We start from the raw sequence: 288,358 nt of genomic DNA on the forward strand, positions 1-288,358 counted from the left end.
CTACCACTCATAACTATAAATATAGAAGTGTTGTTGGTTGGTATTTATGTCAACCTACTTATGGTGGCTCTCATGATGAAGTTTTTGTTATCGTCTAGGCCCTTATGTTCCTTGCATAAGTTTGGCCATCTAGGCCACTTACTCATAACTATTTTAGAGATATTAGTATCTTATGTTGGTTATTTCTAGGTGATTGGATCAGTGTTTCAATGTTTTCATGATGTTCACTACCCATATCTAAAGTTGAGCTACAAATGGTGTTGCGGAACAAGGTGTTGGCCCTAATGTTATGAAGTTCTATAGATGACTACTTGAGGATGTATTTTTGAGATGAGAAAAGGCTAAAATGTTCATGATACTTGTCATGGCTTAGAGAAGTCCTACAGATGCTCGGGAAGGTAAGAAAGAACTAGGAGGCAGTTTTGTGTCAGTGTTTTTGTGTTTTCCTGGATACCTTGCCATAGTTGCATGGAGATAGGCTTATGCATGTGATTGAAGAGCTCCAGTCAGAGGGAGGTGATGTTATCCATGTGATTGCAGTCAAGAATCAACAATTTCATGCTAGCAACTGGGTCTGTAAGTAAAAATTCTCCAGATTCCTCGCACACCTCGGGTTATTTAAATGTTTTTATGACATTTCTTATTCAGGAATTTTGATAATATTTTCTATCTGACTAAATCTACATTATAGCATGAAGTTTAATGTGTGGATATCTTGATGGCATGGGTAGTGGAGATAATGTATTGGTATGGTTAAATAGAGGAGAAATAAACCATTTTTGTGTTATATGGTGCACCCAGTGAAATGTAGAAGTAATAAAGAAGCTACAATTCAAGCTCATAGAGGATGATAAGTTGGAGAAGTATATGGGAGAGATCATGGAAAGAGGTGACCCATTGTGAGGGAAACTATTGTTTTGGTGAGGTAAAAAATGTTTTTATGATTGTGATGGAGTTTATAGAATAATGCAATACAAAATATTCAGAGGGAAATTCTTAATTTGATTGTGTTGGTACAACAAACTTATCAGTATAATGATAGATGTGATGGCCTCTTCTATGTAGTAGCTAACATGTTTATGATTGCAAGGAAATTCTATTGGACGATTGTTTCACATCTTTAAATATTATATATTGTTGTTGATTAGTGTTTGTAACTTGCAGAAAGACCTTTTCTTCATATGGATGATTCCATGAGAGAGTCTTATCTCATGAATGTTTCTAGTAGAATTGTTGAGAGTTCATATGCTACTTGTAGCTAAGTTGTTGAGAGTATATTTGTTGTTTATGTATTGGGGTTTTGATTTTGAATTAATGTTGATGTATTGATATTTTTTATTATGTGCAATGAAGATATTATTTTTGTGATGTTCATGTTGGGCAATGTAAGGGTTCCATTTTGAAAATGCATGAAATATGAACCACATAGAGAAGTGAAGTGGAGTGGAAAGGGTTCTTGATGTGAATATTTCACTCTCAATTGAATATGATATGCATAATAAATGTAATGAGGAAGCGAAGAATATCAGTTTAAAGGGATTAACAGATAAAAGTGTAGCTAAAGTAAGAAATTGCATGATTGTAAAACAAATCATCGACAAGCTACATAGTTTGTATGGAAAAGAAATGTTTCAAGATTCAAAAATTGTTGAAAAACCCCATTGCATTCTTGAAGAGAAGGAGAATGATGTGGCAGACTCCACATTTATTGAAGTAGTAGATCCAATTTTCTCTCAACGAGATAATGAGTGTATTCATGAGAATAATGTCATGAAAATCATTGAACTAAAGATTCAACATGAATAAGTCATTAAGGAAGATGCGACATTGTCAAATGAGTTAAAATATCGAGAAGCCTATTTTGCAAGATTATAAGTGGAGCTATCCTCTTTGATATGTGATATTAAAAAGGGAAATATTTAGTTATCCCAATATTATAAGTTGCAGAAAAGCACCAAAATTTTGGATGAAATATTTTTCAGTCAAAGATATCCACCTATCAAAACTAGATTGCATTTTGAAGAAGAATCATACTTTGTAAAGGAAACGGAGAAAGTGAAGGATGACCATGTAGTAGAAAATCGCAAGTCCACCACCACAGAAATTAATCAAGCCACTAGGAATCAACATCATCAAAGGAAGCTAAAGAAGAAAATAGATTATCAACAAAAGAAAATAAAATCATATCAAAACCACAACATGCAACAATTCAAAAGTAAGGAAGCAACCAAGTATTCATGGTCCAGCAAATCAAAACATAATGTATCCAAATTTACTTTATGGGTAATTTTTTTCTTACAATAATTATGGTCACCATCCTAGAGAATGTAAATATTTTGCAAGCACTAAATTAAAAAAGGACATTGGTGAGGGGCAAAAAATGTCACTGTAAACTCATTGGTTACAGTCAAAATAGCATTCATCACCAAAAACTGAATGTCACCAAAGGTGGCGTCGCCAAAAGTATAGGTGTTGTGGTGACATTCAAAGTCTGTCACCAATAATGATTTATAATGATAGATAGTGACCATCAACATTTCACATGAGCAACGATTATGGACCACATCCTCAATCACCAAAAACTGAATGTCACCAAAGGTGGAGTCACCAAAAGTACAGGTGTTATGGTGACATTCAAGATCCATCACAAATATTGATTATAATTAAGGATAGTGACCACCACCATTTCATATGAACAACAATGATTTATTATGATGGATATTTCATGGCCATCATTATTGGTGCATATATATGGCGACGTTCATTGATCGTCAACAAAATCCACATTGCCAAAAGTATAGGTGTTGTGGTGACTTTCATGGTTCGTCACGAATAATGAATATAATGACGGACAATGACTATCACCATTTCATATCAGCAACAACGATTTATGGTTATAGACCTTTCACGATCATGACTATTGATGCGTATATATGGTGTCATTCTTTGACCGTAACCATTTCATATTTTGGTGAGGGTCGAAAAATATCACCATAAGCTAATTGGTGATGGTCAGAAGAGCCTCCATCACCAAAAACTAATCGTCTTCATTCCATATGGATATTAGGGCACGATGGAATCAAACCACCAACCTCCTGCTTGTAAAGCAGGTGCTCTTTCATTGAGCTAGCACCCTTTAAAGAATTATACTTTTAAAAATTAGGCCTTGAAACATCATAAATTGTAAATTCTAAAACTTTCAATAAATTAAAGTTTTAGAAATCTTTTACCAAACAAGAAAATCTGCATCAACGTTGTAGGTCCCTACCTAATAGTTATGGAAGCTATGAATATTAGGTGGAGGGAAAAATATATAGGCTTCCAATGAGGACGACATGCCCTAATGAGGTCAACTTCTTAGCTGCGAGACCAACTTGGTCTTGGAGGGATATTTTGACACTTTATACACAAAATAATTATTTTATCGTGTTACAAGATGTCTAATGGGCTCTTCTTCATATGATAATGACTCTATTGACTTCTTGACTTCATGAAAAACCCTAGAAGAACTCAATGTGTTCTTGAACTATAAATAAATTGAAATTGAGCATGAAACTTATGCTACAATAATAATAATAATTTTCTTTTCTTTTTACAACATAAAAGAGTCAAGAGTACATTTCATATTTATGAAGGCCAAACCTAGTTACATATTTCAACATATCCCCCCTCTTCCTTTATAGAATAGATCTAGGGGGATAACAAAAAGATCCATAGAAAATAAGATTGGGGTGGGAAAAATAAATATGATAAGCAAAAAGGCAAAAAGCCATGGCATCTACTAATATGAACATGTGTCCACATGTACTCAATGATTAGAGGAAACAAAATAACCCAACATTAGTGATTATGCACTTGATAAAATGACATTTACTTCTTTAGTAAAAAGGAAGGTAATCCTAGGCTCTTTTTTCTATTGTCCTCTTGAATAAATAATCTATGTATGACATTGGGGTTTTGTGCTACACTCTATGTTTACAATCCAACATTAAAGAAAGAGTTCCCAAATTTGTTTCTAAATTTATGATTTGTTTGAGTTTGGGCCAAACTTAGTCAAATCTTGTCAAGTTCGGCCAAGATGTAATGAGCTTAATTATGTTTGTTTGAGCTAGTCAACAAGCTTGACCTTGGATTTTGAAAAACAAGTATGATAGAGATGAATTCTCTTAACATATTTTGACAAATTTTCCCCTATTTTATGTCTCTAAGAGAGAATATGATCTAGCCTCCTCTTACCACAATGTGGCTACATAAGAAAGACAAATCAGAACCAATACTATCCACTAAGAGATTGTGCGTGAGGGACATTTATTCTGCCAAAAGATGCTCAAAACTTGCATCTAACTACAACCAATTTTTTTTTGCTACATCCATAAGAAAAAACGCAATTTTTTCATCAAAGAGGCTTGAACACTGATATGGGAAATTTCAGCGCCTCACTTTTACCAACTGGGCAAAACAATATTTCAGAATTTATTTTAATTATGAAATTTTATGCCAATTTTCTATTGGGGAATCCAAATCAAACTTCTTTTTTAGATTTGGCCGAATGTTTCTTGGGTCGATGTCTTATGACTGTTCTCTCCACTGGGATACAAGATATTGAAAACTCATCTCTTTAAATCAAAATTTCGAGCATAATATAAATAGACAACTCTTGTCTTACAATTTATGGGTTACCCTAATTGAATATCTCTCTCCATATTTTTTCTCAGATATGAAGTTAAACATGTTAACTAGGATTGGTCTTAGAATTTACAACAGTTGAGAAAACTTTTAAAGGGTGGTCCCAATTTGAATTCATATTCATAGCTGTAGGCTTTCTAGTTATAGGGTGGTTTCTCATCATTTATGATATGCAATTTGAGTTCAAATGAAATATGTTAGATCACAAAAATAAAATTTATGGGGAAAATTTTGTACTTTAATGCGAGGAATTTACTTATTTGAAAGAATTTACTATATAATTGGATTAATAGTACAAACAAAACATAAGAATAAACTCATCACTGTGATAGCTTTTCAATCCAAAGTAACTAAAATATTATTTCTTCTTGTCCAATATTATTTCTCATTTTTGGAATCATATTGGCATCATTTGCCACAGATAATTGTCTGAAAATTTTTAGAATTCTAAATCACACACACGATTTCAATCAGAAACATATGGTGTGAATGATCTAGAAGATCTGTAAAATTGTATACTAGATACCTTATGTTCGACACTAGTAAGATGTGATGTCAATGATATCTGGAAGTGTGTATGAATCTTTTTCCAAGGGATCCTCACACACAACTTTGCACAATGTATCTGACATATAATGATAGAATTGATGTTTACAAATGGATTCATTATTTTCTTTGATGTCACATTACCTACAAGTTTCTAATCCACTTTAGCATGAGTTATCCATGGAAATAGAGTTGTTAATCATGTAATGGAATTATTAATCATAGAGACTTCATGCATATTCTTATACATAAACATAAATTCCAACTACATAGCACACAAGTGCATCCAACAGATGTGAAATCCAATAGCTAAATAACAAAATGTTGTCCAATACATCCTATGGTAGAATGGTCTATAAACAGAATCCAAAATTTTCAAAGAGATTAAAAGTTCACCAGTCTAAAGTATGACTAAAATTTCATACTAACCATCTACTTTGCCTAAAATAATATATAAACTATTCCCCCTCACTAAATTAAAAGCCTTCCTATAATTAATTCAATCAAACTACATTCAGTCACCATACTCATGGTTGCGATAAATAGTTGCAACTTAAGTATACATAATCACTATGGCCTTGCAACTGATGTTCATATTAAACATGGCTATAGTAGACCGCATAGGTCAATTTTTCACTGAGTTTTTGGAAACTATGGGACAGAAGGGCATGGGAAATATTTTTAGGAAAAGCTAGAGAGACCTCCCAAACTTCAGTGAATGCCACCCCAAAGTTTATTTTAGAAATAAGTAAATAAATAGAAATTAAAAATATAAAAAAAAAGTATAATATATTCCAGCTATATATTAATATTTCACAGTATTCTAATTGCAATTCTATATGTTGGTTTCCAAATTGAATGTTACACCGGGATCAGGGAACAAGCATGTAACTGAATCATGATATGAGGAAGTTGTAATATATTTAATGATGGGTGTCCATTGGGTAGTGGCCTCATGAAAACTTGGAGCGGTCATCACCACAATGACCTGATGGGCATTTTCGTATCCTGTGTGTGTGTATTTCCATTGTGGCTTATGTTGGCCATATACCTTCTTAGACCTTGTGCCAATTGTAACTAGTGCTGGCACTGTACAAGCACCCTCATTCTCACCTAAATGCTAGACAATGAGATCAATTTACTTTCAAATTTTCATTCTAATAGTATGTTTCACACACACACACACATATATATATATATATATATATATATATATATATATAAAGGGAATTCCAATTGTCCCCAATTCCATCAATGGGCGTCCTAGTGTTGAGAAATCAATGGCAGCTAGACTAGGATAATTTTCCTTTACTTTGATAACTTCTTGTGAGGTTCTTTTCCTTAACCTTAATGTATTTATAGTTATATTCTACTTTACTTGATTATTATAGTGTTATTATCATCAAGCAGCTACTAAGCTGTGAATATCAATGAGACAAGAGGACACAAAATGTAGGTTGCTAGCCATGGCCAAAACCTCTCCTCTTGAGAGAAAAACCAACAAAAATTGTTCTCTTCTTATAGAATATTCAAATGAAGAATTCCAAGACCTAAGACCCAAGAAAAAGCCCCCCAAGATCAAGTCAATATCTCCTTTAAAGAACCTTCTCTTCCTCAAAGTTAACCCAAGTCAAATTGCATGTAAACTTCATATTTCATCCTCTACTTCAGATTCTTGGCAAGTGCTACAAGTCTGTAATTTTCTGTCACTACTACAGAAACCCTAGCTTTCAAGTGCAAGAAAATTATGGTGAAATTTACCTTCTCTATCCTTCGCTTTGATTGATTATTTCTTCTTGGCAATTTGACTTGCAAACTTAATACTTACGACACCCAAATTTAGCTAATTTGGAGGTCTGAAATTGTTGTTTTACTACAATAGAATGATGCCCTAACTCTTCGCACGTGTCAGAGGATTTAACCCAAAACAGTCAAGAATTTTGACTTCTCTTCTTTTACCTTTTCTAGCTCTTTAGACCTCTTTCCTTCTAAGATTGAACTTTTTCTCTCGCATAATTGAATGTTTTGGATGTGTCTTCAAATGAGGTCAAATACTTCTTATATAGAGACTTCCCCTAGAGTTCGAACTATCATAATGAGGTTGAATTGTCCTTTCTTGTTGGCTAACTTTTTGATGGCTAGGCCAACTTGATCTTGGAGGGTTTTTATGACACAAATTGACTTACATAAATTCCTTTGACTTGATACATGATGCCCAATAGAGTTTTTTTAATATTATAATGACTCTTTGACTTATTGGACTCAATGAAAAAGCCCCATAAACAAACAACATGTGCTTAGCCTAAGACAAATTAACCTAGAGCATGAAACCCATGCTATAAAAATAAAAATAATATATTCTATTTTCTCTTTACATTAAATAAATAAAATCAAAAGTACATAAGACATTATGAAGACCGAACCTAGTTACATTTTTCAACACCTAGCATTCCCACAGAACCAGGAAAGGGGACATCCATGCATTTTGGGGGTGGCAGGAACACATTCCCCCGTCCCTGTGATGCAGGAAATACAAAGGATGCATCCCCAACACACAGTCCCATGAAAATCACCAACACCTTAGCTTTCACAAATATTGACAAGAATATATAATGACTTTTAAATGCTAATTTGAGTGATTCAACTGTTTCCTATAACAATACTCTCAAGTTACTTGCAATGATTATGAGAAATATTTGAGGCACATCTAGCTTATTCTTGTAGAAAGACTTTGGAGCATATATATTTTTCCCTTTGGGATTACAAATGCATAAGATATAAATGCCAATATCAAGATGTTGATTAAAAAAAAGGAAGAACCTAAATAGAATAGTTGAAGAGAGCATTTGTGAAAAATCCAGATAATAACATTGAAGAAATTAATGGTAAAACCATAAATATGACAATCTCAGATCAACAAAGCCCCACCCTATCAACATCTAAGCTAGAAAACATTTACTATTATTTTTTTTGTAAATTACCTACTACTTCAAGTACATGTTGGAGACCACCACTTCCAAAGGAGTGTCCACATGTTAATATTGTTGCATCATCCATAAGTGCACCTCTGGTACATAGAATTATAGCATAGGAAACAATTAGCATAAAAACATGAAATAAGCCCTACAAAACAATATCAAATTGAATTGTGAACTAGCCATCAGCACTCTGAACACTAGATATTTCATAGTTGAGTAGAACAAACTCCAAATACAACTTTCACTAAATATGCAATGTAGATCCATGTACAATTATTCGTAGAAAAACTTTCAAAAATTATGATGCTCCTAAAGAATAGTATGAAATGTATTTCAAACAAAATTCTAGTAAACAAAAATGCAAAGCATAGTTCAAAATTTGTATTGAAAAGGCTAAAAACCCTAAAAATGAACCAGGAATACTGCGAACAATTATGACTCTACCAATGTATGCCAAATTTCATACCTCTTATGATACATGTATAATATTGAAGAAACACCTAAGATTAGCATTGTATTATATATGTGGAAATCAATTGAACCAAAAATAACACTTAATGTACTTTTAAATTCTAAGAAACAGGCACTGAACAAGCTCCCACAAATTATGAATGAATTTTTCATATGCTAAATATTACTACAACATTCTACAAACAATCAAACTTCATACAATGTATTTTAACTGAATATCAATTCACTGACTGTAGCACCTCCAAACAGAACTAACAAACTTAAAACTCAGAAAATTGTTGAAAAACCTTAAAACATGATATAAAATGAGAATAATCTTAGTTGAACAAATTCAAAAATTAATAAGAGACTCATGCCAGTTCATGGAGTTTCACATCAACTATTAGGCATATTAACAGTGTTCCATGCAGATGTACTCCTCTCATTTCCCACACTCTAGGGGCAGGGAGGACCTAGAGAAATGTTTCTCCATGCCACACCTTTGGGGGAAACTCAAGAAAATGAATGAGGAAACATTTCCCTAGTGTGTTAGACATGTTTCCCCAAAAAGTGGGCATATAGGTGTTCCCCCCACTAGCAGGGGATTGCGTGGTTTCCCCCAGGCTTGACCTTTTCGTCCAATAACCCTTTAAGATAGAATAAAGATAGGGGATAGAGATTTGAGGAGTTTGTGAATTTGGAAATTAATGATAACCTTGGTAATTAATGGTAACAGTAAAAGTGATAACAGTCAAAATGATACTAGAGATTCTATCAATAGGTGGTGCCCTATAACCTTGTCGAGTGTCACCTATAAAATTACCGCTTAGGTTATGGCATTGCACATTAGAGATGATGCTAAGAAGATTGTGTGTAAGGAGAATATTAGCTTTGTATAAGGGTGCTTTACTCTATATATTGTGATCTTGGCTCGAGAGGCTATGCATTAGACCAAGGAGATTAGCTAGCAAACTCTCTTTTTAAATATTGACCTCGACAAAACCTATGATCGAATTTACAAAACATTCATTACTGGCATGTTCATCTGCCTGGGCTTTGCTTCACAATGTGTAGATATGGTTAGTACCCTATTTTTTGTGCCTCTACATTTGTTTTAAAGAATAAGGCATTGTCTCCCTGTATTCATCTCTTTGAATATAGCAGGAAAGAATGCTCCTTGGTACCCAATCTTTTATGTGTTCACAACAAAATCCCTTGGTTGTTTGTTGGAATCGACCTATTTACAAAGATGATTATGGGGAGTATCTCTCTAGGTAATCCTGAGATGGTGAACAATCATTCTATAGATGATTCGATCCCGTTTGAAAATGGTTATCTCCGACCATTAAAAATTACATACCTACACATGCTTCTGCAGCTCTGATTGAAAATTAAAACAACAAGACAAAAGAAAAACTATAGCTTCAGGACTTTGTACTGCACTCAAAGGTCTAACTTAGCTTAAGAGTGAGGAGATATGTACCATGGAAAATTTGGTGGCTGCTTCACAAATTCAAATGGGCTTTTTTTTCTATATTCAAGGTGGTTTTGTAGCCACGGAAGACTAGAGAGTGTTATTTGGTCCTGTAGCACATTTTGGGAGGCACTAGAATTTTCTTTGTTAGGATTCTTTACTATTTAATTCAAGACTATGACATGACAAGGCTCATCTTAGAGGGCGATGAATTCCATGGATGTTATAGCGATTTGACTAGAGGCTGGGAAGGTCTGGGAGACCATGGAAGTGAAAATATACTTTTTATTGATACCTCAAATGTGACCAAGCTTAAAAATAAAGATGGTTCTGGTGCAAAAGGAAAAAAAAATAGCAACAACAAAAATTTGAGACCTCATGCACCTCTAGAAAGTAGTTATATGCTGCCTCACATCTATTGTAGCTATTGAAAAACTCTCATATATGCTTGAACATGAGAGGAACATGATCATAACATTATTTTATTTATTCTCTTCCTCTATGAATTTCATGGAAAGTAAAGTCATCAATTTTTTCTATTATTTTACCATTATATGAAAGGCAAACAATTGTTCAACAAACCCTGATTAATGAATTGTATTGGATCTTATTACAACTAATACTTGAATATATCATTCCATAAATTCTCCTCCTTCGAGATTGTAAATTGATCATATATTTTCCTAGGACAAGAACTGGTGCGTGATTCCGTAAGAAAGGTATATGAGATGCTATTTGGAGTGTCTAGAAGGTTTCAAGTATTGGAAGGGTGCTTCCACAATTGAAACAAGGTGGATAGGGATGCTTCATCTATTGGAAGACTACATGAACTTCTTAGAATTTACATATTTTCGAATGGATGGGAGCAATTCAACATTAGAAAATTGGCATTGGATAAAGAACTTCAATAGCCTAGATAACAAAATTTTTATTTTTCTTATTTCAACTCAGGCAGGTAGGGTTGGAACCAATTTTACAAGTGCAGATACAATTTTTATATATGATCTATATTTCAGTCCTCTTTTTTATTTATGAGTTGAATCATGATCTCACAAGATAGGCCAAGAAAAACCAATGATTGTATATTAGTTAATAATAAAGTGTTCTATTGAGGAGAGAATATTGCAGTGGTAAGGAAAAAAGTTGGATTTGGAGAATCTAGTGATAAATCTTTGTAAAAATGAAATTTTAAAGAATTATCTAAATCACAAAAAACCTTTGTGTTTGTAGAGACTGCCACAATACCACCAATTGCATCTCCAGAATTGTCAAGTGAAAATTTATTGTGAGGTATTATTTCCTTGTGCAATTACTAATAATGGTAGACCATGTAGAAATGTTTATGTTGTGAGTAGAGTTCATTATACAAAGATCAATGGTTCAATATTTTTGGTAATACAAAACCACAAACAAGTTCATTGGTTTACTCTATTAACCAAACTAGGTTTCATTAGTCTATGAAGTACATAGAACATTCTAATAGCTTGTTGCAGGTGTTTGTACTACCTATTTCTTCTACTAAAGGAAAAAGGTCTACTATCTAATAATCGAATCAAAGGGAAACTAGGGAAAGTAGAAATTGCATGGTTAGGCCCATATGTGATCGAAGACATATTTCCTTGGGGAGAAATCTCGATGAGGACAATCAAAAGGGAAATGTTTTGTTTCTGTCATCTATGTAGCCCAACTTAAAAGAAATAATCCATCACATTTGGTAGGTTTACTAGTAAAACACCCTTTAGGCACTAGTAACCATGGGATAATATGAAACCCACTTCGTTGTGGTCTAATTCCTCAACTCTTGTATATTAGTTTCATTTTATTTTTAAGAAAAAAATTCAAGTCATAGAATCGACAATAAATAGGTTTGTTGCAAAATATGGTAAAGTAACTAATTTCCCTAGCAATAAGTACCATCATTCAACATTCGACAATAGAAACAAAGTATGGAAAAATAGTAAAAATTTATATAGATCCATGGATCAAAAGATTCAAAGAATTCTAATTTTTATTAAATTTCTTAATCTCCTCTTCTTCGAAACAAAGAAGGAAGGGTAGGGGAGATGTTGGAGGGGCTAGTATTCCTAGTCAACTAGACCTGACAAGTCAAGATAATCAACTAGAATTCATAGTTGAAGTCAAGATGTAAGTCATGCTGACTTCCTTGTTGGGTCAATTGACTAAGATATTTTAGATAGTTAATCCTTTGTGTAGAAATTCCCACTGTAGATCAACATATTATCCAATAGACTAAAGAAAAATACAAGATCTACTTCTACAATAAACTTTGCGGAAGCTTAATCAATTTGAGGACGATAAATGAGAACACATATGACTGAGAATGAGAAATCAATAACACATAACACAGAAGAAATAACCTAGGGAAAGCCTCAACCTAAAATCCCAATCTCTATATTATCATACAAGTGGAAATCTTGTTCAAGTTACAAAAAGAATCAGCTCTCAAGCTATCCTGCTCTCTCCGCAATCAAACAATACTACTCACAAAAATAATATACATTGTACATGTCCTCCTCAAGCCCTCCAAGCCTCCTATTTCCTTGCATAGTTTTCCTTGGGGTCCAATGCTGCCACCTATATGAATTGGCCTCTTCACACACTCACTAATCTCTGATCTAACTGCGCAATCCTGAAGGAGATGAATCCTTTTGCATGGATGAGTTTCCTTTATAGGAAAAATTCATCCAATTGACAATACACTATCCCTCCTCTGATCTTAATTGGGTATCTGACAGAACTGACATGCATGAGTTATTTATGAGAGAATATTAAGTTATCTGAAGTGTAGCAGTTACATGCATGCAAGCATTAACTAATTGAACTCACAATTAATTCAACAAACTATTTGAATTAATCTAACTGGACTTAACTCAATTAACTCAGTTAACTGAACTAACTAATTACAACTCACTCTTATCTCGTTAACTAATGGATAAATTCCTCAATCAATGGGATAACTATTGCATGTCCTCACATAGACTTCATGTTTATTTTCTACAACTAATTAACTCATGGTGAATTAATTAATTATTTTACAAACAACTGCTAAGATCAAATTCAAATTTTTACTTCTCTATTTTAGTTCAGGGACTAACTAAAATAGGAATCCATCCCGAAATACTATTTATAGCAATGCTATTTTTAGCGGTTCCATTTTTCATTCCTTATTGTTATGTCCAACACTGGTACCTGAATTGTTATTTATAGCAATGCTATTTTTAGCATTTCTTATTGCCATTTTCAAAACTACCTCTCAACAAGAAAGGAATTCAACTTGAACATGATCCTGAACCTTTGGAATGTTCTGCATGCAACACTTCTCCCAAGTGTTGTTACTCCAACAACTCTAGAAACAAGAAAAAACTCCCAACTGACCTCATTGTTGGGCTAGAAACATCCTCTGATGTTGAAGCTCCATCTGCTGCTGACAAGTGCTCCCCCTCTGACCTCTGAGTTGCTGCAACACTCCATGCATCTCGCACCATTACACACCTCTAGCTCTGCAGTGTCTTAGGATTCCTGCACTGTAGCTCTCTCTGCCGCTCCATCCACATCTGCCTCTACCCACTCAGCCAGTCCTACTACTCCTCATCGGGGCTCCCGTAGAAAGGTCTAATCAAAGAGGTTGGGTACCTCAATGATCCTGCCCCTATTCTAGCCTTCTTGGGACTGTCACTCCACATCGCCCCACCTTCTACCTGGAGGTATTGATGCATGTGATCCCTCTACCCACTTGGCTCAAAATTTCCCCCTACTAGAGGTCTCTGCATGAGTAGATGTATCTACTCGATCTCCTCTCAGCTTCTCTAGTTGTGGCTGCTCCACTACCTCCTGAAGCTACTTCACCAATTATGGCTCCTCCACAATTGTCTGAGATTTCTTCTGGCGCTGCATGTTGAGAGGTAATGTACTCTCCCTCTCAACCATGATGTCTCCATCATTTGCCTTGTTCCTCAAGGCTTTGCATGCATCTTGAACCTCAAGAGCATATAGGTTCTTGACTCGTGAACCAATCTGCTTCACCTGTCTTGTGGTGATGTGTCTAAGGAAAACCTTTCCCTTACTAAAGACTACATCATAGCCTTTTTCTTCCAGCATTGTGATAGACACAAGATGCTTCTTCAGACCTGGTAAATACTTTACATCAATCAGGGTGAGGGGAGCTCCATGCTCCCTCTGAAACACAACCATACCTTCACCTGAAACACAACACTTTCCATCATCGCCCACCTCGATCCACATCTGGAGATCCTTCTACTCCAAAGTACGGAAAATATTCTTATCACCTGGCATGTGGAATGAAGCTCCACTGTCCAACTACCACAAACATCCCACCATGGATGAAACCATGCATGTGATAAGTGAGAAATCCAACTCAAACTATGAGGCCAGTGCCTCACCATCAGATCCCTTTGAGGAACCCTTCTTGGATTTCTTCTGTGGACAATTCGTAGCATAATGGCCCACTTCATGACAATGAAAGCATCACACTTTCGATTTGTCAATCTTCTTCCCACCATGGGAAGAACTAGATTTGAGATGGGACACCTTCCCTTTCTCTTTCCTCGCTTTACTCACTAAGGCTAGATTTTCCTCATCATCTTGCTTCGATGAGGATCCATCTCTGGTGCTTCTTTGTATCTCCTCCTCCATCAGATCCGACCAAAGTCGTTCCCAATCTGGCAGTTTTTCTCTTCCATTAACCGAGTCTTGGTAGCTATGCCAGCTCTTAGGAACACTGAGGAGTGCAAGACTCACCATTTCATCATCATCGGTCATGATCCCTACACTTCCAAGTTCATCCCTCCAGGTGGTGAGCTTGTTCAGATATGTAGAGATCGCGTTGCCCTTTTCACACTTAATCTTTTGAAGCTTGTCTTTCAGCGCCAACTTCCTCTTATCATTGTTGTTCTGATATAGATCTTTCAATGTTTTCAACATCGAAAATGGTGTCTCCTTCCCATGAAGGCTCGAGACGATGTGGTCTCGAACTCCCTCCAGGAGGATTCTCCTTGCTCTAGCCACACATTTCTTCCATTCCGCCAATTGAGTAGCATCAGTCGGCTTGGGTACTTCTTGATCAATGAAGTCCTTTAGACCATTATCCTCTAATACTACTTCCATGCAATCCTTCCACACTATATAATTCAAGTTTCCATCAAGGGCATACTCGAGTCTTAAAACAATGAACGCCATTGGTGAATTTGAGAGGTGATAAGAACTTGATATCTGTATTCAAGAACTTCAACCTTCGAACTTCTCCTCATTATGTATTGTTTTTCACCTTGATCACCTTTGCTCCGATACCATGTAGAAATTCCCATTGTAGATCAACAAATTATGCAATAGACTAAAGCAAAATACAAGATCTACTTCTATAATAAACTTTGCGGAAGCTTAATCAATTTGAACACAATCAATGAGAACACATGTAACTGAGAATGAGAAATCAATCACACATAACACAGAAGAAATAACCCAGGGAAAGCCTCAGCCTAAAACCCCAATCTTTGTATTATCATACAAGTGGAAATCTTGTTCAAGTTATAAAAAGAATCAACTCTCAAGCTATCTTGCTCTCTCTGTAATCAAACAATGCTGCTCACAGACTGAATAGACATTGTATATGTCCTCCTCAAGCCCTCCAAGCCTCCAATTTCCTTGCGTAGTTTTCCTTTGGGTCCAGTGCTACCACTTGTATGAATTGGCCTCTTCACACATTCACTAACCTCTGATCTAATTGCGAAATCCTAAAGGAAATGAACCATTCTACATGGATGAGTTTCCTTTATAGGAAAAATTCATCCAACTGATAGTACACTATCCCTCCTCTGATCTCAACTGGGCATGAGTTATTTATGAGAGAATATTCAGTTATCTGAAGTGCAGCAGTTACATGCATGCAAGCATTAACTAACTGAACTCACAATTAATTCAACAAACTATTTTAATTAATCTAACTAGACTTAACTCAATTAGCTCAATTAACTGAGCTAACAAATTACAACTCATAATTACAACTCATTCTTATCCCTTTAACTAATAGATAAATTCCTCAATCAATGGGATAATTGTTGCATGTCCTCACAGAGACTTAATGTTTATTTTCTACAACTAATTAACTCATGGTGAATTAATTAATTATTTTACAAACAGCTGCTAAGATCAAATTTGAATTTTTACTTCTCTATTTTAGTTCAAGGACTAACTAAAATAGGAATCCATCTCAAAATACTATTTATAGCGATGCTATTTTTAGCACTTCCATTTTTCACTCATTTCTATGTCCAACACTGGTACTGAACTGCTATTTATAGCAATGTTATTTTTAGCATTTCTTGTTGCCATTTTCAACACTTCTTAACTATCAGCATCTATTATAGATATGTATGTATCCATATTATAAAGAGTGTAACGATTGTTGTGGACTAATATACAGGTACTTTCATCAAGCTACCACTACTACCTTTTCTCCTCTATTCTATCTTCTATGTCTGTTGTGTATATCCCTTTATACAAAATTTTCTTGGTGTATGGATATGTTGGTAAAACATTTATATACTTCCCTATATTACTATAGGGATACTTGCATCATTTTCTATCCATTCTCCCTAATCTCGAAACAATAAATGTCAATGTCCAATACCTAGTTTTTGCTACTATGGTGGATTTTTCACAATTTCTTAACTCAATACATAATGTATATTTTGAATGGGATTTGGATGTGGATTGTGAGCACTGAGTGCAGGATGTCTAATTAAATAGGCAGCAGAAGGAAGGATGTATTTCTTTTTTATTCCAAGTTAAGAATCCTTGTTACAGGGTGGAGGAGCATTCTTTAAGACTGAGACTTCTATCAGTCTTACCTCAGATCTGGTATGGATCAGAAATCGAGGCCTAGTCTCATCAAGGATTGATTTTCTTAAGACTCCTTCACTTGGAATATACACGACCTGGAAAATAGTAAGGATCATGAAAGAATTACTGGTCAAATTGAATTAGCTATCATTGAGGATTTGAACATGTGAGAGAACTGAAAAGAAGAATTCAATATTCTCTCATTCGTTGTGATAATTTTCCTTTTCACTATCACATATTATTTTCTTACATTTTATTGTAGCCATTGGCAGAAATCATTTTAGTCTGGAACTAGTATTTGCTAAAGCATACACCTCAAACTATTAGATTTTAGGGTCCTAGCCTTCCGAAAATTGTTATGAATTTCGAGTTCCCCCAAGAGGAATTCATCCTCGTTGGGATAGATTTCTGTATATTCCTGAGCAAGAAATATTTTGAGATTGGCTGTTTAAAGGTTCAAAGATTCCTGTGGAATCTTTTTAGCCTGAGAATAGAGTAAGCAAAGGTTAAGTTTCAGATGATGTCCATTCAAAGACTGAAGTCATCAATAAACATCAAAAGTTGCAGACCCAGGTTAATTAAGCAAGGAGGTGTCCAATACTCCATTATGAAAGTCATTTCTAGCAACAAAAGAAATACCATCAGATCCGCACTCTTCTCTGATTTTTTTTATCTCTAACACGTACATTATTAATCAGTAAATATATATAAAGTCTTATGGAGGGACTGCTTTAATGATGCAAGGAATTCAAGGCCTTTCTATTGGACCACCATGGAAGGAAAACCTTCTGTTATGGCCCAAATCCTATGTTACTATTTTATTTGACAACTCATAAAAGTCCGACCTCAAAGAAGCTAATCTTGTTTAAATATTAAGTCAAATGTTGACTTTGTAGAGAAGATAATTCAAGCATGAACCTGTATATTGCTAAGAACGAGGTAAGAACTACTCAGAAAAGAAGCAGCCTAACTCTACAGTTCAGAGTTCGTTTCATCTCATAAGATCTCAATTGAAGCATCTCTCAAAAGAAAAGGACTCAAGATACCTCTTGTTGTGAATACACATGGATGGATGAAAGGTATTGATGCTTTGATGAACATGTTGCGCTTCGTGGTGTTCACACATATTGTTCAGATACATTTGTCTGCAGTCAACAAAAAATGGAAAATTCTGGATTATGGACAATTATTGTCAAAGTTCCACCTGACTTGTAGGCACTGTTCATATGGAAGAAATGTGATTCAAGCTTACTGTAATTCTGATATACAGTCAAGAAGTTTCTTCTGTTAATTTGAAGTGACTGTCTAAAGTTCCAGTTACGACTATAGTCATCCACTGTGACAAATTTCAGTCACCATCCATATGTTATTCAACTGAATAAATGTTTCCAAACATGTCAGACCTCTTGCTTTGATATACTACAGTTGTTAGATATTGTCATTGCAGCAAATCAAGACCTTTTGTGGATCTACAATGATGGTAGTAATATTTTGGTTGAGCTCCTATAAATGACTTGTCCAAGACTTCAGTAGGACCGTGGGCTGATGATGACGGGACATAGGGGGCTGTCTAATCCCAGGATCTGGTATATTCCACAACCATCACAAGGTATCATCTATGGTCTACAATTTTGGTGCACTGATCAAATTTTGACCGTCATGATGCATAAGTCTAAGATTTTGGTATTTAGATTTTACTACATCATTCATATTAAAGGCCTCCCATATGAGTCCTTGATCTTGCTCTCCCTATTATAACAATTTCTTGTTATGAATCTTTGAAGTCTATGACTCCACATGACAACAATTTTATACGGTATAATGTCTACAGTAATGTATGTCATCACCTAATGATGAGCCAATATGGAAATCTTTATAATGATTGACAGACAGTGATTTAGAAGATGGGCATAATACATCTGAAGGATATAACATAGCTTTCGTATGTTTATATTCTTATATCTTCTATGATAATGATGTTTCATGTCTAACATGATCTCCAAATCTCCTTGACATCAACTGTTATTATTTTACCCTACTCAGGGCATGGACCTGCTAAAGAGACCTTGACGTTGTTTTGAGCATGGGAGGGGAAGTCAAGGGTACATAACTCAACTAATAATGGTTATTCTACTCGCTAATGATGAACTGATTCAATGGAATGAATATTAGTGATTTCCACGGTGTTATTATTATCAGCATTAGCATCGATCTTCTTTGTTATTACTTACATGAAAATGTAATTTGATACGTTCAAACCTAGGAAAATGCTTCAACTTATTGTAATGGTCTGAACTCACCGAGAATTCTGCAGTTACTTCGAATTTAAATGCCATTCATAGAAAACCCATAAATCGGGAATAAAATCATAGCAGCATTCCTTCAAACGTAGTAGATATTGCTACATCTCGTCATCGAGATCTGACAAGTACAAGTAATACGGAGATTCAAGGCCAGAGGTCTTCCTGTGTGGTTCACGAGAATGTTTTCTTGTGCATTAAGATGATTTTGAAATATGTCAACATTAGGAGATTAGGAGATGCAGGCGACGTGTTTGATAAACTGTCAATGCATGATGTAGTTTCACCATCATTACAGAGTATGTGAAAAATGGTAGATTAAATGATGCACAATATCTGTTCGAGAAAATTGTGGAACGAAATAGGATCTTCCTGGCTACAGTGATAATGAGATCCATAGGATTTTTGTTAGGATGATGCCTTGGAAAAGTAGAATTACTTCTACTTGTTGGATGATCATGTTTAATGTTACCCACCTATATCCATACTTATGCTCAATAGATCACCTTTTTATATGCTTGCTTCCTCATATAATTCATTATCACCTTGATATAATTGTTTCTCTATGGGATACCTCCAACACTTTTGGACATTGAATAGTTAGCAGTAATGTTGTTGCATGACGAAAATGGTATTTGTCCTATTAATATGAAGGATTAATGGTTGCATACTAAGTATATTGTTCCTAAATAAAAAATTATGTGGACCAGTGGCAACATAAGAAGGACAACATGCAGATTTCTAAACTGCAATCATTCAAGCTTTGATCATAAAGAATAAGCTAGCATAGAGAACATATTACGTGCAACTACAAGTACTCCATCATTGTTGTCCTTTCCATTCAGATGAATTTCTCTTTATATTTGTATGTGAATGCCTAGAGAATTAAAGAGATTAATTTAAAGAGGTATGGTGATGGGATTGATGGTTCGAGGTGCAGGAAGTGGAGATGTGCATGAAAGATTTGGCCTATAGTCCCATCTTCACAATTTTGAATTTTTATTGTAAATTGTAACAAGGGGAGAGTTATGTATTATTTGTATACAAAAGTCATTGAAAAGAGCATGGAATGCACGAAGAAAATGTTACAATATAGAAGGCCACTAGTTATTTATGAAAATATGTTCATTATGAGTTTCAAAGAGAGTAAGATATCACCCAATGATTTCAATTTTACAAGTGGAAAACTGATATGTGCAAGAGGTTTTAAGACGTTTTCCATGAATTTTGGAAAAATAACAATGATTAACCTACAGTAGGTTCCCAAGCATGATGCTAGTAGAAAATATTAGTATTGGTTGGTAGGTCAAGAAGAGCAGCATATATTTATCACCAGGCTTTAATGGTGATGCTGATGCAAGGGCATTCACCCAAGAGAAAAACCATTGTAATTAAGTAGACATAGGGGGTCATGTAGCTTTAGAGAAGTAGTTTCTTAAATCTCAAGCTAATGCAATATTTAGGCCTTTAAGTGTGATTTAATTAGATAATGAAGGAAGTTGTAAAAGCTCTCAAATAAATGAGAATTGAGTGATGAATAAATGACAAGAATCAGAAGTCAAATAGGACTCTTAAATAGTTGCATGATTTGAGGAACTAAGTAGAGCCTTAGAAATTAATTGAACCTAGAAGTGGACATAGAGGACCGAGAGGGTTTAGGAGTTGGTTCAATAGATAGAGGAGTCGAACCAGGATAGTTCAACAGAACTCCTCGCATATATGTAGCCTACTGGCAGAGTCAGAAATAAGAGGCCACTGACATTGGAAAATAGGCCTGTGTGAGACTGAGAAGTCTCGAATGTAATCGTTGTTTTTACATTAATATATGCAGAGTTTGTTCCTAACTGTGTCAGTGCATTGGGGACTATTTCATGAATGATTTACTGTGAATTAGTAGGCTCTACAACAAGTTGTAGGTAGAATTCTGATGGACGCAGAGGAACGGAGTGATTCAGAGGAATCACAATTGATTTTGAATCGAAGTGAAGAAACAGAATAAGCTCTCGAGAGAAGTTTTGAAGCGAGAATTCACAGAGGAGTTCAGCCTAGAGGAAGTTGAACAGTGGAAGGTGGAGTTCTGAAGAACTACGCAAGAGAGGAACGATTCAGAGAAATCATAATGGAACATTGAGTCCATCTAAAGGATCTAAGAGGACATTGATCAAAGAGCATGCGGAGTTAAGCTCAGATCAGAGTGGCACAGCAGAAATAGTGAAGGATGAAGAACCCTTGAAGAAACTAGAAACTATCACAATCACTAAAAATGGCGTAAAAATTAAGTTAAACAGAAGAACGGATAAGTGAAGTACCAGTGCACAGCAGCCATTAGATCTCATAAGATCAATGGTCCAGATCGTATCGCATCAGCAAAACCCTTTTTAAGCATCGGAATGGGTCATTGATTTATAGCGATAGTGACCAGCAATTAACTGTGGACCATCGGATCAAGATTCAGATCGACGGTCCAGATCTGATCGCTTATCGCATATCGAAGAAGCCAAAGGTCTAAGCAATAGTGGAATAGTTAAGGGCCAATACGCCGATAGCGATTAAGAGCTAATCGGTGATCGGAGATATCGGGTGATCGAAGGTCAGTCTTAATATAGTGCAGCGCTGTGGAGCGATTGAAGGTGTGGACTCGATAACATTTATAAGTGCCGGTGGATAAGTTTTGAAGTCCGCCTTATATGGTTTGGGTGGAAAGTTAGTGTAATTCCTTTGTATTGTGTTAAAGAGTTGCGTCGGGTGGTTTAAGGCTTAAGCAATGTTTTAACGATTTCGATAGTCATATATCGAAGTCAGAGGGGTGATGCAACCATATATGTGGTGTGCCCACGATAGGAGTGAATGACGATTGTGATGAGGTTTAACCTCGGGGACTATGCGGAATCCATATAAAAAAGGAGAAAGGTATGTTTGTGTGATATTTCCTTTGTAAAAGATTTCTAAAGGGAAAATAGTGCTGGTAAGGATTTTGTGTATTAATATATATGTAACCAAGGCTATGAGAGGGTGGTTATATATATCTGTGTGTGTGTGTGTGTGTGTGTGTGGATAAGAAGGACTAATGAAATAATTTAATCCAAGTCTTATAAAAAGTATTGAGGGTGGATTTAATCTCGATGGGAGATTCAGAGGGGTGATTGAAATCCGATAACAGAACTGTTATAGAGGGCCTTAACCATTCATGGTTTGAAGTTTTGACTCCGTTGAAAATTCAAACACCTGGGACAGATGAATTTATGCCCATTTAAGCATACTGTGGGTATGTGCGGGTCTTACCCTACACCATTACTAGTATCAGAGCAAAAGTTTGTAATCAAAACAGATCTGTATCAAAGAAGAATTGAAATCAAAGCGAGGAAAGATTTTTGTGAAAGGGAGTTTGCACACAGAAGAAGGTCATGTGCAAAAGTTAATAGATGAATGATCGAGAATACAGCAGAAGACTATAAGGGGAACTTTTGACATTCTTGGGAGACTGTAACAAGTTCCAGCAAAGGCTTGGAGTAGACAGGAACAGAGGATTCCTTGAAGGAAAGAGAAAGCAAGATTTCTTAATGCAAGTTCTAAAGGAAAGAGGACTTAGAGACAAAATAGAGAACAATCCATGGTGGAATGATGAAGCAAGATCATACTTAGATCTTGAAGGCAAGGTAATGTGTTCTATTTTAAATTAAGAGTGTGTGTTTTATACTAATGCACAAGTGACAGCAAGAGAAGCTGTGAAAGGAGAACCAGATATGTTCTTGAAGGCGGAGTAATGAGAATACTTTGATAGAGAAGTGGTAGTGAACCTAAAGAATCCAACAAGAGATTGGACAGAGAGGACAACTAAAGTGTTCTCAAGAGAGAGTGAGAAATTGCAGAAGCCTAGAAGGAGCAAAGGTGTTGCTCAAGAGAAGGTTCTAGACAGAGGACCTGTGCTTACCAAAAGATTGAGTGAGGAGAGCTTACTGAGGTAAGATTACAACCAAGAGGACTAGCTGTAGCAGAGGCTTGTTGTAGATGAATGAGAAGCTCGTGAAGAAAGAAGAGAAGAATATGACTATTGATAATCATAGCAGAGGTTCAAAGAGAAGCCACAGTAGAAGAAAGATGAAGAAAGAGGATGCCAAGGAAAATGACAAGAGGATGAATCAAGAGGAAAGTGACAAAAAAATTTCAGAGTTGAAAGAACAACTCAATGCTTTAAGAATAATGCTTGAGGGAATCCAGAGACTAGGTTGGGTCTTGAGGAAGAAGCCAGTGAAGTGGAATGAGATACAGTGAAGGCTATAGCAGAGGCAAGTAAGGTGGCTGAAGGGAAAACTCAAGGAAGTTGAGTTAGAAATGGAAAAGTACATTTGCAAACCAGAACAAGGAGAAATTCTGGGAGAAAGTGAAGATGAAGACTTGAAGACTGAAACTTCAAGTGAGGCCAAAGGATCACATGATTTTAAAACTGACAATTTATGTGTGTTTGCGGGTGAAACATGTAAAGAAGGATAATTTGTTGATATTGTCATAAAAGAGGAAGAAGACCAGCAGAATCTAAATTATGTTTTGGAAGAAGATGAGATAGATAGATCTCATATACAGCTAGAGAAAGATATCAAGCAACCAAGTGAAGGGCTTGAAGAGATTGAAGAAGAGACCATCGAAGAATTTTTGAATCATATGAAGGATTTAGAACAACAAGGAGATATGATGGTTGAACCATCAAGTGGGACCATAGGGTCTTATATTTTTAAAACTGATAGTTTATGTATGATGGAAGATATTGCAGGAGAAAAGCAACAATTTGAAGATATCTTCAGAGGAGATGAAGATCTAGAAGCAAAAGGTGACAAAGAAAACTTCTTAGAGGAAGAAGAATTTGACTGCATACAAAAGAAAAGGTCTATGGAGGAGTCTAAAGAAGCTTTCATAGAAATGACGAATCCGGATGGTATTCTGAGGAAGAATGAAGAAATATTGTCTCAGAAAGGCAACCAAATGAGTTTGATTAATGTTATTGATAAAAAAAAAATACAGGAGAATGATACTGCGGATGGTGGAACAAGGATAACTCTGGGGAAAGAGTTATAGAGGGACAGCAAGATAAAATGTACTAAATAAGAAAAGACTATGTTAGCTGAAAACATAGTAAAAGATCCTCAATTCATCACGATGATAGGCAAGGTGGAAATAGCCATGGAAGCTGTTGAGATAGTTACTGAAGAAGAAGGACATCTACTGAAATATGTTAGGCAAGAAGAAGTCTATGGAAAAGACTTAGGAAAGGGAGAAAGGACATCTGATGATCTATCGATAATAAAGGAAGGTATGGAGAACTGTGTGAAATTTCAAAAATCTACTCCAATTAAAATTGTTGAGTTATATGGAAAATTAGACTTTCAAAGAAGGAAGTTAAAAAGATAGAGGATAGATGTTCAAGAGAGATTGCTAAAGAAGGAAGACAAAAGAATTTTCATGAACGGAAGTCACAAGAGAAAGGAGGTGATAATGAGAGTTCAATAGATTGACACTGCAAAATAAGGAGTTCACTACAGTGGACAAAAGCAGAGAGATATCATTGAAGAAGATGGTATGAAAGAGAGACTAATGGAAAGTCTCATGAATTCTTTTGAGAGTTCAAATCAGCATACTGATGTGATGACAGAGGAGGAAGAAACAGTGCATCAAACTAAATTGTTGCCAAAGGAAAACAAGGCACAACAACCTTGTGTTTTTAATTTTAACAAGTGTTTTGTGAGTACACGTTTTATTGCAAATGTTGGAGGAGACTTGGCACAGCTAAGCCACTTAAAGATGAAAGAAGGAGATTCTATGGAAGAATTTAATACATGGAGCAGGGATGTTAAATTGCTGGAGAGAGTGTTGAACAGTCATGATTCAGTGCAAGAGGATAAGGATGATAGGGAGGCAGCAAGCAAACCAAAAGTTGAAGCAAACAAAGCAAAAGACAATATAAGAGACAGCATAAAAGCAAGCAAAGTAGAAGTCAACAAAGAAACCAAGGCAAAATATGAAGTAAGTAAAGAAAACCAGCAACAAATTGAAGAACTAGTGGATAGCAACAACTTGAAATAAAAAGAAGGAGGCAAAAATATAACGCAGAATATGGACCAGTCCAAAGATGTACTAGAGAGAGAGATTGAAGAAATGTTGGAGTAGATGATGAAGCAGTCCAAATGGAGGAAAATGGTAGCAGCAGCAAGCAATATCAATCAGAACTTGAACCTGATTGACAAGAAGAAGAAAATGGAGCAAAAGATAGCAAAAATGTGGCAGCAACAAGGGAACAAAGCATGTGGATAGTTACAGAACAAAGTGTGGGATCTAGAAAGACAAAGATCAGAAGACACATGATCAGGGGATCAAGAATATTTTCTACTTTGGGAGTCTGATGCAGGAGCATTCACCCAAGAGAAAAACCATTGTAATTAAGTAGACATAGGGGGTCATGTAGCTTTAGAGAAGTAGTTTCCTAAGTCTCAAGCTAATGCAATATTTAGGCCTTTAAGTGTGATTTAATTAGATAATGGAGGAAGTTGTAAAAGCTCTCAAATAAATGAGAACTGAGTGATGAATAAATGACAAGAGTCAGAAGTCAAATAGGACTCTTAAATAGTTGCATGATTCGAGGAACTAAGGAGAGCCTTTAGGAATTAATTGAACCTAGAAGTGGACATAGAGGACCGAGAGGATTTAGGAGTTAATTTAGTAGATAGAGGAGTCGAACTAGGATAGTTCAACATAAATCCTAGCATATATGTAAGCCTACGGGTAGAGTCAAAAGAAGAGGCCACTGACATTGGAAAATAGGCCTGTGTGAGACCGAGAAGTCTCGAATGTAATCCTTGTTTTTACATTAATATATGAAGAGTTTGTTCCTGACTGTGTCAGTGCATTGGGGAGTATTTCATGAATGATTTACTATGAATTTGTAGGCTCTGCAACAGGTTGCAGGCATAAATCTAAAGGATGCAAAGGAACGGAGTGATTCAAAGGTATCACAATCGATTTTGAATCCAAGTGAAGAAACATAATAAGCTCTGGAGAGAAGTTGCGAAGTGAGAATTCGCAGAGGAGTTTAGTCTAGATGCAGTTGAACAGTGGAAGGCGGAGTTTTGAAGAACTACGCAAGAGAAGAATGATTCAAAGAAATCGTAATGAAACATTGAGTCCATCTAAAGGATCTAAGAGGACATTGATCAAAGAGCATGTGGAGTTAAGCTCAAATTGGAGTGGCACATCAAAAACAGTGAAGGATGAAGAACCCTTGAAGAAACTGGAAACTATCGCAATCAATGAAAATGGAATAAAAATTAAGTTATGGATAAGTGAAGTACCAGCGCATAGTGTCTGTTAGATCTCATAAGATCAATGGTCTAGATTGTATCGCATCGGTGAAACCCTTTTTAAACATTGAAACGGGTCATTGATTTATAGCGATAGTGTCCAGTGATTAACCATGGACCATCGGATCAAGATTCATATCAATGGTCCAAATCTGATGGCTTACCGCATATCAGAGAAGCCAAAGGTCTAAGTGACAGTGGAATAGTTAAGGGCCGATACGCCGATAGTGATTAAGTGCTAATCGGCGATAGGAGATATCGCATGATCGGAGGTCGGTCTTAATTTAGTGCAGCACTGTGGAGCGATTGAAAGTGTGGACACAATGAAATTTATACGTGTCAGTGGATAATTTTTTAATTCCACCTTATATGGTTCAAGCAAAAGGTTAGTGTAATTCCTTTGTATCATGTTAAAGAGTTGCGCCGGGTGGTTTAAGGCTTAAGCAGTGTTTTAACGATTCCGATAGTCATATATCGGAGTCGGAGGGGTGATGCAACCATATATGTGGTGTGCCCGCGATAGGAGCGAATGCCGATTGCGATGAGGTTTAACCTCAGGGACTGTGCAGAGTCCATATAAAAGTGGAGAAAGGTATGTTTGCGCGATATTTCCTTTGTAAAAGATTTCTAAAGGGAAAATAGTGCTAGTAAGGATTTTGTGTATTAATATATATGTAACCAAGTCTATGAGAGGGTTGTTATATATATATATATATATATATATATATATATATATATATATATATATATATATATATCTATGTATGTATGTATGTATGTATGTATGTATATATATATATACATATATATATATATATACATATATATATATACATACATATATATATATATATATATATATATATATATATCTATATCTACATATATATATATATATATCTATATCTACATATATATATATATATATACATACATATATATATATATATATATATATATATATATATCTGTGTGTGTGGATAAGAATGACTAATGAAAGACTTTAATCCAAGTCTTATACAAAGTATTGAGGGTGGATTTAATCCCGATAGGAGATTCGGATGGGTGGTTGAATTCTGATAAAGGAACTATTATAGAGGGCCTTAACCATTCATGGTTTGAATTTTTGACTCCATTGCAAAGTTAAACACCTTCGACAGATGCATCCCATTTATGTAGAAATTTTGAATAATAAACACATATTCAATAGAGATTATCCCGATTATACACTATTGCGGAATACATGCATAATACATAACCTTCTCTACGTTGATCATCAATTTAGCAGCATCAAAAACAATGAAACATCAATAGCATGCACACATTAACACAGTATGTAACCCGGGGAAAGCTTACAGCTGAAAACCCCACACTATCTGTATATTAATGATTGAGAACATGTAACATAACATAGTACAATACTCCTCTCAAGTACTCAGTACTATCTCCACCTGTCACACACAAACCAGGTCAGACTTGAACAAGTCACAGGTTCAAATCTTCTCCACTGCTTTGCCTACCTCTATTGCAAAATACCTGCTGAGAATCGCTCACACTGGAAATCACATGAGCACAGGCTATTCTACTGGGCATATTCTGGGAAATACTCATTGGCATACTCAATACATTGCTTGTACAAAGTCTCATGCACAACTATAGTCACAACTGGTAGCAATCTCAACCTCTAACACCTGTCTCCACTAAACTATACATGCACTGAGTTAACTGATGTATTCTTCAGTTGCATTATGAGTTAATAATTAGTGAATTAATTTAATCAATTAATTCACATCACTCATCACTAGTCTATTTGCAGTTAGACTAATTACAACTAGTTTAACCAAGTCAAACTGAACACAACTCCATCAACTCCACATCCAACTCTACCAAACTCAAACACATGAGTTCTAATTGATGTCCTACATGCAATAGTTGAACTGACTCATAAGAAAAGCGTATTTCCTTCTGACAGCTGCATGTGCCACATCTGTAGCTCAAACTGAAGTGCTCCAAGAGGATAAGATAAAGTTTATAGTCTAAATATTATTATCAGACAATAATATTTGACTTTTCTATTTTTAACCTGGCAGTCTAAAAATAGACTTTGATCACTCCTGTTGTGAACCAAAAAATAGAAGTCCATCTATTTTTCCCAACATGACCAATCATCCATAAACAACATTTTGCAGCTCATATACCATGATCCATATGTCTAAAAATAGACTTTACGCCATAATTTGCCTATGGGCCCACTTAGTGAAGGCGACTCCTTTCCACTAAGCTCCATCATCTTGTTGCATTCTCAACACTCCCTCTCAACAAGATATGGATTATCAGTAACCCCTATCCTGCCTCGGTGGTATTCGAATTTGCTCCTGGTGAGCGCCTTCGTCAAGATATCAGCATCCTGATCCTCCATTGGAATGTATGAAAGTAACATGATTCTCCACTGCACACAATCTCTGATATGATGGTACCTGATGTCAATATGCTTAGATCTATCATGAAATATAGGATTAGCCGAGAGTTTCATGCAACTCTGGTTATCACAGTAAATCACAGTAGGATCCAAGTGAGAACCGAACAAAATGACCAGGACCTTCCTCATCCATATAGCTTCGCATGCAACCAAACTTGTTGCCATATACTCGGCCTCTGCTGAACTGAGTGCCACGGATCTCTGCTTCCTGTTGTACCAAGAAACTGTTGTCGACCCGATACTGAAGACCCCTCCTGATGTGCTCTTTCTGTCCATTGGGCTCCCTGCCCAATCTGCATCCGTGAAGCCACATAGCTTCACCTCATCCTCCTGTCTGTACCACAAACCATATCTCGATGTGCCTCTCAAATAATGCAATACATGCTTGCCTGCCTTCCAGAAGATCTTGGTAGGCTTAACTATAGCTTGTGAAAGCTGGTTAACAGCATAGCATATATCTGGTCGTGTATTGACCAGATACATAAGCGACCCCACCAACTGTCGATAGACAGTGGCATCCACTTCTTCTGCCGAAGTGGCATCCTCCTTCCTCCAACCTCCAGGAAGAGGATTATCAACAGGCTTGCAGCCATGCATGTTGAACTTCTCCAATATCTCCCAAGCATACTTACCCTGAGAAACAAATAGTCCACCACTGCGCTGCCAAATTTCCAATCCCAGGAAATAATGAAGGAGGCCCAATTCCTTCATTTCAAACTCCTTAGCAAGAGCATCCTTGCATGAAAGTATCAACAGCTCATCACCTGTTAGAATCAAATCATCTACATAAAGTACAATGATAAGCAACTTACCGTCCACCACAATTTGGTATAGGTTAAGATCCGCCTCACTCTTGGAGAATCCAAGTCTAGTGAAATAACTGTCTATCCGTGTGTACCAAGCATGTGGTGCTTGTTTCAACCCATACAGAGCTCTCTTGAGCCTACACACATGTGAATCACTGCTGAAGATCTCAAAACCTTTGGGTTGCTCAATGTACACATCCTCCTCAATGACTCCGTTGAGGAACGCAGTCTTCACATCCATCTGAGAATGTGCCATCCCATCTGCGCCAGAGAGCAAGAATCGTCCGTATGGAAGAATACCTTGCGACAGGTGCAAAGGTCTCCTCATAGTCGATCCCCTCTATCTGTTAAAAGCCTCGGGCAACAAATCTTGCCTTGTACTTCTCCACACTCCCGTCAGCTGCCTGCTTAACTTTGTAGATCCATCTCGAACCCACCACTGATTTCCCTTCTGGTCTAGGAACAATCTCCCATGCACTGTTTCTGACAATTGAATCATAATCTTCCACCATGGCGTCTACCTATGTGGGATCCTCCACAACTTCCTCAAAAGAGGATGGCTGAGTCACAACACATTTGCTCATAAGAGCCATGTATCCAGTGTACCGATCAGGTGACTGTCTCTACCTACGTTGGGTTGTAGGTGGTCCTACAACTTTCTCTACATCTTGAGCCAGTTGCTCAGCTTCTGTCAAGCACTTTTTCCCTCTGATGGTTGGCGCTACATGAGTGGTCTCTTCCACTCCATGAACCTCATCCTGTGGCTGATCCACATCCTGAAGCTCATCCTTAGGAACTAATAGCTCCTCATCTGCATGCAAGTGTAGCTCCCTCTCAAGCGAACACTACGTGGCTTTCTCCTCCTGAAATTTTATATCCCGTTGCATAACAGTCTTACCACTGTCTGGAAAATACACACGATAGTTGTGGGGCATATTAGTGTACCCCACAAATATCCCAACCTCTGCGGTCGGCTCCAACTTCTTCCTGGCATCCTTCTTCACATGCATGTAAACGTTAGCACCAAAAATCCTCAAATGAGAAAGATCAGGCTTCTTACCAGAATAAGCCTCCTCGGGTGTAATCATGCCAAGTATCCTGTGAGGACAACGGTTCTGCACATAAACTGCTGTATTGCATGCTTCCACCCACAAGTGAAGGGGTAGGCCTTGATCATGTAACATCACCCATGCAGCACCCATGATCATTCTGTTCTTCCGCTTAGCAACCCCGTTCTACTGTGGGTTACGGGGAGCTATGAGCTCTCTTCGAATCCCTTCTGCCTTGCAGAAATCCTTGAACTCATCAGAGATGTATTCACCACCATTATCTCTCCTAAGAGCCTTCACCTTCTTCCTTGACTCCTTCTCAACTAGTGCTTTGAACTCATAGAACTTTGAGTATGTCTCGCTCTTCTTCTGCATGAAGAAGATCCAGCACTTACGAGAGAAATCATCAACAAAAATCACATAATACCTGTGTTTTGCTGTCGAAGCTACTAAGAAAGGTCCACACACGTCTGTGTGAATTCTCTCAAGGATCGCCGTGGCACAACTATCCTTCTCGTGAAAGGTGGCTTTCACAAACTTTCCCAAAGTACACCCCTTGCACTAATCTGACTGCGCAAGAGTGCCTTTAGGAAGCCCTGTAGTGATTTGCTGCAGTATCTTCAAGGCTCCATGGTGAAGGTGACCCAATCTCCTGTGCCACAGCTCGCCATCATCCCGGCTCGCCAATCCTTCTGCCTTGCATGCCATTGCTGCGCATCCATCTACATGCAATTGATAAAGGTTCCTCACTCGAACCCCTATCTTCCGGGTTTCTCCAGTTGTCTTGCTGCGCAAGAAAACCTTTCCCTCGCTGCAAACAACATCATATCCCTTGTCTTCTAACATAACCACAAAGATAAGATTCTTCTTCAATCTTGGAACATGCATCACTTCCTTCAATACGAAGGGTTTACCAGACTCCCTCTCAAAGGAAATGGTACCGATACTGGTCGCACAATATCTACCATCATCACCCATCTCGATGTGCACTCCAATATCTTTGTCCTCTAGATCAGAAAATAAATCTTGATCTCCTGTCATGTGAAAAGACGCACCATTTTCCAACAACCACACTGATCCCATCACACTTGAAACCAAGCATGTGATCAATGAAAAATCAAGCTCAAACTATGAGGCTAGAGCCTCTCCTGCTGCAGATCCAGCAGCTTGCTTGTTCTTCTTCTTCTGCGGAAAATTAGTGGCATAGTGTCCGTGCTGGTGACAGTGAAAGCACTTCACCTTGGACATGTCCTACTTCTTACCTTTTGCACCAGACTGAGAAGCCTTCTTGTTCTTCCCCTTCTTTTCTTTGGCAGCCAAAGCGCAATTTTCTTCTTGATGAAGATCCATCCCTGGTATTCCGCCTGATCTCCACCTGCACAAGATCTGACCAAAGTCTCTCCCATCCTGGCAATTTCTCCCGACCATTGACAGAGTCCTGATAGGAATGCCAACTCTTCAAAATACCAAGGAGAGCCAAGCTCATCAAGTCCTCATCATCAACAGTAACCGCCACACTTCCCAGCTCATCTCGACACTGAGTGAACTTCATGAGATACTTGGGCATATTGTCTCCCTTCTCACATTTGATGTTTCTGAGTTTGTCCTTGAGCGCCAGCTTCCTCTGATCGCTCTTGCTTTGGAATAGATCTGTTAACGCTTTCCACATCAAGTATGGAGAAGCCTTTCCATGCAGCTTGGACACAATGTGATCCTTCACGCCCTCCAACAGAATCCTTCGACACTTTGTTGTCTTCTTTTGCTAAGCCTCAGCTGCGGTAGCATCAGTAGGCTTTGGGACCTTAACCTCTATGAACTCCTTTAGCCCATTATCATCTAACACTGCCTCCATCCTGTCCTTCCATGCAATATAGTTCGAGCTGCCCTCAAGAGAATACTCCAATCGCAATCTGGTGAAAGACATTGCAACGTTGACACCAAGAAAACACTGTTGCAAATTCAAATTCCACTAGCTCCAAACTCAACCACCTCCGATCTAAGATTTGTGAGAACAAAGTATTTCTTGTACAGAGATTGACTGTATGGGATTTTACCGGATATCTCACCTTCCAAGGGAAGGATGAATCCAGAGGCTACCTGGCCTGATTATAGACTCTGCCTGAAGAAATAAGATGTAAATAGTTCCTGAATAGTAGATCTGATGATCAACAGCTCTAATACCATGTAGAAATTTGAATAATAAACACATATTAAACAAAGATTATCCCGATTATACACTATTGCAGAATACATGCATAATACATAACCTCCTCTATGTTGATCATCAATTTAGCAGCATCAAAAACAATGAAACATCAATAGCATGCACATTAACACAGTATGTAACCCGGGGAAAGATTACAGCTAAAAACCCCACACTATCTGTATATTAATGATTGATAACATGTAACATAACAAAGTACAATACTCCTCTCAAGTACTCAGTACTATCTCCACCTATCACACACAAACCAGCTCAGACCTGAACAGGTCACAGGTTCAAATCTTCTCCACTGCTTTGCCTGCCTCTATTGCACAATACCTGCTAAGAATCACTCACACTGAAAATCATGTGAGCATAGGCTATTCTACTGGGCATGTTCTGGGCAATACTCATTGGCATACTCAATACATTGCTTGTGCAAAGTCTCATGCACAACTATAGTCACAACTGATAGCAATCTCAACCTCTAACACCTGTCTCCATTGAACTGTACATGCACTGAGTTAACTGATGTATTCTTCAGTTGCATTATGAGTTAATAATTAGTGAATTAATTTAATCAATTAATTCACATCACTCATCACTAGTCTATTTGCAGTTAGACTAATTACAACTAGTTTAACCAAGTCAAACTGAACACAACTCCATCAACTCCACATCCAACTCTACCAAACTCAACCACATGAGTTCTAACTGATGTCCTGCATGCAATAGCTCAGATGACTCATAAGAAAAGCGTATTTCCTTCTGACAGCTGCATGTGCCACATCTGTAGCTCAAATTAAAGTGCTCCAAGAGGATAAGATAAAGTTTATAGTCTAAATATTATTATGAGACAATAATATTTGACTTTTCTATTTTTAACCTAGTAGTCTAAAAATAGACTTTGATCACTCCTACTGTGAACTAGAAAATAAAAGTCCATCTATTTTTCCCAACATGACCAATCATCCATAAAAAACATTTTGCAGCTCATAGACCATGATCCATATGTCTAAAAATAGACATAGTCTAAAAATAGACTTTGCGCCATAATTTGCCTGCGGGCCCACTTAGTGAAGGTGACTCCTTTCCACTAAGCTCCATCATCTTGTTTCATTCTCAAAAATTTAAGCATACTGTGGGTATGTGTGGGTCCTACCCTGCACTAGATGCTTGTGAAGTGGTCCTTCTAGTTGCAGATTCTACTAGGCCTCTACGCACATAGTTGTAGAGCCTCTTCCTATTCCTAGAACTCAAGACTCAGACTCAGACTTACAGACCCCAAGTGAATACCGTACTCAAAGACCCATACAATCCATATGCATTCCAAACTGAACTGCCTTCTACCCTTAGAGCCTTGCTCTATTTATACATTCCCATGGTCCATAGACCATGGGTAAGCCGACACAATCTATTTTAAATTACAATATTTTTGGGCAGACTACCCTTTGACTTGACTCCTTATAATTCACGCTCCGTGCACTTCACAGAGATTTTACAACACTATTACCCAAAATTGTGGGCTTTAAGCCCCAAAACCATTACTCGGGGGATCCATTGCCCAACAGGCCCCCAACATAATCATCGTGACTCGTCCCGAGTCACTCTGTTTGTGCGATGATCTTCACTCTGAGTTCATCCAGCAACTTTTACGCTTTGCGGACATTTGCCACACATTCCTGTGCTGTCCGTTGTATCAATTGTGTGCGACTCTCTAGGGCATCGTTGTCATAAGCACCCCTTTGCCTTTGCGCATAGGTATCCTGCATCTGGGCCAGCATCCCCTCGATCGTGGTGGTAACCATGAATGCCTCCTCAAGCTAAGGCTGGATACATTCTTTAAGCATTACCTCTTTCTAATGCACAGCATCCACTTCTGCCTTGAGACCCTGGGCCTCCCTCATTTTGACCAATCGCTGAGTAAGGGCGACCACTGTTGCGGTTCCCCAGACATTGTCATAGGCTTACTGTAACTCCCAGGCTTCTCTCTCTAACTGTTGTAGCGTTGGGTCCTCCTAAAGTGAAGTGAGCATGAAGAGGGACTGATCCAACAATCTCGTACAATCCTGGATAGCGTGCTCTATCTCTTGCAACCCTGATTGAATGGTGCAGTGGTGTTTCTCTATGACTTCCGAGGGTGTAGAGGTCCATGCCTGCAATTGTAGCTCTGCAATCTACAAATCCAACTCCAACTGGACCTTCGTGACCTCCTCTTGAGTCCTACAGACTCCAACTTCCAGTTGGTTAATTTTTTCCTTGGTGGGGAGTTCCACTAGCATGGCCAACTCCGGAATGCTGCTACAGGCCTCATGCATTGCCTGTTCCAATCCCTATTTTTGGCCGACTAGGTGGTCACACTGCAGGCTAAGCTGATCCAAACTTACCTTCTGCTCACTAAAAACTTGGAAAGCATGGCCCTCCCTAGCGTGTAGCTTAGCAGTTACCCCATCCTACAGCTGGTATAACGTTTCTCTGGGAAGGGCGGCCAAATTCAACTCCCAGCCCCTTATGTCACCCTCAGCTTCTACTAAGACGATGCCTTCTAGTAACACTAGAGTGTGCATTGTGCAAGCACACACCATCTAGTCAACTTCGACTGCACCTTCCATGAGGTGTGGTGTCATCGCTCCTAGGGGCCGCACCTGTAGTGCCTGCAACTGCGCTCTGAGTGCCCCCAACATAGTGGTTTTCTCCATCATCAACTCTTCCAAAGAATCCCTAGTGACATCGCGCACTTGTTCACCGCTGTCAAGACTGGCTCCCTCAGAGGTCTTCGTTGTCTTTGTCTTCTTTCAGGCGATTGACTTATCCTAACCTCACGACCTCTTAAGTTGGGTGACTATTGTGGTATGTTCCTCTACCTCATCCTCCCCCTATATGTCCTGCTCTGTGGACATACCCTGACCCCCCACATTCTCTGTGGTAGGTGCGATTGTGGGTTCTACCATCTATATTGTCGCTACTGCCTTATCCGCCTTCCACTGTGCAGCCGCTTCCTATTCCTGGCGCTACCTCTCTGCCAACTTCGTGAGGTGCATCTTAGTCTCCCTCTTCCACTGCTATTCTGCGAGCTTTTCCAATTCCTTCAAGTCCGACATGCACCACTCTGGAGACCATGCTGCCATTACTTCGAAAGTTGCATCATCCATTGCAATAAATGGAAGCTTTACCCACATTCGGGCTGGATACTTTCACGCCTGGATATGCAACCTATGCATATCCGCCTTGAATTCTACCATGCTTTGCAAACTATTTTATACTGTCAGAGACAACTGCAGCCTATGATTTATCCAAGTCTGGATTCTTGCCTCCATGAATGTCCAAAATACCTTAATCCTTCTTACCCTTGTCGCATCTTTCGTTGCCCAGAGCGAGGTGTACCTCCTTGCTTTGGGTAGGTCCTTCTCAATAGTGGGGAATTGACTATCCTTCAGTAGCTTCCCTACAATCAACAAGATGGATAAGAGCACCCATGCATAATGGAAGGTCTTACCATGCTCCTGGGCCTCCTGACAATTGATAAAAAATTCATCGCAAAGAAACTATGCCCAGTTGAATTGGACTCCCTCCGCACACTGTTTGGCCAATGTAATCACAAACATTGGCACCTCATCTGCATGGAATTTCCTCATGAGCTTTCCAGCTAGCACCTGGGTGGAGACATGCACCCCTTTGTCCTTGATGCTCGCTATCACATACCCTCGTTTCCTCTTTTCAAGCTTATATTTGGCCTTCATTGCTTCCGCTAGGCCCAAGTCTCTACTCTTTCCAGCTATGGCAGCGGGATTATTCCCTTTGGTAAGTAGCCGAGAGATTCGGTGAATTAAGTCAGCGGTGATGGGAATCGACTCCTCTAGCCAGAGATATCCATCATGTACTAGACATAGTAGCTATCGAATGACAAAGATCGTGATAGACGTGCAGTGATAATGAGGTATCCACCACAGATGTAGTAACCCGACTTTCTCTACACCGCGTAACCATTTCTGCTATCCTAATTGCTCCGTGGCTAGCTGTGGGAACTTCTCACTATCCGCGAGGTCCCAGTCTTCAAACTTTATACTAGGTATCCATCCTAGCAGCGAACCTTCAAACCTTATTTCATCTCAAAGAAGCTGGGTCTGGAGCGCACTCTTCGTGGTCTCCAAGTCCTTTGATATCTTGGCTATCCCATGCCATGGGGGATGTAGGGGGGTAATGTTATTGCTGAAGGTACCTGGGAAACATTCTCCACCTCGGTGTCCTCTGCTTCAATTTGGGCAATCAGGGCTTGCAATTCTTCCTCCTCCTTGTCTTTTTCAATGGTGATAGCTTTGCCCTTCTCTATCATTGATAGTTTACCAAAACGTGGGTTATGTGGTGATACCTAGACTAGCCCCATTGGTTGCTTGTTTTCCTGTAGTCGTGGCATGCGTGGGGACTTTGGAACCTTTGGTGCATCTGTTGTTTCTCCAAGCTCCTCCTGGGCCACCCAGGGTTCTGGGTTAACTTCGACAAATCGCACTTTGGTTCTTGCAGCCATCATCATGTCTATATTGGATTATGCATTCACAGATGGTAGGGTAGCTTGGTGCTCAATGCTCTATACCATCTTAGATTTCAACCAACCAAGTGTTTCTTCAAGGCTACCCCAAAGAATTTTATAGTACCTGTTGAATTTGAATTCGACCCTTCCCTCCATTTCTGAGTTATTAATATCATTTTGGCGGTAGATCACCCTGAACCTAGATCTTAATTCCTATCTTGATGGCCCATCGCCCACTCCTTTCTGCCTTAAATTGGACCTCTTGTCATTAATAGTGACATCAACGGTCACCTCCCAGCCTACCAGCGTAGTCCTCGATGCACGACCGCGATCCCTGTGACCTACTGTCCTTCTGCGGAACCTCCTTTCCATGAAACTCTCCTGCAGACTCGCTTATAGTCCTGCGCCTCCTTTCAACTACTTGGAGTGCTGAGACTATGCTTCCTACAGCTAGTCAGGTGTTCACACCCTCAGTACGAAGCTTCAATTTCCCTGCTAGCCTAGGCCGCGGGCACCCTTCAGCTACACTTGCATCCATTAGTGAGTCGCGTTCATCTTTGTATGGTACGTTCCCTTGTTTAGTAAGGTGCGGTCACGACCAATTTAGCAGAGTTGTAACTCCTTTTAATGTAGTAGAAGGGTTGGCTAGACTGGGCCCCATCATGCTTAGTTTCTCATGGCCCGCTTTCCCTTCTTCGATGTCTATCTTGTATATTTCTTCGTCCAATGTCATGCTTTTCTTCCTTAGCCATGCCCAATCTTCATCAAGTTTGCGAAGCTTCAATCTCCCTTGCCAAATGGCTTCCTGTAAGGCTTAATTTCTTTACCCCAGTCTTCGCATCCTGCCCTAACTACGGAAGCTGTGACTCGGGGATTCTGTGTGGCTGTTATGATTTCCTCTCTTCTTGCCAATGTTAGGCTTGTTTTTGCACACCAGGTGTTGGTTCGTCTCACCTGATGTACCCTATTCATGACTTCGCATAACTTTATGGTGGTTCTAACATGGAATGTTGGTCTCTCTTCCTACTGCAGCATCAGGTTTTGATGTTCTATCCTTAGTCTAGGACGTACTTGCACAATACCCAACTGCACCCATCGCCTCAGGTGGGCACGTCGACTGCTTCGTTCTGACTACTCGGCTCTTGTGTGATACTGAGGACGTCAAAATTATAGGCGCATCTGTTTTCTACATCCGCGCCAGTTCACTGTGGTCCTCTGGTGTGTAGTCCACCATTGTGCAGGTGTCGTACACAATGCCCATTTCATTGCATCATAACGCTGTTGTTCCGATATTGCCCTTTCAAATTTATCTAAGAATTCCTCCACTCCTATTGCCCCCTCATATGGTGGAATTTCCCTTGCTTCAAACGTCATGCACCGCAATGATTTAATCATCATGTTGCAACTCAACGTGGTTACTTTGTGCAACCGATTCTTCCAGTGTTCTATCTCCTTGTCTAAATCCAAAGTACAAGAATTGTCACGTTCCCATGAGATTCTACCATCTATTGTCAAGTTCACCTGATCTTGGTCCTGTGCCATTATCTGGTAAATACAATCCAGTTCATCATCACTATCGGCATTACGTACAGGTTCGGTGTAGTGTGCAACTTCGGCCCGATCTAGTAGAACTACTATGCGAATTGATTTCTTCTTGAATATCATCTTCTTCTTTTTCAGATTGATGACTCCATTCATATCCATCACCCATTCGATTCCTAATAATGTGGGATAAGGGTTGCTATCGTCAACAATTTCTATCACTTCAAAATCCGTCTGGGTGCTTGTGCCCTCAATATCCACTTTCACTCCTTGCAATCTTCCCATGGGCATGATCTTTTGTTGGTTCGCCATTCATAATTGAATAGGAAACTATTGAAATGTGGGCCTACCCATGTGTTCCCAAGTTTTCTTAGGTAATACATTTGCCTCTGATCCCAGGTCCAAGATCACCTGATCCATCTCGTATTCACCGATTTGCGCTGTTAATCTCATCTCTCTCCCCATGTGCATTGCATGTTTTCCCAATTTCCGGACTATGCGGGGTTCACCCAGTCCTACACATTGTGTTATCAACTCCTCTAACCATTTAACTGCCTTATTATTGCACAACAACTTCATGCAGGTCTCCAAAAGGTGGTAAGCATAGAAGGATCCATCCCCAACTCTGGTTGGTCCTTACCACTTGAGGTGGAGGCTTCTGTGAAGCTCTTTTTAGCTTCCATAATGTACCCCTTGCGTGTTGCAAGTCGAACTCAGGTTCCTTTGTAGAAGCCTTGCAAACCCATGTATTTTCTTCGTGTTTCTTCCCCTTGTCTTCCCCTATGGTCACGCCACTTCTGAGCATCATGTTCACATTGGGGTCTTCATTGCGAGGTTCCGATTTCATCATATGGATGTTCTGAGTCTGAGGAGGCTGGAGTACCCCTTTCTCATGCATTTGTATGATCAACATAGGAAAATCGATCGGTTCATGATCAAAATGCTGGCAATATGAGCAAGACATTCTTGTTGGGTTAGTACAATTGTGTGCGTAGTGACCTGCTCTGCCATAATTGTAGCAAATTAACTATCCTTGGCCCCTTCCTTGCCCCATTCCTCCTCATCCTCATCCACACCCTTGAAATCCACCTCTCACCATTCCTGAAGCTAGGTCGAGGCCTCGTGTCTCAGTTTTCATCCTGAATGTCAAAGTCCTATCCATCATTAGTTCATAGCTGCGACAAGTACACTCATCATGTCCTACTAAACTGCAGAACTTACAAAACAGTTTCTGAGGGCCTTGCATATACTTCTACAACAAATGACAATTGTTTGTTGTGTGCTTCCCCCCCCCACCTCACAAATCTCACACCAGAGCATGGGTGCCGCACTTGTCCCTACCTGTGCCTCTGGCCTCAATGGTGTCGGTCCCCCTTCTACCAAATAGTTCGTGAATACGGGAAAATGATCCTTGTCATGACCTGGACTTTTCCATTTTATACACCACACTTCTTCGCACGCCTTCAGTTGTGGTGCCCTATTTCTCTTCAGGCTCTACATCTCCAAGCATAGGTTCTATAGTTGCGCGTGGATTTGTTGAACTCCCAACCCAGGATCCTGTATTGGAGTTTTATGCAACCTCATCGCTATCTCTAATGCTTCAGCCTGGGTTGAGATTTTTTGTTGTGACAGCGCCATCCTTAGGTGCAGTGTCAGGGATGCCACAAACAAAGTGTGGTGTTGTGCATCTAAAAGTGTCATATTAGCCTCACAGATCATACTCTTTAGGTGCTAATCCAGATCCCAGGGGGTCTCACCTGGAAGCGTCACCATTTCCTTAAATCCAATGATTGACTGTTTTCTAATTTCAGTCGCTAAACTCTTTGTTCAATGCATCCTGGATCTCTGTTATTCTGGCATTTGGGTGATCACTAGAGTGCTTGATATACCACGTCAATGCATGATCCTACAGCATGCTCACCAATGTAGCCTTTTTAATGTTATCATCTGTAACTCCTTGGGCTTCCCATACTGCCTTTACCATGAACCAAAACTGATATGGTTCCTCATTTCCTACTCCTCTAAATACGAGCAACTTGATCGCACTCACCATACTAAACCTTGGGTGTGGTGGAGGTGGGGTGGGTGAAGATGGGGTTGATGTAGGTGAAGTGGGTGATGGTGTGGATGGGGGTCTGTTACACTACAATTTGTCACCATGACTATTTGCAGTTAGTATGGCTCCATCAACTATCATACTATCCTCCTTGGCAAGCCTCATACCTCTGCTCTCCATGTCAAACTCCAAGAAAGAGAGAAAGTCATTAAAAATCTATATATCTCTGGGTACACAGTTTCTCTTAGCCTTACCTGCGTGTACGCACCCCAAGTTCACAATACCTGCGTACTTGTATGCTCTGTCTGTAAAGCAATGGGTGCGTACTCCTGTAAAGGTCAAAAGGCGCAAGTTTCACTCCAAAAACGTTACTTGTAGTCATTTCTAGAGCATTCTAGAAGCTTGTTTGACGTGTATGGAGCGCCTCCAGATGGTTCATGTATCCCTATCAAAGAGGAACTTATCCCATCAAGAGGGGAGCTATCCCATCCAAAGAGGGGGTTATCCCATTGATGGTGGACCTGAATAACTTCCTCTAGAGCACTATAAATACAGGCATTGGACCAGAGGGAGGGGACGTTGAAAGCTGAACATTCCTAAGGGTAGATGCTACTGGAATTAGGACTCCCTTGTAAAGCTTGAGAGGAGAGATTCCCATCCTTTCCTAGCCTTATTTGAGAGTGGGTGAGCTGATCAAAGTAAAGGAAAACTCTTGCTAGACCCTAGGAGGGACCTGCACAACACCAAGGCTCAGGTTGTAATGGTTTCTTTTGTTTCCCCTTAATACAAATGAACTCATTTTTCTCAACAGATTGTTATTCATGATTTGTTTCATATACTCCTTGGTCTGTATGATGGATATGTATTGTTTTATGAGTTTATCAGGTGCTATTTAATCTTTTCGCTTGTTAGTGAATGCAGGTTTCGAAGAGAAGGAGGAGCTCATCCGGATCGGCGAGGCTGGACTACTACAAAGCGTTGGACTAAAGGTATGTTAAAATCCCCTGATTACTTGTAGTCTCGATGCATGTTTAGAGAAAGGTAGTGTTTATTTGTCTTGTTTGTCACTGGAAAACCTTTGCTTCTAGGGAGGTCGGTTGTGTCTGCACTATCGACTCTTTCCGCATGACAAAATGGCGACTCCACTGGGGACTTCATTGATGTGAATGTTTTTTCCTTTGTATGAAATTTTGATCTGAGAAAAGTCGTTTGTTTTCTGGTTTTTGGCTGTCTGACTGTGTTTTTGGGTGGGCTAGCTTAGGGTTAAATTAGATTTTAGCTTTTCTTAGTTTTGCTAGAAGTACGCAGCCTCTGAGTTGAGCACAGTGCGTACCTGTACGCACTGTAGCTTTGTGCACAGAGCGTACCCGCACCTGTGCAAACAGGTCGCCTGCGTACCCTGTCAAAATTAAGAAAATTTCAATTTTCTTCTTTTTGCCTTTTAGATTTTAGTTTTAATTTGTTTTTTCTGCCCAGATCCACTGGTTTTCTGCCATAAATCTTCACCTAAGCTTGTTTCGTCAGTGTCGAGAGTTTTAGTGAAATTCATAGAGGTTTTGCCTTAGGGTTTGATTTTTAACTGGTCCTGTAGTGACTTTGGCGTTAGAGGTTGTCAAACTTTGGATCTCCCTGGTTTTGTTCAATCCTCTTAGGAGTCGGGCCTGTCATAGAATTCACCCTTGTGAGAAACCTACCTTTGCGTCTTCTCTTTGCGAATCTCGAAAAGGTTTGTTGTTTGAACTTTGAATTTTATTCTTGAGAAAAAGAACAAAAGATTTTGATTTTTGTTTTTGAATGGTTTTTGGTTCTGTATTAACTAGTCCTTAGTTACATTTTGACTGAGTAAAACATCCAGGAATCATCTTTAGTAGGCTTTTGCCTCGTTAGATTTACTTTTAGGTGCTTTTCTCTTAGATTTGCTTTTGAGTGAAATTGAGTTGATTTGATTGCCATAGCTTTTTAACTTTGATTTTTGTTAAAGTAAGTTTTACATGCTTTATTAATTAGGAAAAAATATAAAAAATATCTTTTGAAGGAAAGTTTGCTTTGGTAGCATTTGAGTCTTTGAAAGAAAAAGGAATTTTCGTGAAGTGATTAGTGGTCATGTGTTGTGTGTTTTGAAAAGATAAAGAGTTTGTTTCTTTGATTTTCATTGCCAAGAAAGTTGTCTTTTTATCAATTTTGCATTCTACAACTCTCTTAGCTAGGGAATTCATTGAAAAAGGAAAAATTAGTTTAAATCATCCTAAGTTCATCTTTTTAGTGGATTTCGGTCGAGTCTACACACCATCAGTTTCATCTCCACTACCTTTTGTCTTAAAGAAAAGCCATAAAAATTAATGCTTAAAGTAAAATCAACTTAGTAACTTTTTATTTACTAGGGCTCTGAAACACCAATATAGATCAGGCTAGTGTCTTGGAGTAGGAGAGTAATTAACTCTCCAAGATAGTAAAACCAAACAAGTAGCTCATCTTGTGGTCGGATAAATCCGACTGTTTCATTTGTACTCTGGGAAAGCTCCTCTTCAAGGAGAAGCACAAGACCGTGTCCGAACCAGTGAGGGGATCAATCCTCCTTCATTGGGAAAGATGCCAGATATGCACGTACTACAAACGGTAAACCTCGGACTATTGTCGAGGAGCCTGGGGTCACTTGTCGGTAAACCTTGGATTATTGTTAAGGAGCCGACAAGGGGATTGTTCTTGTTACTCTGCCCTTGCGCGCTATCGGGTCGTAGACTGTTCCCCCAGGTGCCTTTGTTGCTGTTGGTAACCTTAGTGACCATTATCTTTAGGATTCTACCGAGGTGACAGTGGAGGGAAGATCCCACTGTACCTGGAGCAGACGTCGGCTAGACTCACTTGGATTTTCCGGGGGGTTCACTTCACTCGAGACGGTTAAAGTGGAGGAACTTGTGCCGGTCTATTCATTAAGCAGGTTGCCGGGGTAACTGTTCCGCCCACCACTTCTGTACTGAATTCGGCGATGTTGGGTTTCATCTCCAACTAGTGTTTTCGGTCCGGGAGGCTACTGTTTGTGTATGGTTTGACGCCCTAGATTCTTTAGGTGTGTGCTTCAAATTTGTTTGGTTCTTTAGAGACTTTAGGTGGTTTGCTTTGAGATTTTACTTTGTTTACGTGTGCAGTAGTTAAAAGTCTTTAACTGTGGTTGAATTACAGAGACAGTCCTGTAGACTTCGGGCCAAGTCTCCTGAGATTGTTACCATGGCCGATTTGTTGAGGAAGTCCCGTAGACTTCGGGGTGAACCTCCTGAAGAAGTTCCGGGTCATTACGAAGGTTTGAAAGTCCTTGTAACTCCTAGTGGCAGTAAAATAGGTTCACCTGAAGAAGGAGAATCGTCGTTGGTAGTCTATCCAGATTACCAAAGTCTAGAAACAGGTTATAATCCTGAAGCTGTTGCAGTTTCTGAGCTTGCTAGTAGTTTTTCATCTACTAGTGATATAGGCGAAGAACCTGAAATATCTGAACCTGTTACTCCAACTTCTAGTGCACCTGATTCACCTAGGGTAGAAAGAGTCATCACCGAAAATCTTCCTGCTGGTTTGATAGCTATTGAAGAACTTGCTCCAGAGGAAGAATTTGGCGTATCTATCCTTGAAGATCAACCTACTATTGATCTAAGGGAGCGTGAATCTATCTTTTACAGTCCTCCTAGAAGTACTACTTGGTACCTTTCGTTAACCAATTATTTAGACAACTCAAGGATAAGTTTTTCTCCACCTCGTACTCCTTTTCCACCTGGAGGTATTTATACTCCTGTAAATATGTCTGGTCAGTCGTCCGTATTCACTCAATCTCCTGAATCTTTCTTGTACGACGGTCCTTCTATTCCCTCCGGGTATCAGTCACTTTCTGGTACTTTTGCGGGAGCATCTCCTCAACCCATTGAACATGGGTTATTAGCTAGAAACAATGGTAATAAACTGTTGGGTGTAGGGGACATTTACATGATGTCAGGTTCAGTTCCCGGTTCTCAACCTCAAGGTGGCCAATTACCGCCTGGGGGGCAGCCTCAATTAACGCCTGGGGGGCAACCTCAAGGTACACAAGTTGCGTCTGGGGGGCAACCTCAAGGACAGTATGTACCCATAGTACAATACATTCCTAAAGGTCAACCCCAGCCTCAATATGTACCCCAGGGTCAACCTCAGTATCAGTATTTACCTCAAGGGTATCAACCTGAAGGTCAAGGTCAACCCCAGTATCAGTATTTACCTCAAGGTCAATACTCGAGTCAAGGTTATCAACCACCTCAAGGTCAATCATATGTTCAAGGTACGGGAACTATGCCTTTCAGTTATCAATCCTACCCCCAATCCGGTTATGGATCTCAATATCCTCAACCTGTAATGGGTTAATACCCCGGAATGAACATAGTGTGGGATCCATCGCAAGTTCAACAGGTATTGCAGCCAAGCGTACAGTTGTCATCTCAAGCTGGACAACCCTTAGTTGCTGGTCCATCCCAGCAACCAGTCCAGTCTAATGTTCAAACTTCTGTACCTTCGGTAGTTACTCAGTCGCCAATTGCACCTAGTACTCCATCTCAAACGACTGCTACAACTACCGCAACATTTGCTCCTTCCACCACACTTACTTCTGGAGTATCGACAGCTCCGGTTTCTACTGTCTCTGAAACTACTCCTTAGACATCTTTACCATTGTCTGGATCTACAATTCAAACTACGGTTCAAATGCCTGTAGGACAACCTGGTTTAAGTACGGTTGTCACTAGTCAACCACAATTCACTTATCAACCGTACCAGGGACAGTACCAATATGGGCCTGCTGTCCAATAGTCAGTTTACCAGTATTAACCGTATCCTGGGTACACTTATCAACAACCTCAGCAACCCCAGTACAGTCCGGTTAATCCTGGTTTTCCAGGAGGATACAATATCCCGAATGCGATACCTATTCCAAGTTATCCAGGATATCCTCCTCCTGGGACTGGTCTTGTGACCCAGAGTTTTAGGGATCCTAATCGGCAATTACCGTTTATCGCAACTTTGGATTTACCAGACTTGTCGCGCCTAACAAACGATCCAATAAATTATCTTCCGTTTTGGCCGCCAATGCCAAATAAGTTGCCCAGTGATATACCCAAGTTTGAAGGTAAGTCTGGAGAGGATCCGTCCAATCATGTGATGACTTACCACCTCCAGTGTGCTTCAAATTCCATCTCGGATGATTCGATCTGCTTACATCTTTTCCAGCGTACGTTCATTGGTCTCGCGGCCAAGTGGTACATTGAGTTACCACGGGCCTCTTTTTACAATTTTAGTCAGTTAGCTACCTCGTTCCTAACTCATTTTCAGTTGTCGATCAGATATGATAATGGCACGGAGCTACTAACTTCATTAAAACAGTCGACGTCCACTTATATTTCCGATCATATACATGAATGGAGACGTCGACGGCGATTAGTGAAAGTTTTTATCCCGGACCAAATCTTAGCTGAATGGTTTGTTAAATCATTATTACCGAAGATTACTGAAGACGTAGCTAAGGCCGGAGTAGTTACTGAGGAGCAAGTAATTGCTCAAGCATAGTACCTTGACTTAGTTTACACTCAGTCAGGTACGTTACATGAAAAGATCCCAGATCTTCCAAAGTCAAATCAAATCACTGTTGCTCCTTCGAGATCTCATGCTGCTGATGGCATGATTGGTACAGTAAATACTAAAAGCAAGAAGAAATATTCAAAGAATTCTTCGCCCATTATAACCTTACCAGATTCCCCGATAGGAGAATCTTCTCCTGAAATTTCCACTGATATTCACGCTGTAGAGTCATGTACGGCTAAATCAAAAAACGGTGGGAAGAAGAAGGGTAAGAAGAAGGGTAAAGCAGACAAGACTCCAAAGGAGAAAACAGAAAAGTCGGAAACCAATGACGAAAAGAGCAAACCTCGATATCCTTGTCTTATTTGCGAAGAAGATCATTTTACAAGAGATTGCCCCCATCGGGCTGAGGTTGTGAAAATCGTCAAAGGTTCCTCAACTCCTGCTGTTTTGAAAGATCCATTTCCAAAGCAGAAGAGTAAGATGATAGGTTCTTCCTCGGGTGCCACTGAAGAACCCATATTGATGATGTCTCATGTAAGGATTGCGACTCGATCACACGATTATGGTAGTAAAAGTCCTGTTGATGGATCGAAAGAAGTAGAATCTTCTCATTCAAGTCCATCAACCTCATCTCCCGGTTCCGATCCACTACAGATCAAGAAACCTAACCCTGACTTAGTAATCAAACCGCCCGCCAAGGGTGTACTTCGAAGGTCTGCTTTCAATCCACATGCGACAGCGGTCCAGAATTACAACATTGTTGAGGATTTAGCTGTTTCACCCTCAGCAATGTCGGCTTTAGAAGTGCTGCAATCATGCCCAGCACAGCAAAAATTACTTTTGTCGGCTATAGGAGCTATTGATGTTCAGGACCCGAACCTGATAATCTTTGATCTAGAAAATAGTACACCGCGTCTCCGTCATCAGATGGCTTTCCAGATTCCAGTGATAGTCAAAAACAGGCCTATTCATCGGACTGTAATTGATGAGGGAGCTTCCACGTGTATTATGTCGATTCAGTGTTGGAGATCGCTTGGTTCTCCTTCGCTGAACCAATCCCCGACAATTCTTAAGGCCTTTGATGGCCGTGGGTTCCATCCGTTTGGCATTTTACAGGATTTGCCTATAGGGGTTGAAGGAAAAACCGTTAGTCTGGATGTGGAGGTGGTTGATGCCCCTCTAGACTACAACCTTCTCTTGGGTCGAAGTTGGTCTTACACTATGACAGCGGTCGTCTCATCAGTCTTCAGAGTTATAAAGTTTCCACATAATGGCAAGATCGTGACAATAGACCAACTAGCTTTCTTTTCATCCGACCCAGCCTCTTCAAAGAGTATCCAGCATGTCAATAAAACGACTATCCCTTATAAGGATGTTGGCGTAGGATTAGTTAAAGATTCCGGTTTACTGGGAACTTTTCATTTTCCTCCAATCAACGCAGACCCTTCATTCGCATTCATTCATATGATTACGTCAGATACTATTATTTACGATGATCCTTGGATTGTCCCATCTGAATCTGAGATAGACTCATTCGGTGATGCTATGCCTTTGAGTCCATATGAAATTGCTTATGAAGCCGTGCAGTCTTTTACCGACCCGCGTTCAACCCAAATTGACCAAATGAATCTGGTCTGTGAAGAATCCCTTTTCGCATCAACCTCGGAGTTAATAACATTTCCCGAAGTTGTGTCATCTGACGAACAACTTTGTGAAGTCCTGTGTGTAAACGATTTACCATGGGAAGATCTCCATCATAGATCTTCGTTTTTACCTGAGGATGATCATTTTGAAAACGATTTCTCATCAATCTTTACAGCTGAATATGTCAAAGACGCTCAGAGTCCAATGAAACATCCTGATTCAGAGCTGAATTTGGGAAACATTTCTCGCACTATTCCCATTGACATTTCAGTGAAGCCCGGAATTGTTGAACACATTCATATAGGTGCCTCATGTTCAGATGACGAAATTCAAACATACAAGGCCCTATTTCAAGAATTTCGCGACGTGTTTGCTTGGTCCTATGAGGAAATGCTAGGAATTGATCCCTCCATTGTTGTTCATGAGATCAAGACTTACCCGGACGCTAAACCCGTTTGGAAACGTCTGCGACAGATACACCCTCGAAAAGCGGCTGCAATTAATGTAGAAGTTGAGAAGCTGTTGAAAGCAGGTTTCATTTATCCGATCCTGTTAACGGATTGGGTATCAAATATTGTTCCAGTTAACAAAAAACAGGGAACAATAAGAATATGTATCGACTATAGGGATATCAATCGTGCTTGTCCCAAGGACAACTATCCAACACCCTATATCGATCAAATAATTGATGATTGTGCCGGCAGTGAAATATTTTCCTTTATGGACGGTTTTTGCGGTTACAACAAAATCAATTTTCTACCTGCCGATCAACCAAAAATGGCTTTCATTTGTCCATGGGGGACATTTGCTTATTGCAAATTACCTTTTGGGCTTAAGAATGCCGGAGCCACTTTTCAAAGGGCGATGTCTTATGCATTTCATGACATCAAGCACATTATGCAACCATATCTCGTTGATTTTCCCGCTCACTCCTTACATCGAGCTGATCACCTTGTCCATTTACGAGCAATTTTTATGAGGTGTACGCATTATCATATACGGTTGAATCCACACAAATGTGTCTTCTACATAGAAGTGGGACGATTGTTGGGGTTTGTAGTTTCAAAAGCCGACATTCCCGTCGATCCCTCGAAGGTAGAGGCTATCATCAAATTGCCTCCTCCTTCGAGTCTGCGCCAACTCCAAAGTTTGCAGGCGAAAGCAAACTTTCTACGCCGATTCATTCCTAACTACGCCGAGGTTACAAAAGGTTTTACACGGTTGTTGAAACAGAACGCTCAATTCTCTTGGGATGAGATAGCTCAGCAATCTTTTGATGCACTTAAACACACATTGACCCATGCACCGTTGTTGCATCCTCCCAATTACAACCAAGACTACTTTTTGTACCTCGCTGCCTCTCATTCCACTATTGGAATGGTGTTAGTTCAGGAAGACGAATTCGCAACGGAACATGTGATATATTATCTTAGTAGGATGTTAAATCCCATTGAGCTAAAATATTCGCATGTGGAGAAATTGGCCCTGGCAGCCGTTCAGGCTGTCCAACGTTTTCGTCATTACATTCTTCTCTGTAAAACTACAGTCATTTCGGATTGCAACCCTATGATCTATATTTTGACTAAACAATTGCTAGGGGGCAAGTACTCTAAATGGATCGTTATCCTGCAGGAGTTCAACTTGGAATTTGAAAAATCTAAGTCTAAGAAATATTTAGTCTTTGCAGAGTTGATGTGTGACTTCCCGCGTGCTGACACGGAAACTGTGGCAGAGGAACCCATTGCGGACGAATCTTTGTTTCTCATCAGCACTTTAAATCCGTGGTATGGGGATATAATCGTCTATCTCCAAACCCAATCCTTTCGGCCCGAAGCTTCAAAGTCGGAACGTCGGAAAATTTGATTCTAATCCCAACAGTACAAAATTATTGGAGATACTCTTTATCGTCGTGGGGCGGACTTGGTTTTTCGTCGTTGCTTAACTCACGAAGAGGCAGAAAGGGTTATGAATGACTATCATTCTGGAGCGTGTGGCGATCATATGTCTGGGTATGCCACAGCCAAGAAGGTGTTGCGTGCTGGCTACTTCTGGCCGTCCATGTTTAAAGATTGTATCATTGCGGTCCGAAAATGCCACAACTGTCAAGTGTTTGATTGCAAGATGCGCGCACCACCTGCTCCTCTCCACCCTATAATTGCCGTTGGTCCTTTTGCTAAATGGGGAATCGATTTTATTACATGTAACCCTCACTCGGCCGGGGGGCATGCGTATATCATCCTTGCGGTTGATTATTTTACTAAGTGGGCCGAGGCGATGCCTACATTCGAGGCAGACGGCAAGACAGCTACGATTTTTGTATTCAATCATATTATTGCTAGGTTTGGTGTCCCACAAGTGATAATCACTGACCATGGGCGCCATTTTCGAAACATTATGATGACAGAACTTACAGGCCAGCTTGGTTTGCCTCACGATAGCTCAACTCCTTATTATCCACAAGCCAATGGCCTGGTTGAGTCTATCAACAAAGTTTTAGCTATCATGATCCGATGAATCATTGGTATTCATCGGTCGAATTGGCACAACATGTTATTTTCCGCGCTTTGGGCGTACCGAACCTGAGTGAAAACATCAACAGGGTTCACTCCTTTCCAACTAGTTTATGGTTTGGAAGCAATGCTGCCCATTGAATGCGAAATCCTGTCACTTCAAATGGCTGTCGAATTACTTCCAGCTACTTCCGAAGAGGAGAAACGTCTATTATACTTAGCTCAATTAGATGAGACTCGACGTGACGCTGCTTTGGCAATTGAGACCCACGCAAAACGGATGAAAGCTCAGTATGATCGTAACGTGACCCCTCGAAATTTTGCGGAAGGAGACCTAGTGCTATTATATGATCAAGCTAACGATAAATTAGGTGCTGGAAAATTCGTTCCTATGTGGCATGGGCCCTACATTGTCAAGCGAAAGCTAGCAAAAGGGGCCTATGAGCTGGTAGATTTTGATGGGGACTCTTTGGGTAAGCCCAGAAATGGACTTTACCTAAAGAGGTATTATGCTTAAATGATGGGTATGGAGATTTAGTTAGGTTAGTTTTTCTTTCTAGCTGGTGTGTTTGTTAGTATAGACAGTGTGCTTAGCTTAGAGAGTGTATTTTTCATCGTTATTCTGGCTTATCTTGGTTCTACTCTTGATATTGCAGATGTCAACGCCTCTCCAAACGTACATTGGATTCGCTGATGGTGCTTGTCGTAGTACACGGAATATTTCTTCCGCAGCTTGGGTTATCTATTCACCCTCTGACGAGTTAGTTTCTATGCATGGGGTGAGCCTCGGTCAAACAACAAACAACATTGCAGAATACAGTGCAGTGATTGAGTTATTATCTGAATCTATTTCGTTTGGGATTCGGAGTTTGATAGTGAGGTTAGATTCTGAACTCGTTGTACTACAGCTTAATATAGTATATGCCATTAGAAATCCAGTGTTATTAAGGTTATTTTTGAGAGTGCGCCTCTTGGAACGTGAATTTGATTACATTGAATATCAGCATATTCCAAGGTCGTTAAATACATTAGCAGATGCAATCGCTTCTCGAATGTTAGACAGACATTTGCGATAATCATACATGTAAATTTAAAAACATTTCATCGTACATGTTTAACAAGATAAGCCAGTAATAATGATATATATAGATAGGAGTGTGTCAAAATATACATCGTCTTCGATCATAGGTTGAAAAACACCTTATGATCGGCAAAAGTGATAAGTACAAAAAACCAAAATGTCACACGTGTCTACAAAAAGTGACTAGCCAATCACTGGTGGTGCTCTCTATACAACACCACTGCCCGCGCTACCCTACACAGGAACCTCCTGAAAGGTCCTGGGACTGTGACCACATAGCGCTGAAGTCGGATAGGAATATCATCTATAGTCGTCTCTGGTATGTCCGCCGTGAGACGCTCTAGGTCCTGTTCCAACTCAGCTAAGGTCTCTGCGGCCGCATCCTGTGGGGCCGGTGCTGGTGCAACTGGTACTCTTCTCTCGAATGGCCGGAGATTGGCCGGACGCTATGGACCTACATCTGCATTTTGAAAATTGTCACTGTCAGTTTTGAGACGATATAAAAAACAAAAAAAAAGTAAATAATTTAAAAACTTGTGAAAAATTAACTACCTCTGTCGTCCCATTGTTCTCCCTGTGGAAGAACCATGTCCGGATCACCGCGAAAATCCACTCCGGCATAAGGAAAATCTTGGATTGCAAAGACCTGGTCCTCCAACCAGTGAAAGTAACCCGCAGGAAATCGGACAACTCCCACTCCCTCATCAGGATGCCGGGCCATCACCGCAACCCATCGCATCAACTTTGGCTCCCGAGGAGGCCCAACTGCAACAATGAGATGCTGTGGGATCAGCATCAGAACCCTCTCTAGGGCAAAGCTCACAACTAGAGGCCCATACCCAAAGGGCTTTAATTGCCCGTTCTTTGCCCTAGTCAGTTGGCCCTTCATATTGGCCAACACAGCGTCACACCAGTTGAAAATGGTGCCTCAGAAGCAATCTATCGCCATCCGCATTTGGGACCCGGTGGCAATATGCAAAGCGGCTGCGCCACAGAGTTTGATAACTGTAAATGCAATTACCATAAGTTCAGGCAAGGATATGTATTTGATTTCTATCCCCTTCTCCTGGTGCTGATTATTGCACCACTCTAGCCGGAGACTAGCAAGGGATTGGCCACCCGGCCTAGTCCCGGACAGAGTCAGTTGCTCTCCCCTATTAGGCAAACCAGTGAGAAAATATATGTCTAAGGGCTCTATCTTGAGCTGGTGCCCTCCGCTGTAAAACCATTGATCCTGAACGTTCCACCTTTCAACCAGCCACTCTAGGAATCGCACCTGGGCCCTCATGCCAAGTATGGCCCAGTATTTGTAGAGACCGCATGCCTTCAAAGCATCAATGGAGGGTTGATGATCTATTGCGACCAAATCGACATCTTCGTGTTCTCTTTCGCGCCAATCAAGCATGGTGGGCAATCTACACACCAGAAAACATCCATTAGAATTCACTAAATCAAAAATTGATGGTTCAATTTTGAGATTTGGGGGTTTTGAAATTGCTTTGCGCGGAGTATGCACCTCGCCTTCAGAAACAGAGTGTGGGTACGCAACTGCTCTGAAGGTAGGCTGCGTACACCTGCCATTTTCCCAATGGAGAAAATGTCGGGGTACGCAGATCACTCATGGGGGACCTGCGTACCCCGAAAAGCGGATCTTAAAACCCTAAAGCCCCCAAAAAATCAAACTAAGGCCTAAAATGAAATTATAAACGGATAAAAACAAAGAGGAAGATGTTGTGAAATACCTGAAAGAGACGGCGCTCGATTCCGACGGTCGGATTCTCCGCAAAGTCCACGGGAAGTTTCTTGCCAAAAGCCTTTTTCTCTCCCTCAACAGTAAAATGGTAAAAATGACATGGTAAAAGGTCTTTTTATAGGTTTTTTGGATAAATGAATGCTAAGTTTGTTTATTTTTCACCATGAAAGGATATTTTTCAATGTATTCTTGCCTATCTTAAACAGGTATGAGTAATGTGTCGTTTTTGTGCAGGACAAAAGACTTTCAGGGAAAATTATCATTTTTCACGAACCAAAACATCAGAGTCATCTTTTAAGCCCTTTTCTAACTCCTAAAACATGAAAAGATTGCCGAGCATTTCTTTTACACTCGTTAAAACAGAATTAAAAGACGGTCCCCTTATAGCTCTTTTCTGACCGTAAAAATAGGAAAAGATTGCTGGGTTTTTGCCATTTCAAACTCGATATTGGAAATAAAACGACGTGTCCTTGATCGCTTTTTACTTTTCAGGTCAGAGGCACTAATCATGAAAGTACTCCTTGGTCGCAAGATCAAGCGGTTCTCTCAAGTATTATTTTATACTTTTTCGGGCTTGGGAGACACAAATTTACGAAAAAGTTCAACCTGGAGTCTTCTTAAGTTTTTTCAGACTCTCTAAAAATGAAAAACGTCGAGTTTCTCCTATACTGGACTCGTTAAAATTTCACAGTAAAGGACCTGTTCGATTACAAACAGGAACGGACCACTCCTTCTTAGGGTTCGAATCAAAACTAAGTTGGACTCATCCGAAGGATGAGCTTATAATCAAGCATATGTTATCCTCCTCAAGCTTGTTAAAAATAAAGAGGTACTTGCCAGAAATGGTGGGGGAAAAGAGAGAAAAATGAGCCTATTTGTTATCCTTTGTCTCAGAAGAAGCCTTATTACCACTCTTGAACACGACACTTTTCATTCACCTGGGTTGGGAAATCCTTTGCCTCACAGTTGATCAAACCACATTGAAAGTCTTCAACCGTTTCTGGATATTAACTTTGGGTCAATCGTCGCCAAACCATTCGTCGTGTCGTTATGTGTTCAAGAGGTCTCTGCAAATAAACCATTCATCTGCAAAATACCCGTCATCCATTTTGACCATCCCCGAGTCAGTCCTTATAGCTACATTTCTTCAACTTGATCTATGATTTCGTGTTGTGGGCTTGCCTGTAACGGGTCGCTTTCTATCGACATCAGCACATTATCTAGAAAGATGACCTAGGAATCGTCAGTACCTTGAAATCTGCATGCATCAATGGCAGGTTTCTCGCCTTTGACGATGGTTTACATCATTGACTTTCGATCGAAGGATTCCGTGAAATGTTCGACATCAACTCATTCATTCACATCTCATGGATTGTACTGGGTACTTTGAGAACCATTGACATCACCAGTGGTCTCTGTCACACTTGTTAACAGTTTACATCATTGACTGGTAATCAAATGGTTTCTACCATGTTTGACATCAACTCATTTATTCGCATGGATAGAATCGTACCTGTTCGGGAAGTAGAAATGAAGACCCTGGATCTAGTCTCCACCATCCAGGCTGCGAGGAGTTTTGTATTCATTATATAGTATATCAACTATAAACAGATGGCTGCATCCATGCTGTGTCTACAAAAAGTCTATGATTATGATGTACTGCAAAATCATTCCTGTATCAGAGCAGTAGATAGTCAATTAGTTAAAGTTTTCAATCTGAGTATGGGAATGCCTACCTCAGCGATGATATGATCTTATATATGTATTTTGTGTTGAATACTTGCAGGTTCCAACTGGGCTCTCCACAAGATAATCCTTGAAATGATAAAGTACTTCACCCTTCCTAGATTATATAAAACCCTAATCTACTACAGGCTTTGCACTTTAGGGGGCAATCTGTTACACTAAAATTTGTCACCATGACTATTTGTAGTTAGTATGGCTCCATCAACTGTCATACTATCCTCCTTGGCAAGCCTCATACCTCTGCTCTCCATGTCAAACTCCAAGAAAGAGAGAAAGTCATTAAAAATCTATATATATCTGGGTACGCAGTTTCTCTTAGCCTTACCTGCGTGTACGCACCCCAATTTCACAATACCTGCGTACTTGTACGCTCTGTCTGTAAAGCAATGGGTGTGTACTCCTGTAAAGGTCAAAAGGCGCAAGTTTCACTCCAAAAAAGTTACTTGTAGTCATTTCTAGAGCATTCTAGAAGCTTGTTTGACATGTATGGAGCGCCTCCAGATGGTTCATGTATCCCTATCAAAGAGGAACTTATCCCATCAAGAGGGGAGCTATCCCATCCAAAGAGGGGGTTATCCCATTGATGGTGGACCTGAATAACTTCCTCTAGAGCACTATAAATACAGGCATTGGGCCAGAGGGAGGGGAGGTTGAAAGCTGAACATTCCTAAGGGTAGATGATGCTAGAATTAGGACTCCCTTGTAAAGCTTGAGAGGAGAGATTCCCATCCTTTCCTAGCCTTATTTGAGAGTGGGTGAGCTGATCAAAGTAAAGGAAAACTCTTGCTAGACCCTAGGAGGGACCTGCACAACACCAAGGCTCAGGTTGTAATGGTTTCTTTTGTTTCCCCTTAATACAAATGAACTCATTTTTCTCAATAGATTGTTATTCATGATTTGTTTCATATACTCCTTGGTCTGTATGATGGATATGTATTGTTTTATGAGTTTATCAGGTGCTATTTAATCTTTTCACTTGTTAGTGAATGCAGGTTTCGAAGAGAAGGAGGAGCTCATCCGAATCGGCGAGGCTGGACTACTACAAAGCGTTGGACTAAAGGTATGTTAAAATCTCCTGATTACTTGTATTCTCGATGCATGTTTAGAGAAAGGTAGTGTTTATTTGTCTTGTTTGTCACTAGAAAGCCTTTGCTTCTAGGGAGGTCGGTTGTGTCCGCACTATCGACTCTTTCCGCATGACAGGGTGGTAATAGCAGAATCCACTGCTTTATCAACCAGACCACACTTCTCGGAGAGAACCCAGTGAGCTCCTCTTCGCTTTCTCGTGAAAGTGAAATCAGGGGACTGTTCTCTAATCCTTTGATCCCTTGGTATCTCTTTCCGCTCCGTGTTATCCCAGACATCAATGGATTCGCATAACCCTTTTTTCATGCAACAACATTTTAATCCAGGTATTTAAGGATTTGATGTACTTACCTTGCGTTCCTTTGAGAAAACGTCTTTCTACTTCACTGTAGCTTACAGTCATGTCTATCGCAAATTCAGTGATAAACCCTCTTATTATCCAGTCGAGCCAATGGTCTACGACCCATGCGATCTTATCTTCTGATTCCTCTAGCCTGCGCACTAACTCCAGAGTCCACACCTTCCTTGGCTGTCGGCTAGTCTTGTGATTCACACATATAGTTTAGACGAGAAGGTTGCAAAAAAGATCTCGTGGATTTCTATATATATGTAGCGATCCAGCCACCTCTTCTTAGATATCTACGGAGTTTTGTTTTCCTGTACCACAAATTCGTGAAGCTTTTGATCTAACCACTCTTAAGTCTCCTTCTTCGTGGGGTTCCAGTGTTCCGACATCAGACATCCCTTAGGTAGATCCGGTCCCGGCAACGGAACCATTTGTTGGCTTGATGGGAACTGACCCAGGTTCAAAAGTGTTTTAGCCAAATAAATCCTGACACTAGCGGCCCTTTCGGCAAAAATCCACGGAGCACGGACTGAGGTCTCACCCGAGGTAGTATGGGAGGGTGCTGGAACCATGTTTCCACACCCTAGGGATGTCTTGATGAAGTCTAGAGGGGTCACAAACCAGCCCTGTGCACTTATGTTGTTCCACACAGCAGTCTAACCCTCACGTAACCCAGTGCAGAGCATGACGATGCATGGTCTAAACCCGTTTGGATGTATTATAGATCTGACTTAGTTCAGTGTCTCTTATGTATTTATTTAGCCTCTTTAATTAGTGCGCGCAATCATAAATCATGCATAAACATATAACAGAAACATAAAACATCTAGATCTGCGAATAAATGCACAATATTTCAAGAACAACTTATCTTTTATTAACTCTTGTTCTAGTACATTCGAATTCCACCCTGCGCAATCAACTGCAAGGGTCCACGCACACAGCTGCGGATTCTACCAACCCTCTGCGCACATATTTGCAGAGCCTCTTCTTGCTCCTACAACTCAAGACTCAGACTCAGACTTACAGACCTCGAGCGAATACCATACTCAAAGACCCATACAATTCATATGCATTCCAAAATGAATTGCCTTCTACTCTTAGAGCCTTGCTCTATTTATACATTCCCATGGTCCTCAAACCATGGGTAAGCCGACACAATCTATTTTAATTTAAAGTATTTTTGGGTGGACTACCCTTTGACTTGACTCCTTATAATTCATGCTCTGCACACTTCGCAGAGCTTTTACAACACTATTACCCAAAATTGTGGGCTTTAAGCACCACAACCATTACTCGAGGGATCCATTTCCCAACAACCACACTCCGATTAATATTATTGTCATTAAGTAGTTGATGTGCCTGGTGCATGATAGGTGCTTGTGGCTGAATAAGACGATCCCCATTACTGACATGTTGATCGATCGGATCACATTACTGCCACATCCAGGACTGAATCCGGCCAAGGAGTTTGGTCGAAAGATGAGTGAGCATGACCTCACTTAGAAGATGAAGGACAACTTCAAACTTGTCAAAAAGCCACAAGGGTGCTCGATTACCAGCATTACTAACCATACGGTGAAGGTTGCCACGCAAATTTTGGCTGACAAAGTCATGAGGAAGTGCTGCATGGATGAGGTGTTGGCATCAGTGGTCTCGTTAGTAGCACAGTGCGTAGAGGGTGTACAATTCAACTGGGTGCACTACCTGTGTAGCGAGTTCCTCGCGAACTATAAGTAGGCATAGGAAAAGAGTAAGACCTTTCACTATTCATGGTTGTTTTGCTCGATTGTGCTAGTCCAGTGGGAGTTACCGGAAGACAGCCAGTTCCCTCCAATTAAGAGGGATTTACCAAAAGAAACAAAATTTGCATCTCTATGGGCCACAAAGGACGTTACGTGGGTCAGAGAAAGAAAAGTCTTTTGGGTACTGATGGAGGTGAGCATTCACACAACCATAAACAAAAAGTTGCAGTTGTCACCAACCATGTTTGAGCATCTATCGAAGTACATGTAGTTCAAAGCGGACTTCCATCACGTTTATATCCGAGCGCATAAGGATCTATATCAAAAGTGCTTCAACTTACCCTACTTAGCTACAGATGACACTATTGAAGAGGTCATCAAGCAGTGGCCCATAGAGTGGCACTCAATATCTGATTTGGCCACTGGGACTAGAAATTCCATGAAAAAGTAGAAAAAGGACGCGGTCAGACTGAAGGTTCAGTAGTTGGCTAAGAAGAGGAAGAAGGAGATCGAGGAGAAGGCTCGAGTAGAAGTGGAGTGCACTATGAAGGAATAGGTAGAGCAGGAAGAGTATCACTCCAACAGAAGTTAGAAATATTCTTCACCCCAAACAGGGGCAGAAGAGTGGTCAAAGCAAGGCAGCAGAGATCAGCAAGAGATCACAACCTTCCAAGTGAAGCAATATAGGGAATAGGAAAAGGAAGGATTGTGCAAGAAGACAAAAGTCTCTAAGTTATCGCTAGATCCAATTACCTCGATAGAGGGCGACTTGGATGATATTGGAAATAAGGTGCAGAATAGAAAAACATAACTACTGCAGCAGTTTGAGCGGTAGAAAATCAGGAACTCATCGCCATACAAAAGGATCTGCGTGAGTTGTATATACAAACAATGAGAATTCAGGTAGGCGCATGATAGAGAAGCGCTGCATCAACAATTTTTGCATCGGGGACCACTCAAGCAGCAAAGATGATTCGATCAATGGATCTCCAGGTAGTCGCACTGCCTGATGGAGCTTTGAGCATGGAGGCAGCCACTTACAAGGCTCTTGTCAACACATTGAAGAATATTGACCTTAACTTGGCTGTGCTCCCCAGTGAGTTTCTTCACACACTGTAAGAAGGTCTGATCACAAAGATTAAGGCTCGAGAGCAGCACGCACTGAGCATGATCAGCGAGTACAAAGTTAACAATGAACAGATGTTCGTGGAGAAAATAGCAGCGGTGGAAGCATGGAAGAAATTTCAGGTGCAAAATGAACAAAATATAGTCATGGTGGCCAAGGCATGCAAAAAAATCCCTGAACTACATATCCCAGAGGATGTGTCATTGGATGCGAAGATCAGGAAGTTGGCTGCAGATGTGTGCGACACCAAAATAGAAGTGGCCAGGGCTCAATTTGAATTGAACCTGAAGATAACAGAGCTAGAATTGAAGTCCCAAACTTCAACTTCATTAGAGTTCAGAGAATAGCGTGAAGCCGTTGTGAAGGATGGAGTCACAGCAGTGGATGTCACGGTGATGGATTGCATCGCATTCTTCGAGAAATCCATGGAGGTAGTGACAGTGCTACAAGGAAATCCTAACCTATAAAGGTTAAACATAGAAGCCCGTGAATTGCAACATACGTATGATGAAGTAAGAGTGACAACTTGCACTGTTTCTATAGCACAATGATTGGCCAAGTTTCATGAGGCAAAACAGTTGCTTGAACGGGTGGAGGCAACGCAGAGGAAAGAGGCAGTCCTCAAAGGCCAGATTGGGGCCTTGACTAGATAAGGCCTATGTTATCTTTGCCAACATTGAGGAGAAGTTGTAAAGCCTAGAGAGAATATAGAAGAAGATCAAGGTAGACAACGTAGGACCAACAACAGATAAGCTGGTGGAACAGACCAAATAGGCAGCTACGCAGAGCGTGATTGAGTTAGCAGTTGCAGAAGTAGAGTTGGGAGGTCTCTGTAGTAAGATCTCCACACCAGTAGGGTAACTAAAGGGCATGTCACAATATTTGTGTTGGGGGCATGTTGGGACAGTGTCCCCTAGGGTCAATTTTTGGGAAAAAGCCCAAGTTTTGGGGCAAAAATCCAAAGTTTTGTTGTAGAAAATGTAAAGTCTCTGAAAGTTGTGGTTGCAGAGCATGTAGATAGTAAAGTGTCATAAAGGGTTTTATCCTTCTTTTATGTAAGTTGTGTTTACTTTTATAGATCTACCCATTGTCTGTAGACCATGGGATTGTATAAAAAGGGGCGTCTTAGAGAGTCTAAGGCATAATAGATATCGATGAAGACGAATGTAATGGGTCAGTAGAAGAGAAAAATGAAGAGTCTTAGAGTAGAAGAGAGGCTCTATCGCTGTGTGCGCAAAGGCCTAGAGTAGAGTCTGCAGCTGAGTCCGTGGACCCTTGCAGCTGAGTGCGCAGGGAAGTCTTGAGTCTATAAGAAGAACTGAAGTATTAATAAAGAGATTATTCTAGAAATTCCTATGTTTTGTCTACTTATTTATGTTATGAATGAATGTGATTTTATGTTGTGATGAATGATGGGTTTATGAAATAATGTTATATTCATGTGCAGCTTTACATGGTTTACTTTACTGTATGAATGCAAATAATAATAATTGTTTATGCAAATAATATTTTGTTGCATGTTAAATTTATCGAACACTTTAGCCGATCTGGGTAAATACACAATTAGGATAATCACAGAGGCACGTAAGTGATAGGGTCTACAAAAGGAAGTCATAGACCTTCGTGAAGGTCTAGAGGTTGATAAAAGGATATTATATCGATAAGCCTTAAAGGATTATTGATCTATGTGAAGGCAGGTTTAGGGAATAAAATGACATTACACTAATCTCTGGGTGTGGAAACTTGGTTCCAACATCCCCACATACTTCTTCGAGTGAGACTTTAGTCTGCACTCTGCGGGTTGATGCCAAAAGGTCCAGTAGTCTAGGGATTTGTTTGGAAAACTTATTTTTGAACCTGGGTCAAGACCCACTAAGCCAACAATGGAATAGGTTGTGGGATGACTTCATCCAAGAGGAGTTGCGAGATGAGGATCTTCATCCAAGGAAGAGGGTTTCAGATGATAACATGGAACTTGTAGCACGAATGAAGGGTAAGCAGAAGAAGGACTTGAGTAAAGTCAATGTTTCAAATGTGGCGAGATGGGTCATTTTTCATTGAGATGCCCAATGAAGCAGAAGGGAGATGACGAGAAGAAGAAAGGGAAGCAGATCGCTAGTGTCAACACTTCTATTGAGATAGATGCTCTCACCAAGATATTGGAGGAGGAGGACTTTACTATGATCTCTCATTTGTCACAGGGTAATATCGATGAGGATGAATAGTACATGGAAAATGGTGCAATGAAACATATGACAGGGTCATAGGAGGTTTTGGACACTCTAACTGAATGGGACTCGAAGTTGCACATGGTGTTATGGGACAAGAGTCAGAAGGAGATCCGACAATCAAGATTTGTGCCATTCAGGATGGAGACAATATGGGTGATGCAAGACTGGGATGTACAGTTTGTACCAAGACTTAAATATAGAGTGATATTTGTCTCGATGATTGAGAACAAGGGGTTTGAGGTCCTATTCTAGAATTGGAAGGTAAGACTCAGGCCCAGAGGCTCTAGCTCCACAAGTATTGTGCTTGGACTCAGAGATCATGGTCTATATAGGTTGATGGGAAAAGCCTATAGATCATGGGAAGAAGAAGCAGGTGAACCAAGTGTAGCTTCCAGAGAAGTAGTTGCAAGTGTAGGCTTCAGAGGTACATGTACAGGTTCCAGAATAGAAGGTCCAGGTTCCAAAGGCTCAGGGAGAGTCGAGTTCTAGAGGGAGTTTGTAGCATCAAAGGGATACTTGTAGCCCAAGAAGAGTGCATGGTTAGTGGGAGAAAGGGTGTTTCTATGGCTACCACTAAGGAATCATGGAGAGAGTGGAAGACATTCCTTGAGAGAGGCATAGTTCATACTATAGGGATTGTTGTAGTGCTGAGCGCCAAGTGTTGGGCAAGTGTTGTGGGCAGTGATGTTAAAAATGAGTTACTTCGTAGTCTTGGAAGTACCTCCCTCGCTAAGAGGGAGTGTTTATTTTTTAGTATCTTGGGAGGTAATCCAAGCCCTAGGGTTTAGGGTTTGGAGGGTGGTGCACCACACGAGTAAATTGTGGGCTTGGAACCCAAGGTTGCAGTTTTTCACCCATCATGATTTGGGCCAAAACCATGGAGTATTTTAGACATGTGATGGGATGAGAAGATAGAGGGTGGAAAGAAGAATCCAACGCTTTGAGAATCATTGAATTTTGAGACGTCCTTGATGAGATATGAATTTTTTAAGTATATGTGTGGTTTTGCATGAGAAGAATTCAAATCGACCTACTGTTAAGAAGCTTGATGGCAAGTTGGCAAGCCCTCTTTGTGCAATTCGTTGGAGCCCTCAGATTGGATATAAATATGAGGTGATTAAACATCATTTTAGCTAATCCATCCATGCAACACAAGGAAGAAAAGGGGCATAAGAAACTCGGCTAAGGGAGAATTTATACCTTTGTTTGGGTCGTAGAAAAGAGGACACTTCAATGAAGGAGGGAGGTTGTTTTGGAGGTTTATCATAACTGTTTGGAGGGTTGTTTACACCTGCAAGAAGGTTGAGCTAGGAGAGGTAAGACTCAGGTTTGTTGGGGCATGTTTTATGGACAAATATCCATTTTTAAGCAGAATGTGAGTTCAGGGAGGACGGGTCCAGAGTCTTCAGGCCTTAAAGCCTCAGAAAAGGAATGCATGAGGTTGTTTGAGTGTTAATAAGTGCCTAGAACTTTAGCTCAGAGGCAGAGCATACATGTGGAGGAAAGTTTCATTTGTTGAAGGGACTATGTGGGTATGTTTTAGGGCTCACATGGGTCACTGTGATTGTGATTCACTATGATGCCCTAACCAAGACACAATTGTAACAATATTTGTACATCAAACTTAGAGCTACATTTGTCTTATGTTGGGAAAGAGTTGACCAGTTTTGGATCACTTTCGGTTGCAGCCTCTGGGAGTCATCTGTTGAGGTTGACATGGGTAGTTGGCGGCCTCAAAGAGGAGCATATTTTGCAATGAATTATTGGGTTCCATTGGACTAGTGGAGGGAAACATGCTGGCTACCCAAAGTAGCCCTTGACAAGCCATCATAAAGTGACATTGACGGCTGAAGGTTGGGTGAATATTTGAGCCTAATTTGTAGTTCTTTGATAGATGAAAGAGTCTACTAGATTGGCCAATTAGAGCTCAGATGTTGGCCAGCCTAGATAGCAGATTCGATTAGCTTGTGTTCATTGAGACAAAAGCGACTTGTAGTAGTGATAGGAGATAGCCATTTTAGAGACTCTATGTGTTGTCTTTTGATGGACTAAGGGATAGGACAAGATACGACATAGAGACTACAATGAGATTTTCATTGTATCTTGTATTCCATAGACTGTTGTATTATTCAGATTGGTTTTATACAATGAAGATTGGGCTGTACATATTTGTACCATATTTTGTAAAAAAGTTGTCTATACTTGTGCATGTGTGATTTACTACTATTTTATATTCCGTTGTGAAAAGTAGATTTTGTTGAGATTCTTGGTTTGGTAGTGTCAATGATACTAAGATTCTATCCTAGACCCAAGATCACGGAAGTTCAACATTGAGGGGATAACATATGACCATAAAACAAGAAGAGAGAGGCCACTAAGGTGACAGTGGTGGTTAATCTCTTTGTTTCCATAACATCTAGGTTTCCAAGTGAGGCTTTGCACTAGGCTTGCTAGGTTTTGCAATAACAAGCCTTATTTTCCAAGGATGCCAATTGGATGCATAATATAGTACAGATAGCAGAATAAAGTGTCATTCAAGAAAATATTTTATCTTTGAAATTTCTAAAATATTTATTTATATATTAATCAATCATTTAATTATATATTTCATATGGAAATAAATGAATGATAGTACCACACTCGGATTCTCATTCAACCCATCAAAAGTCTTGAGATATTCCCAAAACATGGATCAATGCATTTTTTTCCCTTTTCCTTGCATAATCAACATGAGGATTTAGTACACACTGATAGTATACCATTCCTTCACAAGCAATAGAGATAGCACAAGAGGTATTTTCAATATTTACAGTTCAAAGATATCAAGTGATGGCTACCTTGTAGCCCTAACAACATATTCAAGACACTCAGGAATGCAGCTTATAGAGAAAACTTGTGAATGAAATTACATTTAACATAATAAGAGACTTAAAAAGGTTAGGCTGGTGATCTAAAGCAACTATCGACTCTCGTCATCAAAAGTGTATGCGTGATAACTCGTGCGACTAGATCAACTCTTAGCTCCTCACTTGTTGGAATTGCAATTTTTGAGGAATCCATTCCCTCAATCTCTGAAGTAACCTGTTTCTTTCGACTCTCTGGAACAAATCAAAATGTCTCTAATCCAAGGGTTAGTGTATTGGTCCCTCCATCAATAGACATACCATTTGTATCCCAAGAAGTAAAGGTGGTTTTTGAACAAGAAGTAGGCGCATGTTATACGATTTTTCCCTTCGATATTCATAATAACAAATTGTTACTCTAGTGAAGCTCCCCAAATGTAGGATGAGAATCAGGATCTTTTGGGAAAATCTAAGTTCAATATAATTGGTATCTGAAGACCATGACTGAAACATGGGAGGATTCTTAGTACTCCTTGTAACTTCATCATTTTCAAGGACAAAACAAATCATCAAGAACTTAACAAAATATTTTGACCAGACACATCCCTCCCCTGTGTGGGGTTTTCCAGACATGACTATCCCTTATATTGAATATGTTATGAAACCAGCTCAAGAAAAGATAGATCAACACCTTAGAATTTAGCCTCTTCGAGGGGGCAACCTCCTTTACATTATATGAATGAACAATTCTTGGATGATTCAAATGACAAAACCTCCTTTCTATATATAGGAGTCTAAGGAGTCACAATATAACCTAGCCGACCTAACAATAATAATATAAAGCCACAAAAATAACAATAGAGGGATTCTATGGGGCATAGTGATAACAATATGGGGATAATAGGGGCACAACAATATTAATAAGGGATGCAACTACAATAGTAATGGGGTAATTACTAGTATTATAGGGACCCAACATGCCCCTCTCCTTCAAAAAAAGTGTTGTCCTCAACACTTGAGTAGTTCTAGATGCTTCTGTATAAAATTCTCATCCTCCCATGTGGAATCTTCAGCGGATAAGTTCTTCCACTTGATAAGATACTATGAAATTGATCGATTTCATAGCTGTCAAGTTCTTGTTTCTATGACTGCTTCTGGTTCCAATATAATTTTTCCTTCCTCGTCAAGTTCTGGCAATATTGTTTGAACTAGGAGCTTGTCGCCTATAACCTTCTTTAAACATGAAACATGGAAAACTGGGTGCAATCGAGAAGCTGCAGGAAGCTCCAATTTGTATGCCATAGTACCAATCTTTTGCAACACCTTGTACAGACCATAATACTTTTGTGATAATTTATTATCCTTCTTAGCTTGCTTGAGGGACATTTGCTTATATGGTTGTAGCCATAGGAATACCCAATCACCTACATCAAAACTTCTTTCGCTGCGATGTTGATCTGCCTGTTGTTTCGTTCTATTCTGTGCCAACACGAGGTTATCCTTTAAGAGTTGGAGGACTTGTTGTTGATGTTCGATGTGATGTTCCACTACTTGAACCTTAGAATTTTCTCTTAAATATGATGTGATGGATGGTGGCTAATATCCATAAAGTGCCATAAATGGGGTCATTTTTGTTGCTGTATGGAAGGAAGTGTTATACCACCATTCAACTAGAGGCAACCATTTGACCCATTATGTTTGTTTATCAGATACAAAGCAACGAACATATCCTTCCAAACATTTGTTTACTATCTCAGTTTGCCCATTAGATTGAGGATGATAAGATGAGCTATGAGCTAACTGAGTACCAAGACAAGAAAATAATTTTGTCCAAAAATTTCCAGTGAAAATGGGATCTTTGTCACTTACAATAATCTTTGGGTTTCCATGTAGCTTTTGAATTGTTTCCATAAATGCAGTAGAAACCGTACTAGCTTTAAATGGATGTGATAATGCACAAAAGTGTGCATACTTGGTAAGTCTGTCAACTACCACCATGATGACACTCTTTCCCTCAGACCTGGGTAAACCTGTGATAAAATCCATTGAAACCTCCTCCCAATGTTGGCTTGGGATGGATAAAGGTTGTAATAGACCCGGTGTCTTAATTGCTTCAACTTTATTTTGTTGGCAAACCAAACATTCCGCCACAAATTTTTGAATATCCGATTTAAGGCGATCCCAAAAAAAATACCGTCTTAACCCTATGGTAACTTTTTAAAAATCCTGAGTGCCCTCCTAAGGGGAAGTGTGCAATTCCATAAGAATCTTTTGTTTTAGTTGGGAATTCTTACAGAGGTATAAGCGGTCTTTGTACCATAAAGAATCATTTTGCCAGCTAAATGTATCAGACGTACTGGAATCTTCTTGTAACTTTCGAATAAGTGCCCATACTTCTTCGTCATTCTTCCATTCCTGCCTTGCTTCGTTTATCCAATCTGGTTGGATAATAGAAATGGCACACAACAATGCTTCCACATCGTCATCCTTTCTTGAGAGTGCATCTGCCACCACATTTTGCTTCCCTTTTTTGTAGATGATTTCAAAGTCATAACCCAACATCTTTGTGACCCACTTTTGTTGCTCTTCAGAGGATAATCTTTGTTCTAAAAAGTATTTAACGCTATCATGATCATTTTTTACCTTGAAGTGTCTTCCCATTAGGTAGGGTCGCCATTTCTTAAGTGCATGGAGTATTGCCAACATTTCCTTCTCATAAATAGCTTTGTGTAAAAACTTTCCCTTGATTGGACGACTTTCAAAAGAAATGGGTCTTTCATTTTGCATTATAATAGCACCAATTCCATTTCCTGAAGCATCGCATTCCACAATAAAGGTTTTTGTGAAGTTTGGTGCAGCTAAGACCGGTGCTTGGCACATTTCCTCTTTAAGATGTTTGAAGACCTTTGTTTCTTCTGGAGTACATGAAAATGCATCTTTATTCAATAATGTTGTTAGAGGTGCTGCTATTCTCCCATAATTCTTAACAAACTTGTGATAATACCCTGTCAACCCGAGAAATCCTCACAGATGCTTTATGGATGTGGGGATTTTCCATTCCTTAATGGCTTTAATTTTGCTAGGGTCTACCTTAACTCCTTCATGAGATACAATATGACCCAGATATTCCACCTCTTGTACTCCAAAGAAACATTTGGATATTTTTGCATATAATTGTTTCTCCTCCAATAGTTGTAGCACCCTGTCAACATGTTCAACATGATCCTTCCAACACTTGCTGTAGATTAGTATATCATCAAAAAGTACTAACACAAATTTTCTAAGGAATGGTTTGAAAATGGAATTCATCAAACCTTGAAAAGTTGAAGGTGCATTGGTAAGGCCAAAAGGCATGACCAAAAATTCATAATGACCCTCATGAGTTCTAAATGTTGTTTTCAGAATGTCTTCAATCTTCATTCTGATTTGATGACATCCTGAACGAAGATCCAACTTGGTGAAGTAAATTGATCCATGCAATTCATCCAGTAATTCATCAATGATGGGAATGGGAAACTTATCTTTAATAGTGAGCTTGTTGAGCTCCCTATAATCTAGACACATGTGCCATGATCCATCCTTCTTTTGCACTAATACTACTGGAGCAGAGAAAGAACTTTGACTTGGTTTAATTATGCCAGCCTCTATCATTTATGCAACCATATGTTCAATTTCACTCTTTTGGGCATAGGGATATCTGTACGGCCTGATTTTTGGAGGAACACTTCCTGGAATCAAATGAATAGCATGATCATGATCACGAATAGGCAGGAGACATTTGGGAGTCTCAAATACCTTGGAATGATTGTCCAAGACTTTTTGGAGATCTGGAGAAATAGATGATTGTAATGTGGAAACATCTAGCGAACATAATTGTGCAATTACACCCCTTCGTTCCTTTTTTAGAAGCTTTGTCATACCATTAGAGCTAATTATCTTTCTTGGTTTCCCTGCAATACCCCTTAATTCAAATTCCTTTCCTTCCACGGAAAATTTCATGAAATGTTCTTGAAAATTGAAAGCTATTGTACCCAAGGATTGTAGCCATTGTACTCCTAGTACAACATCAGCACCTCCCATTGGAATGGAAAGCATTGGGCTAGTCAATACATATTCTCCCATTGATAGCTTGATATTATGGCACTTTCCAGAGTAATTTATTGTTCCTCCATTTGAAACCATCACTTGACACTCTGGTGCTAGGTATAAAAAGCAATTCAATTCTTTTTCTACCTTACAATGAATAAAATTGTGGGTACTTCCTGAATCAATCAACACTAGTACCTTTTTCTTCTTGATATGTCCTTCTATATTGATGGTTTGAGGAGTGGTAATTCCCACCAATGCATTACAAGATATGGTCGGATTCATTTCTTCTTTATCCAGGCTTTGTTCCTGGAGTATATCCTCTTCTTTTGACCTTTCTTGCTCCTTTTCTTCTTCCTCTTCACAATCTATGTAGAATAATTTCTTCTCAGCACACTTATGACCTTTAGTGTATTTTCTATCACAACTGTAACAAATCCCTTTTGCTATTTTTTCTTCCAATTGTTGTGGTGTCAACCTTATAGGTTGTGGAAGACTAGGAGCAACCACAATTCCATCTTTATAGTTGTGAGTGGTATGCTTCCTGGTTGCCATAATTTTACTTTCCATTTTTCTTGCTAACCTGAATGCCTTCTCTAATGAATTAGGTTCCCAAAGGCGAACATCATGTTGGATATTATCCTTTAATGTCCCTCTGAACACATCAATCCTATGCTCCTTTGGAATACCTTTTACCCTTATGTTGAATTTTTGTAACTCCTCAATGTGCTCCATTATTGAACCCTTTTGTTTGAGACTTATCAATTGGCTAAAAAAAGTGTTGCTTTTTGTATCCTCATAATGTGCTATCACTTCTTCCGTAAAAGTTGCCCAAGTGATAATTGGTTTACGAGAGTAAAGCCATTGATACCATACAAACTGATTTGGTTCCAAATATAAATTTGCAATACGTACCTTTTGTGTGTTTTGCACATTATTGAGATCGAAAAATTGCTCCATTTGTAATATCCATGTTGCGGGATCCTTGCCATCAAACTTCCTCATATCGATTTTTGGAATATGGTGGGTTTTCGATCCCACATTAGAGTCTAAGAAATCATGATTAACATTTCTTTTGTTCGCATCATGAGTTTCCTTTACTACCTTTTCACCATTGGTAAGTATTTCTTGTAGAAAATTTGTCAAATCTGTCTTCAAATCTGCCATGCCTGTCTTCAAACTCGTGTTCAAATCTATATTCAAGTTGTCCATCTTAGCTTCCATGCCATTCATCTTAGCTTCCACGCCATTTATCTTAGCTTCTGTTAGCTTTTGTGACAGTGACATTTGTTGCACTTGTTCTTGTAATTTTGATATATCATGTAGCATTTCTTCCTCTTCTTCATGAGTCATGCTAGAGCTTTCAGGTTCCTTATTAGGTGTTTGCATTTTCTTTCCTCGGGGCATCAGTTACTGATAATAATGCTCTAATAGGCCCTTTGAATTCCTTCAAAATAAATTTTCAAACCAAGCTTAAGCAAAAATTTAAGAAAATCTACACACCTTTTTTCACTTTGTAGGAGCTCGATATTGTCTCTGATGTATCTCTGTACTTTCCAATCATCTAGTTCTAAATTTTTGACCTATAGTAGCTCTCTGTGTCCTCTTTCCAATGCCACAAGTCTGACCCGAATTGGATTCTCCAAGGAAGAGATATGCGAAATCTCCCACAGTGACTTGATTATAGACTAGTTCAGTAGAGTGAACTTGTACGACGTGCCATGAGTCACTGTTTCAACCTTTGGATCTAAAAAATGCATACAAGAAACTACAGTCCATCCTCTTTCTGTACCTTCTCACGAATTTCAATCCGATCCCCAGAGAGAAAGTTATGACGATTTTCCCCAGGTCACCTGTTTGGAATGTAATTCAGGAGTCTGCAAAAAGACCAACTTCCTCAGATCATATCTCCGCAAATATAGCGCGAAAAGCTCTGAAATTTGGACCCGAGGTTCAACGCGATTTCTTCTCAAATGGGTTTGTTTTGGAGCTTCTAAAATGTCTCAGAAAAAAGTTATAGAGAAAATGCCACGATGACCTGTTTGGAGCAGCAAAACCCTAGAATCCAAAGCTCTGATACCAAATGTTATGAAACCAGCTCAAGAAAAGATAGAAAAGATAGATCAACGCCTTAGAATTTAGACTCTTCGAGGGGGAAACCTCCTTTACATTATATAAATGAACAATTCTTGGATGATTCAAATGACAAAACCTTCTTTCTATATATATGAGTCTAAGGAGTCACAATATAACCCAGCCGACCTAACAATAATAATATAAAGCCACAAAAATAACAATAGAGGGATTCTATGGGGCACAGTAATAACAATATGGGGATAATAGGGGCACAAAAATATTAATAAGGGATGCAACTACAATAGTAATGGGGTAATTACTAGTATTATAGGGATCCAACAGAATATTGGTGACGTAGCGTTCAAGAAACAATATTCTGACTAGACATGTCCCCTCCCCTATGTGAGATTTCCCAGATGTGTCTATTGATTATATTGAATATTTTTTTATTTAGTCTTTAGACAAATTATAATATGGTGTTGCCAGGATACTAACAAAACCCATTCTTCACTTGGTGTGTGAGGATGGGTAGAGCTTAGTTTTGGGTTTACTTTCTATAAAAACATAGGTTACCCTTAAAAAAAAAGCTATAATTAGATATGTCTAATAGTATAGCTACTGTTGACAATCATACAATAGCTTTTATATGTTCAACCTAGTTCATTGAGATGTTAATTTTTAACCACAACTTAGTCACATATACGAAGGAAACTCATATATGAAATCCAGATCTTCTTGGTTGCTGTTGCTTATTGGTGAATATCAAACCTCAACTTCTCTCACACAATTATGTTGTTTCTGATGTTTCCATTATGGAGAGTTGCGCATTTGAGACCCAATTTCCATTAAATCAAAATTGTTCTTGAAAATAAAATCCCAAACTCAAACATCATGTCAATGTCATCAGGTTTTTAAGGATGTGAATAAAGAAATAGGTGGTCTCACCTTTGCAATTCCTTTGTACCTCAGCGCATTTCAATAGCTCAAGAAATGGAGAAGGATAACCGAGGAAATTTACAAAAAAATATGTGGTGTCTGGTATCACCCTCGACATGCTTTCATCCTCAATTACTTTCATCTCTACACCATTCAAAATACGTTGTGATGCTTAGAACCCCACATAAACCCTTTTCAAGAATCGTTGGGCTTGGACTTTGCCTGCAGTCCGCTCTTTTTCATATTCCTTTTACTTCCATTGGCTTTTAAGAATTCCCGCGTTCTTCATATGACCATTAAAATCCACAAAAGAGTGCTTAGCATCGTATATCTACATTTAATTTTAAATAAAATTTCTCAGAAAATTTCCATTTGAAAAGGTGGGTGGAATATGGGTGGTTGATTTCGGGGGAAATTTACTATATGACTTAGTTGATGTTATGGTTTTTTCTTCAACTTTTCTTTTCATGGTGAATTAATATATGACTTAGTTGATGTTAGGGTGTTTTTTTCAACATTTTTTTTATCATGGTGAATTAGTGACTCGTTGCAGTAATCTAGCCCACGATCAAACTTTTTGGCTGCCACTATAACACCAAGAGTATATCCAACTACTTACAAGTTGAATATATTAGGAATATATGACTGAGTCAGAACTGAGATGTCATGTATTGACCATGAACAGAGTAAACCCTTTGGGGCCATCTATGCCTCTAACCTCATCACAAGAGACTTAACTTGCCATTACAGGGAATTGATCACAGGTGGCAAGGGAATTAATAGCCCATCTTAACCACCTAGTCTACCCTTACTTGACGTTGATGTTATGGTGCTTTCACATGAATGTTAGATTGTTTTTCCAAATGCACTCACATTATCGTTAATGGGCTCTTCCTTTGTTCAGAATTTTTGTATGCTTTTGTAATTAATTTTGTTATAACGTAAGGGATAACCCTTCTAGTTTCATTTGCATTGTCTTTTGAAAGTTTCTTCATCAATGAACCCTTTATTAGTTTAAGCTAAGTGTGACATCAATTATTTCTAATAAATAGTTTTATTTTTTATCATCAACATCCATAAGTTTTACACTACTCAAAGCCTAGATAAATGAGATTCGGCCTTGTTAAAATCTTTTGGAAATAAAGTATGTAGATGTTTACCCTAGTCAACATTTCAGGTGAACACTCCACCCATTATTGGGGACTAGAAAGTAAACATATGATACACTATCTTGTCCATACTTTATTGATTTTCATTTGTGACATGCTAACTTTTTGTAGGTCCATTTGAGGAATAAATTATTGAATAAAAATTTCTTGGTAAAGATTTACATTCACATATTTAATATGTACAAATCATATTAATGGCTAGAAAAAATTAACATTTTCAAGGGAATTAATGATCAATTCTCAATGGTTCTCCAATCACTTGAGTTCTCTCTCTCATCACCCCTATCTTTTTAAGAATAATGAGTCAGTCGAGTGGCAGCCTAATATTCATAGAAGAAACAACTATCAATGACTCATTGATACTTTAAATCATGCCCATGAGATTCAACATATAATAGAGTTCTTTCTTAGTTTTTAAAACCCATATTTTCTTTAAGTATTTAATTTATATTTCTTGTTTTCTTTAAGGTAGGGGGATTTATTTTGGGATGGTTCTATTTCACATATGTTCATGAGGTGAGTCAATCGATGGAAAATGCCTCTCCAAAGGCATTTTAAGCACATTAGCTTCTAAATAAGTCTCATCTCATGTGCCCTCAAAAAATATGTGAGAGGCTTTTCCCTATCTCTTTCTTTCCACTTCAAAGTGAATAAGTGCATTGAATCTCTTTAGTTTTCACTCATTATAGCATAACATAAAAAGTCAAATGAGTCAATTGGGTTTATCTTAGGTGGTTGGGAATAATGGTTGTTATCTCCCACACCCAGGTTCAATTCCTTGCAAGTGACATGATGATGAGAAATATTGTTGTAATGGCTAGGTGCCTATGAATATTGTTGTATTGACCCTCACACTCACCCTCAGGCTAAGAAAGAGGATAATTTCCCTTGAAAAATAAATAATTCAAATGAAAGGAAGGAACCATGGAAACTTGAGTTGATGGGTAGGAATGAATGAAGTTTTGTTTATTGTGAGAGAGAAATTTGGTGGACCAAAGAGAGAAGACACACTTATATTCTCTTGACTAACCATGTCAAGAGAGGGAGGAACCATGTAGGATCTGTCATTTTGACTTCTTGAATTGGCATGCACTTTTCTTTCTTTCTGGATGATGGCCATTATCTAGTAATTATGTGCATTGGGATAATTAGAGTATCATAAATCATAAATAAAAGAGATAAATCATTCAATTTATGCTTTCCTTTTGTCATTAACACTTGACTTATTCATTAGCACACTAACACAATAATGAAAAATAGAAAAGAAGAAAATTACCAAAAGAGTGAAAAGTATATTTTTTGCGAAGGTGAATAAAAACCAAGCACAAAAGGCATGCAATACAGTAGGCCCCTAATCCGATTATCACAACTACAAATAGGCTCATGAATACCATCAATATCTACTAGAGGTGTTGCAATGAAAGCAATAATGAATACAAAAGTTGTGGTAAATAGGATAGGGATCATCAAGATGTTAAACCATCCAATGTAAAGATGGATTTCAATGCTAGTGATCTAGTCACATAAAAGATCCCATAATTTTGTGTTTTTTGACACCCCTAGAATTCAATAATTAATCCAAAGTGAGGATTCGTTATTGAGGTCACAATGGAAGCAACCTTGAGTTGATGCAAAGTGACACTTTGTGAGCCTTGCACAACTAGGGTGTCAGTTTCATCATCAACAAGAGGCACAATTAACAAGTGGAAACATCTCAATTATGGCACATGGTCACAAATATTTATGCATGTTTTTCCACGAGGGTACCTTTCAAGTTTCCCAAAGCACAAATTACATATTTGGATGAATTTTGGATAACTTGTCACATTCCACTAGCTTCATGCATGAAGAGGAGCTCCCATCCTTTAAGAAGGTTTTGGTGGATTTCATGCCATAGTAAAGGGTCACATATATAAAAGAAGAACACCATAGCCAAGAATAATAAAATTGACATTTGTATCACATGGTGTAAAGGAGAAGGACATAGGTGAAGAGTAATCCATTTAGAAACATAAAAAATCTTGTTTATTCCCTCTCTCCAAAGAAGAGGAGATATCTTGTGACAAAATGTCCAAATTGCCAACAAAGGAAGAGTCGGGTAAGCATTTACTTCTTTCACATGTTGAGAGATATTCATGTATTTTAAGGTGTGTTTTATTCTTGATTTCACATATTTAGAAGCACAATTGCACAAGTGGAAACATATCACATCTGGGGAACTTGGCTACAAATTTGTATGCATTTTTCTATTGAGGGTATATTTCCCATTCCCCAAGGCACAGATCAAATATTCATAGGTATGTTGGATGACTTGTCACATTCCACTAGCTTCATGCATAAAGAAGAATTATCATCATTTAAAAATGTTTTGGAGGGTTTTCATGGTATAGTCAAGGGTCACATTTACAAAAAAGGAACGTTTAAGTCAAGAAAATGACAATTGACATTCACATCACATGTGCCACAAAGGAGAGGAACATAGGTGAAGAGGGCTCCATTTTGAAATATCTAGAACAACTTGTTTATGTCCCATTTCCAAAGAAGATAAGATATCTTAAGACAAAGGGCCCAAATTTTTGACAAAAGAGGACCATGTATTGGAAAATACATGCTAACACATGCCAGATAGTGTCAATGCATGATGAGGAGTGTTAAGGAGTGCTAAAACATCACAAGGGAGAACTATGTAAAAATACATGGAAATGAGTGAATAAGAGTGTGTGCTAAGGAGTGTAAATGAATTCTAGGTGTCTCAAAGATAATGTGTGTTAGGATAAGGTCAGAATAGGACTTGTAGGAGGAAAGCCTATAGTTACAATAAGGGGATAGACAAAGTAATTTCAAATAAAGGGAGACATTGGGTTGGGCACAACATTGTTTTTTGAATGACTTGGTTGGGTTCCTAAGTCGTAAAAAATAAGGCTATCTATGAGGGAATGATAGCTAGAGAGTTCCTAGGTGTTCCATGGAATGCTACAAAGTACTAACACGTGCTAGATAGTTCCAAGGCATGATAAGCGTGCCAAGACAAGCCAAGTGCTAAGGCATTCCAAGATGTTCCAGGTGCCATGGTGTGGCACAAACACATGTTAGGGAGTGTGAGGGCCAACTACCAAGGAAACACAATGGACCACTAGTTTCAAATGCATGGAAGTGAAGTGTTAGCAAGTTCCAGGCGAGCTAAGGAGGGAATGACAAGGTATGATAGGTAGTACCAAGGCATGCCAGAGTTTCTACGGAAGCATACCAACATGTGTCAAGTGTCAAGGTGTGTCAATGCATCTTAAGGAGTGTTAGGGAGTGCCAAAGAGACATAAGGGAGCACTAGGTGAAAATGCATGGAAATGAATGAATAAGAGTGTGTAACAAGGAGTGTCAGAAAGTTCCAAGTGTGGTAAGGAGAGAGTGACATGGTATGCTAGGGAGTGATAATTCTAAAAAAATGTGAGAGAAGTTGTTAGGGCATGATAGATAAGGAGTGCCAGGGCGTGCGAAGGAATGAAAAGGTGTTCTAACACATGAAATACAATGTCAATGCATGTTGAGACATGTTATGGAGTGCCAAAACATCACAAGGGAGAACTACGTCAAAATGCATGGAAATGAACGAATACGAGTGTGTGTCAAAGAGTGTGAACGAATTCCAGGTGTTTGAAGGATAAAGTGTGTTAGGAGAAGGTTAGAATAAGACTTGTAGGAGGAAATACAATGGTTACGGTTGTACCTTAAGAAACCAATTTCCTGGATGTAGAGAAATTGTGCTTAAGACATTAATAAATATTATTGACTGTCACTTGTTTGTCACTTAGATATATGTTGTGTTCTCCAATGAAGGACCTGGAGACTCGGTTTTTTTACTCTTAAAATATGTATGACTAGAACATCTCAGAATGCCATTTTTTGCTAGATACAAAATATGAATAAAGAATTCTTGAAGGGGAAGTTAAAGATAATATGCTAATCTTTCACAAAAGCTACTATCTAAAACTTAGAAGAATTATGAAAATGAGAATTAAATCATAGACAGTATGCTGCTCAACACAGAAACTACTATCTGTGACTCTTGGAGAAGTTAAAGATAATATGTTGATCTTTCACAGAAACTATTATCTATAACTTAGAAAGGAAGGTGGAAAATTCAAGTATAGGAGCGCTCTTTTAAGGAATTTTAACTTTATCTACATAAGCAAAAAAAGACCTGCAACTTCATTATGATACTTGAAAGAAGAAAACATAAGATAACACATAACAGAGAGGGTTACAAAATTATACCCATCAATTCATCAAAACTTCTGATTCTTTCATTAATCAGTAATTATATCAGGAATACAACGGCCTAGTCTCTGGGTTATCCAAAGTTTGAACCCTTTCTTAGTAAATTTTCCTCCTTTTATACATTGTGGAACAGTTATTAATCTCTAAAAATGCCAAATTATTTAACTGCTTCTCTAACTATATGAAGTAAAAAATATTATAGGATTTTACAGAGGGTAAAAGACACCTCAAAGAACATGAAATAACAGGAACATAACTGAATTTAGAAGGAGACGATAACTATTGGCTTGCTCTGTCAATCTACGTCTGTAAATGCCCTAATGATGCTTAATTCGTTTAGCTGTAATGAAATGTGTTTAGCTTATGTAATACTAAGATTACATTGGCATTTTAATTGGCCAAAACACAAAGAAAACATACCCAACTATCTTCCCCTTCAGTTTCAACTCTAACCCTGATTTTCCACTTTACACAGTGAAATTAACACGAACTTTTGATTATTATGGGAATTAAAAGAGTTAATATTTCTTTATAAACCTATCAAATCCATCCACTTAGTGCTTCGTTGACTTCCATCGCAAACTTAACTTTACACACCATTAAGCCGCATAACTATGGTAGTGTTGGACTTACGCATAAATCCCTCATATTTGTGCTTTTCCATTATATACCTTTTATAATGAAAATATGCCATAAAACATACTTTTTCTGCTTTTAATACGGGCTTTGCACAACTATCAAGGAATACCTTTTCCACTGATATATACCCACTGTAGATCTACGCTTTTCGGATCAGACGGTCTATAAAGATTTTGGGTGGGACATAATCTTGGAGAATACCTGCCCAAAATGGGTGGTTTTCTCTCTCCACCCCGCTGCTACATGTCGAATGATAAGTGGGATCAAGTGAGCTATATTAAAAACCATTTACCATTTTTTCTCCACCCGAAAACCTGCTTGTAGCTTGAAATCTGCCTTTTTGTATGCCTCGCGGACCCACCAGGGCTTATAAATCATAATATATATACACTTCAGGTCCGACCTTTCTATTATAATCCTTTATAATAGAAATACATATAAAACTATGTAAAAAATATATATATGAAGGGCTTTTGATATAGCGGACCCACCAGGACTTTACAGTAAAACATATATATTTCGGGTTTGCCATCGCAAGTCACAATCGACAGAACCCAACGTACATAGCTCAGCAGTGTGGTGAACTGACAAGACTTAAAACCATGATGTATATACCTTTCGGGTCTGGCTACCGTGAATCGTAATCGACAATCGGTGAATGAACCAACATATGTATTCAGCGCTTTACAGACCCGACGGACTTTTAAATATAATATATATGTTTCGGGTCCAGCCCGCGATCGCAAATCGCAAACAATGCTATCACTAGAACCAATCATACATATCATTACTGACCTGCCAAACTTTATAAAATGTAACTTATAGTATTTCAGGTCTAGCTTTAACCCTTTAATACTTATTTCTTTTGTGAATCTGATATATCACTTTGTTTCTTTTGTGTTTTGATTCCGATATACAATTTATTACATCTTCCTCTTTCTTTATTTTTGCAAAATATTTTCCAAGTGATTTCTTGAATGAAACAAAAAGATACATGTTAGAATAGTTACAATAAGGGGTTGGACAAAGCCGTTTCAGGCAAAGGAAGAATTTGGGTTGGGCACAACATTGTATCTCGAATTACGTGGTTGGTTTCCAAGTCACAAAAAAAGTAAGGCTATCTATGAGAGCATGACAGGTAGGGAGTACCAAGGTGTGCCACGGAATGCCAGGAAGTACTAACAAATTCTATATAGTTCCAAGGCATGATAGGCATGCTAGGATGTGTCAGATACCAAGGTGTTGCGTGAATGCATGCTAGGGAGTGTGAGGGGCAAGTGACATGGAAACACAAGGGAGAATTCATTTTAAATGCATGGAAATGAAGTGTCTACAATTTCCAAGTGTGATAAGGAGGGAGTGAGAAGTTATGCTAGCCAGTGCCAAGGCATCACAATGGAGAACTAGGTAAAAATTCTTGGAAATGAATGAATAAGAGTATGTGCCAAGGAGTGTCAGTGAATTCCAGGTTTCGTAAGGAAAAAGTGTGTTAGGAGAAGTTCAAAATAGGACTTGCAGGAGGTAAGTCTATGGTTTTGATAAGGCATGTACAAAGTAGTTTTAGACAAATGGATAATTTGAGTTGGGCACAACATTTTTTTGTCAATGACTTGGTTGGGTTCCCAATTTGCAAAAAAGGTAATGTTATCTATGAGGGCATGACAACTAGGGAGTGCCAAGATGTTCCTACGAATGCTAGGAAGTACTAACACATGCTAGACAATTCCAAGGAATTTTAGGCATGGAAAGACATGCCAAGTGCTAAGGCATGCCAAGAAGTTCCAGCCACCAAGGTGTGGCACCAACACATTCTAGGGAGTGTTAGGGCCAAGTTCTAGGGAAACACAAGGGAGAATTAGTTTCAAATGCATGGAAATGAATGAATAAGAGTGTTACAAAGAGTGTTAGTGAGTAAGAGGTGTGCTAAGTGTCAGAGAGTGCTAGGATGTGCTAAGGAGTGTGAAATCATGCCAAGAAATGCATGAGATGCTAACACGTTCTACATAGTGCCAAGGGATTCTTAGGTGTGCCAAGTGTTATGGCATGTCAAGATGTAAACTTTGTTGCTTAGTTGTTTTCTGACCACGATTAGATGTGAGCCTTGTCTTCATAACTTGTTAAGTTGTATGAGTTTGTATTCAACACGAGTAGCCTAAGATGAGTTATAGGAAGTTCTTAGGTGAACAAGACATAGTATAGTTGTAGAAATAGTAACTTGGTCAAGATGTTGTTATAGTCAAGTTTTTGTTATATTTGAGGCAGGATCTGGTTGGGTTTCCATGTTGCAAAAAAAGCAAGGGTATTTGTGACGTCATGATAGCTAAGGAGTGCCAGGACGTGCTAAGGAACGAAAAGGCATGATAACACATGCCAAACCGTGTGAATGCATGACAAGGAGTGTTGGGGAGTGTCAAGACTAGGCACAACATTATTTTTTCATTGACCTGGTTTGTTTCCCAAGTCACAAAAATGGTAAGGCTATCTATAAGGGCATGAGAACTAGGGAGTGCCAACATGTTCCAGGAAATGCCAAGAAGTGCTTACACATGCTAGATAGCTCCAATACATGTTAGTCTTACCAAGTGCTAAGGCATATGAATATGTGCCAAGTGTTAGGGTGTGGTGCCAACACATGCTAGGGAGTGTTAGGGAGTGAGAGGAAACACAGTGAAGGACTAGTTTCAATTGCATGGAAATGAATGAATAAGAGTGTGTGATAGGGAGTGTTAGTGAGTTCTAAGTGTTATAAGCAGGGAGTGATAAGGTATGATAGGTAGTACCAAGGCATGCTATAGTGCTAAGGAAGCATACCAAGACGTACCAAGTTCCATGGTGTGTGAATTCATGTTGAGTGTTAGTGAGTTCTAGGGAAACACAAGGGAGAACTAGGTCAAAATGCATGGAAATGAATGAATAAGAATGTGTCATAGGGAGTGCAGTGAGTTCCATGTCTATTAAGGAGGGAGTGACATGGTATTCTAGGCAATGCGAAGGCATGCTACAGTGCGAGGGAAACATATGACGAAGATGTGCTAGGTGCCAAGGTGTGCCAACATGTGCTAGGAAGTGTTACAGAGTGCCATGGAAACACAAGGGAGCACTAGGTAAAAATAATGCATGGGAATGAATGAATAGATTTTGTGACATGAAGTATCAGTGAGTTCCAGGTGTGCTGAGGGAGTGACAAGATACTCTTTGTGGTGCTAAGACATGCTAGGGGCGAGGGAAATGATATGCTAAGATACGCCAAGTGCTAGGGTGTGCCAATTCATGCCAGGGAGTGTTAGGGAGTTCCACACAAACACAAGGGAGCGTTAATTGCAAATGCATGGAAATTAATGAATATGAGTATGTAACATGGAGTTTCAATGATTTTTAGGTGTGTTAAGGAGTGAATGACAAGGTATCATAGGTAGTGCCAAGAAATGCTAGAGTGTCAAGGCAACATTCCACAATGTGCCAGGTATTAGGGAGTTTTAGGAAGTGCCAGAGAAACAAATGGGAGAACAAGCTCAAAATGCATGGAAATAAATGAATAAGAGTGTGTGATAGGGAGTGTCAGTGAGTTTCAAGTATGTTAAGGAGGGAGTGACAAGATTATATGCTAGGCAGTGCCAAGGCATACTATATTTCTAGGGAATGTTAAGTAGTGCTAGGGAGTGCCAAAGCATGCCAAGGAATGTATGGGGTGCTAACATGTGCCAAATAGTTCCAAGGGATTGTTAGATGTGTGAGGTGCTATGCCATGTGAAGATGTAAACTATGTTTCTCATTTTTTTATGGCCACGGTTGGACGTGAGCCTTGACATGGTAACTTGTAACTTGTTAAGTTGGATAAGTTGAAATTATACATGAGTAGCCTAAGATGAGTTATAGTCAGTTCTTAGGTGAACAAGGAATAGTCTAGTTGTAGTAATTGTAACTTGGTCAAGTTGTTGTAGTCGAGGCAAGACTTGGTTGGGTTCCCAATTACCAAAAAACGTAAGGGTAGTTTTAAGGGAATTATAGCCAAGAAGTGTCAAGATGTTCCAAGGAATAAAAAAGCATGCTAACACATGTGGGACATTGCCAATGCACATTGAGGAATGTTAGGCAGTGTTAGGGCACCACAAGGGAGAACCAGGTAAAAATTATATGGAAATGAACAAATAAGTGTGTGTGCCAAGGAGTGTTAATGAATTCTAGGTGTCTCTAGGACAAAGTGTGTTAGGAGAAGGCCAAAATGGGAATTCTAGGAGGCAAGCCTATGGTTACAATTATAAGGGGTTGAAAAAATAATAAAGCTATCTATGAGGTCATGACAATTAGGGAGTGCCAAGCTGTGTCAGGGAATGCCAGGAAGTACTAAAACATGCTAGACAATTCCAAGGCATACCAAGCATGCTAAGGCAATACAACTATTAAGGCATGCCAAGATTTGCTAGGTGCTAGGGTGTGGCATGAATGCATGCTAGGGAGTGTTAGGGCCAAGTGCCAAAGAAACAAAAAGGAACATTAGTTTCAAATGCATGGAAATTAAGTGTTGGAAATTTACATGTGTGCTAAGGAGGGAGTGACAAGATATGTTATGTGTCATCACCTGGATTGAACCTCAGGCTGAAGGAAGGAAATTCCAGGGTAACCACAAACCACGCTTACCCAAGTAGCTAGCCCTACTAGGCCAGGAGAGGGCTCTCTCCGTAAGGATCTTAGCCAAGATGAATGGATCAGGAAAATGATTTTAGGCTAGGTATAGTAGCACAAATTTTTGATTGCATTTTGAAGGGGTTTTGCTAGATCAGGAGGAGCTGGACAGTTTAGGGTTAGGGAATTAGGTCAAAATTGTAGGGTGTTCAATGGGGCTAGGTAGGCATAAGGTTTAGCACTCTAGGGCTTTTATGGGTGAGATGTTTAATACTGGTGAGAAGCTAGGAAGAGCATGTGATTGTCATGGATCCTTCCCAAACTGTAGAAAACATATAATGGTGAATATTTTCCCAAAGCAAAGTAGTGATGTAATGAATTATGCCTATCAACTTGAAAGCATTCACTTAGAATCATTGAAATGATTAATGAAATACAAAAAACATACTAACATATGATCACAAGAGAAGAAACTGTACTAAAACTACATACAACATGGATCCCATAAAAATAGTTGTAATTCTTATTAATCTCCTGCTAAACTGCCACAAAATGATGTACAATCAAGATCTGAGCATCCAGCTGAGTCCAACCCTTTACAATGAGAAAGAAGAAGAATATATAGGCTTTGTTTCAACATCCTCCCATACTCAGGGGTCGAATCCCTAAGATGAGGAGCTAATCTAACCAACACTGAACAAGAAATGGGAATATAGGCATCTTAACAACTTGCCTCTAAAAGTGAAAAACTAATTCATTTGAGCTCAAATTGACTTTTATTGCAATGAATCTACCCTCTACTACTAATTATCTATCATATTTACAAGCAAAGTCATCATTTATATCAGTAAAACATCCTCCATGGGAGAAAATCCATGAACACAGTCAAAAAAATGGAAAAATAGGCATCCTGTTCAAAATTTGTCCTACACGCAGCGCCACTAGCCCAATGTGCAACACCACTTTCAGGTCCCTTTTGGAGGCCTTCTCGGCATCGAAATTGAGCCCATCATAGCCCATTGGAACTTTAGTCAAGTCTACTTTCCAAAACACCTAGAATTTCTTCATTTTAGGCTCATTTGAGCCCTCAAAAATTGATTCTCCCAAGACTGCTTCTGTGTGTCCAAAAAGTGGCAGAAAAGTCATTTTTAGGGTTTTTTTTGACCTTTTGGCTGACCAATTCTACCCCAAAAACTTATCAAATCCATAGGGTTCATGTACTCATCACTCTAAATCCAAAAATACAAGCCATTTGTGCATTGGGTGCTCCTAGGAAAAGCGGAGCCTGATTTTCTTGTTTAAAATTTCAAAATTTGCAAAAGACAAAAACTCTTCCAAACTTGACTAAAATTGGTGAGAAGCACCATCATCAAGTATCCTAATGAGCCAAAGAAGCTTCACTAAGCAACATAAGCCTATCCTCCTCTTTTTTGCCTTCTAGAGCCTGCCTTAGCCTAGCTTTCATCTTTTTGACCCTCATGTTGCAAACTTTGCTTCGGGTCGTGTAATGGTAGGCCATGTGCCTGACAATTTGGTTGTCCTTATTGGCCTTCTACAATAGCTTCTATAGGTGCAAATTGACCCTCTCAAGCCAAGTCCCCCTATCATCCTCAATTTCCTTCTCAATAGGAGTCAAAGTGACCTGTGCCTCCTTGTCACTTTGTCGTTTTACCTTGAGAAGTTCTAGATACATAAGGACCTACTTGTCACTCAACTACTTGTTCTCTTGTTCCAAATATTTGATAACATACTTCACCCTCTCAAAATTATCCATCAAAGCTTGGACTTGAGCCTCCTTTTCTTGTATGATGATCCTTTATTGTTTCTTCATCCTGAGCCTCTAAGTCAATTATTTCCACGCCATGATGAGTATAATGCTGCACTGGCTCATCATGCTCTTTCAAATCAAAGTCTCTTTCTTTCTCCTCATCATCAAATTTTCCTCTGGCATCTTTTCCTTCCCTTTGTGCAATTGCTACACCTATACCTGTTATTTTGATGAAGAAGGCAAAGCCCCTTCCACATCTTGTGGAGAAAGCATTTGCCTATGGGTTGATGAAGAAAGCAAGGTCCCTTCCACATCTCGTGGAGAAAACACTTGCCTATTAGCAGCAAATAATCTCCTTGTTCCCCTCTAATATGTCATGTAAGTCCCGGGCACCTCAGTAGCTCTAGTCTCTTTGGCCTCCTCATCTGTTTTCACCTGAGCACTACTAGAAGGTCCCCCTACTTCTTGAGACACTGGTGGAGGAATTTGAGGACCCCTGAAGATGTCATGAGAAATAAATGTCTCCCAAGAGATGTTGAGGAGGCTAAGATGATGAAGCACAATCATCTTGATCAGGGAATAATGATAGAGACTACTCATCTGCTGAGGGTATGGCTTTTTCTACACAAAATGGGCCATCTTCTCAATATTCCTAAACAATAAATAAGGTAGGTTTAACATCCTCACCCTAATAAAATGCATGAGAATCTTGATATGATAGTTGTACAACCTCGAAAATCTGCCCTCACAACTGAAATATTTCATGATGGTTTTCATCATGGGGGCATACTTGTCCTCAAGGAATCTGAAAGGAAAAAGTTTTTTTGCCTCATTTCTGTACCTGGGTTTGATATAAGGCTCATAATAGTGTTCATCCAAGTCTTGTGCCTTGTACCACTTCTCCCCTACATTTGGAATCCTTGTGGCATCTGCAATAATGGAAGGTGAGACTATGAATGTCACCCCAGCAAGAGTCACCTTATTGTCCCGAAGATGAGCTACAAAAAGCCTAGTGAGCTCAGGGTGGTGTTGAACTCTCTCTACCTGCTCACAGAACTCATAGAACCCTAGATGTCTGAAACAAGTGACAACTAACTGAGAGGCCTACAACTCTCTGAGGTTTGATGGCTCTTCCCTAATAATTCTACCTCTCTTGTGTGGTTTTCTCTAATGCCTAGGTCTATCTGTTGAACTGTCACTGCTGGTGTTTTCCTCCTCCTCATAGTCTATGTCTTCTATGTCCATGTTTGCAATGTTTGAAGTTGTACACTCCAAGAAAAGGGATAAAGGGAATGAGCAAGAGTGATTTATGAGTGAGGGGATGGGAGATGACCTTATGGGATAGAAAATGGATGAGGGAGTAGGAATCATAAAAATGAGAGGGAGGGATTGGTTTGTTTGAGATATTGTTGTTGGGGAAAAGGGATAAAGGGATGTGGATGTTATGGAATGATATAGTGAAATACTTTAGAGTTTTGGTGATAGGTGATAGAAGGAAAAATTGGGGTTTAGGGTTTAGGCATAACCAAGGGAGAATTTAGGGTTTCACATTTTCCATGGGGAATTATGTTTAAAAGTTTGATTGCAAACCAACAATGTAGTATGGGAGGACAACTTACTTGTATGAAGGAAGAGAGGATGCCTTGGGAAGTTTTTATGAAGTTTGAGGTTTTTCTTGCCCTTCTACTCAATGCACAGTGCCAACCCAAAGACGCGCAGTGCCACCTCTCAACACGTAGCACAGTGTAAATTTACACTGTGGAAATCTCTAAACATGCAGTGCCAACCTCTCAATGCACCACACCAACTCTGCTACCAGAAATGCATAGTGCCAGACTGTAGAAGCACAACGCCACTCCACCACCGCTCCAAACGCGTAGCACCAACCTCTAGAAGCGCAGTGCCACTTCTCCTTTGCCAAAAACTCACTCAATCTTTCCTCTTTTCCTCACTTTTTGACTCCTTGCTTGCCAAATGAGAATGATGAACTTGAAAATGAAATGTGAGACCTTATATAGGAGTAAATTTTGATTTTTCACTTGAAAAACCCACTTTCTAATATTTCTTGTGTTGGAAATAATACTGAGAGGGGGGGTGAATCAGTATTATCAGAACTATAAAACTTTTTCAATGCTCAGAAACATATATGCTACTTTCGTTAAGTGAACCAGCGTGTACACGCAACTGTGTATAAAGAAAACAGCGTATAACCAGAAATCTTATATTTCAGTCAATTTATCTTCAGTTAAGTGCATAAGGACATTATTCACCATATTAAGAGTAAACAGATGCAGTAGAACAGATCACACAAAAACCACACACATGAACACCATGATATAAGGTGGAAACCCAATGTGGGTGAAAACCACCTGCTGCAAGTCGTCTCTATCTTTCTTTAATATGAAACTTTAGTTTACAATATTTTTGTACTGGTGCAGCCTTATGTTGGCATTATGAGATAAGTGTTGTCCTTGATGGCAAACCTCACTGATGACAAATCATAGTACAGAAGGTCAGCAGCAAGGAATTGATGATCAGACTATAAGAAGAAGAGAAAGTTCATACACGCAGGTTCGTTAAGCCCAAGTCGCGTGTACACGCTAGTTGGCTTCAGCAAAAGCGCGTGTATGTGGAAAAGTACCTTTGGTCCATGGCGGTTAGTCCTTGGAAGTTGTGCCTATGGTTTCGGACCATTGTGTCTCGACGGGCGTGTCGATCCCTAGTTTTAAAGTTGATGGTATTGGATTTCTATGGTTTTGGCTCTTGGTATTGAACAAGGCCTAAGGCTATATAAGGAGAAGGAAATCATTAGGCAAGTGCATCTGAAATGTCTTGAATATCTGAAGAAGTATGAGATCCAGTATGCAGGTTATGGGTTGATGATGCATTGCTTAATCTGAGCTAAGGAGAGATCTCATCGGTTGATGGAGAACTAGATCTAAGGAGAGATCGGGATCAAATGGTTTGAAATGAACTATCTTTATGATGCTTATTCTAGATCTACATACTGACGCATGTATTATTCTATAAGTGTTATGAGTATGACTGATGTCTGGTACAGCTGCAAGTTATGAGAAATTATTTTTAGATCTGTACGCGGGTTGTCTTTGATAAAAGCGCGTATACACGCGGGTTTGATTCATCGAAGTAGCGTATACCTTGTAAATCTTAATATTTGAAGTTGCAGATGGATCTGATGGTTATTACAGAGTTATGTGTCTGCTCTGTGTTCTGGTGACTGTTGTTAACAGGGTTTCAGTGATTCAGAGTTTGATGATTGTTTTGAGCTTCAATGATAGTTATGGGTCCAGTATGAAAATTGGATGAAAAGTGGCCTTACAGATTATGTGTTGTGCTTCAGTGTATCCAGTCTGAAAATTGATGAAACGTGGTACCTGGAGGTGAGAAGATTGTAGGCAAGCACCTACGTACTAGTATCTAAGCTAGTACAAAAGCTAAAGGAGATCTTTGGAGCATTGTAGCAGGTAGCAGCCTGCGTACTAGTAAATGGATCGGCTAGTACAAGAGCAAAGGGGGTTGTAGCTCCCGTACTGGTATAAGACTGCACCAGTACAAATATTGTAAAAGGATTTTCTTATTAAGAAGAAGATTGAGATGACTTGCAGCAGGTGGTTTTCACCCACATTGGGTTTCCACCTTATATCTTTGTGTTCATGTGTGTGGCTCTTGTGTGATGTTCTGTTCTGTTATTCTGCACCTGTTTACTGTTAATATGCTTAATAATGATCTGATGCATTTACTGAAGATTAAGCTAATTGAATTATAAGATCTCTGGATATACGCGAGTTTCATTAGATACAGTAGCGTGTACACGCGGGTTCACTTAATTGAAGTAGCGTATATGTTTCTGAGTATGAAATTGAAAAGTTTGATTGATCTGATAATACTGATTCACCCCCCCCTCTCAGTATTATTTCCAACAATTGGTATCGGAGCGGGTCCTTTGGTAGAAGCTTGATCGCTTGAAGGAGATCCGTGGAACAATGGGAAAGAAGCTTAAGAAGAAAGCTCATAAGAAGAAGAAGACATCTCAGAAGATCTATGACAGTGGGAGAGTCGATTGGGGATTAGGTATAAGAAGTTCTTCAGATTCAGAATCAGATTCAGAATTAGATTCAGAATCATTATCAGGTATGAATGTGTTATCCTCTGATGTTCCTGCTATATTTCCTTGTGAAAGTGATGGAAGTGATAGTGAAACTACTGAACATGCTTTTATGGGTGAGCAAGAAAAGTGTCAAATAGAGGCAATGTTTAGAAGGTTTGCAGACAAAGTTAAAGATCAACAAGATCTATTGAACAAAAGGGAATGTGCTTTCAAAGAAGAAGTTACCAAACTAAAGGCCCAACTAGAAGAAGGAAACAAGGTAAGAAAGCTTCTCAAGGACAAGGAAGACCAATGTCAAAAATTGCAGCATGAAGTGACATCATTAAGAAAAGAAGTCAACGAAAGAAGCACAACCATCAAGAAACTCAAAGATAGATCCAGCTACTATGAAAATCTTGAAGCTACAATCCTCTCACTAAAAGGAGATCTTGAAGAATCAAAGAAGCAGAATACAGATCTACACCAAGCAATTGAAAAACAAGACAACGAAGTCATCAGCTTAAAATCACAGTTGGAATGTGCCTTCAGAGTTCGTCAAATTCAGCAGGATCTGTATGAAAAGCAAGAAAAGGAGATACTCAATCTAAGGCAACAAATGGAAGAAGGAAGAAAAGATGGAGAAGACATGAAGAAGCAATGTCTAGAAAAGGAGAAACAACTTCAAGTTGAGGTAAATATCTTGAAAGGTAAATTAGAAGAAAAGGATAAACTTTTGAGATTTCAAGATAGTACTAAAGCCTTGGATGATATTCTTAGTAGTCAAAGGTCTCCTGCTATCAAGACTGGTCTTGGTTTTCATGAATCTGTTGAAGGTGAATCTAGCTCACAAGGTGAGGCAAGGAACTCTAAAGAGAAAACTAAAATGATCAACAAGGAGATGAAAGGTCAACCCCATCAACAATCAAAGAAAAAGGCTCCTCAAAGAAAATCTTTTACTCCTCCTATGAATAATATTGAATGTTATGTATGTCATAATCTTGGACATGTTGCAGCTAGATGTAGAAGAAGAAGAGTTCAAGACTATTATGCGGACAGGTCATCTCAATCAAGGTACTTTAATGGATATTGCTTTGCTTGCAATATGTATGGTCACAAAGCTGCTGATTGCTACAGGAGAAATATGAAACATGTAAGATGTTATGCATGTAACAAGCTTGGACATATAGCAAAGGAATGCAGGAACAAAGGATGGACACCACACCAAAAGGAGAAAACCTCATCACACTTGAAGATATGGAGGAAGAAGGAAGTACAGTCAGCACAATGTACTGAGACACAGCACAGCACAGACATATCAGACTCAGGGGGAGCTGAAAGTGTAAAACTTCAGTGTTCTGAATCTCATACGCAAGTTCCTTAAAGGGAAGTCGCGTATATACGCGAGTTAGACACTGCAAAGTCGCGTATATGTCAGTCTGAGGAAAAGCAGTGGGAACAGGATCAGAAAAAGGATATGATATGATTCAGTCTATTATTTGCTCTATTGGTTAATAGCTACAGTCTGCTGAGGATGTGTGGAAATGTTTTGTTATGATATCTAGAAGTGTTTTGATCCTAACTTGAGGATGATGATGTTTTGATGCTTACTGCTGATATATGCATGATCAGATCTAACAGATGGCACTGGTTGAGGGGGAGCATATGCCTTTAGTAATTCATTGTTGGCATTATGGTCCTTGGTGATGATTCTTATATGACTAAATGATATATCTTGCTATGATAAACTCTCATATGATTCTTGAAGTTACATAGAAGATGTTCAGATCAGATTTATGGTTGATTCTTTGATGATGCATATATGGTGTTTACATGGTGATCTTCATAAGGACAAGGAGAAGTACAAAGCTTGAATACACATCTTCCTCACTTGATGATGAGTCACTTATATACTGCTGTTGTCATATGCATAAATATCATACAGTTATGATGCAGGCACTCATGCGGATAAGGATTGTTGCTGATGATGATATCAAGAATCTTTGTCAAAAGAACTTGAGCTCAAGATACATAGTGCTGATACATGGATGACTACTCAAAGTTGCTTTATTGAAGACATGGTGATGAGTTCTTATCTATACAATGATAGGTTGATCCTTACTTATGTTAATTGATGCAGATATTCCCAAGTAATGATACTTGGATCATGTAGAGCTTGATGAAATGGCTATGGTGGTTTCACACATGATACAATGTGAATGACTCTGAATTCTGTTCAAAGGGATGAAATGATGCAGACATACCTTGTTATAGGTTGATGACATATTCTCTACAGGACATTTACAGGTTGCTGATATGGAAATTTGTGTACGCGTGTTGTTTAAAGGATATCCGCGTGCATACGCCGTTTTACAAGGGGATAGTCGCGTATATGGTGTACGTGAGTTTCGTGAGGGATATCTGCGTATATACGCTTGTTTATGTGTATACAGACGCGTATATGGAGATTTGAAGGAAATCAGCAGGGACAGATGTTGGTTGCAGAAAGTCTGATATAGGTCTGACAGAGATCATCTGGCACAGGTTCAGGGGGAGCAGATAATCTTCCAATGATGCATTGTTGGCATTATCTTAGAAGCCTTTGGTTCTAGTTCACAAGTTGTTGTTGATTTCAGGTGAATCAAAGTCAGAGGAAGAACAAAAGGATCTCTTGGTTGCTGATCTGAATGCTGATTGACAAGATGCTGGCGATATCAGTTATTTGTGACTTTCATAAGTCTTGGTCTAGATCTATTGTCGCTATGTCATGTATCTCATTTGTGATATCTCTTTTATGGTGTCAAGGTCAAGGTCATTTTGGTTTCCCCACTATGCCTGGGATGATTGATGCAATATGATTGGTTGTCATATGTAAACTTTTGATGTATCCCCACTTGGTTGGGTGGATGAGTCAATTTTTGTATATCCTCACTTAGTTGAGAGATGGATGTATGTATGAGTCTTTAGTGATAGAAAGGTCTTTTATGATGTATAGAGTCATGTTCTTCTTGAAGAACATCTTTTGCAGATCTTGCCTACAGTCAGGAAGAGCATGTACAACACACTTCAGTGGTATAGAGATTCAGCATGTACTCAGGGGGAGCATGGACAGATTGGTACACCTTGGCATATACAAAGGGGGAGACTATTCAGAGATTTCAGTAGGTACTCAGGGGGAGTATGGACAGTGGAATGATTCAGCAAAGGAAGAGAATATCTTGGTCCACCCTTTGCCCTTGATGTCAAAGGGGGAGAGTGATTTGGTGTTGTTGCCATCAAGTCCAAAGGGGGAGATTGTTGGCATTATGAGATAAGTGTTGTCCTTGATGGCAAGCAACCCTCTCATAGAAGAATATCTCACTTACATATAACTGGGTGAATCTTCAGAAGAGATATCAGATGTGACTGATGGAGGACAACTCAAAGGAATCAGATGATGAATCTTCAGAAGAGATATCAGATGTGACTGATGGAGGACAACTCAAAGGAATCAGATGATAGTTCTAAGTGTGACAAGTTAGCTTTGCCATCAAGTCCAAAGGGGGAGATTGTTGGCATTATGAGATAAGTGTTGTCCTTGATGGCAAACCTCACTGATGACAAATCATAGTACAGAAGGTCAGCAGCAAGGAATTGATGATCAGACTATAAGAAGAAGAGAAAGTTCATACACGCAGGTTCGTTAAGCCCAAGTCGCGTGTACACGCTAGTTGGCTTCAGCAAAAGCGCGTGTATGTGGAAAAGTACCTTTGGTCCATGGCAGTTAGTCCTTGGAAGTTGTGCCTATGGTTTCGGACCATTGTGTCTCGACGGGCGTGTCGATCCCTAGTTTTAAAGTTGATGGTATTGGATTTCTATGGTTTTGGCTCTTGGTATTGAACAAGGCCTAAGGCTATATAAGGAGAAGGAAATCATTAGGCAAGTGCATCTGAAATGTCTTGAATATCTGAAGAAGTATGAGATCCAGTATGCAGGTTATGGGTTGATGATGCATTGCTTAATCTGAGCTAAGGAGAGATCTCATCGGTTGATGGAGAACTAGATCTAAGGAGAGATCGGGATCAAATGGTTTGAAATGAACTATCTTTATGATGCTTATTCTAGATCTACATACTGACGCATGTATTATTCTATAAGTGTTATGAGTATGACTGATGTCTGGTACAGCTGCAAGTTATGAGAAATTATTTTTAGATCTGTACGCGGGTTGTCTTTGATAAAAGCGCGTATACACGCGGGTTTGATTCATCGAAGTAGCGTATACCTTGTAAATCTTAATATTTGAAGTTGCAGATGGATCTGATGGTTATTACAGAGTTATGTGTCTGCTCTGTGTTCTGGTGACTGTTGTTAACAGGGTTTCAGTGATTCAGAGTTTGATGATTGTTTTGAGCTTCAATGATAGTTATGGGTCCAGTATGAAAATTGGATGAAAAGTGGCCTTACAGATTATGTGTTGTGCTTCAGTGTATCCAGTCTGAAAATTGATGAAACGTGGTACCTGGAGGTGAGAAGATTGTAGGCAAGCACCTACGTACTAGTATCTAAGCTAGTACAAAAGCTAAAGGAGATCTTTGGAGCATTGTAGCAGGTAGCAGCCTGCGTACTAGTAAATGGATCGGCTAGTACAAGAGCAAAGGGGGTTGTAGCTCCCGTACTGGTATAAGACTGCACCAGTACAAATATTGTAAAAGGATTTTCTTATTAAGAAGAAGATTGAGATGACTTGCAGCAGGTGGTTTTCACCCACATTGGGTTTCCACCTTATATCTTTGTGTTCATGTGTGTGGCTCTTGTGTGATGTTCTGTTCTGTTATTCTACACCTGTTTACTGTTAATATGCTTAATAATGATCTGATGCATTTACTGAAGATTAAGCTAATTGAATTATAAGATCTCTGGATATACGCGAGTTTCATTAGATACAGTAGCGTGTACACGCGGGTTCACTTAATTGAAGTAGCGTATATGTTTCTGAGTATGAAATTGAAAAGTTTGATTGATCTGATAATACTGATTCACCCCCCCCCTCTCAGTATTATTTCCAACACCTTATACCAGTACGCAGGCTACAACCTGCAGAAGGCTACAACCTTCTCTCGTTCTCCAAACTTCCTTGGAAGGGAGCTCCAACCCCCTTTGCTCTTGTACTAGCCATGATACTAGTACGTAGGTGCTGGCCTACAATCTTCTTTCTTTCAGGTATCACCTTTCATACATTTTCAGACTGGATATTCCTGAAGCACAACATTACAATCTGAAGACCACAATTCATTCAACTTTCACAACAGATCATTGAAGCACAAAGCATCCAATACTAGCATCATCAATCACTGAACCACTGAAACCCTGTCAAACACCAGTTACCAGAACACAGAGCAGACTACAGGACTCTGCAATAACAGTCAAATCCAACTGTAAACCCAAAAATCAATCTCCAAAAGATATACGCTACTTCAATGAGAGAAACCCGTGTATACACGCCCTTTTACCGAAGCAAACCCGCGTACAGATCTAAAAAATAAATTCTCTCAACTTGCAGCTGTACCAGACATCAGTTAGACCCAGAACATAACATTGCGTCAGTATGCAGATCTAGAAATATGCATAATCAACCATATCATAATAGTGCATTTCAAATCATTAGATCCCGATCTATCCTTAGATCTAGTCTTCCATCAACCGAAGTGATCTCTCCTTAGCTTAGATCAAGCAACCCAGAACCTGCATACCAGATCTCTTTCTTTTTCAGATATTCAAGCCCTTTCAAAAGATGATTTTGCCTAATGATCTTCTTCTCCTTATATAGCCTTAGGCCTTGCTCAATACCAAGGGCCAAACCATAGGAATCCAATACCATCAACTTAGAAACTAGGGATCAACACGTCTGTCGAGATACTTCGGTCCAAATACATAGGCTCAAGTACCGAGGACTAACTACCACGGACCAAAGGGAAGCTTCCCGACATATACGCCCTTTTCTGTTCATGTATATGCGTGTATACGCTCCTTAGTATGTAGCTCTCCTGCGTATACGCGACTTTGTATGCAGATCACTTGCGTGTATACGCAACTTCGACTTAATTAACCTGCATATATGAGATTCTGTAATCTGAACGGAGATCTGTCATCAAAGAGAGTTGCTATCAAGGACAACACCTGTACAACACCTGTATCATAGCGCCACACCTGTGCCAAAATGCCAACAATCTCCCCCTTTGGACTTGATGGCAACCTCAAGATCCTTAGAATCATTCTCCCCCTTTGTCATCAAGGGCAAAGGGCTGTGCTTCCCCTGAGTACATGCTAATACCTCTGCTTGGCTGTGCTGAATCATGCTCCCCCTGACTGTAGGCCAGATCTGCAAAAGATGTTCTTCAACAAGAACCAAGACTTATACACCATAAGGGACCTTCCTATCACCAAAAGACTCAATACATACATCCATACTCCCTACCAAGAGGGGACACATCAGAACCAACCAATTATATTACATCATTCATCCCAGGCATAGTGGGGAAACCAACATAGGCCGTTACATGACCTTGACACCATAAAAGAGATATCATAAAAGAGATACGTGACATAGAGACAACAGATCTAGACCAAGACTTATGAAAGTCACCAGCAGCATCTGATAAACATCTTTTAGATCAGCAACCAGGATTTCTTTCTGAGCTCCTTCTCCTGAAACAAACAACCAAAACATCTAAATGCCAACAATGCTTTATGAGACTTTTAAGCTGCTCCCCCTGAACCTGTGCCTGCTGCACCTCCTGAAACTGTGTCTGAAGAATTCTGACATACCCATCTCAGACCTTTTCAAACCAGAGATTGCCCTTGCTGTTCAGAACTCCATATACGTGATTTATCCTACATAAACAAGCGTATGTACGCGGATATACTTTCTGAAACAAGCGTACAACATACACGCAACTTACCCTACATAGATCAGCGTATATACGCGGATATCCCTTCCGTAACTTGCGTATACCAACTTTTCTGTAGAACAGACAAGTTTTAACAGCAGGATGAAGCATCAACTACTCCCAGCTTTTGTCTGAGATATTCAAAAGTTTCCCTGGGCAATGGTTTTGTGAGAATATCAGCAACTTGTTCCTTAGAAGGAACATACTCCAACTTGACCTTCTACTCAAGCACTTGTTCCCGAAGAAAATGGTACTTGATTGGTATGTGCTTGGTCTTTGAGTGCATGACTGGATTCTTTGAAATGCTGATTGCACTTGTATTATCACATAAGATAGAGACTGGTGGAGTGCAAGTGATTTGAAAGTCCTGCAAGGTCTGCATCATCCAAAGAAGTTGTGTGCAACAAGATGCCGCAGCCACATATTCTGCTTCAGCTGTAGATAAGGCAATTGAACTCTGTTTCTTGCTGAACCAAGATACTAATCTGGAACCCATGAAGAAAGCACCACCACTTGTGCTTTTCCTATCATCCACACTTCCAGCCCAATCTGCATCTGTGTAAGCATGAAGAGTGAGATCTGTATTTCTAGGATACCATAAGCCATAGTTTTGGGTCCCTTGAAGATACTTGAAGATTCTTTTGACTGCCTGAAGATGAGTTTCCTTTGGGTTGGCTTGAAATCTTCCAACCATTCCTACCGCATGTGTAATATCTGGTCGGGTACCTGTCAAATAAAGCAAACTCCCAATCATGGATCTATAAGTGGGTTGGTGAACTGCTGCTGATTCATCATTTGCACTGAGGCTGCATCCTGTAACCATGGGTGTACATACTGGCTTTGACTCTTCCATTCCATACTTCTTCAAGATCTGCTTGAGGTATTTGGTTTGAGACAAGAAGATACCTCCTTCATTTTGTTGGATTTGCAATCCAAGAAAATATGTCAATTCTCCAAGTAGTGACATTTCAAATTCTTTCTGCATAACCGAGGCAAAGTTTTGACTCATAGTCTCTTCATTGCTCCCAAAGATAATATCATCTACATAAACAACAAGAATTAGCAATTTGTTATTTTCAACTTTTATATAGAGATTGCTATCTGCTGATCCTTTTGAAAAGCCTTGTTGGTGAAGATATTTGTCCAACCGATAGTACCAAGCCCTTGGAGCTTGTTTGAGTCCATAGAGAGCCTTTTTCAATCTGCATACAAGGTTTGGATCATTCCCAAGAATGAAACCATCTGGCTGCTCAATATATACCTCTTCTTCTAAGTCTCCATTCAGAAAGTCTGATTTCACGTCCATTTGAAATACTTTGAAGTTTTGAAAGCTTGAGAGAGCAAGGAACATTCAGATAGCCTCAAGTCTTGCCACAGGAGCAAAGGTCTCTTCAAAATCTATTCCTTCTTGCTGTGCATACCCTTTACAAACAAGTCTGGCCTTGTTCCTAATTACTTCTCCATTTTCATTCAATTTATTCTTGAAGACCCATTTTGTTCCTATTACATTCTTATCTTTTGGTCTAGGAACTAATTCCCAAGTGTTGTTCTTTTCGATCTACTCAAGTTCTTCATCCATTGCTTTGACCCAACATTCATCTTTGCATGCCTCTTTCACATTTTGTGGTTCAGTGGAGGAGAGTAATGCCAAATAGCTTGAAGCTTCTGCAAGTGTCCTTCTTGTTTGTACTCCTGCTTCTTTCTGCCCCACAATCTGAGATTCCGGATGATTCTTTTGAACATATCTGGATGGAGTCTTCTCTTCTATTCTTGTCTGCTCCTCTGGTTCTTCTTGAGGTTCTTCTTCTTCTTGAGGTTCTTCTTCTTCATCATTCCGTCTTTGAGGGTAGCCTTCATCTTCTTCAATGTCTTCATGATGAACTTGCCTAGGAATATATCCCTTCTCATCAACCACTACATCAATGCTGTCAACAATTTTGCCAAGTCTTTTATTGTAGCACTTGTATGCTTTGCTATGTGGAGAATATCCAAGAAGAATGCCCTCATCTGCTCTTGGTTCAAGTTTGCCAAGTTGCTCATCAGTATTCTTAATATAACATTTGCTCCCAAAGATTTTGAAGTGCTTCACCGAAGGAGTCTTACCACTCCAGAGCTCATGAGGAGTTTGAGTGCTGTTTACTCGGACATTTGTTTTGTTAAGAATAATAACCGCAGCATGTGCAGCTTCACCCCAGAAGGTTGCGGGAGTACCTGATTCATCAAGCATAGCATGAGCCATTTGTTGGATTGTTCTGTTCATTCTTTCCACAACCCCATTTTGCTGAGGAGTTCTAGCTGTAGAGAATTCTCTTCTTATCCCATGTTCTTCACAGAAATCGAAAAATTCGTTTGAGGTAAACTCCCCACCTCTGTCAGATCTGAGGCACTTAATTTTGTGCCCTGATTCATTTTCAACCAAGGCTTTGAAGGATTTTAATTTTTCGAATGCTTCATCTTTGTGCTTCATGAGCCCTAACCAAACAAATCTGGAGAAATCATCAATGAATAATATCAGATATTCTTCTCCTCGAGGTGTCCTCTTCCTAAATGGACCACATACATCTGTATGGACTAGCTCGAGAGGCATGCTAGCTGATCCTTCCTTCTCTGGAAAGTTAGTTCTAGTTTGCTTTCCAAACTGACAAGATTTGCATATGGTATTGTCTGGAATTTTGATATCTGGAAGACCACGAACTGCCTGATATTTGCATGCTTTCCTTATTTGTGAAAAGCTTAGATGCCCCAACCTCCGATGCCATAACCAATGTTCATCATCCTTGCTTAAGTAGCATTGTTGTCTTTCCTCAAAGATATATAGATTATTTGGAGTCCTTCTTCCTTTGATCACTGTTTTACCTGTATCAAGATCGCGAACACAACATCCATTTGATCTAAATATTACCTCAGTTCCTTGATCGCACATCTGACTGACACTCAGAAGATTATGCTTCAATCCATCAACATATAAAACATTTCCTGCTTTGACCTCTTCTTTCAATGGAGCAACACCTTTTCCTTTTATGGCTGCAGAGATATCGTTCCCGAAAGAAACTTTCTTCCCCTTTTCTAATGCGGTGTATGACTCAAGATTTTCTTTGTCCCCTGTCATATGCTTTGAACATCCGCTGTCAATGTACCATAGACTTTCTTGACCTTCTGCATAAAAGGCTATCCCACATCTTTCTGGTTGTGATTCTTTTATTCTCCATGTTCTAACATTTGAGGTTTGTTCCTTCTGAGTTGTCTTCCGGAACCTGCTCCTGCATTCAGAGTCTTCATGACCAAAGTTATTACAAATAGAGCATTCAACTTCATTTTCAAGAACCGAAAAGTGGTTATAAGTCCTTTTCATGGTTCCAGTCATTCTCCCTTGTTTTTGAGCTTCTCTAGTCATGATCGTTTTGTAGGCAACACATTGAGCTGCTTTGTGACCAAAGTTATGGCAAGAAAAGCATTGGCCATTAAAGAAACTTCTGCGATAATCAGATCTATCATCCAATCGATTGTAGCTTCTATTCATTCTTGGAGCAAATTGGGAAGATTTTACCTGTGGCTGATTGTAGCTTCTGTTTAAGGCAGTTTGTCCCCGAATTTCTTGATGGTCTTTATTTGTTCTTGAGGTAAATTGTCCCTGATTCACCTGATGACTTTTATTTGGCCTTTGCTCGCTTCTCCTTGCTGCATCAAGATAACTTTTAGAGGTAGAGGCTTGAGATGTTTCTCCATTATATCCAAGACCTGTCTTGATCAGAGGAGATCGCTGCACATTGATAATCTCATCCAAGGTTTCAGATCCTTTAACAAACTTAAGATTAATTGCTTTGGTTTTCTCAATCTCCTTTCTAAGACAAACAATCTCACATTCCAATTTTTCAAGATGTTTTTCCTTTTCAGCTAGTTGACATTGTAGAGAATCAATAATAGCACTCTTCTCTTCTAAACAAACTTTGAGATCTTTCATTTCTTCATAAAAGCCTTCTACATCTAGAGCATCCATGTAGTCATCATCTTCAAAAGCCATTAAAAGTTTATATCTATTACCTTGTTCATCTTCATCACTATTTGAAAGTCCATCACTATCTTCATGAGTGTAGTAGCTTTTCTTCTTTTCATATTGTTTCTTGTTCCATTTAACAGGTTCCTTTCCCTTGTCATTCTTATCTTTGTGAGGACATTTGGCAGCATAATGACCTACTCTTCCACAAGCAAAGCATTTAAAAGGTAACTTACCTCTGAACCTTCCAGAACCCCTTTGAAGATTTCTGACAAAATTTGATTCCTCTTCTTCATCTTCTGGCAGGTGACTTGCTTCATAATAATCTTCTTTGGCTGAAGCCTTGAAGGCAGCTTCTCTTCTGTCTGATGGACCTCCCTTTCTCATTTCATAAGCGGTTAGAATTCCGTGAAGCTGAGACATAGTAAGAATTTGCAAATTTTCCTTTTCTTCTATGGCAGACACTTTAGATTCAAACTTGGGGGACAAAGATCTTAGAACCTTTTCAACTACAATAGCCTCTTTTATTTCTTCACCCAAGTTTTGCATGCAATTGACAATCTCATCTACCCTAAGGAAGTAGTTAGCCACACTTTCATCATTATACATTCTGAGAGTCTCATACTTAATCCTGAGAGTTTGAAGTTTAGCACGCTTTACCTGATCGTCTCCTTCATAGCTCGTGACCATTTTGTCCCATATTTCTTTTGCAGATTTATAGTGCATTACCTTCATGAATTCTGATTGAGAGATGCATCCCAATAGAGTATTGAATGCTTTCGCATTTGTTTCATATTTCTTTTTCTCGGCTGGATCTGTAGGAGTAGTTGAAGGAAAAGTGTAGCCTGTCTCTACGATGTTCCAAACTTCTGTACCAAGAGATTGAAGATATGCAGTAACTCTTACCTTCCAATAATTGAAGTTTGTCCCATCAAAAACCGGTGGTCTGATTGATGCTTCTTTCTCGTAGTTGCTCATGATGAACGATCTACCTTCAAGCGGTCAAGCTTCTCTGAAGGACCTGGCTCTGATACCAATTGTTGGAAATAATACTGAGAGGGGGGGTGAATCAGTATTATCAGAACTATAAAACTTTTTCAATGCTCAGAAACATATACGCTACTTTCGTTAAGTGAACCAGCATGTACACACAACTGTGTATAAAGAAAACAACGTATAACCAGAAATCTTATATTTCAGTCAGTTTATCTTCAGTTAAGTGCATAAGGACATTATTCACCATATTAAGAGTAAACAGATGCAGTAGAACAGATCACACAAAAACCACACACATGAACACCATGATATAAGGTGGAAACCCAATGTGGGTGAAAACCACCTGCTGCAAGTCGTCTCTATCTTTCTTTAATATGAAACTTCAGTTTACAATATTTTTGTACTAGTGTAGCCTTATACCAGTACGCAGGCTACAACCTGCAGAAGGCTACAACCTTCTCTCGTTCTCCAAACTTCCTTGGAAGGGAGCTCCAACCCCCTTTTCTCTTGTACTAGCCAAGATACTAGTACGTAGGTGCTGGCCTACAATCTTCTTTCTTTCAGGTATCACCTTTCATACATTTTCAGACTGGATATTCCTGAAGCACAACATTACAATCTAAAGACCACAATTCATTCAACTTTCACAACAGATCATTGAAGCACAAAGCATCCAATACTAGCATCATCAATCACTGAACCACTGAAACCCTGTCAAACACCAGTTACCAGAACACAGAGCAGACTACAGGACTCTGCAATAACAGTCAGATCCAACTGTAAACCCAAAAATCAATCTCCAAAAGATATACGCTACTTCAATGAGAGAAACCCGCGTATACACGCCCTTTTACCGAAGCAAACCTGCGTACAGATCTAAAAAATAAATTCTCTCAACTTGCAGTTGTACCAGACATCAGTTAGACCCAGAACATAACATTGCGTCAGTATGCAGATCTAGAAATATGCATAATCAACCATATCATAATAGCGCATTTCAAATCATTAGATCCCGATCTATCCTTAGATCTAGTCTTCCATCAACTGAAGTGATCTCTCCTTAGCTTAGATCAAGCAACCCAGAACCTGCATACCAGATCTCTTTCTTTTTCAGATATTCAAGCCCTTTCAAAAGATGATTTTGCCTAATGATCTTCTTCTCCTTATATAGCCTTAGGCCTTGCTCAATACCAAGGGCCAAACCATAGGAATCCAATACCATCAACTTAGAAACTAGGGATCAACATGTCTGTCAAGATACTTTGGTCCAAATACATAGGCTCAAGTACCGAGGACTAACTACCACGGACCAAAGGGAAGCTTCCCGACATATACGCCCTTTTCTGTTCATGTATATGCGTGTATACGCGCCTTAGTATGTAGCTCTCCTGCGTATACGCGACTTTGTATGCAGATCACTTGCGTGTATACGCAACTTCGACTTAATTAACCTGCGTATATGAGATTTTGTAATTTGAACAGAGATCTGTCATCAAAGAGAGTTGCTATCAAGGACAACACCTGTACAACACCTGTATCATAGCGCCACACCTGTGCCAAAATGCCAACATCTTGACCTTTCTCAAAACTTTGTTTTTAATACATTTCCTTCTTTGTTTCTTTTCAGGTGGATAGTGCTCAACTTGAACTAATTTTTGCAGTGTTTCTTTGTCTTGCAGCAAGGAGAGATGCTTTGGTGCAACCGGGATCATTTATTACATCAAGTGACTTAAAATTACATAAGAAATACAAATTAACTCAACAGATATTTATATAGTGACTATGACCTACAAGCCATCATGCTTGACTTATTTATCATCCTCATACCCTTGCTGCCCTTTATTTACACTTTTAAATCATGCTCTTGACCTTGCAAATGAAACCTTAAAACCTAATGAAAACATGCCCTATGACCTAACGAAAGCATGATTGCAAATTGACCATGAAACCATAACTAAAGACAACCTGAAGAAGGGTCAGCAAGTATACTCTATGAGCGAGAAATTAGATTTTCTAAAGAGAAGACAACCATCAGTTGATCAGTTTGGCATGACCTAATGAAATGATGTAATAATTTTCAGTGTGAGACCCCAAAAATGACAATGCAAAGAGCAAATTTGATCCCTAATGGAAGTATGCAGATACTTACACTAACATTGGCCTCATTAGGGATGACAACTCCTTGGAGGTATCAAGAACACCATAGACTAAGTGCCTCATCCATTAGTCAATACAGTCAAACAAATAGAAGACAAAAACAAGGGAAACCCCCTTTTTTTACATTTTTTTAAAAGAAAAATGACTCAATACAAACTGAAAACTGACTCACAACCAACTCTAAACTTGACTATAAACGAAATCAACCAAACTTGACACAAATCATTCAAAATTTATAGCCTTCAATTCGGGCCCCAAGCTCAGATGACATTGTACTTTAAACCTTACAAGGAAAAGAAAACTGGTATATACAATGAAGGTGAAGTAACATCAGCGAACAACCTCAAAAGTAGTAGTGTTTCAGCAGCCTACCATTCACTGGCCCTCCTGAACATTCCTGACCATCCATTTCCTTTAACAAAAATGCATTCTTTCCTCAATAAGCTAAGATTTTATACGGTCATTTCCATAAATTGTCAAACTTACCATGCTTTCCCTTTTCATCATTCCGTGCATCCCACCGCAGCACTACATCTTCCAACTGAAACTTTTCTACATTGACTTTGCGGTCATAAATTTTATTTATCTTCTCTTGCAACCAGAAAGTGTTTTGGGAAACCTCTTCCCTTGTTTGTTGAAGGTGAATCATTTGATTAATTAAGTGCTGAATATTATCCTCTTTGTTGCTGACTTCCCGTAATAATCTCATGACCGGAACTACAAGTGATGTAGGAAATACTGTATCAGTGCCATAAAACAACTCAAAAGGTGACATACCTATTGATTTATTGCTGCTCACTCTATCAGCCCACAACGCATTAACAAGCTTTCGATGTCAATTCTTCTTGTTTGCCTCCAACATTTTCTTGATAATGTTCACCAAGGATTTATTTGATGACTCAACCAATCCATTGCCCTACGGGTAATATGTCGTGAAATGACCCAACGTAATATTGTACTTGTTGCAAAACTCAACCATATTCTTGGACCTAAATGTTGCTGCATTATCTATTATAATCTTGTGAGGGCAACCAAAATGAGACAAGATATTAGATTCTAAAAATTGGATAATTACTGTGTCTATGGCTTGCCTTGTCGGAATGGCCTCAATCCACTTGGTGAAGTAATCGATAGCTGTAAAAATCCATGTGTTGTGTTGATAATGTGGGATAGATTTCTCCTATGAAATCAAGTCCCCATTGTTGGAAGGGTGCATTTATTTTAACTGGCTTCGAAGGAAGAGGAAGAAACTTCCTTTTTCCTTGAAAAATTTGTCATTCATGGCAACCCATAACTGTCGTATATAAATCTGAAAACAAAGTTGGCCAATAATATCCTACTCCCAACACCTTGTTAGCTGTTTTTTTTCCAAAACAAATGAATGCCACAATCAACTCTATGAAAATCATTCATTACTTGTTGAGCTTCATCTTCAACCAAACAATTAACAATAATTCCTCCTAGATCTTTCCAATAGAGAGCACTATTTAAAATGCAGAATTTTGCAGAATTTAGTTTTAGTGATCTACCTTTACTTATTGACATTCCAGGAGGTGGGGAGAGTTACTAAAGAACATAAACTATAACAGAATACCAAGGTGATTTGAGAAACATTTTCGATACTTGAATGAGTGAGCCACCATCTTCATCATCTGACATTGCTGCAATGAGATTTATGTCTAGAGCATGCCAATTTGATTCAGCCATCAGTTTTTCCAATCCTTGTCCTTTGATCAGTTTGGTAGGCTTAATCTCAAGATCATACTACAACATTGCTACTATCCACTTACCTCTTCTCCCTTCGGACCAGTTTGCATGAGAACATCCTTGACGACTGCATTAGGAACATATGTTATAGTATGTGAAAGCAGAATGTATACTCTGAAATCCTTCAATTATTTTATAAGAGCTAGAACTTTTTTTTCAATGATATTGTAATGCAAGGGAGCATCTCAAATAGTCCTACTGAAAAAATCAATGGGTTGCTCCACCTGATCCCTCTTTTGCATCAACATCGCAGCCATGGTGTGCTCGGATGCAAATGAAAATATAATAAAATCATGAGTATAATCAGGACTGATCAAGACTGGGGCTATGGTCAAAGAAAAATTTACCAAGTTGAATGATTTCATGGCATCCTCGGTCCATTTCACAGTGCTATCCTTTTTCAACATATTAGTTATTTCATGTAAATGCTCAGCCAAATTTGGTATAAATCTGCATAAGAAATTCATCTTACCATTGAAAGCCTAAATATAATTTTTTTGTGCTTAAATTCTATATGTTGGATTGCCTCCACCATTGAAGGATCAATGTGAATGACATCTTTAGAAATTATATGACCAAGGAGTTTATCGTCGTCCGTGGAAAAAAGGCTCTTTTTTGAGTTTACAGAAATCCCAAACTTCCTACATTTCTGAAAGACAATCCTTAAGTGGTGCAAATGCTCATCATCAAAACCAGAAAATATCGTCAGATAATCTAAATAAACTACCAACAAAACATCCTTCTCATTAGAAAAAGCTATGTCCATCGCCCGCTGAAATGTCGCTCCGACATTCTTCAACCTGAATGGAATTTTGGCATACTGGAAAGTTCCCCATGGTGTTGTGAAGGCAATTTTATCTTGGTATCTTTCATGCACCAAGATCTGATTATAGCCTAAGTAGCCATCTAGTAGTGACATCCATGATGCTCCAACTACTCTTTGCATAATATGGCCCATCTTAGGAAGAGGGAAATTATCCTTTAAGGCCACTTTGTTGAGGTTCCAAAAATCTATGCACAACCTTATTTCTCTGATATTCTTTCATACCAGGACCAAATTTGAAATCCAATTAGAAAATCTAATTGGAACAATAATGCCAGCTTTAAACAATCTATTTACCTCTTTCTCAATGGATGGCAGCAGCTTTGGATTGATTCTTCTCAACTTTTGTCTAAAAGGTTTTTGATCTGGCTTGATAGGAATAGTATGATGAATGATATCATTGGCATACACTTTCAAATATGAATAATCCCATGCAAAAACATTAGAAAATTGAGAAAGTAATCTAACATACTTAGCCTTTACTTCGGGAGACAATGATTTTGATAACTTTACAAGCTTGGGCCAGTCAGCTGTTACAATATTTGCATCTTCAACTCCTTTGTCTGTGGGAACCAAGGTCAGTTTTCTTTCCACATCATCCTGATCAATAAGCTCCTCTAAAGGTATGAGGCCTTTAGGAATAATATTATTGTTCAGTTGTAAAACCTCCATTTGATTTACCTCGATATCTTGTTCATCGGAATCACAAACATCATCAATGAAAGCATCCTTAAACTTTCCTTCATTCTGCAAAAAGGCATTAATTTCATTTTCATCCCAAAAACTTGCCAATACCTCATATTATCAGGAACAACAGGCCTATGTTTGACATGAATTTCAAATTTGTTGCTAGAATTCATTGGAATCTTCAAATTGCTAGCCGCAGTGGCAAGTGAATCTGCAATGATGTTTTGAGTCTGGGGTACTACTGTCAAGGTATATTATGGAAACATCCTCAAAATATCCAGACCAGCATTTTTGTAAGCTCTCATCCATAGATGTTTTGCTTGATATTCTCCTTTTACTTGTTTAATCACTAGCTCTGAATCACCATAAACAAAAATCCTTTCGCATCCAGTTTATTCAAAATTTTAAGACCTGTAATTAGAGCCTCATACTCCACTTCATTATTAGAGAAATCAAATGCTAACTTGTATGAACATACTCTAACATTACTTGGGAGTTTGGCAGGTTGGAAAGCAGGGCTTCGAATCCAAATTCCAATACCAACACCGTCCTTGCCCACAGCACCATTGAAGTCCATGCTCCAAAGGCTGGCTTCACCTTCTAGATGTTGGAATTATGTTTCTTTCTCAACCTTACCTTCGCTGATTACTTCGTTTTTCTAATCTTCACTAACCTTTTGCTACTATGTAGGCTGCTCAGAAGAAATTGCTATTTTTTCTTTTTCTTGATGAAGATATGCTCTAAAATTCTTGGAAATTTCTGGTACATCATCTACTTCTACAAGCTGAATATCTACATCATTCAATCCACTATTAGAGTACAAAACAAAGGACTCTAAATCAATATGTACAACATTTATCGGATGATTCACATGCTCCTCTTTACTAGTGATTATATACTTCATTTTCTTTTCCCATTACAACTTCCTCAATTGACCGAAAACAGGGATGGTAGCATAAAAGAAGTCAAGTTGTAAAGTGCCTTTGAGTTTAGCACCCCGCGATCTAGATAAGAGCATACCAAATCAAGGCATTATATCAGCAACTACCACATCCATCAAGACATTTTTCGCTGGGATTTGATCTAAAGAAACCACCAAATATTTTATGAGACTAATGCAACAAACTCTACCAGAGTCTAAGGAGTACAAATCATGATATTTCTAGGTGATATCCAGGCCCAATTTTTCCATAAAGGCTTTGGGCATCAAAATGTGGGAAGCTCTGGAATCTAACATAGCATTATGGAGAATATATTCATGCAGTCTACGACTCAGTTAAAAGGGAGGGACTTTGCTATCTTCAGGCTGAACTTCTATGGTTGGACCAAAAATGAGTTCAAGATGATCATCCTCGACATTCACCATGTCTGACAAATGATCTATTTTCAATATTCTAGATACATGGTGTTTATAATTTCTATTCTTAACAAGCTTAGTCAAAGGAATGGACACTTTTAATTTAGCAATTTCACTTTCTTAATTAAAGGATGAAACTTTTCTACCTCTTTGACAGCAATTTCCTTCTTATTTGCTTGTTGTTTCCTTGCACTATCTTTTTGCCAATTGTTCTTCTTGTTTGCAGTGATACTTGTTGATGGCACCTTGTTGGGATTCGGATTAGCAAGCTCTTTCCCTTTCTTCTGAGTGTTTGAGGAATCATTCTTGGATTGCACATCCTTTCTTTTCTGAATGGGATTGATCGGTACATCTCTGCTCCTTAAAGAGTATTGTCAGTGCTGTGTAGTCAAAGCATTCATATAACCATGCTAATAATCATCAGATTCAACCTCCAAGACCACATAATTTACTAAGATGTAATCCTCATCCCTTTGAATGTTTGGAACTTCTGCATATTCTTCATCTTCGATCAGAAATATAGGCATACCATCAGCATTGAAAAAACGATTTGTTTCAATTACCAAATCTTCCTTATCCTCTTCTTCCATTCCTTGAACATAATTCTGTTGTAAGGGAGTTCCAATCCACTGTTGTTGTGTTGGTTGCTCTGGTGCCTTATGTTCACTCTGCTTGATTCAGAATTGAGGCTGCTATTGTCCTCTAAAATTTGGATTCCATATTGGCGGTTCAGGTCTATCTGTGAATGATATCCGGTCAACCATCCTCTCCACGGTTTGAATCAATGTATCCATCTTTACATCTGAAGTAGATTCTTCTTCTTTCATGGTCACTCTTTTCTCAGATCTCATTCTTGCTCTTTTGGCCAACAAGTTTTCTTCTACACTCACAACATTCTTTTGCATGTCTTCTAGTGTGGTAGGATCACATTCCCATAACTGATATGCCATATCAGCATTGAAGCCATCTGGAAACTTGAGCAAAGCCAATCCCTCTGGTGGTTTAATGTTGGCAGGAATAGCGTTATATACTGCATTAAACCTCACACAATAGTCTTGCACACTCTCACCGACATTTCTTTTGATGTTCTCATACTCGGACAAAATTTGAAGTGGATTCTTCTTCACCTCCCATCAATCCAGGAATTGCCTATGGAGGATTGGTAAAGTGGTGATAGAAGCTGTGGGTAAAGCTCTGAACCATTTTCGAACTTCACCTCCAAAGCTTTGTATAAACAATGTCATCGTCACATTTTCAATCTCTACTTCATGGAGGTCAAAGAAATCATTCATTTTATCTACATGTTGCTGAGCTATAATGGTTTTAGTGGCATCAAAGAAAGGTATTTTGGTTTCATAATCAGCGAGCATGGCACCAAGATTCTGAGGTGAAACAAGGGGTGCACACTGGGCAGCCATAACTTGAGGCGAGGGAGGTGGATTTAAAGCAAAGTTTGGGGTACTGTGAGATGATGCAATAGTTGATGGAGAACTGGGAGTAATAGGTGATTGATGGGGAATAGTAGGTTGATAGGGAAGTGAAGGTATAAATGGAGATCGGGAATGAACTTTAGAGATTGAAGGGAATAATGGTGAACTAAGGGTAGTGGACACTAGTTCAGAAAGCTCAGGGATCTTAATAGTAGTAAGGGATGATTGAGGGGAATTTAGAATATATTCATCATTCGACTAGTTTTCCTTTTGGACTTTGAGATCTGCAATAAACTTTGGATCTAGAACTATGTCGTCACGTCCACTTTTAGACCTGGTTCTAAATAGGGAAAGGTCAAATGACAGATCAAAGGGAAGGTCTTCTAAAAATAACCACTCATCAAGGCAAGAATCTGCATTTATTGAAGGTGATGGACTGTCTGAACTTTCTTTTCTTTTGAGTCTTCTTGAAATCAGGTTGGTATTATCCACTACTGGGACAGGGTTTGGATCAAGATTGGCTCTAGTGTATTTTATCGAAGCTAGTGTGCTAAAATTTTGAAGTTTTATATATTGCTTTACAACTTTCCAATTCAGCCTAATAAATTCTAAAACCCATCATCCATAAGCTTAAGAATTCAAATGAAGGATACTATCGGGGTGATTAGTCTTTCATTTCCCTAGTATGGTCACCACTATGTTATCACCTGGATTGAACCTTAGGTTGAAGGAAGACAATGCCAAGGTAACCACAAACCATGCTTATCCAAGTAGCTAGCCCTACTAGGCCGGGAGAGGGCTCTCTCCATAAGGATCTCAGCTAAGATGGCTGAATTAGGAAAAGGATTTTAGGCTAGGTATAGTAGCACAAAGTGTTGATTGCATTTTGAAGGGGTTTTGCTAGATCAAGTGGAGCTGAATAGTTTAGGGTTAGGGAATTAGGTCAAAATTGCAGGGTGTTCAATGGGGAAAGGTAGGCATAAGGTTTAGCACTCTAGGGATTTGATGGGTGAGATGTTTAAGATTGGTGAGAGGCTAGGAAGAGCATGTGATTGTCATGGATCCTTCCCAAACTGTAGAAAACATATAATGGTGAATAACTTCCCAAAGCAGAGTAGTGATGTAATGAATTCTGCCTATCAACTTGAAAGCACTCACTTAGAAGCAATGAAATGATTAAATAAATACACAAAACATACTAAAATATGATCACAAGAGAAGAAACTATACTAAAACTCCATACCACATGGATCCCATAAAAATAGCTATAATTCTTATTAATCTCCTATTAAACTACCACAAAATGATGTACAATCAAGATCTGAGCGTCCAACTAAGTCCAACCCTTTATAATGAGAAAGAAGACGAAGATATAGGCTTTGTTTCAACCTCCTCCCATCCTCAGGGGTCGAATCCCTAAGATGAAGAGCTAAATAACCAACACTGAACAAGAAACAGGAATATAGGCATCTTAACAACTTGCCTCTAAAAGTGAAAAACTAATTCATTTGAGCTCAAATTGACTTTTAATGCAATGAATCTACCCTCTACTACTAATTATCTATCACATTTACAAGAAAATTCATAATTTACGTCAGTAAAAAATCCACCATGGGAGAAAATCCATGAACACATTCAAAAAAATGGAAAAATAGGCATCCTATGCAAAATGTGCCCTACGCGTAGTGCCACTTGCCCAACGAGAAGCGCCACTTTTAGGTCCCTTTTGGAAGCCTTCCCGGCATCCAAATTGAGCTCATGATAGCTCATTGGAAAGTTCCTCAAGTGTACTTTCTGAAAAACTTATAATTTCTTCATTTGAAGCTCATTTGAACCCTCAATACTTGATTCTCCTAAGATTGCTTCTGTGTGTCCAAAAAGTGGCAGAAAGGTCATTTTTAGGGTGTTTTTTGACCTTTTGGTGGACCAGTTCTACCCCAAAAACTTAGAAAATCCATAGGGTGCATGTACTCATTGTTCTAAATCCAAAAATTCAATCCATTTTTGCATTGGGTGCCCCTACTAGCACTGCGCGTTGAGCCCGATTTTCTGTGTTTAAAATTTCAAAATTTGCAAATAAGAAAACTCTTCCAAACTTGACCAAAATTGGTGAGAACCACCATCATCAAGTATCTTGATGAGCCAAGGAAGCTTCAATAAGAAACCTAAACCTATCCTCCTCCTTTTTTCCTTTTAGAGCCCACCTTAGCCTAGCTTTCATCTTTTTCACCCTCCTGTTGCAAACTTCGTTTTGGGTCCTGTAATGGTAGGCCATGTGCCTGATCATCTGGTTGTCCCTATTGGCCTTCTGCAACAGCTTCTCTAGGTGAAAATTGACCCTCTCAAGCCAAGTATCCCTATCATCCTCAATTCCCTTCTCAATAGGAGTCAAAGTGACATGTGCCTCCTTGTCACTTTGTCGTTTTACCTTGACAAGTTCCATCTCCATGAAGACCTGCTTGTCACTCAATTGCTTGTTCGCTTGTTTCAAATATGTGATAACATACTTGGCCCTCTCAAAATTGTCCATAAAAGCTTGGACTTGAGCCTCCTTTTCCTGTATGATGATATCCTTTATTGTTTCTTCATCCTGAGCCTCTAAGTCAATTATTTCCACGCCATGATGATTATAACGCTGCTCTAGCTCATCATGCTCTGTCAAATCAAAGTCTCTTTCTTTCTCCTCATCATCAAAACTTTCCTCTGGCATATTTTCCTTCCCTTTGTGTAGTTTTTGCACTTGTACTTTTTGTGTTGATGAAGAAGGCAAAGCCCCTTCCACATCCTGTGGAGCAAGCATTTTCTTATGGGATGAAGAAGAAAGCAAGGTCCCTTCCACATCTCGTGGAGCAAACACTTGCCTATCAACTACAAATAATCTCCTTGTTTCCCTCTAATATGTCATGTAAGTCCCAAGAACCTCAGTAGCTCTAGTCCCTTTGGCCTCCTTGTCTGTGTTCACCTGAGCACTAATAGAAGGTCCCCCTACTTCTTGAGACACTAGTGGAGGAATTTGAGGACCCCTGAAGATTTCATGAGCAATAAATGTCTCCCAAGAGATGTTGAGGAGGCTAAGATGATGAAGCACAATCATCTTGACCAGGGAATAATGATAGAGACTGCTAATCTACCGAGGGTATGGATTTTTTTGCACAAAATGGGCCGTCTTCTCAATATTCTTGAACAAGAACTATGGGAGGTTTAACATCCTCACCTTGGTAAAATGCATGAGAAGCCTGATGTGATAGGTGTATAGCCTGGAAAGTCTGCCCTCACAAGTGAAATATTTCATGATGATTTTCATCATGGGGGCATACTTGTCCTTAAGGAATCTGAAAGGAAAAAGTCATTTTGCCTCATTTCTATACTTAGGTTTGATATAAGGCTCATAATAGTGTTCATCTAGGTCCTATGCCTTGTACCACTTCTCCCCCACATTCAAAATCCTAGTGGCATCTGCAATTATGGAAGGTGAGACTATGAATGTCACCCCAGCAAGAGTCACCTTGTTGTCTCGAAGATGAGCTACAAAAAGCCTAGTGAGCTCAGGGTGGTGTTGAACTCTCTCTACCTACTCACAAAACTCATAGCACCCTATATGTCTTAAGCAAGTGATAGCTAACTGAGATGCTTGCAACTCTCTAAGGTTTGATGGCTCTTCCCTGATAATTCTGCCTCCCTTGTGTGGTTTTCTCTGATGCCTAGCTCTATCTGTTGAAATGTCACTGCCAGTGTTTTCCTCCTCCTCATAGTATTTGTCTTCTCTATCCATGTTTGCAAGGTTTGAGGTTGTACACTTCAAGAAAAGGGATAAAGGGAATGAGCAAGAGTGATTTAGGAGAGAGGGGATGGGGGATGAGCTTACGAGCTAGAAAATGAATGAGGAAGTAGGAATAATAAAAAAGAGAGGGAGGGCTTGGTTTGTTTGAGATATTTTTGTTTGGGAAGAGGGATAAAGGGATGTGGATGTTATGGAATGATATAGGGAAAGAGTTTAGAGTTTTAGTGATAGGTGATAGAAGGAATAATTGGGGTTTAGGGTTTAGGCATAACCAAGGGAGAATTTAGGGTTTCACATTTGCCATGGGGAATTATGTTTAAAAGTTTGATTGCAAACCAACAATGTAGTATGGGAGGACAACTTACTTGTATGAAGGAAGAGAGGGTGCCTTGGGAAGTTTTTATGAAGTTTGAGGCCTTTCTGGCCCTTCTGCTCAACGCGCATCGCCAACCCACAAACGCGCAGTGCCACTTCTCAATGCCCAACGCAGTGTAAATTTACACTATGGAAATCTCTAGACAACAATGTCGGGCCTAGACGCGCAGCGCCAACCTCTCAACGCGCAGTGCCAACTCTCCTGCTTGAAACGCATAGCACCAGACTGTAGAAGCGCAATGCCACTTCACCACTGCTCCAAACGCGCAACGCCAACCTCCAGAAGCACAACACCACTTCTCCTTTGCCCAAAACTCACTCAATCTTTCCTCTTTTCCTCACTTTTTGACTCCTTTCTTGCCAAATGAGAATGATGAACTTGAAAATGAAATGTGAGACCTTATATAGGAGTAAATTTTGATTTTTCACTTGAAAAACCCACTTTCTAATGTTTCTTGACCTTTCTCAAAACTCTGTTTTTAATGCCTTTCCTTCTTTGTTTCTTTTCAAGTGGATAATGCTCAACTTGAACTGATTTTTGCAGTGTTTCTTTGTCTTGCAACAAGGAGAGATGCTTTGGTGTAGCTGGGATCATTTATTACATAAAGTGACTTAAAATTACATAAGAAATACAAATTAACTCAAAATACTTTGTTTTCACCTCAAAAACATGTTTTTGAGGTGAAAATTACATTAGTTTAAAAGATAATTATATAGTGACTATGACCTACAAGCCATCATGCTTGACTTATTTATCATCCTCATACCCTTTCTGCCCTTTATTTACACTTTTAAATCATTCTCTTGACCTTGGAAATGAAACCCTAAGACTTAGTAAAAACATGCCCTATGACCTAATGAAAGCATGATTGCAAATTGACCATGAAACCATAACTGAAGACAACCTAAAGAAGGGTCAGCAAGTATACTCTATGAGGGAGAAATTAGATTTTTTGAAGAGAAGACAACCATCAGTGGATTAATTTGGCTTGACCTAATGAAATGATGTAAGAATTTTCAGTATGAGACCCCTAAAATGAAAATGCAAAGAGAAAATTTGATCCCTGATGGAAGTATGCAAATACTTACACTAACATTATGTAGTGCCAAGGCATTCTAGAATTCTAGGGAATTAGACCAAGATGTGCCAAGTGCCAAGGTGTCTCAATGCGCGTTAAGGAGTGTTAGGGATTGTCAGGGAAACATAAGGGATCACTAGGTCAAAATTCATGGAAATGAATGAATAAGAGTGTGTGACAGGGAGTGTCAACAAGTTCCAAGTGTGCTAAGGAGAGAGTGACATGGTATGGTAGGCTATGCTAAGTCATGATATATTGCTAGGAAGACATGCAACAAAGATGTGCGAGGTGCCATGGTGTGTCAACATGTGATAGGAAGTGTTAGGGAGTGTCAGGAAAACAAAAGGGAGCACTAGGTCAAATTAATACATGCAAATGAGAAAATAAGATTTTGTGACAGGAAGTGTCAATGAGTTAAAAGTGTGCTAAGGGAGTAAAAAGGTATGGTATCTAGTGCTAGGGAATGCTAGATGCCAGAGAAACATGCCAAGATGTGCTATGTGCTAGGGTGTGCCAATGCATGCCAGGGAGTGTTATGGAGTGCCAAGGAAACAAAAGGGATCACTAGCTTCAAATACATGGAAATGAATGAATAAGAGTGTGTGATATGGAGTGTTAGTGAGTTCTAGGTGTGGTAAGGAGGGAGTGACAAGATATGTTATGTAGTGCCAAGGAATGCTAGAGTGCCAGGGAAACATGACAAGATGTGCTAAGTTCCAGGGTGTGCCAATGCGTACCAGGGAGTGCCACAGAAAAAAATGGAGAACTAGTTCAAAATGCATGGAAATGAATAGATAAGAGTGTGTGATAGCGAGTGCCAGCAAGTTCCAAGTGCTCTAAGGAGGGAGTGACAAGGTTATAAGCTAGGTATTTCCAAGGCATGCTATAGCGCCAAGGCATGTTAGGGAGTGTTAGGGTGTGGTAGGGAGTGTAAAGCATGCCTAGAAATAAAGGGTATTCTAACACGCACCACATAGTGTTAAGGGATTGTTAGACGTTCGAGGTGCTATGGCATGCAAGATGTAACCTATGTTTCTTAGTTGTTTTATGTCCATGTTTGGACGTGAGCCTTGACTTGGTAACTTGTTAAGTGGGATGAGTTGAGATTGGAAATGAGTAGCCTAAGATGTGTTATAGGAAGTTATTAGGTGAACAAGGCCTAGTATAGTTGTAGGAACTATAACTTGGTGAAGTTTACATAGTCAAGGTAGGACTTGGTTGGGTTCCCAAGTGTAAAAAAAAGTAAGGGTAGTTGAGAGGGCATGATAGCTAAGGAGTGTGAGGGCATGCTAACACATGGAATATAGTTTCAATGGATTTTGAGGAGTGTTAGGGAGTGTCAAGGGAACACAAGGGAGAACTAGGTCAAAATGCTTGCAAATGAATGAATAAGAGTGTGTGCCAAGGAGTGTCAGTGAATTCCAAGTGTCCCAAGGATGAAGTGTTTTAGGAGAAGTTCAAAATAGGACTTGCAAGAAGCAAACCTATGGTTGTGATAAGGCATGGACAAACAAATTTCAGAGAATGGGAGACTTTGGGTTGGGCGCAATATTGCTTTTCTAATGAATTAGTTAGGTTCCCAAGTCACAAAAAAAGTAAGGCTATCTATGAGGGCATGACAACTAGGGAGTGACAAGGTGCTCTAGGTAATGTAAGGTTCCCAAGTCGTGGAAAAATGTAATTATAGATATGAGGGCATGACTTCCAAGGTTTATTAGGGAATGTTAGGGCATGCTAACATGTGCTAGGTGGTGCAAATGCATGTCAATCAAGCTAATATGTGTCAAGTGCTAAGGCATGCCAAGATGTGCAAGGGTGTGAAAATGCATGCCAAGGACTTTAAAGGAAACAAAAGAGAGAAACAAGTTAAACTATAAGTATATGAACACATAATAGGGTTAATAAGTCATCAATTTACCTTTTCCACGAGGGGCATGCTAGGCACATCAACACTAGGTGCCAATAGGTGCCAAGTGCCAAGTGTCAGTGCATTCTAAGTGAAAAATATTCCTCCATTTCTTCTCATCTACTTTCCAATAAATTATGTCAAATAAATTTAATATTAAACCATTCCAAATCATACCAAGTCATCTCAATGCATTCCAAAAATGCTAAGACTTTCCAAGTGCTAACATGTGCCAAGTGGTAATGTGCGTCAGGGAGTGTGATGCATGCTATGAAGAGGAAGAGCATTTTAAAGAGCGATAAGGTGTATTAGAGAGTGTCGATGCACACTGAGGAGTGTTAGGGAGTACTAGGACAAATCAAGGGATCATTAGGTCAAATTGAATGGAAGTCAATGAATATGAGGGTGTGTCAAGGAGTGTCAATGAGTGCTAGATGTCATGCCAAGGAGGGACTGAAAAGGTATGCTAAGAAATTGTAAGGCATGCCAGGGAATATCAAGGCATGTCAAGAAGTTCTAGAGTGTTCTAGGTAGTTCCGAGGTATGATAAGATGTCCAAAATAGTTCCAAGTCATGCGAGGTGTTAAGACATGCTAGAATGTGTAGGGTGCATGAGTATGCCAATATGCATCAAGGAGTTTCAAGGCAACAAAAGGAATAACCAGCTAAAATACAAGGAAATGAACACATAATAGGGTTAATAAGTTGAGACTTTATCTTTTTCAAAAGGCACATGCTGGGAACACTAATAATAGGTTCCAATACATGCCAAGTGCCAATGTGTTCCAAGTGCTAATCTATGTCAATGCAATATTATGCAAAGGTGTTCCAGGGCATGATAGGGACTATGGGTCATGCCAACACATGTTAGGGGAGTGCTATGATATGCTAGGGCATGCCAATATGTCCATGGATGTCCTACTCATGGAAACATGTTCTAGGTACAAATATGTTCTAAGACATACGAGGTGCCAAGGAATATTAGTGTGTGCCAAAGCATGTTAAGGTGTGCCATGAGTGTTCATGAGTGCTAGGTATCTCTCATTTATAGAATTGACATAGCCTAATTATGTATTAAATAATATAGTTCATATACACACTAGTGGAACTTTATCTAAAGGGAATTTTCTAGATAATAAATCTAATAGAGATGAATCATGTGTTGACTAATAGGAAAAATATATTCTTATTACTTGAGGGAAATGACACACACTAATTACTTCTTAACAAATAAACTAACTCTAGCCACTATGGCCTTGGACGCATAGTAAAAAGGACTCCACAACAATGGTATTAAATCATTATCTTTTGACAAAAAATATAGTAACAGGTACATAACCTCATCAAATACTCATTGTAATGATCAATGATTTCGAACATATTTTGACCATCACCAAAAGTTACCAAAAAGAGAATTGGTGAGGGTCAATAAAATATCGTCACTAGAAGTGTCACCAAAGAGATAATTAGTGATGGGCCTTTAACGACCTTCACCAAAAGTGTCACCAAAGAGAGAATTGGTGATGGGCCTTTAACGACCCTCACCAAAAGTGTAATTCAAAATGGATTTAGTGACAAACGTTAAAGGACCATCACTATATAGACTTACAACAATGTTTTCTTCAAGGACCATCCCCATATGCGATATTGGTGGTAGACCTTAAAGGTCCATCATAGGCATGACCCTCACAAATGACATTTTTTCTTGTAGTGAAGAAAATAAATATTGTGGTATAACCATCATTTCAAGTGTCGAAAACATGGCCACAAAGCTCTAGCTTGAAGATATGATAGGACCGAGCCTACAAAAGAAGCAAATCTATTGTTGAAGACAAACAATATATGAAAGACAAAAAGATGAGTCGCAAAGAAGTAGCTCTTGAAAGGACTTCACAAAAGGATGTTTTGTCTTGTAAAAATATAATCTACTCAGGGGGGTGTAGATATTTATCTTTTGCCCAACATGAGATGACTTCAAGAGAAGCCAAAATTAATGGGTGATTGAAATTAAAAGGAGGAAATTTCAGCTTCATGCATCTATTCATTTTCGCTCACAAGAACAATATGAGGCATAGAAGGAGAGTGAATGAATCTAGGGGGAGTTCTAAAAGGTTTTATCTATCACATGTCAATTTTATATATTTGTCTCATGATTGTTGATGATTGTAGCCATGTTGTTAGGAGATTATTTTTCTATCTATGCACACTAATAGGGGTTTATTTGGAAAGCAACATTTGTTGATGGAGATATGTCATATGCTTAGCGGGAGTTTAATATGTCTTTATGTTTTTGCATGTATAAAACTTATGTCATGCAACATACTATGTCTTCCATTGGAATTCGGTGATGGTTTGAGACAATGATATTACTCTCATTGAAACCCTCACTCATTGTACTTCACTAGATAGTCATCTCTCACACGAGGAAGGGTAATTGGTGGATGCACGTGTTTTAGAGAGTTGTTGGTTGACTTTGTGAGTTGTTTCAAAAAATTCTATATCATTCAATACATTACTTTGTCCTTTTATTTTTTATTGTAGTATGGCGAAGAATCCATTACATGTGTATCTCACATTGTCTTATCATGAAGGAATGTATCCTATTTCTTTTTATTTGACTAAATATACATGCTAGAATGAATTTTAATGTGTCAATACCTTGATGGAGCAGTAGAGATAATGGATTGGCATCACTAAATAGAGGAGCAAGAAACCACTTTGGTGTTATATAGTGCACCTACTGAAATGACAAAGTAATAGAGAAGCTACAGTTCGAGCTCATAGAGGGTGAAAAGTTACAGAAGTATATGGGAGAGATCATGGAATGAGGTGACTCAATAAGAGGGTAGTGATTCTTTGGGTGAGGTAGAGAATGTTTTTCTGATTTTCATGGAGTTTATAAAAGCCTGCAACAGAAGATATTCAAATGGAAATTCTTCATTTGATTGTGTTGATGCAACAAACTTATTATCCTAAAGATATAAATGACGGCATCTTCTATGTAGTAGCTAACATGTATATGATTGCAAGGAAATTCTATAGGAGGATTGTTGCATATATTTAAAGATTATATATTATTGTTGAGCAGTGTTTGTAACTTGCAGAAACACCTTTTTTTATTCATATGGATGATTCCATGAGAAAGTCTTATGTGATGTATGTTGCTAGTAGAATTTTTTAGGGTTCACATGTTTCCTGTAGTTGAGTAATTGAGAGCAGATTTGTTTTTGATGTACTGATGTTTGATTTTTTAATTGATATTGATATATATAAAGATATTTCCCTTGTGATGTTCATGTTGAGTAGCTCAGGGGTTCCAGTTTGAAAATGCATGAAATGTGAACCAAATAGAGAATTGAAATGGGAGCTCTAGAAAAACAAGTATTGAGAACAAATTTCTTCATGAGTCCAATAGGAGTTGTGCAAGGGTTGTTGATCATGTAGGCTTCGAGTGGATGGTGGTCCATAGAGTTGTGAGATGGATATGAGAGTTTTGTTGAGATAATTTCCATTTGAATTATCTATGTAATGATTTGCTTGAACAATAATAAAATATATTGAGGAGCACAACAAAAGCAAGGGTGGTTTCTAACTCGTAGGGCATTTTCCACCACATACCTAGTGTTCCTAAGTGATGTGATGATTTACATCTCAATGTGCATGTTTTCTTCATATGTTATGGCTCTCATGTGTTAATTCTTCTTGAAGTTGCATATTCAAATCTATTTCTTATTTCTTAACTTATAAATTTATTAATCTATTAGAGAAAGAGTTTTGAAGTTATGTGATCATTATCACTACTCATTCCCCCCCTGCTCTAAGGAGTGACCCATTGATCAGGAGCTCAAGACCAAGTGTCGAAAAATGCTCAAAAATGAAAGTGCTCAAAACTGGTTCAAACCTAAACGACTAGATAGGTCTCTTCTTCCTGATTCTGGTGCCATGAATGGTTCGAAAAATAGACTCCATATGCAGAAGTTATTCCAATTTTAAAATCACCCAATATCCTCCATTCTTTGAATTAAAAAAAAAAAAAAAAAAAAATTAAACAGAATATTCTGAGGAATATTCCCCAAAATATTCAGGGAATATTCTATTTGAGAGGCCCAATCTGGCGTTGACACGTGTCCCCTGGAAGTCACTGTGGTTTTGGGCAAAATATATGAGAGCTCACGGGATTCGACCTCGGGTCGGGTGGCTGCCAGACCACAAGCCTGACCGGCCCGGCTGGATGATGAGTCTTAACCCATATGGGGCACTATATAAACTTAAAGAGTATTAAGGTTGCATTTTGGCGAAGAAGAGGCCAACCCCTTACCCATATGACCAGGGCGCAGAAACCAGGAGCTTAAAGCTTAACAATTAGTTAACCAAATCACCTGATCCTGGTTACATGCGTGTTTCCTGCTGACAGTTATCGGCTAACTAACAATTAAGTTGGCAGACCTCCAAAATTGGCGGATTGTGCCAAAAATAGCGGGCTTAACTGTAGTTAACTAATGTTAGCTGGAGTAATTTCAGGGCAAACTGGAAATGGTAATGAATTGGCCATAACTTTGGCTAGGAGAGGTCTTTTGGGGTGAATTTTTTATTTTATTTTGGGTCCCTTCATCATTACAAATCCATTGGAATAGGTTTCATAGCCAAAAAAGGTCGTTTGCAAGTGATTTTTCTTTGGAGAAGTTCTAGGAGCCACGAGGGCCATATCAATTTAGGAGCTACATTGGGATGTGTGCAGCCATTGAATGTAAAATGAAAGTCATTTATGACTTTATTCTGTGCTCTGAGTCCATTCCTATAGCTCTTTCTTCCTATTGAGGCATTCTTCACCTCTAATTTCTCAGGGAAGCTTTGAGGGCCACCAAGGTCATTCCAGTGCTTGAGTTGTTTGGGGGTTGTATTCATCTGTTTTCGGTGATTCAAAAGCCTACTTCTATTGTACTCGACCTTACAAATCCATTGGCAGAGGTTTCAGAACCATTGGAGGTCATCTTTACCTCGAATTTCTTCATAGAAGTTTAAAGGGCCACTAGGGCCATTTGGAGAAAGTACTGTTTAAGGTACAATTTCATTGTTTAGTGCTTGGGGAAGAGCATTCTTAGCTGTTTACTATCTTTTGATTCTGTTTTTACAGTCAAATTTGCCTTTAGAAGCACTTATTTACTTGTATCAGTCTCTGCAGCTTTCTTAATATAAGAGGAGAAGCCCATTTTGGGAGGCTTGGTCCAGTAGATGTAGCCCAAGAGGGGTGAACTGCCTCATCATCTTTGTGTCAATATTTGCTGAAGATTTCATGCTAAAAAATTCTGATATAATGTGTTAAACAACAAATTTAAATAACTTGCCTTCACACATAAACACCTAAACAGCTACTCAAACTTATTTGTTTTACTCCGCAAGAAATCAAGCTTCAAGCATGAGTATTTTAATTACATCTAAGTGTTTACTTCTATTATTTCTTTAGGCAGAGCCTGTAGAGGGCCAGGTAGCCTCTGCATCTCATCCTCTCTTTAAAAGTGACATATCCGGTAAATGCCCCTATAGTCTATCTCTATATTAGAAATAAGAAGTTCTCACATTTCCAGAGTTAACCTTGGAGTTGTTTGCACATTTGAAATTATTGAAAATAGATACCTTGCACCCTTTATTCAAGTACATTCCATTTTTAGATCACCCATGTTTTAAGATATGAGTACTCTTGTATGGAAACAATTGAAATATATCTTATTATAGGACTTCTTTTTTAAATCAAATCCTAAAATATTCCTAAAATTTAACATTATGTTACATTTAACAAATTTCTACGTACTAAAATCCACTACAAATAATATTTAAAAAAATTATTGCCTATACAACATGAAATACATATACCTCATAATGTTAAAAAGTAGTCCACATAATGTAAGAGTAATACCTCAAAATGTTAAAAAGTAGCCCACATAATGTAAGAGTAATCTTGAAAATGGTGTGGTTCATGCACATGAAGAGTTTCATTATTAGTGTTCCTAGAGTATTGTAATATACTCAAGAAAACAAATGAATCCATAATGAAGCTTAGACTATTCTTAAAACTTAACATTTGGTTACATTTATCGAATTTCGAAATACTAAAATCCACTATAAAGAATATTAAAAAAATGTTTTCTATACAGCATGAGATACATCCACAAAATGTAAGGGATAATATTTTATGGGTGTGAGGAGTTCCATTAGAAATGTTCTTCATGTGTTTTCGCAACTAGAGGCAAGGTGACATGTAAGTATGTTCTTTCTCAATGTAGATTTGACAAGGGTCAAATAAAATAAATCTAGATCCTAATTGGAAAATAAATATATATATATATATATATATATATAATCTTACAACAATATTTAGAATTGTTTAAATCCTCATGCAGTAGAATAGGAAAAATGGATTTATTTGTGGTTGTGTGTAGATGATCGGTATGACCGAGCTCTTGATTGTAGAAGGTCTTCATGAGGGCCCAACTCTGGAGATTCATTTTGATGCATCCATTCAAATTAAATGCATTGTGACAAGAGATTCGCTCGGACGAGGGTGTTGATGCAATAAATAAAATGTTCTACGAAGTAAGTGTAAGGCTGGAAGATGTTGCGTTACGGTGTGCACACATAATACAACCTGGAATTGCACATAAATTCAACATAGGAATGCCTTTAAAATCTAATAAAAAAATTCATCTCTCTATTTCTTGTGCTATATGTCATGATTCCCATGGTGAGAGGAATGAAAGTGCGTTGTTCTGCTGCTGCACTTGGCCAATCCTTGAATGGATTGAGACACACCCACTAAACTTCCCTTATAATTACTCTACAATGTGAATAATTGTTGTTCAATGGTAGATAACTCAAGGATCAGTCATGTCTGCAAGCTCTTAAGAAATATCTATGGTAGCTCTAACCACTAGCTCTGTAAATGGGTTTGTTGTTTTGTGCGTATTCTTTTGCGAGGAAATAAATTATAGTTTTGCAAATAAGGACTAGTTAAATTCAAAAAATATCATTCGATAACATAACCTATAAGTAGAGTTGGGGAGGCTACTCCCCCATCCTAAAGTAATAAACTCTTGAAGCAGGTTATTGTGGCATGTTTCTTCCATTTTCTCTACATAATTTTCATTTTAAAATATTTATATGGATTCAAAATGTGCCAATATTTTAAATTTTCATTTTTTTATATGATAATTTTTTGTTATTTATTATTTTTAGTTTACATATAACTTTTTCATTTGTATAGCTTCACTAATGTAATGTATTAGTATTCTTAAGGTACATGATGAAAAATAATTTTAAGACTTAAGGATTTAGTAGTATAAATAGAATGTGTGTTAAGTATCACACATGAGGATGTTAGATTTATATTTGTTTGAAAAACTTCATTTAAAGAAATGACACACACATTATCTTGAATATGATACTAACATTACTTAATGATGGAATGATTATTCTAAATAGTATTAATTTTATTGGATTAAAATATAATTTAGAGTAGAATAGCAATATAAATTTAATGTCTTTATTCTTATTAAAATTATTAAAGATTAAACCAGCACAATTATAGTTTTATAATTAATATTAATGCATATAAATAATTTTAATATCGTATCGATGGAGAGGGGAGAGAGTGATGGGTGGAGAGCAAGTGAGAAGGCGGTGAGAAAGAGGGAGTGATAGAAATGAAGAGGGAGGAGGGGAGAGAGAGAAGGACAGAGGAAAGGAGGGAAGAGAGAGAGAGAAGGAGAGGAGATACGGAGAGAGGTATTTATTGAGCCTGGGGTGGAGAGAGAGGGAGAGAGAGAATGAGAGAGAGTGATTTAGGGGAGAGATAGAGAGAGAGAGGGGAGAGAGAGGGGGGGGAGGGAGATGGAGAGAGGGAAGGAGAGATAGATGAATTTGGAGGGTGAGAGAGAGGGAGGGGAAAGAAAAGGCATAGAGAGATAGAGATGGTGAGAGAGAGGTAGTGACAAGAGAGATATGGAAAGAGGAGAGGAGCAAAGAGAGAGAGGAGGGGAGAGAGAACAGGAGAGAAGGGGAAGAGAGAGAGAGGGGGACACAAAGATGGAGGGGGGTTGGAGAAGGAGAGAGGTAGGGAGACAATGATCAAGTTAGAGGGTGGGGAGAGTGAGAGAGTGATTGGGGGAGAGATAGAGGGAGGTGGGAGAGAAAGGGAGATAGGAAGGAAGAGAGAGAGGATTTGAGAATGACAAGGACAAAGGGAGGGAGGGATTGATGGATTTTGATGGGGAGAAAGATGGAGGGAAGAAGAAATACATAGAGAGATAAAGGTGGAGAGACAGGTAGTGACATGGGAGAGATGGAGAGAGAGTGTGATAGAGAGGAGAGAAAGAAGGAAGAGAGAGAGAAGGAGAGCAAGAGAGGTAGAGAAGGGGAATAGAGAGAGGGAGGGGAAGAGAGAGGGAGAGAAGAAGAGGGAGTGGGAGATATATAGATATACATGGAGAGAGTGTGTGTATGTTTGGGGATGATATAGAGACAAAAATAAGGAGAGATAACGTGATATAGAAATATAAACGGACGGGAGAGAGATGAAAGAATATAGAGACAAAGAGAGAGAGAGAGGGAGGGAGAAATAGATAGATATCAAAAGAGAGTGTGTGTGTATTTGACAGGGTGAGATAAAAAGATAAAGAAGGATATATAGATATAGTTGGTAATGGGATAGGTGAGGAATAAGAGAGAGAGAGAGAGAGAGAGAGAGAGAGAGAGATGGGGGATGGAGAGAAAGGGAGAGAAGGATAATCAGAGGGAGATAGAGACAAATATGGAGGCGGAAGAGAGAGAGGGAAGAAGAAAGAGAAACATAGAGACAAATATATATTATATAGTATTATATAATATTAAACATTATTAACCATGGAGGAGGATGAAGTAAGACTTTTAAAAAAGGTAAAATATGTTGGATTTAGAAAGTCATGAATATTTTTTTTTCACTTAAATAGATGCATTGATTTCACTGTAGATGTTAATTCCTAATTCCATTTTCTTTATTTCACTAAATTCATTGATTATAGTGTAGTTGTTGATTTATAATCCTATTTTATCTTAGTGTAAATGATGATTTCTAATCTTATTTGATTTCTTGGAATAGACACATTGATTTAAGTGTAGATTTTTATTTCTTATCCTATTTGATTGTTCGTACTAGATGCACTAATTTCAGTGCAGATATTGATTTTTAGTCCTATTTGATTTCTTTCATTAGATGCGTTGATTTCAATGAACGTATTAATTTCTGATTTGATGTAACGAGATGTCTAATGTCCATTAATTTTAAAGGAATTAGATCAATTTGTGTGCATTGATTTCAATATAAGAAAAAATAATTTGCTGACTGCATAAGTCACAATGATTGACTTTGGAGAAAGCTACTATTAATATTGGAGAACAAGAGAACCAAGGTATGGCGTTCACTCCAATAGCTCGAGTTAAATATTTGAATTGTCTAGGCTTTCAATTATCAATTTCATATGATCAATATGAAAAGATGGAAAAAATAATAGGTGTGACGGTAAGAACAATAGAAAATTTTTATTTGAGATTGATCATAATGAAGAATATTGTAATTGAATAAATTCATATTATTCAAATTTTATATCATTAAACACTATTACAATTTCACTCTACATTAAAAAAAAAAAATTCATCATTCAAGTTATTAAAAGTATTTATCATCTCAATAGATTGAGGTAATTGAGCAAATTTAAAATTAAAATGACGAGGTTAATATTATACATATTTAGAATATTTAAAATTATTATAATAATTGGATGTCCAAAAAAATTTGTGTGACTTCCCATGACTGAAACTAGCCTAGGTCCTTCTTAACCCCAGATCTATCAAGCACCGAAAGGGATCAAATCTCTCAAGGTGAAAATATTTCCTTAGTTTTTCCACTCAAAAAAGAGCTTTTCACATTAATATATTTGACCCCTCTTAACACTTGATAAATCTAGGTTAAGATGGATTTAGGATGGAAATATACCAAAGAAGACAAATGAATCCAAAGCATGGAATGAAACCGCCACAATCCTTGACATCAAGGAAGTTATCCTACCCACATAACCATGTCCACCGAGGGATATAAAATGGGGGCATCCTTAGCAAATTGAAAATAATCACAATAATGGTTGTCATTATTAGAGGTGATATTATTTCATTTGATGTGGCCACAATGATAATTTCATTTAGCTTTGATTTACCTCTGATGTTACTACTCATAGTGGTGGGGGGCATGCAAAGTCCAACCACCATGAGTAAGTGTAGCAACCAACAAATCCCAAGAAAAATACCTTACTTCGATACTTTCATAAAGCTATTCCAAGCTCCTGTCAAAAACATGTCATCAACATATAACAACAAGATCATAGGCTCACCTTTACCAACCTTGCAGTAAATATTGTGATCGACATCACTCTTGGTGAAACCAAGACTCATAAGGTACCATTCATCTAAAAAATACCAAGCCCGACGTGCCTCCTTGAGTCTATATAAATATTTATTCAGTATCTAGACATGAGACTCCTTCTCATGTCCCTCAAAGCTCTAAGGTTGCTCTATGTACACTTATTCCTCATCACTCTATTAAGGAAACCAATTTTCACATTCATCTGATGCAATTCTGAACTTATAATAGAAGCAATAGAAATAATATATTAGATAGAAATGTATATGGTGACTGAATAAAATGTCTCCTTATACTTGTCTCCCTCATTCTAGGAGAAACCTCTTACCATGATTCTCACTTTATACTTGTCTATGTTTTCATATACCCCATATTTGATCTATATTTTGGATCTCTAGTAGGTTGCATCCTCATCAAAGGTAACATGAACTCAACATGTTTTTGTCTTTAAAAATAGATTTTATAAGCCTTTGATGTCTCACTGTATCCAAAAGATGTTCAATTATTCCTAGAAGGCTTTGTCTTTTTCCTCTTCTCCTTGAGTACTTGAATAGATATTGGACAACCAATGATCCTCAAATTTCTCATTTCTAGTTTCTCGCCTATGAAAGCTTCTTATGAAGTCCTATTTCCCAATATCTGGTGATGAATTTTGTTTCAAGGATAAATTTTTATTTTGGATGCCTCTCCCCATAAGAACTTGGGTAAATATTGATCATGAATCATTTCCTTTGTAGCATCCACAATAGACCTATTCTTCCTTTTGACAACCCCATTCTATCGACGGTTGTAAGGAACTATAAACTCCCTCTTACTACTTTCTTCCTTGTATAAGGAAATAAGGTCCTTGGAAGTATTCTCTACTCCATTTTTTCAACTCAGAACCTTGATCTTCTTCCCTATCAAGTTATCTACCTAAACCTTGAAATCTAGAAACCTATTGAAAACCTCATCATTTTTTTTTCCTAAAGTAGATTCATGTTTTCTAAGAAAAGTCATCAATGAATGCCATAACATACAAGATACCATCCAAATATGATACTATCATAGGTTTGCATAAATCTGAATGTATTAAATAAATGATCCCCTTGGACCTATTGTCATTGGTCAAAAAGTGTCCCATGACATTATTGCAAAGTGCATCATCTTTGCAAAATCCTTAATGCTCTTCCTGGAGCTATAGAATACTTGTAACAATATTCCTCAATCTTTCAAAAGCTTTGTAGTGCATGTGAGAAAATATTGGATGCCATAGCTCACATAGATTCTGTTATCATGTACCAATTCCTGGGTTGACCATCCCAAGAGTCTGTACAATCCACCCTCTCGAACACCAATCACTTTTGGAGAATTTATGATTGAGTCCTTATTCCATACAAACACTTGTCCATCAATAAATAAAACTATATACCCTCTTTCTTCAAATGAATGATGTAGAGATAAGGTTCTTTTATATACTTGGTACATACAACACATCATTTATATGAATATTTTCTCCTTAATCCAGTTAGAAATAAGTTGAACCAACACCTTTGACTGCATACTTGGTGTTGTCACTGAGTTCCACTTTCTTCGTTTACTTCCTCTCTACCAATTCAGTGAGACTGTCAGGATCACTTATCATATGTATGGAGGCACCATTTTCCACTAAACAAATCACTGTGATCTACAACAATTCCTGTAAGGGAAGAAAATAAGATGTAATATATATCATCCATACTGTTATCCATGTATCTCTTCTAATGTGGATTATTATCATCATTAATGTCTACTCCTGAAGCATTTAATTTCCCTTTCACTTCTTATCATTCTTCCCTTCAAGACACATGTTTTTATAGTGACCAAACTTGTGACAACCAAAACACTAAATCTTGACATATTCTTCTTCTTCTGATTTTGAATTCGCGAAGGCCTTCTATAGGTATTCTTTTAATGAAACTTTCCAAAATTTCTTCTTCCTTTACTATTATTCAGATGAGCTATAAATGCTTACAACTCATCATCTTGAGGTACTTGAATCTTCCCCTTTGATACTAGCCTAGACTCCTCTTGGGCATAGAAGCACATAATTGATCAAACTTTCGAACCTATGTGATATCACAAATTCTTGATACAAATGAAACCCATGAATCTAGAAACCCATTAAGGTTCACAATCACAAATTCTTATTTATCAATATTTTCTTGAATGGCATTGAGTTCATCTCTCAACTGAGAGATCCTCATGAATTAGGGAGACACAATATTTGATCTAGACATATTAATTTCACGAAGTTGATTCCTCAAGGTCATCTTCTGACAAATTTTGTTGATTTTTTCTTTGAATTCTTCAACCAAGCAACAAATGGAATCAAATGGTCCTTGATGGATCCAACAAGAATCCTCTCGTACTTAGTTTAAATCTTCTTTTACTTGGCCTTTCTATCATCATATTAAGGTTTAATAATTATTCTTTCCACATATTCCATCCATCATTCTATTCAAGAATCAGATCCATTTTGGTCCTGCAAGCCCTAAAATATATTTCACCTTCTGGCCTATATTCAAGCTTGATAGAGGGAGAACTTTGGTCAAGGATTTCATTACAAATCAAATTGTATAATAGGTTTCTTCAAGGAATAATGTTAATGGCCTTTCTTCACCAAATATATGATACCATGTTCATTTTATAGTGCCATATGATATTACTTGAACACACTTTGGAACATTATTAAGTAATTACACTACGAAAATTCACCTAGTCAAACATTGACTATCTCTGAAATTCAGCTCCTTAGAAACTTCAACATCTTCTTCACATTACCTCCCACATGTGAGAGAGAGAAAAGTTTGAGTGACGAGTACGCTAGTAAATGATAAGTTCAATTGTAATTTTATAGTGACATTAGAGTACCCAAATGGTAGGTGCCTTTACAAATTAAATTAAATTTACTTTCTTCTAACTAGCTATTACAAATAAAATTTTCATGTCCCTGCAAATGACACCAAATCTGAATCTTTCACCTTCCAACAATTATTGTCATGAATATGCAAGAAATATGGAAGAAGTACCTCTCATGAAATATAAGAATCCTAGATAAAATACCTCAAAAAAAATATTTTTTAGATCATCACAGGTGTCCAATATTCAACTTGTGATTTTTCATGTTCCACTATAAATGTATTGTAATGTTGATGTGACTCGTCTTCATCAAAGGTGCGATAATATATTAGCATAGGTAAAAAATGAAAATAATTATGAAGATTCCTTTATAGAATCCTCTTTAAGGTTTATATCCAAGTGGTGGAGATAATAAGCTCAAACTCCTACTATAATGGATCTCATCCCTACCATAATGGATCCCATCCAATCCATTATGGATATACCACCTACGTTAATGGATGTCAAACTTTCCTTCTCGGCCTATAAGTAAAATGCACTCTAAGGAAAAGGGGTTGGTTTTTTACTCTTGAAACTATACCTCTACTCTATTGAAGTGTTGAATGAAGATTTTGATTGCAATTGGAATTAGGGGATATAGGGATGTAGCCATCAATATCGAGGCTTGGTTGTGACTAAGAAGTGCAGTAAGAAAGTCTCAATTTGACTTTGCCTTGATGTTATCGGGAAAACTAGTGTCTATGCAGAGCTGCTAGTCCCACTAAGGCTGGTAGCTACCTTAGAAACAAACAAACTAAAAGCTACTTTCGTTTTCCTTTATGAGAAATAGATAAGAGAAGAATAAGGAGACCAACCTCTATCTTGCGCTTGGTTCCTTGCTCGATTCCTCTCTCTTCTGGTAGGTCCTTGCCACTTGCTTCCTTGTCTACCCAACTTCAAAGAGTACCTGTAGAATCAAAGCAGCATAACACTATCCAAGAACATAGATCTATTATCATAAACAATATAGGATCAGATGTATATTGACCACACAAATGCATAAATCATCAATCATACAAGAATGTGGAGGAAAACTTGAATAGCTTTATTGATAATCAAGAAAGCGCAAAGAGGATTACAACCAATTGCTCTGACCTAGCATCATCCTCTCAGCAAGAAAGCCCTTCTTCACCTCATGAAAATCTTAGATCACCCAACACTATGATATTGCACCAAGAAACCAACAACACTTCCTTACAAGATACAAAATTCCAGCCTCTGGATCTCTAGGATGAGGGATCCATATATAGATGTTTGCAAGGGGAATGAGTTAGCTTTTGAGATTTGATTAGTGTCCTCTCTCTGATAGTTCTTGATTCCACTTGGAGATTGATGATCTCTTACTCATACCTAGTCGAATGCAGAGAGGCAAGTGTCACAGGAGAAGTTTCTGGAAGATTCCATGCTCCTCCACCTTGCGGATTGACCCTACCATTTGTCCACTCTCGCCCATCGCACCCCATAGAAGATATTTTCAACATGCATCGCACCTACTGTGTGTATTCAGGTGGGATGAAATGCACTTTGACCATGGGGTAAGTGAAATGGTCTAGTTTTGACCAGTTCTAAGTAGTTTTTCATGGAGAACTTCTGGGAGATGCTGTAATCAGTTGACCTTGTTATTTTAGGGGTTGGAACAACACCTTTAGGGACTTAGGAGCCCTTTTTTTATGGACATTTATGATTGGGGTTGCAGTGCCCAAAAATGTCTATAACAGTTTCCCCCTAAAGCATGAGGTCGTTAATCTTTTGATGTCAGGTGAAATGGTTTATCATGAGGATCTGAAGTTTTTTCAAGCTGGAAGGCGACCTGTAATAGGATACAACACAATACATTATCTTCATAATATTTTCATGATCTAGCTAAGGCGGGCATTCCCATGCTCAACTTTATAAATTCATTTTCATGTACATAGGACAGACAATCGTCTGAGTGTAGACTGATGATTCTGGTAGAGCAATCACCCCTTAGATTGGATGATTATCTGTGCAGCAATGATGTACATTTGATGTCGTTATTTTCCTGAATATATATCGCAGCCCGGATGGATGAAACTAGATCCGGGGTCTTCAATCTCGTTCAATATTCACTCAAAGTACAAGTCGATCCATGTGAGAGATGTTCTGGAGTCGAACATGGAAAGACATCGCCTGATTACCAGCCAATGATGTAAGCCGTTAACAGGCGCGAGAGGAATCATCGATAATGATGATGACCCTCAAGGTACTACAGCACAATTCACGTGGTGTGAATAAGGGACTTGGCGTCGAACACCACGTAAAATCTTTCGGTCGAAGGCCATTGATGTAAACCTGTCGTCGGAAGTGAGAAACTTGCCATTGAGGCATGCAACCTTCAAAGTACTGAAAGGGGTGTTCCTAGACCAACTTCTTGTATAATGAGCTGATGTCGACAAGAAGCGATCCATCATAGGAGGGCCTTAGTAAATCCCACATCAATTACACGGAACGGAGTAAATGATTTTAATGGAAGTGAAAACGATATGGTGATATAAGGTTCAGGGTGGTGGTCATGAAAGAATGGAGCGTAAATGTATTGCAGTGGGTGAGACACAGGTGAATTCTCTGAGCGACTTCTCTTGAAAATATCGGCGACACTGACATGATGGATTGGTAGCATTAACCCCAAATGTGGATGGTGTGATGGAACCATGGTGATGTGACGAGTGAATGGAATAACCCAACCCGACTCGGATGCGGAGTGAAAGTGTCATGTTCAAGAGCGACTTGCTACCAACAAAGTTTCTTCAAGTTTTCTTCCCAATTTTTCCCCAGTCATTGCTGACCAGTACCTCTTTATTTTTGTCAAGCTTGAGGAGGATAACATATGCTTGTTCTATACTTTTCCCTTCGGGCAAACCCATCACTATGTTTTAACGAGCCTAGTGATAGTGAAACTCGTTCTTGTCTGTTATGGACAAGTTTGTAGCTATTCGGTTTTAACGAGTTTAACGACAAAGATAACTCGGTCCTTTTCAATTTTAGAGAGTCTGAAAAGAGACGTAAAGGAAACTCCAAAAATCCTTTTTCGTCATCTAATCCCTTAAGTCCGAAAAAGTGTAAAATAATACAAAAGAGATGAATTTTCGGTAATTTTAACGAGCCGAACAAAACAAGCGCTCGATATTTTTGTTTAATAATCCCTCAGGTCCAAAAAGATTAAAATCTAAAGGAGGGATAGCACTTCTGGTCCCTTTAACGAGCTGGAGAGGCCAATGGCTCGGCAATCTTTTCATATTTTACGAGTCAGTTGAAAAGAGCTTAAAGGAGACTCGTTTTTTGAGGAACGAGTGATAGATTCAGGTAGCAGCTGATTCCAAGTAAGGTTTGGAATTTTCCAATCATGGCAGTGTCACAAGGATGGCTAACAGGATCACTCTTCACAGCTGTTCCTCAAAAGGGTAAACAATCAAGTGGAGGTGAATGATCGGCCAATACAGAGTGGAGGTGATGATGAGAACACGACCAAGGCTTCAAAGGCTAAAGTAATACATTCACGATGGTTATTTACTGGAAATTGGTTCATTTTTTAATGAGCTTAAACGTTGGGGGAAACACTTTCTCATTGCTTATGTTTATTTTTTAACGAGCTTGAATTCCGCGTTAAAACTGCTCGATCCAGTCGTATAATAAGGATGTCTCATCTAAGATGCCATTTTTAAGAAGCTTGCACCTTACAAAGCTTTGCTCCGCATCCTTTCTTTATGCAAGTTAGGAAACGACCAATCCTACGAGTTTAAAGGGTTAGAGGACCTACAAATTTAAAAAATAAATGGTCGCTCTTCACTTGCATGCCAAAAGGTTTGCATGCCCCCAGGTATAGTGAAAAATTTCCAGGTTACCAAAGATTGTTCTATCCATGTCACAGACAAAACACTTCCTCGGCGATGTCTACCGAAATAGACAAAGGTGAGTGGCGCAGACGCCTCCACTCACATAACTTTGACGAGGGAATATTATTCCAGCCTAATCCCATTTTCCTAAACAAATGGGTGTGTCAGACTAGTCATATATCCTCCGCGGAAACCTACACTATACCCAAGGTTTTCCTGCCGAAGTAGGCCAGGGTGCATGCCCCCTGGGTTTCAGTCATGTCCTCTGAATCACTCGCGCTCATCAGGAGGACGGACTAGGGATTGATGAGACATTCCTTGCGTGAAAAGACCATTCAGGGTTGGTATATGACTATTTTCTATGTGTGAACCGGGAAATGAAAGCTGGTCTACGAGCTTGACCACTCTTCCTTCGTGCGGAAAACACATTACTCTAAAGAGTGAGGAGACGACGGCTCCCATGCAATAAATATAGTCTCGTCCAAGGAGTAGATTATAATCCAGGGGTCCTTGGACTACCATTACGTTCATGTGAATGGTTTTCCTTCTCAATGTTATCGGCACATCGGGAAGGATCCCTAACGGTCGACTGGTTCCTTTGTCAAAGCCTATTAGATTTCTCATCTCAGGCAAAAGTGATGGCGAACCAAGCGCTTTCCAAGCAGTTGAGGAAAGGATACTCACAAAAGCCCCTTCATCTATGATGGTACTGGCCATGACCATTCTATATATTTGAGCAATGATTCGAAATGGTACACTGGCTAGTAAACGGGGTCTACCTAGTAGATTCCAGTCAAAGGAAACAACTAGGTTGCCTGGAGGTGGGACCAAATAGACGGCCGGATATGACTCTGACGAACTTCCTTCCTGCGGTAAAGGAACGGGTAGACTGCCCCCATGTTCATCGAAGTCTGTGCTTATGAAGAGAATTTGAACGGTGTCGTTCTTGTTCTCTTCGGTGACTGTATCATCTGAAGATTGATCCTCTGAAGGCACGACTGGGTCAACTGTCACCTCGACCTTTTGACTTTCGTCTGGTGTGGATTCAGATGGTTTACCTTCAATGATAGATGCTTCGGCCGACCATAAGGGCGTGTCAGCAGGATTTTCAACTAGTGACAGACTCGGAAAGAGTTTATTATATCCAGGAGGAAGCCGTAACGGTGAAACCGGACGGTCCTCCAAAACTCTTTTAGCTTTGTCTAAGAAGGGACAACAGTGGACGGCATGATCGCCTTCACACAATTTACAAGGAAATTTATATTTTCCTTTTTGTCTAGGGGCTTCACTTTCACTAGTTGACGGTGTATGCTCAACATGATCATCAAAGGTTGATGACACCGGATTGTGCAAATGAGGAGACCAGTCCCTTAAGATTCGAGGGATGCAAGGACAATCTCGATGATAGTGGTCTCCTTTGCAAATGACACATGGCGATTTAGGCCTGGTCGGTGCAGTGTGTGGATTTTTGCTAGACGATGCTTGGTTGCCCCTTTTCACCTTTGGCTCCTTCTTCTTCTTCTCTTTCTTCTTCTTCTCCTTCTTCTTCTCAGTTACTTGATTTTGGGCTTTACTAGCTTCATCAAGCGAAGAGGAAGGAGGAGAGGAAGAATTGGATGAAGTAGAGGGTTGCGGGGTAACTCTGGTATCGTTTAGTTATTGACTTGATTGTTCAAGAATCATGGTGTTCTGAACGACAGAAGTTGAGAAAAGCCATACGAGCAAGCCGATTGTCAATCCTGGAAGAGACAATGTGGCCATATGGGGTGCACCAACATCTCCCCAAGAGGAGAAGGGACTAGGATTTCCTCCAAGGGGAACTCCTTGGTTGGTGGACTCCATTTTTCTCAACCTAAGACCAACGTAGGAAAGGTGACGATTATTCCGTTTAAAATAAATTTTAGACGCTTTGACACAACTTGTTTTTTCAATTTTTAAGAGTCGAGAAAAAACAAAAGATGACTCTAGTCGCCTTCGATTTTTAATGAGCCTAAAGTGACAAGTGCTCAGATGGACCTTTTTCGTTAAGGAGTCTGAAAAGGAATGAAAGGGACTACTCTGGAAATCTAGACAGAGGGATTACCAAACCAATCGCAAAACTACAGAATAATTTTTACGGTACGGCAGTCAATCTTCCCAAATGCTATGTTCAGTGCATTGCGATTGATAGGGCAGCAGACACGGCTTCCTATGGATAAAGGATAAAGCCTATTGTGGTCTCCCAAAATATACTCGATGGTACATTGGAGCACAAGTCCATACTGGAACTTGTCGTCTCAAAGTGGAGGAATAACCCAACCAACAGTGAAAAAAACAGTTACCAGGCTTTACGACGTCGGAATACGTCTCTAGCCTAGACTTCTAGATGTTGTGCGTTAGGTTCCAAAGCGTTTTTAGATTCATTAAATTTATTTTATAGTTGATCTTGCTTAAGAAATTTTCCTTTCAGGTTCACCGCGTGATGTAGATGTACAATTCTTAAAATGTAATCTAAGATGATAAACAGTCGTTTAATCTTCTTTTTGCAATGAAAATCCTAGCTACTAAGGAAAGAGAGATGATTTTCTTTCAACAAAGAGCAGAGAGCACACACTATATGCACCATCCTAAATCAAACCAACAAACAGTCTAAATGCAAATGCACATGCATGTATTTGTTTTCAGCCTTCTTAATGTGTGAATGATAAAAAGAAAGCTAAGCGCGAATCTGAATTATTTTTCAAAGTGACAATTACTAACAAGTTTATTTTCAAAACAAAATGAGGACAATGATGACACTTTGCTATTTGGAATTGAAAACTTGCTTTTGACACTTGAAAAAATACTAATTCAAATCAAATACAAGAGTAACAGTGTAATCGACTATGAAGAACAATCAGATTCTCTTCTATGACTGAAAACGACACTTGCGACACTTTCAAATCAAGAAACGATACTACAATTATGCTACTTCTTTGTAAAGGAGAACTGAAAATGACTCAAAAATACATAAAAACATTTACAGTTCTTTGCAAAATGGAGGCAGAATAATAGCAAGGAAAGGGGTTTCAAATAGAGGTGTACTGACTATAGGCAGCAAAACTCCTAAATAGAGCTGAAAAACATGAACACAGAAACCAAAATTTAGGCACAAGGCCTTGTCTGATCAATGCACCTATAACACAGTGAAACTGAAATGCAACGCACCTACTACACTCAGGAAGTGCGATGCATTTGGAGTTCACAGAATAGATAGTGCGCTGGACTAGGGACGAGATTTTGACTGGGTTTTGGGTCACAGTTTGCAGTTCAGTTCAGGGATTTAGGCCGAGCAAGTGGTAATGAGTAAATCAATCACAGGGGTAGATCTAAAGAGGTTACTAGAGCCACCACGAGGGCAATTAGAGAGCTTGTAAATCAATCGTTTAATTCATAAAAAAAACCTGGAGATAGACTAAAGCAGCATTGATCTACTTTGCACTTGCATAGCAAATGCAGTTCGAAGGCTAGCTGGCTTGACTTCAGGCTCCGTCTGTAAGTTTATAAAGTAAACAAATGTAGATAAACAAACAATCTATTCATTCCCCAGTGGAGTCACCATTTTGTTATCGGGAAAACTAGTGTCTATGCAGAGCTGCTAGTCCCACTAAGGCTGGTAGCTACCTTAGAAACAAACAAACTAAAAACTACTTTCGTTTTCCTTTATGAGAAATGGATAAGAGAAGGATAAGGAGACCAACCTCTGTCTTGCGCTTGGTTCCTTGCTCGATTCCTCTCTCTTCTGGTAGGTCCTTGCCACTCGCTTCGTTGTCTACCCAGCTTCAAAGAGTACCTGTAGAATCAAAGCAGCATAACACTATCAAAAAACATAGATCTATTATCATAAACAATATAGGACCAGATGTATATTGACCACACAAATGCATAAATCATCAATCATACAAGATTGTGGAGGAAAAATTGAATAGCTTTATTGATAATCAAGAAAGAGCAAAGAGGATTACAACCAATTGTTCTGACCCAGCATCATCCTCTCAGCAAGAAAGCCCTTCTTCACCTCATGAAAAGCTTAGATCACCCAACACTATGATATTGCACCAAGAAACCAACAACACTTCCTTACAAGATACAAAATTCCAGCCTCTGGATCTCTGGGATGAGGGATCCATATATAGATGTTTGCAAGGGGAATCAATTAGCTTTTGAGATTTGATTAGTGTCCTCTCTCTGATAGTTCTTGATTCCACTTGGAGATTGATGATCTCTTACTCATCCCTGGTTGAATGCAGAGAGGCAAGTGTCACAGGAGAAGTTTCTGGAAGATTCCATGCTCCTCCACCTTGCGGATTGACCCTGCCATTTGTCCACTCTCGCCCATCGCACCCCATAGAAGGGATTTTCAACATACATCGCACCTACTGTGTGTATTCAGGTGGGGTGCAACTCACTTTGACCATGGGGCAAGTGAAATGGTCCAGTTTTGACCAGTTCTGAGTAGTTTTTCATGGAGAACTTCTGGGAGATGCTGTAATCAGTTGACCTTGTTCTTTTAGGGGTTGGAACAACACCTTTAGGGACTTAGGAGCCCTTACTTTATGGACATTTATGATTGGGTTTGAAGTGCCCAAAAATGTCTATAACACTTGATCAAATTGAGATAAATTTAATTTCTACATCAACATACAGCTTGGATGGAGTTAACTTGTGTGACATGCCTCTTGTCACTCAATTAGCTCAGTAAATTCGAGTTAGAGGGATTGGAGTTCAGTTAAGCATCTGTGATTTCTAACTTTTAGTAATCTAGTTTAGTTATATCCAATTGAGTTTCGTGAAACTAGCTCTAACAATTAGAGGAAGTAGTGGAAGGTCATTTCTGCAGTGGGACAACATTCTAACTCAATGATCATCTAGTTAAGTGATCAATCCACCTAAAATAACTAGTGCATGCAGAGAATTCGAGTTCCCAGCTAAGGTGGAGACTCTAAGGTAGTCTAACAAGCCATTGCAAACTAGTTTGAGTGTACAAGTGTTGTAGGAAGTGATATGATCAAACCTTGGGAATTGCACAATCAATTAGAGGAAAATTCCTAAAAAATAGGGTATAATTCTCTAGGAATTACACAATGAAATATGTAACACCCCTCCTCCTAGGTCCACACAAGAAACTATCCATCTAGGAAAACATGTGATGAGAGAGGTTACTAAGGATTCAATCTCCTAGGTGACCTTAAGAAAATGGAATCAATGGAACATATCAAACAAACCCATCCACATTAGCAAAACACCCTTTGGAGACATGTCGACCACTCAGACAACATGTCCTTGAGTCCTGCTAATGATTTAATCCCTTTAACCTAGATTCTCTCTCATTCTATAGGAAGGACAGTGACCAACAACTTAAATTTGCTCTCATAGGCCTCTGTGCTAGTGACTATGAACTTTTCTCAATAGAACTATGCCAACGACCCCGAGATTTGGGCAATGTTTCTAGCCTCAAATCCTGGCCTCTACCCGGAACTTATTACAACCTTTAGAATGCATCAAAGACATGATAACAATATTGAATATTCAAAATCAACCTCAGGAATAGGCCTAAGCATCTCCAACTGGTACTAGCATTATGTCAAGCACTTGGCATCAATGCAACCTATAGGTCTCAAATACAAAACAAAGCATAAATGACTAAAAGAACTTATGAAACATAACTAGAAGGATCACCTCCTTCTCCATTGAATTATCATACCATTAATTAGGTCTTGCATCCATCCATTTAACAATTACAAGTAAATACATGAAATAACCATGACATGAGCTAGTCACATAACCATGCTTATAACCAGAATTAAACCATATAAATATCATACATATTAAAACCATTAAATCCACATGTAAGCAAGTACAAAAGTAAGAGAACTTATCTTTTATTAATCATAGGAAAATTCAACCAGGTTCAAGACTTCCACATTCCACCTGACCATAGACATGGTTGAACCATATCTCTCTTTCAGCCAGTCACCCTTGCGCCATATTCCAAGAAGGAATGTGTGATCTCACAGGTCAACCAATCCAAGAGAAACAAAGGGAACCTAGAGGTGAAACCATCTCAAACCTCACTAATCCGTGATCACACAAAAACCAGTGCTTCTATCACAACCAAACCAAAATTAGAATGTTATCCAAAATCCATCACTATCCTTGAGGATTTTTCCATCTCCTTGTCTCTCAGGCTTTACACTACAACAAAAAAGGTCATTGGCGAGGTTCATGCTTGTGACAGACCTTTAAGGTTCATCATCAATGTCACATATGGAAACAATCCTTAAAAAAACATTATTGTAAGTGCATATAATGATGATCCTTTAAGGTTTGTCACCAAAGCCATTTTTAGTGACACTTTTGTTGAGGTTTGTTAAAGGCTCGTCACTAATAATCTCTTTTGTGACACTTATAGTGAGGATCTTTTATTGACCCTCACCAATGCTCTTTTTTGTTACTTTTGGTGATGGCCAAAAATCTTCATCATCATTGATCATTCCAATGTGTTTTTGATGGAATTATGTACATGTTACTATATTTTTTGTCTAAATATATCAAATTAAGACCATGTGGAGTCTTTTTAATTATGTATCTAAGGCCATAATGGTTAGAGTCATTCAATTTTTTAAGAGGCAATTAGTGTGTATCCTTTACCTAAAGTAATGAGAATATAGTTTCCCTATGAGTCAACATATGATTCATCTCTATTATGTTTATTATCTAACAAATACCTTTAGATAAATTTCCACTAGTTTGTGTAGGAACTATATTATTTAATACATAATCAATTAGCTATGTCAATTACATTCATAAGAGAGACCTAGAACTCCTCAACACTCTTGGCACACCTTAACATGATTTGGCACACACTAACATTCCTTGGCACCTTGCATGTATTGGAACATCTTTGTACTTAGAACATCTTTCCATGCCTAGGAAACCCAAGCACATGTTGGAAGACCCTAGCATAGCATAGCACTCTCCTCGCATGTGTTGGCATGCGTTGTAGTCCCTAACATGCACTGGAACACTTTGTCATGCATTAACATAGATTAGCACTTGGCACACATAGGCACTTGCCATGTATTGGGACCTATTATTAGTGTGTCTAGCATTCCCTTTTTGAAAAAGATAAAGTCTTGACTTATTAACCCCCTTATGTGTTCATTTCCTTGAATTTTAGCTTGGTTCTTCCTTTTATTCCCTTAATTCTCCTTGACACATATTAGCATAGCCTATCACCCTACACATCCTAGCATGCATTATCATTTGACATGTCTTGACATTCCTTGGCACTATTTGGCACATGCTAACGCACACTGGAACTCCCTATTACACTATATCACTTCTTGACATGCCTTGATATCCCCTAGCATGCCTTCCCAGTGCTTAGCACACCTTTTCACTACCTCCTTGGCATGCTAGCTAGCACTCATTGACACTCCTTGTGACACACTCATATTCATTCACTTCCATGCATTTTTACCTATGTCTCCTTTATGTTTCCCTGGTACTACCTAACACTCCTCTTCATGCATTAGCACGCTATGGCACACCTTAGCACTCCTCAACATGTCGTGCCACTTCATAACATGTGCGTTACTCCCTAACACATAATCGCACTTGGCATGTGTTGGTGCTTGGAAAGCCATAGCATATCTAGCATTCAATGTGCTTTTATATGCCTTGACATGGTTTAATATTAAAGTTATTTGAGATCAATTATTGGAAAGTAGATGAGAAGTAACAAAGGAATATTTGGCACTTAAAATAAAGTAACACTTAGCACTTGGTACCTATTGGAGCCTAGTTTTGGTATGTCTAGCATGCCCCACTTAGAAAAGCTAAATTGATGACTTATTAACCCTCTCAAGTGTTAATTCCCTTGTATTTTAACTTCTTTCTCCTTTTTGTTTTTATGAGAGTCCCTCGCACGTATTGTCACAACCCTTTACATCTTGGCATGCCTTTGCACCTGTCACACCTTAGCATATTTGACATGCATTTTCAATGTCTGGCACATGTTAGCATTCCCTAACATGCGTTGGATTTCATGCCCTCATAACTAGCCTTACATTTTTTCATGACTTTAGAACCCAAAGAAGTCCTTAGCTACTACATTTCATGTGACATTGGACTGCTTCAACCACAAAAAGCTTACCAATTGCACCTACTACAATTATATTGTTCCTTGTTCACCTAAGAACTGCCTATAACTCAACTTAGGCCATTCATGTCCAAGCCCAACTTGTCCCACTTAAAAACTTTCCAAGACAAGGAGCACATCTATCCATGTCCATAAAACAACTAAGCAACATAGATTACATGGTAAATATTTCACATGTATTTCCAGTTCATATAAACAGTAGAGCATTAACTAAGAGTTTGCAAGAACGACAAGATGCAAAAGGCACACAAGATATAAGTCGACAGAAGCCGAGCGCCCCAAAACTTATACATAGAAATTGACAATCTACAATTATCTAAAATAGTTTAAAGCATGAGAATTCGGCCAAAGTGTGCCACAAGCCATATAAAAATAATAGATAAAGGAAAAATAGTGCTTTTCCCAACAAAAAGTCTCCCTTTGTCTAAAAATTCTCTGTCGAACCCCTTATAGAAACAGTATGTTTGCATCCTGTAAATTCTATTGTGAACTTCTCCTAACACACTTCATCCTTGGCATACTTGAATTCAATGACACACACTCTTATTTATTCATTTCCATGCATTTTGACCTAGTTCGCCCTCGTGATGCCTCGACACTCCCTAACACTCCTTAGAATGCATTAACATTTCCTGACATGTCTTATCATGAATTTCATTCCTTGGTATGCCCTAACCCTCCCTAGCTATCATGCCCTCACAACTACCCTTAATTTGTAACTTGGGAACCCAACCAAGTCATCACTTGACTACAAAAGCTTAACCAAGTTACGGTTACTACAACTAGACTATATTGTTTAATTGTGTAGCTTGGGAGGTGCTCCACAAGCCTAGTTATATGATTTTGTGTGAGTTTGGTTAAAAAGGGATTTGTGGGAAATGAACCCAGGAGAAGCGGTTTTGGACCCAAAATGGGGTTTAAAATCTAAAATAAAATTAAAAAGGAAAATTAATATTTCCTAATGTCTAAATGGATAAAACTCATAAGTTATAGAGGGTTCCTTTTAGGCCCAGCTAGGAAAATATATTTAAGGAGGCCTTAGTATGAAGGAAAGAACATCAAGTGAGAAAGAGCTCATTTAATTAAGTAGGCCAGGAGAGATGTAATCCTAAAGTAGGTCAAGTTAGAGGGATGAGTAAGGGTTGCTAAAGAGAGGCCATGATCATCCACCAAGAGCAAGATGATCATGTGAGGGTTCACAAAAACATCACATACCTTAATGGGTTTGATCTAGGAAGTAGGATGGCATATTGTTGGTTCTCTTCTAGTAGATCGAGCATAAAAGAGGTGTAAAATGAGAATTTGGGCATGTGATTTTACAAGTGTTTCTATGTGAAGGCCACATGGAATTTTGAAATAGAAAAGAGAGTTGAGACCTTGTCATGTGGTGGTTAGTAGGCTGCAAGGTATGTGATAAAGACCAACACAAATGGGGTAGGGTCTCCACTGGAATTTAAGGCCAGAACAAAATTAGTCATGGTTGTAATATTGAATGAGGCAACCGTATTTTTAGGGTTGTAAATATATGAAGTTCAGGTCACGATTTAGTCAAAGAAATGCCCAGAATCTATGGATCCATATGAGCTCGGTCGATTCCCTTATGGAGGCAAGAGTTGTTATTTTTTCTATGGGTGGATAGGGTTTTTCGTAAAGCAATTAGAACATAAGTATAATTCCCTAGTTAGGGTGGTTTCCTAACATGTTCAGTCCATAAGGAATTCCCTTAAGACTGCGACAAATCTGTGTAGGAGAAGAGGGGTTGTCACCCTTAGAGAGAAGTTTATCTCTGCAATATAGACAATAGATCTAGAATATGGTTTGCATAAGTCTGTGTGGAGATAAGATATCAAAAGGAGGGTGGAACCTGAGTAGAATATTGAGCAGAAGAAATGTATCATATGAGAAATGGATTGACATGAAGAGGAGTAAATTTTGGTGGATGTCCCATAGAGTTTTGGACAGATATTTGAAGCAGGTTATAAACAATTGGTCAGTGCACTATTAGTGGATGATTTGTGACCCTAGTTCACTCATATTGAGATTTTTAGAAGGATGATAAGAGTAGTAGTTCATATTTGTTCATAGACTATACAAAAAATAAATTGGTACATAAGAATAATAATTTTGAGAGGACTAAAATCATTATTAGGTCACCTATTTGAAGAGCCATAGATGAGGGCAGTGTTGTGGGCACTATATCAGTAAAACATTTGACTATGGTTGGGAAAGTTGATGGCAGTCCAACTGCAGTTGCAGGGTTGTTAAGTGACTATCAAATAAGATCTGTAAGTCTTGTACTTGTGAAGGAAAACAAGACTAATAGAAGAGTATTTGTATTGGGCCTAAGGACGCACAAAATTTGAAGGACCAAAGTAGTAGTCGAGTGGGCTAACCAACTAGCCTTAGTTCACTATATTGTAGAGGATTGAGTCACTGAAAAGAAGGGAATCCATTATAGCCCTAGACTTGTCATCTTGGAGAAGCAGTATGGAAAAAGTGGGAAGACCAAAGACTTGTTCACATATGGAGTTGTTAATAGTTGATTGAAGACCCTAAGTGCTGCAAACCTTGAAGGAAAAAAGAGGTAGCTAGAGGGAACAATTTGTTGAGCTAATTTTAGTAACCTATAGGAGTTGATTCTATTGATGGAGGTAGATTGAGGAGTTGTAAAACAGGAGGAGAGAGGACATTCTAGATGTGTTCAGGACATGTGGAGTTAAATGATTATGTTTGGCCACCATCATCAACTAGGTCAAGTGTTGTCTTGTTTAAGGTAGATTGGTTGTCAAAGGACTAACACCAAGCCCTAGTTGTATTCCTTGTATAAGTGTGATTGTAAAGTTCCAGAGAAGGGTTTGAAAAAGTTAAAAATTGTCATGTGAACTAGTTGATTTCATAGTGTGTGTAGATTTCATTGTGCAAAGTAGATGTGTTGTGGCACTTGAGTGTGTTTGCATCAAATATTCTAATACCAAACCCAGATTCTCATGTCTCATGGAAATTCAACAAATGCCTTGTTCACCTAAGAACTAATTGTAACTCATATTAGGTTACTCATGTTCAATATCAACTCATCCTACTTAATACGTTACCAAGAAAATGCACATCACATCCAATCATGGTCGTAAAACAACTAAACAACAAAGTTTACATCTTGACATTCCATAGCACCTGGAAGAATTCCTTGGCACTATGTGGCATGTGTTAGCATCCTCTACATTCCTTGGTATGCTTTGACACTCCATAGCACACCTTAACACTTCCTGACACACCTTGGTAGTTTAGCATACCAGGCACTGCCTAACACATAAACCTTATAACTCCCTCCTTAACACACCTACAACTCACTCACACTCCTTGTCGTGCACTCGAACTTGACACATCTTGGCCTTCCACCCTAGCACTCTAGCATTCCTTGGAACTACCTAACATACATTGTCACTCTCTCCTTAGCACACCTAGAGCTCACTAACACTCCTGGTCACAAACTCTTATTCATTACTTTCTATACATGTTAACCTAATGCTCACGTGTGTTTCTCTAGCACTCCTTAACATTCCTTGGCACATGTTGGTACACCCTAGCACCTAGGACATCTTGGCATGTCACCATAGACTCTAGCATGCCTTAAAAATACCTAACGTACCTTGTCACTCCAACCTCATCACACCTAGAACTCACTGACACTTACAACCACAAAATCTTATTTTTTCATTTCCATGCATTTTGACGTAGTGCTCCCTTGTGATTCCTTGAAACTCATAGCTAACACTTCCTTGCATGCATTGGCACATCTTAGCTTCATGCCACCCTAACACTCTAGTGTCCCTTAGCACTACTAAGTAAGCCTTGTAACTCCTCCTTATCACACTTGGAACTCACTGACAGTCCCTATCACACACTCTTGTTCATCCATTTCAATGCATTATGACCTAGTCTTCCCTTGTGTTTCCCTAGCACTCCCTAACACTCCTTGGCACACATTGGCACACATTGGAACTTGGCACATCTTAGAATTATTTCATAAAACTATATCATGCCTTAGCACTACCTAAACCTTGTCACTCCCTCCTTTTCACACCTAGAACTTTATAAGACTCCATATCACACACTCATATTAATTCATTTCCATGTAATTGAAAATAGAACTCCCTATTGTTTCCCTAACACTCCCTAGCATGTGTTGGAGCCACACCCTAGTAACTAGCACATCTTTGCATGCCTTAGAACTTGGAATGCCTAAAAATTCCTTGGAACTTTCTAGAATTTGATATCACTTCCTAACATTCCCCACACACTGTTATGAAACCAGCTCAAGAAAAGATAGAAAAGATAGATCAACGCCTTAGAATTTAGCCTCTTCGAGGGGAAAACCTCCTTTACATTACATAAATGAACAATTCTTGGATGATACAAATGACAAAACCTCCTTTCTATATATAGGAGTCTAAGGAGTCACAATATAATCCAGCCGACCTAACAATAATAATATAAAGCCACAAAAATAACAATAGAGGGATTCTATGGGCACATTAATAACAATATGGGGGAAATGGGGGCACAACAATATAAATAAGGGGTATAACTACAATAATAATGGGGTAATCACTAGTATTATAGGGACCCAACATGTCCCTCTCCTTCAAAAAAGTGTTGTCCTCAACGCTTGAGTAGTTCTGGAAACTTCTGCATAAAATTCTCATCCTCCCATGTGGAATCTTCAGCAGATAAGTTCTTCCACTTGATAAGGTACTCTGAAATTGATCGATTTCGTAGCTGTCGAGTTCTTGTTTGTATAACTGCTTCTGGTTCCAATATAATTTTTCCTTCCTCGTCAAGTTCTGGCAATATTGTTTGAACTAGTAGCTTGTCGCCTATAACCTTCTTTAAGCATGAAACATGGAAAACTGGGTGCAATTGAGAAGCTGCAGGAAGCTCCAATTTGTATGCCATAGTACCAATCTTTTGCAACACCTTGTACGGACCATAATACTTTGGTGATAATTTATTATCCTTCTTAGCTTGCTTGAGGGACATTTTCTTATATGGTTGTAGCCGTAGGAATACCCAATCACCTACATCAAAACTTCTTTCACTGCGATGTTGATCTGCCTGTTGTTTCATTCTATTCTGTGCCAACACGAGGTTATCCTTTAAGAGTTGGAGGACTTGTTGTTGATGTTCAATGTGATGTTCCACTGCCTGAACCTTAGAATTTTCTCTTAAATATGATGTGATGGATGGTGGTTGATACCCATAAAGTGCCATAAATGGGGTCATTTTTGTTGCTGTATGAAAGGAAGTGTTATACCACCATTCAGCCAGAGGCAAGCATTTGACCCATTGTGTCTGTTTATCAGATACAAAGCAACGAAGATATCCTTCCAAACATTTGTTTACTATCTCAGTTTGCCCATCAGATTGAGGATGATAAGATGAGCTATGAGCTAACTGAGTACCAAGACAAGAAAATAATTTTTTCCAAAAATTTCCAGTGAAAATGGGATCTCTGTCACTTACAATAATCTTTGGGTTTCCATGTAGCTTTTGAATTGTTTCCATAAATGCAGTAGAAACTGTACTGGCTTTAATTGGATGTGATAATGCACAAAAGTGTGCATACTTGGTAAGTCTGTCAACTACCACCATGATGACACTCTTTCCCTCAGACTTGGGTAAACCTGTGATAAAATCCATTGATACCTCCTCCCAACGTTGGCTTGGAATGGATAAAGGTTGTAATAGACCCAGTGTCTTAATTGTTTCAACTTTATTTTGTTGGCAAACCAAACATTCTGCCACAAACTTTTGAATATCTGATTTAAGGCCATCCCAAAAAAATTCCTTCTTAACCCTGTGGTAAGTTTTTAAAAATCATGAGTGCCCTCCTAAGGGAGAAGTGTGCAATTCCATAAGAATTTTTTGTTTTAGCTGGGAATTCTTACAGAGGTATAAGCGATCTTTGTACCATAACGAATCATTTTTCTAGCTAAATGTATCAGACGTACTGGAATCTTGTTGTAGCTTTCGAATAAGTGCCCACACTTCTTCGTCATTCTTCCATTCCTCCCTTGCTTCATTTATCCAATCTGGTTGGATGATAGAAATAGCGCACAACAATGCTTCCACATCCTCATCCTTCCTTGAGAGTGCATCTGCCACCACATTTTGCTTCCCTTTTTTGTAGATGATTTCAAAGTCATAACCCAACATCTTTGTGACCCACTTTTGTTGCTCTTCAGAGGATAATCTTTGTTCTAAAAAGTATTTAAGGCTATCATGATCCGTTTTTACCTTGAAGTGTCTTCCCATTAGGTAGGGTCGCCATTTCTTAAGTGCATGGAGTATTGCCAACATTTCCTTCTCATAAATAGCTTTGCTTAGAAACTTTCCCTTGATTGGACGACTTTCAAAAGCAATGGGTCTTTCATCTTGCATTAGAACAACACCAATTCCATTTCCTGAAGCATCACATTCCACAATAAAGGTTTTTGTGAAGTCCGGTGTAGCTAAGACCGGTGCTTGGCACATTGCCTCTTTAAGATGTTCAAAGGCCTTTGTTGCTTCCGGAGTCCATGAAAATGCATCTTTCTTCAATAATGTTGTTAGAGGTGCTGCTATTCTCCCATAATTCTTAACAAACTTGCGATAATACCATGTCAACCCAAGAAATCTGCGCAAATGCTTTATGGATGTGGGGATTTTCCATTCCTTAATGGCTTTAATTTTGGTAGGGTCTACCTTAACTCCTTCATGAGATACAATATGACCCAAATATTCCACCTCCTGGACTCCAAAGAAACATTTGGATCTTTTGGCATATAATTGTTTCTCCTCCAATAGTTGTAGCACCCTGTCAACATGTTCAACATGATCCTTCCAAGACTTGTTGTAGATAAGTATATCATCAAAAAATACTAACACAAATTTTCTAAGGAATGGTTTGAAAATTGAATTCATCAAACCTTGAAATGTTGAAGGTGCATTGGTAAGGCCAAAAGGCATGACCAAAAATTCATAATGACCCTCATGAGTTCTAAATGTTGTTTTCGGAATGTCTTCAATCTTCATTCTGATTTGATGATATCCTGAATGAAGATCCAACTTGGTGAAGTAAATTGATCCATGCAATTCATCCAGTAATTCATCAATGACAGGAATGGGGAACTTATCTTTAATAGTGAGCTTGTTGAGCTCCCTATAATCCGGACACATGCGCCATGATCCATCCTTCTTGTGCACCAATACTACTGGAGCAGAGAAAGAACTTTGACTCGGTTGAATTATACCAGCCTCTAGCATTTCTGCAACCATACGTTCAATTTCACTTTTTTGGACATAGGGATATCTGTACGGCCTGATGTTTGGAGGAACACTTCCTGGAATCAGATGAATAGCATGATCATGATCACGCATAGGTGGGAGACCTTTGGGAGTCTCAAATACCTTGGAATGATTGTCCAGGACTTTTTGGAGATCTGGAGAAATAGATGATTCTAATGTGGAAACATCTAGCGAACATAATTGTGCAATTACACCCCTTTGCTCCTTTTTTAGAAGCTTTGTCATACCATTAGAGCTGATTATCTTTCCTGGTTTCCCTGCAATACCCCTTAATTCAACTTCCTTTCCTTCCGTAGAAAATTTGATGAAAAGTTCTTGAAAATTAAAAGCTATTGTACCCAAGGATTGTAGCCATTGGACTCCTAGTACAACATCAGCACCTCCCATTGGAATGGAAAGCATTGGGCTAGTCAATACATATTCTCCCATGGATAGCTTGATATTATGGCACTTTCCAGAGCAATTTATTGTTCCTCCATTTGCAATCATCACTTGACACTCTGGTGCTGGATATAGGAAGCAATTCAATTCTTTTGCTACCCTACAATGAATAAAATTGTGGGTGCTTCCTGAATCAATCAACACTATCAACTTTTTCTTCTTGATTTGTCCTTCTATCTTGATGGTTTGAGGAGTGGTAATTCCCGCCAATGCATTACAAGATATGGTCGGATTTATTTGTTCTTCATCTAGGCTTTGTTCCTGGAGTATATCCTCTTCTTTTGACCTTTCTTGCTCCTTTTCTTCTTCCTCTTCACAATCTATGTAGAATAATTTCTTCTCAGCACACTTATGACCTTTAGTGTATTTGCTATCACAACTGTAACAAAGCCCTTTTGCTCTTTTTTCTTCCAATTGTTGTGGTGTCAACCTTATAGGTTGTGGAAGACTAGGGGCAACAACACTTCCGTCTTTATAGTTGTGAGTGGTATGCTTCCTGGTTGCCATAATTTTGCTTTCCATTTTTCTTGCTAACCTGAATGCCTTCTCTAATGAATCAGGTTCCCAAAGGCGAACATCATGTTGGATATTATCTTTTAAAGACCCTATGAACACATCAATCCTATGCTCCTCTGGAATATCTTTTACCCTTATGTTCAATTTTTGGAACTCCTCAATGTGCTCCATTATTGAACCCTTTTGTTTGAGACTTATCAATTGGCTAAAAAAAGTGTTGCTTTTTGTATCCTCATAATGTGCTATCAATTCTTCCGTAAAAATTGCCCAAGTGATAAATTGTTTACGAGAGCAAAGCCATTGATACCATACAAACTGATTTGGTTCCAAATATAAAGTTTCCATACGTACCTTTTGTGTGTTTTGCACATTATTGAGATCGAAGAATTGCTCCATCTGTAATATCCATGTGGCGGGATCCTTGCCATCAAACTTCCTCATATCGATTTTTGGAATATGGTGGGTCTTCGATCCAACATTAGAGTCTATGGAATCATGATTAACATTTCTTTTGTTCACATCATGAGTTTCCTTTACAACCTTTTCACTATTAGTAAGTATTTCTTGTAGAAAATTTGTCAAATCTGTCTTCAAATCTGCCATGTCTGTCTTCAAATCTGTCCTCAAATCTGTCTTCAGATCATCCATTTTAGCTTCCATGCCCTTTATCTTAGATTCCATGCCATTTATCTTAGCATCTGTTAGCTTTTGTGAGCGTGACATTTGTTGCACTTGTTCTTGTAATTTTGATATATCATGTAGCATTTCTTCCTCTTCTTCATGAGTCATGCTAGAGCTTTCAGGTTCCTTACTAGGTGTTTGCATTTTCTTTCCTCGAGGCATCAGTTACCGATAATAATGCTTTACTATGCCCTTTGAATTCCTTCAAACCAAGCTTATGCAAAAATTAAAAAAAAAACTACACACCTTTTTTTACTTTGTAGAAGCCTGATATTGAATCTGATGTATCTCTGTAATTTCGAATCATCCAGTTCTAAAATTGTGACCTGTAGTAGCCTTCTATGTCCTCTTTCTAATGCCACTAGTCTGATCCAAATTGGATTCTCCAAGAAAGAGTTATGCACAATCTCCCGCAGTGACCTGATTATAGACTAGTTTAGTAGAGCGAACTTGTATGAAGTGCCACGTGTCACTGTTTCAACCTTTGACTCTGAAAAACATATAAAAGAAAACTAAAGTCCGTCCTCTTTCTGTACCTTCTTACGAAATTTCAATCCGATTCTCAGAAAGAAAGTTATGACGATTTTCCCCAGGTCACCTGTTTTGAGTGTAATTCAGGAATCTGCAAAAAGACCAACTTCCTCAGATCATATCTCCAAAAATGTTGCGCGAAAAGCTCTGAAATTCGGACCCGAGGTTCAGCGCGATTTCTTCTCAAATGGGTTTTTTTTTGCGACTTCTGAAATGTCATAGAAAAAAAGTTATAGCGAAAATGCCACGATGACCTGTTTGGAGCAGCGAAACCCTAGAATCCAAAGCTCTGATACCAAATGTTATGAAACCAGCTCAAGAAAAGATAGAAAAGACAGATCAACGCCTTAGAATTCAGCCTCTTCGAGGAGGAAACCTCCTTTACATTACATAAATGAACAATTCTTGGATGATACAAATGACAAAACCTCCTTTCTATATATAGGAGTCTAAGGAGTCACAATATAATCCAGCCGACCTAACAATAATAATATAAAGCCACAAAAATAACAATAGAGGGATTCTATGGGCACATTAATAACAATATGGGGGCAATGGCGGCACAACAATATAAATAATGGGTATAACTACAATAATAATGGGGTAATCACTAGTATTATAGGGACCCAACACACACCTTCACACTCCCTAGTTTTCATGCCCTCATACACAACCTTACTTTTATTGTGACTTGGGAACCCAACCAAGTCATTGAAAAAATAGTGTTTTTCCTAGCCCAAAGTATTTCTTTGTCTAAAAATATTTTTTCCATCCCATTCTCACACTCTTAGGCTTTCCTCCTACAAGTCCTATTCTAAAATTCTCCTAACACACTTCATCCTTGGGACACCTGCACTTCACAGACACAACTTTGTAGACACTCTTATTCATTCGTTTCTATGCACTTTGACCTAGTTCTCCCTTGTGATGTCCTAACAATACCCAACACTCCTCAGCATGCATTGGCATTTCCTAGCATGTATTATTAATTCTTGGCATTCCCTGGCAATCTATAGCCATAATTACCTCATATATAGACTTACCTTTTTTTAGCTTGGGAACCCAACCAAGTCATTAGAAAAATGATATTATGTCGAACCCAAGGTCACCCTTTGTTTGAAACTACTTTCTCTAGCCCCTCATCATAACCATAGTCTTGGCTCTTGCAAGTCCTATTATGAACTTCTCCTAACACAATTTGTTCTAGGGACACATAGAATTCGCTGACACTCCTTGCACACACTCTTATTCATTCATTTCCATGTATTTGATCTAGTTCTCCCTTGTGATGCCTTGGCACTCTCTAACACTCAGTATGCATTGACAATGTTTGGCATGTGTTAGCATTCATTTTCATTTCATGGCATTCCCTGGCACTCCTTAGCTATCGTGACCTCTCAACTACCCTTACTTCTTTTGGGAGTTGGGAACCCAACCAAGTCATTGCTTGACTACAACAACTTGATCAAGTTACCGTTACTACAACTAGACTATGCCTTGTTCACCTAATAACTCCCTATAACTCATGTTAGGCCACTCATGTCCAATATCAAATCATCCCACTTAACAGGTTGTGAATTCAAGGGCCACATCCAACCGTGGCCATAAAAAAACTAAGCAACATAGTTTACATCTTGACATGCCATAGCACCTAAAATGTCTGACAATCCCTTGGCACTATGTGGCACATGTTAGAATCTATTACATTCCCTGGCATGCTTTGACACTTCCTAGAACACCCTAGTAATCCCTAACATACCCTAGCACTCTACCATGTCTTGGCACTTCCTAACATATAACCTTGTCACTCCCTCCTTAGGACACGTGGAACTCACTAACACTCCATATCACACACTCTTATTCTTTCATTTCCATGAATTTTGAGCTAGTTCTCCCTTGTGTTTCAGTGGCACTCCCTAACAATCCCTAGCATGCATTGCAACACACTGGCACCTAGCACATCTTGGCATGTCGCCACTCTAGCATTCCTTGGTACTACCTAGTATATCTTGTCACTCCCTCCTTACCACACCTCGAACTTGATGACACTCTCTATCACACACTTTCATTTTCTCATTTCCATTCATTTTGACCTAGTGCTCCATTGTGTTTCTCTAACACTCCCTGGAACACATTGGCACACCCTAGCACATATTGACATGCTTTAGTAGTTGGCATGTATTAAAATTAGCAACTAGGGCCAAACTCCACCTTGGAAAACTCATATAATGGAGATGATATTTTTATTGGATTCCTATTTCTGAGAGGTGCAATATTTATGTAAAGATCATCTCATTGTGATAAGTATAAATGGAATTATGAATTTATTTCTTCTATGGACAAATTGTCAAGATCGGTGAGAAGTCTAATTTAGGCTCAGGAAGCCCAACATACATGTCTCTTCATCTCCAACACACATATTTCACTCTCCTCTTCTCATTGGTTCATACAACAAAGGAGATCCTCCTCTTCCATATGTGTTGACCAAAAATTTCAGGACTATTTTTGGGTCATCCGTAACAACATTGACCAGCATTGGCTGAGGGTCAAGCTCTATCTTTTGACTCTGTTTTTTAGGTAAGAAATTCATTTTCTTTAGGGAAAATCTCCTAGCACAAAAATCAAGGAATTTGTTGAGGTTTGACCTATGTTGACCGCAAGCCCTTTGACCGTAGAGTTGGATTTTTGTTGACCAGGTTTGACCAATAATTTTAGGATTGTTTTTGGATAATTTGGACTATCTTTGGAGGCCGAGTTGACTAGGTTTGAGCGAGCTAATTTGGAGGATACATTCTATTGGTTTGACCAAAATTGACTTTCTGTTAGAGCATCCTATTGACTATTGTTTGACTAGACTATTTTACAGTGATTGGGAAAGTACATTTTGTATGATGTACTCCATCTCTCTGCCAAACGTTTGAAGAATAATAAGAGGATTTTATCAAAGTGTTTTCCCCAAATTGGGGTTTTTCTGTAACATCCGCCAAATATTGTGTCCTCTTGTCTTGAATTGACTTTTGCCTATTATTTATGTTCTATCTACATTTACTATCAATCTTCCTGATCGAATTTTTGGTCAAATTTATGGGACATGATGGACACAAAGTTGAAGAAGACCACTACCTTTCATACACAAATAGATGGACAAACCAAGGTGGTAAATAGAACAGTTATTCATCTTCTTAGAGGATATTGTAGCAAACATCCCAAGTTATGGGATGAACAATTGCATTACATACATCATTCATAAAATAGGGAAAAACATTCTTCCACAAACACATCAGCAGTTGAGGCATGTTATGGGTACTTGCCAAGATCACCATTGGACTTAATATTTGAGAAAGATGTTGCCATCGATGGTCATAGTGACATTGATAAGGCAAGGAAGTTCACAAAGAAAATTCAGTTGATACATCATACAGTGGAGGAACATCTTGAGAAAACTCAAAGCAACTACAAGGCAAGGTATGACAAACACTGGGTTGATAAAAAATTTCAAGTTGGTGACGAATTTTGGTTATATATTAGCAAAGAGAGACTTCAAGGGGAAGGAAAAAATCTTAAACCAATCCATTATGGTCCTTTTAAAATTTTGGAAAAGATTGGTAACAATGCATTTAAGCTTGATTTGCCTCCTTATATACAAATATACTTTATTGTTAATGTTGAGAATTTGAGATTGTTTGAGTCTCCTTTGGTTAATGATCAATGAGAGCATGATTAGCTACCACCAATAGATGATTTCTCGCTAGAATATATAGGTGAGCTTCAGCAAAATCTCATACTTGATAAAAGAACCAAGACTTCAAAGTGAGGGGATGTCGAATACCTTGGAGTGGGACTCAAGGGACAAAAGCCTTCATAAGCCAAATGGTTGCAGACCGAGAAGGTGAGGGAGTTGTACCCTCACCTATTGAATAATTGATAGTATCTTCTTGGGTCCAAAAGGCTTCTAGTGGGGACAAATGATCAAGTGCTCAGTATTTAGCTCAAAAATGAAAGTTCTCAGATTGGCTCGAAACCTGAGTTACTTCTTTTGTCTCTTCAAGACGATTGAAACACAATTCATTTCGCTGAAAATTGAGTCTAAATGAGGGAGAGAAGGCATGTTGTTCATTTTCCTAAACAACTAAAAAAATTGCAGAACAAGACAAAATGATGACATGGCAGTACAGTCAACATGATGGGAATATTCTTCAGTTTTTTCCCAATGAGGTTGTGACAAGTGTCACTTCAGGATTTTCTAGTTTGGTTGTATGAAGGTGAAATTTCCCAATGTCCTCTGAGGTTGAATTATGGGTTCATGATGAATATTATGTGGAAATTATTTTTTTTTGAAATATCTATATATCTATATATATATATATATATATATATATATATATATATATATATATATATATATATATATATATATATATATATATATATATATATATAGATATATATATATATATATATATATATATATATATATTATATTATTTTATATGATTTTAATATCATATAATATTTTATAATTATTATTTATATATAATATATATTATATATAAACATTATATAATTTCAAGCTATATCCAAAGGCATCAAAAGAATTGAATGACAATTTTCTTTTGGTGGCAAAATGTATGAAGGGACGAGCGAAGGGCAGGTCGAACCCGTGACCTTCCTCCGCCAACTCCATTGCATAGTCGTTGAGCCAACAGTGGACTTATTAAATGGTGGCCCCAATTCTTTATTATGCCTATAACGAATGCCACCGACAGAGCGAAGGGGTCCAGCCCAAGGGCCAGCCCCCTCACCATATGACCACACAGTATAAACCATTTGTCAACGCTAAATGATAAGCACGCTTAGAGCACCGCTAATCCAATTTTAACTTAATTAATCAGTGTTTTAAGTTGGCGGTAGTGTTGGAGGCATGCCAATTTCAGCAGAATTGGAAATTTTGGTTGTGCTAACTGGAATCTTCTCCAGTTTTAGTGGGGTTTTGTAGGGAAACATTGACTGAAGCATATATTGTGCAATTTTCGACCAAATTGAGCTCAGAAAGAGGTTTTCTTAGCTAATTTGGACATTATGAACACATTAGTGCATGTATTACGAGCCATAGATCTTTGTAATCAACATTTTTGGCACATTGAGTTAATACAGAGGCCCAAGTGATGGAAGCTGGACCAAGGAGATGTAGCCCAGGAGGGGTGAAATACTTCATCAAAACATTGTGTTAATGTGTCTCTTTTAGGGTTTTCTGCACTATACATGTTTGTTTTTCAGTATTTGTTTCTGAAAATATTTTTCTCATGAATTTCTTTTAAAACTTAAGGAAATCTACCAAATTGTCATCACAAACAACTAATGAAACCTTAGCACAAGAAGCATTAAGCATGCACAAATTTATAAATCTGTAATTGTTATTAACACAGAAAAACTAATCATACAAAAACAGATCATGAAGACACCAAACATAGACACACCAACAAGGACTCCAAGATTTGTAGAGCAACATGGATCTTCAAGCAAATCAACAAATCAAGATTCTCCTAGCAATCAATCAAGTGATGAATAAAACAATGGTAAGAGAAATATGAGAAGCTTGAAAGATATTTTTGATGATTTTGATGTTATTTAAACTTTTGCATTGTTGTCATTCCAACCTTCTTCGTTTGATAAAGAAATAAAAGCTGAAAATTGGGTGCAAGCCATGGATGAAGAAATTGAAGCTATTGAAAAGAATGATACATGGGATTTGGTTGATTTACCAAAGGATAAAAATATCATTGATGTAAAGTGGATGTACAAGAAAAATTTGAATGAGAAAGGTGAAATTGACAGATTTAAAGCTAGACTTGTAGCAAAAGGATTCTTGCAGCAATTGAGAGTATATTTTGGAGAAATGTTTGCTCTAGTGGCCAGATTCGATATTGTAAGAGAGGTTCTAGCCACAACATCTCAGAACAAGTGGAAGGTATATGATATGGATGTGAAATCAACCTTCTTGAATGAATTTCTTGAAGAAGATATTTATATGCAATAGCCTCAAGGATATGAAGTTGAAAGTAACGAAGATAAATTTTACAGGTTGAAGAAAGCGCTCTATGGACTAAAGCAATCACCTAGAGCTTGGTATAGAAGAATTGACAACTACATGATCAATAATGGATTTTGTAGAGGTAACATTCAACCTACATTGTACACAAAGGTAAATGAGCGTGGACATATTTTGATTGTTTTCTTATATGTCGATGACATTATTTTTAGAGGTGATTTTGAGTTAGATGAAGTTAAAGTAGTCATGATGAACGAATTTTAGATGACAAATCTTGGTCTCATGAAATATTGTCATGTCATAGAAGTTGAGCAATTTGGAAATGGAATTTTTATTTGTCAAAATAAATATGCCAAATATTTGTTGAAAAGATTCAGGATGGAAAATTTCAAACCTATCCCTACACTGGTTGCAACAGGTACAAAGTTAAGCAATGATGATCAATGATTAGATGTAAATCCAACTCTATTCAATAGATTGGTTGGCAGCCTCATGTATCTCATAGCTACAAGACCAGATATGATGCAAGGAGTGAGTTTGATTTCTAAATTTATGGAGACTCAAAAAGACATGCATTGGAGTGGAGGAAAAAGAATTATGAGATACATAGCAGGAACTAGAGATTGTGGGATATTATATGCAAGAAAAGAAAATAAGGATTTGATTGGATACAGATATAGTGATTTTGCAGGAAGTTTGGATGGTAGGAAGAGCACTTTTGGTTTTGTGTTCCATATTGGTTTAGGTGTGATTTCATGGGCATCTCGGAAGCAACCCATTGTGACACTTTCGTCAATAGAAGTAGAATATGTAGCAACAACATTAGTAGCATGAAAAGAAGTGTGGTTAAGAAGAGTATTTGATGGACTCAAGGAGAAACAACAAGGATCAACAATAATACATTGTGAAAACACCTCATTGATTGCACTATCCAAGAATAGTGTGTTTCATCAAAAGAGAAATCATATTGACACTAGATATAATTTTATTAGAGAACTTGTGAGCAATGGAGAAGTTCACATGAAGCCTTGTAAATCTAGTGATCAATTGGCCAATATATTTACTAAGTCATTAGAAAAAGATGTGTTTGAGTTTCATAGAATAAAATTGGGTGTTGTAATCCTAGCTGAGACATAGACAAGCAGACATGTTCGAGTTGTCATGAGTCATGTTTTAGTTTAGCGATCGTAATTAAGAGGGAGTGTTAAAATAAGCTAATTACTGCCGCATGAGGAGTTGGCAAAAATTAGAGAGTCAGTTAACTGATTGTTGAGTTTTGAGCATTAAGTCATGTCACGTTAAGTGATAAATGACTTTTAGTGTGTGGTTGAATGTCAATTTTTCTTAGGTGATTCGCTAATCGAAAAGGCTTAAATACCCTTCACCAAGTTCATTGTAAGTAATCAATTTTTTATGTGATCAATAAAAGAGCCGCAACTCGTGTGTTTTGTGTGTGAATTTGTGTTTTGTCTCCTCTTCCTTTCCAACACCTTTTGCGGTGGCAAGGGTTTCTTCTTTGGAAATCATTTATATCATGAGTCTATTATTCGTTTGCATCAAAATTATATTCTATTTGTGTTAATTGGGGTTTTAAATAATATATCTAGATGTTTTACGTCCATTGTTGTTTTAGTAAAACATCTGTAATGTTATTTTTTATTTAATGTTCCAGAGTATGAAACCTCTTTGTCCATCACATTGTTCTTATTCGTTCATCGACCTTCCTCTATTATGTGGGTTTTATGTGGTGGTGGCTCAGATGTGCCAGATGGGCTTTACTCCTTCAGAAGGTTTCTTCATCTATGTTCGCTCCAAACTCAGAGATAGATACTATTATTTTGGTTTTATGTTTTTTTTTTCTACCTGAATAAACTGACTATATTTTATTGATATGCAAAAGGTACTTACATTTCGGTGGATAGGTGTCTCTCCTAACATTCTTTGTACATCCCTCTCTTGAGAAATGTTCTTCAAGATCCCTTTTTGTAACATGAGTAGAGAGGCCAGCCACATAAAGGATATTTCGAAGATTCTCTTATTCATTATTTTCCCTACATTTCTTGATAGGACTACCAAATATGGATCTTGACCACATCTGACGAGGTGAAGGTAATGAAGAATACCTCTCCGGGGCAAGTCTGCCACGTTTCAAATGATCACACAGATCAAATCCTTTCAAGAATAATGCACTCTCTACACTCAAATTTATAGACAGCATCTGATAAGGTGAAGGTGGCAAATAATAACTCCTCTGGGTTGAGTCTAACATGTTTCAAATTCTCACATGGATCAAATCGTTTCCAGAATAAATGCCCCCTATACACTCAAATTTTCAGCAATCTTCAAAGAGTTGGCAATGAAATATGCCTGCACTTTCATTATACGTCATAATTTGGCTATTGTGAATATTGTTCTTCGGGATCCAAATGTCCTATTCATTGTAGATCAATTTTTGGAAAAACAAAAAACAAAACTCCCATCAACCTCTAAAAGTTTCTTCCCTAATATGGTTGTTGAAGTGAAAATTGAGTTGTGACTGAGTTACTTTGACAAAAAAAAAAATTATGTTACAGGCCAAGTTTACTTGTTCTATACTTCAAAATAATGTGTATCATATTCATCCAAAAGAACCATGACAATAGAAAGGAAAATCCCTCAAATTTTGTAGCAGTTCGAGTAGCTCAATTTAGAACCTTAGTCCTATCCCAAATGGTAAAAACACTAACCTTAGAGAGCTCTCTATCTATTTTAACCAATTGATTAAACATTCTATCTAGAGCAGCATTTAGATTCCTCTTGATGTCTTTGTACTTATTTCATGAGAGACAAATGAGATCCTTGCATTCTTCTGTTAAACTCATGAGATTCCAATAATTTGTTCTCTATTTGGAAAACCTTGTTCTTTATTTTTTATTAATGTCTAGGTCATTTTAGAGCACAAATAAACATTACCATATCCATGTCTTCTTTAGTCACTACTACTCCACCAGCACGTCCACGAGTTGCCTACTACTCCACTAATTACCTAGATTTCCTTTGGAGATCCATAATTCTTTATTCAATGGTTGGGGAAACATAATTCGTTATTCTATGCATATGTATAGGAAAATCCAAATATGTATTTTGCAAAGTTACAATCTTGATGTCATATTTTGTAAGCTTAGGTAAATGGTTGGAGGCCCACAATTTCAAAATTAGCTACAAAGTACCTGTAATTTTGAGGTTTAAACTTCATATGATCAGATCTATGGGTTACAAATTTTTAGGTCTTTCAAGTGTATCACTTTATTAATTGATGAGATTTATCAGTTGAAACAAGTCGATATGTAATTTTTTTTTAATTGTGTTCTAATTTAAAGCATACACGAATAATATATTGATTGTGCATATCTTATTGAAATACAATGGTTATGACATTGGGAGTTTTTACTCATAGTGATGTCATCTATATCAAATGGATATAGCTTCGAGACCTTGAGTTTCCACTTATTAATCCTTTCTTCCAAATCCATGTAATTACTATTATGTGAAATTTCATTTATTACATTAATTGTTTTGGCATGTTTGAAGTCTAAAAACTATTTTTTTGGGCACATCTTACCCAACATTTTGGTAATTCTAAAAATTTAATAATATAATCAATGATTTCTCACTTGATTTCAACGTGGAACATTCACAACTAATATACCGAGCACATATCGAGCCTACTATTGTCAACTATTAATCTTGGAATCACCATCATATTACTTGGTGATTCCCCACTCTCTACAACGATAATTTTTTTTTATTTTGTTTGAAATAAATAATGTCATTCTCCTTTCAGGTTGAGGTTTATTGGTTCGATATTTTTGTTCTAACTTATATAGGAAATTTTTGTGATTTTCTTCATGTATTATGATTATTTTCTACTATAATAATCAATTCATCGAGTGAATTGGGTCTATGCCAAGTGGTTAAGAAGAAATTGATATTCACCTCAACCATTTGCAATCCTTGTGATGTGTTCACTCTTCATGAGCCAGTGGTTGATTGAGACTCTTTATGATTCATGAGGATTATCCCTTTCCTGTTTATTGGCTAGAGGATGGGTGGATTGAGGGTGGGGTTCTAAGTTACATTTAAAAAAAATAAACATCTCATTTTGCATAGCTTGCTACTAGAACATGTCTTGTGATAGCATTCGATGAGATGCAGTTTCACATTAATATGCTATTCTCTTGTTTCGGTATGTAGGTACAATTTATTTTTCCCTTGGAAAAAAAAAAATCCAACAATTTTATATTAATAATATGATTACATCCATATATGCTAGTAGGCATTACTGAAGGCCAAATAGCCTCGAAAAATATTTGTCCAGAAGAGTCCAAATCTAAAAAAGTTCAAAAGAATTTGTAGCCATGTCATTTGTCAAGTGACCAACATCTCAAAAGGATACATATGTACTCCTATTATCTATATAGACCCATTGTCCACAATCCAAAATTTAATCATTTACCTTCCCCTATTTATATAATTTACATCCCTGTTATAGTCAAAATGATCATATAGAGCTACCAAAAACACTCACTAGATCATTTGTCATATTTGGGAAAAACAAATAGAGAGAGTAACAAGATTATTTAGTGACAAGTGTCATGAAGAAATTATGTTCTCTAGCCTTCCTTCAAAGTTATGACTTTCAATGAGGCTGGGTCCATTTCCAACTCGGCTTTGGACAATTTACCTACTTCTTGATTCCTGTTCTTGGTCAAAGGAAACATAAAAATAGAAGGTAATTTGTATGTTTTGAAAGAGATGTTGCAAGTTGTAGCTAAAATGTTTAGAGGCTCCTTTTAGCCAATTTATGACTGGCTTTGAGTCCCCATACACATGAAGGTAGGAAGTCATGTATTCGCGAGCTAAGTTGAAACAAAAGCTTTAGAGACATTAATTCTGCATGGTTGTTTGAGGTAGGATTGATACAAGATGAAAATGATATAGGTCCCTCATACTCTTTATGTCTCAGTCCGTAAACCTTTTTTTTAAATTCTATTTTGTTTTATGAAGAGGTTTTCATGTGTAAAAATATACAAGTAAAGAAAAACCTTTTAACTGTTGCACTTATGCATTTGTATTGATCTCAACAATGTTATAGTTGAAGATGAACTTTTACATCAATGGGATTTTAGTTCAGAACATTTTGTAGAAGGTGGAGGAAAGAGAGGTGGGAAACAGATGGTCCAACAAGATGAGGATTTGCGCTCATCCATTAAGAATATTTTTGGTTATAATGAAACTTCATGCATTGGTCAACTTGTTTTCTATTGTTCGTGCACCCTTTTTCATGGTCACCACCCTCTTCATGAATAGTACAACACCAACTCCATCACTTACTTGGATTGAATTTACTTTGTGAGATTGAAACAGAACATAGACATAAATGACACAGACTAAATACTCAACATCCAGTGCTTTACAATGGTAGAAAATCTAGCATGTTGTAACTTTTTTGATAAAATCAACAACATAGTAAACATGCTTAGCATGCAATTGGGAAGTAAACTCTATACTAATAGTGGTGCTACCCCCCTTCTTAAATGCACACCTGATTTTCCCTAAATCATAGAGAAGAATTAGGATGAAATCCAACATTGACATATATTGTCACGAGCTTCTCATCTCTAGTTTTAGGATCAACAATATTCAACACAAAAACAAGAAACACATTAAGTACCATTGCGACAACTCTCTAGTGACTCCAAATTTGGAAATTATAGAACATGTGCGCTTTGTACCTTTGCTCCAATGGGGATGGTCTCATCTTTGAGCATCGTTACAAATATTTCTATTGTTGTGCACCTATGAGATTCAACTTGAAAAACGATTCTAATAGTAAATATTGAACTCCCATTCCTTACCTTCACTGATTAATTCATACGAACTACACCAACATTGACTTCACTCAAATAAAAAGCTTAAAATAGCATCCATATACCATTTCTTGATCCTGGTCTTGACTTGAAACTCTATAGTGCTCAGTTACATTTTCTAAGGTGATACCCATGGGCAAAGGACAATCTTGTGCTTTTCTGAAAAAATTCAACCTATTGCAAGGGGCAGCAAAATCCATCAGTGCCTTTCACACAAATATTTAATGAAGTACTTATATATCTATACTTGTGCAGGTGTGTATATATGTGTGTGTGTGTGTGTGTGTGTGTGTGTGTGTGTGTGTGAATATATGAAGGAAATAGTAAGCTATATTAAAGATATAGAAGAGTATGGACTAAAACATCAAATTAAAACTATTGACAAAATTAAAAACCTTATGTTTACAACATCATTAAATTTTATTGATAGTCATTAACTCCACTCCTGCACAGATGCTTGAAACAAAAAAATTGAAATCATAAACTTATGTAAATTCAAACCTGTTATGGGAATCCAATGGTAGCAAAGAGATATTGACATACCAATGTCATCAAACCCAACTTAACTGCGACTACAACCTTTGCAATTGCTTGTAGACATGAAGAGAAATGTCTATTGACAGTCCTGATAGGTATTGTCTCCAAAGAGATGACATGGTAATAAGCATGCTTTTTTCACAAAACATTAGGCATCCAACAAGAAACTAATTCATTTGACACATGAAATGGTAGGATATACACTTGGGAATCAATCATAAAAAGTAGCCATCTTGCGCTCATTGGCACATTCAGATCCATGTGTAAGAACAATACCAACTAGAATATCAACAACTTAAATTGGATTAAGTCCAGTCTTTTCAATCAATGCTTGCAGGAAGCTAGAGAACATTCAGAGGCATATTTGTGCATTCATGCTTCATGGACCATAATGGTTAGGGGCAAGGAAAATTTTAAGGATGGAAAAGTTTCTTGAAGTTTAAAAACATTGGTGAATCTCACTAATCCCTAATATGTAAACTATAAAATGTTTATTGATATATTTGTAAAACTATACAAACTTATAATGATTTTATATATAATGTCTATATAATGTTGGCGATTTTTTAGGTAAAATAATTTTATATTCTAAAATTTGGGTGAATCATCTTTTATAAAAATTGGAAATTGATGAATCTTCTTTTGGAAAAATCATAGAAAATTAGCCCACTAGGCGAACATTAGCCCCTAAAATTTTCCATGGTTAGGGGTGGAATTTTCAAACTGTATAAAAAATTCATCAATCAATTTATCAATGTAACCACTAATCCATACATTCAAAATAAGAGCAAGAAATTCATCGACAAGAGTATCCTTAAATCCTCTACATTTAACGATGAAAATAGTGGTATGATAAGCTTTGCAAAACTGACAATCAGATAAAGAAAAACTAGGTGTTAATCAACTAATCAACAAGAATTAAGAAAACTCTGAACTCAATCAACTGCATATGATAAAATCCAAAGAATTGGAAAGGATTTCCTAAAAAACCATCAATTAACTGGAAAAAATGGAAACTTAAGCAACAATGGCAACGTCATCACCAAACTCAACAACTCTTTCATAGGCAACATTGTCTACAACAACACCTATTGAAGCTCAAACAAAAGAAAATAATGATCGATAGTTATATTCTCGCTAGAAGATCCATGTACTAAATCTACTCAACACAGTCTTCACACTCTTCTAACGTAATGAAGATACAATAAATTTGTAATAATATATTTATGGAAAAACCAAATTAACAACTGCCCAAACCAAGGGTACAACGAATCTATTTAACGGGTCCAATTATAAGGATTCACCTTGACTTGGGAATGATAGTCTATATCTAGTGGTTTTGGGCCCATGATATTATTCTAGCTATATTTGGATGGAAAGAAGCCTATAAATAGACTTATTAGTCTCCATTGAAGTGTGCCAATGGTTGAGAAAGTGTGGGCTCCACAACCATGAGTTATAAGGGGCCAAGAGATAAGCAAGTGTGAGCTCCCCGCCCATTGTAAGGAGTTTACCATCTTGGAAAGGATTTCATGGAATTCCCTTACCTGGGTTATCCCAAAAGTTGGGGTTTTCATAGGGTATTTCTTGGGACTGTTAGTGTGTGTGATTGCTTCTATATTGTGTTGGTCTTAGTGTGTGTGACTTCTTCTTTATTGTGTTGTTGTTAGTGTGTGTGATTGATTCTATATTATGTTGATGATTATGTTTATTTACCATGCCTTCCATACATGACACTAATTAAGTTGAATTTCACACAAGCATCCAATAACCCCCATACAATAGAACCTCAAGCATTCTGAATCCATGAACACATTCGAACATATAACATCGAATTTCTCATTTGAAAATAATATGAAATACCACACCACAAAACATAACACTCACAAATCCTGCCCCACCCCCAAAAAACACAACACTCATAGCCCTTGCCCCAACCCCCAAAAAACACAACACTCATAGCCCTTGCCCCAACCCCCACCTGGACTAAATTCAAAAAGTAAAACAAAAATAACAAGGGTGATATGTAAGCATAGAGTAGATTTCACCATTTTTTTTATTTCAAAGAATTCTGAGTAAGTATCCATTTTTATTGATTACTCTAACTTTCTTTCCAGTCTTACAATTCCCTTTAGGCTTTGACACAACAGAAAACCATGCAGGTTGGGGTTTCCCAGTCTTCATGGCGCATAGAGACTTGAGACATTGCCTTTCAATCCCTTCCTTTCTAGTAATTTTGTGGAATTCTTTTGGGCAATTCCAACCATGGTCCATTAGACCAGAATCATAGATAATCCTAAAATTTAACCATAACACTTAATAATTCCCAAAAATCTATAGCCTCAAATTGCACCCATTAACCAAAATAAAAATAAAAAGGAGCAGAAGTATTTAGTTCCATTTTGAAAAAATGAAACATCTTGTATTAGGTTAAGTTCTACTGTAAGTTTTAAAACCTATGTGAAAAAACCCATCAATATTCAAAGAACGATAACCTTAATGAGATTGTATTTTAAGTTATTCACATCATGACAATTTAACCAAATCGCATGATGTGATTAATCCGAAAGACAATCTCATTATCATTATGGATCATAAAAGTCTAATATCTAACAATAATTTTGCATATAAATTTAAAAACAAAGAAACCTTTTTCATATTTTGGTTGCGAATACAATGGCCTGCAACCTTGGCTCTCATCCATCATCACTGAAGAGTCTGGTCGTGATGTTTGCTACATCCCCCAACTCTCTTATGTAGTTGAACTGTCGATACCTTGGTCTACATTTAAATAGTTCTGTCTATTATTATTATTCAGGTTGTCATATGTGATGCTATCCTCCAGGTCAGTGATTTTCCATATGTGAATTTTGCATCATTATCCTATAGGAGTTTCAGTATAATTTTCCATTTAAACTCAATTTTCTTAAAAATATTAACTTCATGATGCCAATCATATTTGTTCAACTCCATTCATTGTCAATCCCCTACATTCCTTGACTATTTTCCCCACCTTTTATAACCTTAATCTATCTCACATGATACAATTTCTTCCTGGTAGTTGTATCGTGGAAGTTATGCCATGATGGCTTGGTGAGCTAGAAAATTTGAAGGAATTGTACATTTAACATGATTGGAGGTGCCAGAATTACCATACATCCACATGTGTTTTTCGTTCTCTTAATTTCTTCCAACATGGAGGGGTTTGAATTCTCACTTAAATTAGTTTTAGTCCCAAATGATCTCCTTAGTTATCTATCTAGTTCCTCATTTTTTGAACCTTATTTTTACATAAGAAAACCTTATTACAAGAATCTTTGTAGCAAGACACCTAATTTCCTCCAAGATATCCTAAATACTCCTATCTTTGATACCTCATTTATCTAAAACCTAATTACTGGTCGGTAGAGTCTCTTTTAGTATTAAGTGTATTATATCCTTAGTTAGTACTTAAGTTAGTCCCTGAATTGGAGCCTCAAATTCAACTTTTGTTTGATGTGCCAATGGAGAAAGAAAAAATGATACTATCTTTGTGATTCATTATTACCCCATCATTACCATATCTGCCTACTTGGACCTTAGTTTTGCCATCATGATTTAATACGAACCGACTCTAAAGATGTACCTCTCTAGGCTAGGGCTTTAGTTTGGTGGAAAATTGTATCAAGTTGTGGATGTATGTCTATATGTGCTCTTGTTTTGACTATTTTGAATTTTCTTTTCTTTGTTGATAGACCTTGTTGTTTTTCTTTGTGTACCTTGTTTTTACTTTATTTATACTATCTCTGATTTTCACACGATTGGGAAGATCTGCAACACTACAAAATATGATTGAATGGTAATATAATCCTCTTCAAAATCTATGGATTATTACTTAGCTTTTGGTATTCCTATTCTAGCATTTGGTGAGAGTCTTATGGTTGTCCCTTTGAAGAGGCAAATTTCTGATCTGCATATGCTAAGTCTCTAAACTTATGGAATTGATAATCTATGTACTTGAAGAGGAAAATAAAAGTGTAGCCATTATGTGTGTACTTATACCATTGTTTCATAGTTCCATGCATTACACAAAATCTATGAATAGAGGGTTGCTCTTCAGACAAGAAATATCGTGATTTTGTCTTCTTGAGTAGTCCATCATGAACAACTTTGTAAAATAATACTACATTGTGTCACATGTTTATTTTTTAGTTTAAATCTTAGTTTCATTGTGTGTTTGGGGCCCTCACCATGTTTTCCATTCACTATCTTTGACAATATCTTCTCAAAATATATAAGAATTCTTTAGAGACTATATTAGAAGCTATATCATGTTACATTGGTTGCTTGCAAAATATTCATAATTATGCCTCTATTTGAATCAAATAGAGTGCTCTATTCTACATTCATTTTATCTATTCGACAAATAGCTGAAGCAGAGTAACATTCTTGAACACTACATGGTTAACAAATTTCGTTTGGATATATTCTTTTGCATCGACAATTTGATTGAAAACTTACTGATAAAATTGTGATTATTGAAGCACTGAATTTTTGAGATGTGTGGATCCCTTATAATTCTAACACTTATTTCAAGGAATAGTTGTTGCATGAGTTTGATAATTATTCAACTATATTAACTTGGATTGGATTGTGTCCTACATGAGTTACATTTTTTTTTTCTTACTATTTTTTCCCTTCAATAAATGAACATCCTTCCATATAAGTTTGGTGATTATAGGTTCTCCTCCGATCCGTTGTTGAGATTTTTTATTTTATTTTTTTTCATTTTGGCTCAGTTGATGATTCTTTAGAATCAAGACTATTGGAAGTTGAGAGTGTGTTTTGGATTTTTCTGAGCCTCTAGTGGACTTGGACTAAAGGAGATTAACATGAAGTAAATAGTTACCAACAAATCTGATATGAAAACATATCAATTCTATTTCTATATTCTAAGGATTTCTTCTAGCAATGATTCTAAAAATTGGGAATGACTTAGAATCCATCTTTAAAATGCTAAAGTTTGCAGTCTTACCCATTGCAAAGGTGTTTTTGATGTGTTTCCTTGGGCTCTTCATGGCTACAAAGTACAATAATATTTTTACTCCAATAATTGTAAGATTCTGAATAGGTAATCTTCCTCTTTATCTTTGATACTCATTGCATGTTGTAGCATGTTCATTTTTATTTGGGGGGGGGGGGGGGTTTGGTGGGCGGAATTCTATCACAATTACTCATAATTACATTGGTGCCTAGGAGAGGGTTCTACCAAGACCTTTATCCTGTATTATTATTGGTTTACCTATAAGAGACCAATTCCTAAAATATTCTAACCATTTGAGCACAAACCACTAGTCCTTTGAGGGTGTAGACGGATTGGAAAAGTCCAATTAGACACCTGAGCTATGTCATGAGGTCAAAATCCAAGGGGGTATGGTGGCACATCCACATAAGGTTTCTTTGGCTTTCTGGCAAGGTCTGTGACAAAAAGAAAATTCTTTTATCCTTTACCAACCATGTTGGGATATGATACTTAGGTGCCTTCGCTTCAAGCATTCCTAAATGAAATGGATAAATTCCTTGCAATGGCCCTTCATCTACCATCACATTGACCAATGCATTAGCACCAAATTTATATTGAAATATTCATATTCTTTAATTGATTGGGGTATCATTGAGGGACATGTAGAAATACAAGCCCCTTTGTGTCTAGCAAGAGTCTCAAAAAATCATAAAATTGGTGTCCTCTATGCACTATGTTTCAAACTAGATCAATTACTGCACTTTACATATTTTAAATGTCTTCTGCAATTCTTTTTAAAATAGGCTAGGAAAATATAGGTAGCTAGTAATATTTTTCCTCCACCCAAAACAATGATAGTTGTGTTTCCTACACAATTCATTATGGTTGGTGAAAAGTATTTCTCTTGCCTTAAATGAGAGAGCCTTGATTTAACATGACTAGAGGTTCTTGTATTCCCATACATCTATGTGTCACACGTTCTCTTATTTTCTTCCAACATGGAGTGGTATGAATTCTCACTTAAATTTTCTTTTATCCTAAATGATCTCCTCAGTTTCCTATGTAGTTCCTCATCTTATTGAACCATATTCTTACATAGGAGAACCTTATTACATGAATCTTTTCAACAAGGCACCTAATTTCATTCAAGAGATCCGGAATCCTCCAATATATGATGTCGCATTTTTTTGAAACTCGATTACTAAAGGGGAGAGTTTCTTTCAATATTGAATATATAATCTCCTTATTCAACACTTAAGTTAGTCCCTAAACCTGAGCCTCAAATTTAGCTATTGTTTGATATACCAATGGAGAAATAAAAAATGATACTATCTTTGTGATTCATTACTACCCCATCATTCTTAGATCTACCTGCTTGGATCTTAATTTTCCCATCAAGATTTAGTATGAACCCATTGGTAAGAGTTGAGACACAATCTGAGCTTCAAGTTAAGGTTGTAGGAAGGTAAGCTACATAAGCCATTGTAGTTAAACATATAATTTGGTAGATACTTTAAATTATGGTTAAGTTGGCCTCAGACAGAGTTGGACTTTTGCAGTCCCCCCTAGAGAAAGAGTTAAGCTTATAATGCAGATATGATCATGAGTTGAATGCAATAATATTTTCTCCTCTATTGAAATCTCATGTTGACATACGTGGGTTCCAAGTGCCCACTCTCTCATGGAACTGATATATTTTTATTTTGCAACATGCCACATGATTGCTTTGCCATCATTGACCATCACTAACATGCATTGAAACATTGTACATACTACAAAGTAAAAAATGTCTTTTTGAGACCTACTATGTACCTATTTTGTCTCTTTCAGTGATATTATCCTCATACTATATTCATTGATATTACGCTCATATGCTTCAATAGATTTTTCATCAATTTTTATTTGTTCATTGAAATTTTTGTATGATTTGTAGTTAGAATCAAGTTTGCAATATATTGAGGTGTTATCTTTAACTTTACTCGTCATCATATACCTCTTGAATTATTTGCTATATGTATGAGCTTTATAGGTTAACATGCCAAATTGTCGATGTACTTTTTATTTTTCTCTTGTACAAGACTCTAGTCCATATGATAAAGTTGCTATTTTAACTAGCATGACACCAAATTTATTTGATAGATTTACATTCTTTGACTCTTATCTGCAAAATATTTTCCTCCCCCTCTTCTATATTCTAACAACTAAATAGTAAGCCTATGATGTGCTAATCATGATCATTCAACCTATAGAACTTTGTAAAACCCTGAAATATTACAAAAACTAATGTATGGACTATTGCCTTCCACATTCCCCTCAGTCCTCCTATTGGTGTTCCTTTGCACCTCTCGGTGCAATTTCTAGTTATCATTGAGAGGTGGAGAGTGCTTTCCTTGTATCCATGCAATTGCATCTTTGGATACTCATGCTTGGCATGTATTTGAAAGTGTTTGAATGTCCTTTGGATATTTTGTTGGTGTAACATATATTGGCCAAACTTTGTGCTTAAAATTTTAACATCTGTATAGTGGTTACATTTCAGGATCATTGTTATTGATCGTTGTATTTTGACATCTTGAATTAATTAATAATGAGAAGCACTCCAATTAGTTTTCTAGGCCCCATAGCTAGTAGGATTCAAGCATGTAGCTCATTATTCATAATTACATCATATATACTCACCGTTTTTTACTTTTTGACATGCAAATCAGTGTTTTAGAGGAAAATTTTTATGTTGTTACAAAAAATTAACATAATTCACAAGGTGAGAAAACAATCTTTGGTGTAATTGCAGATTTTAGGTTTGATAATTATATGTCATTTATGGCTATAAGTGTCTTCAAAGTTTCACTTCTAATTGAATATTAAACTGAATATATTGAGTATCTTATATGTAAATATTTTCCCCTCTGCCCATTTTTCATAGCTTCCTTAACCATTAGAACTTTAATGTTATTTTGATTGTTTAGTAAAATATTTTCTAAGACGTTACAAAGTTTTATAATTTATTAAAAGTTGTATAATTTACAATTTATAAAGTCTCAAGGTGTAATTTTTTAAAGTCTAATTCTTTAAAGGGTGTTATCTCAATGGAAGAGCACCTAATTTACAAGGAGAATGTTGGTGTTTTGATTCCATCATGCCTAATATTCATACGGAATGGTGACGATTAGTTTTTTGTGACGAAGGCTATTTTGACCATCACCAATGAGCTAATGGTGAAATTTTCGACCCTCACCAAGATATGAAAAGGTGATGGTCAATGAACACTACCATATATATGCATCAATAGTGATGACCATGAAAGGTCCATCACCATAAATTGCTATTGTTCATATGAAATGATGATGGTCACTATCTGTCATTATAATCATTATTCATGACAAACCTTGAATGTCACCAAAACACCTATACTTTTGGCAATGTGGCCTTTTGTGACGTTCAATTTTGGGTGACAAAGACTCTTTTGACCGTCACCAATGAGTTTATGGTGACATTTTTTGACCCTCACCAAAATATGAAATAGTGATAGTCAACGAATGTCGCCATATATATGCATCAATAGTGACAATCATGAAAGGTCCTGATCGAGGTCCGGGTGTGACAAAGGACACTTCCAAGACCTTTTACTTTCGTGATGTGTTAAATTGCATTTTTAAAAGAACATGAGTGAATACATATGCATGCTCTAAATAAGAGGAACATGTCAATCATCAGCAACAGAAAAAACATAAGCTGTTGATAACGGAGTTCGTCCAGGAGGGACTACGTCTCCGGGCTCCGGTGTCAAGATGATGTAGGCCGCTGCATTAAGTGTTGTCAATAGTGTTGATGTACATAAGAGGTGATGTCACTATCATACATGGAAAATTCCCTCATGTAGGAGTGGCTCCAAGAGATGTTCCACTACAGGAACTCTCAGTCAAAAGACTCCTATTAGTATGACACAAACTCATGCATGATGATCATTCCGCCAACAAGGCACAAAAGGGATCTCAATGCAAACATGCATGACAACCATATGAGTATCCCATCAACATACAACAAAAGGATCTCAAAAAATAACATGACAAATGATGACAACAAGTACATCACATAGATGATTCCGCGTCACATCAAGCAAGAATCATGAAAACAAGTAATAAACAAGATCCCTCATCAACATCAAACAAGGATCGATGCAGCACAATGCGTAGCAAAAGAAGTACATGAACACACTTCATATACCTCACAACAAGGGGCCATCTGAAGAAGCAGATGTCAAAGTGTTGAAGTTATCCGTGCCCTCGATCTCATAGCATCAACCGCATGGAAATGGCTGCTCGCACATAAATGTTGACACCTGCACTCCACTCAGAAAATTGGTTGGAAAATGAAATGAGAAAATTAGAAATTTGAACAAACCATCAGATTTGTGGCATCGAATAGTGTAAAATCAATTGTCCAGTTTTTGAATTCTGAGAAACTGAGAATCTAGGGCTCAAGGAATCTTTTAGATTCCCCCCAGATTCCTCAAAGATTCTGCTCCATGGATGGATTGGAAATCTACAACTCAAAAGGTGAAATTGACCTTGCCATTGTGATCCCTATGGAAAACCATGAAAAATGAATATAAACTTGATTATATTCCGACATGGAGAAAAATTACCTCCTCGGGAAAATTTCAAGGATCATGGTTCTGCTCCCTGTTTCTAAAGCAATCATGGTTCCACCTCCATACCGAAAAACAGCCAAAAAATCCAAAACTCTGGTGGAGAAGCAGACAACACCATTATGTTCATGGTGTTGAGAAGTGTTGAAACCATATAAAATTTTTCAAAATCTGACAGTGAAATTCAGCCCTCCTGTAAAATGTTGCCTCGAACTGTGTGCACTGCCTCCTTTACCTCGAAATCCGTTCCCTCTCCTAGTTCCTCCCTCTGCTGATGCACTAAAAAATGATGGTTTATAAAAAATCGAGGGTATATTACCCAAGGAAATCAGTTTGGTGGAGTTGGTTTAGGCTTCGTTTACTACGGAGGAGTTCAGGCGATCAAACTCCACCTCCTTCTTTTCTACATAACAAAATTTCTTTATTTTTTAAATAATGGTTGGGTTAGGCCTGCCTTAGGTGGCCCACCCACCATACCCACCCCCTCACATTAAGTGGTTGTTGACTTGTGGTTGGGTTCGTGCCCCAAGGGCCGGCCCACCACCCATTACATTCGATGTCGTGGGTTGTTGGGAGTTTCGTGGTGTGGGGTGGCGGGGTCATGGCCACCCACCCTAGTTTGGTTACATAATTCTATGGGAGGGGCCAGGGGTCATCACGCACCCCTCCACCAATTTTCATGTGGTGTGGATAAGGGGTGGCGGGGTTGGTGGCCCGCCACCCTTTCTTTATATTATTTTTGTTATATAAAAACAACTATGAATTTTTTGGAAAATTCAATTTTGGACCGAACAAGTCTTTTTAACAAGGCCACGATTTTGCCAGGAATCTGGCCAAATTTGGCTGGATTCCATCTGTTGGAAAAGTTCAAATTATGCCTTCATTAATCCTGCCTAGTCATCAAAAGTCAAACCAACTTTGACTGCCTCTATCTCCTTCATCCGGACTCAGATTGATGAACTGTTTGCACCGTAGTGATTAGGATGACGAGATCTACGCTCTGGTCCTAGTTTGAGCATAATCCAACCACTTTGATTTTTGAGCTTTCCTAAGTCCTCTTTGTCCTGTGTGTGTCTCTAGAGCCACCTGGATCAATCCTTCCCACTGAGGAGCTTTTGGTCCTCCAAAAGCATGAAAAATAATCTACAACTTCTCTATACCTTGTCTGCATCACAAGCATCCTGAAAGGTCTCGCTTCCAGCTCCTTCACATTTGTTCTTGGGAGCCTTAAGCGATGAGCTAACACTTGAAACCTCTGCAACTGGTCGTACATTGTTTTTTAGATTACATGCTTGACTTTCACAACAAACTAATGATCCAAGCATCCCTTACTTGCCATGAGTTTATAACACATACTTGACAGTCAAGTTTACATCAAAATGGAAATAATACCCCGACTACGAAAACAAGGCCAACATATCATTGTTTCTTCAACAAGTTATGGAAAACACTTCATCTCTACAACACATGATTTACAAAGATAAGGCCAAACTCTATTTGCATTGACGAGTGATGGAAACATGACATCACTTTCACAGTTTATCATGCAACTCAAAATAAGACTAGACATCATTGTTGTTGAACAAGTGATGGAAAACACATCACTTTTACATTTTAAAATGCAACAAATGATTTACAAAAGCACAGCCATGACAAGCTAACATATCTAGAAACCATTTTTCACTTATTGCTGTGAATGGGTCGCTGTGAAATTCATCACCACAGTTTGTTTCATCAGTCTGTTGCATTTCTATTGCGTTTCTAGAGGTTGTTGTACTTCTCAATTGGTGGTTAAAGATAGAAAGAAAGGATTTAGCTCTCATCTCATGAGCTTCAAATGATATTTTAACAAGTTAGTAAATATTTCACTAACTCTCTAATGTAGTCTTTTCCCTCAAAAATGGTTTAACATTCCTCTCCTAGGGTTTTGCTGCACTTTTCATTTTCATGGGTTTTGCTCCATTTGATGAAGAAAGTCGATATTTTATTTTTCCACTTACCCTTGTATACCCTCATCAAACATTCCCCAATCATTTCCCACATCAAATTCCCTCATTCTACCATTTTTCTCAAAAACCCAAATTATTGCTCTCCTTTTGCTGCGTTTCTGGGTTAGGATTGTGTTTTGTCCTTTTCATCCCACTTCCCTCACTCATTTTTAGAAATTACACCACAAAAATATTCCTAACATCTACCCCTACCCCTATAATTTCCTCAAACTTTTTCCTATCCTCCTTCCTCCATTTCCTTTCCTCAAGTTGTTGCGCTTTTAGTTCTTTGTTGCTATCCTATAGATACACAACAACTATTTTTTGCACCAACTTCAAGCTTGGATTTTGAACAAATGGGAAATTAGTTTTGAAACTAAGAGGAGTTTTTTTTTCATAAAATACCCAAAAAAATAACCTCTCTCAGTTTTTGTATATAGTTTATGATCTAGGAGATATGCCCAAAATACAAGTTGCGACAAGAGAGTTGATGCGCTTTTGATTATGTTATTGGTGACCATTTTCATAAGAGGTTTATGATCAAATGAAGATGAATTTTGGAAAAATAAAGGAGTTTTTTGTTAACGACAAACTCAATCACACTAAATGCCTTCCATTTCTACACAGGTATCATATATTCGGAGATATTCAACTTTCGTGGAGGCATATTTCAGAAATTCAATTTCTCCAACTTTTCTTCCATGCTTTAGCCATTCTGTGGTGGCATGGAGTCCAAGCATATGGGAAAATAATACAAAAAATGGAGAGAGTTTTTTCTCTAAAACAAACTTATCTACCAAAATGTCTTCTAGGTTTTTAAAAATTATTATTTCTAAAGAGATATCAGTTCGTCTTTGACCCCTATTGTTTCGCTTCACTTCTGGAGAATTTGTTGCATTTCTGTGTGAGCAATGTCTTTTACTACATGTATAAGGTTAAATTGAAACAAGGTTAATGTAAATGGTAAATTAGATGCTTTGATGGAATTGTAAATGTAAATATCCTATGGTTAAATTGTACATTGCATACTCTTTTAGAGATAGGATCAGTTAGCTAAAAGGAGGAAAGTCAGTTCTAACTCCTCCTAGGTCTTAGAAGAGATAGGATAAGTGCATGTCCCTGCTTAGTTGAATTTTTAAAGATAGAATTCGACCTCATTAGGAGGAATTCAACCTTATCTCCTATATGAGGCTGAAATTTAATGTAATCAAAGGTTGGATACTTGGAGTTCATACTCTTGGAACTAGTGTACTTAGTTTTTTGTAGAAATTTAATAGGTGGTTGCAACTATTATTGTGGGATTCATGTGTTATGGTTAGTGGCATTGTTTTTTCCAATGTTTCTTGTACATCAAATTTTAAGTTCTTTTCCCAATCATCTACATTTCTTCTTATGATGATATATTTAGTTTTTAAATAGAATACATTGTCTTGAATGCTTTGTTTTTGTCTGATATTTTCATGTAAGTGTTAACATCTTTTGAAACAAATGAATTCATAAATGCATGCTCATTTTTCTTCTTCTTTCCTCCTCACAATACTAATATGACAAACCAATTGTGCCACTGGTTATACTTATCTTGCCCCATTCTTTGCCTGCAACTTACCTAAAGGAATACTTGGCCTAGTTCCTAGCTTAGTGCTCTCTACCTAGAAAACCCTAATCAAAACCCTACTGAGCTTATAGCTAGCCTAAAACCCTAATTTTCTCTAGTAACTTTAATTTGTTGTGAGGTTGATTAAGAGAGATCCCTCTCTAATTTTGTAGCGCTATATACCAAGTCAAAAGTTAGTTTGAGGTTACCTCTTTAGTTTCCTTTCTTAGGCTTGCGAAAGCTGAGGAGTGCTAACATTTTGGCGTCATTGACGAGGATGCGAAAGGTCACATTTTCCATGGGTATGAATATTAGGGATCAGATCTAATTTTCTAATGTTGGACAATGGTCAGACACTTATGAAGGCTGAACCATTCACCTGGTGACTCCAATCAAATTTCAACCTAATTTGAAGACTCCACTTGAGGATGAACCTTACTAACAGAAACATGAAAAGACAATATGGAAAGATTAGGTATTCAACTTGGAATTTCATCCAAGACATCATGTTCTTTGTCATAAATTATTTCTTCTCTTTTCCTAAGAATGTCAAGATGGTTCTCCAAAGTATACTGTATTTGAGAAATGATCCAAAACCTTCATTTTATTCCTTTTCATTGAAAATTGTGAATCTAAATTCTCCTTACGCTTCTAATCTTGGTCAAGACCCTTGTTTTGAAACTTATGTTGATCATATTCAACTTGATGAGCCACAAGAGATCAAGGATGATTTTACAACTTCTATACATACTCCTATATATTGTAAAATTCCAGATAGATATAAGCCACTGACGCAGGGATGCTACCCTGCTATACCCACAATATGCATATAGTATGCATATTCTCGTCTATCCAATGAATATCTCTATGTCTTGACTAGTCAAACCTTATCTTATTAAGGTTTAAGGCCCCTTTCCTTTCTTCAAGCAAAAACATTACATTAGACTTCCTATAGTCTAAACCTTCCTTAATCCTTCTATCAGGACTCTATACCCAACCCTTCATTAAACTCAACCCAATCCTTAAGCCATACATATATAACCAACCCCACTCTATAACTATGGTTATTCATGGACTTACTCATAATTTCCTATCGGTGCTTTATTTCTATTATAATGTTTATATAATAGAAATATTCCACAACAGACGTGAACCATACCTTTTCCGCTTTTACTTCGGTCTTCACACATTCTCTGATGTTTACCTTTATTGAATCAATCCTTCAACATTTATTTCACTTCATCAGATCAACAGCTGTCATGTGATCTCCACTCACCCTCCGGAACTCAAATAAAATTAAGCTTACATTGATAAACTTTTGGGTTCGCTTTTCCCCAAGCCTTATCAGATTCAACCTCCACCATAGATCTTACCCTATGATCTGACGGTTGATATATTTCCCAATCAACATAACTGCCTAACGTTTTATAACTATTGATCAAGATCCCCTTGATCCAACGGTCCACAACGATATCGGGTGGAACACTTATGCGTGGTTTAACGATTTTTTGGACCTGATGGGAATTATAAACCCTCAATCTATAAAAGTTCGGGTTCAGCTTTTGAATTAAATGGTGTGCATCATCTGACCTGATATCCATCGATTTCCCCCATTTGTAGATCTGACGATCCAAATCAGTCCTCATCTTCCTCCTTCCGCCAGTGCTTAGATTGAATCTTCGTCATTCATTTCTTAGCTCTAACTTATGTGACTTAATCTTGGACACTCATTATGAACAAATAACATTCATTGATCTTCTAGATCTAATGGCTACTATGCATCAACACTTACATTCTTCGCTCTTCTCATCACTTGGGTTTTTCCACCAATTCTTTAAATGTTCATCTATGGTTTCGCCTCTTTAAGGTCCTGGTCCTTCGTCATTCCACCACAACTCTCTCCTTAGATTAACTCCTTTCATGCCATTATGAAATGATGATAGTCACCATCCATCATTGTTGTTCATATGAAATGATGACATTCACTATCCATAATTCTAATCATTTTTGTGATAGACTTTGAATGTGAAAACAACACTTTGGTGACATTCTATTTTTTGGTGACAAAGGCTAAGGTCCATTACCGTTTCTCATATGAAATGGTGACGATCATTATCCATCGCTATAAATCATCATTAGTGACAGAACCTAAATGTCACCATAACCCCTATATTTTTGGTGATGCCACCTTTGGTGACGTTCAATTTTTGGTGTCGAAGGCTCTTTTAACTGTCACCAATGAGCTTATGGTGACATTTTTCGACCCTTACCAATGTTCTTTTTTCTTATAGTGTTACCACAATCCAATCTTGGATCACTAGGCCCTAAAAAAAGACTAGTCTCTCAGGATTTACCATTATCCAAACATGGATCACTAGGCCCTAAACTGAGACTTATCGCTCAAGCTTTACCATGTATCCCACCAAAACTAGTCAAGTGATTCATAAGCCTTTGGGAATGAACCTTGAGACCACCTCCACCCCAGACTCTGAAATCCTTTTTACAAACCAAAGCTCAAAACCGAAATAAACATCCCAACACAATGGCATCCAAGAAAAGACAAGACTAGGTTGAAAACCACTTCCATAACCTAGTAAAACCATGCCACTGATAGCAAGAGAACCATACACCAACAAGCAAAGCGATGCATGTCCTAACCAACTAGGAAATCACACATGAAAAAGGTTACCTACAAGTATTCCTATTGAAGCTACTTAATCCTACACTTCTTCCTTGATCCTTTCTTTCCTTCCTTTCCATTTTCTTGCTTTTCCTTCCTTGATCCAAGGCTAGAGTGCTCCAAGAAACTCTAAATGACCAAGAGTAAGAGAGAGAGAGAGAATAATGAGAGAGCTCCAAACTTGAACTAAAAAGAGGTTTAACACTAACTAAGCTTGAGCCAAGAGCTTCCACTAACTAAGAGCTTGCTAGCTGATCCTTAGAAGCCTTTTTATGAATGAGGCCTATATTTCTTCATTTTCTATTATTTTCCTTCATTTTCCTCCTCACATACAACCTGTGACCTTTTACATTCCTTTTCTCCTGATTTCCTGTATTTTCCTAAATAAATGTGCCAGAAATTACTTTTTACCTTTCAATGCCTTTGCCTTATCCTTTTCTAATTTTCCTTAGCCAAAACACACATCCAGTAATGCCCACTAGGATATATTTTCCCAACATTCAACTTCGAACAAGTTCCCATTACCCATGGTCTTATTTTGCCTTTATTTACATTATTACATGAATTTTTCACCAGGGCTATTATAGAACCCTCCCCCTCGGGGAATATTATCCTTATTGTTAAACCACACCAAGACCTTATCAAAACCACTGAAAAACAAACATATTTCCCATGGAGCTTAACAACTTAGCTCGTTACAGTATTTACAATGAAAGGACTACTCAACAAAAAACATCACAAAAACATGACCAAACAACAACCATACCGCATACTCGAGCTTTATAACACAACTCACTTTGATATTTACAATAACCACATATACACATATGAACATTTTCTAAACCAAAAAATAAAAGGATACGATGCCCATATCAATAAACAAGGGAATCCATAGGATCACACCTCCACCGTCAAAGTAATACCAGGATTCATCTCCTTCCCAAGATGTCTAGAATCCACTGCCATAGTCAAACTACATCCAATGTCCAATGGTACAATCCTATGCCATTTGTCCTCCCAGTGAACAGTTACTGACTCGTTGTTCCAGGGCGCACTCCCAATGTGCATCTGGTTCCATCTTGAAATTCTCATGACAAAAAAAAAACAGTTGTGACCTTCCTTTCTTTGCTATAGAGTCCCTTCAGAAATCTAATCATCCCCTTCCATGTGGTTACTCACCCTCTAAGTTCCCCTGAATCCTCTATCCCGAGTGATCCATCCCTTGGCAAGGCTTCCTCACAATGGAAGATCAAACAACAAAGGAGTATACCTACCTCAAACCATCATATCAGTCATAGAATGCTCATGGAAATCAATGGAGACTATTGGGTGCCAGCGTCCCACAATGGCCCTACTCCTGAAGTTCCTTATGAGCATATTGTTGCATTTTCCAATTCCTTTTGCTAATGCTACTAATTATTGCAGCTGATTTCAAGCACACAACCGAGCATGTTCATGCATTCCTATTCTAAGAACATAATCTCCATTAGACTCAAAATAAATTGAAATAACTTCAAATCACACCTCTTTGGTAGGTCATCAATAAGGTACACTTGCAATCTTGTTCACTTCCTATCACAACAAGTCAAACTAAATTTTTGATCAAAACATCATGTATAAACATATCAAATCTGGTTAGCTCAAAAGACAACCACCATAGATCAACATCATCAATCACATGTAACCATCATAAACCAAAATCATAGATCACATATACTCATCATATACCATAGTCATAAATCACATGCATAATAAAATTGAAATAAAATGTTGATACTCATCGTTTCATCAATCCTTAGCTTCTACCTTTGTCTTTATTCCATACACACTCTGGATCAGTTGCCACAATAGACAAACACCCAGTGCCTTCTTCTCAACCATGTGCACATAAACATAGTTTGCTTCACACATATAAAAACACACGACATACATCACCATGCAATAGATGCACCTAGTACCATGTGCCTTTAACACAACATGTATGACATGTGCAAAATACCACACGTACACCCATACCATATGTACACGGAACCACCTGCACAATGTGTGCATAGCATCACATGTACACAGAGCCACCTACACAATGTGTACATAACGCCATATCTACACTGCACCACTGTCCAGTGAGTACACAATACCACATGTACACAATACAACATGCACGACATTTACGCAACACCACATGTACACAATGCTACATGCATGACATTTACACAACACCACCTAGACGCATCACCATTTGTACAACATGCACACAACGCCACTTGTACAATCACGCACACAACACCATATGTACATAATGCCACTTGTACAACATTCATGCAAAAACAGCTGTAGATAGCATTCGATATCCAACATGTACATAAAATCATTTGTACACAACACCGGATATCCAACATCTACATGGAACCATCTATACCTAGCACTGCATATGAAATATCTGCATAACACTACATTCACATAACATGACATATGCAACATGTTCACAACAATAGTGCCACACATACAAAACCATACTATCTTTACCAAGAAACCTTTCTTCTAGTGCCTTATCCATGCTTATCCTAACATGTCGCAGACCACAATACTTTCATAGGCATAGGCATAATGCAAGCATACAATATAAATTCATATTCACATGATACTTACCTCATATATTTGTCATGACTACTATTCCCACTTCATTCCTCATAGCCAGGAACTTTTCCATGCCATTCGCCTGCATAAGCAATCATTCTGCAACAAGAACGATTCTTTATGATCAGTCGAATAGTGACATAGGTACATGGATACATACATACATATACGTAAACATTAGTTTAAAACAATGATGGTCCCGTTAGAAATCGACATATGTACACACATATATATACATATAAACGTTAGTGTCAATAATCATGATCCATGACGACCCTGTCAAACATGGCATAGATACACACCTAAATGTATATATATAGATATCTCTCTCTCTCTTTCTCTCTCTCTCTCTCTCTCTCTCTCTCTCTCTGTATATATATATATATATATATATATATATATATATATATATATATAGATAGATAGATATATATATATATATATATATATATATATATATATATATATATATATATATATATATATATATATATATATATATATATATATATATATATATCAACATAATCATGATCATAACATAATTACCAAATAACAATTTCAATGTTAAGAGAACTTCCTTTATTCATGCACAACATTCATGAAATTGAGAACAAGAGTTCTCAACATAGCCAAGGAATCCAACACTTCAGATCCATTTACTTTACCTCTTTTGGTTACCTTTCTCATGTCTATGTTTTCACCATAGATTTACCACAATGGCACCAACTAGTCCAACTAACTGTCATAGTCTTACCTTCCGCGACGCATACTCATGTCCACAACTTCATCCGAGTCTTGTGTCATTTGTTTGGTACCACACAACTTTCGAACATCTCCATTAACTTCCTCATTTCCCAACCAATTCTCAAGAATTAAAACATAAAAGGAAGCCCAAGAAACAGCAAGAAGAAAATCATCACAAACAATATGACACTACGAAAAAAATGGCATATCTATGCACCAGACACACTCAAAATCAAAAATCAAGCACAACAATCGTAAAATACTAAAAGAACAAGGCTAACAACAGACACCATGACTCAATCCCCATGGTTCCCAAGAAAATATTGACCTGAGCCTCCTTCAAGATTTCATGGCAACTTCTCTTGCCATGCAACTCCCTGCATCACACTGTCATAGACACATAACTATCAGTGCGTAAATAAGCATAGAAATACACCAGTTACCTTATCTTGTTGTTCCATGCACATTGTTTATGACTAAACACATCTACACCATCTTGCAAGGGACTTTAGTCCCCTTGATAGATCCACCTCTAGATAATGTACCTATCAAGTACATGTTCATGAGCCTAGAACATATCCACATAATGTCAAACAAAATCAAGGTTAAGAAGACTTCTTGTATACAAAGCACTCATTCGTTTGAAATTAGTGTTTCCAAACATAGCCAAAGTACTTATTGTCCAACTTATTCCTTTTACCTTTTTTCTTGGTTGCAATCAAGGCTTACTATGCATTGTCACATCACCCAGCTATTAGTTATGTAAACCCATCAACTATTATGTTGTCCTACTAATACCAAGCATGTTCCCTGTAACTTCTCACACATGTCAACCACATGTTGCAAGACAAGCATATCTATCAATTTTAAATCAACCTTTACCAAGACTAACAATCATGTCATAATCCATACTCAACTCATGCTCCTTAGAGATAATGCTACAATTTTCAACTACATTCAAGTACATATCAATAGTCTCAACACATATGCCTTAGTAGAATCATTTAAAACAAAATCATTTGAACACATACTTATATTATGCATTTCATCAAACATTCAACCAACTTTCGAACATACCATATTAAATAAATTTACTAGACAACATAATCAAACAATCAAACATCAAATGTATGACATATACAAACTCATAACTTACTCTATCTCAGGGGATGCTATCGTGTCTGAAAAATCAAGCTAGTTAGCATGATAGAACTTCTCAACACATCAGCTTAAACATAAATAATATCATGCTATCCATAACAATAACTAACTAACATGTTCACATCCTAACTCATAAACAATTATCATTCACACATATGAAAAGTCAATCTAGATTAGTACAAGACCATATCACAAATATGTGAGCTCAAACTTGAATATCGTAACCCTAACCATCTGTGTAGGCCAATCCAAATTAGTTTGATACATATAACATCAAGATATTAATGTAATAACCCTAATCATCAGCTTACTATCATATAACAACCATAAGCTATATATCATGCTCATCAACAACATATAACCTAATCGTCAAGCTAATTGTCATATAACAACAACAATTTAACCTATAACATATTTCTCAACAACATCTAACATAATCATAAGGTCATATAATATAAAAAAACAACAGAAATTCCTATAACTATAAGTTACTACTACTCTGGACTATCCGACACATGTGCATATAACTACACTAATCAACTAACATATATTACGAATGTAACCATAACATCAAAAGACATAAACCTAATTTATATAACAATACTTGACTTACATACCTCCATGCAAAACATACAATACATGTATGAGGATCTTCTCTTACCCCAAAGTCCAATGTTGTAACCTCATTATGATGATATGCATCTCCTTCTCTATCTCAACCAACACATTAGCATCATAACATACCAATATCACACTAATGACCTAAATTGCATACCATGACTTCACAAGGCATGTTTGACCTACTATTCATGCATAACTATAGCCAAGACCATACATGCATGATAATTGCATGTAGACATATAACACATGATTACCAACCTGTGAGGGTCATATAGTTTATAGGATCAATTGATGATTATATGTCGATTGTCTCATCGAAGATGTTGTAAATAATGATTTCATTCTCTAAATTATTTTCAAAAGTTCAAGAGAATAAAAAGAAAAGTAAAAAATATATATGGTAAAGAAAAATAGAAAAAATAAAAGAAGAGAGAAGAAGAAAAATAAAATAGGGGATATATGAAAAAATGATATATATGTGAAAAAAAAAACAAAAACAAAAACAAAAGAAATGAAAAAAAGACAAAAATAAAAAAATAAGCCCCAATAAGTGAGCTAGCTAAAATGCCAATTTAATTCCAAAAATGTAAATTTTTATAAGGTTTAAAACGTTAGTATTTATGCTTTATTTGATTATTATTTTTTATATGTCATTAATAATACATAATATGACAAAAGTCTATTTGTTGTTTTGCAAATAAAAGTCATGAAAGTATTAACGGAGGTGATTTACTCTGCCCAAGTCTATGGTTGCGGGGTGTTTTCATTGCGCCCCCCCCCCCCCGCACTCCCGACTTTTAACACCAGGCGAGGGCCAAGAGGGAATTTTCGCTGAAACTCCATGGGCTAGCGTCGCAACGCTTGGGGAATTCTAGGGGGTTCCCACCCTATTCCTCTTACTATCTACACCCCCACCCCCAACCACCGAAATATCACCTCCACCTCCTGCCAAATGTTTGTCCCTCCGTCGTTCACCTACCGCCATGTGTCTCCCCCTTCACCACTCATATCTCGACACATACATGTTTCCCCTCACCACTCCGCTTCTGCCACCTATCTCACCATGTCACTGCCCATCCATGTCATTGCCTATTCAACATTGAAAACTTTCGCAAATTTCTAATTAAACATTATGTTATTAAATTCCTGTGCCCTACCCATTTTACCAATAAATCCTCTAGTCGTTAATGAAGTCATTATGCAACCAATTCCATCATTATAAAAGATCCCTTTGGGCCAATACTTCATTTATTTTTTCTTTTCATTGATCCCACAGGACGAAGGACAAAACTAATACCAACTGACAACTTTCAGCAGCTAATTTCGTGCGCACAGTCAAGAGTTTTTAAGGGTAACTGTATCATCCAAGATTTCTTCTATGTAGTTTCTTATATCTAGTATTATCCTTATGTTACCAGTTTTTAATTTTCCAAAATGTCAAATGGAATGGAAAAGGGAAGATCACAGAGTCAAATCCCCTTATTCTACAAGTCCCATATTTTGATAAACCCCACTTAATAGACACCCTATATAAAATTGTTGAAACCTAGTTAGAATTTGATCTCTATGAGCTCCATAATTGGGCAAAGAAAAAATACTTGGATAAAAGTCATGAATTAAGTATTTGGGAATCCTTTCTCCTATAATTTGTTTTCCCCTAGACTCACTTATCTCCTGAGTTCTCTATTTGGTGCCACTTTAGATGTTTGCCATGTCAAAGGGAAGTCATTTCCCATGACAATGAATTCATTATCTCTATTTCCCCTCAAAGCATCTGTCAGGTCCTGAAACTTGATTATCACACATCTCACCATCATTTTTATATTGATATTTTAATGGAATTATATAAAAAAATTAACATTCCCTCAGAGAGCCCAAATTTTCGAGTTTTTTTCTTCCAAACAACACTGAATTACCCAGGACCAATCCTCCATACCCAGTTTCAATGTTTCCTGAAATTTCCAAATAGATAATCTCCATTGTAACCCTACTGCTTGGGTACCATAATGACGAGTTGGTAGATGAGATAGTGTTAATTTTTTATTTTTTTAATCTATTTTTGTAGTTAGCAAATGACCCTCCATCCTTTTTAATTATAGTAAGTTTTTAGCCAACTCCATCCATGACCAGTCTATCAATTTCAAACCAGAAGGTGTCTTTAGGTATCAGTCAATCCTAGTTTACCTTATGCTATTTTACCAGTCAGACAAATTTAATTTCCCTTTACAGAATACAGATAGCAAAGGTAACCCCTCATCAGTCATTCACTAGACTTCTTTGGTTAGAAATAACTAAGAGGAATATTCTTATACATATTATGTTGACAATTTTTTGTATACCTCACTATGTTTTTTGAGCAGTGGTGTAATCCCAAGAATTTCCCAAGAAATCAAGGATTCTTTTCATTTATTAGATGAAGCTAAAGTGGGAGACACGTATTTATACCAGAACTACAATGAGATTAGAGTTTATGGATTAAAATTTCCTCCTTACGGATTGTGAGTTTTTGTACCTATTAGGCTATTTGGATTAGAATACACAACACAAATTCTTAATATGGATGAGTTTCATTTTGTGTCCTATAAGAAGAAACCATAGTTCAAGCTAACAGCTCACATAGAGCCCTACATAATCAATACAAGAGCTATAGCAAAGGAAGTAGATGTTATCTTAAGTCAAATGAAACTCAAACTGGGTTTTTCTTGGTCCTATGATCCCTTGGAAATCATTTCAAAGATCAGGTTAGAACAGAAGAGTACCTCTTATGCACACACACCAAGGCTTGAAATTGAACAATATGAAAATCAGGAGGAATTGACAAAGGGTACTCTGCATGAAGCTAGAGAACAACTAGTCAGTGAGTCATCTAAGAAAACACATCTTCCCAGAGAAAAGGAGGGCAAAAGAGAAAGGGCAGCCATGTCCCCTACTAATTTTAAAAATCTAGAAGTAGAATTTATTGTTTTTAAAAGAAATAATAACAACCCAAATACTACTCAGAAATCAGATTCTCCAATTAATCCTCTATTTAGGCCTCAAATAATTACTATTCAATATGAAACTCCAGATGAAGGGGACACACAACAATGAGCCACAGTGATTTTATCATGGACTCCTATCACTCCTACTCAAGTAGAAGAAATGGTACAATCACCTACTGTAGAAGAAACAATGCAGTCTCTAGTATCATCCAACTCATAGATTTCAATGCAGCATAGTATCTTCTCAAGATATAGGGAGATAAAATTAAAGAATGAAGGCTTGAAGGCTTCCACCTAGTCTGAATTTTGGAAGCGGACCACTAAGACACGACACATATTACTTTCTACATTTGATTCAAAGAAAGGAAAGTTCCAAATGGCCTTCATGGAACCTTTAATGGCAGCTCCTAGGAGTGCGGAAGACTATAAAGCCTCCATTTTCTCAATATATATGAGGAAAATACATGAAATTGATCAAATTGATTTACGTAAGCAGACATGGGAGCTAATATTTTCCACAATTACTAGTTCACCAATGACTACTTCAAAGTTACAATCATCTTTGAATAACATGAATTCTGAGTTAAAAATTGAGAAGATGTAATCATTTGCTGAGGAAAATGGAATAAAATCTTTGGAAGACTTGACCATAAAGCTAAGAAATGATCCTAAGGATATGAAAGTATCAGAAGAGCTCATAAAGAAAAAAGAAGCATACATTCAAGAATTGAGGAATCAATAGAAGCTTCCCTCCACAGAACATCCTCAAGCTAAAAAGGTTGCCAATATTGAAATGGATAAAGAATAATTATTTACTTTAATGATTGAGAGAAATGCCCAAATACAAAAGATGTAGCAGGGCATGGAAATGTTGGCATTATGATACAAGTATTGTCCTTGATGGAAAATCTACAGGTCAACTCAGTTTTGATAAGAGGCTAACAGGAATATCAGGAGAAATAGGGCTATGGTATAGAGGATCAAGAAGATGGAACTAACGTCTAGTGATCAGAATAAAGAAGTTGAAGGAAGAAGATGATGGAAGAGCAGTTTAAGAGATACACGTAGGTTCACTTAGTCCAACCAACGTATAAACACAGGTACTCATAATAGAAACAGTGTATAACGGACACACGCACTCCCACAGAAGGAAAAGCACGTACATGTTGAAAACCATGGTTTTTGTCTGAGGTATTTGTTCCAAGATATCTTTGGACCATGATATTGAACCTAGGTATTTAGTCTGAGGTATTCGGTCTGTGGTATTTGATCCAAGGTATTGCTCCTAAGTGGATTTGATCCATGGTATTGAGAAAGGCCAAACCTATATAAAGAAGAGAGGATCATAAGGCCAGATGTGCAAGTGAATAAGATTCTAAGGAATACTTCTATCTGAAGTATATTTTATGTTGCAGGGTTATGTTTGGGACTATATCTGAAATATTTATGTGCACCTTGAGTTCAATATTGGATCAGGATCGTGAGACCTGAAATGACTTATTCTTGAATGATCTGATATTGGTTGAGGCTAGATCTGATGTTTTGGGTCTATTTTATTCGTTATCTATCATGATCTAGCTTTTCCTAATGTTTGGAATTGCAGTAAAGTTCTATGTCAATATTTGCATATCTGTACACAGGTTCGCCTCGACAAAAGAGCGTATACACGCATGTTCTGTTCTTTCAAGTAGCGTATACAAAATAAAGGTTTGTTGTTCAGAGATGACTGATCTATCAAATTAGTATTGCTGATTTATTGTTGCTGCTATTTGTCTATTAATGAACTCTTCTTAGATATAAATGTAAATCTAAAGGCATAAGGAGATCGATATTTGATTGATTCTATAAGTGAGAAGAAGTGTTTTTTGTTGCCTGCCTGTGTAAAAAGTTGATAGTATATGTTCAGCACACTCCTGTTGGTACAGTTTGTGATTCAAATATTTTATGATTCAGAATCATTGGAGGTATTACGCAGGTTCGGCTGAAGGAAGTAGCGTATACATGCAGGATTTTTTCATTGAAGTAGCCTATACAGTCTGACACATGAATTTTTGAGGTTTAAATTAGTTCTGAATGTTGATAGAGGTTTCTAGGTTCAGCATAGTGTTCTGATGACAGTTATCTTATTGTTTTAGATTAACTACATGTTGGTTGATGAAGTTTTAGTTTCTAAATTTCTGATGGGTTATTGATGAGTCAAGGTCTTCATATGTCTTGATATGTGCCAGGAACATCCAACCTGAAAATTCATGAAACATGGTCCCTAGTGGAAGAGTGGATTTTTTTGTAGGCTGGCACCTACGTACTAGTAAACATATTGGCTATTTCAAGAGCTAGGGGGTTGTAGCTCCCTTCTAGCAGAAGCTGGAGAATGAGAGAAGGTTGTAACCTTCTGCAGGTAGAAGCCTCTGTATTGGTATGAGTCTACACTAGTACAAGGTTGTAAACATATTTTCTTATTATTAAAAGAATATAGAGACGATAGCAACAGGTGGTTTTCACCCACATTGGTTTTCCACCTTAAATCTTGGTGTTCATGTGTGTTGCTTATGTGTAATGGTTTATTATGTTTATACTGCACATGGTTACTGTTTAATGATTGATGAAGTACTGATGCACTGATTAAAGATCAACATATGATGAATTAACTAAATCATAAGTTTACCACATAAAAGTTTGTTGCCTTAAAGACAATTGCCTGTACACGCTAGTTCCCCTCTCTAAAGTAGCATATATAAATCTGATTATGAAAAATAAAAATTCTTGATCTGATAATACTGATTTACCCCCCCTCTCAGTATTATTTCCAACAATTGGAATCAGAGCCAAGTTATTTAGAAGAAGCTTGATCTCTTGAAGGAAGATCCATCAAGATGAATAATCACGAAAGCATGCGATCCATCAGACTGCCAATCTTAGATGGGAGAAACTTTGTTTATTGGAAAATAAGAACCATAGCCTATCTACAAATCTCTTGGAATAGATGTTTAGGAAATTGTAGAACGAGGATAAAAATTTCCAACAGCAATTCTCACAGACACGATAGGTAAAAAGCAATATGAAACCAATGCCAAAGTTGTCAATACTTTATTGAGAATTTTGTCATAATCAAAGCTTTTCAAAGTCATGCAGCTCAAATTAGCCAAAGACATATAGGAAAAAATCGTTCACAGCTACGAAGGAGACTCTCAAGTAAAACGTGCTAAGCTTCAAACTCTCAGAATTCAGTATGAAACTCTTAAGATGCATAGTGATGAGAATATAGCTAGTTACTTCTTACGTATAGATGAGGTTGTTAATTGTATGAAAAATCTGGGTGAAGAAATAAAGGAAGTTACCTTAGTTGAGAAAAAATTGAGATCCTTGTCTGCTAAATTTGAATCAAAAGTGTCTGCCATAGAAGAAGAAAAGGATCTGCAGAATATCACTATGACACAGCTTCACAAAATCCTAACTGCTTTTGAGATGAGAAAAGGAGGTCCATCAAATATGATAGAAGCTGCATTTAAAGCTTTGGCAAAAGCAAAAGAAAAGGAAGAACACAATGAATCAGGACACATTGAAGAAGAAGAAGATGAGGTAAATTTTGTCAAGAAGCTTCAATGGGGTTCTGGAAGGTTCAGAGGTAAGCTACCTTTTAAATTCATTGCTTGTGGTAGAGTTGGTCATCATAATGCCATATGTCCTCATAAAGATAAATATCCAAAAGGGAATAGGAAACAAGTTGTGAATAGAAGGAGTTACTATACTCAGGAAGATAGCGATGATTTTTGGGATAGTTTAGAAGAGGATAGTGATGGTTTATTTAATAGTCATGATTACAGGCTTCTCATGGCTTATGACAATGATGATTTTTGGGATGCTTTAGAAGAGGAAAACTTTCATGAAGAAATATCTAAACTCAAAATCTGTTTAGAAGAAAACAATATGATCATAGATACCTTGACATACCAACTTGCTGGAAAAGAAAAACACAATGGAAAACTAGAATGTGAAATTGTGGGTCTAAGAAAAGATCTTTAGAAAACCAAATCTTTCAATCTTAGCTTTGCTAAAGGATCAAAAAATTTAACTAAAATTATCAAATTTCAGTGTTCTCCTCTAATAAAGACAGGTCCTGGATATACTGAAGAAGCATATCAATCACAGAAGCCAACAACCTCCACCAAAATCTATCTTGATGCAGTAAAGACCAATGAACAGTATGATTCCTTCCCTCCTGTATTCCTTCCCTCTCTTCCTAACTGTTTCTTCCCTTCCCCTCCCCCCTCCCTCTATTATAAAAAATAAATAAATAAATATTTCCCTTGTTACCCTTAACATGCTTTCTTTAGCCTTATTCCTTTGATCCTCTTAGGAAATCTCCCTTGATTTTTTTTTATTTATTTATATTTTTTATAGTCCTTTTCATAACTATCTAAATAGATTAAATTATCTAACATATAATATTTAGAAAACTTTACCAATAAATTCATATTAATGAGTTACCCTTCCTTTAATAATAATACTATTATAACACTATAATATTATTACATTAAATCGTTACTATCACTAATTTTCCTAGAACTATTAGTTACCCTAACCATTAATAATTAGAATAATACTATAACTAGAATATAATAATAACTAATATTATATTACTAATAATATATGTTAAATATTAATATAAATATTCCCTTTTCTTGACTAATCCTAATGATCTAGTATATATAATATAAAAATAATTAATATTATGTTAGTTATTACTAAATCCTTACTATTTACTAATATCCCTATATCTAGTAGTACTTATTCCCATTAAATAACCTCACTATTAAATTTATACTAATTAGTTACACATGCCATTAATAATAAGATTAATAATATAACATTATTATAAATATAATATTAATTATTATTAGTTTAGTTAATATCTAATCTTTTCGATTACTATCTGTTTTTTTCCCTAGTTATATTATTATACATTTCAATCAATTTTATTATAAATATTCCCTAGTAGTGTTGTTAACTCTTATTTGGGTATTAAAATATTATTTGTTATACAAATTTTAATAGTGAAATCTAGCCATTTCTTGGTCAATTTTTAGTCGTTTATCTAATCTGATCTTATATAGTCGTTTCTTAGTCAAACCTAGCCGTTGGAGGATCTGCGTTCCCTATTTAATCTGTAGCCATGATCTGATTCTTCAACTTGTCCTGACGATGAACCACACTCATTGGTTCGAAACGTGTCGACAAATGTACTATCATGTGATTTACGCCGAAATACTTTTTCTCATAAACTTGATATGGATCACAGAAGCCTCAATTCAACAGTATGACAATCGTTAGCAAAGGCATAGAGCTGATCATCAGGTAAATCATACTCAATTTGATCCAAGGATGAATATTAATAGAAGCCACAACCAACCTCAGTCAAATCATACTCAACTTACTCCAAAGATGAATATCAATAGAAACTACAATCAATAGGTAAATAGATTTGATAGTTGCAGAAACTTCTTTAATGGGCAATGTTTTTCATGTCATAATTGTGGGCACAAAGTTGCTCAATACGTTGCTTACAAAACCATGATGACTAGAGAAGAATGAAATCAAAGGAATGTAATAGGGATCAAGAGAAGTTCCTATAATAACTTTTCTCCTCTTGAAAATGAAATAGAATGCTCAATTTGTAACAACTTTGGTCATGAAGAAGCTGAATGCAGAAGAAAATTTCGGAAAACACCTCAAAAGGAGCAAATTCCATTAAATCCCAAGATATGGAGAAGGAAAGAATCTCAAACTAAAAGATGTGGTATGGCCTTGTATGTAGAAGGATAAGAAAATCAGTGGTACATCGACAGTGGATGCTCCAAACATGTGACAGGTGACAAAGAGAAACTTCACACATATAATGCCTTAGAAAAGGAAAATAATGTCTCATTTGGAAATGACACCCAGCTGTCATAAAAGGTAAATGTTTTGTTTTCTTGAAAGACAAGGTTAAAGATGGAAATGTTATGAATGTAGATGGTGTTATACTCCTATACCAATAGGTGTCATATTTCATGATTGACTGGTTGAGCTCTGTAATATGTTCATCCCTTTCCTTATTGCAAATGGTTTCCATATTGTGAAAAAATAAAAAAAGGTAAAAAATGTAAAGACGGTATGCCCTAAAAGAAAAATCAAAGGGTAAGAAGAATAAAATGGTCAAAAGAAAAAATGAGAAGAAATGAACCCCAAATAAAGAAAGACCAGGAAAGTGTGCAAGTCCAAAATGTCACTACTTTTTCATTTTTTGTAAATAAAGCATTGTGTGCAGCTTGTTGAACTTTATGCCACAATTGATGAAAGGCCAAACAGCTTAATCTTGGCTGGTTCATGTTTGAATTTCCTGCTTTAGAGATAGAGAATAAAAATCTGAACAAACTGTTTAATCTTGGCAGATAAGTAGATAGGTAGAGAAGCAAAGGAGCTCAACAGTTTAATATGAGCCCTTGGATGTAATAAGTGCAGACTTAGGTAGGCTTACCATGCAAAGAAAAGAAAAGTTGATGAGGGTTTGCTAGTCCAAGTGCACCCAAAGAAAGAAGGAAAAAATGCTAGGCCAAGTAGGCAAGGTAGGTAGATTGGTGTTGTAGAATGATACTTGTGATGGATCATGTCTCTCAATGTGTTAACTTTCACTTCTATCACAAGTGCAATGGTGGACATTATACTTGAAGCAGCTCAAGCGAGGCAAGGTTTCATAACTAACTCCCCTTCCTATTTCTCCCTAATCATTTACTAATTTCCCCCTAAAATATTAAGAATTTGTTCTTAATATTGCTAAAAATCCACTCCTTCCTTTTTCATCAAATACCTAAGTAAAACCCTATTTTGCTTAGGAATTTGGCTACATTTCTCATATAAACCCCCTTTTCTCCTTTAGCCTAAGTTTTAAGGTAAGATTCCTAACATTATAACTTAGCACTCTTTATTTTTCAAATTCATATTAACCCTAAATTTTATTATATAACTCCCTTATAAACGGTTTTTTTTACCCATCCTGTATTATGTAAATATAATAAAAACCCCAAATATTAATATTCCCTGCCCCCAGTCGAATACGACCATAGCATCACTTTAACATGGAATTAATAAGTTTATTTGAAACTTATTAATAACCCTTCCCCGTGCGCCATATGGGATTAATTAAACCTCTGGTAAATTAATAACCAAACCATCCCGAACCAATAGAAACGTGCCTGATATATTAAAACATGGTTTATCATAAAACAGGCCCGCTGCTTAACCTCCCGCCATATTCCATGAGCGCTCGCCATCAGATCTCTGCCCATCCATCCGATGGTCGATAATCAATATCGCACCACCCTTCATCGTCGTTATTTAACTCATAGAGAATCAGTGGTTTTGGCGCTTGTACTCTGCCACGCGTCGTGCTCCCGCTATGATCGCTTACCCTCCGCCTGAAACCGCTCAACCCCAAAAGAAGTGCAGGAAAAACCGCTTACCACCACCCTCTGCTAACATCAGCTATCCTTTGCTGACATCACCCACCACATCCCCCACCACATCATCTGCCCCCGTACTTCCGCTGACGTCATCCGTACTACCACGTCATCTGCCCTTCAAAGAAAAAAATCCTGCCAAAAATTCATTTTGTCAATTAAAAGGGTAAAAAAGGTCATTTTTGCTGTATTTCTCTGCGTATCGCACTCCAGGCATAAAATCGACCGAAATCAAATGTGTTAGTTTCAGGCTGGCCCCCGACCAGAAAGGCTCCATCGACGAGCTCGCAGACTCAACCAACCTGCCATTTACAGTTTCTTCCTCTTTAAATACAGTTCGAAACAACACCAAGGGACTTCGAGGCTCGCAGAAAAAAGGAATAAAAGGATATACAGGGAGATTGATACCCTAACCAGTGGGCCTTCAGTGACGCAAAATTGTCAGAGGAAAGATAATCAGAAGACACGTCACCTATTTTCATTTTACTAGAACATGAGGGACATCGATGAATAGAGGAAAACAAGTCAAAGAGTATCAGTTCAGCATTAAAAAGCATTAGATCAGAATTAAAAAGTATCAGATCAGCATTAAAAAGTATCAGATCAGCATTAAAAAGCATCAGATCAAAATTAAAGAGTATCAGGTCAGCATTAAAGAAAGCATGTCAGAATTAAAGAACACAGTTAAGACAGGTAGCCGGCGCAGAGTTACTATAGAAGACAGCTGCAAGCCGAACCCTAAAGGCCTGCCTCTAGCACTATATCAGTTAGCTGTTTCTATTTTACTTGTAAATTATTATTAGGTTAATCCTAGATATTATCTCACAGTTGTTATGAGATATTTGTTGTACATATTTTGTTATATAAATACCCCCTCCATTAGAGTATTGGGGTGGTGTGTGGATTTCTTAGACTGTGCTGTAATACTGAAATTTTGGAATAAAGAGCTATTGGAATCAAACTCTTGTATGGCCTACTGGATGAAGAATTGAAGCAGAGGACTTGTCACAGATTTCTTGAATCAACCTCCGGACCAATAAGTCCCCTATATCTTGTGTTTTACAGTTTTCTTGTTTATTATATCATCTGTGTTTCATAAACTGAATGATAAAGAAAATGGTTAATTTCAGAATATGCTTGATTGCACTCTGTTTTCAGTCTTTATTGTTCTCTGTGTTTTCTTCAGAATTAGAATAAGCAGTGAAATCTTAATTGCTCCTGTTTCCTGGTTCTTTCATGTTGATTATTTGCTAAAGAATTCTTAAATTCTCCTTATCAGTAATCATCCATTTTCCCTCTTTCAATAGGTTGAAGGATTCTTAACTGCCCTTCACCCATTTGAGCCCATTCCATCTGCTTCAAGTCTTTTATTTGTTCCCTGTTTGACTACCTTGCTCTGTGAAGCCATCCTCTGTTAAGAAACCAAATCCAAAAAGCCATCTTCTTTGACTCCATTAGACCAGTGGACTGAACCGATCTGTTTTACCTCACTGTTCTATTAAATCTCACCACCCAAACTCAATCAGCACCCTTGAACTTCATAACTAGCCTAATACCTTTAGAAAACTAAGATAAATCATTAAGAGAGAGCCTTCTCTAGATATAGATTGGCTAGATTCTGTATCTAAAAGATTGGTCTGTGGTTACGTCGGCATCCTTCCCTTTCTTACAACTTTGGGGAAAACTTGAGTGATAACATCATTGATGACTCCACTGGGGACCTGAATAATTTGTTTGTTACTACTGTTTTCTGTATAAGCTACAGACGGAGCCTGAAGTTAGCCAGGTAGCATTTGAAATGATTTTGCTTTTCAATTGCAGAAGTAAATGAATGTTGCTTCTGTCTACCTCCGGTCTAGTTATGGACTAAACACCTAGTTTCAAATAATTGATCAGTTCCTCTTTTCAAAAAATTCTTTAGGAAAGTTCAAAACTCCCACATCTAAAAACCTCCTAGAAGAGACTGTTAAAGTTGTATTGTCAAAACTATTCCAAGAAAAAACCAAAAACACACCCAGAAACTAGCTTCAGAAAAGATTCATTACACCAGATCAAACCCTGATCCTAATCCCCCACCTGTGTTTGAAAATCCTAATATGATTCCTAGGATTCTTAGAAGACAAGAAAGCCAAGAAAATTCTGCTAGTTCTCGGCCTCTATACAGATCAAGATCCTGTCCTGTGAGGTGGATCTACCCTGAGGACAAACCTGTTGATAAATATGTTGAAAACTCTTCATTTGAGACCTTTTCAAAATCTGGGTTAACTCACATAGTTCAAAATCCAATATTTATTGAAAATTTCCAGATTGAAGTTGTTACTTCAAACCTTGACAGACATTTGCAGAACTCCATTCAATCTGAGCTTACCTCTGAAATAACACCAAACCTTTCTGTGATTACTACAGCTTCTCCAAGTTCACCATCAGCACCTCAAACTACCCTTTCCACTCCTCCATCTACAACACACCTTCCCATTGCTATCCCTACTCTTCTAGTTGTCACATCTATTTCTGCAACCATGGCAAATCGATATACTCCCCTAAACTTACCTGCCAATCCAAGGGCTATGCCCCAAGACTATCAAAGTAAAATCCCTTCTTTTGAAGGTAGTAGCACTTACATAGCTCAATAACATACCAATAAAATGACCAACTATTTTGAGAAATATGAAGTTGATGATGATGATGTTAGAATGAAAGTATTTGTTCAAAGTTTAACTGGAGATGTTAGAACCTAGTTTAGAACCCTCCCTGCAAACAGTATCAATGACCCACAAGCTCTTTATCATGCCTTCTTGAATAGATTGGAAAAGAAGAAAGATCCTCTCCACATTTTATCAGAGTATGAAAACCTAAGAAGAGGCACACAAGAAACAGTCCAAGATTACTGTACCAGATTCAATAATGTTTACAATGCTATTCCTCAAAATCTCAGACCTCCTCTAGATTTGGCCTTGATCAAATTCCCAGATGCATTTGATTCTGATATGGCATACCAACTTAGGGGAAGAGATCCTCGAAACTTAGAAGAGATGCAGAGTATAGCTATCAGTGTTGAGGCCAACTGGATATCTAAATGATCTAATGCTAGAGCTGAAAGGAGGACACCTTTCAAAGAAGAACCTTCTGCCTTTAAACAGAAATTAGAAACTATTATCAAAGGAATGGATAGACTAGGAGATAGAGTAGAAACAATTGAGAGAAAATCCCCTTGGGAGGGTCAACCAAACAATACTGGGGGAAATCCAAATTTCAGGAAGAACCAAAATCCTAACACCAGAAAGACAGGGCCTGACCAAAATATTAGACCCCCATTTCAAGAAAATTATGTTGAAGCCTCAACTTTTGATGAACCAATAGAAGACACTCAAATTAATCTAATGGGACTCAAAAATGAAAAACAAGTTTTCTTGACCCAAGAGGATCAAGAAGCCTACATTCTTAAACAATTCCAAACTCAGTCAGGTGAATCATTTGACTTTAGGGAGGGATACGATACAGCCATTTATGAAGTCCGAAAACAGTACAATCTGAGGAGCAGAAGAATAGATATCCCTGAAACCAGTAAATAGAAAGATGCCAAGTAGCCCAACAAAGGTCAAATCAATGCCCCCCCTATACATATTCTTTCTAAAACAGATCCTAACCCTAATAACCCAATTGTTGAAGATATATCAGACAATCAACCACCTCACAGACAACCTTCCACTTCCATTCCTACTAAATAAAAAGTAGAAGAGCCCCTAGAACTTGATTTGGAAACAACTTCAGCCCATAATCCCACTCCTGAAGAGGAGAGAAACACAGAAAATTCAGCTATCTGAAATACAAGAACTTAGACCGAAAAACCTTTCAATCTTGAGATAGAAGTAGGCAAACTAAAGATAGTTGTTCCATTATCATAATTAGCTAAACATGATGTCTATAGAAGTCAAATCAGCAGATCACTCAAAATTTTTGTGAACAAAGATTCAGTAAATGTTTTTGATGACCAGCCTGAATTGATATTTGGCCCTAGAGTAAATGGAAAAATAGTAGAGGGAGAAGTTCCTTCTTTCTATGTAGGTTTAAACATACATGATAAAATACTCCATAATGCCATTTTTTATTCTGGTGCCTCCCATAACTTAATGCCTAAATCTGTAATGGAGAGACTAGACCTTGACATCACTAGGCCATATAAAGACCTTTTCTCTTTTGATTGAAGTTAGGTCAAATGTTTGGGTTTAATCAAGACTTATGTGTGTCACTAGTCTAATATCCTGCCAAAACCATCTTAATGGACATAGTAGTAGCTGATATTCCACCAAAGTATGGCATGTTATTGTCTAGATCTTGGGGTGCAAAGCTTCAAGGATCTCTATAGTTAGACATGTCTTACGCTACTATTTTAGTGTTTGGTCAACCCAAGAGACTATACAGAGAAACCTCAAAATTTCCCTATCTACTCAGTACATTTAGATATGGATTCTTTTATCCTTTACCATGCTGAAATTGATCCCCCACATACAATAAAAGTTCTAGCAGAGGAAACAGAAAAAATTGCAAATGAAAGGTTTAGTGTCCGAATCCAAGAAATTTTTGAAAATCATGAAACATTAGATAAACCAGAAGAAACTGAAAAACCAGATCTCCCTATTAAACAGATCCTTGAGACTCCGGATACTAATTGTAAACATGAAATCCTGTGGTACTTAGAATTTGATGGTTCTATGAACAAATTAGGAGCAGGAGCAGGAGTCTGGCTGCACAATCTTAAAAACAATCATGCTGAAGGCCATGCCTATAGGTTAAACTTTAGATGCACTAATAATATGGCTGAATATGAAGCTTTGTTGCTAGGTCTTAAACTGGTCAAGAAATTGGGAGCAACTAGAGTGTCAGTCCTAGGAGATTCTGATTTAATAATCCAATAGATGAAAGGGAAGTTCTTAACAAATGATCCTAGATTAAGAGAGTACATAGGAACAACCCTAGAGATCCTCAATACATTTCTAGAAACTCAGCTTGCCAAAATCTCGAGAAAACATAACTTGCAAGCTCATAGCCTAGCAATGTTTGCCAATACCTGTAAATTACCATTTGAACCAAATCATCAATTCACAGCAAAAATTAGACACAGGCCAGCCATACCTGATAATGTAAAGAACTAGCAAGTGTTTGACAGTGATAATCAGATCAACATTTTTTTAACCCTAGAAGAAGAATTTTCCAACACTAATGTAGATGAAGATACGATTAGTGAGTTTGATCCAAAAAATCAGATAGAAACAGATATTTCAGTAGAAAATGCAACTCAAATTCTTGATTTAACAAAACTTACCAAAGAGGAAATACAAGATCTTAAAGAAATAGATGTTGATGAGATTATTGAAGGAGAAACTAAAATTATCAATTTGAAAGACAATCATTTGCCCAAAGGATTAACTCCTTTGGAAGATCTCTTTGACTTCAACGATATTCCAAAGAAGCCCCAGATGGAACCTCCAAAAGTAAATATTTAAGACTACAACATATGAACTAAAGAGAATCCAAAAATGGTAAAATTGTCCAACTCTTTGCCCCCTGATCAAAAGCTTAAGTATGGTGAACTGATCAAAGAATTTCAGGATGTTTTTGCCTGGAGCTATGAAGACCTAAAATCTTATGACACCTCTATAATTCAACATACAATACCCCTCAAGGAAAATCAAAAACCATTCAAACAAAATCTCAGAAGAATCAACCTTGTACTACTTCCCTTAATTGAAAAAGAAATCAAACGGATGCATGATGCAGGGATAATCGCTCCAATCAGATTTTCAGAGTGGGTCTCTAATTTAGTTCCTACCAGGAAGAAAACAGGAGAAATCAGATTATGTGTTGACTTAAGAAATGTAAACAAGGTTTCTTTGAAGGACAATTACCCTTTACCTAAGATGGATCATATTTTACAAAGAGTAGTAGGTGCCTCTAGGATTTCACTTTTGGATGGGTTTTCAGGTTTTAATCATATTTTGGTTCATCCTGACGACCAAGAAAACACTGCATTTACAACACCATGGGGTACATTCAAATATGTTAAAATGCCATTCAGACTTAAGAATGAAGGGGCAACCTTTCAATGAGCAATGGACATAGTTTTTGCAAAAGAAATTGACAATTTTCTGGTTGTATATCTAGATGACCTCACTGTGTTTTCTAGATCAGATCAGCAACATTTAGATCATTTGAGACAAGTGTTTTTAAAATGTAGAAAGTATGGTATTTCATTAAATCCTAAAAAGTCTTTGTTTGGTCTAGAAGAAGGCAAACTGTTAGGCCATATCATCTCCAAAGATGGCATCAAAATTGATCCTGCTAGAATAGAAGCTATTCTACAAATACCCCACCCCAGAAATGTCAAAGAACTTCAAGCTTTCCTAGGGAAGATTAACTTTTTGAGAAGATTCATATCTAATTTGGCTGAATTAATTAGATTGTTGAACAATATGTTAAAAAAGGATTCAAAGGTTAAATGGACAATAGAAGCCAAACAAGAATTTGAAGAGATTAAAATGGCTTTGACCAGAACACCAGTCCTCACTAGTCCAAAGTTCGACAAAGACTTCATAATTTTCTCATTTGCATCAGAACACACTATAGCAACTGTTTTACTGCAAAAAGATGATCAAGGATGTGAAAAACCCATAGCCTTTTTCAGTAAAGCACTGAGAGATGCACATCTAAATTACAAAATCATGGAAAAACAGCCTTTTGCACTTGTGAAAGATATTCAAGACTTTAGATTCTATATATTGTGCTCCCATGTAGTAGCTTATGTACCAAATGCTGTTGTCAAAGACATCTTGACTCAGGATGGAATTGAAGGCAAACGAGATAAATGGATAGCTAAAATATTGGAGTATGATATTGAAATAAAACCTACAAAGCTGATAAAAGGATAGGGATTGGCTAAACTCATGACTGAAACAAACTTTCAAGCCCTGGATATTAATGAACTGGATAATGAACAGGAGACGGTGACTCCACAAATCAGCCAGGCCTTCTTAGAATCACCTTGGTATGCTGATAGAACTCATGTATTATTAAACCTGCAGGTTCTTCCAGGGTTATCCAGAACAAAGAAAAGATTTTTAAAAATGAAAGCTTCAAAATTCTGTATTTTAGATAATGCTCTTTTTTGGAAAAATCATGAAGGTATTCTATTGAATTGTTTAATAAAAGAAGAAGCTGACAAAGTTCTCAAAGAATTTCATGCAGGGGACTGTGGTGGACACCTTTACTGGAAATCAACTGCAGACAAAATCCTAAGGGCTGGATTTTACTGGCCAACCTTGTTTGCTGATGTAAAGAAGTTTGTCACTGCTTGCCACAAATGCCAAATTTTATAAGGCAAAAGGAAACTATTACCCTTACCATTGAGACCAATTTCCACTGAAAATCCCTTTCAACAATGGGGTTTGGACTTCATTGGAGAAATACACCCTCCCTCTTCAGGCCGACATAAATGGATTCTTACTGCCACAGACTATTTCACCAAGTGGATAGAAGCCATTCCTTCTAGACAAGCCAATGATGCAGTAATTATAAGATTCTTAGAAACCAACACTGTCTAGATTTGGCTGTCTTGAAAAGATCATAACCGACAATGCTACTACCTTCAAGTCCAAGAAAATGATAAATTTCTGTAACAAATACCATATCACTTTAGGCCATTCCATAGCTTATTACCCTCAAGGTAATGGTCTAGCTGAATCCTCCAATAAAAGCTTGGTCAATATTATTAATAAATTGTTGGAAGAGAATAAGAAAAATTGGGACAAGAAACTTACAAATGCACTATGGGTAGACAGACTTACTACAAAGAGATCTATTGGAACTAGCCCTTATGAGCTAGTTTATGGCATGGAGGCTGTGTTTCCTTCATATTTAGGAGTTCCTGTAATGAAATTACTGCAATAAACTCAGGTGGAACCCAATGACATTCAAAGGAGAATAAATCAGACCATCCATTTGCAGCAGACCAGAGAAGAAGTGCACTGAAGATCCCAAGTGTTACAAAAAAACTCAAGAAAATATTTGATAAAAGGACCAAAGCAGAAGACTTCTACATTGGAGACAAAGTTCTATGGTGGGATTCCAGGAGAGAAGACAAAGGAAAACATGGGAAGTTTGGCTTCCTATGGAAAGGGCCATTTATCATCCATGCATTGCAAGGGAACAATACTTGCTTTCTGAAGAGCCTGGATGGTACAGAAACAGAAGAAGGACCAGTGAATGGTCGAATGTTGAAACATTATTTTGAACCAGTTTTTTAATGCATTCTAACTCTAACATGTACATACTATATCCTTAATAATGTCATAGTTTGGATTGGATAGTAACTTGCTACAGTTGAAGCCTGAAGAGAAGGCCCTAAGCTTCACAAGTGTGCTGTCATATATACAATAAAGCAACCAGCAAAGGAAGATTTCAGAGCACAGTAAAAGTTATTCAGAAGGCCATCTGACCTGCTGTTCTTGACTTTCCACCAGGGAAAGCCATCCCCAAGTGAAGCTACTTTTATACTCCTATACCAATAGGTGTCATATTTCATGATTGACTTGTTGAGCTCTATAATATGTTCATCCCTTTCCTTATTGCAAATGGTTTCCATATTGTCAAAAAATCAAAAAATGTAAAAAATGTAAAGAGGGTATGCCCTAAAAGAAAAATCAAATGGTAAAAAGAATAAAATGGTCAAAAAAAATATGAGAATAAATGAACCCCAAATAAAGAAAGACCAGGAAAGTGTGCAAGTCCAAAATGTCACTACTTTTTCATTTTCTGTAAATAAAGCATTGTGTGCAGCTTGTTGAACTTTATGCCACAATTGATGAAAGGCCAAACAGCTTAATCTTGGCTGGTTCATGTTTGAATTTCCTTCTTTAGAGATAGAGAATAAAAGTTTGACCAAACTATTTAATCTTGGCAGATAAGTAGATAGGTAGAGAAGCAAAGGAGCTCAACAGTTTAATTTGAGCCCTTGGATGTAATAAGTGAAGACTTAGGTAGGCTTACCATGCAAAGAAAAGAAAAGTTGATGAGGGTTTGCTAGTCCAAGTGCACCCAAGAAAGAAGGAAAAATGCTAGGCCAAGTAGGCAGGGTAGGTAGATTGGTGTTGCAGAATGATACTTGTGATGGATCATGTCTCTCAATGTGTTAACTTTCACTTCTATCACAAGTGCAATGGCGGACGTTATACTTGAAACAACTCAAGCGAGACAAGGTTTCATAACTAACTCCCCTTCATATTTTTCCCTAATCATTTACTAATTTCCCCCTAAAATATTAAGAATCTGTTCTTAATATCACTAAAAAGCCACTCCTTCCATTTTCATCAAATGCCTAAGTAAAACCCTATTTTGCTTAGGAAATTGGCTACATTTCTCATATAAACCCCTTTTTTTTCCTTTAGCCTAAGTTTTAATGTAAAATTCCTAACATTATAACTTAGCGCTCTTTATTTCAAATTCATATTAACCCTAACTTTTATTATATAACTCCCTTATAAATGGTTTTTTTTTCCCATCCTATATTATGTAAATATAATTAAAAACCCCAAATATTAGTATTCCCCACCCCCGGTGGAATACGACCATAGCATCGCTTTAACATGGAATTAATAAGTTTATTTGAAACTTGTTAATAACCCTTCTCCTCACGCCATATGGGATTAATTAAACCTCTTGTTAATTAATAACCAAACCATCCCAAACCAATAGAAATGTGCCCAATATATTAAAACACAGTTTATTATAAACCGGGCCTGCTACTTAACCTCTCACCATATTCCATGAGCACCCGCCGTCAAATCTCTGCCCATCCATCTGACGGTCAATAATAAATATCATGCCACCCTTCATCGCCACTATTTAACTCATGGGGAACCAGCAGTTTTGGCTCCCGTACTCTGCCACACGTCGTGCTCCCACTATGATCGCTTGCCCTCCATCCAAAACCACTCAACCCCAAAAGCAGTGCAGAAAAAAATGCTAACCACTTCCCTCCACTTACGTCATCCACTGATGTCAGCTGTCCTTTGCTCACATCACCCACCATGTCCCCCGCCACGTCATCTGCCCCCGTACTTCCATTGACATCATCCGTACTGCCACATCATCCACCCTTCAAAGCAAAAAATCCCGTCAAAAATTCATTTTGTCAATTAAAAGGGTAAAAAAGGTAATTTTTGCTGTATTTCTCTACGTATTGCACTCCAAGCATAAAATCGACCGAAATCAAATGTATTAGTTTCAAGTTGGCCCCTGACTAGAAGGGCTCCATCAACGAGCTCATAGACTCAACCAACCTACCATTTACAGTTTCTACCTCTTTAAATACAGTTCGAAACAACATCAAGGGACTTCCAGGCTCACAAAAAAAAGGAATAAAAGGATATACAGGGAGATTGCTACCCTAACCAGTGGGCCTTCAGAGACGCAAAATTGTCGTAGGAAAGATAATCAGAAGACACGTCAACTGTTTTCATTTTACCAGAACACGAGGGATAGTGATGAACAGAGGAAAACAAGTCAAAGAGTATCAGTTTAGCATTAAAAAGCATTAGATCAGAATTAAAAAGTATCAGATCAGTATTAAAAAGTATCAGATCAGCATTAAAAAGCATCAGATCAAAATTAAAGAGTATCAGGTCAGAATTAAAGAAAGCAGGTCATAATTAAATAACACAGTTAAGACAGGCAGTCGGCACAGAGTTACTACAAAAGACAGCTACAAGCCGAACCCTAAACGCCTGCCTCTAGCACTACATCAGTTAGTTTCTTCTATTTTACTTGTAAATTATTATTAGGTTAATCCTAGATATTATCTCACAATTGTTATGAGATATTTGTTGTACATATTTTGTTATATAAATACCCCATCCATGAGAGTATTGGGGTGGTGTGTGGATTTCTTAAACTGTGCTATAATACTGAAATTTTGGAATAAAGAGTTGTTGGAATCAAACTCTTGTATGGCCTACCAGATGAAGAATTGAAGCAGAGGACTTGTCACAGATTTCTTGAATCAACCTCCGAACCAATAAGTCCCCTATATCTTGTGTTTTACAGTTTTCTTGTTTATTATATCATCTATGTTTCATAAACTGAATGATAAAGAAAATGGTTAATTTCAGAATATGCTTGATTGCACTCTATTTTCAGTCTTTATTGTTCTCTGTGTTTTCTTCAGAATTAGAATAAGCAGTGAAATCTTAATTGCTCCTATTTCTTGGTTCTTTCATGTTGAGAATTTGCTAAAGAATTCTTAAATGCTCCTTATCAGTAATCATCCATTTTCCCTCTTTCAATAGGTTAAAGGATTCTTAACTGCCCTTCACCCATTTGAGCCCATTCCATCTACTTCAAGTCTTTTATTTCTTCCATGTTTGATTGCCTTGCTCTGTGAAGCCATCCTCTAGTAAGAAAACGAATCCAGAAAGCCATCTTCTTTGACTCCATTAGCCCAATGGATTGAACCAATCTGTTTTACCTCACTGTTCTATTAAATATCACCACCCAAAGTCAAACAACACCCTTGAACATCATAACTAGTGTAATACCTTTAGAAAACAAAGCTAAATCATAAAGACAGAGCCCTCTCTGGATACAGATTGGCTAGATTCTGTATCTAAAAGATCGGTCTATGGTTACCTCGACATCCTTTCCTTTCTTACAACTTTGGGGAAAACCTGAGTGATAACGGATGGTTTAAAGCATAACCTATTGAGTATCAGTCAAATGTGTGATCAAGGAAATGAAGTGGTGTTTCGATCAAACGGATGTGTTGTTTATGAGTTGATACCAGAGAGACAATGATCAAAGGTACAAGAACTCCAAACAACTTTTACATACTCAAAGGAGGACAACAACAACGCTATCTAAGCAAAAATGATTAAAACTGGTTGTGGCATAGAAGATTGGGACATCTAAGCTTTTTGAAAATAAGAAAAGCATGCAGACTCAAGGCTGTTCATGATCTTCCAGATATCAGCATCCCAGAAAATACAATATGCAAACCATGTCAAATCAGTAAGCAAACCAGAGTTCACTTCATGGAAAAATAAGGGTCAGCTAGTAAGCCTCTTGAACTTACCCATACTGTTTTATGTGGACCAACAAGGAAAAATTCACCTTGTGGAGAAGAATACTTTACTTGTTCATTGCTTATTTTTCCAGAATGTGTTGGATAGGCCTTCTAAAGCATAAATATGAAGCATTTTAAAAGTTCCATGTCTTCAAAGATTTGGTTGAAAATGAATCAAATCGAAAAATCAAATGCCTCAGATATGATCGAGGAGGGGAATTTATATCGAATGAATTATTTGACTTTTGTGAACAACATGGAATAAAAATGGAATTCTCCACTGCAAGAACACCTCAATAAAATGGTGTAGTAGAAAGGATGAACAGAACAGTTCAATAAATGGCTTGAGCCATGCTAGATGAATTTGGAACTCCTTCAACCTTCCGGGGCGAAGCTACATTCGCTATCATGACTATTCTCAACAGAACAAATGTTAGGGTAAATAGCACTCAAAGTCCACATGAAATTTGATATGGTAAGACTCCTACTGTAAAATACTTTAAAGTTTTTGGAAGCAAACATTTTATCAAAAGGACTGATGAAAAACTTGGTAAGTTTGAACCCAGAGCAGATGAAGGGATTCTTCTTGGTAATTCTTCCAGAAGTAAAGGATATAAATGTTATAATAAAATACTTGGGAAAATTGTTGAAAGCATTGATGTTGTAATTGATGAAGCATGCGAAGATCCAAAATAGATAAAATCAACAAAATATTATGACAATGAGGAAGATGGGGATTAATTTCCAACATCAAATCAAAATTATATTGAAGAAGAAACCAATGAAGCACCAGAAGAAGATATAATGGTAGAAGAAAAGACTCCATCCAGGTATGTTCCGAAAAATCATCCAGAAACTTAAATTTTAGGAGAAAGGGAGGCTGCTGTACAAACAAGAAGAACTATTACAAGGACCTCAAGCTATCTAGCATTACTATCCTCCATCGAACCTCAAAATGTAAATGAAGCATTCAAAGATGAATGTTGGGTGAAGGCCATGGATGAAGAACTTGAGCAAATTGAAAAGAATGACACTTGAGAATTAGTTCCTAGACCTCATGATAAAAATATTATAAGAACTAAATGGATATTCAAGAACAAGCTGAATGAAAATGGAGAAGTCACTAAAAACAAGGCCAAACTTGTTTCTAAAGGGTATTCTCAACAAGAAGGTATAGGTTTTGAAGAAAATTTTGCACTTGTTGCTAGAATTGAAGCCATAAGAATGTTTCTTGCTCTTTCGAGTTTTTAGAAATTCAAAGTATACCGAATGGATGTAAAATCAGCCTTCCTTAATGGAGATTTAGAAGAAGAAGTTTATATTGAACAACCAGAAGGATTCATTCTTGGAAATGATGCAAAACTTGTATGCAGACTCAAAAAGGCTCTCTATGGTCTAAAATAGGCTCCAAGGGCTCGGTATTACTGCCTTGACAAATATCTACACCAACAACGTTTTACAAAAGGTTCTACAGATAGCAAATTATATAGAAAGATTGAAAATGATAAATTGCTAATTATTATTGTTTATGTTGATGATATCATTTTTGGTAGCAATGAAGAATCCATGAGTCAGAGATTTTCTTGAGTAATGCAGCAAGAATTTGAAATGTCCTTTCTTGGTGAACTTACTTATTTTCTTGGTCTACAAGTTCAGCAAACTAAAGATGGTATTTTTCTTTCACAAACCAAATATCTCAAGCAGATCTTGAAAAAGTACGGAATGGAAGATTCTAAACCTGTATATACTCCAATGGTAACAAGATGCAGTCTCAACTCAAATGATGAATCAGTAGCAGTACATCAACCAACTTATAGATCCATGATTTCCAGTCTACTTTATCTAACAGGTACCCTGCCTGACATCATGCATGCACTAGGAATAGTTGGAAGATTCCAAGAAAATCCAAAGGAATCACACCTTCAGGCAGTCAAAAGAATTTTCAAATATCTTCAAGGAACTCAGGAATTTGGACTATGGTATCCTAGAGATGCAAATCTTACTCTTCATGCATATATAGATGCAGATTGGGCAGGAAGTGTTGATGATAGAAAAAGCAGTAGTGGTGGTGCATTCTATATGGGTTCTAGGTTAGTGTCTTGGTTCAATAAGAAACAAATTTCAATTGATTTATCTACAACTAAAGCAGAATATGTCACTGCTACATCTTTCTACACACAACTATTTTGGATGATGCAAACTTTGCAAGACATTCAGATCACATGTACTCCACCCATCTCCATTCTATGTGATAATACAAGTGCCATCAGTATTTCAAAGAATCTAGTCATGCACTCCAAGACCAAGCACATACCCATCAAGTTCCATTTTCTACGAGAACAAGTGCTTGAACAAAAGTTCAAAGTGGAGTATGTCCCCTCCAAAGAACAGGTTGCTGATGTATTCACTAAACCACTACCCAGAGAAATATTTTAATATCTCACACAAAAGCTAGGAGTTGTTGTTGCATCATCCTGCTGTTAAATCCAGTTTTTTAGAGGAAGTTTACTACACGTTGGTTTCATGTAGTATATGTGCAGGTACACACAGTTAGCCTTGGTTGAAAGCACATATATGTTTTTCTAACAAAAAAAAATAGTGGTAGCACAGGTTCAGGGGGAGCATTCACATTCGACATTGTTAGAATTATGGTTGTTGAACTCAGCTATTTCTTAGTTGCATCATTCATTAGTGTGGTATAACTTCTTCTGTCATGGTCTATATTTCAGTGAGTTCTATGGGTCATATGATGTAATTTATTTCCCCAATATCCTTGGGATGGATGATGTAATAATTGTTCTATTTCTATCATGTATAAACTTTGGTATATCCCCACTTGGTTGGGCAGATGAGTCAAATATGGTGTATCCCCACTTGGGTGGGTGATTGATGTATGTATGAGTTCGTGGTCATAGGGAGGTCATACTCACTTTGTTGAGTTATAGTGTCATGTTATTATATTGAATCATCCCTCTGCAGACTCGGCATGTACTCAAGGGGAGTATGGATAACATCATGCAAAGGAGGAGAGTATAGTGGTCCGCCCTTCACCCTTGATGTCAAAGGGGGAGAGTATTTGGTATTTTGGTGTTGTATGGTATCTCTAACAATCCTTACAGCTTGTAGTAGTCAAGACCATCATGGTTGCCATTAAGTCCAAAGGCGGAGACTGTTGGCATTATGATACAAGTATTGTCCTTGATGGCAACTCTACAGGTCAACTCAATTTTGATAAGAGGCTAACAGGAATATTCAAAGGCAATAGGGCAGTGGCACAGAGGAGGAAGATGGAACTAAGGTCTATTGATCAGAATAAAGAAGTTGAAGGAAGAAGATGATGTAAGAACAATTTAAGAGATACAAACAGGTTCACTTAGTCCAAGCAGCGTATACACACAAGTACTCAAAACAAAAATAATGTATAACATACACATGCACTCCCACAGAAGGAAAAGCAATTACATGTTGAAAACCATGGTTTTGGTCCGAGGTATTTGGTCCAAGGTATCTTTGGACCATGATATTGACCCTAGGTATTTAGTCCGAGGTATTCGATATGTGGTATTTGATCCAAGGTATTGGTCCTAAGTGGATTCGGTCCATGGTATTGAGAAAGGCCAAAAACTCTATAAAGAAGAGAGGATCATAAGGCCAGATGTGCACGTGAATAATATTCTAAGGAATACTTCTATATGAAGTATATTTTATGTTGCAGGGTTATGTTTGGGACTAGATCTGAAATTTTTATGTGCACCTTGAGCTCAATATTGGATCAGGATCATGAGACCTAAAATGACTTATTCTTGAATGATCTAATATTGGTTGAGGCTAGATCTAATGTTTTGTGTTTGTTTTATTCGTTATCTATCATGATCTGGGTTTTTCTGAAGTCTGGAATTGTAGCAAAGTTATGAGTCAATATTTTCAGATCTGTAAGCAGGTTCATCTCGGAAAAAGAGTGTATACACACAGGTTTTGTTCATTCAAGTAGTGTATACAAAAGAAAGGCTTGATGTTCAGAGATGACTGATCTATTAGATCAATATTACTAATTTATTGTTGCTTCTATTTTACTATTGTCTCTCAATGAAGTCTTCTTAGATCTGAATGTAAATATGAATGCATAAGGAGGTTGATATTTGATTGATTGTATAAGTGAGAAGAAGTTTTTTCTATTGCCTGCCTATGTAAATTTTTGTAAGTTGACAGTAGATGTTCAGTACACTGTTGGTTGGTATAGTTTGTGATTCAGATATTTTATGATTCAGAATCTTTAGAGGTATAAGCAAGTTGGGCTGAAGGAAGTAGCATATACATGTAGGTTTTCTTTATTGAAGTAGCACATATAGTCTGACACATGAATTTTTGAGGTTTCAGTTGGTTCTGAATGTTAATACAGGTTTCTGGGTTCACCACAATGTTCTGATGACAATGATCTGATTGTTTCATATTAACTACATGTTGGTTGATGAAGTTTGAGTTTCTAAATTTCTTATGGGTTATTGATGAGTCAAGGTATTCATATGGCTTGATATGTTCCAGGAGCATCCAATCTAAAAATTCATGAAACGTGGTCCCTGGTGGAAGAGTGGAGTTTTCTGTAGGGTAGCACGTATGTACTAGTAAACATATTGGCTAGTACAAGAGCTAGGGGGTTGTAGCTCCCTTCCAGTAGAAACTGGAGAACGAGACAAGGTTGTAACCTTCTGTAGGTAGGAGCCTGTGTACTAATATGAGTATGCACCAATACAAGATTGTAAATAGATTTTCTTATTATTAAAAGAAGACATAGATGACAATAGTAAGTGGTTTTCACCCACATTGGGTTTCCACCTTAAATCTTGGTGTTCATGTGTGTTGCTTATGTTTAATGGTTTATTATGTTTATATTGTACATGGTTACTATTTAATGATTGATGAAGTACTGATGCACTGATTAAAGATCAACATATGATGAATTAACTAAATCATAAGTTTACTGCATAAACGTTGGTTGCCTTAAAGACAGTTGCGTGTACACGCTAGTTCCCCTCTCTGAAGTAGCATATATAAATATGATTATGAAAAAGAAAAATTCTTGATCTAATAATACTGATTCACCCCCCTCTCAATATTATTTCCAACAGAAAACATTGTTGAAAGAAAAATAATAGTGGGAAGAAATAGGGGAATCTACATCAAGAATAGGTATAGTAGCAGAAACTTTAGCAAAGGGCACAGCTTCAGAGTCCACAACAGATCTTAGCAGAGATCTAGATGAATTAACAACAGTTTAGATTAAGAAAGACATATTGTCAGCAATATTGGCCAAGATGGAGGAGAGTAAGCTTAAAACTGACAATGCATATTTGTGAGAACTCCAGAGAAACTACAAACTCCTCCAACAAAGACAAAAATATGAAGAGCTGTCACTTTTCATTCAGATGTTGGGAGAGGCTAAGAAAAAAAATTGGCAGAATATAAATGCCAACATAAAATACATGTGGCCTTGAATTCGTATTACATTTGAGCAGGAAGAACTTGCACACAGAGTCAAGACAAAAATACAAAATATGAAGCACAAAAGATTATGAAGTTGCTAAATTCCAAAACCAAGGAGGAACTAGAAGACATGAATATTCTAGATAGAACAACAATAGTCATGGAGGTCAAGAGGAATTTGATGATACAGTTGGAAAATAAATGTAAATATCTTGAGTTGTAGTTGAGAAGGTTCATTAATAAATTTACATTGCTAGAGGAAAAAGGCTAGCCTACTCTCATGAATTCTAATGGAAAATTGATCCCATTAAAAACTACCAAGAATAATTGTACAACATAGATGCTGATGCTTCCAATTTTGCAAAATCTAAAGGATTTATTAGTGGAGAAGCATTCACACAAGGGGTCCAGTTTGATTTAAATTTCCAACACGAGATCTACCACCTTTTTGTAAATAAACCCACTTTTGATAGTTACACCGAAATGGAAGAAAGATTCAGAAATATGGTTAGATTTTCTATTCCAAGTGAAGAATGTTGTGACCTTTGCAGGGAAGTAGCAATAGTCATTAACAAAATTCTAGATAGTATATTTTCCTATTTTCTCTTCTTCTATGCCTAAAAGAATATATATCTCAAACAAATATTATTGTAAATATATTTTATTTTTGAAATCCGATCTGAGATGTAATAGTTTTCTATAAATATTTAGAAGTAAGACTTAGAGAAGGTTGGAACTCGTAGAAAGAAGGCAGAACTTTCGATGTAAGTTGCACATGTACTGAAGTGATCAATTTCGTTAATACATAAAAAAATTTCTAGGATTCTCGTGTCAAGAAATTGGTGATGTATCCTCTCATGTGAACTTGTTATTTTCCCATCTTTTCATTTGTTTTTTTTTGTCTTTTGCTTCTTTTTTCTTTTTTTTCCTTTTTTTTTTTTCCTTTTTTTTTTCTTTTTTTTTTTCCTCTATTGTTTTAAGAAAATTAAGGGGTGAATTTGTTTAAATACACTCTACTTTAGCTTATAAACAATATTTATGTTTTCGCTCTTATATTAAGTATATAATTCATCCTAGAATGCTTAATATTTAATTGAATCTAAATATTTTCATCTTGTTAGTGTTCAATAGTCACAGTGATAAAATGTACTCTTTCCATGTGGTTGATAGAGTCTTAGTTCAAATTATTATATTTTCAAAGAAAATTTGACATCACTCCTAGTTGTGAAAAGGTCACAAGTCATGGTCTTGTTGTCATTGCTACTCCCTCTAGTGCATTCAAGGTCACCAAAAGCCATCAGGGTCATCTCATCATTCCCTACCCTAGGTCATCAAAAAATTTAATGGGTTATCATATATGTCATGGTATAGGATATACATTTGATAATCATCATAGTAGTCATCAATATCAAACAGGGGAGTCATGTCGTTCATTTTTTACATCATCATTAGACTTCAAAAATTAGGGAATAAAGTCTTAAAAAAGTAATCAAACTATCATTTCCTATTCAAGTTATAATGTTGCAGTCAAATCATATCAGCCAAGTCATTTTTTCAAAAGTACACATGATGTCATTCAACCATCAAAGCCAAAATCAAGGTTCTAAGCTATAAAGGAGCATAAAAGAATTTTTGAACTTCATTCTATTCATACAGAATCTCCAAGAGCTCCTCTCTATCGTTGTGAGACTTGCCACAACCATTAGAACTTTTAAATTCATCACCACAGTTTGTTTCATCAGTTTGTTGCATTTCTACTACGTTTCTGGAGGTTGTTGCACTTCTCATTTGGTGGTTAAAGGTAGAAAGAAATGATCTAGTTCTCATCTCGCAAGCTTCAAAGGATATTTTAACAAGTTAGTAAATATTTCACCAACTCTCTAATGCAGTCTTTTCCCTCATAAATTTTTTAATATCCCTCTCCTAGGGTTTTGCTGCAATTTTTGTTTTCATGGTATTTGCTCCATTTGATGAAGAAAATCCATATTTTCTTTGTCCACTTACCCTTTTATACCCTCAGCAAACATTACCCAATCATTTTCCACATCAAATTCCCTCATTCTACCATTTTTCTCAAAAACCCAAATTGTTGCTCTGCTTTTGCTACATTTCTGGTTAGGACTATGTTTTGTCCTTTTCATCCCACTTCCCTCACTCAATTTTAGAAATACACCACAAAAATATTCCTAACATCTACCCCTACCCCTATAATTTCCTCAAAATTTTTCCTATCCTCCTTCCTCCATTCCCTTTCCTCAAGTTGTTGCACTTTTAGCTCTTTGTTGTTGTCCTACAGATACACAACAACTATTTGTTGCACCAACTTCAAGCTTGGATTTTGAACAAATGGGAAATTAGTTTTGAAACTGAGAGGATTTTTTTTTTCATAAAATACCCAAAAAAAATAACCTCTCTCAGTTTTTGAATATAGTTTATGATCTAGGAGATATGCCCAAAATACAAGTTGCGACAAGAGATTTGATGCGCTTTTGATTGTGTTATTGGCGATCATTTTCATAAGGGGTTTCTCACTAAATGAAGATGAATTTTAGAAAAATAAAGGAGTTTTGTGCTAACAACAAACTCAATCACGCTAAACGCCTCCCATTTCTACATAGGTAGCATATATTGGGAGATATTCAACTTTTGTGGAGGCATATTTCAGAAGTTCAAATTCTCCAAATTTTCTTCAATGTTTTAGCCATTCTTTGGTCGCACAGAGTCCAAGCATATGGGAAAGAAATACAAAAAAAGGAGAGAGTTTTTTCTCCAAAACAAACTTATCCACCAAAAAGTCTTCTAGGTTTTTAAAAAGTATTATTGCTAAAGAGATATCAGTTCATCTTTGACCCCTATTGTTTCACTTCGCTTCTGGAGAATTTGCTGCATTTCTGTGTGAGCAATGTTTTTTACTACACGTATAAGGTTAAATTGAAACAAGGTTAATGTAAATGATAAATTAGATGTTTTGATGGCATTGTAAATGTAAATATCCTATGGTTAAATTATACATTGCATACTCTTTTAGAGGTAGGATCAGTTAGCTAAAAGGAGGAAAGTCATTTCTAACTCCTCCTAGGTCTTAGAAGAGATAGGATAGGTGCATGTACCTACTTTGTTGACTTTTTGAAGATAGAATTCGACCTCATTAAGAGGAATTCGACCTCATCTCCTGTATGAGGCTGAAATTTAATGTAATCAAAATTTGGATACTTGGAGTTCATACTCTTGGAACTAGTGTACTTGGTTTTTTGTAGAAATTTAATAGACGGTTGCAACTATTATTGTGGGATTCATGTGTTATGGTTAGTGGCATTGTTTTTTCCAATGTTTCTTGTACATTAGATTTTAAATTCTTTTTCCAATCATATACATTTCTTCTTAGGATGATCTCTTAAGTTTTTAAACAGAATACATTGTCTGGAATGCTCTATTTTTGTCTGATATTTTCATATAAGAGTTAACATCTTCTGAAACAAATAAATTCATAAATTTATGCTCATTTTTCTTCTTCTTTCCTCCTCACAATACTACTATGACAAACCAATTATGCCATTGGTTATACTTATCTTGCCCCATTCTATGACTGCAACTGACCTAAAGGAATACTTGACCTAGTTCCTAGCCTAGTGCTCTCTATCTAGAAAACCCTAATCAAAACCCTATTGAGCTTATAGCTAGCCTAAAACCCTAATTTTCTCCAGTCACTTTCATTGGTTGTGAGGTTGATTAAGAGAGAGACCTCTCTAATTTTGTAGGGCTATATACCAAGTCAAAAGTTGGTCTGAGGTTACCTCTTTAGTTGCCTTTCATAGGCTTGAGAAACTTGAGGAGTGCTAACATTTTGGCATCATTGACCGGGACGCGAAAGGTCACATTTTCCCTGGGTATGAATAACGAGGATCAAATTTGATTTGTTGATGTTGGACAACGGTCAGACACATATGAAGGCTAAACCATTCACTTGGTGACTCCAATAAACTTTTAACCTAATTTGAGGACTCCACTCGAGGATGAACCTTACTAACAGAAACATGCAAACACAATATGGAAAGATAAGTTATTCAACTTGGAATTTCATCCAAGACATCATGTTCTTTGTCATAAATTATTTCTTCTCTTTTCTTGAGAATGTTAAGATGGTTTTCCAAAGTATAAAATATTTGTGAAAAAATCCCAAACCTTCATTTGATTCCTTTCCTTTGAAAATTGTGAATCTAAATTCTCCTTACGCTTCTGATCTTGGTCAAGACCCTTTTTTCTGAAACTTATGTTGATCATATTCAACTTGATGAGCCACAAGATATCAAGGATGATTTTACAGCTTCTATACATACTCCTATATCTTGTAAAATTCCAGATAGATATAAGCCATTGACGCAATGCTACAACCCCACTATACCCACAGTATGCATATAGTATGCATGTTCTCATTTGTCCCAGGAATATCTCTATGACCTGATTGGTCAAACCTTCTCTTATTAAGGTTTAAGGCCCCTTTCCTTTCTTTCAAGCGAAAACATTACATTATACTTCCTATAGTCTAAACTTTCCTTAATCCTTCTATCGGGACTCTATACTCAACCATTCTTTAAACTCAACCCAATCCTTAAGCCGTACATATATAACCAACCCCACTCTATAACTATGGTTATTCATGGACTTACTCATAATTTCCTATCAACACTTTATTTCTATTATAATGTTTATATAATAGAAATATTCCACAACACACGTAAACCATACCTTTTCCGTTTTTACTTCTATATTCACACATTCTCTGATGTTTACCTTTATCGGATCAATCCTTCAATGTTTATTTTACTTCATCAGATCAATGGTTGTCGCGTGATCTCCACTCACCCTCTAGAACTCAAATAAACTTAAGCTCACATTGATAAAATTTTGGGTCTGCTTTTCCCCAAGCCTTATGGGATTCAATGTCCGCCGTAGATCTTACCCTATGATCTGATGGTTGATATATTTCTCGATCAACAGAACTGGCCGACGTTTTATAACTGTTGATCAAGATCCCCTTGATCCAATGGTCCACAATGATATCAGGTGGAACACTTATGCATGGTTTAATGCTTTTTTAAACCTGATGGGAATTATAAACCCTAAATCTATAAAAGTTTGGGTTCGGCTTTTGAATTAAATGGCGTGCATCTTCTGACTTGATATCCATCGATTTCCCCCATCTGTAGATCTGACGATCCAAATTAGTCCTCGTCTTCCTCCTTTCTCTAGTGCTTAGATTGAATCTTCGTCATTCATTTCTTAGCTCTAACTTATGCGACTTAATCCTAGACACTCATTACGAGCAAATCACATCCGTTGATCTTCTAGATCCAATGGCTACTGTGCATCAACACTTACATTCTTCGCTCTTCTCATCACTTGGGTTTTTCTGCCAATTCTTTAAATTTTCATCTATGGTTTCACTTCTTTAAGGTCATGGTCCTTCGTCGTTCTGCCACAACTCTCTCCTTAGATTAACTCCATTTGTGCCTTTATGAAATGATGACAGTCACTATCCATCATTGTTGTTCATATGAAATGATGATAGTCACTATCCATCATTCTAACCATTTTCGTGATAGACTTTGAATGTGAAAACAACACTCTAGTGACGTTTGATTTTTTGGTGACAAAGGGTAAGGTTTGTTACCATTTCTCATATGAAATGGTGATGATCATTATCCATCACTATAAATCATCATTGGTGACAGAGCTTGAATGTCACCAAAACCCTTATACTTTTGGTGATGCCACCTTTGGTGACGTTCAATTTTTGGTGTCAGAGACTCTTTTCACTATCACCATTGAGCTTATGGTGACATTTTTCGACCCTCACCAATGTTCTTTTTTCTTATAGTGTTACCACAATCCAATCTTGGATAACTAGGTCCTAAAAAAAGACTAGTCTCTGAGGACTTATCATTATCCAAACCCGGATCACTAGGCCCTAAACTAAGACTTATCACTCAAGCTTTACCATGTATCCTGCCAAAATTGGTCAATCGATTCATAAGCCTTTGGGAATAAACCTTGAGACCACCTCCACCTCAGACTCAAAAATATTTTTTACAAACCAAAGCTCAAAACCGAAATAAAAATCCCAACACAATGGAGTCCAAGAAAAGGCAAGACTAGGTTGAAAACCACTTCCATAACCTAGTAAAACCATGCCACCGATAGCAAGAGAACCATACACCAACATGCAAAGCGATGCATGTCCTAACCAACTAGGAAATCACACATCAAAAAGGTTACCTACAAGTATTCCTACTGAAGCTACTTAATCCTACACTTCTTCCTTGATCCTTTCTTTCCATCTTTTCCCTTTGCTTATTTTTCCTTCCTTGATCCAAAGCTAGAGTGCTCCAAGAAACTCTAAGTGACCAAGAGTAAGAGAGAGAAAGAGAGAGAGAGAGAATAATGAGATATCTCCAAACTTGAACTAAAAAGAGGTTTAACACTAACTAAGCTTGAGCCAAGAGCTTCCACTAACTAAGAGCTTGCCAACTGATCTTTAGAAGCCATTTTATGAATGAGGCCTATATTTCTTCATTTTCTATTATTTTCCTTCATTTTCCTCCTCACGTGCAACCTGTGACCTTTTACCTTCCTTTTCTCCTGATTTCCTGTATTTTCCTAAATAGATGTGCCAGAAATTTCTTTTTACCTTTCAATGTCTTTGCCTTATCCTTTGCTAATTTTCCTTAGCCAAAACACACATCCAATAATGCCCACTAGGATATCTTTTCCCAACATTTAGCTTCGAACAAGTTTCCATTACCCATTGTCTTATTTTGCCTTTATTTACATTATTACAAGAATTTTTCACCAGGGATGTTATAGAACCCTCCCCCTCGGGAATATTGTCCTTAGTGTTAAACCACACCAAGACCTCAGCAAAACCACTGAAAAACAAATATATTTCCCATGGAGCTTAATGACTTAGCTCATTACAGTATTTACAATGAAAGGACTGTTAAACAAAAAACATCAGGACAACATGACCAATCAACAACCATACTGCATACTCAAGCTTTATAACACAACTCACTATGATATTTACAATAACAACATATACACATATGAAAATTTTCTAAACCAAAAAATAAAAGGATACGATGCCCATATCAGTAAACAAGGGAATCCATAAGATCACACCTCCACTGTCAAAGTAATGCAAGGATTCATCTCCTTCCCAGGATGTCCAGAATCCACTGCCACAGTAAAAATACATCCAACATCCAATGGCACAATCCTATGCCACTTGTCCTCTCAGTGAATAGTTACTGACTCATTGTTCCAGGGCGCACTCCCAATGTGCATCTGATTCCATCTTGAAATTCCCATGACAAAAAAAAAACATCTGTGACCTTCCTTTCTTTTCTACAGAGTCCCTTCAGAAATCCAGTGATCCCCTTCCATGCAATCACTCACCCTCTAAGTTCCCATGAATCCTCTATCTTAGGCGATCCATCCATTGGCAAGGCTTCCTCGCAACGAAGATCAAACAACAAAGGAGTATACCTACCTCAAACCATCATAGCATGCTCATGGAAATCAATGGAGACTATTGGGTACCAATGTCCCACAATGGCCCTGCTCCTAAAGTTCCTTACAAGCATATTGTTGCATTTTCCAATTCCTTTTGCTGATGCTACTAATTCTTGTAGTTGATTTCAAGCACACAACCGAGCATGTTCATGCATTCCTGTTCCAAGAATATAATCTCTATTAGACTCAAAATAAATTGAAATAACTTCAAATCACACCTCATTGGTAGGTCCTCAATAAGGTACACTTGCAATCTTTTTCACTTCCTATCACAGCAAGTCAAACTAAATGTTTGATCAAAACATCATGTATAAACATATCACATCTGGTTAGCTCAAAAGACAACCACCATAGATCAATGTCATAAATCACATCTAACCATCATAAACCAGAATCATAGATCACATATACCATAGGCATAAATCACATGCATAATAAAATTGAAATAAAATGTTGAGACTTATCCTTTCATCAATCTTGAGCTTCTGCCTTTGTCTTTATTCCATACACACTCTAGATCGGTTTCCACACTAGACAAAAACTCAGTGCCTTCTTCTCAACCATGTGCAAATAAACATAGTGTGCTTCACACATATAAAAACACACGACATACATCACCATGCAATACATGCACCTAATACTATTTGACTTTTAACACAGCATGTATGACATGCGCAAAATACCACACGTACACCTATACCATATGTACAAGGAACCACTTGCACAATGTGTGCATAGTATCACATGTACATGGAGCAAGGAAAATTTTAAGAACCCCCCTTAAATTTATAAATATAATAAATGGGTGAATCTCCATGGTATATAGGAAAAATGGAAGGCGATTTTATCAATAATATAATATGTATATATAATTTTTTGGCGAATCTCTCACCAGGCATGGCAAATATTTTACTCAATTATAAAATCTTCTAAGATCTTGGCGAGTCTTTCACTAAATAATAAAACTTTGTAAAGTCCTAGTGAATCTTAGCATAGGCTACATGCTGGTTTAATTCCCCCATTTAAATAGGCTACATTCCAGGTGAATATCATGGGTCAATACCATGTGCCATTTTGGTGAATACCATGGGTCAATACCATGTGCCATTTTTATTTTTATTAATTCTAATATTAGGGTTAATAATGGTTTTTTGGATGGTATTAATAACAATCTAGTCCATGGTATTTGTCCCATAGTATTTTGGCCATAGGTTTCACCTAAATAGAACCCATTTTTTGAGTGTTCGTAAATATAAGGTGACTTATGGAGTAAATATAAAAAAATGTTTTATTTGTTTACCATACCTCTCGTTTATTTATATTTTTATTAATTTACCATACCTCTTTTACAAATATGGTATTTGGCCCATAGGATTCACTTAAATAAAACCTCTTTCTTGAGCCTTCATAAATAGAACGAGGGTTATGGACTAAATATAAAAAGAGGTTTTATTTATTTACGATACGTCTAGTTTATTTATATTTATATTTATTTACCATACCTTTTGAGTAAGTATAAAAAGACGTTTTATTTATTTACCATACCTCCACTTATATTTTTATTTGTTTACACCCTTACATGTATATAAGGTGACTTATGGAGTAAATATAAAAAATGTTTTATTTATTTACCATACCTCTCATTTATTTATATTTTTATTAATTTGCCATACCTCTTTTATAAATATGGTATTTGGCCCATAGGATTCACTTAAATAAAACCTATTCTTGAAAATGGGCGAATGGATTCACTTAAATAAAACCTATTCTTGAAAATGGGCGAATGGAAGGTTGTAAGTCCTAATTTCAAGGGCTAAATTTACCTTTTTTACCCTCTCCCTTAAAATAAGGTGGGCTATTTAAGGTGATTTGTAAAAATGTACTATGATACAAAATATTCGCCCACTAAAAATTCAAAACCCCTTAATTTCGCCAAAGGGCGAACATTCGCCCCTAAAATTATCCTTGACATGGAGCCACCTGCACAATGTGTACATAATTCCATATCTACACTGCACCACTATCCAATGAGTACACAATACCACATGTACACAATACAACATGCACGACATTTACGCGATAGCAATATACACAATGCTACATGCATGACATGTACACAACACCACCTAGACGCATCACCACTTGTACAACATGCACACAACACCACTTGTACAATCATGCACAAAACACTATATGTACATAACGCCACATGTACAACATTCATGTAACAACACCTATAGATAGCATTCCATGTCCAACATATACATAAAATCATTTGTACACAACACTGGATATCCAACATCTATATGGAACCATCTATACCTAGCACTGCATATGAAATATCCGCATAACACTACATTCACATAACATGACATATGCAACATGTTCACAACAATAGTACCACACATACAAAACCATACTATCTTTACCAAGAAACCTTTCTTCTAGTGCCTTATCCATGCTTATCCTAGCATGTCGCAAACCACAATACTTTCACTTTACTGATGTATCCCTTGGTATAACCTATCAATAATACAAGCATAGGCATAATGCAAGTATACAATATAAATTCATATTCACATGATACTTACCTCATATATTTGTCATGACTACTATTCCCACTTGATTCCTTGTAGCCAGGAACTTTTTCATGCCATTCGTCTGCATAAGCAATCATTCCGCAACAAGAATGATTCTTTATGATCAGTAGGATAGTCACATAGGTACATGGATACACATTAGTTTAAAACAATGATGGTCCCATTAGAAATCGACATATGTACACGCACATATATACATATAAACGTTAGTGTCAATAATCATGATCCATGACGACCCTATCAAACATGGCATAGATACACACGTACATGTATATATATATATATATATATATATATATATATATATATATATATATATATATATATATATATATATATATATATATATATATATATATATATATATAAACATCAACATAATCATGATCATAACATAATTACCAAATATCAATTTCAATGTTAAGAGAACCTCATTTATTCATGCACAACATTCATGACATTGAGAACAAGAGTTCTCAACATAGCCAAGGTATCTAACATTTCAGATCCATTTACTTTACTTCTTTTGGCTACCTTTCTCATGTCTATGTTGTCACCATAGATTTACCACAATGGCACCAACTAGTCCAACTGACTGTCATAGCCTTATCCTCTGAGACGCTTACTCATGTCCAGAGCTTCATCTGAGTCTTGCATCATTTTTTGGGTACCACACAACTTTCCAACATCTCCATTAACTTCCTCATTTCCCAACCAATTCTCAAGACTTAAAACATAAAAGGAAACCCAAGAAAAAACAAGAAGAAAATCATCACAAACAATATGACACTGTGAACAAAATGGCATATATATGCACCATGTTAGTGTCAGTGTCTTCACACTTCCATCAGTGATCAAATTTCTCTTTTGCATGCATATTAGGTGTCTCACTCAATCAGATGCATTCCATTAGGACATGGATCAATTGATGATGGTGGTTTCATTTCAGTATCCCTCATGTCATATACCCACTAACTTGTTCAAACATCTTTTAGTTTTCCATAATCAATTCAATTTCATTTTCTACCAGTCCTAGGGTTTAGTGTTGGGGTTTCATTAGGTATTAGCGCTTGTCATCATGGTCATTCCAAATTAAATAAAAGGGTCAGCAGACACATGAGGAGGATAAAAACAAGGTTCATGTAGTCATGATTTTACTTCTGATATGCTAAATAAAGCTCTTTTAAATGAGTTCATTTGATGTAATTTTATGTAATTTTACTATTCCTATATGTAACAAATATGCTTCTGGTGACCTGGTGACAATTTCAACTCCTTCCACTACAAAAAGTCAATGTGATTAGTATCAATCCACCTGCAAAAAGGCAAAGAGTCAGATATTATCAAAATAGAGTATTTTGAAAAAGCTATCAAAACAATAGAAAAGTGGGTTTTGGTTTATGAAAAATCAAAAGAGGAAAAGTATAAAAATCCAATTCATATGTCTTATCACTTCATTGTTGAATTGGAGAGCTAAGGAGAAACTAAAAAACACGATTTTGAGCCAAGGGAATAAAACAGAGGAAAACTAGAGTATTTTCCCGACGTTGCGCATCTATTGCCTGGCGCTGCGCATTAAAAGTGTGTTGCGCACCTGTTGCTACTCTAGAGTGTTAATTTACTCAGGCAATGCACACCTGTTGACCAGCGCTACGCACCTGTTGGGGGAGACAAAATTGCTACAAATCACCTTCAAACTTCTCAAAAATCACTTTGATGATTGTGCCAAGTAAGTTTACCATTCCTCCTTGCTAAGAAATAAGTGTGCTTGATTTCTTGAGTGTGTTTGGCATCATTTTATAGTAAACCCTATTGGAATTGAAAATTTATCTCATAAACCCTAAATAAACTAAAAATACCTCTTATAAACCACCAAGGGTCATTTGCTGCTCTTCCCCTTCATTTACACTTAGTTTACCAAGTATTTTTCACTATCCATCAATCATCAAGCTTCATTCCACTAAAATCTGCTTTCTACATCAAACCCTAGCCCTAATACACTATTCACTAACCCTAATTCCCAATTATTACATTCCCACTACCTCCCATTCCCTTATCAAACTCTATACCCTAACTCCCTCAAGCATTCACACCCTCATCTTACACCTAACTTACCTTATAGTTTTAAAATATCTTCATACTCATCTTGTTCCCATTGCAATCCTTCATTTCACATCACCTATCACATCACCAAAAACTTATGGAGAGAGACACAGACTATGAGAGGGAGGAGGAAACTTTTAGTGACACTTCCAGAGAACCAAATATGCCAAGAAAGCCACACAAAGGGGGAAAGATCATCCAGGAGGAACCTATCAATCTCACAGAGTTGCTTGCTTGTCCTCTTGCTATATCTTGTTTTAGACATCATTCTTGCTATGATTTTTGTGAAATGGTGGAGAGCATAAAGTTTCATAATGAGCTTGCCTGGTTGTTTTTCACCCATCTACATAATGGCCAAGTGAACCTTGCTAGTGTCTCCTTCACCTTGTCACCTACCACCATTTCAGAAGCAATAGGCATCCCTAATGTAGGTGAGCAATGGAATAAAGGGCAGTATGTGGACAGAGAGTATTATGAGCCTTATATTAAGGCTAGATATCATAGCAAGATCAGCAGGGTGTTCCCTTTCAAGTACTTGGAGGACAGGTTTGCCCCTCTTATGAAGATCATTATCAAATATTTCACCTGTGAGGGAAGATTTTCCCGCTTGTATGCATATCATGTCAGGCTGTTGATGCACTTTACTAGGGTGAGGATCATGAACCTCCCCTACTTTATATACAGGAACATTGAGAAGATGGCCCACTATGTTCAAAGAAAACCTTTTCCTCAGCAGCTCAACAGCATTTACCACTTCTCATTGATTAAGATTGTTGTCTTGCACTAGTTAAACTTGTTGAACATGCCATGGGAGACCTTTATTGCCCATGAAATGTTCAAAGACCCTCAAGTGTTTTCATCAGTGCCTCAAGAGGAAGGAGGACCATCAAGACAGCCAGGTGTCCATGAGACCGAGACTACAGGTGTCTCGGTATTTATCACTTATGAGGGAGATACAAGGAGTATTTTTGCTATTACCAGGCGAGTACTATCTCCACCATAGGTGGAAGGGGTCTCGCCTTCTTCACCAGATCACAGGAAAATGTTATCTCACCAGGGGTGGAAGGGGCTTTGCCTTCTTCTCCGGCTATACAGGTTGGTCAGTAGTCAAAGAGAAGAGACAAAGGGAAACAGAAGATGCATGAGGAGGGCCCTACTAAAGGGCAAGACAGGGATTTTATTTTGATTGAGGAGGATGCCATTGACTTGGGCTCTCAAGGCTCAAGAATCAAGGACATGATTATCAAAGAGAAAGAGGCTGCAATACAAGCCTTATCAGTTAACCTTGAGAGAGCTAAATGGATCATTAGCTACCTTGAGTAAGAAAACAAGCAGCTTACCGATAAACAAGACCTCATGAAGCTGCAAATCATCAACGAAAATTGGTAAAGGGCCAAGAGGGCAAAGTTCAAGTTGACCTCCATTGAACAAGAAATAGAGAATGACCGAGAGACTTGGTTAGAAAGATTGAACATTCACTTAGAGAAGCTTCTTGAGAAGGACAATAAAGAGAAGAAAATTCTATGCCACATGGCCTATCACTATTTAACCCGAAACAAGATTTGTGATTCAAGGGCAAAGAGGCTAAAAGCTAAGTTAAGGAGAGCCTTGAGTAGCAAGAAAAAACATGATAAACTCAAAATCTTGGATGAAGCATCAGCAACCCAACAAAGCACCTAACAAGGATCCCTCATGCCAAATTTTAGGAAATTTTGAGCAAGTTTTGTCATTTTTGAATTTTGGAAATTGAAAAACAGGCTTTTCCAACAGGTGCGCAGCGCCACTGGTGCTTCGCTTTTGGTGGGGACCTCCTTTTGCAAAATGGCTTGCATTTTTGGAGTCATCATGGAAAGGTATGAAAACCCAAAAATTTTGAGAAGCTTTAGATAAGGTCTTGGCCTTCAAAAGGGAAAAAAACACCTAAAAAGTGCCCTCTCTACCACTTTTTTGCCACACAGGAAGCAGTCTTGGAAGAATCAACTTTTGGAAGAGTTAATGAGCTCCAAATCAGAAAAATCAATTTTTTCCAAAAGCTAGATAGGTAGGGCTTTCCAACAAGCCAACTTGCACCTGATTTGGACACCGGGAAGGCCTCCATAACTGGCCCTGAAGTGGCGCTATGCATTAAATTTCTGGCGCTGTGCATTAAACTGATTTTGCCAGTTTTGCTCAAATTTCCAAATTTTTCCTAGTTTTCTTGGAATTTGACTTTTTCTTCATTCCTTGGTAAATGTATGCATGGTAGATGATGTATTTGGTGTAAATATGGATTAAAAAAACCTCATAGGGTAGATATATCAAGTTACAAGTGGTTTTGATCTTGAATAAATTGGTTTCCTAACGTTTAGAGGCAAGTTGTTCCACTACCTACTTTTGTGTTCCTAGTTTAGATATGATTGAAACCACTCTTCTTATCATGGTTTTGACTCCTAATAGCTAGAATGAGTAGTTTCCTTGCCTATATCATGTACTCTTTGATTCATTTGTAAGGGTTGGACTTTTGTGGAAGTGGTAGCACTCATTGAACATTTGTATCTGCAGCTTGGCAAGGAATAAAACTAGGTTTCACAGCTATTTTTGTGGGATTCTTGTGACAGTGAGTTTATGTATTGTTTCTTCTTTGTAATGAGTTTTTCTTATGTTTTATATGTATCCAAATCTATCTTTCTCTTCTAAAACTAAATGAATCAAGGTGAATAGGAAAAATACACTATTGTGCTTTGTCTTGGGAATGCATTTGGTTTTCAATGTTTTCAATTGTTTGAAGAGGACTCATAGTTTCTTTATGCCCTCCTCAACTCCTCAGCTGTCTTAAACTACCATCTCAATCCATTTCTAGTACATAAACCTTTGTCTACCTCGCCCCACAGAACATGTCTGTATCCCTGATTTGATTTCCCAGACCCAACCTGCCTGCTCCATTTGATCCAACAACCAATCATCAAAATCAACCAAAAACCCTTGAGCTACTATACCTAGCCTAAAATCTAATTTCATTTCAGTCATCTCAAGCTGTAATTGTAGTCATCTTAACTGAGATTGACAAGGAGAGAGCCCTCTCCCGACCTGGTAGGGCTAGCTACCAGGTTAAGCGTGGTTTGTGGTTATCCTAGGATTGCCTCCCTTCAGCCTGAGGTCAATCTAGGTTATAACACACCAGACGTACTCAAAATCAAAAATCAAGCGCAATAATCACAAAATACCGAAAGAAAAAGACTAACAACAGACACCATGACTCAATCCCCATGGTTCCCAAGAAAATATTCACCTGAACCTCCTTCAAGATTTCATGGCACCTTCTCTTGCCATGCAACTCCCCATGTCACACTGTCATAGAAACATAACTATCAGTGCATAAATAAGCATATACACCAGTTACCTTATCTTGTTGTTCCACACACATTGCTTAGGACTGAACACATCTACGCCATCTTGCAAGGGACTACAATCCCGTTGATAGATCCACCTCTAGATAATGTACCTATCAAGTACTTATTCATGAGTTTAGAACATATCCACATAATGTCAAACGAAATCAAGGTTAAGAAGACTACCTGTATGCAGAGCACTCATTTGTCTGAAATTAGGGTTTCCAAACATAGCCAAAGTACTTATTGTCCAATTTATTCCTTTTACCTTTTTACTTGGTTGCAATCGAGGCTTACTATGCATTGTCACATCACCCAACTGTTAGTTATGTAAACCCATGAACTATTACGTTGTCCTACTAATACCAAGCATGTTACTTGCAACTTCTCACACATGTCAACCACATGTTCCAAGACAAGCATATCTATCAATTTGAAATCAACCTTTACCAAGGCTAACAATCATGTCATAATCCATACTCAACTCATGCTCCTTAGAGATAATGCTGCAATTTTCAACTACATTCAAGTACATATCAACAGCCTCAACACCTATGCCTTAGTAGAATCATCTAAAACAAAATCATTTGAACACATACTTATATTATGCATTTCATCAAACATTCAACCAACTTTCGAACATACCATATTAAATAAATTAATTGGACAACATAATCAAACAATCAAGCATCAAATATATGACATACGCAAACTCGTAACTTACTGTATCTCAGGGGATGCTATCGTGTCTGAACAATCAAGCTATTAGCATGATAGAACTTCTCAACACATCAGCTTAAACATAAATAATATCATGCTATCCATAAAAATCACTAACTAACATGTTCACATCCTAACTCATAAACAATTATCATTCACACATATGAAAAGTCAATCTAGATTAGTACAAGACCATATCAAAAATATGTGAGCTCAAACTTGAATATCGTAACCCTAACCATCTACATAGGCCAATCCAATTTAGTATGCTACATATAACATCAAGATCTTAATGTAATAACCCTAATCATCAGGTTACTATCATATAACAGCCATAAGCTATATATCATGCTCATCAACAACATATAACCTAATCGCCAAGCTAATTGTCATATAACAACAACAAGTTAACCTATAACATACTCCTCAATAACATCTCACATAATCATTAGGTCATATAATATAAAATAACAACAGAAATGCCTATAACTACAAGTTACTACCTCTCCGGACTATTTGACACATGTGCATATAACTACACTAATCAAATAACATCTATTATGAATGTAACCATAACATCAAAAGACATAAACCTAATCTATATAACAATACTTGACTTACATACCTCCATGCAAAACATACAATACATGTATGAGGATCTTCTCTTACCCCAAAGTCCAATGTTGTAACCTCATTATGATGATATGTATCTCCTTCTCTATCTCAACCAACACATTAGCATCATAACATATCAATATCACACTAATGACCTAAATTGCATACCATGACTTCACAAGGCATGTTTGACCTACTATTCATGCATAACTATAACCAAGACCATACATGCATGATAACTACATGTAGACATATAACACATGATTACCAACCTGTTAGGGTCCTATAATTTATAGGATCAATTAATTATTATATGTCGATTGTCTCATAGGAGATGTTGTAAATAATGATTTCATTCTCTAAATTATTTTCAAAAGTTCAAGAGAATAAAAAGAAAAGTAAAAAATATATATGGTAAAGAAAAATGGAAAAAAGAAAAGAAGAGAAAAGAAGAAAAATAAACTAGGGGATATATGAAAAAATGATATATATGTGAAAAAAGAAAAAAACAAAAGAAATGAAAAAAATACAAATATAAAAAATAAGCCCCAATAAGTGAGCTAGCTAAAATGCCACTTTATTTCCAAAAAAAATGTAAATTTTTGTAAGGTTTAAAACGTTAGTATTTATGCTTTATTTGATTATTGTTTTTTAAATGTCTTCAATAATACATAATATGACAAAAGTCATTTTGTTGTTTTGCAAATAAAAGTCATGAAAGTATTAACGGAGGCAATTTACTCTACCCACATCTATGGGGCGAGGTGTTTTCAGCGCCCCCCCCCCCCCCGCACTCCCGACAACACGGGGGGGTGGGGGGGGCCAAGAGGGAATTTTCGCCAAAACCCCCTGGGCTAGCATCACAACGTGTGGGGAATTCCAAAGGGTTCCCACCCTATTCTGCTTACTGTCTACACCGCGCCCCCCACCCCCCCCGCCCCCAACTAAAATATCACCTCCACATCCCGCCACTAGTTTGTCCCTCTGTCGTTCACCTACCACCATGTGTCTCCCCCTTCGCCACTCATATCTTGACACATACATGTTTCCTCTCACCACTCTGCTTCTGCCACCTATCTTGCCATGTCACTGCCCATCCATGTCATTGCCTATTCAACATTGAGAACTTTCACCAATTTCTAATTAAACGTTATGTTATTAAATTCTTGTGCCCTACCCGTTTTACCAATAAATCCTCTAGTCATTAATGAATTCATTATGCAACCAATTCCATCATTATAAAATATCCTTTGGGGCCAATACTTCATTTACTTTTGCTTTTGATTGATCCCACAGGATGAACAATGAAACTGCTACCAACTGACAACTTTCAATAGCTAATTTCGTGCGCACAATCAAGAGTTTTTAAGGGTAACTATATCATCAAAGATTTCTTCTATGCAGTTTCTTATATCTAGCATTATCCTTATGTTCCCAATTTTTAATTTTCCAAAATGTCGAATGGAATGGAAAAGGGAAGATCACAGAGTCAAATCCCCTTATTGTGCAAGACCCATATTTTGATAAACCCCCCTTAATAGACACCCTGTATAAAATTGTTGAAACCTAGTCAGAATTTGATCTCTATGAGCTCCATAATTGGGCAAAGAAAAAATACTTGGATAAAAGTCATGAATTAAGTATTTGGGAATCCTTTCTCCTATAATTTATTTTCCCCCAGACTCACTTATTTCCTGATTTCTCTGTTTGATGCCACTTTAGATGGTTGCCAGGTCAAAGGGAAGTCATTTCCCATGATAATGAATTCATTTTCTCTATTTCCCCTCAAAGCATCTATCAGGTCCTGCAACTTAATTATCACACGTCTCACCATCATTTTTCTATTGATATTTTAATGGAATTATATAAAAAATTAACATTCCCTCAGAGAGCCCAGATTTTCAAGTTTTTTTCTTCTAGACAAAGTTGAATTACCCAGGACCAATCCTCCATACCCAATTTCAATGTTTCCTAAAATTTCAAAATAGATAATCTTCATTGTAACCTGACTGCTTGGGTACCATAATGATGAGTGGGTAGATGAGATAGTGTTAATTTTTTTAATCTATTTTTTGCAGTTGGCAAATGACCCTCCATCCTTTTTAATTATAGTCAGCTTTTGGACAACTCCGTCCATGACCAGTCTATCAATTTCAAAGTAGAAGGTGTCTTTAGGTATCAGTCAATTCTAGTTTACCTTATGTTATTTTACAAGTCAGACAAATTTAATTTCCCTTTACAAAATACATATAGCAAAGGTAGCCCCTCATCAGTCATTCACTGGACTTCTTTGGTTAGAAATAACTAAGAGGAATATTCTTATACATATTATGTTGATAATTTTTTGTATACCTCACTATGTTGGTTGAGTAGTGGTGTGATCGCAAGCATTTCCCGAGAAATAAAGAATTTTTTTCATTTGTTAGATGAAGCTAAAGTGGGAGACATGTATTTATACTAGAACTACACCGAGATCAGAGTTTATGGATTAGAATTTCCTCCTTACAGATTGAGAGTTTTTGTACCTATTAGGATATTTGGATTAGAATACACAACGCAAATGCTTAATATGGATGAGTTTCATTTTGTGTCCTACAATAAGAAACCATAGTTCAAGCTGACAGCTCAAATAGAGCCCTACATAATCAATACAAGAGCTATAAATAAGGAAGTAGATGTTATCTTGAGTCAAATGAAATTGAAACTGGGTTTTTCTTGGTCCTATGATCCCTTGGAAATCATTTCAAAGATCAGGTTAGAATAGAAGAGTACCTCTTATGCACACACACCAAGGCCTGAAATTGAACAATATGCAAATCAGGAGGAATGGACAAAGGGTACTCTACATGAAGCTTAAGAACAACTAGTCAGTGAGTCATCTAGGCAAACACATCTTCCCAGAGAAAAGGAGGGAAAAAGAGAAAGGGCAGCCACGTCCCCTACTAATTCTAAAAATATAGAAGAAAAATTTATTGTTTTTAAAAGAAATAATAAAAACGCAAATACTACTCAGAAATCATATTCTCCAATTAATCCTCTATTTATGCCTCAAATAATTACTATTCAATATGAAACTCCAGATGAAGGGGACACACAGCAACAAGCCACAGTGATTTTATCACGGACTCCTATCACTCCTTCTACTCAAGTAGAAGAAATGGTACAATCACCTACTGTAGAAGAAACAATGGAGTGTCTAGTATCATCCAGCTCACAGATTTCAATGCAGCATAGTATCTTCTCAAGATATAGGGAGATAAAATTAAAGAATGAAGGTTTGCAGGCTTACACCTACTCTGAATTTTGGAAGCGGACCACTAAGACACAACACATATTACTTTCTACATTTGATTCAAAGAAAGGAAAGTTCCAAATGGTCTTCATGGAACCTTTAATGGTAGTTCCCAGGAGTGCAGAAGACTATAAAGCCTCCATTTTCTCAATATATATGAGGAAAATACATGAAATTGATCAAACTGATTTACATAAGTAGACATGGGAGCTAATATTTTCCACACTTACTAGTTCACCAATGACTACTTCAAAGTTACAGTCATCTTTGAATAACATGAATTCTGAGTTAAAAATTGAGAAGATGTAATCATTTGCTAAGGAAAATGGAATAAAATATTTGGAAGACTTGACCATAAAGTGAGGACATGATCCTGAGGATATGAAAGTATCAGAAGAGCTCATAAAAAAAAAAGCATACATCCAAGAATTGAGGAATCAATTGAAGCTGCCCTCCACAGAACATCCTCAAGCTAAAAAGGTTGCCAATATTGAAATGGCTAAAGAATAATTATTTACTTTAATGATTGAGAAAAATGCACAAATACAAAAGATGGAGTAGGGCATGGAAATGTTGGCATTATTATACAAGTATTGTCCTTGATGGAAACTCTATAGGTCAACTCAGTTTTGATAAGAGGCTAATAGGAATATCAGAGGCAATAGGGCAGTGGTACAGAGGATCAGAAAGATGGAACTAAGGTCTACTGATTAGAATAAAGAAGTTGAAGGAAGAAGATGATGTAAGAGCAGTTTAAGACATACATGTAGGTTCACTTAGTCCAAGCAGCGTATAAACACAGGTACTCATAAGAGAAATAGTGTGTAACGTACACACGCACTTCCACATAAGGAAAAGCCCGTACATGTTTAAAACCATGGTTTTGGTCCAAGTTATTTGGTCCAAGGTATCATTGGACCATGATATTGACCCTAGGTATTTAGTCTAAGGTATTTGATCCATGTTATTTGATCCAAGGTATTGGTCCTAAGTGGATTTGGTCCATGGTATTGAGAAAGGCCAAAAACTATATAAAGAAGAGAGGATCATAAGGCCAGATGTGCAAGTGAATAAGATTCTAAGGAATAATTCTATCTAAAATATATTTTATGTTGTAGGGTTATGTTTGGGACTAGATCTGAAATATTTATGTGCACCTTGAGTTCAATATTGGATCAAGATCCTGAGACCTAAAATGACTTATTCTTGAATGATTTGATACTGGTTGAGGCTAGATCTGATGTTTTGCATCTGTTTTATTTGTTATCTATCATGATCTGGGTTTGTCTAATGTCTTGAATTGCAGCAAAGTTCTAAGTCAATATTTGCAAATCTGTATACAGGTTCGTCTCGGCAAATGAGTGTATACAGGCAGGTTCTATTCTTTCAAGTAGCGTATACAAAAGAAATGCTTGTTGTTCAAAGATGACTGATCTATCAAATTAGTATTGCTGATTTATTATTGCTGTTATTTTACTGTTGTCTATCAATGAAGTCTTCTTAGATATAAATGTAAATCTGAATGCATAAGGAGGTTTATATTTGATTGATTGTATAAGTGAGAAGAAGTGTTTTCTGTTGCCTACCTATGTAAAAAGTTGATAGTATATGTTTAATACGCTGCTAGTTGGTACAGTTTTTGATTCAGATATTTTATGATTCAGTATCTTTACAGGTATACGCAAGTTGGGCTGAAGGAAGTAGCGTATACACGCAGGTTTTCTTCATTGAAGTAGCGTATACAGTATAACACATGAATTTTTGAGGTTCTAGTTGGTTCTAAATGTTGATACAGGTTTTTGGGTTCAACACAATGTTCTGATGACAGTGATCTGATTATTTCAGATTAACTGCATGTTGGTCGATGAAGTTTGAGTTTCTAAATTTCTGATGGGTTATTGATGAGTCAAGGTCTTCATATGTCTTGATATGTGCTAGGAGTATCTAGCCTGAAAATTCATGAAACGTGGTCCCTGGTGGAAGAGTGGAGTTTTTTGTAGGTTGGCACCTACATACTAATAAACATATTGGCTAGTACAAGAGTTAGGGGGTTGTAGCTCCCTTCTAGTAGAAGCTGGAGAATGAGAGAAGGTTGTAACCTTCTGCAAGTAGAAGCTTACGTATTGGTATGAGTCTGCACGAGTACAAGATTATAAATAGATTTTCTTATTATTAAAAGTAGACAGAGACGATAGCAACAGGCGGTTTTCACCCACATTGGGTTTCCACCTTAAATCTTGGTGTTCAGGTTTGTTTCTTATGTGTAATGGTTTATTATGTTTATACTACACATGGTTACTATTTAATGATTGATGAAGTATTGATGCACTGATTAAAGATCAACATATGATGAATTAATTGAATCATAAGTTCACTACATAAAATTTGGTTACCTTAAAGACAGTTGCGTGTTCATGTTTGTTCCCCTCTCTGAAGTAGTGTATATAAATCTGATTATGAAAAATAAAAATTCTTGATCTGATAATACTGATTTACCCCCCCTCTCAGTATTATTTCCGGCAATTGGAATGAGAGCCAAGTTCTTCAGAAGAAGCTTGATCTCTTGAAGGAAGATCCATCATGATGAATAATCACGAAAGAATTGGATCCATCAAACTGCCAATCTTCGATGGGATAAACTTTGTTTATTGGAAAATAAGAACCACAGCCTATCTACAATCTCTTGGAACAAATGTCTAGGAAATTGTAGAAGGAGGGTATAAATTTCCAACAATAATTCCTATAGACACAGCCGGTAAAAAGCAATATGAAACCAATGCCAAAGTTGTCAATACTTTATTGGGATGTTTGTCACAATCAGAGTTTGTCAAAGTCATGCAGCTCAAATCAGCCAAAGACATATGGGACAAAATCATTCAAAGCTACAAAGGAGACTCTCAGGTAAAACCTGCTAAGCTTCAAACTCTCAGAATTCAGTATGAAACTCTTAAGATGCATAATGATGAGAATATAGCTAGTTACTTCTTATGTATAGATGGGGTTGTTAATTGTATGAAGAATCTGGGTGAAGAAATAAAGGAAGTTACCTTAGTTGAAAAAAATTTGAGATCCTTGTTTGCTAAATTTGAATCAAAAGTGTCTGCCATAGAAGAAAAAAAGGATCTACAAAATATCACTATGACACAGCTTCACAGAATCCTAACTTCTTTTGAGATGAGAAAAGGAGGTCCATCAGATATGAGAGAAGCCGCATTTAAAGCTTCAGCAAAAGGAAAAGAAAAGGAAGAACACAATGAATCAGGACACATTTAAGAAGAAGATGATGAGGTAAATTTTGTCAAGAAGCTTCAAAGGGGTTCTGGAAGGTTTAGAGGTAAGCTACCTTTCAAATGCTTTACTTTTGGTACAGTCAATCATTATGCTGCCAGATGTCCCCAGAAAGATAAATATGAAAAAGGGAATAGGAAACAAGTTGTGAATAGAAGGAGTTACTATACTCAGGAAGATAGCGATGGTTTATCTAATAGTGATGAAGTTGAAACTGGTCAAGATTACAGACTTCTCATGGCTTATGATAACGATAATTTTTGGGATAGTTTAGAAGAGGATAGTGATGGTTTATTTAATAGTCATGATTATAGGCTTCTCATGGCTTATGAAAATGATGATTTTTGGGATGCTTTAGAAGAGGAAAACTTTCATGAAGAAATCTCTAAACTCAAAATCTATTTAGAATTAAAAAATATGATCATAGATACCTTGACATACCAACTTGCTGGAAAAGAAAAACACAATGAAAAACTAGAATGTGAAATTGTGGGTCTAAGAAATTATCATGAGAAATCAAAATCTCTCAATCTTAGATTTGCTAAAGGATCAAAAAATTTAAATGAAATTATCAAAATTCAGTGTTCTCCTCTGATAAAGACAGGTCTTGGATATACTGAAGAAGCATCTCAATCACAGAAGTCGTCAACCTCCACCAAAAGCTATCTTGATGTAGCAAAGACCAGTGAACAATATGATTCCTACCCTCCTGGATTCCTACCCTCTCTTCCTAATCGTTTCTTCCCTTCCCCTCCCCCCTCCCCCCTCCCTCTATTATAAAAAATAAATAAATTAATAAATTAATTAAAAAAAAAATTCCCTTGTTACCCTTAACATGCTTTCTTTAGCCTTATTCCTTTGATCCTCTTAGGATATCTCCCTTGATTTCTTTTTATTTATTTATATTTTTTATAGTCCTTTTCATAACTATCTAAATAGATTAAATTATCTAACATATAATATTTAGACAACTTTACCAATAAATTCATATTAATGAGTTACCCTTCCTTTAATAATAATAATATTATAACACTATAATATTATTACATTAAATCCTTACTATCACTAATTTTCCTAGAACTGTTAGTTACCCTAACCATTAATAATTAGAATAATACTATAACTAGAATATAATAATAACTAATATTATATTACTAATAATGTGTGTTAAATATTAATATAAATATTCCCTTTTCTTGACTAATCCTAATGATCTAGTATATATAATATAATGATAATTAATATTATGTTAGTTATTACTAAATCCTTATTATTTACTAATATCCTTAGATCTAGTAATACTTATTCCCATTCAATAACCTCACTATTAAATTTATACTAATTAGTTACACATGCCATTAATAATAAGATTAATAATATAACATTGTTATAAATATAATATTAATTATTATTAGTTTAGTTAATATCTAATATTTTCGATTACTAACTATTTTTTTTCCCTGGTTCTATTATTATACATTTCAATCAATTTTATTATAAATATTCCCTAGTAGTGTTGTTAACTCTTATCTGGGTATTAAAATATTATTTGTTATACAATTTTGAATAGTCAAATCTAGCCGTTTTTTGGTCAATTTTTAGTCGTTTATCCAATCTGATCTTATATAGTCATTTCTCGGAAACCTTGCAGTTGGAAGATTGCTCTTCCTATTTAATCTGTAGCCATGATCTGATTCTTCAACTTGTCTTGACGATGAACCACACTCGTTGGTTCAAAACGTGTCAACAAATGTACTATCATGTGATTTACGTCGAAATACTTTTTCTCATAAACTTGATATGGATCAGAGAAGCCTCAATTCAACAATATGACAATCATCAGCAAAGGCATAGAGCTGATCATCAGGTAAATCATACTGAATTTGCTCCAAGGATGAATATCAATAGAAGCCACAACCAACCTCAATCAAATCATACTCAATTTGCTCCAAAGATTAATATCAATAGAAACTACAATCAATAGGTAAATAAATTCGATAGTTGCAGAAACTTCTTTAATGGGCAATGTTTTTCATGTCATAATTGTGGGCACAAAGCTGCTCAATACATTGCTTACAAAACCATGATGACTAGAGAAGAACGAAATCAAAGGAATGTAACAGGTATCAAGAGAAGTTCCTATAATAACATTTCTCCTCTTGAAAATGAAATAGAATGCTCAATTTGTAACAACTTTGGTCATGAAGAATTTGAATGCAGGAGCAAATTTTGGAAAACACCTCAAAAGGAGAAAATGCCATTAAATCCCAAGATATGGAGAAGGAAAGAATCTCAAACTGAAAGATGTGGTATAACCTTGTATGTAGAAGGACAAGAAAATCAATGGTACATCGACAGTGGATGCTCCAAACATATGACAGGTGACAAAGAGAAACTTCACTCATATAATGCCTTAGAAAAGGAAAATAATGTCTCATTATGAAATGACACTCAAGCTATCATAAAAGGTAAAGGTTTTGTTTTCTTGAAAGAAAAGGTTAATGCTGGAAATGTTATGTATGTAGATGGTTTAAAGCATAACCTATTGAGTGTCAGTCAAATGTGTGATCAAGGAAATGAAGTGATGTTTCGATCAAACGGATGTCTTGTTTGTGAGCATGATACAGGAGAGACCATGATCAAAGGTACAAGAACTCCAAACAACTTATACATACTCAAAGGAGGACAACAACAATGCTATCTAAGCAAAAATGATGAAAACTAGTTGTGGCATAGAAGATTGGGACATCTAAGCTTTTCTCAAATAAGAAAAGCATGTAGAATTAAGGTTGTTCGTGATCTTCCAGATATCAGCATCACATAAAATACAATATGCAAACCATGTCAAATCATTAAGCAAACCAAAGTTCACTTCATGGAAAAATAAGGGTCAGCTAGTAAGCCTCTTCAACTTATCCATACTGATTTATGTGAACCAACAAGGAAAAAGTCACCTCGTGGAGAAGAATACTTTATTTTTTTCATTGATTATTTTTCTAGAATGTTTGGATAGGTCTTCTAAAGCATAAAGATGAAAAGTTCCAAGCCTTCAAAGCTTTGGTTGAAAATGAATCAGATCGAAAAATCAAATGCCTCAGATATGATCGAGGAGGGGAATTTATATCGAATGAATTCTTTGACTTTTGTGAACAACATGGAATAAAAATGGAATTCTCCACTGCAAGAACACCTCAGCAAAATGGTGTAGTAGAAAGGATGAACAGAATAGTTCAACAAATGGCTCAAGCCATGCTAGATGAATCTGGAACTCCTGCAACCTTCTGGGGTGAAGCTACATTCGCTACCGTGACTATTCTCAACAAAGCAAATGTTAGGATAAATAGCACTCAAACTCCACATGAACTTTGGTATGGTAAGACTCCTACTATAAAATACTTTAAAGTTTTTGGAAGCAAATGTTTTATCAAAAGGACTGATGAAAAACTTAGTAAGCTTGAACCCAGAGCAGATGAAAGAATTCTTCTTGGTTATTATTCCAAAAGTAAAGGATATAAATTTTATAATAAAAGACTTGGGAAAATTGTTGAAAGCATTGATGTTGTAGTTGAAGAAGCATGCAGAAATCCAAAACAGATAAATTCAACAAAAGATTATGACAATGAGGAAGATGGGGATTACTTTCCCACATCAAATAAAAACTATATTGGAGAAGAAACCAATGAAGCACCAGAAGAAGATATAATGGTAGAAGAAAAGACTTCGTCCAGGTATGTTTAGAAAAATCATCTAGAAACTCATATTTTAGTAGAAAGGGAGGTTGGTGTACAGATAAGAAGAACTATTAGCGGGACCTCAAGCTATCTAGCATTACTATCCTCCATCGAACCTCAAAATGTAAATGAAGCATGCAAAGATGAATGTTGGGTCAAGGCCATGGATGAAGAACTTGAGAAAATTGAAAAGAATGACACTTGGGAATTAGTTCCTAGACCTCATGATAAAAATATTATAGGAACTAAATGGATATTCAAGAACAAGCTGAATGAAAATGGAGAAGTCATTAAAAACAAGGCCAAACTTGTTTGTAAAGGGTATGCTCAACAAGAAGGTATAGATTTTGAAGAAAATTTTGCACCTGTTACCAGAATTGAATCCATAAGAATGTTTCTTGCTCTTTCCAGTTTTTAGAAATTCAAAGTATACCAAATGGATGTAAAATCAACCTTCCTTAATGGAGATTTAGAAGAAGAAGTTTATATTGAACAACTAGAAGGATTCATTCTTGGAAATGATGCAAAACTTGTATGCAGAATCAAAAAGGCTCTCTATGGTCTGAAACAGGCTCCAAGGGCTTGGTATTACCACCTTGACAAATATCTACACCAACAAGGTTCTATAAAAGGTTCTGCAGATAGCAATTTATATACAAAGATTGAAAATGATAAATTGCTAATTATTACTATTTATGTTGATGATATCATTTTTGGTAGCAATGAAGAATCCATGAGTCAGAGTTTTTCTTCAGTAATGCAGCAAGAATTTGAAATGTCCTTGCTTGGTGAACTTACTTATTTTCTTGGTCTACAAGTTCAACAAACTAAAGATGGTATTTTTCTTTCACAAACCAAATATCTCACGCAAATCTTGGAAAAGTACGGAATGGAAGATTTTGAACCTATATGTACTCCAATGGTATCAGGATGTAGTCTCATCTCAAATGATGAATCAGCAGCAGTACATCAACCAACTTATAGATCCATGATTGGAAATCTGCTTTATCTAACAAGTACCCGACCTGACATCATGCATGCAGTAGGAATAGTTGGAAAATTCCAAGAAAATCCAAAGGAATCACACCTTCAGGCAGTCAAAATAATTTTCAAATATCTTCAAGGAACTCAGGACTTTGGACTATGGTATCCTAGAGATGCAAATCTTACTCTTCATGCATATACAGACAAATTGGGCAGGAAGTGTTGATGATAGAAAAAGCACTAATGGTGGTGCATTCTATAAGGGTTCTAGGTTAGTGTCTTGGTTCAACAAGAAACAAAGTTCAATTGCTTTATCTACAGCTGAAGTAGAATATGTCACTACTACATCTTGCTGCACACAACTACTTTGGATGATGCAGACTTTGCAAGACATTCAGATCACATGTACTCCACCCATCTCCATTCTATGTGATAATGCAAGTGCCATCAATATTGCAAAGAATCCAGTCATGCACTCCAAGACCAACCACATACCCATCAAGTACTATTTTCTACGAGAAAAAGTGCTTGAAAAAAAGGTCAAATTGGAGTGTGTCCCCTCCAAAGAACAGGTTGCTGATATATTCACTAAACCACTGCCCAGAGAAATATTTTAATATCTCACACAAAAGCTAGGAGTTGTTGTTGCATCAACCTACTGTTAAATCTAGTTTTTCAAAGGAAGTTAGCTACATAGTGGTTTCATGTAGTATATGTGTGGGTACACGTAGTTAGCCTTGGCTGAAAGCGCATATATGTTTTTCTAACAAAAAAAATAGTGGTAGCACAGGTTGAGGGGGAGCGTTCACATTCCACATTGTTGCAATTATGGTTGCTGAACTCAGCTATTTCTTAGTTGCATCAATCATTAGTGTGATATAACTTATTCTGTCATGGTCTATATTTCAATTAGTTCTATTGGTCATATGATGTAATTTATTTCCCCAATATCCTTGGGATGGATGATGTAATAATTGTTGTATTTCTATCATGTATAAACTTTGGTATATCCCCACTTGGTTGGGTAGATGAGTCAAATATCGTGTATCCCCACTTGGTTGGGTGATTGATGTATGTATGAGTTCGTCATCATAGGGAAGTCATACTCACTTTGTTGAGTTATAGTGTCATGTTATTATATTGAATCATCTCTCTACAAACTCGACATGTACTCAGGGGGAGTATGGATAATATCATGAAAATGAGGAGAGTAGAGTGGTCCACCCTTTGCCCTTGATGTCAAAGTCAGAGATTATTTTGGTATTTTGGTGTTGTATGGTATCTCTAACAGTCTTTACAAATTGTAGTGGTCAACACCATTATGGTTGCCATCAAGTCCAAACGGGGAGATTGTTGGCATTATGATACAAGTATTTTCCTTGATGGAAACTCTACAGGTGCTGGCCGGATAAATCGATCTTGCAAACAAGACTGATCTCCCTAGTATCAAAAGATATCTAGCAACAAGCAGGACAAGCAAATCTACCTTTCTCTAAACATATTGCGATTCATTAATAAAAACTATAGAGGTGTTTAGACCCTACCTTAAGTCCAATGCTAGTTTGTAGCATCCATCCTTCAACCATCCGAAAGAGTTTCCTTTTGAGAACCTACAATCACAAACAAGCACATATCAAATAACACCTGCATAGCTAATATAATAAATCATGTTTACTTTTGTGATCAAGGAATCCATAAAATAAACCATAAAACACAGCTTATTGAGAAAAATAAACTTATTTGTATTAACTTTGAAATAGAAGAACCTTACAACCTTTGGTGCCTTGATGTTGTACAAGCTCTTCCCAGGGTCTGAAACAGGAATCTCCTCTACTTTGAAAAGCCTCACACTCTTCCAAATGAGATCAAAGAGGTATGTAATCTCTCCTCACAAAAGCTCAATTAGGAAGACTAAGTTCCAGCAGCATTTCACCTCAAAAATATTCAGCTTTCAACCTCCTTAGTAACCAGCCCAATGCTTCATTTTATAGTGCAAAGGAAGGAGGTTACAGGTCCAGCTATGAAGGGATAAAGTCCTCCTTCAAAGGGATAAGCTCCACACATCAAGGGGTTAGCTCCTTAAGGTATGGGATGCATGAACCTTAAAGGAGCGAACTTGCCACCCAAATATTCCTTCCAGAAGCTTCTAGAAATGACTCAAAGTGAGTTTTTAAGAATATACTTGTGCCTTTTTTACTTTTACAGGGGTGCGCACCCATAACACAAAGACAGAGTGGTCAGGTGCACAGGGGACATGACCTTTAGGTGCAGGACCGCAGGTAATGCTAAGAGAAAGTGTGGAACTAGAGTTTTATAGACTTTTGAGGGCTTTCTCTTATTTTCAAGGCTTAATATGAAGAACTGAGGCTTGAGACTTGCAAAAGAGGAAAGTATGAGTGATAATGGAATCACACAGATTGCAAAATGCCATGGTGACAATTTTTGTGCAACAGATTGCCCCCTAAAGTGCGAAGCCTGTAATAGATGAAGATAGAATTTGTCATCTAAGAAGAGTGAAGTAATTTATCATTTCAAGGATCATCATGTGGACACCCCAGTCAGAACCTGTAAAAACATTCAATGCAAAATATATATATATGTGTGAACATAAAATTATTGAGGTAGGCATTCCCATACTCAGATCAAAACTAACTAGAAAACTAACTAAACTGCTCTGATACAGGAATGATTTTGTAATACATCAGCAGTATAGACATATGTAGACACAGTGTGGCCGTAGCCATCTGTTTATGAATAGTCCACTATATAATGAATAACAAAATTCCTTGTAGCCTGGATGGTAGAAACTAGATCCAGGGTCTTGATTTCTGCTTCCCGAACTAGTACGATTCTATCCATGTGAATGAATGTGTCGAAGTCGAACATGGTAGAAACCACTTGATTACCAGTCAATGATGTGAACTATTAACAAGTGTGAGAGAAACCACCAGTAATGTCAATGGCTCTCAAAGTACTCAGTACAATCCATGAAATGTGAATAAATGAGTTGATGTCAAACATGTCATAGAATCCTTTGATCGAAGGTCAATGATGCAACCTGTCGTCGAAGGTGAGAAACCTGCCATTAAGGCATGTAGATTCCAAGGTACTGATGATTTCTAGATCATCTTTCTAGATAATGAGCTGAAGTCAATAGAAAGTGATCCATCGTAGGCAAGCCCACAACATGAAATCATAGACCAAGTTTTGAAGAAATATATTTGGCAAGGACTAACAAAGGGATGGTCAAAATGGATGACAGATATTTTGCAAATGAATGGTTTATTTGAACTAACCTCTTGAACACATAATGACACTGCAGATGGTTTGGTGACAATTGACCCAAAGCTAATACCCAAAAACCCACTGAAGACTTTCAATATGGTTTGATTAATTGTTAGGCAAAGGATTTCCCAACCCAGGTGAACAAAAAGTGTCATGTTCAAGAGTGGTTAACTTCTTTTCTAAAACACAAAGTATAACAAACACGTTCATTTTTCTCTCTTTCCCCCCAACATTTCTAGCAAGAACCTCTTTATTTTTGACAAGCTTGAGGAGGATAACATTTTCTTTTTTATAAGCTCATCCTTCGGATGAGTTTAACTTAGTTTAAAATTCAAACCCTAAGAAGGAGTATTTGTTCCTGTTTAAAATTGAATAGGTCCTTTACTGTTAAATTTTAACAAGTCCAGTATAGGAAAAACTTGGTGTTTTTCAATTTTAGGGAGTCAGAAGAAAAACTTAAGAAAACTCCATGGGTGTCCTTTTTCGTAAATTTGTGTCCCCCGAGCCTGAAAAAGTATAAAATAATACTTGAGAAAACCACTTGACCATTACGATCAAGGAGTACTTTTCATAATTAGTGGCTCCGGTCTAAAAAGGTAAAAAAGAGATCGAAGACACATCATTTTATAACCAATATCGAACTTGAAACGACAAAAGTCTGGCGATCTTTTCATGTTTATACAGTCAGAAAAGAGTTGTAAGTGGACCGCCTTTTAAATTTTGTTTAACGAGTTAAAAAGGAAAAACTCGGCAATATTTTCATATTTTACGAGTCAGAAAAGAGCTTAAAGAGGACTCCAATGTTTCACTTTTTCATAAATTTTGGAAGAGTTAGAAAAAGTGATAAAAGTACTCTTTGTTGAAAATGATCAATTTTCCCTGAAAAATCCAATATTCTGCACAAAAAATCAAAACATTACTCACACCTATTTAAGATAAATAAAAATGCATCAAAAAGTTACCTTTTTAAAGTGAAAAATAAATAAATTAAAATTCATTTATTCAAAAACCTTATAAACAGGACTTTTGTAAATTCATTTTTACCGTTTGACTTCAGATTGAGAAGTGAGAGCTTTTGGGTAAAAAACTTCCTATGAAGACTGTGGAAAATCCATCCGTTGGAATCGAAAACCATCAGCTCCAGGTAATCCACATCATCCTATCTTGCATTTCAACCATTTGCATTTCGTTTTAGGGCTTTAAAATTGATTTTTTAAGGAAATTTTGATTTAGAAAAATGCTCGCAGGGGTCTGCAGGTGCAACATGCGGCCCCTGCGGACCCCGAATTGTTTCTACAAAGGAAAAAGTCGTGGGTCTGCACCTATTGCTTACGACAAGTGATGAACTACACACTATCCCTAACCAGTGGGTGTGGACCTCGCGAAATAGGTTTTAAAATTTCAAATTTCTCCATTTCCGCCCAAAAAGTTTTGAACTAAATTTTTCTAATATGTCTTTTTTGCAATGTAGGACATACAAAATGCTTACTTGGCGAGAACACGAGCAAGAGGATGTGGACCTTTCTGCAATAAATCATCAACCCACATTGGATGCATTGAAAGCATGCGGACTGTTTAAATTCTGGGCCATACCCGGCATGAGGGCCCAAGTAGACTTCTTGTAATTGTTGGTGGACAGGTGGAACATACAGGACCAATGTTTCATGATTGGTGGCCACCAACTCAAAATTGAGCTAGAGGACATATATTTTTTTACTGGTTTGCCCAAGAGAGGCAAACGATTATCTCTTTTCGGGACTAGGACAAGTAGCCAGTGTGTCGCTAGTCTCTGATTGGAGTTTTGCAATGATCAAACAGAGGAAAAACTGATCGATATTAAAACTATCGCCCTTCCTGAACTTAAGGTTATCACGTTCATGGTCACCATACTATGCGGGAGTGCAGCATTGCATGTAGCTACTAGATCCCAGATGCGAATGGAAGTAGACTGTTATCGAGGCACCATCTTCAACTGGTGCGAAGTTGTGTTGGTGAATGTAAAAGGCCAACTAAATAGAGCAAAGAACGGACAACTAAAGAACTTTGGATATGGTTACTTGGTCATGAGATTTGGTCTAGAGAGGGTCCCTATGTTGGTCCCACAGTAGCTTTCCATTGAGGTTGGACTTCCTTGAGAGCCTAGGATAATGCGTTGGGTTGCAGTGATGGCCCGTCATCCTGAGGAGGGTTCTGAGGTTGTTCGATTTCCGCCTGAGTATTTTTGTTGGTTGAGGAACCAAATTTTTGTGATTAAGGATTTTCCATATGTTGGGATGGATAATCGTGGTGACCCAGACATGATTCTTCCACCAGGAGAGCAGTGGGATGATTCAGGTAAAATCATTCTCAACATTTTCTAAGTTTTTTAAAAAAAATTGTTTTTGTTTTAAAATCATCCAAAACTGATAATAAAAAGTTTTAAATGCAAATGTGAGTCCAAGACGACCAGCTGCTCTCCAGCCTTATGAGAGGAGACACCCAGCTGCAGCAGTACCGACCCCAAAGGACCAATCTACAGAGACCCTGACCAAATTGGAGAATCATCTAGAGCATTTGACAGCAGATATTCTAGAGATTGGCATAGATGATATTCCACTTAGGTTACAGCAATATGTGATTGGGGTCCCAGGACCTTTTAGGAGGTTCCTTTATAGAGTGGCCCGAGCAGTCGTTTCTTATCATGATCATCACCAGGGATAGGATGATCGCTTTTGTAGACTCACACGACATTTTATGTATTTTTGTATTACCATTTTTGCCGATCATAAGGCTTTTTTCAACCTATGATCGAAGACGATGTATATTTGACACACTTCTATGCTATGATATATTACTATTACTGGCTATCTTGTATAACATGTTATGGAATGTTTTTAAATTTACTATTTTGATTATTGCAAATGTCTATTTAACAAACGAGAAGCAACTGAATCTACTAATGTATTTAAATATCTTGGAATATGCTGATATTCAATGTAGTCAAATTCATGTTCCAAGAAACGAACCCTCAAAAATAATCTTAATAATACTAGATTTCTAATGGCATAAACCATGTTAAGCTGTAATAAAATGAGTTCAGAATCTAACCTAACAATCAAACTCCGAATCCCAAATGAGATGGATTCAGATAATAACTCAATCACTGCACTATACTCTGCAATGTTATTCGTTGTTTGACCGAGGCTTACCCCATGCATAGATACTAACTCATCAGATGGTGAATATATAGCCCAAGCCACGGAAGAAATGTTTCATGTATTATGACAAGCACCACCAGTAAAACCAATATATGTTTGAAGAGACGTCGACATCTACAATATCAAGAGTAAAATCAAGATAAGCAGGAATAATGATAAAAGCACTCTCTAAACTAGGCACACTTTCTTAATCTAAAACACACCAGCTAGAAAGAAACTAATCTAACAAAAATCTCCACACCAAACTTTAAGCATAATATCTCTTCAGATAAAGCCCATTTCTGGGTTTACCCAAAGAGACACCGTCAAAACCTACCAATTCATAGGCCCCTTTTGCCAGCTTTTGCTTAACAATATAAGAACCATGCCACATAGGTACAAATTTTCCAGCGCCTAGCTTATCATTTGCTTGATTGTGTAGTAATACTAGGTCTCCTTCCGAAAAATTACGAGGTGTAACATTTCAATCGTACTGAGCTTTTATTCGTTTTGCATGAGTCTCGATTGCTAATGCAGCATTGCGTTGATTCTCATCTAGCTGAGCTAAGTACAACAAATGTTTCTCCTCTTCAGAAGTGGCTGGGAGTAATTCTATGGTTGTTTGCAATGATGAAATTTCACATTCAATGAGTAACACTGCTTCCAAACCGTAAACCAGTTGAAAAGGAGTGAAACCAGTTAATGTTTTTACTGAGGTTCGATATGCCCAATGTGCTGAAAATAACATGTTATGCCAATTCGACCTATGAATACCAATGATTCGTTGGATCATAGTGACTAGAACTTTATTGATAGCTTCAACCAGACCATTAGCCTGTGGGTAATATAGAGTAGAACTATTGTGACATAGGCCAAGTAGATCTGTCAGTTTTGTCATCATGATGTTTCGAAAATGACTTCCATGATTAGTAATAATAGCTTGAGAAACACCGAATATAGCAATTATATGATTGAAAACAAAATTTGCAGCAGTTTTGTTGTCTGCTGAAAATGTAGGCATCGCCTCGGCCCACTTAGTAAAATAATCTACCGCAAGGATAATATACGGATGCCCCCCGGCCAAGTGAGGGTTACATGTAATAAATTCGATACCCCACGATGTAAAAGGACTGATGGAAATTATAGGGTGGAGAGGAGTGAGTGGAGCACACATCTTACGATAAAAAATTTGACAATTATGGCATTTTCGGACTGCATAGATACAATCTTTGAATAAGGATGGCCAGAAATAACCAGCACGCAATATCTTTTGGGCTATGGCATACCCAGACATATGACCGCCACATGCTCCAGAGTGATAGTCATTTAGAACCTTTTCAGCTTCTTCATGAGTTTGACAACGTCGGAAAATAGAATCCGCCCCATGACGATAAAGTGTATCACTAATAATATTGTATTGTTGGGATTGGAAACGTATTTTCCGTCGTTGATATCATGAGATTTAGGCTGAAAAGATTGGGTTTGGAGATAAAGAATGATATCTCCATACCATGGATCAAGAGTACTGATAAGAAATAAGGATTCGTCCGCAATGGGTTCTTCTACCACAGTTTCAGTATCAGTACGTGAGAAATCACACATCAGTTCCACAAAAACCAGAGATTTATTTGCCTTGGATTTTTCAAATTCCAAGTCAAATTCCTGCAGGATAACTATCCATTTGGAATACTTGCCCCCTAGCAATCGTTTGGTCAAGATATACATCATCAGGTTACAGTCAGAAATTACCGTGGTTTTGCGCAATAAGATGTAGTGATGAAATCTTTGGACAGCTTGAACGGCTGCCAAGGCCAATTTATCCACATGCGAATATTTAAGCTCAGTCAGATTCAGAGTTCGACTGAGATAGTAAATCACATGTTCACTGTTGAATTCATCTTCCTGAACTAAAACCATCCCAATGGTGGAATGAGAAGTGGCGAGGTACAAAAAGTAATCCTGGTTGTAGTTGGGAGGATGCAATAACAGCGCATGGGTCAACGCGTGTTTAAGTGCATCAAAATATTTGTCAGCTATATCATCCCAAAAGAATGGAGTATTCTATTTGAACAACCTGGTAAAACCTTTCATTATCTCAGTGTAGTTAGGAATGAAACGACGTAAAAATTTTTCTTTCCCTTACAAACTTTGGAGTTGGCGAAGAGTCGAAGGAAGAGGTAATTTGAAAATAGCTTCAACCTTCGAGGGATCGACACGAATGCCAGCTTTTGAAATGACAAATCCCAGCAAATGACCCATTTCTATGTAGAATACACATTTGTGTGGATTCAGCCTAATTCGATAATGCCTACATCTCATAAAGATTGCTCGTAAATGAGTGAGATGATCGGCTCTACGTAATGAATGGGCAGGTAAGTCATTGAGATAAGGCTACACAATGTGCTTGATGTCATGAAATGTGTAAGACATAGCCCTTTGAAAAGTTTCTCCAGTGTTCTTCAATCCAAAAGGTAATTTGCAATAAGAAAATATCCCCCATGGACAAATGAAAGCTATTTTTGGTTGATTAGTAGGGAGTATGTTGATTTGATTGTAACCAGAAAAACCATCCATAAACGAGAACATTTCACTGCCGGCACAATCATCAATAATTTGATCGATATAGGGTGTTGGATAATTGTCTTTAGGACAAGCTTGATTAGTATCTCTATAATCGATACATATTCTTATCGTTCCTTGCTTTTTGTTAACAGGAACAATATTCGATACCCAATCCATTAAGGGAATTGGATAAATGAAAGCTTATCGAAGTAATTTCTCAACTTCAGCTTTAATAGCAGCAGCTTTTCGTGAATGTATCTGACGCAAACGTTGCCGGATAGGTTTAGCATCCATGTAAGTTTTAATTTCATGGACAACAATTGATGGATCGATTCCTAGCATTTCTTCATATGACCAGGCAAACACGTCGCGGAATTCTTGAAATAGGGCTTTATAAGTTTGGATTTCATCGTCCATACAGGAAGCACCTATATGAATGTTTTCAATAATTTCGAGTTTAATTGAAATGTCAATAGGAACCGTTCGAGAGATATTTCCCAAATTTAACTCAGAATCAAGATGTTGCAATGGATTTTGTGGTTCTTTGACATAGTCAGCGGTAAAAATAGATGAAAAATCATTTTCAAAATGATCAAGCTCAGGTGAAAATGAAGATCGATGATGAAGATCTTCCCATGGTAAATCATCAACAGACAAAAGTTCACGAATCTACTCATCAGTATGAATAGAATCAGAAAATGTTGTTGAAGCTGAGGTTGATATTGAAAGTGATTCTCCATGGACCACATTCATTGGATCAGTTTCAGTTGAACAAGAGTCAGAAAACGACTGTACAGCCTGATATGCAATTTCAAAGGGACTCAAAGGCATCGTGCTACCAAATGAATCCACCTCAGAATCGGAAAGTACGATCCAAGGATCATCAAAAGCAATAACGTTCGATGAAATCATATGAATAGTTGCAATATAAGGCGATATGTTAGGAGGAGGGAAAGAAAAAGTTCCTAGTAAACCAGAATCTTTAATCAAACCTACCCCAACATCCTTGTAAGGGATAGTTGTTTTACTGACATGTTGAATACTATCTGAAGAGGCTGGGTCGGATGAAAAATAAGTCAGCTGGTCTATCATAATGATCTTTCCATTCTGAGGAAACTTGATAAGCCGAAAGACTGCTGAAACAATAGCAGTCATAGCGTAAGACCAATAGCAACCCAAGTGAAGGTTGTAATCTAAAGGGGTATCAACCACTTCCACATCTAGATTTACAGTTTTTCCTTCAACCCCTATAGGTAAATCCTACAAAATGCCAAAAGGATGGAACCCTCAGCCATCAAAAGCCTTTAGAATCGTTGGGGACTAATTGAGTGTCAGAGAACCAAGTGATATCCAACACTGGATCGACATAATACACGTAGAAGCTCCCTCATCAATCACAATCCGAAAGCAAGGTCTGTTTTTGACTAACACTAGAATCTGGAAAGCCATTTGATGAGGTAGGCGAGGTGTACTATTCTCTAAATCGAAGATTATTAGGTTCGAATCTTGAATATCAATAGCTCCTATAGCCGACAATAGTAATTTACGTTGTGCTGGGCATGATTGCAGCACCTCCAAAGCCGACATTGCTGAAGGGGAAATAGCTAAGTCTTCAACAATGTTATAATTCTGGGCAGCTCTCGCATGTGGATTGAAAGTTGACTTCCGAAGTATACCTTTAGCAGGCGATTTGATTACTAAGTTAGGGTTAGGTTTCTCGATCTGTAGTGGATCAGAACCAGAAGGAGTTGAAGTTGATGGGTTTGAATGAGAAGATTTTGCTTCCTTACCACCAACAGGATTTTTACTACCATAATTTTGCAATCGCATTGCAATCCTAGCATGAGACATCATCATAATGGGTTCTTCTGAGGCATTTGAGGAAGAACCGATCATCTTACTATCTTGGCTAGGAAAATGATCCTTCAAGACAACAAGCATTTGAGAACCTTTGATGATTTTCGAAACCTCTGCTCGATGTGGGCAGTCTGTTGTAAAATGATCCTCATCACAAATGAGACAAGGATAGCGAGGTTTACGTTTCTCGTCAGTAGATTCATTTTTATCTGATTTCTCTTTTGAGTTTCGTTTATTTTTCTTCTTCCCCTTCTTTTTACCACCGGATTTTGATTTGGCCGTAGATGATTCTACGACATGGATATCGGCAGGAATTTTAGGGGAAGAGTCTCCTGTTGGGGAATCTGGTAAAGTTATAATGGGAGAAGAATTCTTTGAAGATTTCTTCTTGCTTTCGGTACTAACTGAACCAATCATACCATCAGCGGCATGAGACCCTGAAGGAGCTGCAGTTATTAAATTGTGTTTTGGAAGGTCGGGGATTTTTTCATGTAAAGTACCTGACTGCGTATAAACGAGGTCAAGGTACTAAGCCTGAGAAATTACTTGCTCTTCAGTAACAACTCCTGCCTTAGCTACATCTTCAGTGATTTTAGGTAATAATGATTTAATGAACCATTCTGCTAAAATTTGATCCGGAATAAAAACTTTCACTAAACGTCGTCTATGTCGCCATTCATGAATATGATCTAAAATATATGTGGACGTTGACTTTTTTAATGAAGTTAATAATTTCGTGCCATTTTCGTATCTGACAAGCAACTGAAAATGAGTTAAGAAAGAAGTGGCTAACTGACTAAAATTATAAAAAGAGCCTCGTGGTAACTCAATGTACCATTTGGCAGCAAGACCAATCAAAGTGCGTTGAAAAAGACGTAAGCGAATTGAATCATCGATAATGGAATTAGATGCACACCAGAGGTGATAAGTCATCACATGATTTGACAGATCTTCTCCTAACTTACCCTCAAACTTCAGGATATCACTGGGAAACTTATTAGGCATTGGCGACCAATACGGAAGATAGTAAATTAGATCATTCCTAAGGCGCGACAAATCAGGTAAATCCAAAGTTGCAATAAAAGGTAACTGACGGTTAAGGTTGCGAAAACCTTGGGTAACAGGACCAGCCCCAGGAGGAGGATATCCAAGATAACCTGAATTGAATTTGCATTTGGAATATGATAACCTCCTGGGAAACTAGGATTAACCGGACCAAACTGGGGTTGTTGAGGTTTTTGATAAGTATAGCCAGGGTACGGTTGATACTAATAAGCTGGGTTTTGTACAGTAGGACCAAATTGATACTATCCCTGTTACGGTTGATAAGTGAATTGTGGTTGACTTGTGACAACCATTCTTGGACCAAGTTGTCCTACAGGCATCTGAACCGAAGTCTAAACTGTAGGTCCTGACTGTGGTAAAGAGGCTTGAGGAGTTTGCACTGATGCAGGAACAGTAGAAACTGGAGTTGCTGATACTCCAAAAGTAGGTGGGGTAGATTGAATAGAAGTTGCAATAGTTGCAGCAGCAGTTTGAGGCAGAGTTCTAGGTGAACTAGGCCCAGGCTGATGAACTACACCAGGTGCAAAGGTTTGAACAGTAGGCTGAACGGGTTGCTGAGTTGGACCAAAAACCAAAGGTTGTCCAGATTGAGCTGAGAACTGCACATTAGGTTGCAAAGTCTGTTGAGATGGATCCCACACCATGTTCATTCCGAAGTATGGACCCATAAAAGGTTGAGCATATTGAGGACCATAATCGGGTTGAGTGTAGGGCTGACAATTGAGAGGTACATTTCCACCTCCTTATATAAATGGTTGACCAGAAGGTGCTTGGAAACCTTGATTTGGGTATCGACCTTGAGGTTGATAACCTTGAGGCATGTACTAAAACTGGGGTTGACCTTGAGGTATATATTGATACTGGGGTTGACCTTGAGGTATGTATTGAGTCTGGGGTTGACCTTGAGGTATGTACTATCCCGAAGGTATGTACTGTCCTTGAGTTTGGCCCCCAGGCGGTAGCTGACTACCTTGAGGTTGCCCCCCAGGCAATGATTGACTACCTTGAGGTTGCCCCCCAAGCGGTAACTGACTACCTTGAGGTTGCCCTCCAAGCGGTAGCTGACTACCTTGAGGTTGCCCTCCAGGTAGTAACTGACTACCTTGGGGTTGCGGATTTGGAATAGTAACAGACATCATAAGAATTTATTCTATGCTCAACACTTGAGTTCCATTATTGTCACACGGAATAAGTCGATCTTGCGGACAAGATAGACCTTCCTAGAATCTAAAGAAGACCTAATGACAAGCAAACCAACCAGACACTATCTTTCTCTAAATATGCTTTGATAAACAATAGCAAACAAGTGTTTTTAGGGCCTACCTTAGGTCCAACGCTAGCTTGTGGATGCCCTCGCTCCTTCGATCCAAATGAGCTCCTTTTCGCAAACCTGCAAACACAAACAAGGCAAACAAATTAAATAGCACCTGAAAAGCCAATTGCATAAAACATATTTAACATGAAAGTCAAGGAGTCCATGGAACAAATAACATAAGATACTTGTTGAGAAAAATGAGTTTGATTGTATTAATTCAAAAGAAGAAGAACTTTACAACCTTTGCCTTGACGCTGTACAAGCTCCTCCCAGGGTCCAGCAAGAAGTCTCCTCTACTTTGACAAGTTTCACTCACTCCCCAATGAAGCCAAAAAGATGTGTGATCTCTCCTCTTAAGCTCAACTAGGAAGTCTTGATTTCACCAGCATTTACCCTCAAAAATGTTCAGCGTCTAACCTCTCTAGCAACTAGCCCAATGCCTGTATTTATAATGCAATGGAGGGAGGTTACTAGGTCCTCCTTCAAAGGGATAAAGCCCTCCTTCAAAGGGATAGCTCCTCTCATCAAGGGATTAGCTCCTTCTCTTTTGGGATGCATGAACCACCTCAAAGCAAACAATCCACGTCAAAATTCCTTCTAGAAACCTCTAGAATTAACCCAAAGTGAGTTTTTTAAGATAAAACTTGTGCCTTTTGACTTTCACAGGGGTCCGCACCTACACCGTTAGGGACAGAGCGGGTAGGTCCACAGCTTTTGTACACAGAAGGTGCGGGACCACAGGTGACCATGAGAGAAAGTGCAGAACCAGAGTTACATTGATTTTTAATGTCTTTCTCTCATTTCCAAAGCTTGATTTGAAGAGCTGAGGTCTGAGACTTGCTTAGGAGGACAGTACAAGTGATGATAGACCCATACTAACTGCAAATAATCATGGTGACGATATTTTTGTGTAACAGATTGCCCGCTAAAGTGCTAAGTCTGTAGTAGATGATGATTTCTTATCATTTAGGAAGAGTGAAGTACTTTATCATTTCGAGGATCATCTTGTGGAGGACCTGGTTGGAACCTATAAAAACATTCAATGCAAGATATATATATGAGATCATATCATCGCTGAGGTAGGAATTCCCATGCTCAGATCAAAACTGACTAGAAAAACTAACTACTGCTCTGATACAGGAATGATCTTGTAAAACATCACAAGTATAGACTCATGTGGACACAGTATGGACGCAGCCATCTGTTTATGAATAGTCCATTATATAATGAATACAAAATTCCTTGCAGCCTGGATTGTGGAAACTTGATCCAGGGTCTTCATTTCTACTTCCCGAAACAGTACGATTCTATCCATGCGAATGAATGTGTTGAAGTTGAACATGGTAGAAACCACTTGATTACCAGTCAATGATGTAAACTGTTAACAAGTGTGAGAGAAAGCACCAGTGATGTCAATGGCTCTCAAAGTACCCAGTACAATCCATGAGATGTGAATAAATGTGTTGATGTCGAACATGTCACGGAATCCTTTGATCGAAATTCAATGATGTAAACTGTCATCAAAGGCGAGAAACCTACCATTGAGGCATGCAGACTTCAAGGTACTGACAATTTCTAGATCATCTTTCTAGATAATGAGTTGATGTCGATAGAAAGCAATCCATCGTAGGCAAGCCCACAACACGAAATCATAGATCAAGTTGAAGAAATTTAGTTGCAAGGACTGACTCAGGGATGGTCAAGATGGATGACAGATATTTTGCAGATGAATGGCTTATTGGCAGTGACCTCTTGAACACATAACGACACGACAGATGGCTTGGTGACAATTTACCCAAAGTTAATACCCAGAAACCGGCTGAAGACTTTCAATGTGGTTTGATCAACTGTTAGGCAAAGGATTTCCCAACCCAGGTGAATAAAAGTGTTGTGTTCAAGAGTGGTTACAAAGTATGACAAACAGGCTCATTTTTCTCTCTTTTCCCCCACCATTTTTGGCAAGTACCTCTTTTATTTTTGACAAGCTTAAGGAGGATAACATTTCCTTGATTATAAGCTCATCCTTTGGATGAGTCCAACTTAGCTTAAATTCGAACCCTAAGAAGGAGTGGTTTGTTCGTGTTTGTAATTGAACAGGCCCTTTACTATGAAATTTTAACGAGTCCAGTATAGGAGAAACTCGGCGTTTTTCAGTTTTAGAGAGTCTGAAAAATCTTAAGAAGACTCCAGGGTTAACCTTTTTCGTAAATTTGTGTCTCCCAAGCCCAAAAAAGTATAAAATAATACTTGAGAGAACCGCTTGATCTTTTACGACCAAGGAGTACTTTTCGTCATTAGTGCCTTTGACCCGAAAAAGTAAAAAAGCGATCAATGACACGTCGTTTTATAACCAATATTGAATTTGAAACGACAAAAATCCGGCAATCTTTTCATGTTTTTACGGTCAGAAAAGAGTTGTAAGTGGACCGTCTTTTAATTCCGTTTTAACGAGTTCAAAAGAAACACTTGGCAATCTTTTCATGTTTTAGGAGTCAGAAAAGAGCTTAAAGATTACTCTACATGTTTTTTAGTCGAAAAAGATAGATTTCGCCTGAATAATCCTTTATTCTGCACAAAAACACAAACATTACTCATACCTGTTTGAAATGGATAAAAATGTCGCAAAATACCTTTTCAAAGCGAAACATAAAAAAATTTGAAATTTATTTACTCAAAAAACTTATAAAAATGGCCTTTGTCAATTCATTTTTACCGTTTGAGTTTGGGTGAGAAAATAGTGCTTTTGCTCAGAAAACTTCCCGTGAAGATTGCAGAAAATCCAACCGTCAGAATTGAACGTCGTCTTCTCCAGGTAATCCACATCATCCCACTCTTCAGTTTTTAACCGTTTAATTTTTTGTTTTAGTCTTTTATTTCATTTTTGGGAGGGTTTTTAGGCGCAAAACCCGCGCGCGGGGGCCCCTAGGTTTACCATTGCGGGCCTGCGGACCCCGACTTTTTCTCCATTGGGAAAAAGCTTGGGGTCCGCACCTTCCGTGTAGACAAAGTGCGGTCCCATGCACTGTGTCTAACCTGGAGGGTGCGGTCCCCGCCGCAAGGGTTTTGAACCCAAAAATTCTCAAAAATGGACCACACAAAATATTTTCTAGAAATTTAATTAATCTTTATACTTGATGTAGAGAGTACATCATGCTAGATTGGCGTGAATGAGAGCATGAGGACGTGGATGCCGCCGCATGGAATCATCATCCTTCACTTGATGCTTTGAGGGCATGCGGATTGCATAAATTCTGGGCCATTCCTGGCATGAGGGCTCAGGTGGATTTCTTAAAGTGGCTGGTTGACAGATGGAGCATACAGGACCAGTGCTTCTTCATTGGCGGCCACTAGCTTGAAATCGAGCCGGCGGACATATATTTCTTGACTGGTTTGCCTAAGAGAGGCGAAGACTTGACTCTGCACGGGACTAGGCCAGGTGGCCAGTCTATCGATAGCCTCCGGCTAGAGTACTGCAACAGCCAGGCTAGAGACAAAGGGATAAACATAAAGACGATATCCCATCCTGAGCTCATGGTGATTTCGTTCACTGTCACCAGACTTTGCGGAGCTGCCGCATTACATATTGCCACCGAATCCCAGATGTGTATGGCAATTGATTGCTTTCGAGGCACCATCTTCAACTGGTGCGATGCCATGTTGGCCAATGTGAAAGGCCAACTGACCAGGGCCAAGAATGGATGACTAAAGACCTTTGGTTATGGGGCTTTGGTCGTGAGTTTTGGCCTGGAGAGGGTTCCTATGCTGATCCCACAACACCTTACTGTTGGCGCTGGGCTTCCTCGAGAGCCCAAACTAATGCGATGGGTCGCAGTCATGGCCCATCACCCGGACGAGAGGACAGAGGTTGCTCGATTCAAACCTGAGTATTTCCAATGGTTGGAAAACCAGGTCTTTTCCATTAAGGACTTCCCTTACGCTGGCATAGATTTTTGTGGTGACCCAGACATGGTTCTTCCACCAGGAGAGCAGTGGGATGAGTCAAGTAAAATCCTTTTCAACATTTTTTTTATTTTAATTTTTTTTGTTATTTTTCCATCGTCTCAAAACTGATAGTAAAAATTTTAAAATGCAGATGTGGGTCCACAGTGACCAGCCGCTCTCCGGCCTTTCGAGAGGAGGCAACCAGTTGCACCCGCGACAGCCCCATAGGACGAATCAGCAGAGGTTTTGGCCTGGTTGGAGGGTCATCTCGAGTGCTTGACAGGAGATATTCCTGAGACCACTATAGACGAAATTCCTCGTCGACTTCAACGCTATGTGATTGGAGTCCCTGGACGTTTTAGGAGGTTCCTTTATAAGGTGGCCCGTGCAGTGGTTTCTTATAGAGATCATCACCAGTGATAGGATGATCGACTATTGTGGGCACATGTGACATTTTTGTTTTTTGTACTTATCATTTTTGTCGATCATAAGGTGTTTTTCAACCTATGATCGAGGACGATGTATTTTTGACACACTCCTATATATCTATATATATATATATATATATATATATATATATATATATATATATATATATATATATATATCACTATTACCAGCTTATCTTGTAAATCATGTTATGGAATGGTTTTAAATTTACATGTATGATTATTGAAAATGTCTATTTAACATTCGAGAAGCAATTGCATCTGCTAATGTATTTAAAGATCTTGGAATAGGCTGATATTCAATGTAATCAAATTCACGTTCCAAGAGATGCACTCTCAAAAATAATCTTAATAACACTGGATTTCTAATGGCATACACTCTATTAAGCTGTAATACAACGAGTTCAGAATCTAACCTCACTATCAAACTCTGAATCCCAAATGAAATAGATTCAGACAATAACTCAATCACTGCACTATACTCGGCAATGTTGTTCGTTGTTTGACCGAGGCTTACCCCATGCATAGATACTAACTTGTCAGAGGGAGAATAGATAACCCAAGCTGTGGAAGAGATGTTCCGTGTATTACGACAAGCACCATCAGCGAAACCAATGTATGTTTGGAGAGGCATCGACATCTGCAATATCAAGAGTAAAACCAAGATAAGTAGGAATAATGATGAAAAAACACTCTCTAAGCTAAGCACACTATTTAAACTAAAACACACCAGCTAGAAAGAAAAACCATCCTAACTAAAAATCTCCATACCCATTCTTTTAAGCATAATACCTCTTCAAGTAAAGACCATTTCTGGGTTTACCCAAAGAGTCCCCATCAAAGTCTACCAATTCATAAACCCCTTTGGCTAGCTTTCGCTTGACAACATAGGGACCATGCCACATAGGAACGAATTTTCCAGCGCCTAATTTATCATTAGCTTGATCATAAACTAAGACTAGATCTCCTTCCGAAAAATTTCGAGGGGTCACATTTCAATCATACTGAGCTTTCATGCGTTTTGCGTGAGTCTCGATCGCCAATGCAGCATCACGTCGATTCTCATCTAATTGAGCCAAGTATAACAAATGCTTTTCCTCTTCAGAAGTGGCTGGAAGTAACTCGATGGCCATTTGTAGTGATGGGATTTCGCATTCAATGGGTAACACGGCTTCCAAACCATAGACTAGTTGGAAAGGAGTGAACCCTTTTGATGTTTTTACTGAAGTTCGGTACGCCCAAAGCACTGAAAATAGCATGTTGTGCCAATTCTACCGATGAATCCCAATGATTCATTGGATCATGATAACTAAAACTTTGTTGATGGACTCAACCAGACGATTCGCTTGTGGATAATAAGGGGTTGAACTATCGTGACGTAAACCAAGCTGGCCTGTAAGTTCAGTCATCATAACGTTTCGAAAATGGCACCCATGATCAGTGATTATCGCTTGTGGGACACCAAACCTAGCAATTATATGATTGAATACGAAAATTGCAGCTGTCTTGCCATCTGCCTCGAATGTAGGCATCGCCTTGGCCCACTTAGTAAAATAATCTACCACAAGAATGATATACGCATGCCCCCGGTCGAGTGAGGGTTACATGTAATAAAATCAATACCCCATTTGGCAAAAGGACCAATGGCAATTATAGGATGGAGAGGAGTAGGTGGAGCGTGCATCTTACGATCAAAAATCTGGCAGTTGTGGCATTTTCGGACCGCCATAATACAATCTTTAAATAAAGACGGCCAGAAGTAGCCAGCGCGCAATATCTTTTGGGCTGTGGCATACCCAGACATATGACCGCCACATGCTCCAGAGTGGCAATCATTTAGAACCCTTTCAGCTTCCTCGTGAGTTAAGCAACGTCGAAAAATAGAATCCGCCCCACAGTGATAAAGAGTATCTCCAATAACTCTGAATTGTTGGGACTGGAATCGAATTTTCCGACGTTATGACCTTGAAATTTCTGGCCGAAAGGATTCGGTCTGGAGATAAATGATGATATCCTTATACCATGGATCTAAAGTACTGATTAGAAACAAGGATTCGTTCGCAATGGGCTCCTCCGCCACAGTTTCCGTGTCAGCACCCGAGAAGTCACACATTAACTCCGCAAAAACTAAAGATTTCTTAGACTTAGATTTCTCAAATTCCAAGTCGAACTCCTGCAGGATAACGATCCATTTAGAGTACTTGCCCCCTAGCAATTTCTTGGTCAAAATGTAGATCATAGGGTTGCAATCGGAAATGACTGTAGTTTTACGTAGTAAAATGTAGTGACGAAAACGTTGGACAGCTTGAACGGCTGCCAATGCCGATTTCTCCACATGTGAGTATTTTAGCTCAGTTGGATTTAACATTGGACTAAGGTAATATATCACATGTTCCGTTCCAAATTCATCTCCATGAACTAAGACCATTCCAATGGTGGAATGAAAGGCGGCGAGATACAAGAAGTAATCCTGGTTGTAGTTGGGAGGATGCAACAATGGTGCATGGGTCAACGTGTGTTTGAGTGCATCAAAAGATTTCTGAGCTATCTCATCCCAATAGAATGGAGTGTTTTGCTTCAACAACCGGGTAAAACCCTTTGTAACCTCAGTGTAGTTAGGAATGAATCGTTGTAAAAATTTTTCTTTCCCCTGCAAACTTTGGAGTTGGCGAAGACTCGAAGGAGGATGCAATTTGATGATAGTTTCGACCTTCGAGGGATCAACGCGAATGCTAGCTTTCGAAACTACAAACCCCAGCAATCGACCTGTTTCTATACAGAAGACACATTTGTGTGGGTTCAACCGAATACGATAATGCCAACACCTCATAAAGATTGCTCGTAAATGGACGAGGTGATCAGCTCGATGTAAGGAATGAGCAGGCAAGTCATCGAGATAGGGTTGCACAATGTGCTTGATGTCATGAAACGCATAAGACATCGCCCTTTGAAAATTTGCTCTAGCATTCTTAAGCCCAAAAGGTAACTTGCAATAAGCAAATGTCCCACATGAACAAATGAAAGCCGTTTTTGGTTGATCGGCAGGTAGAATGTCGATTTGATTGTATCCGGAAAAACAGTCCATAAAGGAAAATATTTCGTTGTCGGCACAATCATCAATGATTTGATCGATATAGGGAGTTGGGTAATTGTCCTTTGGACAGGCTCGATTAATATCCCTATAGTCGATGCATATTCTTATTGTTCCCTATTTTTTGTTAACCAGAACAATATTCGATACCCAATCCGTTAACGGGATCGGATAAATGAAACCTGCTTTCAACAATTTTTCAACTTCTGCTTTAATTGCAGCAGCTTTTCGTGGGTGAATCTGACACAAACGTTGCCGGACGGGTTTAGCGTCCGGGTAAGTCTTGATCTCATGAACAACAATCGCGGGATCAATTCCTGGCATTTCCTCATAGGACCAGGCAAATACGTCGCGGAATTCTTGAAATAGGGCCTTATATAATTGAATTTCGTCATCTGTACACGAGGCACCTATATGAATGTTCTCAACAATTCCGGGCTTAACCGAAATGTCAATAGGAATAGTTCGAGAGATGTTTCCCAAATTTAACTCTGAATCGGGATGTTTCATTGGATTCTGAGGTTCCTTGACATATTCAGTTGTAAAAATTGATGAGAAATCATTTTCAAAACGATCATCCTCAGGTAAAAACGAAGATCTGTGATGGAGATATTCCCATGGTAAATCATCTACACATAGGATTTCACGAATTTGCTCATCAGAGTGAACAAGTTTAGAAAACATAGTTAAATCCGAGGTTGATGTGAAAAGTGATCCCTCACTGACCACATTCATTAAGTCATTTTCGGTTGAACACGGGTCGGCAAAAGACTGCACGGCTTCATAGGCAATTTCATATGGGCTCAAAGGCATGGAATTACCAAATGAGTCTATCTCAAATTCAGAAGGGATGATCCAAGGATCATCATAAATAATGGTGTTTGATGTAATTATATGAATGGTTGGAAATGAAGATGAAGCATTGATTGGAGGAAAAGGAAAAGTTCCCAGTAAACCGACATCTTTAACTAATCCTACCCCAGCATCCTTATATGGGATAGTCATTTTACCGACATGCTAAATACTCTCTAAAGAGGCTGGGTCGGATGAAAAGTAAGCCAACTGGTCTATTGTTACAATCTTTCCATTATGTGGAAACTTTATTACTCGAAAGACTGATGAAACGACCGCTGTCATAGCGTAAGACCAACTTCGACCCAAGAGAAGGTTGTAATCTAGAGGGGCATCAACCACTTCCACATCTAGACTAACGGTTTTTCCTTCAACCCCTATAGGCAAATCCTGTAGAATGCCAAAAGGATGAAACACACGGCCATCAAAGGCCTTTAGAATTGTTGGGGATTGATTTAGCGAAGGAGAACCAAGCGATCTCCAACACTGTATCAACATAATACACGTTGAGGCTCCCTCATCAATTACAGTCCGATGAATAGGCCTGTTTTTTACTATCACTGGAATCTGGAAAGCCATTTGATGAGGCAAACGTGGTGTACTATTTTTTAGATCGAAAATTATTAGGTTCGGGTCCTGAAAATCAACAGCTCCTATAGCCGACAAAAGTAATTTATGTTGTGATGGGCATGATTGCAGCACTTCCAAAGCCGACATTGCTGAGGGTGAAACAGCTAAATCCTCAACAATGTTATAATTCTGAGCCACTCTCGCATGTGGATTGAAAGCTGACTTTCGAAGTATACCCTTGGCAGGCGGTTTGATTACCAAGTCTAGATTAGGTTTCTCGATCTGTAGTGGATCAGAACCGGGAGCTGAGGTTGATGGATTAGAATGAGAAGATTCTGTTTCTTTACCATCAACGGGACTTTTACTATCATAATCTTGCGATCGAGTCGCAATCCTAACATGGGACATCATCAGTATGGGTTCTTCATTGGCACTCGAGGATGAACCTATCATCTTGTTGTCTTGAGCCGGAAAGGGATCCTTCAAAACAGCAGGAGTTTGGGAACCCTTGACAATTTTCGCAACCTCTGCACGATGAGGGCAGTCTCTTGTAAAATGTTCATCGTCACAAATGAGACAAGGATAATGAGGTTTGCGCTTTTCATCATTGGATTCTGCCTTTTCAGGTTTCTCCTTTCAACTTTTGTCTGTTTTATTCTTCTTCTTTCCTTTCTTCTTCCCACCGGATTTTGATTTTGCTGTAGATGACTCTACAACGTGAATATTGGCGGAAATCTCTGCAGAAGAATCTCCTGTTGGGGAATCAGGCAAGGTTATAATAGGAGAAGAATTCTTGGAAGACTTCTTCTTACTTTTAGTGTTAACCGTACCAATCATACCATTGGCGGCATGAGATCCCGAAGGAGCTGCAGCGATTTGATTTTGCTTGGGAAGATCGGGGATTTTTTCGTGTAACGTACCCGACTGAGTATAGACCAAGTCAAGGTACTTTGCTTGAGCAATTACTTGCTCCTCAGTAACAACTCCGGCTTTAGCAACATCTTCAGTGATCTTTGGCAACAAAGATTTTACAAACCACTCAGCCAAGATCTGATCCGGAATAAATACCTTCCCTAAACGTCATCGACATCTCCACTCATGAATATGATCTGAAATGTAAGTGGATGTCGATTGTTTTAGCGAAGTTAACAATTCCATGCCATTGTCATATCGGACTGGCAACTGAAAATGAGTTAAAAACGAGGTAGCTAACTGACTAAAATTATAAAAAGTGCCTCGCGGTAACTCAATGTACCACTTGGCCGCAAGACCAATTAGAGTGCGCTGGAAAATTCTAAGATGGATTGAATCATCTGTGATGGAGTTAGACGCACACCAGAGGTGGTAAGTCATCACATGGTTCGACGGGTCCTCTCCTGATTTACCTTCGAACTTGGGAATGTCACTGGGCAACTTATTCGGCATTGGCGGCCAAAACGGAAGATAATTAATGGGATCGTTCATTAGGCGCGACAAGTCAGGTAAGTCCAAAGTTGCAATAAACAGTAACTGCCGATTAGGATCCCTAAAACTCTGGGTCATGAGACCAGCCCCAGGAGGAGGATATCCAGGATAACTAGGAATGGGAATCACATTCGGGATATTGTATCCTCCTGGAAAACCAGGATTAACCGGACCGTACTGGGGTTGTTGAGGTTGTTGATAAGTGTACCCAGGGTATGGTTGATACTGATAAACTGGTTGTTGGACAGCAGGACCGAATTGGTATTGTCCCTGGTACGGTTGATAGGTGAATTGTGGTTGACTTGTGACAACCGTACTTAAACCAGGTTGTCCTACAGGTATCTGAACCGAAGTTTGAATCGTAGATCCAGACGGTGGTAAAGATGTCTGAGGAGTAGATACAGGAACAATAGAAACCGGAGCTGTCGATACTCCAGAAGTAGGTGGGGTAGATTGAATAGATGTTGCAGCAGTTGTAGCAGTCGTTTGAGGCGGAGTACGAGGTGTACTAGGCCTAGGCTGAGAAACTAGCGAAGGTACAAAAGTTTGAATGTTAGACTAGCCTGGTTGCTGGGGTGTACCAGAAACTAAGGGTTGTCCAGTTTGAGATGACAATTGTACACTTGGATGCAACACCAGTTGGGCTTGCCATGGATCCCACACTATATTCATTCCGGGGTACTGACCCATAACTGGTTGAGAATACTGAGGACCATAACCGGGTTGATGGTAGGATTGATAATTGAAAGGTACATTTCCCATTCCTTGAACATACGTTTGACCTTGGGGTGGTTGGAAACCTTGGTTCGAGTATTGACCTTGGGGTTGATACCCTTTAGGCACATACTGATACTGGGGTTGACCTTGAGGTATAAATTGATACTGGGGTTGACCTTGGGGTACATATTGAGTCTGGAGTTGACCTTGAGGAACGTACTGTCCCGTAGGTATGTACTGTCCTTGAGGTTGCCCCCCAGATGCAAATTATGTACCTTGAGGTTGCCCCCCAGGCGTTAATTGAGGCTGCCCCCCAGGCGGTAACTGGCCACCTTGAGGTTGAGGATTGGGAATAGAACCTGACATCATAAGAATGTCTTCTACACTCAACGGCTTTGTACCATTGCTTCCAGTTAATAACCCTTGCTCAATGGGTTGAGGAGATGCTCCCAGAAAAGTACCAGAAAGAGACTGATACCCAGAGGGAACAGAAGGACCACCGTACAAAAAAGATTCGGGCGATTGAGTAAACATGGACGACTGTCCTGACATATTTACGAGAGTATAAAAACCTCTAGGTGTTGAGTGATAAGGAGCACGAGGTGGTGAAAAACTTAACCCTGAGTTTTCTAAATAATTAGTCAAAGAAAGATACCAAGAACTGCTCCTAGGTGGACTGTAAAAAATTGATTGACGCTCCCTTAGTTCAATAACAGGTTGATTTTCAGGGATAGGGATGCCTACTTCTTCTTCTTCTGGAGCAAGTTCTTCAATAGAAATAAGTCCAGAAGGAAGATCTTGAGTGATTACTCTTTCTACCCTAGGTGAACCAGGACCACTAAAAGTTGGAGAAGCAAACCCCGACGTCGGAGTAGCAGCAAATTCACTTTCAGGCTCAAATATTTCGGGTTCTTCACCTATATCACTAGTAGATGAAAAGCTACCAACAATTTCGGAGACAGACACTGACTGTGGATTATACTCTGCTACTGGCGTTTGAAAATCAGGATGTACTATCAAAGAAGATTCTCCTTCCTCAGGTGACCCAACTCTACTGTCTCTAGGAGTTACGAGGACTTGTAAGCCTTCAAGCTAGCTTGGTACTTCCTCAAGAGGTTGGCCCCGAAGTCTACGGGACTTCCTCAATAACTCAGCCACGTTTACAATCTCAGGAGACTAGCCCCGAAGTCTACGGGACTGTCTTGGTATTCAACCACAGTTAAAGACTTTTAATTACTTCACATGCAAACAAAGTAAAATCTCAATGAAAAGCACCTAAAGTCTCTAAAGAACCAAACAAATTTGAATCACATGCCTAAAGAATCTAGGAGATCAAACACACACAAACAGTAACTTTCCGGACCGAAAACACTAGTTGGTGATGAAATCCAACGTCGCAGAGTTTAGTACAGAAATGGCGGCTAGAACAATTACCCTGGCAACCTGCTTAATGAATATACTAGCACAAGTTCCTCCACTTAACCATCTCGAGTGAAGTGAACCCCCCAGAAAATCCAAGTGAGTCTAGCCGACGTCTGCTCCAGGTACAATGGGATCTTCCCACCACTGTCACCTCAGGAAGAGTCCTAAAGAATATGGCCACTAAGGTTACCAACTGAGACAAATACACCTGGGGGAACAGTCTATGATCCGATACGCACGCAAGGGCAGAGTAGCAAGCTCAATCCCCTTGAAGGCTCCTTGACATAATCCAAGGTTTACCAACAAGTGACCCCAGGCTCCTCGACAATGGTTAATCCGAGGTTTACTGTTTTTAATACGTGAATATCCGGTGTTGTTCCCAATGAGGAAGGATTGATTCCCACACTGGTTCGGACACGATCTTGTGCTTCTCCTTTAAGAGGAGCTTTCCCAGAGCATAAATGCAACAATTGTATTTCTTCCCTACCACAAGATACAACTACTTGTTTGTTTTTACTATCTTGGAGAGTTAATTACTCTCCTACTCCAAGACACTAGCCTAAGCTAAGTTGGTGTATCAGAGCCCTAGAAATAAAAATGTTACTAGGTGAATTTTACTTTAAGCATTAATTTTAGTGCTTTTTGTTTAAGTCCAAAGGTGCGGAGATAAAACTCGTGGTATGAAGACTTGACTCAAAATCACTAAAAATGCACCTAAGATGATCTAAACAATCTTTCTCTTCGATGAACTTCTAAACTAAGAAAGAGTTTGAGAATGCAAATACTTTGTAAACACAAATCTTTCTCAATTAAACAAATTAAAAGAAGAGCTTTTCCTTTCCAAAGCACTCACAACGAGACAACTAATTATTTCACAAAAATTTCCTTTTTTCGGTTCAAAGCACTCAATCACTACAAAAAACAAACTTTTTTTCAAAAGAGATTTTTATATTTTTTAATAAAACACTCAAAACTAATGAAAATGACTAACTTTGAGAGCTACAAACTATAAAAACCTATTTGAAGTCAAAGCCTACTAAAAGTCTTTTTTAAGGATGTTTTACTTAGCTAGATGCAAGCTAAGGACTAATTTATGCAGAATCACAAATCAGTCAAGAACAACCAATTTTGTTTTCTTTTTGAAAATGAAAATCCAAACTTTCAAATACAAGCTTTTCGAAGTTTTGTAAAGAGAAAACTCAAAGCGGATTCCTCAAATAAGGGGAGATTTGATCAATGGTCAGAATCATAAGAAGGTTGGTAGACACTAAGGTGATCTGAAGTCCCTACAGCTTCTAAGCTCAGAGCCACTACACAACCAAAATGAAAAACAAACCCAACAAGAAAAACTCCTAGGAATTTCACCTAAAACCCTAACACTAACGAAATCAATCCAAGGAAAGCTTCTGACAAGTTATATGCAGGTCTGGGCAGTGGATAACAATTTCTAAACACAAACTAAGCTGACTAACAGAGGAAATTTTAGGGTTTTCAAAATTTTGACAGGGTCCACAGGCCCACAGTTGGCACAAGTGCGGTCCCGCTCTGTGCTAAAAGCCAAGCTGCGGGTAAGTACGCACTGTGTCAAACGGCTAGGGTATGGTCCTCTCCCAAAGCTATGAAAAACGAAAAATAACCCTGTATCTACAAACTCTACCCAATTTTACACACAACAAGCCAAAAACAGAAACAAAAATAGAGTTTCTCAGGTCAAAGTAAAAACAAGGAAAACAATCAAGTCCCCAGCGGAGTCGCCATTTTGTCACACAGAATAAGTTGATCTTGCAGACAAGATAGACCTTCCTAGAACCTAAAGAAGACCTAATGACAAGCAAACCAACCAGACACTATCTTTCTCTAAATATGCTTTGATAAACAATAGCAAACAAGTGTTTTTAGGGCCTACCTTAGGTCCAACGCTAGCTTGTGGATGCCCTCGCTCCTTCGATCCAAATGAGCTCCTTTTCGCAAACCTGCAAACACAAACAAGGCAAACAAATTAAATAGCACCTGAAAAGCCAATTGCATAAAACATATTTAACATGAAAGTCAAGGAGTCCATGAAACAAATAACATAAGATACTTGTTGAGAAAAATGAGTTTGATTATATTAATTCAAAAGAAGAAGAACTTTACAACCTTTGCCTTGACGCTGTACAAGCTCCTCCCAGGTCCAGCAAGAAGTCTCCTCTACTTTGACAAGTTTCACTCACTCCCCAATGAAGCCAAAAAGATGTGTGATCTCTCCTCTTAAGCTCAACTAGGAAGTCTTGATTTCACCAGCATTTACCCTAAAAAATGTTCAGCTTCTAACCTCTCTAGCAACCAGCCCAATGCATGTATTTATAATGCAATGGAGGGAGGTTACTAGGTCCTCCTTCAAAGGGATAAAGCCCTCCTTCAAAGGGATAGCTCCTCTCATCAAGGGATTAGCTACTTCTCTTTTGGGATGCATGAACCACCTCAGAGCGAGCAATCCACGTCAAAATTCCTTCTAGAAACCTATAGAATTAACCCAAAGTGAGTTTTTTAAGATAAAACTTGCGCCTTTTGACTTTCATAGGGGTCCACACCTACACCGTTAGGGACAGAGCGGGCAAGTCCGCAGCTTTTGTACACAGAAGATGCGGGACCGCAGGTGACCATGAGAGAAAGTGCGGAACCAGAGTTACATTGATTTTTAATGTCTTTCTCTCATTTCCAAAGCTTGATTTGAAGAGCTGAGGTCTGAGACTTGCTTAGGAGGACAGTACAAGTGATGATAAACCCATACTGACTGCAAATAATCATGGTGATGATATTTTTGTGTAACAGTTATTACCAGTTGATATCTCATGTTCAATTGGTTGAGGAGATGCTCCTGAAAAAGTACCAGTGAGTGACTGATACCCCAGAGGAACAGAAGGACCACCATATAAAAATGTTTCCGGTGTTTGGGAAAACATGGATGACCATTTCGACATATTCAAAGGAGGATAATAATGTCTGGGTGTAGGATGAAAAGGAATTCGAGGTGGTGAAAATATAAGACCCGAGTTTTATAAAAAAATTGTCAATGATACGTACCAAGCGTCACTCCTAAAAGGAATGTAGAAAATTGATTCATGTTCCCTAAGTTCTAAAGTCTGTTGATTTTCAGGGAGAGTTATATCTTCGTCTGGACTAACAAGTTCTTCAATAGAAATGCATCTAGAAGGAAGATTTTGGGTAATGATACTTCCTACCCTGGGTGAACCAAGACCACTAGAAGTTGGAGAAGCAAATCTTGAAGATGGAGTAGCAGCAGGTTCAGTTTCAGGCTCAGAAATTTCAGGTTCTTCAGCTAATTCACTGGTAGGAGAAATACTACCAGTAACTTCGGAAAATGAAATTGGTTCAAAAATATACTCTGTTGCTTGAACTTGATAATCAAGATGAAGAATTAAAGATGACTCTCTAGCTTCCGGTGACCCAACTCTATTGTCCCTAGGTGATACAAGAGCAAGTAGCCCTTCAAGCTGGCTTGGTGTATACTCGGGAGGTTGCCCCCGAAGTCTATGGGATTGTCTTGGTAATTCAACCACGATTAAATATTTAATTATTCATACACAAACAAAGAAAATCTCAATAAAACCACCTAGAATATCTAAAGAACCAAACAATTGAATCACACACCTAAAAAATCTAAGATTTCAAACCACACAAACAGTAACTTTCCGTACCAAAAACACTAGTTGGTGATGAAATCCAACGTCGTAGAATTTAATACAGAAAGTGCGGTTAGAACAATTACCCCAACAACCTACTTAATGAAACAGACTGGCACAAGTTTCTTCACAAAACCATATCAAGTGAAGAGAACCCCCCAGAGAGTCCAAGTGAGTCTAGTCGATGTCTACTCTAGGTACAGTGAGACCCATCCTTCACCGTCACCTTAGGAAATAATCTTAAGTTTATGGACACTAAGGTTACCAACAGCAACAAATACAACTAGGGGAACAGTCTACGATCCGATCTACGCGCAAGGGCAGAGTAACAAAGCTCAATCCCCTTGAAGGCTCCTCGACATGATCAATCCAAGGTTTACCAACAAGTGACCCCAAGCTCCTCGACAATGGTTAATCTGAGGTTTACCGTTTATAATACGCGCAAATCTTCTATCTTTCCCAATGAGACAGACTTGATTGTCTCAAAGGTTCGAACATGATCTCGTGATTGACTCCTTTAAGAGGAGCTTCCCAGATTATATCAATTACAATTGGATTTATTTCCTACTGCAAGATATAGCTACTTGTTTGTTTTAACTATCTTGGAGAGTTAATTACTCCCTACTCCAAGATACTAGCCTAAGCTATATTGGTGATAAGAGCCCTAGAAATAAAAAGATTGCTAGATCAATTTTAATTAAGCGTTACTTTTATGGGTTGTTTCTTAAGTCAATAGGTATGGAAATGAAACTTTGATGGTGTGAAGACTCGACTCCAAAAACACTAAAAAATGCACCTAAAATGATAAACAATTCATTTTTCCTTCAATGAATTTCTAGCTAAAAGAAAGAGTTTGAGAATGCAATTCTTTGAAAAACAAATCTTTCTTTCAACATGTAAATGAAAAGAAAATCCTTTTGTCTTTTTCAATAAGAACTCAAAACGAGACTACTAATTATGCTCACAATAAATCCCTTTCTTTTTCAACACTCAAAAACTACAAAAGCCAATTCTTTCAAAAGAGATTCTACAATTTCTAGAAAACACTCAAAACTATAAAAAACTAATCTTGAGATCTAAAAACTTCTGAAAACCTAATGTATAAAAGCTCCAATTCTTTTCGAGGACGTTTTACTTAGTTATTCAGTAAACTAAGGATTAATTCGTTCAGAATAACAAATCAATCAAAAAACATCCAGCTATGTTTTCTTTTATAAAAATGAAATTCAAAACTTATAACCAAGTTCGTTCAAAGATTTGCAAAGAGAAAACGAAATCTATTTCTCACCAAGGACAGATTTCACAAACCAGTCAGACTCATCAAGAAGACAAAAAGACACCAGGGTGATCTAAGGTTTCTTAGACTTCTGATCTTTGAGTCACTACAGAGACCAAGTGAAAACCAATCCAGGCATGAAAAACTTCTAGAAAATCATCTAAAACAAAAATACCAATGGAACTTATTCACAAGATATTTTTGATAGAACACATGCAGATCTAGCTAGACACTAAAAGACGTAAATAAAACCTAAACTTAATTGGAAGAAAACATTTTAGGTTTTTCAAAAAATTTCACAGGTTCCGTAGGCTTCCAAAAGAACCAGATGCGGTACCACTCTGTTTACTAAAGGAAAAGTGCGAAGATGCCTGCACTGCCTGTAAAAAGAAAGTGTGGTCCTCTGAAAACTTCAAAAAAATGAAAAATAATCCAGATCCTATAAACTACCCAATCCCACACACATCAAGCAAAAACCAAAAACAAGAACAAGTTTCTCAAGTCAAAGACAAAGGAAAACCAAAAACCAAATTTAGTTCCCCAGTGGAGTCACCAATTTGTTGGCCGGATAAATCGATCTTGCAGATAAGGCCAATCTCCCTAGTATCAAAAGATATCTAGCAACAAGCAGGAGAAGCAAATCTACCTTTCTCTAAACATATTGCGATTCATTAATAAAAATTATAGAGGTGTTTAGACCCTACCTTAAGTCCAACGCTAGTTTGTTGTAGCCATCCTTCAACCCTATGAAAGAGTTTCCTTTTGAGAACCTACAATCACAAACAAGCACACATCAAATAACACCTACATAGCTAATATAATAAATCATGTTTATTATGGTGATCAAGGAATCCATAAAATAAACCATAAAACACAGCTTATTGAGAAAAATAAACTTATTTGTATTAACTTTGAAATAGAAGAACCTTACAACCTTTGGTGCCTTGATGTTGTACAAGCTCTTCCCAGGGTTCGAAACAAGAATCTCCTTTACTTTGACAAGCCTCACACTCTTCCAAATGAGATCAAAGAGGCACGTAATCTCTCCTCACAAAAGCTCAATTAGGAAGACTAAGTTCCTGCAGCATTTCACCTCAAAAATATTCAGCTTTCAACGTCCTCAGTAACCAACCCAATGCTTCATTTTATAGTGCAAAGGAAGGAGGTTACAGGTCCACCTATGAAGGGATAGAGTCCTCCTTCAAAGGTATAAGCTCCTCACATCAAGGGGTTAGCTCCTTAAGGTATGGAATGCATGAAACTTAAAGGAGTGAACTTGCCACCTCAAGATTCCCTCCAGAAGTTCTAGAAATGACTCAAAGTGAGTTTTTAAGAATATACTTGCACCTTTTTGACTTTTGCATGGGTGTGCACCCATAACATAGAGACAGAGTGGTCAGGTACGCAGGGGACATGACCTTTAGGTGCGGGACCACAGGTAATGCTAAGAGAAAGTGCGGAACCAGAGTTTTATAGACTTTTGAAGGCTTTCTCTTATTTTCAAGGCTTGATATGAAGAACTGAGGCTTGAGAATTGCAAAAGAGGAAAGTATGAGTGATAATGGACTCACACAGATTGCAGAATGTCATGGTGACAGTTTTTGTGCAACAATGGGTCAACCCCATTTTAATAAGAGGCTAATGGGAATATTCAGAGGCAATAGGACAGTCGTATAGAGGATCAAGAATATGGAACTAAGGTCTATTGATCAGAATAAAGAAGTTGAAGGAAGAAGATGGTGTAACAGTAGTTTAAGAGATATGCTCAGGTTCATTTAGTCCAAGCAACATATACACGCAGGTATTGAGAACAAAAATAATGTATAACGTACACACACACTCCCACAGAAGGAAAAGCATGTACATGTTGAAAACCATGGTTTTGGTCCGAGGTGTTTGGTCCAAGGTATCTTTGGACCATGATATTGACCCTAGGTATTTAGTCCAAGGTATTCGGTCTGCGGTATTTGATCGAAGGTATTGGTCCTAACTAGATTCGGTACATGGTATTGACAAAGGCCAAAAACTATATAAAGAAGAGAGGATCATAAGGCCAGATGTGCAAGTGAATAAGATTCTAAGGAATACTTCTATATGAATTATATTTTATATTGGAGCGTTATGTTTGGGATTAGATCTGAAATATTTATTTGCACCTTGAGTTCAATATTGGATCAGGATCATGAGACCTGAAATGACTTATTCTTGAATGATCCAATATTGGTTGAGGCTAGATCTGATGATGGTTTGGTTTGTTTGAAGTCTGGAATTGTAGCAAAGTTATGAGTCAATATTTGCAGATCTGTAAGTAGGTTCATCTTGGAAAAAGAGTGTATACACACAGGTTCTGTTCTTTCAAGTAGCGTATACAAAAGAAAGGCTTGATGTTCACAGATGACTGATCTATCAGATTAGTATTGTTGATTTATTGTTGCTTCTATTTTATTGTTTTCTCTGAATGAAGTCTTCTTAGAACTGAATGTAAATCTGAATGCATAAGGAGGTTGATATTTGATTGATTGTATAAGTGAGAAGAAGTGTTTTTTGTTGCCTGCCTGTGTAAAGTTCTGTAAGTTGACACTAGATGTTCAATACACTACTGGTTGGTATAGTTTATGATTCAGAGATTTTATGATTTAGAATCTTTAGAGTTATAAGCAAGTTGGGTTGAAGGAAGTAGCGTATACACGTAGGTTTTCTTTATTGAAGTAGCACATATAGTCTGACACAAGAATTTTTGAGGTTTCCGTTGGTTCTGAATGTTAATACAGGTTTCTGGGTTCAACACAGTGTTATGATGACAGTGATCTGATTTTTTCATATTAAATACATGTTGGTTGATGAAGTTTGAGTTTCTAAATTTCTGATGGGTTATTGATGAGCCAAGGTCTTCATATGTCTTGATATGTGCCAGGAGCATCTAGTCTGAAAATTCATGAAACGTGGTCCCTGGTGGAAGAGTGGAGTTTTTTGTAGGCTGGCACCTACGTACTAGTAAATATATTGGCTAGTACAAGAGCTAGGGGGTTGTAGCTCCCTTCCAGTAGAAGCTGGAGAATGAGAGAAGGTTGTAACCTTCTGTAGGTAGAAGCATGTGTACTGGTATGAGTCTGCACCAGTACAAGATTGTAAATAGATTTTCTTATTATTAAAAGAAGACAGAGATGACAGCAGCAGGTGGTTTTCACCCACATTGGGTTTCCAACTTAAATCTTGGTGTTCATGTGTGTTGCTTATGTGTAATGGTTTATTATTTTTATACTGCACATGGTTACTATTTAATGATTGATGAAGTACTAATGCACTGATTAAAGATCAACATATGATGAATTAACTAAATCATAAGTTTACTGCATAAATGTTGGTTGCCTTAAAGACAGTTGTGTGTACATGCTAGTTCCCCTCTCTAAAGTAGCGTATATAAATCTGATTATGAAAAAGAAAAATTCTTGATCTAATAATACTGATTCAGCCCCCCTCTCAATATTATTTCCAAAAGGAAACATTGTTGAAAGAAAAATAATAGTGGGAAGAAATAGGGGAATCTACATCAAGCATAGGTATAGTAGCATAAACTTCAACAAGGGGCACAACTTTAGAGTCCACAACAAAGCTTAGCAGAGATCTAGATGAATTAACAATACTTTAGATTGAGAAAGACATATTGTCAGCAATATTGGCCAAGATGGAGGAGAGTAAGCTTAAAACTGACAATGCATATTTGTGAGAACTCCAAAAAAACTACAAACTCATCCAACAAAGACAACAATATGAAGAACTGTCATTTTTCATTCAGATGTTTGTAGAGGCTAAGAAAAAAATTTGGCAGAATATAAATGCCAACATAAAATACATGTGGCCTTCAATTCGTATTACATTTGAGAAGGAAGAACTTGTACACAGAGTCAAGACAAAAATACAAAATATGAAAGTAGATCTAGAGCATAGACCAGACGAAGCAAAAAAGATTACGAAGTTGCTAAATTCCAAAACCAAGGAGGAACTAGAAGACATGAATAGTCTAGACAGAACAACAACAGTCATGGAGGTCAAGAGGATTTATACAAAGAGGAATTTGATGATACAAATGGAAAATAAATGTAAATATCTTCAGTTGTAGTTGAGAAGGTTCAATAAGAAATTTACATTACTAGAGGAAAAAGGCTAGCCTACTCTCCTGAATTCTAATGGAAAATTGATCCCTTTAGAAAACTACCAAGAATAATTGTACAACATAGATGTTGATGCTTCTAATTTTGCAAAATCTAAAGGATTTATCAGTGGAGAAGCATTCATACAAGGGGTCCAGTTTGATTTTAATTTCCAGCACATGATCTACCACTTTTTTGTAAATAAACCCACTTTTGATGGTTACACTGAAATGGATGAAAGATTCAAAAATATGGTTAGATTTTCTATTCCAAGTGAAGAATGTTGTGACCTTTGCAGGGAAGTAGCAATAGTCATTAACAAAATCCTAGATAGTAGATTTTCCTATTTTCTCTTCTTCTATGTCTAAAAAATATATATATCTCAAACAAATATTATTGTAAATATATTTTATTTTTGAAATCCAATCTGAGATGTAATAGTTTTCTATAAATATTTAGAAGTAAGACTTAGAGAAGGTTGGAACTCGTAGAAACAAAGCAGACATTTTGATGTAAGTTACGCATGTACTAAAGTGATCAATTTCGTTAATACAAAAATTTTGTTCTAGGATTCTCATGTCAAGAAATTGGTGATGTCTCCTGTCATGTGAACATGTTATTTTCCCATTTTTTCATAAAAAAAAATTTTGTGCTTTTTTTTTGTATCTATTGTTTTAAGAAAATTAACAGGTGAATTTGTTTAAATACACTCTACTGTGGCTTTAAACAATATTTATGTTTTCGCTCTTATATTAAGTATATAATTCATCCTAGCATACTTAATATTGAATTGAATCTAAATCTTTTCATCTTGTTAGTGTTCAATAGTCACAGTGATAAAATGTACTCTTTCCATTTGGTTGATAGAGTCTTAGTTCAAATTATTATATTTTCAAAGAAAATTTGACATCACTCCTAGTTGTGAAAAGGTCACAAGTCATGGTCTTGCTGTCATTGCTACTCCCTCTAGTGCATTCAAGGTCACCAAAAGCCATCAGGGTCATGTCATCATTCCCTGCCCTAGGTCATCAAAAAATTTAATGGGTTATCATATATGTCATGGTATAGGATATACATTTGATGATCATCATACTAGTCATCAATATCAAACAGTGGAGTCATGTCATTCATTTTTGAAATCATCATGGGACTTCGAAAATTAAGGAGTAAAGTTTTAAAAAAGTATTCAAACTATCATTTCCTATTCAAGTTATAATGCCACAGTCAAATCATATCAGCCAAGTCATTTTTTCAAAAGCACACATGATGTCATTCAACCATCAAAGCCAAAATCGAGTTTCTAAGCTATAAAGGAGCATAAAAGAATTTTTGAACTTCATTATATTCATACAAAAGCTCGAAGAGCTCCTCTCTACCATTGTGAGACTTGCCACAACCATTAGAACTTTGAAATTCATCACCACTGTTTGTTTCATCAGTCTGTTGCATTTCTACTGCGTTTCTAGAGGTTGTTGCACTTCTCATTTGGTGGTTAAAGGTAGAAAGAAAGGATTTAGTTCTCATCTCACGAGCTTCAAAGGATATTTTAACAAATTAATGAATATTTCACCAACTCTCTAATGCAGTTTTTTTCCTTGGAAATTGTTTAATATCCCTCTCCTAGAGTTTTGTTGCACTTTTCATTTTCATGGTATTTGCTCCATCTGATGAATAAAATCCATATTTTCTTTGTCCATTTACCCTTTTATACCCCAATCAAACATTCCCCAATCATTTCCCACATCAAATTCCCTCATTCTACAATTTTTCTCAAAAACCCAAACTGTTTCTCTACTTTTGCTGCATTTCTAGGTTAGGACTATGTTTTGTCCTTTTCATCCCACTTCCCTCACTCATTTTTAGAAATTACACCACAAAAATATTCATAACATCTACCCCTACCCCTATAATTTCCTCAAACTTTTTCCTATCCTCCTTCCTCCATTCCCTTTCCTCAAGGTGTTGTGCTTTTAGCTCTTTGTTGCTATCCTATAGATACACAACAACTATCTATTGCACCAACTTCAAGCTTGGATTTTGAACAAATGGGAAATTAGTTTTGAAACTGAGAGGAGTTTTTTTTTCATAAAATACCCAAAAAAATAACCTCTCTCGATTTTTGAATATAGTTTATGATCTGGAAGATATGGCCAAAATACAAGTTGCAACAAGGGAGTTGATGCGCTTTTGATTATGTTATTGGTGATCATTTTCATAAGAGGTTTTTGACCAAATGAAGATGAATTTTGGAAAAATAAAGGAGTTTTGTGTTAACGAAAAACTCAATCACACTAAATGCCTTCCATTTCTACACAAGTATCATATATTGGGAGATATTCAACTTTCGTGGAGGTATATTTCAGAAATTCAAATTCTCCAACTTTTCTTCGATGTTTTAGCCATTCTTTGGTGGCACAGAGTCCAAGAATATGGGAAAGAAATACAAAAAATGGAGATATTTTTTTCTCCAAAACAAACTTATCTACCAAAAAGTCTTCTATGTTTTTAAAAAGTATTATTTCTAAAGAGATATCAGTTCATCTTTGACCCCTATTGTTTCGCTTCGCTTCTAGAGAATTTGTTGTGTTTCTATGTGAGCAATGTTTTTTACTACATGTATAATGTTAAATTGAAACAAGGTTAATTTAAATGGTAAATTAGATGTTTTGATGGCATTGTAAATGTAAATATTCTATGGTTAAATGATACATTTCATACTCTTTTTGAGATAGGATCAGTTAGCTAAAAGGAGGAAAGTCAATTCTAACTCGTCCTAGGTCTTAAAAGAGATAGGATAGGTGCATGTACCTGCTTAGTTGACTTTTTGAAGATAGAATTCGACCTCATTAGAAGGAATTCGACCTCATCTCCTATATGAGGTTGAAATATAATGTAATCAAAGGTTGGATACTTGGAGTTCATACTCTTGGAACTAGTGTACTTGGCTTTTTGTAGAAATTTAACAGACGGTTGCAATATTATTGTGGGATTCATGTGTTATGGTTAGTGGCATTGTTTTTACCAATGTTTCTTGTACATTAGATTTTAAATTTTTTTTCCAATCATCTACATTTCTTCTTATGATGATCTCTTCAGTTTTTAAACAGAATACATTGTCTTGAATGTTCTGTTTTTGTCTTATATTTTCATGTAAGTGTTAACATCTTCTAAAACAAATGAATTCATAAATGTATGCTCATTTTTCTTCTTCTTTCCTCATCACCATACTACTATGACAAACCAATTGTGCCACTGGTTATACTTATCTTGCCCCATTCTATGACTCCAACTAACCTAAAGGAATACTTGACCTAGTTCCTAGCCCAGTGCTCTCTATGTAGAAAACCCTAATCAAAACCCTACTAAGCTTATAGCTAGCCTAAAACCCTAATTTTCTCCAGTCACTTTCATTGGTTGTGAGGTTGGTTAAGAGAGAGCCCTCTCTAGTTTTGTAGGGCTATATACCAAATCAAAATTTGGTCTGAGGTTACCTCTTTAGTTTCCTTTCCTAGGCTTGGGAAAGCTAAGGAGTGCTAGCATTTTGGCATCATTAACGGGGATGCAAAAGGTCACATTTTCCCTGGGTATGAATAACAGGGATCAGATCTGATTTTCTAATGTTGGACAATGATCAGACACATATGAAGGCTTAACCATTCACCTGGTGACTCAAATCAACTTTCAACCTAATTTGAAGACTCCACTCAAGGATGAACCTTACTAACATAGACATGAAAAGACAATATGGAAAGATAAGGTATTCAACTTGGAATTTCATCCAAGACATCATGTTCTTTGTCATAAATTATTTATTCTCTTTTCCTAAGAATTTCAAGATGGTCTTCTAAAGTATACTATATTTGAGAAAAGATCCCAAACCTTCATTTGATTCCTATCCTTTGAAAATTGTGAATCTAAATTCTCCTTATGCTTCTGATCTTGGTCAACACCCTTGTTCTAAAACTTATGTTGATCATATTCAACTTGATGAGCCACAAGAGATCAAGGATGATTTTACAGCTTCTATACATACTCCTATATCTTTTAAAATTCTAGATAGATATAAGCCACTGATGTAGGGCTACTACCCCGCTATACCCACAGTATGCATATAGTATGCATATTCTCATCTGTCCTAGGAATATCTCTATGACATGATTGGTCAAACCTTCTCTTGTTAAGTTTTAAGGCCCTTTCCTTTCTTTCAAGCAGAAACATTAGATTAGACTTCCTATAGTCTAAACCTTCCTTAATCCTTCTATTGGGACTCTATAATCAACCCTTCATTAAACTCAACCCAATCCTTAAGCCATACATATATAACCAACCCCACTCTATAACTATAGTTATTCATGGACTTACTCATAATTTCCTATCGATGCTTTATTTCTATTATAATGTTTATATAATAGAAATATTCCACAACACATGTAAACCATAACTTTTCTATGTTTACTTTGGTCTTCACACATTCTCCGATGTTTACCTTTATCGAATCAATCCTTCAATGTTTATTTCACTTCATCAGATCAACGGCTATCACGTGATCTCCACTCACCCTTCGGAACTCAAATAAACTTAAGCTCACATTGATAAACTTCCAGGTCCACTTTTCCCCAAGCCTTATCGGATTCAACCTCCTCCGTAGATCATACCCTATGATCTGATGGTTGATATATTTCCCGATCAATAGAACTGCCCGACATTTTATAACTGTTGATCAAGATCCCCTTGATCTGACGGTCCACAACGATATCGAGTGGAACACTTATGCATGGTTTAATGCTTTTTCAGACCTGATGGGAATTATAAACCCTCAATCTATACAAGTTTGGGTCTGGCTTTTGAATTAAATGGCATGCATCTTCTGACCCGATATCCATCAATTTCCCCCGTCTATAGATCTGACGATCCAAATCAGTCCTCATCTTCCTCCTTCTGCCAGTGCTTAGATTGAATCATCCTTGTTCATTTCTTAGCTCTAACTTAAGCGACTTAATCCTGGACACTCATTATGAACAAATCACATCCATTGACCTTCTAGATCCAATGACTACTATGCATCAACACTTACATTCTTCGCTCTTCTCATCACTTGGGTTTTTCCACCAATTCTTTAAATGTTCATCTATGGTTTCGCTTCTTTAAGGTCCTGGTCCTTCATTGTTCCGCCACAACTCTCTCCTTAGATTAACTCCATTTGTGCCTTTATGTTCCTCCACCTTCTCTGTAATACTAAAGGCTTTCTTCTGTACTATCAATGTGTACATAGCTGTAACACTTCTCTATGGTTCTCTCCTCGAACCTCTAGTTGATAATCAATTCTACCCAACACTTCTCTTGCTGGAATTATTGTCGCTAAGACAACTCAACCCACAATCCAACTATGGTGTTGCCTCACAACTCTACCCAACCATAATTAGGAGTTGTTCTGTTACGCTTCTCTGTATTTCACTTATGTTCTACACCTGCAACATCAGTTAGGCATAAACACTTTTGATCATCTCAATTACTCAATACACACACATGACTTAGAATTGAGTTGTTTTTATTAATAAACATGTATTTACTCAGGAACCCTTTCCTTGGCCTGTTCTTCTATATCAGTGGCCTTTGTTCCTCTCTTTCTCGTAGGCTTACAACCTGACTGATTGACTTCTCTAACTACTCTTCTAACTACTGACTGACTAACTCATTCTCACCTTTTAGGCTTACCTTTATACAAAAAGGTTTTGTTGAACTAATTCTAGTTCAGATCCTTAATCTACTGAACTAACTCCTCAATATTCTCTAAGCCCACTTTTAACTCCTACTTATCCCTAAGAGTCCTCTCTAGCTCCTCGAATCATGAAACCACTTTCTAGTCTGACTTTCAATTGATTTCTAACTCTTTCAACATCATTAATAACTCATGCTCTCCTTCATTCGAGAGCATTTACAAATATCCTCACACTTATCCAATTAACCACTCAAAACATTAATAATTACATACATAGGAATCCAACTTCCTGGAAAACACAAGACCCCATATGTCTACTACAATATAATGATAGTTTTAAGCTACTGCTCTTGCATCAGACTCCCAATGTAGAAAACATTCATGATCTCCTGATCATATGTCTTCATGTGTTGATAGGAAACCTCCAAGGTCCCAAACTTTGGTTTGTAGTTGTCTGAATGCTCTGCACCTTTGCTATTGTTGTATGTCACCTGTCTTCTATTTCATCTTCTTCTCTTTGTCAATCAGTTTCAAGTTCTGATTGATCATTCTTCCTGCTGCTATCAACCTCCTCCATATGGACTGCTTCATCATTAACTGCCATAACTCTTCAATCTCCATCTCTAGCATATCTTTGGGTTGGTCCATATTCTTCCATTCATTGTTACCTCTTTCTCTCTGCTTCAAGTTGTTGTTACTGTCCACTAACTCTTCAAATTTTTGTTTATTATCTTCTCTTTGAAGTTGTCAGATTCTTACTGCCACCCTTTCATCCTTACCCTCTTTCATGATTATCTCTTTCTACATTGAATCCTGACTTTTCAGCATTCTCTCTGGTAATCTAACATCTCTGTTCCATGGATTAAATACTTCCACAAAATCTTCTTCTTTCATTTTTATTTGGCTGCTCATCTGTGCCAAATTTTCTCCAACATCTGCAACTAAACCTACACTCACAAAACAATTATTAAAATAGAAAACATAAGGCCTCAGTGCCTCTTCTTCCATTGGAAACACATTAGTGTGCTGCTCTGTTTTCTCCTCCTCTATCAACATAGCAGTATGCTAATTTGAATTCTCAAAAGAATTCATCAGACTATCAGCTAGTCTCTCCTCAATGCCATCTTCTTCAATGATATCTCTCTGTTCTGGTTCACAGTAATGAACTCCTCCTTCTGTAATGTCAATTTGTTGAACTTTCATTACCATCTCTTTTTCCTTATGATTGTCATTCATGACAATTTCTTTGTCTTCTTCCAGCAATCTGTCCTGAGTATTTATCCTCTGCTTTTCCAACTCCCTTCTTTGTTGCACTCTTTCCTCCTCTTTTGCATCTCCCTTGTAATCTTCATCAGGTTCTTTCTTCCCTACTGGTGCTTTCAGCCATTTCTCCAGTAGTTCCAATTCTGTCTCCCATTCATAGATCCTTTGATGAGAGTTTAATCCTTCTTCTTTGTTGACTGCCTCAACAGTTTCCCTAGTTATCTCCACTGTACCTATCATCATAATGGAATGATGATCCTTTACTATGTTTTCAGTCAACATAGTCTCTTCCTGATGTATCCAGTCAAATTCTTCTTCTTCTGAGAAATTTTCTTTGTCACCTTTTACTTCTAGATCTTCATCTATTCTAAAGACATCTTCAAAAGGTTGCTCTTCTTCTGCAATACCTACAATCATGTAAAAACTATCAGTTTTAAAAACATAGGACCTCATGTTCTCACTTGATGCTTCAGTCATCATATCTCCTTGTTGTCTTGAATCCCTCATATGGTTCATAAGATCTTCCACTGAACTCATGTCTTCACCTTCACCCAAAATTTCACCCTATTCTGGTTTACAAATGGATTCTTCCATTTCTAACTCAACCTCTCTGAGCTCTTTCCCCAAGTTCTTCACTTGTCTCTGTTGTAATCTTCTCTGTAACTTAGACCACTTCACTGCCTTTTTCCTCAAGTCCCAACCTTGTCTTTGGCTTTCCTCCAATATATTTCTTAATGCATCGAGTTGTTCTTTTAACTCTGCAATCTCCTTGTCACGTTCCTCTTGACTCATCCTCTTGCCATTTACCTTGGCATCTCCCTTCTTCACTTTTCTTCTGTTGTAGTCTTCCTCAAAACCTCTATTACCTCTGTTATGACTATCAGTAGTCATATTCTTCCCCATCTTCATGAGTTCCTCACTCATTTACTATGAGCTACATTAAAGCCTCTGCAATGACATGTCATCGCTACTTCCACTCACCTCACCAAGCTTTCCTCTATACTGGCCTTTTGGCAAGCAATTGGTTCTCTATCACTAGAACCTCCTTTAGCACTTCCCTCTGCTCCTTCTAGGCTTAAACTCATTTGCACCTTTAAGAATACAATTGCCCTCTTGTACTTCAATCACCAGTGAAACACTAGGTCCTGACCACCTCTTCTTTCACTTAGAAAGTCTTACCAGCTTTCTTCATCCCTTAGCAATTCTACCCACATCCTTTGTGGAATTTCCTTTGTGAGTTGCAACACTACCTCTGCAGTAACAAGTCTCCTTCTTGCTACATATGCCTTACTAAGCTTCTCTCTTCTGAACTCAATCTTTTAGCATTTCTCTGGTTCTTTCCTCTAGAACCAATTGAGCACTCCTTGCTCTAGGTTGCTGCAATCTTCTCACCTTCCTTTGCTATCACCTGCATATCAATGTTATTTAAACCAAAGATCATTCCCAAGCTTTCAAAAGCTTGCTTCTCAGTTTCCTTCTAAGAATACTCTTATCCTCTCTATCCAACCTTCAATTGGATTCTTCAGGTTCACTGCCACTGCATGGCTTCACAAACAGTCCCCATCCATTCTTCACATTTGAGTGAATCTCCATTTTTCTTAAGGAACAAACATCACTGTGTTTTCCTTATGCTTCTACAATCTCTTCTTAAGAGTATCACTTACTCTCATCTTATCTCATGTCTTCTACTTATCATATTCAAATAACCTTAATCTCCTCTTTCCTTTGTAGTCACACTTGTATTCTGCACAATTCTTCTTTAATCAAAAAAAGCTTTAACTAGCTCTGATACCACAAATGACGCAGGGCTACTACCTCGCTATACCGACAGTATGCATATATTATGCATATTCTCATCTGTCCCAGGAATATCTCTATGAATTGACTAGTCAAACCTTCTCTTATTAAGGTTTAAGGCCCCTTTCCTTTCTTTCAAGCGGAAACATGACATTAGACTTCCTATAGTCTAAACCTTCCTTAATCCTTCTATCAGGACTCTATACTCAACCCTTCATTAAACTCAACCCAATCCTTAAGCTGCACATATATAACCAACCCCACTCTATAACTATGGTTATTCATGGACTTACTCATAATTTCCTATCGGTGTTGTATTTCTATTATAATGTTTATATAATAGAAATATTCCACAACACACGTAAACCATACCTTTTCTACTTTTACTTCAGTCTTCACACATTTTCCGATGTTTACCTTTATCAGATCAATCCTTCATCGTTGATTTCACTTCATTAGATCAACGGTTGTCACGTGATCTCCACTCACCCTCCAAAACTCAAATAAACTTAAGCTTGCTTTGATAAACTTTCGGGTCTGCTTTTCCCCAAGCGTTATCGACTTCAATCTCCACAATAGATCTTACCTTGCAATCCAATGGTTGATATCTTTCACGACCAACAGAAATGCCTGATGTTTTATAACCGTTGATCAAGATCCCCTTGATCCGACGGTCCACAACAATATCATGTGGAACACTTACACGTGGTTTAACACTTTTTTGGACTTGATGGGAATTATAAACCCTCAATATATAAAAGTTCGGGGCCGGATTTTGAATTAACTGGCGTGCATCTTCTAACCTGATATCCATCGATTTCCCCCATCTGTAGATCTAAAAATCCAAATCAGTCGTCGTCTTCCTCCTTTCGACAGTGCTTTGATTGAATCTCCGCCATTCATTTCTTAGCTCTAACTTATGTAACTTAATCCTAGCCACTCATCATGAACAAATCACATTCGTTGATCTTCTAGATCCAATAGCTCTATGCATCAATACTTCCATTATTTGCTCCTCTTCATTTGGGTTTTTCCACCAATTCTTTAAATTTTCATCTATGATTTTGCTTCTTTAAGGTTTCGGTCCTTCGTCGTTCAGCCACAACTCTCTCCTTAGATTAACTCCATTTGTGCCTTTATGTTCCTCCAACTTCTATGTAACACTAAAGGTTTTCTTCTGTACTGTCCATGTGTACAGAGTCGTAACACTTCTCCATGGTTCTCTCCTCAAACCTCTAGTTGACAAACAATTCTACCCAACACTTCTCATGCTAGAATTGTTTCCTCTAAGACAACTCTACCCACAATCGCAACTGTGGATCTGCCTCACAACTCTACCCAACCATGGCTAGAAGTTGTTCAGTTACGCTTCTCTAAATTTCGTCTCTGTTCTGTACCTGCAACATAAGTTACATAGAAACACTCTAGATCATCTCAATTACTCAATACACACACATGACTCAGAATTGAGTTGTTTGTATTAATAAACATGTATTTACACAGGAACCCTTTCCTTGGCCTGATCTTCTGTATCAGTGGCCTTTGTTCCTCTCTTGCCCATAGGCTTACAGTCTGACTGACTAACTCCTCTAACTACTCTTCTAACTACTAACTGACTAACTCGTTCTCACCTTTTAGGCTTACCTTTATACAAAAAGGTTTTGTTGAACTAATTCTAGTTCAAGTACTTAATTTGCTAAACTAACTCCTCAATATTCTCTAAGTCCACTTTTAACTCCTACTTATCCCTAAGAGTCCTCTCTAGCTCCTCAAATCATGAAACCACTTTCTAGTCTAAGACTTTCAATAGATTTCTAACTCTCTCAACATCATTAATAACTCATGTTCTCCTTCACTCGAGAGCATTTACAAATATCCTCACACTTATCTAATTAACCACTCAAAAAATTAATAATTACATACATAGGATTCCAACTTCCTGGAAAACACAAGACCCCCTATGTCTACTACAATATAATGATAGTTTCAAGCTAATGCTCCTGCATCAGCCACTCATCTTACCTCCTATACTCCATGATTTCCCTGAAAATTATTACAAATATCTTCCCATGTTTGATGGAGAATATGTTAAATTCATTGCTGAAAAACACATTCAGAGTTTTGAAAATTTTCTCTACCTTTTTGAGGTTGAAGAAGGTGATGTCAGTATCATGATTTTTTCTCTATCTTTGCAAGGTGAAGCCAAGAAATGGTTCAAAAAATTGCAAGGTACAAGCATTTTTTATTTCCATCAATTGTGAAAATATTCCTTGATAAATGGTTGATCAAGAGGAATCATTTTATGATTTTAGAAGAATATAATCATTTGAAAAGACATTCAGGAGAAACAGTGCAACACTTTTCAGCTAGGTTCAGTCAAGTATACCATTCAATGCCTGCTAATATAAAACCACCTCCTGGTTTAGCTTTCTTACACTAGCTAGATGTCTTTTATTAGGAAATGGTGTTTCAATTGAGAGAAAGGAACACTACAACATTAGAATAAATACAGGACAATGCAATAAGTGTGGAAGCTAATCTGTTGTTCAAAAGGTCAAATTTGAAGGCAGAAGAGAGGGAGAACTTAGAGAAGGAGCACCTGACATCTTCAGAAGTGGGACTTGACATTTTGGTAAGTACAATGGAAGAAGTGATGCAAAACATCATCATAAGAGATGAATTTTTTGTTAAAAAACACCATGTTTGACTTATTGCAGAAGAAGAAGAGGTTGCTAACCCTAACCATTTTCCTGTTAATCCCAGTTACCATAGATTAAAAAATGATTGTTTTTTGTATTCATTTATGGACAGTCATGAAAATGGATTTGTAGATCAACTTGTGGACAACCAATCTACTGATCCAATGTGTATGAGTGATGACCTTCCTTATATTGATGATTTACCCAAGTATGATCAGTATGATGATGACTATGTTGTCGACCTCAAGCATGACTCTTCAAAAAAATCAATGACATGTTTTTGGGAGGAGAAAGTTCAATTACAGCAACTCAAATATAGTGCTCAGCCTATGCATATCAATCATGACAACAATGAAGAAAACGCAGAAAATTTTAAAGTGGGTGAAAGGTATTTTCCTTTATGTTTTACTTCATTTCAATTACTGAGAGAAAACTTTCCTAAGATTAGAAATCAACAGTCTTTCAGTTTTGATATCAAGCACGAAAAAGACAATGAACTTCCTGATTGGGACTCATTACCTTTGTGCTTCTCTTCATTTGAAAAAATAAGAGAAAACTATAAGGTTGCCAAGGAAGAAAATAAGTAAGTTGACAAGAGTTGGAAACATTCTCCTGAAGCTATTGAGAATGTTGTTTGTAATATATAGCCCTTCTTCAGTCCATAATCACAGTTACCGAGCAACATTCAGTTTGAAAATGTAGCTGAAAGTGTAGAACATGAAGAGTTTATATTTGTTGCACCAACTTCAAGGTTGGATTTTGGACAAATGATAAAGTATTTTTGAAACATAGAGGCAGTTTGTGTTCATAAAATACCAAAAACAATAGCCTCTCTCATTTTTTGAATATACTTTACGATCTGGGAGATATGCCCAAAATACATGTTGCTACAAGAGAGTCGCTACGCTTTTGACTCTCTTTTTGGTCATCATTTTAAAAAGTGGTTTTGGACCAAATGAAGATGAAATTTGGAAAACCAAAGGAGGTTTTTGTTAATTACAGACTCAAACACAATAATGTCCCTTTGTTTCTACACAGGTATCAGATATTGGGATATATTCAACTTTCGTGGAGGCCTATTGCAGAAAATCAAATTCTCCATTTTTTCTTGGTTGTTTTAGTCATTCATTTTTGGCACAGCTTCTGAGAATATGGGAATAAATTTCAAAAACCTAAGATATTTTTTTCTCCAAAA

Source organism: Pinus tabuliformis, chromosome X, assembly GCF_031772625.1.
Source record: "Pinus tabuliformis cultivar Carrire ecotype Pingquan chromosome X, CPIR1, whole genome shotgun sequence".
NCBI classification, from domain to species: Eukaryota; Viridiplantae; Streptophyta; class Pinopsida; order Pinales; family Pinaceae; genus Pinus; species Pinus tabuliformis.